Source organism: Rhineura floridana, chromosome 3 (assembly GCF_030035675.1).
Source record: "Rhineura floridana isolate rRhiFlo1 chromosome 3, rRhiFlo1.hap2, whole genome shotgun sequence".
Lineage (NCBI taxonomy): Eukaryota > Metazoa > Chordata > Lepidosauria > Squamata > Rhineuridae > Rhineura > Rhineura floridana.
The window spans coordinates 76348069-76559101 of record NC_084482.1 but is presented as its reverse complement, the minus strand read 5'-3'; the positions used below and the strand labels follow the sequence as shown (position 1 = coordinate 76559101).

The 211033-nt window shown below is 42.6% G+C and overlaps 8 protein-coding genes and 1 non-coding gene across 22 annotated transcripts; 5 read left to right on the top strand and 4 right to left on the bottom strand.

Annotated features, from left to right (window-relative positions):
* Positions 1 to 1673: 1673 nt before the first annotated feature.
* Positions 1674 to 42063, bottom strand: BEST2 (bestrophin 2). 6 transcript variants are annotated; one of them, XM_061616724.1, is made up of 10 exons: positions 42032 to 42063; positions 22765 to 22943; positions 19230 to 19324; positions 17784 to 18017; positions 17200 to 17354; positions 12927 to 13004; positions 4322 to 4474; positions 4004 to 4084; positions 3176 to 3330; positions 1674 to 2801 (listed from the first exon to the last, which is right to left on the bottom strand). In XM_061616724.1, exons 2-10 carry the CDS (start codon positions 22914 to 22916, stop codon positions 2186 to 2188), a joined length of 1719 nt encoding a protein of 572 aa, XP_061472708.1. In that variant the 5' UTR covers positions 22917 to 22943; positions 42032 to 42063; the 3' UTR covers positions 1674 to 2185. The 6 variants fall into 6 exon arrangements, with proteins under 6 accessions (XP_061472708.1, XP_061472707.1, XP_061472706.1 ...); XM_061616723.1 differs by lacking the exon at positions 42032 to 42063 and adding an exon at positions 38837 to 39186; XM_061616722.1 differs by lacking the exon at positions 42032 to 42063 and adding an exon at positions 38626 to 38715.
* A 20858-nt stretch (positions 42064 to 62921) lies between these two features.
* On the bottom strand, positions 62922 to 80583 carry GET3 (guided entry of tail-anchored proteins factor 3, ATPase). Its single transcript, XM_061616718.1, has 7 exons — positions 79938 to 80583; positions 78457 to 78604; positions 76966 to 77114; positions 76014 to 76164; positions 74852 to 74959; positions 65611 to 65808; positions 62922 to 63496 (listed from the first exon to the last, which is right to left on the bottom strand). The coding sequence occupies exons 1-7, from the start codon at positions 80105 to 80107 to the stop codon at positions 63365 to 63367; spliced, it is 1056 nt and encodes a 351-aa protein (XP_061472702.1). The 5' UTR covers positions 80108 to 80583; the 3' UTR covers positions 62922 to 63364.
* On the top strand, positions 80480 to 86803 carry TRIR (telomerase RNA component interacting RNase). The gene is made up of 3 exons (XM_061616721.1): positions 80480 to 80953; positions 83581 to 83658; positions 84592 to 86803. Exons 1-3 carry the CDS (start codon positions 80699 to 80701, stop codon positions 84697 to 84699), a joined length of 441 nt encoding a protein of 146 aa, XP_061472705.1. The 5' UTR covers positions 80480 to 80698; the 3' UTR covers positions 84700 to 86803.
* Positions 86804 to 89585: 2782 nt separating this feature from the next.
* Positions 89586 to 98776, bottom strand: LOC133380110 (RING finger protein 11-like). The gene is made up of 3 exons (XM_061616719.1): positions 98522 to 98776; positions 93833 to 94002; positions 89586 to 91261 (listed from the first exon to the last, which is right to left on the bottom strand). The coding sequence occupies exons 1-3, from the start codon at positions 98759 to 98761 to the stop codon at positions 91090 to 91092; spliced, it is 582 nt and encodes a 193-aa protein (XP_061472703.1). The 5' UTR covers positions 98762 to 98776; the 3' UTR covers positions 89586 to 91089.
* A 3532-nt stretch (positions 98777 to 102308) lies between these two features.
* Positions 102309 to 150450, top strand: TNPO2 (transportin 2). 3 transcript variants are annotated; one of them, XM_061616716.1, is made up of 25 exons: positions 102309 to 102558; positions 104996 to 105111; positions 105503 to 105578; positions 108737 to 108886; positions 110103 to 110209; positions 112059 to 112192; positions 112480 to 112561; positions 113724 to 113846; positions 120427 to 120545; positions 123421 to 123481; positions 128051 to 128219; positions 129207 to 129359; positions 129498 to 129723; positions 130362 to 130533; positions 132127 to 132213; positions 132583 to 132690; positions 136122 to 136280; positions 137833 to 137920; positions 138406 to 138504; positions 139523 to 139618; positions 140143 to 140218; positions 141360 to 141459; positions 142827 to 142901; positions 147115 to 147244; positions 147897 to 150450. In XM_061616716.1, exons 2-24 carry the CDS (start codon positions 105013 to 105015, stop codon positions 147220 to 147222), a joined length of 2667 nt encoding a protein of 888 aa, XP_061472700.1. In that variant the 5' UTR covers positions 102309 to 102558; positions 104996 to 105012; the 3' UTR covers positions 147223 to 147244; positions 147897 to 150450. The 3 variants fall into 3 exon arrangements, with proteins under 3 accessions (XP_061472700.1, XP_061472699.1, XP_061472701.1); XM_061616715.1 differs by having other exon boundaries at positions 102310 to 102562; XM_061616717.1 differs by lacking the exon at positions 102309 to 102558 and adding an exon at positions 103438 to 103579.
* On the top strand, positions 130102 to 130172 carry LOC133382665 (small nucleolar RNA SNORD41). Its single transcript, XR_009762048.1, has one exon. It is a non-coding gene; the product is annotated as a small nucleolar RNA SNORD41 (small nucleolar RNA).
* Positions 150451 to 151861: 1411 nt separating the features above from the next.
* Positions 151862 to 182144, top strand: FBXW9 (F-box and WD repeat domain containing 9). Of its 2 annotated transcripts, none has more exons than XM_061616713.1 (11): positions 151862 to 152376; positions 153829 to 154268; positions 155332 to 155474; positions 158299 to 158427; positions 164494 to 164606; positions 170484 to 170575; positions 171513 to 171661; positions 172708 to 172821; positions 173157 to 173246; positions 173770 to 173835; positions 174058 to 182144. In XM_061616713.1, the coding sequence occupies exons 2-11, from the start codon at positions 153836 to 153838 to the stop codon at positions 174130 to 174132; spliced, it is 1404 nt and encodes a 467-aa protein (XP_061472697.1). In that variant the 5' UTR covers positions 151862 to 152376; positions 153829 to 153835; the 3' UTR covers positions 174133 to 182144. The 2 variants fall into 2 exon arrangements, with proteins under 2 accessions (XP_061472697.1, XP_061472698.1); XM_061616714.1 differs by having other exon boundaries at positions 151864 to 152376; positions 155335 to 155474; positions 174058 to 182142.
* A 1689-nt stretch (positions 182145 to 183833) lies between these two features.
* WDR83 (WD repeat domain 83) lies at positions 183834 to 193389 on the bottom strand. Of its 5 annotated transcripts, none has more exons than XM_061616708.1 (10): positions 193294 to 193389; positions 191099 to 191370; positions 190304 to 190424; positions 189387 to 189492; positions 188335 to 188383; positions 188115 to 188241; positions 186721 to 186788; positions 186247 to 186355; positions 185739 to 185853; positions 183834 to 184390 (listed from the first exon to the last, which is right to left on the bottom strand). In XM_061616708.1, the coding sequence occupies exons 2-10, from the start codon at positions 191199 to 191201 to the stop codon at positions 184238 to 184240; spliced, it is 951 nt and encodes a 316-aa protein (XP_061472692.1). In that variant the 5' UTR covers positions 191202 to 191370; positions 193294 to 193389; the 3' UTR covers positions 183834 to 184237. The 5 variants fall into 5 exon arrangements, with proteins under 5 accessions (XP_061472692.1, XP_061472689.1, XP_061472693.1 ...); XM_061616705.1 differs by lacking the exon at positions 193294 to 193389 and adding an exon at positions 192769 to 192971; XM_061616709.1 differs by lacking the exon at positions 193294 to 193389 and adding an exon at positions 192806 to 192971.
* Positions 192955 to 203533, top strand: WDR83OS (WD repeat domain 83 opposite strand). 2 transcript variants are annotated; one of them, XM_061616712.1, is made up of 4 exons: positions 192966 to 193095; positions 198007 to 198112; positions 200868 to 200965; positions 202571 to 203533. In XM_061616712.1, exons 1-4 carry the CDS (start codon positions 193046 to 193048, stop codon positions 202635 to 202637), a joined length of 321 nt encoding a protein of 106 aa, XP_061472696.1. In that variant the 5' UTR covers positions 192966 to 193045; the 3' UTR covers positions 202638 to 203533. The 2 variants fall into 2 exon arrangements, with proteins under 2 accessions (XP_061472694.1, XP_061472696.1); XM_061616710.1 differs by lacking the exons at positions 200868 to 200965; positions 202571 to 203533 and adding an exon at positions 200521 to 200757 and having other exon boundaries at positions 192955 to 193095.
* Positions 203534 to 211033: the final 7500 nt, after the last annotated feature.

The following is a 211033-nucleotide window of genomic DNA, read 5'->3' as shown; positions in this document are numbered from 1 at the left end:
TAATCAGTACTGAATAGAGAACTAGTACTTCACGTGATTTGGGAACTACTGTTAATGCAGCCTGAAATAGTATTTGCCTTTTTTTGCAGCCGCATCACACTGCTGGTTCATCTTCAGCTTGTGATCGACAACAATTCCAAGATCCTTCTCATGTGTGGTATTGCTGAGCTAAATATCCCCCATCTTATAACTGTGCATTTGATTTTTTTCCTGGGTGTAGAACTTTGCACTTATCCCTATTAAATTCTTAAATTTCATGCTATGTTGGATACAACCCTGAGGGTAAAAATCTGTATCAGATGAATCTGCAATTCCTTCAATCCTATAGGGTAGCTTTTGTCCTTTCAACCAAAAGATACCAGGTTGATTCTGTTGCCCCTCATCAAGCGTAACTTGCAGGGGGACAGCTGTGTTAGTCTGTTGGCAGCAAAAACAGTGTCTTGCCATCATTTAGCCCACAAACACTTGTTATAATTTTTTTATAACATACTCTAAGAAAAGAGTTATGTAGCATCATAAAAAATACCTTTCTACTGTTTGTTTAACCTCTTTTTTTAATGGATGCTGGGCTGTGTTGCCCATCTACAACATTTTAGGAGGTTACCTAGGTTTTAGGTGAGGAAGGCAACTAAAAATTAAAAACACATGGTGTGACCTCATGGACAACTAGTGATTAAAAGCAAGGGGTTTTTTTTGTTAAAGAGGTACTAATTCCAGTCCCTGCCATTACGATATTCTACAGCAGAGATAGGGAACGTGTCACTGGAATATAGAACTCCCATTTTCCCTGAGCGGCGACCATGGTAGCTGAAGCTGCTGGGAGTTGGAGCAACAACATCTAGAGTGTAGGGATGGGGTTCACTGCCTAGTTCCGATCCGCTTATATTCCAATAGTCCGTTGTTCAATCCTGATCTGCCATTTTTTTGTTCCTGCTTGCTTTTGCACTTGCCAATTTGATCTGCTGTTGGTTTTTGGGTGGTGGAAAAAATTACATAATTGTAAACAAATGCTTATGTAAATCCATGGAAGTTAATGGATAATGGTGATTGTAATTATGAAGATAATTACATACAATCAGGGGGCCACCGCAAGAAATCAGTGCCAGCCCCAAAAAACAGCGGACTGTCAGATTCAGTCAGAATCCAGTACTAAGTCCAATTTAGCAGATACCGCCAAGGAGGGATGGGAGAGAATGTTCCCCATCTCTGCTCTAGAAGAAGAGAGAAGCTAAATGGAGGAAGAGGAACACCTGAGAAACTTCAGTGAGAAAGCACCTCTTTTGTAGAAGAAAAACATGCATGATGAGGTGAAAGTGGCTAGAGAACTTTTCCCTCCCTCTTCCCTAATACTAAAAACTGAGGATCACCTAATGAAGCAGAACAGCAATAGTTGGAGACTAGACAGGAAAAAAGAGTTATTCCTGTAACATACAATTTATGGAATTCACTGCCACAAGAATGATTAGACAAGTTCATGGGGAAGATGGCCTAGCAGTAGTTATTGAAGATTTCTCTTAACCAATGTGGCTCTCTTCCGTGTCAGTATGCACAGTATCCCTGTGGTTGGTGGGTGGGTGCTGCCAACAGCAGGAGAGGATTCTTGTATATCCCTTACTTGTGGGCTTCTTAGAATCAAACATCACTCAAAACATTATTTTATAGAAAATACCATTTAATAAAATACTATGAAACCATAATTTTGAAACAAGTTAGAGCCACATAGAAGGATTTGGGAAGAAAGCTCTAAAGTAGTTGCCTGTCCCCGTCCCCTTCATCATCAGATGACTAGGAGAGGAAAGAATGAGATGCAGTAACCAGCCACGACTGGATCTAGGATCAAAGAATACTGGCAGGAACAGCTCAGTGTCTGGCTGCCTCTTCATGTTCACAATGTGGGTCTGTGGATGCAAGTCAAGAACAAGTGAAAGATAATATGGGGAAATAGAGGACTTACTATCAGTATTTCACCTGACTCTTGATGAAGTGGCTCCACATTACAATGTGTCAGTAAAAACCAGGTGTCCAGCAAGGGTCACCAGTTAAAGTTTCCCTGTATCCCCAGCTGCAAGGTCTATTCTATCAGTCTCTGCTGATTCCCTGTCTTCAGGCCTGACATCAAGCAGTATGGTGGTGAGGCACCCATTGAAATAGCTCTACTCAAACCTGTGGAGGCAGAAGTACTAGCTCATGCCACATTTTCCTCTTCAATGGGGCTCTGTAGCCAGTGGGGGTAATTGGCTGATGGAAGGCCCTTGCTGGGGGTCTCCTTTGAGCTATGAAAGAGGAGACCATCTGAATGACCATGGTCTAGGAGAGGCTGAGACAAGTCACTAGCTGTTGCAGGAACAGACATGTCTACAAGGGGCACCGTATCCTGAGGGTTAGTCACCTCACCCTCATGGCCTAGCAAGCTCTGACTCGCTGCATCACTTGGCTCATCAGCAGCGTGGGCCTCAGAGAGGTCATTGTGTGTATTTGTTACTTGGCCAGGGACATCAGGGGCAGGATCTCCCTCCCCCTCAGAGCTGAAGTGAACACTACTGATGGGGAGAGACGGCCCAGGAGGCCCACACGTGCAGTCCGTGGTCTGCGTATCCTGACAGAGGCAGCTGTAGGTGGTGGATGCTTCAGAAACACAGCTATTCTTGCGCCTCAGCAGAGACAGTCGACGTCCAAAGCCACTGGGGGCCGGGGCAGCGGAAAGCAGGCGGTTTAGGAGGTGTGCAGGTACATAGCGGGTGTGTTCCAGGCCCTCTGCAATATCCTCAAGGGGTTGGAACTGCATGTCTTCCTTGGCTAGGCTGGAAATCAAGGAAAGGATGTTAAAGGGAGCAGCTGAACCACCACAAGTTGAAAAAGAGCTTGCTTGCAAGACAGGAGTCTTTCCTATTGCCTTCATACACCACACTGGGACTTACTGCTATGGAATGGGGGGCATTTCCATGGTGTGGTAAATGAGGGTCTGAGTCTAATCAGTACGGACTCCATGTGCATTGGGAGAAGAGCCCTGGCTCTACCCTGAAGGGGAGGGAGGAAAGACTAAAAAGAGAAAAGCTAGCTCCAATGTCACAGACTGAAAATAATTCCCACTGATTTAATCCCTTCTCTCCCCATTTACAAAAACCAGGACCATTATTTTCCCTTTCTCTGCCCCCAAATGAAAAAAATGGCTTACGTTATGTCAAAAGTAGAACCCTGGAACGATGGCTGTTGCAACTGGAAAACAGTGGCTGCTGTGTATGGGGCTCGAGGGTTTGAGGCATCCCAATACCGATCCTTCTCCAGGAGTGGCAGGTCCCCGTACATCTCGTCCACTGCCATCATGGAGACCTGTAAGTGACGGGAGGACACCAGGTTACTTCCAAAACAAGTGAATACTAGCCTAGGGAGCACAGAAAACTAGGCTAGGCGCATGTAAACTTGGGAGAATATGGGAATATGACTTTATGGCTCACTTAGATTTCCAACTATTGGAGGATAATCTTTCACATGGAAGGGCAGGCCTGGGCTGCTTTTACTTGTGGAATAACAAATATGCATGACTTCATGAACAAAATATTCTCCTTGTGTTTTCCTTGATAATTTTTTTCCCCCAGAGCAAAATCTTTCCTACTGTGTGGGAAATGATGGCTTGTATAAATTACCCTACTAGCTCTATGGTCTGTCTCTCAGGATCAACTGTATCACTTTAACTCTTTCCTAATACCATTTGCTTTATATCTACCACCACCACCCCACTCTCAGTTGCAGGGGACAATCCATCATGATTTGGAAAGCAGGGATGAATATTTAGCCCTTTCCATACCACACAAAATGGTCCCAATAAAAATTTCCCCCTTCCAAATTTTGAGCACATGGGAAAAGGGGGATGCCCCTTGACTACAGAATGTTATACATCTGGACTATTCCACTTCCATCTTAAAGCACAACAGCAATGATTGGGTGCTGCTAAGTCATTCAAGTCTGGAAACATCCCTGAACAGAAAAGGGAGGGCATAATTACCTGGAAATTCCTGTCAATCAGTAGGTTGGTTTCAAAGTCGTCATCATCCTCCCCAAAAGGGTTGATGAGCTGCTCAGCCACCTGTAAGGTATTTAGATCCACAGTAAAGAGAGGGACACTGTGCCCTGCTCCAGATTCCTTATTTGTTGCCACCAATATGATAACAGACACGGCAAAGGGGAGCAATGTCGGTCCCTCTTCCTACCTTCCAGACACCTATTGATTCATTGACCCTCTCTTTGTCTCTGACCATTTCAAGGCAGATGTACCAACAACAAGCGTCCTAGCACATCTTAACCTACCTCCAACCTGTCATACCTTTAGCCACCCAACGTAGAAGAAGAACTGAAGCAAGGTAAAAACAGGGACCCAGAGATCTAGGTCATGTCCTTTGTAGCCCTGGGTTGGGTCGAGGAACTGCCGCCCAATCAGACAAGAAACAAAGAAGCTGTACACAGCAATGGTAACCACCTGTCAGAGCAGGACAAGAAGAAGCAGGTAGAAGAATTGGGGTGTGTCAGTCACAGAATCTAGGTAGAGCCCTGGCTTCTTGGCCTTAATGAGATCTAATGGATTAATTACTCAGAATTCATGTATGAATCAACTCCTACTAATTTACCCTTTGTCATTAAGTCAGTGTCGCCAAGAAACAGTACAATAATAGATTTTAAACCCTATCTTTATGCATGTTTATGTGAAATAGTATATAATTTCTCATTTTTAAACTGTTTTTCATTCTTGATGCATAAATAGGAATGAGTTAGCATCCTGCACTCCATGCTTAGGCTGTGGGCACACCAGTCACTTCAAAAGTAGTGAGAATGGTTTTTCTGGCTGTATTTTGCAGCGACTCTGCCCTCTGCTGGCCACATCTCCCTTCCCCACTGCTGACTTCAGACCTTTCAGGACCGCCCACAGCAAAGTGTTGAGCCAATCACTGTCTCTGCCTGAGTGTGCAGCAAACCGTTCAGTTACGGAATCTGTCTGAAGCTGAATTTTAAAAAAATGCCCATCAGCTGATCTGACCAGGTTTTAGAGTAAAGAAGGGTGGAGTTTGTCTAGAATTGTGTGCCCCCGTTTTAAGAAAAGAGAGGTGGAAATGCACTGAAACCAGCACAACAGTAAGTGTGTCTCTAAACTTGCTAATGTGAATTAACACCACTACTTTCCTTCAGTGGCATCACTAGTGTTGGTGTCACCAGTGCGGTAACTCATGGTGTCACCCCCATGGACCTCCTCCTGTACCAGACCATACAGAATCCTTAGTAATGTTTTTTGTACTAATGTTACTCGTAAATCGTAATTCCCGTATATGACTGAATGTAATGGCAATAGTAGTGACATAAACAACTAGCAAAATTAAAATTATACCTTTAAATTACAATATCATACGCACAGCCTAAATAGTTTCATGTGGTTAAAGTGAAAATTCAGTAAGAAAACAATAGAATTTGAAGTAAAAACGTTTAAGAACTACATCAAAATTATGTTCATTTTAACACAAACACAATTCTTTGTTACGTTTACTCAGAAGTCCCATTAATTTACAGCACAATCCTAACCATGTCTACTCAAAAGTAAGTCCTAATGAATTCAATGGGGTTTACTCCAGGTACATGGGATCAGCATTCCTTTACTCCCAGAAAAGCAAGTATTGGATTAAAGCTTTCATATTGGAAAGGTTTTCAAAGCACTGCCTTCTCCAACGGCCCAGGGTCTGACTGTGTGCTACGCACAAGAGAAAAAAATATTTAACCCATATTCTTACTTACTCAAACTGAAGACCTCAAAACCACCATTTTGACGTTGTAATGAAGCCTAAGCACTGCCTGGGTCAACAAATCACAAGCCTAGCTCCCCTTATTGGCTACAATCCTGAAAGGGCGGGAGAAAAGCTGCTATACAGATTGGTTAAAAAACAGATTAAACCGTCGTGGAGGGGGCCTGATGGTGTATATTTCGGGAACCAGACAACCTAGAAACTTAGTTGTTGTTTTTAAACTGAAGCTGAGAGTCCGGAGATTAAGGTAAGTTAGCTAGAGACCCGGAGGGGACCCCCCAAAACTGGAAACTCCAGCCGAAAATTGGACACCTGGAAACCCTACTCCATCTTGCACCCCCTGATTAACTGCACCTCGATTGACTTCACCCCGACCCCCCCTTGGTATGCCACTTGCCTGGGCTGGAGGTTTGAATCTCCTGCTCTTTGTCTGCAGAGCCGTTTTTCCCCCATCCTGCCTGGGAAGCCACTCAGGCACGCAGCCCAAGAGCAGGCAGAGGATTCAAACCTCCCGCCTAAAATTCACAGCTGATGAGCGGGCAGGCCAGGCAGGATGGGGGAAAAAAACACTCTGCAGCCGAAGAGCGGAAGATTCCCCAAAAGGGAAGTGGCTGGCGAGATGGCCGCTGCAGGGCTGAAGATAAAGAAAACTGCCCTGCTTCCCAGTTCCTAGGGGCGGCTCTGGGTGTCACCCCCTCTGATGGTGTCATCCGGTGCAGTCCGCACCCCCCTAGTGATGCCTCTGCTTTCCTTGGAAGTCTGTGTGATGTTCCTATATTAATGTATATATGGTAAGTGTTGGTTGTTTAGAAGATACATGGTAAGTGGAGTGAAAGAGTAGGGGGAGTGAATGGGCAGTAGAATGCTAGATGATTGGCTGAGTGTTTAAAATGGCTGAACGTATAAAAGGAAGGGTGAGAGTGGAATCTGGGGGGAGAAGAGAAAGAGTGGGTTGCTTGGTGGGGTTTGAGAGAGTTGTTTGCCAGGAGAGAGTGGAGAAGGAGGGGGGTGGAGTTTGGATTAGTATTGAGTAAAACCATATGCTTATGTGCCTTAAGAAGAAATCTTGTTAATCGTGTTAGCTTTGTTATCTTTAATAAATACTTAATTTGGTTTACCAAAGGCCTGATCCTTGGCTGGGGTTTCACAGACCAGAAGGGAGGGTAAGGTAATGACCAAGGCTGAAGGGGAACTGTAACAAATGGTGGCAGCGGTGAAGAGAATAACAATACCAGTATTCAGAGTCTCTGGGAATACTAGTATTAGGACGTGACTGGTGGTTGCCTAGCAGGGGGATCTGTTGAGATCTGTGCTAGAGCGGGGAGAGAAAAAATAAAATAAAGGGCAGTCCGGACTGGTGGAGTCCCTGGTGGTGCCTAGAGACAGGCAGTAACCACGAGCAGGTAGGAACCTGACAGGGAGAGCCAGGGAAGGACGCCTCACAGGTGGTGGCAGTAGCGGTGGAATACGAACAACAGAGAATCCAGATACGAATACTAGAGAATCCAGAACAGTGGTGTGGCAAACAGAAATAACAAAACAAGATTTCTTGTGAGAGTGACTGGCAAAGAGTGTGTGGCAAAGAGTGAGTGAACTCAAACACCATGGCTGAATATATAAAAATGAAAAGAGAGGAGCTGGTGGAGAAGTGCATAACATTCAATTTACCTCACGAGGGTAAAGGGGTAGATGAATTGAGGGTAGCACTTATAGGATTTGCAACTGCCCAGCAAAAACAACCTGTCAGAGAAGAGATCCCAGAAGGATACTTAAGCAATCCTGCTTATATAGAGTATTTGAGAGAGAAGTTGAGGATGGAAACTGAGAGAATGAGGATGGAAGCTGATGGGAAAGACAAGCAGAGGGAGTTGGAAGCTGAGAGATTGAGGATGGAAGGTGCAGAGAAGGAAAAACAGAGGGAGTTGGAATTTGAGAGAATGAGAGTGGATGCGGAATTACAGGTAGAAAAGTTAAAATTTGAAAGAGAGAAGTTTCATTCTGATGAGACAAGGAAAGACAGAGATGGAGCAAAAATAAAAATTACTCCAAAGGACTTTGCTGTCTATGAGCCTGGTCAAGATCCTCAAATTTACCTCAGCACCTTTGAAAAAGCAGCTCAGTTGTGGGGGCTACCTGAAGATAAATACATGCAGTATTTATCAAATCTGATTAAAGGGGAATTGGCTGAGGTATACCAATATTTCCCCTCAGACAGGCCCGTCACCTATTCTGAATTCAAAGAAGCAGTGTTTAAAAGATTCAGACTGGGGCCTGATTATTTTAGAAAGCTTTTCAGAACCTGCCAGATACAGACAGGGAGGTCTTTCGTGGAGCTGGGGGCAAAACTGATGGACATATTTGGGAAATGGCTGACAAGTGCAAAAGCTCAGTCTGTGGAGGAGGTGAAAAACCTCATGATATTGGATCAATTATACCATCAGTTACCACCAGAAATAAGGCTCCTGGTCAAAGACCGTTCCCCTACATCGGTGCAGGAGGCCGCAGAGATGGCGGATCACTTCGCCACCAACAGAACTGGCTGGGTGGGGAAAACATCAAGAGATTTTAAACCCAGACCATATAACGCTGGCAGAAGGGATGTGGTGCCACAGAGAGTGAGTCCTCCAGTAAAATCTGAAGGGCACAGGACACCCCAGAGTGGATCTGTGTACCCTAAAAGTGAGGAGAAATTATGCTACAAATGTGGTAGACCGGGGCACCTACGTTTTCAATGTGAGGTTGCCAACCCCATTAGTAATCCTGCTCAGACAAGGGCAGTGAAAACAGAGCCCAAGGCTTTAGAAACAGCGAAAAAGGTTCAGTTCTGCCAGATAAACTGGACAGAAGTAACAGACCTTGATTCAAGTCTGAGAGAGGAAGTGAGTGTACAAGGGGCAAATTATTGGGCATTGCTTGACACTGGTGCCGCTCAGATGTTACTGAGGCCAGATTTAATAAAATCTGAAGAAATATTACCTCAGGAAACGGTGAATATCCAAGGAGTGAGGGGTCAACCAGAAAGCTTGCCTGTGGCCCTGGTGAAAATGGCATGGAGAGGCCGAGAGGGCAGATATAAAGTAGGTATTAATGCCCAGCAACAAGAACCAGTAATACTGGGAAGAGATGTAATGGGAGCCCAAGGAAAGATATATGTAGTGACCAGACAGCAAATGGGCAGAGAAAAAGAAGCCATATTAAGGGGGGCTGAAACAAACAGGGTGGAATCTGTTAACCAGCCTCAGGTCACCATAGCAACCACTAGCAGGCCTGCTGAAGGAGACAAACTGTATCAAGTGGTCGCTGATAAGAAAGAAGCAGAGCAATTCAGGGAAGAGCTGCATAAAGATATAAGTTTGAAGCAGATAAAGGAACAAGCTCTGACCCAACAGATTCCTTTCACTGACAAACTGAGGAATCAAGTTGTGTGTGAGAATGGGATTTTATATAGACTGTGGATGCCCGCTGAGAGAAAGGATGAATGTGAACCAGTGAAGCAATTGATAGTACCTAGCAAATACAGAACCAGATTGCTAGAGGTAGCCCACGATGTCCCATGTGCAGGACATCTGGGAATAAAAAAGACCAAGAGGAGATTGGCGGCACACTATTATTGGCCAAACATCTCCAAAGATGTAAAACAACATTGTCTATCTTGTGGAATATGCCAAAAGGTGGGGAAAAGTGGAGTAAAGACTAAGGCACCCTTAAAGCCCCTTCCTATAATTGGACAACCCTTTTATAGAGTGGGAATAGATTTGGTGGGCCCTTTTTCCAAACCCACAAGGCATGGCAAGAAATATATATTGGTGGTGGTGGATTTTGCCACCAGGTACCCAGACGCAGAAGCACTAAGATCTGTAGAAGCCCCTGTAGTGGCAGAGGCTTTATTAAAAATCTTTATGAGGCTGGGTTTCCCTCATGAAGTGCTGATGGATCAAGGCAGTGTATTCATGGGAGAAGTGATGCAATGTATGTGGAAATATGGTCTAAAACATCTAAAGACCACTACTTACCATCCCGCCACTAATGGGTTAACAGAGAGATTCAATGGCGTTTTGAAGGGCATGATCAGAAGCTATGTTCAAGATCACCCACAAGACTGGGATGAACGGTTGGGATGCTTCTTATTTGCATATAGAGAAGTCCCTCAAGAGTCAACAGGCTTCTCACCCTTTGAACTCATGTTCACTAGAAAAGTGAGGGGACCTTTGGAACTATTAAAAAATTCATGGGAAGGAACCCTGGGAGAGTACAAAACATCTGTAGTAGATTTTGTATTGGAATTCCGCAATAAATTAACATCAATGATGGAGGTGGTGAAAAAGAATTTGAGTCAAGCACAGGAGAAGCAACGTTACTGGTATGACAGAACAGCCAGGGAACGTGTGTATGATGTGGGAGATATGGTTATGGCGTTCATACCCAGGAAACATGACAAATTACAGGCTAACTGGGAAGGACCATATACCATCAGAGAAAGGCTTGACACAGTGACGTATGTAATCACCACAGACCAATTAAACAAAAGCAAAGTGGTTCATGTAAATATGTTGAAGCCTTACCATACCAGGGACACACAGGTGTTGCAAGTTACCTTATTCCCTGAGGGAAGCGGGCCTGAACTTCCAGATTTGGTACAGGAAAGCAAAGACAAAGGAGGGGTAGATGAAGTGGAATGGTCAGAGGAGGTGAAGGAGGAAGTAAAAGAAGAGATTCTGAGAGTTTTGAAAACCTATAGGAATCTCTTTAGCAACAAACCTGGCCAAACCAGTATAGTTATACATTCCATTGATACTGGAGATCATGCCCCAATCAGATCTGTTCCGTACCGTGTGAATGGGAAAGTTTTGAATGAGATCAAAAAGGAGGTGGAAGATATGCTGGAATTAGGAGTGATCAGGGAATCCATCAGTCCCTGGGCCTCAAGTATTGTCCTGGTTCCGAAAAAAGATGGAACGACAAGGTTTTGCATTGATTATCGGCTAATCAATAAAATTACTGTCCCAGATGCGTATCCTATGCCTAGGGTAGACGCAATGTTAGAGTTATTGGGGGCAGCAACCATTATCTCTACACTAGATCTCTGTAAAGGATTTTGGCAAATGGAACTAGACGAGCAATCCAGAGCCAAAACTGCCTTCAGTACACCAGATGGGTTATATGAGTTTGTGACCTTACCCATGGGACTAAGGAACTCACCAAGTTCATTTCAGAGGCTAATCAATACTGTGTTGCGAGGCATGTCAGATTTTGCAGTGGCCTATATCGATGACGTGGCCATTTTTAGCAAGTCGGTGCCTGAGCATGTCCAACACCTGACAACAGCATTGGAGGCCTTAAGAAAAGCAGGCCTCACAATAAAAGCTAAGAAATGCCAGTTTGGACTAAAGGAAGTAATCTATTTAGGACATAAGGTGGGGAGTGGGAAAATCACCCCCTTATGGAGCAAGGTGGAGGCAATACAAGCGTGGCCGATCCCCTTAACCAAAAAACAAGTAAGGGCATTTCTGGGTGTGGCTGGATTTTATAGGAAGTTTGTGAGAAATTTTGGGGAAATAGCAACCCCCTTGCATGAATTAACAAAGAAGAAGTGTTCTGAGCGTGTGGTATGGACGGATGAATGTCAGAAGGCTTTTGATCTACTGAAGCAAGCCTTGTGCCAAGGACCCATATTAATAGCACCAGACTATGAGAAACCATTCATCGTGGCTACAGATGCGTCGGACATGGCGCTGGGAGTCGTCTTGCTACAGGAGAGAGAAGGCACCAGACATCCAGTGGCGTACCTGAGTCGCAAGCTGACGCCGAGGGAGAAAAACTATTCGTCGGTCCAGAAGGAGTGCCTAGCGGTCGTGTGGGGACTGAACAAGTTGCGCCCATACGTGTGGGGACGAAGATTCACAGTGACTACGGATCATCGGGCCTTGTTATGGTTGCAGACTATGAAAAACCATAACACTATGCTTCAGAGGTGGTCCTGGGCCCTACAGGACTATCAAGTGGACTTCCAGTTCATAAAAGGCAAGGACAATGTACTGGCCGATGGACTTTCCAGGCAAGTGGCTGGGACTGCAGTGACGTGACCAGACGGAGGAACAAAGAAAGACATTTTCCCCATAGAGACTTTTATTTGTTAACGCGACGTATAAATCCTGGAACAGGAATAATACTCTGCCGTTGTTTTAAGGGGGGGGGAAATGTGATGTTCCTATATTGTATATATGGTAAGTGTTGGTTGTTTAGAAGATACATGGTAAGTGGAGTGAAAGAGGAGGGGGAGTGAATGGGCAGTAGAATGCTAGATGATTGGCTGAGTGTTTAAAATGGCTGAACGTATAAAAGGAAGGGTGAGAGTGGAATCTGGGGGAGAAGAGAAAGAGTGGGTTGCTTGGTGGGGTTTGAGAGAGTTGTTTGCCAGGAGAGAGTGGAGAAGGAGGGGGGTGGAGTTCGGATTAGTATTGAGTAAAACCATATGCTTATGTGCCTTAAGAAGAAATCTTGTTAATCTTGTTAGCTTTGTTATCTTTAATAAATACTTAATTTGGTTTACCAAAGGCCTGATCCTTGGCTGGGGTTTCACAGACCAGAAGGGAGGGTAAGGTAATGACCAAGGCTGAAGGGGAACTGTAACAAATGGTGGCAGCGGTGAAGAGAATAACAATACCAGTATTCAGAGTCTCTGGGAATACTAGTATTAGGACGTGACTGGTGGTTGCCTAGCAGGAGGATCTGTTGAGATCTGTGCTAGAGCGGGGAGAGAAAAAATAAAATAAAGGGCAGTCCGGACTGGTGGAGTCCCTGGTGGTGCCTAGAGACAGGCAGTAACCACGAGCAGGTAGGAACCTGACAGGAAGAGCCAGGGAAGGATGCCTCACAGTCTGCCCTCCTAATATTATTCTCAATAAGCAGAGATTTGGGACCGTGCATTTGCTGAGGTAAGGAGTAATTGCTCCCTCTGGAAGCCCTAGCACATGAGAGGAGATGAGCAATGTAGTTCAACATCAGTTCCCACTCTCCTTTAATCTGGCCCAGTCTGGTGGGGAAAAACATACAAAATTGAGGCGGTTCACCACCAGATGAGCACAACCCCACTCACAAGTTGATCTAGTCATGCTTGCTAGGTGCTTAGAGTCCTTAACTCACCTGGGTGTAGACAAGAGGTACACTGATCCAATCATAGTGGTATAGCATGCTGCAGTTGCCACGAAAAACATTCAATTCCTAAAGGAAGACAACAGCCATTGCTAAGGATGAATCTGAGAAACTTCTGCCCAGCTTAACTTTTCATTCCATCTTCAGGCCTGCTTTGAGCACAGAAACAGCTTGGGTTGCAGTTGCTCTGAATGATGATCTATGTTGGGAGAAGCACAGAGGGAATGTGACCCAGCTAATTCCCCTGGACCTCTCAGTGGCTTTGGATACCACTGACCATGGTATGCTACTAAATTGGGAATTCCAGAAGATGATCCCATGGCATTTATGTTTTAGGGTCCCCAAAGTTGCCTTACATCCCATGCTTTTCACCATCTGTATGAAGCTGTTGGGAGAGATCATCTGAGGATTTGGGTCAAGGTGTCATCAGTATAGGCATGACATCCATCTCTGTTCATACACACATTTTTCACTGGGCTGATGATGCCATCAACAAAATGCATCTTTTTTTTACATTTAATCCAGATTTTCCTTTAATGCAGAAAATTCATTAAGTAATAATAACCCATTATACATCCACGGTCACTGCTAGTGTGGAAGCTTACTAGCACTTTTTGTGTGTGTGTGGGATTTGTCACATGTAGATGATAGGTAGCCTCTATCTCAACACTCATACATCCTTTTGCTCCTCACCTGAGCACAACCTAGCCAAATGATGTGTGTCTATTTCTACTGATTGCCATGTACTTGAAGGCACACATCCAAATTCCATCAACAGGAATCGTTCTCTCAGGATCTCTGCAAGGTACATATGAGAGATTATCTTGAACACTATAATCACAGTACATGCATTGGGCTCCTTTAAAATAATAATAATAGGTCCTAGTATTGAAGGAACTGGCTGAAGAACTCTCAGAACTGCTCTCTATTATCTTTGTGAAATCATGCAGGACCGGTGAAGTGCCGGATGACTGGAGGAGGGCTACTGTTGTCCCTATCTTCAAAAAGGGCAAGAAGGGGGAACCGGGAAACTACAGACCAGTCAGCCTAACATCAATCCCTGGAAAGATTCTGGAGCAGATTATAAAGCAGTCAATCTGTAAGCACTTTGAAAGCAATACAGTGATTACTAGGAGCCAACATGGATTTATGAAGAACACATCCTGCCAAACTAATCTCATCTCATTTTTTGATCTGGTAACCTCCCTTGTAGACTGTGGGAATGCTGTGGACATAATATATCTCTGCTTCAGCAAAGCTTTTGACAAAGTGCCCCATGATATTCTGATTAGCAAGCTAGCTAAATGTGGGCTGGATGAAACAACTATCAGATGGATCCACAGTTGGCTCCAGAATCACACTCAAAGAGTGCTTATCAATGGTTCCTTCTCAAACTGGGCGGAAGTAACCAGTGGGGTACCACAGGGCTCGGTCCTGGGCCCAGTGCTCTTTAACATTTTTATTAACGACTTGGATGAGGAGGTACAAAGCATGCTTATCAAATTTGCTGATGATACAAAGTTGGGGGGCATAGCTAATACCGTGGAAGACAGAAACAAAATTAAAAGGGACCTTGATAGGCTGGAGCATTGGGCTGAAAACAACAGAATGAAATTCAACAGGGATAAATGCAAAGTTCTACACTTAGGAAAAAGAAACCAAATGCACAGTTATAAGATGGGGGATATTTGGCTCAGCAGTACGACATGTGAGAAGGATCTTGGAATTGTCGTTGATCACAAGCTGAATATCAGCCAACAGCGTGATGTGGCTGCAAAAAAGGCAAATGATATATTAGGCTGCATTAACAGAAGTATAGTTTCCAAATCACGTGAAGTACTAGTTCCCCTCTATTCAGCACTGGTTAGGCCTCATCTTGAATACTGCGTCCAGTTCTGGTCTCCACACTTCAAGAAGGATGCAGACAAACTGGAACGGTTCAGAGGAGGGCAACAAAGATGATTAGGGGACTGGAAACAAAGCCCTATGAGGAGAGACTGAAAGAACTGGGCATGTTTAGCCTGGAGAAGAGAAGACTGAGGGGAGATATGATAGCACTCTTCAAGTACATGAAAGGTTGTCACATAGGAGGGCCAGGATCTCTTCTCGATCGTCCCAGAGTGCAGGACACGGAATAATGGGCTCAAGTTGCAGGAAGCCAGATTTCAATCGGACATCAGGAAAAACCTCCTAACTGTTAGAGCCATACGAAAATGGAACCAATTACCTAGAGAGGTAGTGGGCTCTCCGACACTGGAGGCATTCAAGAGGCAGCTGCACAGCCATCTGTCAGGAATGCTTTGATTTAGATTCCTGCATTGAGCAGGGGGTTGGACTCGATGGCCTTGTAGGCCCCTTCCAACTCTATTCTATGATTCTATGATAAGACCTCTTTATATCTTGTGCAAGCACTGTACAATCAAGTAAATATTACTCTTGAGCAACAGCTCAGTATTAAAAGTTAGAACAAAAGAAAACAAATGGCAATGGATATTATGCGGCCCCCCCACGCATGCACACACAAAACACAAGCCTCCATTTTTCCCCATTGTGAAACACAATAGCTAAGACTGGTAACATTTACTCTTGAACACTTCCTGGGATGATTATTATTATTTTAGGTGAGCAAGTACAAGTATAGAAATACCTACATGCATGTCTAGAACAGAAATAGGTAATGAAGGGTGAGATGAGGAATGATTGAGGAGAGGGAAAGAAAAGCATAGTCTAGATGTCTTCCATCAATCTCCACCTACTGGTAGGACAGCATGCAGTGGAACAGCAACAAATATGACTAGGGAAAAAAGGGAGTGTGTAGAATCTAACAGGCCAAATGTGCATGCAGAAAAGTCAGGTCTTTATTACCTGTGTACAATATAACACCCCTGTCTTATCCATCCTTTGGGCCATTCAGTTTTGATAACTGTCATATGTTATATGTGGGATTATGTCTGAAGACTGCATGGAAACCACAGCCAGTTCAGAATATATACACCTCATAGGCTAATGACTGAGATGGGGCAATGGAATCACATTATGCCACTGCTTCGCTGGTTTGTACAGTAGGGCCCCGGTTTAAGGTGCTTCGCTAATGCGGCGGTCTCAATTAGAGGCAATTAGAGTAAAGCCTCACTCATATGGCGATTGTTCCACTTTTACAGCAGTTTTCGGGCGTCACACACCATTCTATTCAATGAGTCCCGCTTTTCAGCGGTTTTCGCTTTTCAGCGGGGGTCTGGAATGTAACCCGCCGTATGAGTGTGGCCCTACTATAGTCTATTTCGGACTGGTTTGGATGTTTTTCTTTCAAGATCTTTTTGGTACTGACCTTTATAAAGTACCTGAAAGAATACCTGTTCTCACATCAATCTGCTTGTGTCTAGAGGGCAGGAAGCAGGCTTTCTCTCTAGGTATCCCCCCCATTTGAGGTATGCTGGGTGGTGATGACCAGGAAAGAGGGCTTTTCAGTGGAGGAGTTCCGTTTGTGGAACTCCCACCTCAGAGAGGTTCACCTGACAACTAGTTTGCTATCTTTTTCATACCAGGCTTTTATTGCTCAGCACTCTAAGCATTTTAATCAACTGCTTTTTTTGTTTGCTTGTCTTACTGCTTTTTAATTGTCTGTTTTTATCTGATTTTGTATAGCTTTATTGATCTTACTGGAAACCAGTGGGTTGAAGGACAGTATAGAAATACATAAGATAAGTAAATAAAGCATTTCTCTGTTTCCAGAGCAGGGACAGAGAACCTTGCTATGCCATGCCATGCCATGTCCCGCTCCCCACACCATACTTCATGCTGTGGAAGATATCCTAAAGGAGAAATGCAGACACAGAGCCCAAAGGGAAGGGGGACCTAACCTAATTCCATAGAGGGGGGGAGGGGAGGCTAACCTGTGGCTCTCCAGATGTTGTTTGATTTCAACTCCCTTCAGCCCCAGCCGGCCTGACAGGAGTTGTCGTCCAGCAGCATTTGGAGAGCCACAGCTTCACCACTCATGACATAAAAGGAAAACATTATATGCTAGTTTAGTCCTAAATTCGTACTCTGTATCCGCACACTACACATTTTTATTGGCTTTATACCAGTTTCATTGCCATGGATTCCCTACAGAATCCTTGTAATTGCAGTTTGGCGAGAGAGCGCAGAGGATTCTGTCAAATCTCCCTACCAGAAATCCAGTTCCCAGAATTTCCTGGGGGAAGAGCGTAATTATTAGACCAATTTAAGCCTATAGGCCAAAGACAAGGATTCCCAGCCTCACCTCCATAAGCAACTTCAGAGCACCGTTATCACGAATGCGGCCTTCTTTGCGCGCCTCTGCAGCTAAGTTGGTAAACCAGACACAGGGGACCCAGTATCTGTTGTAGGAAGTGTTCAGGTTCTCATATTTCTTGCGTTCCTCTCGAGTCATGAATCCTGGGTAGATAGAGGGCTGGTTGTTGATGCAGTCATGCAATCAATATTTTTCTGTTTGAACCTACTAAAGCCTGTTTGAGCCCTATACTGAAGATCTGTCCTCTGAGAGGCTCTAGGCTTCAGGAGAAGCCTTAACACACTGGCAGGACACAAGACATATAGTGAAACCCACACTAACTAGAATGTAGTCTATTTACAAGTGAACAACTTTGTAAGCTGTGTATTTGTGGCATTCAGAAGCAATATATTCCAGATTAAAAAGGTGTCCCTATCATTGCTTTTAAAAACACCCCTATACTTTTTACTATCTCAACCAGCTCTAACACGGCGGGAAGGCAACACTTACCTTTTGCAGCCTTTCCCACAGTGGTCCCAACCCTGTAATCCCATCATCTGAGTGGGAAGAAAGGCCTCCAGTGCTGCACTCACCTGCCTCCACCACATGGTCTATGGTGGGGAAGCGCTTGAATACAGCGATGCTGACTGAGCGCAAGATCAAGACAGCAGAAAGGCTGCAGTACCGCATGAGAGTTCGCCGGTAAAGACGCCCCTTCTCGTCAGGACCATGTACATTCCCCGAGATGGCACACATCAGGCGGTCTGGCATAGGCATGCAGGTGTACTGGCTCCACCAGCGGTTCACCACCAGTGTCACATAGAAGCCTAAATGAATCCAGGGGATGAGGGTTTACATTAGACCTCTGCTCCAGCTGTACACTGCTAAGATAGGCAGTCTCATTCTGAGATAAAACATTTATGCTTCATTTGAAGTAGGACAGAGACCCCAAGCATGTTCTAAAAGCCAAAGCTCATTTCTAGAAATTCTTGATAGTAAGCATAAGTGAGATCTGCAACAAAATGTTGCAGTGTAGACTACATCTGTTCCGTTTCTCAGCCACTCCATTCTATTCTCTCCACTGGTTTTCATTTCCCCTGATCCCCCAAAAGAAGTCTGCCATCATTCCATGCCCTCTAGGCCATTTAGGGGTTCCCAACAGCATTCAATCCTCACTGGGCCATTTTGGGGTTTCTCCCTCTAAGGATTTTTTTTTCTAAAATATTTTTATACTTCTGCATGCCTACTTGGTATCTTGCCTTTTGCACATGTGGATGATCCCATTTGGGCTACACATGAGGAACATCACTCACAGAATGCAGTTTGTTGTTAATATACATGACATTTCCCAAACAGGTGCAGAGTTCCTTTCCTCCTTGCCAAGTATCAAGGAGATGGAGTTTCCTGGCCAGGTCTTTCTGGCTATCAGAGAGATTTGAGCCTCATCAGCCCCCATCATGATAGTTAGCCACTGGATAAAACAAATACACAAGGCATCCATACTCTACCCAGTTTCCAGATGGAGCAATTAAAAGCCCATAGCATCCTCTGAAAATGGAAATGGATTGCCTTCAAGTTGATCCCGCCTTATGAAGACCCTATGAATAGGGTTCTCATGGTAAGTGGTATTCAGGCGGGGGGGTTACCATTGCCTCCCTCTGAGGCTGAGAGGCAGTGACTGGCCCAAGGTCACCCAGTGACCTTCATGGCTGTGTGGGGATTCGAACCCTGGTCTCCCAGGTCGTAGTCTAGCACCTTAACCACTACACCACACTGGCTCTCATAACATCCTTTACCATGTCGTTATCTTGATAGACTAGGGAGTGGGGGTCAAACCAAAATCTAAACCAGGAGCATTTTTAATGCTTAAATGCTTAGCCTATATTATTGTCCACGACCCTTGCAATCAGCAAAGGGCAGCTAAGAAACTAAATTATATATGTTTGGATGAAGGTCCTGCTAGCAGCCAGCTTTGGGATAGGCACATGCATGAGGAAAGAGCATATGTATTGGAGGGAGATGGAATTCAGGCATCTCACCCAGAACAAAGGAGACGGGGATGAGATTGGCATAGTTGTCACAGTAAATCACCACCTTTTCGAAGTCCCGTTTCTGATTCTCACTTAAGACAAAGCTAGAGGCAGGAATAAGAATGAGAAAAATATTAAGAAAGGTGTATATTTCAAGTGGGTTCGGCTGGCACACTTGGATTTGCCGAGTTCCACATGCTTGTACTCTTCTAAGGGGAGAACCTAAATGCAGACTGTCTATGGACATCTAGAAGTGAGAGCTGTTTAACACATTATCGTGAAACAGGACATAGATCTTGGAGCAGCTTCATATACCAGAGCAGCTTTTGCCAACTTGGTGCCCTCCAGGTGTTTTAGGACACAACTCCCATCAGTTCCAGCCAAGGCTCATGGGAATTGTAGTCTGAAACATCTGGAGGGCACCAGGTTGGCAATGGCTGCAAAGGAGTGCTCAAATTACACAAATGCCAGGAGCTAAGGGCTCTTGTTATGCATGCAATATGCAAAGAGCTAGGCTGAATCATGCAAAAGGATGGTCAATGGTATCGAAAGCTGCTGAGAGATCAAGAAGAATCAACACTCCCCCTGTCTCTCTCCCGACAGAGGTCATCATACAGGGCGACCAAAGCTGTTTCTGTGCCAAAACCAGGCCTCAAACCCGACTGAAATGGATCTGGATAATCGGTCTCATCCAAGAATGTCTGGAGCTGGCCTGCCACCACCCTTTCAAGGACCTTGTCCAGGAATGGAACATTTGCCACCGGCCTATAATTAAGATTTTCTGGGTCCAGGGTGGGTCTCTCCAGGAGTGCTCTCACTACTGCCTCTTTCAGGCAGCCAGGGACCACCCCCTCTCACAGAGAGACATTAATCACTTTCCTGGCCCAGCCGGCTGTTCCATCCCTGCTAGCTTTTATTAGCCAAGAAGGGCAAGGATCCAGCACAGAAGTGGTTGCATGAACCTGTCCAAGCATCTTGTCAACGTCCTCAAGCTGTACCAACTGAAACTCATCCAAGAAATCAGGAAAAGGCTGTGCTCTGGATACCTCGCTTGATTCACCTGCTATAACACTGCAGTCTAAGTTCTGGCGAATGCTAAAGATTTTATCCTGGAGGTGCCTAGCAAATTCATTACAGTGGGCCTCAGATGGGTCTACCATGTCCTTGGGGCCAGCATGTAATAGTCCCCGGACAATTCTGAAGAGCTCTGCTGGGCGGCAGATTGATGATTTGATAGTGGCAGCAAAATATTGTTTTTTTGCTGCCCTCACTGCCCCTAAATACAGCTTACCATAGGCACTTACCAGTGTATAATTGCATCCACCAGGAGTTCGTCTCCATCTGCACTCAAGCCGTCTCCTATATTGTTTCATCGCTCTCAGCTCTGGGGTATACCATGGAGCCGTACGAGCTCTACACAGGAGAGGGTGCTCAGGAGCAATCATGTCAACCGCCCAGGTCATTTCTGTATTCCACAGCTCAACCAGGGTTTCGACAGGAGCTCCAGCCCTATCAGCCGGAAAACTCCCCAGAGCCACTTGGAAACCATCCGGATCCATTAGTCTCTGGGGGCGGACCAACTTAATAAGTCCCCCACCCTTGCAGAGGGGAATAGCCGCTGTAAATCTAAACTTCAGCAAGCAGTGATCTGTCTATGACAGAGGGACTGATGTAAGGCCCCCCACATTCAGATCACCAACTCCATGTCCAGTTGCAAAAACCAAGTCTAGAGTATGCCCTGCTACATGTGTTGAGCCAATGGCATATTGGGATAGTCCCATGGTTGTCATGGAGACCATGAAATCCTGAGCCGCCCCGGATAAGGTGGCCTTGACATGGATGTTGACATTCCCCAGAACCAACAGTCTGGGGGATCTCAACAGTACACCCAAGACCACCTCCGTCAGCTCAGCTAGGAAGTCTGTTGGGCAGCGGGGTGGGCAGTCTATCAACAGAATCCCATCTGTCCCGCTGACCCAACACAAGGTGCAAACACTCCAGACCAGTAGTCACATGGACAGGGTGCTTGCAGAGGGAGATGGAGCTCCTATAGACCACAGCAAACCCCCCTCCCTGACCCTCAGGTCTAGCCTGATGCTGAACCAGGTACTCTGGCAGACATAGCTGGGAGAGATTGACTTCTCCCTGCTCACCCACCCAGGTCTCGGTTATACATGCCAGATTGGCTGCCTCAACCACAATTAAATTGTGAATGAGAGATACCTTATTGTGCACCAATCTGGCGTTTAGGAGCAGCATCCGGAGGTCTGAGAGCTGGCTGATAGGGCAACCAACAAACCTGCGGGTGTGGGGAGGAATGGAACAAGGCAGTCATTAACTGCCAGGACCGCGTCCCCCTTACCTGGCAAGTCCTCCTCACAACGCCATATCTCCTTCTACCCATCACTACACTGATTGATAAGATGACTACCAAAACTGGGAGCTGATTTGATGCCAGTCCAGATCTACTATTTACAGGAGAGTCCTCCCTAGTTATCAGCAGGATAGCAAAGTATACAAAACTAAGCTGGAGTTTCAAAAGTCCTGAATCAATCATACTGATCTAGGAATGAAAACTGGAGAAGTACATTTTAAACTTGGAGAGAAGGAACTGTACAGCCAACAGAACAAAGAAAGATTGAGGATACTTTCACTACTACTCTTCACTGCCTATATTTCAGTCCCAGGGACCGTCATTTCAGTCTCTCAAGTTCTGACACTGCTATTCTCCCAATCAGTCTGCTCTATCCTTGTGACCCATTCCATTCCCTCTCGGAATCAATTTCTTGCTTTCATTGTAGCTTATTTGCAGGCTGCATTTATTTAAGAACCCAGGCATGTCAACTGACATTGGGGTAGCTCCCATTATTTGCTATGAACACTCTCTCTCTCTCTGTCTCTCTCTGTCTCTCTCTCTCTCTGTCTGTCTGTCTCTGTCTCTGTCTCTGTCTCTGTCTCTCTGTGTGTGTGTGTGTGTGTGTGTGTGTGTGTGTGTGTGTAAAAAAAAGAGAGAGAGATTCCCATTCATTTAAATAGTTTCTGATTGATGTAGGTTTTCAGGATTGGTCGGAAGCAACCTAATTACAGTTGCAAAATGGGGTGAGGCTAGGCAATGCCATATTTATACATGCCCTACCCATCACCCATCACAGTGTTAGGTTTCAACTTGGGCTGGTTAGAACAAGGTTGTTCCAAGGGCTGTGCAAAACCTCCCTGATCATACATCCAAATCCCTCCCCCCCACCCCCACTCCAAATAAAAACATTTGTCTGAATCAACTATTATCATAAAAGGCTTCTAATTTAAACAGAATTAGTACTGCCCTCTACAGGATGGTTCCAAGTTATCATTGAATTAGAAAAAGAATTTGATGATCCCTGAATGCAGAGAGAGAGAGAGAAAGAGAAGGTGAGTGAGTGAGTGAGTGAGTGAGTGGGTATGGGACAACTAGAAGATATACCCTTCCCCTAACTTGAGCAGTCCTGGGATACCTGGACCAGTATTTGCCATGGATATGAGAATGACTCCCCATGCTCTCATTTACCGATAGGTAAGACTGAGTCCCAGGTAGGAAGCAGAGAAGACCAGGAACTCCTTGTAGAGCAACTTGTAGATGCTTCCACGCCAGAGAGTCAGCAGCTTGTAGAAGCCACCAAAGCGGGCGTTGGCCACACGGGCTGTGTATGTGACGGTCATGTTGTGGCATAAAGACACACAGTTGGTCTGTAATGCAGGGAGAAGCAGAATGAAAGTCTCAATCACTGCAAATATTTCCCATCAGCAGCATGTATTGTAGTAACTAAGAGAGCTTCTGTGTGCTTCAACAACCCTGCTCTGCTACAAACTGCAGCAACCCCTAGAGTCAGATTAAGTGTGAACACCCTCTCCCCAAGCACTCCTTCCCACAGATAAGGGGGTCATCTTGTATGCTCCTCGCAGAAGACAATGGTGCAGTTTGGTAATTTTAGACTTTGGACTCAGTTGATGGTTGCACGTGTGTGGGCTTTTTAGATGATAATGTGTATTACTTATTTCAAAATGTCGTAAACCAGCCCTGCTGCATTGGGGACAGAGCTTGTGCTCATTCTGCTGCATGGGGCCCTGGCCTTCTCCTCTGAAGTACTGCCCAGACTGGGGACTTCCGGGAAGGGTGACTTAGCCTGTGCCTGCTTTTGAGACGGGCTCCTGCCTCAAAAGAAGCTTATTCAGATATATCAGTCAGTTTTTTCTTTTTTTTTGACTGATTAAACTTCTCCCGGGTAGGGAGAAACGAAGAGATTAGCCTCAAAGCCTATTTTTGTTGGGACGACCAGATCTCATTAATTTATGGGACGAGGTCCAGCCGACGAAGGTGGGACGGATTTTCAACAGCAAGCTCTATCTGATAAAGCGAACGTACATCTTATCTTCTAAGAGAGAACGCACTAACAGGCAAGCACCCTTCTTTCTATATTTTTCTTTTACTTGACTTAAATTGTTGCTGTTTAAAAGAGATTTGCCAGATTGATCGGTTTTTGACATCTCACTGGGGAGCCATAACTTCTCTCTGCTACGCACTAATTAATAGCTTATCTCTGTTTTTGTTGCAAAAAGCTGTCCTGGATTTGCATTCTAAAGATATACACAGAAGAGGGATTTCTATTCCAGATTTTTATTTTGAAGAATATTATATTGTCTGAGACTACTCTCTTTTTGGTCTATTTTATTTTGACGAATCTGTTTCTTGACGACTGCCATTAATTGTTTCGATCCTGGGAACTGCATTTTGTTTACTTAACTATGGAGAGATAAGGCTGTCTGCTCTGTTTATACTGTGATGTCACCAAGTTTGGAGTATTAACCCAATTGTTGCTGAAATAAGAAGTGGTTTTCCTATATTTTTCTTTTAAAATGGCAATTAAGAAAGTGGCTGAGAATCTGGAAATAACTATGTTTCAGAAAATAATGGATGAGATTGAGATAACGAAACAAAACCTGCGACAGGGTTGTAAGGAGCTGAAAATTGAATTGAGTAAAATGACGCAGGAGATTAAAGATATAGGGGTCCCTGTGAGAGAGGTGACCCTGGAAGGGGTCCCTGTGAGAGAGGAGACCCCGGAGATTGGAACAAACGTGGAACAGGAAAAAGATTTGGAGTCTATGGACTTTAGAAATAAAATCTATTGTTTGGAGACACAGGAGATTAAAGATATAGGGGTCCTTGTGAGAGAGGAGACCCTGGAGACTGGAACAGGGGTCCCTGTGAGAGAGGAGACCCTGGAGACTGGAACAGGGGTCCCTGTGAGAGAGGAGACCCCGGAGATTGGAACAAACGTGGAACAGGAAAAAGATTTGGAGCCTATGGACTTTAGAAATAAAATCTATTGTTTGGAACTCAATGTTATCTCTGAAGAAATTAATGAAGATTCTAGAGATAAAGTTATCAATGGCATGGATAATCTTCTGGACTGGAATGATGTGATGGAGCCCAATATAGAGAAAATCTATGGAACTAACTGCAGCCATGTGACAATGGAAAAACTTTCAAGAGATGACCCAGTGTATTTTGAAAAAAAGAACAGAGATATGATTTTACAGCAGTATTTCAGCAACCTATTCAGAATGGATGGCAAGAAAATATTTGGGATAGAGGTAATTCCCATCAGACTCTTACTATATGACTATGGCTTTGACAGCAAGATTATTATGGAATACTGATAATGGAAGATTGGATACTGAAATTACTGGACTTAACAAGACTACTGAAGATGGAAGATGGAAAATGGAACTAATAGGGATAATAGAACAATGGCTACTGAAATTACTGAACCTAACAGATTCTGATGTGATGGATTAATTGAAATGTTTATTTTGACTATGGTTATGACAATAAGATTATCATAATTAGTAATGAGATGGATTAATCGATATGCTTATCTGGAAAAAAAAAATTGATAGATATATTTCTTAAAGAATTGAAACCTCTCTTTGACTTTTTGTGGAAAGAATAAAGTAATGTTTATGAGATTTGATGATTAAGTAAGATAACTATTGGAGGAAAGTGATTTTATAATATGACTTAAGAGACAGGATTGTTATATATTATAGACTTATAACTGATCTGATCTTTGACAAATGGGAAGTCAATATTTTACTCTTTATTTTTTATTTTTATTTTTATTTTTATTTTTTTTTGTTTAACTATTTTTGATTTTGTTTTTTGTCTTTGAATGTTTTATGATTTCGTCTTGTATGTTTTATGAAAATTTGAATAAAAATTATTGAAAAAAAAAAAAAGAAGTACTGCCCAGACTGCACCACTGCTAGAAAGGAACTTGCTCTTCTGTGGATGCTCCATGTGTGTAAAAAATCTACCCTTCCATGGTGGTGGTAGGCTTATTTATTTTATTTCTTATTTTATTATTAAATTTATATCCCACACTTACTCTCAAAAGGAGCCCAGGGTGGCAAATAAAAGTGACGTAACATGAAAAAATATAGAAAAACATTTAAAAAACAAAACATCTTTAAAAACATCTTAAAAACAATTACAATGCAGATGCAGACTGATTTGTGGATGAAAATCATGTGCCTCAAACTGGGCTTCTGTGCAGCATTGCTCTTCCCTCATGCTCTGTGGGTGGGTAGGAGGTGACGAGGGAGGAGAGGGAGGGAGAGTGGAGAGTGAGACGGGGTGGAGTGAACAATTGTTTAAAAAAATGGATGGTGGTGGTGAAGAATGGAGTGGAGGGAAAAAGGAGCTAGAGGGCAAGAACATGGATAAAGGAGGAGAAGCAGGCAGCAGTAGAATGGAGATAAAGAACTGTGGAGGTGAAATATGACAACGTGTATTTGTATGAATACTGTCTTTGCACTTGGCACACAAAGTGGCCTCGGTCACCCTCTCTGGCTACTGTGCTGCATTTGCAGTATTTTAACTTTTTAGCATCTCAAGGGAAAATGTTTGCTTGGGTGGGTGTCCCTTAGTTGGTGGCAGGGCAGGTCCGGGGGGTGGTTAAGTGAGAGAGATTATGCTTGCTGGCTTAATGGGGGGGGAGGGCTGCACTTGGTTTGATGTGCAAAGAACTGAGTAGTGGCCTCTGCCTCCCTCCCCATCTCACTTACCAACAGAGAGACCACCATTGCTATCTTACGGATAAAAAGAATTACTCTACTACCTCTGTATGTGTTTATTTTTGATGTTGTTTTAGGCTACTTAGATGTGCAGCAGCCAAGGCCAGTACCTTGTAAGGTTTTTTTAAGTAATTGAAATGTAATTGTAGTGATCACCTTTGAGAAGAGGTAAAGTAATCAGTTACTTTCAGAGCCATTGCAATTGTAACGGTAATTACTACTTTTTTGGGCCAGGTAATTGTAACTGTAATTTATTAATTTTTAAAAGTAATCTTCCAAGCTCTGATAAAATGCCTCTCAAACAGGATTTCTTTTGAGAGAGAGAGAGAGAGAGAGAGAGAGGACACTTACATGAATGAGAGAGTTTTGGTTGGTGGGCGAGGTTATAGGAAACTAAGGGTACTTCCAGACAGGGACCTTACATAGTAAAAGGGTTATTCAGATCCAATTTTTTTATGTGCATGATTGACACATTACCTTCCACACATTTCTCTCCCCCCCCCAAGTCATGGATATTTGTTGCTTTTCCACCACTTGCCATCCACACCAGTGGGAGGAGCATGATGGAATGTATCCAGGCTGGTTTTGGGATTCAATACCACTATTTATAAAATATAATCTTATAAAATATTTTTAAATTTTTATATTTTTAAAATATCATTTTAAAAGTCTGATGTAGGTACTGCAGTTACAGTCCTCTGTGGTAACCCCCCACATTTATTGTGTGGAGATCTTGACAGGACAGGCCCTTTAAAGTAGGGATGGAAGGGTCTGTCAATTTCACTTTTCCCAGTTTCTAGTTTTTCCAGTCTTAAATTCAGTTCTCCACATTTCTGCACCAATTTGCATTTTAAAAAATCCTCACGAAGATTCATAATTTTAGTGCTAATTTCTCCTAAAAACACATTTTATACAGTGTTGACTAATGTACACATTCTTGCAAGCAATTATACCTAATATAATACTTCTTTGTATGTTATTTTCATTAATATATTAACTTTTATGCACAATTTCCCCTAATATATGCATTTTTGTAAAAATTGTTTGGTTCGAGAACAGCATTGCAAAATTTCACTATGTGCAAACTCTGAAGGATGGCTGTGCTTCAGTTCTCATATTTTGGAAAGTGTGAATTTGATAGAATTGCCTTTAAACACGAGCTGAATTCAATTTCTCCCTCATCCCTACTCTAAAGTAGGTTGCTGAAATTCAGGCATGCCTCCAGCATCCAGCAATGGGTTAAAATAGGTTATTTGGTTTAATATAATACAAAATAAGTAGTTTGTGCTCAGAAGTATGGGTACGACATTCGACACCACATACTGAAACGTACACATGTGGCAAACCACCCAACCCCAAAAATGTACTAAAAAGTGTTCATACTAGTGACTGCAGATGCATACAGGTTATTTTCATTTACTTTTTCTGTGGCAAGGGGAAGCCCAGATTAAACGTAAAAAAAATAGAGTATGGGATGACATTTGTATGGCAATGGAGTCATGTGGACAATGCAAATGACTTGTGTACACGAGCAGCAAAGATTCCATAATAAATGTCCATTTAAAAGCACAAAGAAAACCTCACAGTAACTGCATGAGCAACAGCATAACATCTCCTTGCCACAAATGTGCTGGCCTGAAATGGAAAAGGGAATGTTGGGTCTCTGAAATGATATTACTACCACAAGTCAGCTATCTGACAATGGGGAGATTGTGTTCCTTTTCCTTGTGTTTCTAGAACAGAGCATTGCTGGGCTCTATTGGACAAGGAAATGGGATTCCTCTTTCTCATTATGTGTTACAGCCAGCAGATGAAAACTCAAGAGAAACTTGTGGCACCTTCAACATGAAAATGTATTGTAGCATAAGCTTTGGTGGGTCAGAGCCCCCTTTGTCATTATATATTAAATAGTCACCTAAGCTGATACTGAGAGAAAGGGAGTGAGGGAGTGCTTAAAATAAATAAAAGCAAAGACAAAATGTCAAACAATATTTATTTATTTATTAAATTTATATTCTCCCTTTCCTTCCACTAGGAGCCCAGGAAGGCAATATGAGAAATAGAAGTAGACGTGTACTCTGCATAGCAAATGAATCAAATGAATGACCCACTCTCATTGGTATTCACTGGCAATAAATATGAGTAGCAAGATCCATGCTGCAAATAAATACCTGAAGAAAAACAGAAGCTGGCACTTGCTTGAGTAAAGATTCCAGACAGAACTGCATGGATGCCAGTCCTCCTGCACCACCAATTCAGGGCTGGAATGGCCTCTACTCTAGTGTGAGAACTTCCCCTGTGGAAATCTAACTAACTCTTTTGATGGGTTGTTACAACATTAAACGTTACCATCAAAGAGCAGATTACCAAGTAACAAAGTAAATAGTATAGCACTGTTCCAAAGGTAAATCTGTTAACCACCTTTCCTGCAGTCAAACTGAGGTCAGAAATGAAAAAGGTTCAGAGTTGTTATAATAAACATTCAAAAATCCATAACAGGGCAATAACTTCATCAAGTCAACCAAGATATCACAAAATAGTGTACCAGCTTTCAAGTTTTCCAGAACTCTTCATCAGCCTAAATGGTAAACTTTGCACACAAGTTTGTAACATTTTGGTTGCCCTAGTAAAGGTCTTGCTCTAATATAGTTTTTGGGATTTTTCTTATGGGCCAACACAACTATCTTTACTTTTTGTTTGACTTGGAGAATAGCAAATCTGTAGCTCTGAGCAGTGTGCACTCACAAATGTTAAAACTGAAAAGGCATTTCAGAAGGTTTTAGGATTCGTGCTGCAATTCCTATAACGTTACCTGGGATGAGTAACCCACTATGAACTACACTATGAACGACTGAGTAAACGTGCATCAGATTACACCATCGGAGTAACTTGTTTTTTTATTACATTTTTACCCCACCCCTTCCTCCAAGGAGCTCAGGGTGACTTAGACGTTTCTCTCCCCACCATTATTTATCATCCCAGCAACCTTGTGAGATATCTTTGGCTAAGACAGAGGACTTGCCCATGAGCTCAATGGCTGAGTAGGGCTCTGAATCCAAGGTTGCCTCCAGCCTGCCAGTATGCTGAGGAAGGGATTCAGGCACATACCAGAAATTTAGGTTTGACAGTTAAAGTGGATTAAAGTACTCTGTTGCCCTACCGCAACGAAAACACTTAAAAAACCACCAGACTTTTGTGGTTAGGTAAGTGACAGGGAAATGTGCTGAAGTGTGGAGTGAACAAATAACTTCTTTTTTTGCTTCCTGATTTGCTTCCTTGGTGTTTATATGTCATATTATTGTTGCTGTTATTATTTACTATTCTAGAGTAATACAGCTACTTTTCTGAGGCATTTCTCACTACCTTGTGGCAGAAACAAATGAACATATGCTGAACACTCTTATAGTGAGAATTTATACACATCTCAGTAAAGTAGTAGTATTACTCTAGAATACTAAAGGAAAAATCAAAAGAATGCTGCAGTGGCACCTTAGAGACTTTTAGGGGCTTAAAAGATCTACGACATGGATCCATAGATTCATATCTGCATAAAATCGACATATGCTAATTCAGTGGTTCCCCAACTTTTTTTTTTTGCCACGGACCACTTGAACACTGCTGATGGTCTTGGTGGACCACCTACTGATTTTTATGCCTGCTGTAGCAACAATGTCGTAACAAGATCTGAACAGGGTGGTTCATGACAGATGCTATTGGAGGTCGCCGATTCATGAAAATGGAAATGGACTGCCTTCAAGTCGATCCCGACTTATGGCGACCCTATGAATAAGGTTTTCATGGTATGCGGTATTCAGAGGGGGTTTACCACTGCCTTCCTCTGAGGCTGAGAGGCAGTGACTGGCCAAGGTCACCCAGTGAGCTTCATGGCTGTGTGGGGATTCAAACCCTGGTCTCCCAGGTTGTAGTCCAACACCTTAACCACTACACCACACTGGCTCTCTTACACCACACTGGCTCTCCCACCGCTTCATAGGGTCACCATAAGTCATAATCGACTTGAAGGCACATAACAACAAAGCAATTGTAATGAGTTATGCTAGCTAGATTCTGCATGGTTTTTAATTCTATAGATATTGCATCTTTTATCTTATATTTTATTGTATTACAGTATAAGAAATGAAAGAACCAATACAATATGTATACGATAGCAATAGCAATATGTATACAATTAAAAATCAATATGAATATTTAATGCATACGTAACATGCCACAGACCACTTGAATGAAGCTCACAGACCACAGCTTGGGAACCCTTGTGCTAAGTCATATGTATAGATACAAATTTAGAATTTAAAGGTCACAGAAGGCAAGCCAACTGAATTTCAAACAAAATCATCCAGATAAATTTTGCAGAATTTGCACCCCACCCAAGATCACACAATATCGGTTCTTTTTTAATTTACTAGTAATTAATTTTCCAAAAGATTCTGCTCCAAATCAATTCAATTACCCTTCAGTTACCCCCATTCATTATCTCCAAATCATCCCCAGATAAAGTAGTTTTAATTAATTTATTTCCCCAAATTAAGATCCTACTCAGTTACCTGGATCACCCTGAAATTCAGTTTCTCCCATGCAGGAACAGGGCAGTTAGAAGAAGATGCCTGGAGGTGCCTGGTGTTTGACCGGAGACTCCGGTTTTTGGGGGTCCTTTCCAGGTCTCTGAATAACTCACCTCAATCTCTGGACTCTTAGCTTTCATTTAGAAAAACCAAGTTTCTAGGTGGTCTGGTTCAAAAGATAAACCAAAATGTCAGCCCCCCCCCACAACTTCTGTTGCTACCGGCTGCTCTAATTCCTGCCCTTTCAGATTTTTAACCAATAAGTGAAGTCAGGATTGTGACTGACAAAACTTTTTGACCCCCAAGCAATACCTAAATGCACAGTTTCCTTTTCCTGCTTGTCTCACATCAGGAATTCCGTAAATATATAGCTTTCAGCAGCATAAAGAGTACTTTCTCTGTACAGGATTGGGACTTGCTTCTGGGTAAAACATGCATGGGATTGCACTACAACAGAAGATCACAGCAGGCTCTTGGTAGGCATAAAAGTGTACATGCAGGGTTTTTTTAATTAATTGCAAAAATGGCATATTATAAATTTTATCTTTCAAATAATATTTGAACAGAAGTTTTAAAAAGTGTACATACTGCAGTGTTATACTTTTCTAATTAAGGATTCAAACAAGATTAAATTTTACTGGAAGAGGGCAATTTATTTGTCTTATTCATAACGTGTTTTGAAAACCTTCCCAATATGAAGTTTTTCTGGGAATGACGCTGCAATGTTAACTCCACATACCTGGGAGCTAAACCCATTGAATTCAGTAGAACTTACGTTTGAGTAGATGTGGTTAGGATTGTGCTGAAAATCAATGAGACTTTTGAGTGAACATAGAAAAGGATTGTGTTGTAAATCTTTCTCTCCCCCTCTGATCCTTTTTTTAAAAGCAGTTAGGTAGGGCTTACTTAGGTGTCACTCCTTTTATTTGGCAGGAAACGAATACTTTTTTTTTTAATGTTCTGCAATGGCCAAGGTTTTGACAATAAATGATTATATGGGGTGTATGTATTTTTATGTCTCCAGTGTGTGTATAGAGGCTTTTCCAACAACCCTGTGAGGTAGGGTTGGAAACCAAGGCAGCTCACAACAAGAAATAAAGCCATTTAAAATCCAATAACCATAAAACAAGTATAAAACAGTTGCAAAACAGCTTAACATGGCATGATTCTGAATTTTTGATTGGGTGAGTGAAGTTCCTTATCACTGAATTGCAGTCCCTATCTGAGTAAGCCCCATTGAAAACATTGGGACTTGCTTCTGAGTAAGCATGCATAGGGTTGCACCTTGGGGTGGTCATGGTTCCCCTCTGCTGTTTTTACCCTGAGGGGCAGATTACACTGAGACATGGTATGTAGCCCATGGTCACCCAGTAAACTTTGTACCTTATTTGCATTTTAAAATTTAATTAAAATGATCTATATGCAGGCAAAGTTTATGAAGTAATGCAGATCCACATAATACATTTAAAGCACATCCAACCCACATATAAAGCACATGACTTTCCCCAAAGAATCCTGGGAAGTGTAGTTTCCCCCTTACAGTTATCATTTCCACCACCCTTAACAAACTACAATACCCAGGGTTCTGTGGTGGATTCATGTGCTTTAAATGTATTATGTGGATCTGCCCTAGTATGCTGTACATTTATTACTGAAATGAAAAGAACAATTTTAAAATATACTTTTTAAAATAGCGCTGTAGCTCAGTGGTAGGGCCCATGCTTTGCGTGCAAAGGTCCAAAATTCAATTTCTGGAAGAGATTATTGCCTGGAATCCTGGAGAGTCAATGCTAGTCCATGTCATCAGTACTGAGCTAGATGGTACCGAATGGCCTGACTCAGTATAAAAGAGGAAAGAGACCCAAGAGCCACAGTGACTCTAAAATATATTTATGTATTTTATTTACAACATTTATATACTGTTTTATTGTAAAAAAACCTCAAAGCGGTTTATAGAAGGAATTAAAACAATAATTGGTAAAAACAGTTAAAGACAGGAATTTAAAAGCATTCAAAATAATAAAATCAACAATGAGTTAAAAACAAAACAAAAAACATAATAGCTTCTACATGCCTGGGTAGGCTTGCCTAAACAAAAATGTTTTTAGCAGGTGCCAAAATGAGTACAAAGAAGGCGCCTGCCTAATGGAAAGAGGCTGGGAGTTCCAAAGTGTGGGTGCTGCCACAGTAAAGGATCAATTTCTTACAAGAGCAGAACAAGTACTATGTGGAACCCGTAACATGGAAAGCACACCTTGAACTTGGCCTGTTAGCAAATCAGCAATCAGTGCAGATTTCAGAGCAGATATATTGTTGCACTCCTCCCCAATCTCCAAGTGGTGAGATTTCCTGGGGTTCCTGTGCTCGCCCTGGGTTTTGGTATCCTTGGGAAGAAGGTCAGCGGAGACTGTGGTGTCTTTATGAAATATGGTTTATTTATTTACACACATTCAAACCTGAGCTTAGGATGGAGGGGTTCAAGGCATCAGCAGTCCAATATCCAGCTTTTCCATCCAGGAGGCATCCTAAAGCCATGGTGCAGAGAGCCAGTCTCTCTGCCTGCCTCCAGTCCCCAGCCATTCTCAGACACAGCCCAACACACACTAAAAACACAAACCTCTCCTAGCTGCCAGGAGGGGGGGGGAGGCTCACCTGAAGAGTTTCAATGACAAAAGGATCTTCCCGGCCCATTCACCAGTTGCTGGAAGGGGACTCATAAGAATTATCCATTCCACCCCCCAAACTCACAACAATATTATGTGCTGATAAGGTCTCACTCATGTCAGCAAACCTGCCACAGCGTTCTGCGCTAACTGCAGCCCTGAGGTCAGGTTGTGGTGCATGGGGATTTCTGTGACCTTGGCTGACTGGCTGCCAGGATTTTTTTGTTTTTGGTTAGGAATGCTGACTAGTTGTGGAATGCTGAGTTTTCTGCCTTGCTCATAGGAATCTTGTTGTGGTTGGTATGGTATTTCATTTAGGAAATCATCACTGTCTTTTGCTTTTCTTTTTCTATTTGCATTTCATTTACCTCTGACCTTACTCCCTTATATCCATAGAAGCAACAACAGTGGTTCCATGTGGTCAGCTCAACCCTCTTAAACCCACTGATGCACCATGATGGTTTGTTTCTTGGCCGGGTAGTGATAAAAGGAAATTCACATACTGGCTTCAATTGCTGTTGTTCCCAATCTACTGCCTGTGAAGGTAGACCAAACCATGTGTGTTTTCTCTCTGTCAATTATTACTCACTAGAACTGGGTTGGCTGTCAAAGTGAGTTTATAGCAGCCCACACAGTAGGCAGTAAAGAGTAGAGAATCTTCTTAACTCTTACTCATTTCTCAAACCTCTCTCTGCAGTGAAGGGTCAAGCCTGTAAAGAAGTTTGGAGCAGTCACGCTAAAAGGCAGAGGATTCTTAGTCAAGCCTTACCAGCAGCACAATCCTAACAATATCTACACAGAAATAAGTCCTGTTGAGTTCTATAGGGCTTAGTCCCTTAGTAAGCGTGTTTAGAATTGCAGCCTTCAGGGGCATCCATCTTTACTCCTGAGTGCTCCCATCTAACATCTCCACAACACCAGGGTTTCTTCTTACAATGGCCTTCTGGTGACTGGCCTGGCCTGAGGGCACTTAAACCCTTCTTGCCAGAAGCAAGTAGGCTAGATTAAATGTTCCTTACCCAGGGTATCTAAGCAGATGGGAAGGAATGACCCCGTCACTTCAGCTGGACCTGGAAACACCCTCATTTAGCTAAGATTTCTATCTTAATTTCCAATCAGAGATTTTTTTTTTTAGTGGTATGCTCCAAGCAAGTGTGGTTGATGCTTAATATATCATGCTTAATGACATCACTTAGGGCCTGCCCCATGACATCACTAGGGTACACCCCTTATGATATCAGCAGCACCCCCCCATGACATCACTAGGATCCGCTCTGGAAATCTCAGGGTTTGGGATGTTTCTGACCTGCCAATCCTACCATAGGCTCACCCCTAACCATATGCCTAGAGACTTTAGGTGTGTCAGAGGAGTTTCCCATACTCCTGGTTGAACAACTTAGTGCTCAGTTCAAAAAACAGGAAGGAGTGCGGCTATACACACACAAAAAAAGTGTAAAACTGTGGGGCCTTTCATGACACTTCTTTGCTTGGGCAGTCGTGACCTTGTCTTTCTTTTAGCTTGTGTTTCAAGTAGCAGAGAACAAGCATGTGGCTAGTGAATGGTGTATAGTGTGCTCCAAACGAAAATATTCTGTCTAGATTGATGGAAGCATCTTGACTGGCTTCTTGCAGCACAAGCTTTTACACAATAACAGCCCCGCATCTAATAAAATAAGCTGCAGTCAAGCACATTACCATCTCACGCAAAGCCTTGGTTACCTCTATGTTACCTCTAGGATGTGCTTGCTGCAGTTTCCAGACATATCAGGGAAGGGCTGTAACTCAGTGGTACACCATGCGCAGAAGGTCCCAGGTTCAGTTTCCGCCCCCTGGCATCTCCAGGTAGGTCTGGGAATGTTTCTTGTCTGAAACCATGGAAAGCCACTGCCAGCCAGTATACAAGCTAGATGGACCAATGGGTCTGACTCAGTATAACGGCGCTTCCTACATTCCTATCTGGCAGGCCATTTTGAATGGAAAATGAGGCTTCAGAAGAAGCTTATGTTACAAGCGTTGCCCTTTTGCTTTGTCTGCTAGAGAAACTAGTCACTCCTTTGAGATTGCACAACAGCCCACTCAACTCTTAAGGGCTTCCCAAGATGTACTTTGATGGAGGCCTAATCAGTCAGGCTCTATGGGGATAAATCATTCACCCCACCCTACCTACCCCCCTCCCTAGTCTAGCTAACAATCAGCGGCAGATCATCGCCAGGCATGGCCTACTAAATTGTAACACTTTTTAATCTGGTGCATTCCACTGATTCTTTTCTGCTGCTTATATTTCCAAGGTGAATTGAAAAATCAAATCCCCCCTCTGTGTGGGATGTAATCAAACCCTCTCTTGGCTTGCTAGGCAAGGCCTTTGAAGGGCCACTTTCCTGGCTATCTAAATTAGCTCTTTCATTAATGAGTAATGCTGGAAACTGATTTCCCCCCCCCTACACCAAAGATCTAAGGTTGGCTATTGTATAAGTCGACCACTCACTGAGATTCAACTGAAAACAAATGCTGAAATATCCTGTTTGTCTTTCCTTCCAGAGCAACTACCAAGAAAAAAAAAGGAGGACTGTACGAAGGAGAATATAGGTATGCGTGGGAGAAAATTGTCTTCAAGCCAAAACACTACTTTTAGGTGAAACAGCTCTAGAGTACTCAGAACTGGAGCTGAGTTGGCATCCTGTCCAACGGGCTTGATCTTCAGGTGACCATGATAGAGCCCCAGAAACTTAACTTTCTTGGGATAGGAGACTCCAGATGATTCTAGGGCTGGGATCAAAATGAAATCAGCATCATAGGTGCAGGTAAAGAGTTCTATATGCTACATCAAGGGATGGGAGATCCAAATAGGCAATTAACATGCTCTGTGAGACAGTGATAGCAGCATGTATATATCCTCTTTGCTTTCCCCGCAGTCTCCCTGCTCCCCACCCCAAAGTCAGAAGCAGCTCAATTCACCCTAGTAACTATCTTTAAAAGAAGTCAGATCCCCCCCGCCCCAATTTCAACACATTCAAGATTTATATGTTTAAAAATGTTTAATTTATTAACCAGTTTGCCCTTATATACCATTCAAAGCAATGGTTAAATGGTTCCAACCTTAATACCTAGTTCCTCTTCTACAGATCAGCCAACTTGTGACAAAATTAGACATGTTCCTAAATTATCACAAAAAAGACACTCAAGGTGACTTACACCAATTCAATAAAACAATTTAGTTGATTAACCCCCCTGGGGTAGCTGTCTGTTATAGCAAAACCAACAAAAGAGTTCTGTAGCAGACTTTAAGATGCCACAGAACGTATTACATAATTTAAAAAATGAGATGTAGATAAGGCAGCAATCCTGTATACATTTAACTGGGGCGTTAAATAATGTTGACCTCAATGGACCTAGGGTGTATTCAGCTTATGTTTACTTAGAGAAGACCCATTGAAATTAATGGACCTAAGTTAGTCGTGGTGAATGTCTAGAAGACTAAAGTAATGACAACAGAAGATTTATATAACTTTAAAGTTGACGAGGACGTTGAACTTGTCAAGGATTATCAATACCTTGGCACAGTCATTAACCGAAATGGAGACAATAGTCAAGAAATCAGAAGAAGACTAGGACTGGGAAGGGCAGCTATGAGAGAAATAGAAAAGGTCCTCAAATGCAAAGATGCATCACTGCATACTAAAGTCAAGATCATTCAAACCATGGTATTCCTGATCTTTGTGTATGGATGTGAAAGTTAAACAGTGAAAAAAGCAGATAAAAGAAGAATAAACTCATTTGAAATGCAGTGTTGGAGGAGAGGTTTGTGCATACCATGGACTGCGAAAAAGACAAATAATTGGGTGTTAGAACAAATTAAAGCAGAACTATCATTAGAAGCTAAAATAATAAAATTGAGGTTATCATACTTGGGACATATAATGAGAAGGCATGATTCACTAGAAAAAGACAATAATGCTGGGAAAAACAGAAGGGAGTAGAAAAAGAGGAAGGCCAAACAAGAGATGGATTGATTCCATAAAGGAAGCCATAGACCTGAACTTACAAGATCTGAACAGGGTGGTTTATAACAGATGTTATTGGAGGTTGCTGTTACATAGGGTCACTATAAGTCATAATTGACTTGAAGGCATATAACAACAAGTAAATTGAGTAAACATTAGTTGACTACAACCCCTTACTTCTGAGTAGATGTGTATAAGATTGCACTGTAAATATATTATCATGGTAGTCCTGTGTATGATTGGGCTGTAAAAGTCTGCTGCACCCCCATCAGTCCAGGATAGTTTGACAATTCATCCTTGTTTCCACTTCCAACAAATATATAAAGGTAAAGGTGTCCCCACACTTATAGTGCGAGTCGTTTCCGACTCTTAGGGTGATATCTTGCGACGTTTACTAGGCAGACCGTATATATGGGGTGGGATTGCCAGTTCCTTCCCTGGCCATTCTTTACCCCCCAACGTATGCTGGGTACTCATTTTACCAACCACAGATGGATGGAAGGCTGAGTGGATATATATATATATTTATTAAGATTACAACCCTTAATTAAATTATGACTGTCCATTTACAGGATGGATATTATTAGTCCATTCATCATGACATCCCATAAGTCACTATAAATATTTAATTTGTTTGGATAGTAAACTGAGGTGGAGAGAGCGTGACACTCATGGTTATCTAGCAAGTCCATTGATGAGCTAGGATTTCAGTCCAGATTTCTATTAAGTTAACCGCAGTGGCATAGAAAGCTTACAGTTTCAGAACATTCATAGGGGCAAATCATCTTGGGTTTTGTCACCTTGATCACATAATGTTAAAGAAGGGAAAAGCAAATGCCCAAGGTGTTCCCACTTGCATCCCACTGCATGCACATGAACTACACCACAGTGAGCAGATCTCTGTAAGCAAACATTATTGATTCTCTCTTTTAACAGAAAAGTATAGCTCAAGAAGCCGCAGTTTTGCAACAACATCCATGAATCTTTAAACTCCACAAGCAGTACATAAAGTGTTTGCAGGACCTGGGTACAGTAGAACACTAACCTGTGCGAGAGGTTATCAGTTGCTTTGGCTTCACCCTCAGGGAAGGCACTTGCAGGAACAGAGCAATCCAAACACCACAGACTCCCTTGACAATATCCCCAAATCCAAATTCCACCTGGGAAGCAACTCTTCAATATGGTGAAGGGAAGAAAAGAAGACAATAACCCCTGCAACTTTCCAAATATCTGGAAGCCTAGCCCTCTGCACTGACCTTTTACACCTCTCCTATATGTAGGCTTTTCTTTGATTGCTTGGCACCAAAGCTGGAGGGAGGACAGAGATGGGAGTGGTGAGAGGCTGGGCTGAGGAGCCGGTCAGGGTTGTTGCCTGCAGGCACAAGGTGGAAAGGATGCAGATTCAAATTCCCTCCCCAACTGCAAGAGGAAGGGGAAAGAAAGGGGAATCAAGAGGACTTGAGACAGAATAGTCCTAGAAAGCGATGTAAGTAATGTCAAAGTAGAAGAAATGCAGATAGAAGGTAAAATGTAAGAGTTTGGGAGATGAAATGGGAAGATCTGAAAGTTCCACGTAGGATTGGAGCCTCAACAGCACAATGTTATGTATGTCTGCCCACAAATAAGTCCAGCTGAGTTAAATGAGAGAGACCTACTCTCAAGTTTGTGCACAGGACTGCAGCTTTAGCAAGTGAACTAGGAATTGAGAAGAAAGATGGTTTATTTTTGTAATGACTTTGCAGGAGGGGACAGTAGGCCTGTAAGCCAGCCTAAGCATTCAGGAGGGGCACCCAAAAAATGTATGGGAGAAATTTTGTTTCTGTAATAAATTTTATTATTATTATTATTATTATTATTATTATTATTATTATTATTTTAAGTGGGAGGATCTTAGAGGGGCAGCCCTCCTACCTATGGGCTGGGGTGTGTGCGCAGAAACAGTGTGTTACAAACTATGATAGGAAGTTTTGTTCCCAGCTCTGGCAGGAGAGACTTTGGGTTGGGATGTCAGGTTCATCTCTTATGTGCTGGTCCTATTATGTAAATACTTAATGTATTTTTCTAGTGTGTATTTTTTGATCTGCTTTTCTGATAAGAGGCCTTCAAAGCAGGGCACACGGTAAAATAAAAACCCTGCAATAAAATAATCTAATGATGCTGAAATGTGAAGAACAAACATAAATCTGAGCAAACATCCAAACAGAGCAGCCAAAAGGAGAAAATAAAAGCTATTTCAGTCCTGATGCTCAACAAGACAACAATGTTAATGGAATGTCGGAACACCTGTAGGGCAGCACCAAGTGGATGTCTTGGGGAGGGAGCTCCAAAGACAGGTGCTGCTACCAAAAAGGCCTTGTCCCTGGACCCCTGATGATGGCAGGACAGGGTCTCTGCCAAAGATCTCACTGGACAAGCAGATTTATGAGACAGAAGGTGGCCTTTTAAATCCTCTGGTCCAGTGACCAGCATTTTCCCAGAATTGCTCAAAAACAAGCCAAACAAAATACTGTAAACGTATAAAAGGAGCCTAAAGATAAAGAGTTCATGTGGAGAAAGTGAGGGCTGCTTGTCAGGACAGGAGTTAGGGATCTGATTATTCATTATTTGGTTTTCTAGCCTAGCTATCTCCAGGGCTCAGCATAGGTTACAATTTTCAAATGCACCCAAATATCCAAAACTGATGTTTGCATTCAAAACTCAGTTTGGGAAATGCAGTCTAACGATGAACTGGATGCATAAATTTCTGATATGCAGCATTTCTGTGCAGCATTTTATTCTATTAGATCACCAAGGAATCCTGTGCTGAATCCTAATTCTTTTTTAAGCCCTTGGCTGCGGGATCCAAGAGCTTCTAGAACCTCTTCCTTGTTTGTTTGTATAAGCACTCCCCTAATTCCTTCTCCTCTGGAAACTTGATGGAACCACTCTCCTCACTGGCCCTTCTTCTCTTCCACTGTTTGACAAGTCAACACCCTCAGGGTTTGCTTTCTGGAACAGGGATGAGCCAAGCAAACAGCCCTAGTGAAGAGGAAACTAGTTCAGAGGAGAGGAAAAAAGGGGGGAGGATCACTTTTTCTCCTCCCCCACTCCCAAACTGAGGGACTGCCAGGGTCTATATATGTGAAAGCCTGGGTTCTTTTCCTATTTCTAAAAGGGAGAGTGTGCCTATCTTGTGGTTAGAGTGGGAAGATGGAAATTGTAACTCCTGCATTCGCCCAGGCCAGCTGTGGCTATAGAGCTGCTGCCAACTACACACCTCAGTGATGTATAATAAATCCAGAGCTTGGAAAAGTTACTTTTTTGAACTACAACTCCCATCAGCCCCAGCCAGCATGGCCACTGGATTGGGCTAATGGGAGTTGTAGTTAAAAAAAGTAACTTTTCCAAGCTCTGATAAATCCACCATGTTAAACCTTATTTCCTACATCTTTGTGACTGGCTGTATCCTTTCGACTTGGTACTGAGGAGTGGCCTATATAGCAATTAGACCAGATATGGAGGTAAGAAAAAATTGGCATCCACCCAGGCTACCCACAAATGGCCCTTCTGAGTTGAAGAAGAGTGCCAGACCCTGGAAATAGGGACAAACTAAGAGAAGCATGACTGGCAATGCCAAGTCCTGTGCCACACCTGGGAAGAGGCTTCCAGTAAGGGCAAGAGGGCCTAGGTGCCATGCACACCTAGGCCTAGGAGAAGAAGACCACAGCAAGTCTTCCCCTGGGACTCTAGGTCCTGCACAAGGATAGTTAGCCCGGTTCCCTCCTGATGTTGTGGGTTACAGCTTTCAGCACCCCTGACTATTGGCCGTGCTAGCTAGGGCTGATGGGAGTTGTAGTTTACTGCATCTGGAGAGCACCACATTGGCTGCCACTGGCTTAGACGAGACTAGCTTTCCCCAGCCTTTCTAAGCTAGTCACTTTACATTTTAATCAGTCCAGGGAAATGTAGGTCAGAAGGTTTGATTTTATTTTATTGCTTAATATAGGTCTGACTGTAGGGCTAAGCTCCGTTACAACTTCGTGGACCTTTTAAAAATAAGGAGCTAGAGAAAACACTCCTTTCTCATCTCATAATTCAGGCATAATTAATTATTATTATTGTTATTAAACAGTAAATTAATATTTATAAAGTACTATAACTAGTTAAACACTGTATAAAGAAGACTGACATGATTCTACTCAAATGCTTACAAGCAAATACAAAAATCCTAATTCATTCTCCTCTACCCTTAGTTCTCTTTCCATTGGATCTCACCAACTAAAGTTCATTCCTTTCTAGACTTGGCAAGGACATGCCCAGCAGCACATCTAATTTGATAGAGACTACCACTTGAGTACCAGAAGAGTTCAGCATCCATATCCATCTAGGCACCTGGCAATAAGCAACCCTTCCAACTTCCCTGCATCCCCTTTGTACCCAATGCATGCCCCAGGGTCCATTCCAAACCTTACAGAAACTCCTTGAGATGCATCTGCATGCAGCGGCTCCTGCTTTCAGACTGCTGTGAGAACCTGTGCTGCTCAAACTGGATACTGTAAAATGGGCAGGTACCTGCTGGAGCCCAACCCAGGAGCTTAAGTGGATGCAAACTCCAGATAAGTACTCTTTTAAGTGATCAAGCCAGCATAGCAACCTTTGATTTTGTGACTGGGCACTAGGATATGGCTTTTTAAAAAATTGCATGCAAGAATTGCATCTAAAGATGAATAGTATGCAGTACTGAATCCATTTCTTATATTTCCAAACCTCAGCAAAACAGAACTATAGGAGAGAACCTATTAAGGGCAACTAGCTGGCAAGAATGCCAAAGAAAACTGGCAGAGAATGGCAGGAGTAAAATCTACTTCCGAGGTTATGACTTGGTGGGGTATACCAGGGATGGGCTGATTTTAGACTTGCAGAATCTGTTTTGACTGGGACCCTGAAGTCTACCAGTCAGAGTGCCTCCAGATTGTCACTAGTGTGCAGAAGGATTCAAGCACATACTGGAACTTTAGGTTTCACCAGTTAAAGTGGATTAAAGGGTCTGTTGCCCTAGTACAACAAATCTATTTAAAAAGAATCTGACTTTTTGTGTTTTGGAAAGTGACGGGGAAATGCTTAGAACGGGATGAGGGAATGACTAACGGGAAGATGGGTAAACACTCCACAAGCAAATCTGAATGAAAGTAAGACGAATGTTTGTTTATTTATTTATACCATCTATATACCGCTTATTTAAATAAAACTCTAAGCAATATACAACATAAGTCAAAACATTTTAAAACAGCAGATACAAAAAAAACCCCACAATCGATAAAATACAAGTAACTGAACAAAACGTCCTCTTTAGTATAGACATATAGCACAAACATTGCATATAAAATTAAGTACAAGAAATAACAAGAAAAAATAATAACAGAGTAGATTAAACAAAATATTCCCTAGACTTCAGAAGTAAAAATTAAGTGCAAGAAACAAGCTTATTTTTAAACATTGGAGTTCAAAACAAATCAGCTCATTTCTTAATCACAATGTAAGAAAAAAGCAAAATTAAAACAGCCAGCCCCCTTTATAACAAAATAAAATGTTCATTGCTGTATAACTGTGCCTCCTCACAAACAAATCAGAACAAATGCTCAATAAAGATCAGATATGACCTATCTGTGTAAGTTTATGCAAACAAATCAGGGTGAATATTAAAACAAACCAGGTCATCTGAAGGGGCACTCAGACAGCCAGGGGCAAAATAGTGGTTCACCCTATGCTAAAAATTAACAGGGTGCTTCTGAGCACATGCTCAGTCCAGGAATTTGTGATCGGTACCAGAACAAGCTCACACATCCTTTAACACAAAACTCCACTCCTGTTTTTCCCTGAAGTGTTCTTTTTCAGCAACCTGTTTCAAAGCTTTTAATTGTTGCTATTGTTGGGACAATTGGGAGTCAGAGAAACTCTTGGCCCAGTCTACCTTCTGCCCACCATGGGGTTACATTAGTCTTGCTAGCTACCGAACTGTACAGTCATTTCCTGCAGTTCAGAAGTCATATCCAGAACAATAGTGTGTGAGTGTAGAATACAGTAGATGGAATTTTACATGGCATCTGCAATCCCAACCACTAAAATAAGACAAATGATTCCTACTTGCCTGGTAGAACCCACACGAAATCCTTATAACGTGGCCGATGTAAGCTTTAGGATTCAAGTTCAGCCACTCTACTACATAAATCGTAGGAAACTGCTGTAGACTGAGTCAGAGCATTGGTCTATCTAACTCTGTGTTGTTTGTAGTGGCCGTCCAGGGTTTTAGATAGGGGCTATCAACCCTATCTTGAGGTGCCAGGGACTGAACCTGGAGCCTCCTGTATGCATACAAAGCAGGTGCTCTACCACTGAATTCTTCTCAACTGAAGTTTGCCATTGAAGCCAGCAGGCTTGCCTCTTGGCTGCCTGCTCTAGCTTGTTAGCCCACTCTCCTCCGGCAGCGAAACATTATTGGGAGGCAGTCACAGGTTAAGTGCCAAGGCTTTTCATTTCACAATATGATGCTATTATTCTGTCATTGCCAGCTCTGTTTGAATCCTCACATGACTCGACCTTGTTGGGCCAGGAACTAGGCAACAGCACAACGTATCAACAGTGTGTGTTTGTGTGTACATATGTGCGATTGCGTATATGGAAAGACTTATGGGTGTGTATGCTTATATGTTGTGGCACTGTCTGTTCAGTTACTGAATCTGCAATATCCAGATTGACAGTCAGACGCAGCCACACAGATTGCTGAGCTGGATGGTCCATTGATGAGGCCCAGTTCTTCTGATTCTTTCAATTATGTGTCTGTGTCAGCAGAATGTACCTCATTTGAATAAACAATATATCACATATTAAATTATAGTGAAGTTTCAGAGTCTAAGACAAAATGGTTTAGAATATGAAACTTTAATACTGATAGTATGAAGAGATATTGCAAAATATCTTTTCCAAGAATATTGATTGAATAATTTATTTTCCTTTACTATTCAAATAGTTTACTTCCTTTTGTGGGTTAGCTGTCTATTGCTAGTTTTTAGCCTGCTTTTGAAATACTGCATTTTAAAAAAAACTCTTTGTCACTATCTGCAATTGATTTGTGCTTTGCATTATATATTGGAACGACTGCATGGTCATCAGCCTTTGGAGTGGCTCAGACAACAAGCCTGTGTCCCATACTTTTTAACTTTTACATCCAAAATGGCTAACCTATGGACATCCATGTGTTATTTATTTTATTTATATCCTGCTCTTCCTGCCAGTTGGAGCCCAGGGCGGCAAGACTACAGTTCCCATAACCCCTGATTGCTGGCAATGCTGGCTGGCTGGGGCTGATGGAAGATAGAGTCCAGTAACATATAGAGGGCCATAGGTTAGCCATTTCTGATTTACCAGAAACTGTAGGCTGAAATCTTCTGGAGGTTTAGACCAAGGTGTCACTAAATGAAGGACAACATACAGCTCTGTGTCTTGTTTCCGTCTATTAGTCTCAGGGATGTAGTAAAAACTTTATAAACAAGTATGTGGAGACAGCTCTAGCCTGAATGAGAACAAACAAGTGGAAACTTAGAACAAATATGACTGAAGTAGTATTGATTGGTAAGTGCTTCCCTGGGTTTGTGACAGGTTTTAAGATAGGGCTGCATTCTTTCTGAAGAATCAGGTACACACTGGGGTTTTCCTGCACCAGAAAATAAATGCTGCTGAAAAAAGTAATAAAAGTCCCCAAACAGTGAACTCAGGTTGACAGTTCAGATAAAATCAAATTCTGGAACATACAGATCTCACATGTGGAATGTTTCATCTTGAGTATTATTTTGATGTGAGGCTTCAGAATCGGAATGTTTAAAATATCTGCAGACAGAAATTCAAAATATCCACCGGCTACTATTCCAGATTGTGGGAAACCACTCAATATATCAAAATTAATTAATTACGTTGGGATAAAGACAACAAAAAGGAATGTATATGTGAGGGACAAGAGCTGCTAATTATCCATTTATCACCACACATGTAATCCCAGCCTTCTTCCAAAAATCTTAGGAGATGGAATTATTTCCATTTATTATCACAACAAATGCTTTGAGGGAGGTTCGGCAGAGACACAATGGTTTGCCCAATTCCACATGTCCAAGCAGGAATCCAAATTGAAGTCTTCACAATCCAAACACTGGCTTTTTATGGGGCATGGTGAATGCAAGAGGAACAGCTCTAATCTTTTGTCAGGTTTAAGGTGTTGTTTTCTGTGTGTTTTTTTTTGTAAGAGGGGATTTAACAATAAAGAATGGGAAAGTTACTCATTTCCTCACTGTGTTAAAAATGTTTGAATGATGTTATCAGTATGGTGATAAAATATACAACCGTCTTAAATATATTTCAGAATTAAATGAAAACATACAGCACCAGCTTGAATTAGGAAGAGGCTCAGGAACTTTGAGATTCAGGTTTAGGAGTCAAGAAGTTTGGGCCACATTAGCCAAATATGTGCTGTCACACACACGCTTCCCAACTTTGTTACTGACAAATCTGTAGCATTTTTGCTTGATGAAAGGCAGCATTTCCCTACCCAGAGTACAGCTATGGCCATGCTGGGCTGGTTTGGGATGCTTGGCTGAGCAGCTGGTGCTAATGAGCTCCCCAATCTCTTGCTGAGGCAGACACGAGTTCTAGACAGCATCAAAGGAGCAGTTTACACAATACTGTTGCTGTCACCACCACCCCAGGCATCTGTCTGAGCTGAACAACACACATACAGCCATTGCACACACCTACAAGACGCGATGTGTTTCATAATGTAGTTCACATACTAATGGCAGCGAGTTCCGGGAGGGAGTTGGAACAGGGCTAAGCTGGCACACAATACTGAAGGGGGAGAGAAATTAATCTGCAGCTACTGCCAAACGCAGCAGTTGCCCAAGAAGGCTTACCCCTTGCTTAGATGCTTCAAACAACCCTTACAAATTGTCATTGTTCACCTGTCTTAAGCATATCTAGCATTTGCCAGATAAAAACAGGAATGGTTGCTTTAAGTTATGTGAGGGAGTAAAAAGATAAAAGCAATTCCAGAGGAATCCACTTTCTTTGTCTTCCATTGCAAAAACACGTATTTTGACATTTTAGGACCCACACCAGTATGCAGCCTCAAGACTTCAAGTAGGACATCTCAGCTACCTACGGGACAGGCCAATGAGTTTATCCTACAGGTGGCACAATAGCTGATGCTATCTTGCCACCACTCCTCTGTTCCCATCCAAACTAAAATCTGAATACCCGAAACTCCTGAAATGTTAGTCCGTGGCTCCAAGTCTTTCTCTAGCAGCTTTACAATTGGGAAGGAAAGTGGAGGATTTAGTAATAACTAGAAAAAACATAGAGCTTGTAAACATCTGCACTTCCCAGTTCGATCCAGAAGCAGGAAAATGGCCACAAAAGGTATACATGATCAAAACCACAATGGCAGAATTCCTCCAGCCCATGGGAGAAGCAGGGAGAGCTGCAGGAGGTGAATACATCTAGGTTCTGCCTCAGCCCTAGCAAACTTTAGTCAACAGCAGCAGGTAGATTGGAGTCATGATTCTGACCCTAACTCAGGTAGGGAGTGACCTTGTCACAGCAACAAGCACAGGGGCACATTACTGATGAGGTATTCACTTTTTAACTTAATGCTGGGAAGTCCCCTCCAAACCAAGGATTTGGATTTCATTCCACTCCTGCTCAGCTTGGCTGTGGGCCCCAAAGAGATCCTGTTGGCAGAAGCAAAAGCTGGCTGGCTGGCATCAGGTGCTCTTGCTATAAATCATGATCCCATTTCCTCCTGCTGGAAGGGCAGGATATAAATCAAATAATAAATAAATTTCAGTCTCCTTCCTTTCTTGGTTAGAAAGGGACGGGAGTAAGTGCAGGCCCATATCCCTCATACAACCAAGAACGGTGATTGACTTGAACGTTAGTGAACTGAGGTCACTTAGTCATGACATTATATAAACACAAGTCAATTGAATCATGTCACACCCAAACTTCTTAGAACATTTGAGAAAGGTTTCTACTTTGAATAGGATGTGTGGTTGATGGAAGACAGGCTACAACATCCTGCCCCACTAACCAACTAACCTCCCAGCCAAAATGGCATGCTTTTCATAGCAAATGCCAAGCTGTTGCTCATTTTGTAATTTTTTGCCTCATTTCAAACCAAGGATCCTTTATGCGCACTAGGACACAATGCAGGTTTTCCAGCTACTTATTCTGTCTGTAATTTAGGAAAAATACAGCCCTGAAATATCAGGTATAAGCAGGAGGACTACAGCAACAGTTCAGTTCTTCAGCCAAACTGCTGGCCAGCTGCCTTTCAAGGCACACAAACGTGAGAGTTTATGTTGGTCTTCCTGCAGACTTTAACATCACTGTTCTAAGAATATGCAGTTCTGGAACACTAAACAGATCACTCAAGAAGGGTCCACAAGTGTTAATTTCCTTAGCAGTTGCCTGAGCCACAGAAACACAATTTCATGCTATTCTTTCATACACACAGTTCTTAGTATATATATTGGGGGAAAATACGTGAACTGTGTTTTGCAAAACAGTACACTAGACACACCTGTGCAGATACGCAACGGACAACATAACTCCACCTAGGAAGCTGTCTTAAACCAGGTCAGAAGATTGAGGGTTAGTGTCCCTTTGTGGTTGCCATTTCTGTTGCAGCGGTATGACAATGGAACCAATTACCTAAGGAAGAGGTGGGCTGTCCAACACTGGAGACATTCAAGAGGCAGCTGGACAGCCACCAGTAAGGAATGCTTTGATTTGGATTCCTGCTTTTGATTTGAATTCCTGCCCCTTCCAACTCTACTATTCTATGATTCTAAGACTATTTGCTCAACTAGCCAAATATTATCTACTCTGACTGGCAGCGGGAGTCCAGGTCTTCAAGCAAGATGTTCTTCCCACCAGCACCTGCCTGAACCGTCTAACTGGCCATGCTGGTGATTGAACTAGGGCCCTTATGCAAGAAAAGCATGTGATCAACAGGGATGTATTAGTTCAGGATCGTGGGGAGTCTTAAACCCCTTACTTTTTTTGGAGCAGGGTCCCTATGGCTCTACCATCCTATGAGACAAGCAGCATGAAAGAAGTGCTTTAGTCACTGTTCTGTGCTTTAGACACTGTTCTGTTGAGAGAAACTCCTGTTTTGTTCTTTTATGTTCCAGAAGGAAAATGCAGTTAGGGTCCTCCAGATGGCTAGGCTTGACTACCTTTACTGGTGATGCTCTGAATGACTTTCTTCTGTTGCAGACTGATATGCTATGGGAAGCTTACCTGCCCCTTCTCTTTCTGCCCTTCTCTTCTTTGACTGTCTGAGAGAGGAGACATCCCTTTGTCTCTGCTCTCTCCTGAGCCATGTGGACAACTCCCTAACCTGGGCGTTGCGCCTCCAACTTAGTTAGAACTAGGCATGCCTTTCCTATCTACTACGTATTTCTATAAATAAAGTAGATTTTCTTATTTTACTAAATCTTAAGTCTCAGTGATCTCAATGCAGGGTAAAAGCCTGCCACTTAGGTAAACGCACACACTGGCACACACGCATCTCAGACCGTTGACGATCACTGCTCATTTATACAAATTTACATAACACTAAATTACACAACACTAACATGCTTCCTTGTCCTTTCCTGCTGATCAGAGCAAATCGGAGAGAAAGGAGGTGAGTTAGCCACTGAGAAGATTCCTCTCAGTAGCTAGTTTCCAGTAAGACGTATCTGTTTCTTGCCTCCGCCTTTTAAGTTTATTTTCTTAATCGACGATCACTTGATAACTTCTATTTAACATCTTTTATGAGCTTGTAAAACATTATTAGGCGTAGAGCACGATAAAAGTGAACTGATTTTATTCTAAATGTTCCTTTTTTTTCTTTTTTTTTTTTCAATAATTTTTATTCAGATTTTCATAAAACATACAAGACGAAATCATAAAACATTCAAAGACAAAAAACAAAATCAAAAATAGTTAAACAAAAAGAAAAAAAGAAAAAAAAAACAAAAATAAAAAATAAAGAGTAAAATATTGACTTCCCATTTGTCAAAGATCAAATCAGTTATAAGTCTATAATATATAACAATCCTGTCTCTTAAGTCATATTATAAAATCACTTTCCTCCAGTAGTTATCTTACTTAATCATCAAATCTCATAAACATTACTTTATTCTTTCCACAAAAAGTCAAAGAGAGGTTTCAATTCTTTAAGAAATATATCTATCAATTTTTTTTTCCAGATAAGCATATCGATTAATCCATCTCATTACTAATTATGATAATCTTATTGTCATAACCATAGTCAAAATAAACATTTCAATTAATCCATCACATCATATTCTAAATGTTCCTAAGCGAAGTGAATTCATTTTAAACTCCTTCAACCCTTTGTTCTCCTTTGGTGTTCGGGAGACTGTAAAATGGACGTCATTACTCTCGGAGACGGTTTTATTGTTTTAAGACTTTCCGCCTTAGAAGCAGTAGCTTAACAAGCCTCCCCCTGGTGATTTGCTGCTCCAGTAATTAGACAACTTCTTTTACATCCTTGGATTAGAGTGGATTTATAGTTCAGTGATTGTCACAGTCTTTTTCAACCTGAACTTTTACTGGAATTGTACATAAATTTTCACTTAGTGCCTTGTTAAATAAATGGTAATGACAAGGAGGCAATACCAGTAGTTGGGACTTCCTCTTGAGAACGAGGTACCTGAAAGAACTCTGCAATCTAAAATTACAAGTTTTTTTCCTTCTGCTAGTGACTCAACTCATTTGGACCAGCAGGCTCCTTTAAGACCTCAAACAAATTCTCTGAGAGCTAATCCACATGACTGGACATTAGCACATCTGCTTTCTGTTCAATCTCCTTTGAATCAACCGGTTGGAAAAAATATTGCGGAGGAGCTGCAGGATGCTGGATTTAATAACTCATTGAATTTATTTAATGGATCTTCTTCAACAACTTTTAACTATCGACTCTTATCATCTATCTAAGCAGCAACTTACTCCCACGCTTGACAAGGGGGAAGAACAGCTCTTTTCTGCTTCAGCTTCTGAACTTGCAGAGCAATCACTATTGCTTGGTGAACTAAAGCTTGTGAAAGCTTATATCTCCGAAACCAACCAGTTACTCATTTCAGTGGTACAGGCGCTTAGATCACTTCTGCCTGCATCCCAGGGTCATTCAAGTGAGTACATAAAAGGTTCGGGGAAGAATAAGGATAGAACAAAGCGAAATTTGCACCCTATTAAGAATGTTAAGAAATCTAAAAATATTAAAAATCCAAAAAATAAATTTTCTAACAAGATAAATTTTAAACCTTTGTTTAAATTGCTGGAACCTCAAAGTTCGCTGACCTCCGCTAAACAACTAGGCAATGCAACTAAGGAAAAACGCTGTGCCCCTAAATCAGACACTCATGACTTCAAAATGATCTCGAGGATCTCCAATCCCCCGTGTGCGATGGAGGCGAGCAATTCCGTAACCCCGAATGACTCCCCCTCTCTTCCGAGAGTTTCTAATTGCTGTCTTTCGACCCCCTGGGAACTGGTTTTACAAGCGGATAAGTTGGCAATTCCTTACAAACGCAAAGTTGCGGACCGTTGGCTTCCGTTCCCACGTATTTCATTTCTGGACAATTGTATCAGTAAAACTATGCTTGAACCTTGACGTAGGAATTTTATTAGAACTATGAAAATTCTATCTCGCACTTCTCACGAATGGTGTTTGATTATTACCTGCCACTCTCGCGCCTTGGCGAATCAAATTTTTCGAACAAGGAAAGCTCTAGTTACTTTTGGTCTCTCAGTGCAGAGATATTATTTAAATGTATCTCTTTCTACTCTGCTCGAAACTCCACCTATGCAGTCCAGGCATCATAGTATCTCTTCGTCAGTTACCAGTCCATCTTCCACTGAATGTTCATCATTTCTGTCTGAGCCTTATTCGAAAGTAAATAGAGAGCAGGAGCATACGGACTATACACAATTGCCTGTTGATTTTTCTCAAGAAATGGAACCCGAGGAAAGTCAACTTGCGGAATTGTATCACACGCTGCCTGAGACTGAAAAAGCGACTCTAATAAATAGGCTCTATCATCTGATCGCCTTAAGTCCTCGCCCTCATAAGAACATAAGAACATAAGAACATAAGAAGAGCCTGCTGGATCAGGCCAGTGGCCCATCTAGTCCAGCATCCTGTTCTCACAGTGGCCAACCAGGTGCCTGGGGGAAGACCGCAAGCAGGACCCGAGTGCAAGAACACTCTCCCCTCCTGAGGCTTCCGGCAACTGGTTTTCAGAAGCATGCTGCCTCTGACTAGGGTGGCACAGCACAGCCATCATGGCTAGTAGCCATTGATAGCCCTGTCCTCCATGAATTTGTCTAATCTTCTTTTAAAGCCATCCAAGCTGGTGCATCTTGTGGGAGCAAATTCCATAGTTTAAGTATGCGCTGAGTAAAGAAGTACTTCCTTTTGTCTGTCCTGAATCTTCCAACATTCAGCTTCTTTGAATGTCCACGAGTTCTAGTATTATGAGAGAGGAAGAAGAACTTTTCTCTATCCACTTTCTCAATGCCATGCATAATTTTATACACTTCTATCATGTCTCCTCTGACCCGCCTTTTCTCTAAACTAAAAAGCCCCAAATGCTGCAACCTTTCCTCGTAAGGGAGTCGCTCCATCCCCTTGAGCATTCTGGTTGCCCTCTTCTGAACCTTTTCCAACTCTATAATATCCTTTTTGAGATGAGGCGACCAGAACTGTACACAGTATTCCAAATGCGGCCGCACCATAGATTTATACAACGGCATTATGATATCGGCTGTTTTATTTTCAATACCTTTCCTAATTATCGCTAGCATGGAATTTGCCTTTTTCACAGCTGCCGCACACTGGGTTGACATTTTCATCGTGCTGTCCACTACAACCCCGAGGTCTCTCTCCTGGTCGGTCACCGCCAGTTCAGACCCCATGAGCGTATATGTGAAATTCAGATTTTTTGCTCCAATATGCATAATTTTACACTTGTTTATATTGAATTGCATTTGCCATTTTTCCGCCCATTCACTCAGTTTGGAGAGGTCTTTTTGGAGCTCTTCGCAATCCCTTTTTGTTTTAACAACCCTGAACAATTTAGTGTCGTCAGCAAACTTGGCCACTTCACTGCTCACTCCTAATTCTAGGTCATTAATGAACAAGTTGAAAAGTACAGGTCCCAATACCGATCCTTGAGGGACTCCACTTTCTACAGCCCTCCATTGGGAGAACTGTCCATTTATTCCTACTCTCTGCTTTCTGCTTCTTAACCAATTCCTTATCCACAAGAGGACCTCTCCTCTTATTCCATGACTGCTAAGCTTCCTCAGAAGCCTTTGGTGAGGTACCTTGTCAAACGCTTTTTGAAAGTCTAAGTACACTATGTCCACTGGATCACCTCTATCTATATGCTTGTTGACACTCTCAAAGAATTCTAATAGGTTACTGAGACAGGACTTTCCCTTGCAGAAGCCATGCTGGCTCTGCTTCAGCAAGGCTTGTTCTTCTATGTGCTTAGTTAATCTAGCTTTAATCATACTTTCTACCAGTTTTCCAGGGACAGAAGTTAAGCTAACTGGCCTGTAATTTCCGGGATCCCCTCTGGATCCCTTTTTGAAGATTGGCGTTACATTTGCCACTTTCCAGTCCTCAGGCACGGAGGAGGACCCGAGGGACAAGTTACATATTTTAGTTAGCAGATCAGCAATTTCACCTTTGAGTTCTTTGAGAACTCTCGGGTGGATGCCATCCGGGCCCGGTGATTTGTCAGTTTTTATATTGTCCATTAAGCTTAGAACTTCCTCTCTCGTTACCACTATTTGTCTCAGTTCCTCAGAATCCCTTCCTGCAAATGTTAGTTCAGGTTCAGGGATCTGCCCTATATCTTCCACTGTGAAGACAGATGCAAAGAATTCATTTAGCTTCTCTGCAATCTCCTTATCGTTCTTTAGGACACCTTTGACTCCCTTATCATCCAAGGGTCCAATTGTCTCCCTAGATGGTCTCCTGCTTTGAATGTATTTATAGAATTTTTTGTTGTTGGTTTTTATGTTCTTAGCAATGTGCTCCTCAAATTCTTTTTTAGCATCCCTTATTGTCTTCTTGCATTTCTTTTGCCAGAGTTTGTGTTCTTTTTTATTTTCTTCATTCGGACAAGACTTCCATTTTCTGAAGGAAGACTTTTTGCCTCTAAGAGCTTCCTTGACTTTGCTCGTTAACCATGCTGGCATCTTCTTGGCCCTGGCGGTACCTTTTCTGATCTGCGGTATGCACTCCAGTTGAGCTTCTAATATAGTGTTTTTAAACAACTTCCAAGCATTTTCAAGTGATGTGACCCTCTGGACTTTGTTTTTCAGCTTTCTTTTTACCAATCCCCTCATTTTTGTGAAGTTTCCTCTTTTGAAGTTAAATGTGACCGTGTTGGATTTTCTTGGCAATTGGCCAGTTACATGTATGTTTAATTTAATAGCACTGTGGTCACTGCTCCCAATCGGTTCAACAACACTTACATCTCGCACCAGGTCCCGGTCCCCACTGAGGATTAAGTCCAGGGTTGCCGTCCCTCTGGTCGGTTCCATGACCAACTGATCTAGGGAATAGTCATTTAGAATATCTAGAAACTTTGCTTCTTTGTCATGACTGGAACACATATGCAGCCATTCTATGTCCGGGTAGTTGAAGTCACCCATTACTACCACATTTCCTAGTTTGGATGCTTCCTCAATTTCATATCTCATCTCAAGGTCTCCCTGAGCATTTTGATCAGGGGGATGATAGATCGTTTTATTTTATTTATTTTTATTTTTTATTTATTATTCAATTTATATACCGCCCTTAGCGAAATAGCTCTCAGGGCGGTGAACAAACAAAATAAAATACAATATATCATAATAAAAATACAAAAACATATACAAACAAACAACGAAAAGCACAGCAAAAACAAAATAAATACTACAAAAATTAAAATACAGATTAAAAGATTAAAAAAGTTAAGAAGATTAAAATGCCTGGGAGCATAAAAAGGTCTTTACCTGGCGCCGAAAAGATGGAAGTGTAGGCGCCAGGCGTACCTCTTCGGGGAGGCTGTTCCACAACTCAGGGGCCACCACAGAAAAGGCCCTAGATCTCGTAACCACCCTCCGGGCTTCCCGATGGGTTGGTACCCGGAGGAGGGCCTTAGATTCTGAACGAAGCGAACGGGTAGGTTCATAGCGAGAGAGGCGTTCCACAAGGTATTGAGGTCCCACGCCGTGTAAGGCTTTATAGGTCAAAACCAGCACCTTGAATCTCGCCCGGAAGCAAATAGGAAGCCAGTGCAGACGCGCCAGGACAGGTGTTATATGCGAAGACCGACTGGTCCTCGTCAATAATCTGGCAGCTGCGTTCTGCACCAGCTGAAGCTTCCGAACTGTCTTCAAGGGCAGCCCTACGTAGAGCGCATTACAGTAATCCAATCTTGAAGTTACCAGAGCGTGGACAACGGAGGCGAGGTCGTCCCTGTCCAGATAGGGGCGTAGTTGGGCTACCAGACGAAGATGGTAAAACGCATTCCGTGCCACCGAGGCCACTTGGGCCTCGAGAGACAAGGAAGAGTCGAGAAGAACCCCCAAACTACGTACCTGTTCTTTCAGGGGGAGTGTAACCCCATCCAGAACAGGGTAAGCATCCACCATCTGAGCAGGGAAGGCGTTCACCAACAATGTCTCGGTCTTGTCTGGATTGAGTCTCAGTTTATTAGCTCTCATCCAGTCCATTATCGCAGTCAGGCAACGGTTCAGCACATCAACAGACTCACTGAAAAGGAGAAATAGAGCTGCGTGTCATCAGCATACTGATGGCAACGCACTACAAAACTCCTGATGACCGCACCCAGCGGCTGCATGTAGATGTTGAAAAGCATGGGGGACAAGACCGATCCCTGGGGGACTCCACAATGGAGAGTCCATGGTGTCGAGTGATGTTCCCCAAGCACTAGATCATTCCCAGTATTAAGTCCCTCCTGGGGCACGGTATCACCACCCACAACGATTCTGTGGAGGAGTCTGCCTCTTTTGGGGTTTCGAGCTTGCTGGATTCAATGCCTTCTTTCACGTATAGAGCGACTCCGCCACCAATACGTCCTTCCCTGTCCTTCCGATATAGTTTATATCCAGGGATAACCGTATCCCACTGGTTTTCTCCATTCCACCAGGTCTTGGTTATGCTCACTATATCAATGCTCTTCTCTAAGACCAAGCACTCCAGTTCTCCCATCTTGGTTCGGAGGCTCCTAGCATTAGCGTATAGGCACTTGTAAGCAGTGTCTCTCTTCAAGTGTCTTTGGCACTTGTGGTTAGGCCTGTGGTAATTTTGCTCTTCTGAATTTATATCCTGTGCCCCTGCTCTCACAATGCCTACTTCTAGGCCTACCCCTTTTAAAATTTCATCATTTCTTTGGTCTTTATCCCGGGGGGAGGTTTATTCCGAACCGGACCTTTCTCAGCTCCTGTCGGGTTTCCCCCCTCAGTCAGTTTAAAAGCTGCTCTGCTACCTTTTTAATTTTAAGTGCCAGCAGTCTGGTTCCATTCTGGTTCAAGTGGAGCCCGTCTCTTTTGTACAGGCCCGGCTTGTCCCAAAATGTTCCCCAGTGCCTAACAAATCCGAACCCTTCCACCCGACACCATTGTCTCATCCACGCATTGAGACTGCGAAGCTGGGCCTGTCTGGCTGGTCCTGCGCGTGGAACTGGTAGCATTTCAGAGAAAGCCACCTTGGAGGTCCTGGCTTTCAGCATCCTACCTAGCAACCTAAATTTTGCTTCCAGCACCTCACGGCTGCATTTCCCCATGTCGTTGGTGCCAACGTGCACCACGACCACTGACTCCTTCCCAGCACTGTCTACCAAACTATCTAAACGACGGGCGATATCCGCAACCTTCGCACCAGGCAGGCAAAACACCTTGCGGTCTACACGCCCATCACACACCCCACTGTCTATGTTCCTAATGATCGAATCACCCACTACAAGGATCCCTCCACCCCCTGGAGATATATCCTCGGCACGAGAGGATAGCTGCTCATCCCCCAAGGAATGGGTCCCTTCTAAGGGATCGTTTCCCTCTTCCTCAGCTGGATGCTCTCCTTCCCCGAGACCATCGTTCTCCATGATAGCAGGAGAGCTATCATCGTTGGAGTGGGACACAGCTATAACGTCCCTGAAGGCCTCCTCCACACACCTCTCTGCCTCTCTCAGCTTTTCCAGGTCCACCACCTTGGCCTCAAGGAAATGAAGTCGTTCCCGGAGAGCCAGGAGCTCATTGCACCGAGAGCACACCCACGACTTCTGTCCAACAGGCAGATAGTCGTACATGCTGCAGGCAGTGCAAAACACTGGAAAGCCCCCACACCCCTGCTGGCTTCTTACCTGCATAGTTTTGTTTAAGGTTTATTACGTCAATGGGTTGGAGACTGCGGTTTAGTTGAGGTCAGGGAACAGAAGGGCAGAGTGGGGGGCCCTGGCCTCCTCGCCCTGCTGCCGAACTCGCTCTGCTGCTTAACTCGCCTTGACGCTTTGTCAGCTGGGGCCTTGACGCTTCGTCAGCTGGGGCTCCCTCTAGCTCGTGGAGCAGGCTCCCTCGCTAGGGTGCTCTGACTTTATATGTGTGGCTGGTTCCTCCCAGCTACTGCTGCCCTCGGCCAAAGTTCCATTAGTAAAGACTGTTTCTTCTAATAGACCCGAGTCCGATCTATTGTACCAAAGTAACTCGGGTAGACGTAGAGGTAACATGAATAACAAATCAAATAGTCCTCTACAAGCTGAGAGATGGGTCAGATCAAGATTCTTGGCCTCAGAGGAACTTGGGTCTCCCATTAGAAATAGGAAATCCCTATTTCCGCAAACTGCTTCCAACTCAAATCAGAAGTATAGCTCCAATAATGGAGCAGTATATAGAGATGTTACCGGTTCCTTAAATTTAATTACTGAATGTAATTGACAATTTTATCCTCCGTTAAACTGTGTTTCCCCGTTTTCCTCTATCGTTCCATTGTCCTTTTCTAATGTTTCTAAATTACCTTTTTCAGCTAAGTCCCTCCTCTATTTTCTCTCATGGAACATTGCGGGATGGAATTGTAAGTTAATAGATCAAGAATGGATTTCCTACCTTTCCAGAAATGATATAATTTTTCTCCAAGAAACCTGGATAACTTACAAACCCTTTTTAAATGGATTTATGACTTTACATCTTCCAGCGACGCCCTCAACGAACGGCAGAGCAAAAGGAGGGTTAGCGATTCTTATCTCTTCTTCTTTGAATATTCAAGTAACTCCTTTACAATCTTTGACATCTCACACGATGGCAGCTATACTGGAATTTGGTGCATTTTCTATACTGCTCATTAATGTATGTATGCCCCCCGTACTGATACGAGATTCTATAGAATACAATTGGGATGAGCTGGATCGATATTTATTAGATCTCGAGACCGCCTATCCTAATGTAAAACTGTTAATTATGGGAGACTTTAATGCAAGGATAGGCCCCGATAATGGCGCACTGCTCTCCTCAAAACTTTGGCGAGGAGAGGAATGTGACCATTCAGCCTTCCCCTTTAATAGGAAATCGAAAGATCTAAAGATTAACAGCGGAGGAATCTGCTTAGCTCGATTTGTAGCTTGTCATCATCTAATCATATACACGTTTATTTCCAACCTTGGAAGCAGTGTAATTGATTATGCACTGATATCTTATAATTTACTTAACCTGTTAGAAACATTTGCTATTGGAACCAAATTAAATAGCGACCACCTTCCTCTCAGCTTCTCTTGTTACACCTTTGAGAAGATGCGCTTATCTTGTAATTATAATTACATAGCGAATTTTTCTGCCTATCACAAAAGATCTTTTTGGGCGCCTTCCCTAGCTTCCAGGTTGGAAAATTATTTGATATCTCCGAATGCCATGGCTATTTGGTGGCAGTTAATGAACCCCTGTCCTTTAGATGAGTTGCTTAGGATATATGCTTCTCTACTTTCACCTCTTATTATATTATCCCATAGGTACCCCATTTCCAAGTCAAGCAAATCCCAGGGTCCTAAATGGTTTGATAAGGATTGTCTCTCCCTCAAATGCCAACTAAGGTCTATATATTCAAATTATCACCAGCAACAATTGAATTTCCTTCCACCTGAGTATTATTCAATTAAAAGAAAATACAAGGTAACTCTTATGATTAAAAAGAACATAGCACTCAAAGAGGAGTGGAACAAACTTGTTTGTGCGTCCAGGTCTAATAACTCAAAAAATTTCTGGTCTCTTATTGCGAATGCTTTTAGATCATTGCCTTCGGCTATGTGTACCATCTCTCCCCAAATTTGGGAACGTCATTTCTTGTCTCTGTATCAGAATAAATGTTCTAACGATTTCATTCCCTTTTCTCCCCCTGATCCCCTTATGCTCCCGTCATGGAGGCCTGTCACTCAATCTGAAATAAGGGATTTGATTGCAAGGCTAAAATCAGGTAAAGCGTCTCCCCCGAGCTTTTGCAAAACTTTCAAGATTGGTGGGCCCCTCTACTTGCTAAGCTGTTTACTAGGTTTAATGAATCAGGACATTTCCCGACATCCTGGCAAGAAGCAATAGTTATCCCTATTTTTAAAAAAGGTGATAGAGAGGACCCTTTTAACTATCGTCCCATTAGCCTTTTATCAGTTATTGGCAAATTATATGCATCTTACCTGAAAGCGAAACTACAGTCCTGGATGGTTGAACAAAATATACTTGGCATGGAACAAGCAGGATTTAGAAAGGGCTATTCAGTTATAGACCACTGTCTTGTTTTACAACATCTTGCGGAAAAGTATAGCAAACATAAGGGCAACGGCTTGTATGTCGCCTTTATTGATTTAAGGGCCGCATTCGATTCTATACCCCAAGATAGACTTTGGTTTAAACTTTCAAAAACATCTATCGATAAAAGACTTATTTTCTTGATTTACCATCTTCACCAACATACATCACTGCGAGTATGTTGTGGGAAGGATGGTGGTTTATCAAATTCTATCCCCACGTTTACAGGGGTGAGACAGGGTTGTATTTTAGCTCCCCTCCTCTTCAATTTATATCTAAATGATTTGAACGCACATTGTCTTTCTCACAACTTTCACAACCCTAAGATTGCGACTGTTGGTTGTCCATTGTTGCTATACGCTGACGATGCTGCGCTTCTTTCATTTTTGAAGATAGGTCTTAAACGTATGATTAGGGCGTTTATGGCCTATTGTACAGAGAACCAATTAACAATAAATTTTGACAAAACCAAAATTCTAGTGTTTTCCAAACGAAGAATTTCTCCAGTTTGGAAAATTAACGGTCACCAAATTGCTCAAGTAACCCAGTACAAATACCTAGGTATTATTTTCCACTCTTCCTTGAACTGGACTACCCATATAAAATGGGCGGTATCAAGAGCAAGGAACTCTATAAAGAGCTTACTTCGATATTTCTATTATAAAGGAGGGCATTTTGTACCTGCGATCATCCAGATATTTAAAAATAAGATCATTCCTCAACTTTTATATGGAGTACCAATTTGGATCCATTCTTTGGATCCTTCAGTTGAAGCCGTCCTTTCTATCTTGTTACGCCACCTTCTTGGAGTTCCGAGATGTGTACCATCCGCGGCGCTTAGATTAGAATGTGGGTTCATATCAATGGAATGCCAGGCCTGGCTGACGACTGTCAACTATTGGGTTAAAATATCCTCCAATATTCCCCCGGGTTTTTTATATCTATACTGGGAAGATAATTGGCCTTCCATTTGGAATAAAAAAATAGAAACGAAATTGCTGAGAATGGGTCTTTCTAAAGAATACTTATCCTCTCAATCGCCAAGAGATGCGCTAACCATAATTCGTTCTCGTCTCAAGGGTATCGATTACCAGATATCAACTAGCAGGGCTACAAAAACATGTTCTCCCTTGTATTTGAAATTAAATTTTGTACCCGGTAAGATTGCTCCCTATTTAGACTTGCTAACTATTCCGAAGCTTCGTATAGCTTTCTCTAAAGCCAGGTTCAACTCTCTAAATTCAGCGATACTCGAGGGGAGGTTCAGAGGGATTCCCTATGAACAATGTACCTGTCCCTGTGGTGTAGGCGCTATTGAAACCATACAACAGTTTTTTTTTTGTCCCTTATACTCTCAGATTCGTAATAAGTTCCTTAATTCTATAATGATGAATGTACATCATAAATCTTCTGATGCTATGATTGCTCATCTTCTGTCTGGTTCAGACAAAGAAATCACCATTCTAGTTGCCAAGTTTGTTTATGTGGCCCAGCAGAAACGTGTTTCCTTTTTATTGTAGATAATGTAATTGTTTAGCAAAGCAGAGATGTGCTATATGGTCCTTGTACTTAGACTTAGATTTGTTATAATTTTTTAAGTTGTATTTGTTTGTCTTCGGAAATGGGTCTATGACCGCAATAAACCAATATAATCTAATCTAATCAGTAGCTAACACGCTCCACTTTCATGCTGATTGGCTCCTAAGGATGTCTGCTGTTGTGGGAGAAGGTTTAAAAAGGATCTCATTCTTAGCCCAGCAGCAAAAAAAGGGCAGCATGGCTGTGACTAACATGAAGGGACCCTGCACTTATGAATTTGCCACTACACTAATGGTGATCAACTACTGAGCTATGATCCATCCCAAAACACAACTCTTTTTACTTGTTTCCTAGAAAAACAAAGTTGTTACCTCCCATCAAAAAAGCACTGCACGTATTAAGTTGCATTTTGCACGCTCTCACACACAAACTATTAATTCGACATGTGATACAGGGCAAAACTGCAAATTGACTAGTGCGCTGGTTTACAGCAGGACTGAAAGGCCTGCAAGAAGGAAGTTTTAGGAGGGTCTCCATATATATTATCTATATGTGTGTACCCCTACTTGATGAGGAGCCATCTAGAAAGGCTATGGGTTTTGTCAGTAAGCATAATTCTCGTTCTACAGCTATTTTTTTTCATGTAGTAGTTATGCAACGTGTTTGTTCCACAACTGCTGCAATTACAAAGCTGAGAGATTTGAAAAGAAAGGCACCTCCATGCTTATCCCTGCCACAGGCAAAGAAGCAAAAGCAGAGATAGCCAGATGTTGTTCTGGTTCTGTGGGAAACTAGGACACACTCTACACCTTCCTATTTCACTGTCAGCCTGAATTTTTTAAAAAAGGAAGCCAGGATTGCATTGTACTTTGCTTTGGAAATCATAGACTTACATTAAAATAGGCATCATATTTCTGTTTTTATAATACTGTTTTACATGTTTTTAATGTTGCATTTTGTATACTTCCTAGAGATTTTTAAACACTAAGTGGTTTAGACATGCTTTTAAAGAAATGAAACAAAATATCCTTAAACACCTGCACCAGGTTCCTAAATCCCTGATCTTTTGAAAATCACATAGAATATGAAGTCAGTGCTCCATAGGGGCACCCGCATGCCATTTTCCATGTAAAACTGAGAGTGCCAGAGAAAGCCAGATACCTTGGGAAACACTCTAAGTAGTGTATTTTTTAAATTCCCAGATTGTTGAGATGCAGAGATGAAAAGCTTTTAATTATCTGGCAATTAACATGCTTAATTCAGCCATGCCAAGGAAGGCCCAAGCTTCTAGAGCTTGATGGGAGCATACCATGTTGGATCATACCCATGATTTACTAATCCCACCCCATGGTCATATTATACTCCCATTACATGTTCTGTTGCATTTTAAAGTCAGCTTATCTTTCAGATTGCCCTAAAATGAGAACACACAGTCAAGCTTTTCTCCCATCCAATTAATCATACAATGGGATACTTTTGACCTTGATAAACCTCAACTACAATTCCGCAAACAGCAGTTCTCTCTCTGCTACAACTGCTGCATCCCAAGTAAACCCTGGCGGCTTTCTTCTTGCAAGCTTAATCCTGTCTTGGTACCATGCAGTACACACACCCTTAGATCATACATACCATGAGATGTTTATGAAGGCACTGACACTCCAGGGGACTAGAATGTATACAGCCCCAGAAAGTTTAGGGACCCATTGTTTTCAGCCCCCACATTTCTATTCTAATCCCTCTTTTCAAGACAGTATCCTCATTCTCAACCCTTTCACAGAAGACTTTCAAGATGCTTTTAAGCTTCCCCAGCAGCAAAGGACTTCCCCTACAGAACTTGCAAGTGTTGAGAATTCCCAGCATAAATAAACGTGGCAGCCTGATTGATGAAAAACAGCAAACTCATTTCCCTTACAGTTTATTTACATACTTCCCATTAGCACTGATGGCCTTGGTGTTGCAAGACTGACAGTCTCTGTGTCATCACAGCACCTGACTAGACTTCAGCCAGAATGGCATCAGCCCCAGGAAACATGATCCAGTGAGATGCCAGAGTGAAAGAGAAACAAAAGGTGGCCCTAGTTTAAATAAGCTAGCTGGTCAGTGAGGAGAAGGGATTTAATGTTGTGGATGGTTTTGGGATGTCCCAAGGAGTTAAGTATCAGGATCAGGGCAGAAAGAAGTGGGAACACCAAATTCTGCCACTTCCAACCCCACCACAAGCCTCTTATTCACACAATTTCAACAGAAGAGAGGCCACTGGAAGGGAAGGAGTTCCAGCAGATAAGGGGTGGGAAAGGGCAGGCGTGGAGAGGGAAAACAGTAGGAGCCAGTCCACAGGGGTTTCATTTTGCACTGGGTGGTTTGTAGGGCTCCAGTAGCAGACTTGAAAAGGTGTTGACTTTGTCAGCCCCTCGCACTTCATGGGGCAAGAGTGGCAGCTTTACAATGTGAAAGTCTTCATAGAGGTCTTCCATCTGGAGGAGGAAAGAACAGAAAGACAAACCAAAAGTATCTAACAATTACAAACTTCCTGTGAGGAATCAAGATAAGAGGAGGATCTCAGCAGCATTTCCCTTCTTGTTTGGAAAGTGCACCATGCTGACTGTCAAGGGCCCTTTTTGCACCAGCGTTATGAAAGGAAGTCATCTTGCAGTCCGAATCCAATGGCAGTCTTAAACTAATTTCAAACAGCTTTACTTAGAAATCGGGGCTTATAGTGTAGTACTTTAGCTGTAACCAATCTAAAGTTGTTAGGCTGGGAGCCATGAGTTACATAAGCTTAATTCTCCAGTGTTGAGATGTCTATAAAGAGGGTATACAAACAGAAACTGGTATCTACACCCACAGAGCCGTAAGTGGAAATGACTGGAACTGATAACTGGAGATGGCGCCGAGGTTTCCCTAAGGGAAACCTGGCAACCAGCATTTACTTTGAGAGGTAGGTGGAGCATGTGCAGGCGGCCGTCGCAGGCCTGTGCAGCAGTGGGGTGGTGGTGCCCGTGATCCGCAGCGCAGATTGCGGAAACAACCACTACCCACCCACCCACCCTAAAAGAGGGGCCTTTCAGGGAGAGGTAGGTGGGACGGGTATGTGTGTGTGTGCCGGGGCAGGCTGGTGCCAAGGGCCCTGGTATGCCTGGCACCGGCCCTGTTTCCAGAAGAGAGTAGATTTAGTCTAGACACAGAAAAGTAGGTGTGCAAAGAAAAAAAGAGCCAGCTTGCAGGAAAGGAAAAGCAGACCTAAGCATGTTTGCTAATAGAGGACTCTTCCTGTTGGTGCATTCTGGCCTTTCCCCGCATGCCTCCTCTGTCGCACCTGGCTGACAGAGACAGTGCAGAACAGAGAAGGGCTAGAGTTAAGCCAGCCTGGAAACTATAGCCTTTGCCATTCCACACCATTCCTTACATTACTGCCATTCTTTTAACTTCGAGAGTTTAAGAAGGTTCTGGAGCTGGGCTCTGGGAAACCCTGGAAGCAAGTGTTATTGGGTGAAGAAATAAATGAGAAATGGAAAAAGTAGAAGTGGTAGAAAGGAAAACAGGGTAGAAACACTGAAAAGGCAAGAGGAAAACTAGAGGGAAAACTAGAGGTTTTGGTCAAAGAAAAACATGTAAAAGATCCCCACAGCTTTTCAGGGGGAGTAATTAAAGAAGCGGGAGGGACAAGATGACAAGGGGGAAATTACACAAAAACAAGGATGCCAGGACTGGAAGAAAGTAGATGGCTTCAAAGGCTGAGAAGATAATTCTCCCTTTCTTTCCCATTGAATTAAAGACTGAGAAAGGGTAAAGAATGGAAGGAGCAGGAGCAACAGAAGAAAACTGCAAAGAAAAGCGAATTTTGAACAGCTTGGCATTAGCAGAGGAGTCTGCATATTTTCCCTTGACAAAAACAGCTGCTCAAACTTACTGTTGAAACATCCCCTTTTATTACCTCCTTTAACCCCCCCCCACAAAATAAGGCTTGACAGACCTGAGTCACAAGTTATAGAAGATAAAAATCTCCACATCCAAAGGAAGATAAGAGACGAGATCTCACAAAGAGTAGGACACAGAGATTTTCTTCCTGCCCTCTTCAGCAACCCAGTTGTCAGGCCCAATTTTGTAGCTGCCAGTGGCTACTGGCTACTTGGATATTTGCACCCCTCCAGAAAAGCTAAACACTAACCGTGAGACAATGATAAGGAGAATGTTGGGAGAGAGGAATCCTGAAGCTGAAGGCAAAAGCAGAATAGCATAGCTTCAGCCATTCAAAAGCTTAACATAGTCTTTACCATACCATGAATGGGTTGGGAATATAAAGCTAGGTATGCAAGTCAGAGTACATGGGGAGGGGCCATAGCTCAGTGGTAGAGCACATACTTCATAAGCAGTATGTTCCAGGTTCATTCTCCAGCATCTCTTGTTAAAGGATGAGGGGACAGGATATGAACAGAGACATTAAGAACGGCTGTCCATCTAAATTGACAATACTAAGCTCGGTGGATCATTGGACTGACTCAATATAAAGCAGGCCTATAAATTTAGGTTTATGACAGACTACTGCCACCTCCCCAAAATGGACATTTGTAACTGCCTCTAACAATACCTGGTCAAGGTATTTGGACTGGATTTTGTGTCGGGCCTCACACATCTTGCAGGGCTTCTCTGGGTCAGGGAAGACCAGCTGATTGACTATGATATTGTGGGTGTCGATCTTGCACTTGGCCAGTTCCTGGATGAGCCGCTCCGTTTCATACAAGGACAGAAACTCAGCAATGCAGACACAGATGAATGTAGTTTGCTCCTGCGAGGGGACAAAGTACCATTAGTTCAGTGATGCACATAAAATTGCAGGGGATAGTCACCCACCCCTGGTTTCACTCAACTGGGTGCTGCTGCCTCCCACACAGTCCCTGTTTCCTCCTTAACTCCTCTGCTGGTACATTCTCTTCACCACAATGCAAGTTTCATCAACATAGAGGGAGCAAGACCAGAGGGCAAAGCAAAAAAACCTGTTGCTCCTCAGGAAGCACTACAGCCATCTCCCATCATTCCCTCCAGGCTAGCAGCTACCTGAACACCCTGTGACACACTCCACACTCTGCGTCACTTCTATCTCTGGGGACAGGGGAAGAATAGCTACTCTCTGACCAGTCATGGCAATCCCACCTTGCTCTCTTTGTACTTTCAGGTTAAGTTTAGAAGGCAGAGAGATCACATCTACATAGTCTGCAGGTATTTGTTCATTGTTGAGAAGGATGGCTGCAGAGTTTAAAGCAGGGCACTTGGGCAGCTGATAACTTTCTTGCTTTCTACAATAGGCACAGATGAAGGAGACACACGTTGCTCAGAAAAAGTGATAAAGGACCCAGGTGGTTGCTAGCCCTGACATTCTCTCCTCTCAGTTTCTCTACCAGGAGGACAGAGAGGAACAAAGAGCGACTACAAGGTGTGTATGAGGCTGTCTTCATTCCTTCCAGGTTTAAGAGTGTTAGCTCCAGGATAAGACTGGAAATTCATCTGGCCATTTAAGTTCACCACAATTGACCAGGCAAGTGGCTAGTTGCAATGTACAGTTAGTTGCATCTGCCCATTACAAACTTGGCACCAATTGCTGCTACACTTGACCACGGTGCTCTCTGCCTACAAGATACCACACTTGCAAAGTTAGGTGCAAAACTGGTAACAAAATGCAGGACACCCAGCCCTCATCTACTCTAACATACCAACAGTACAAAAGACAAGAAGAATGGCATGTCCACCTCACTACGCTATATACCTAACTCCTGGAATAAAGGTAGATTTATTGAACCAGCAGAGTTCCCAAGAGAATCTGATATTATCTCTTTCCTTTTAAATCCTTTCCCATTACAAGAGAACATTCCAAAGAATTAATAACAGGGCAGGCACATTCCTGACAATTACAGGCACATCTGCATTTGAAACTATATTTTTAAAGGATAAAGGAACACTTCCACGAGTAGAGAAATGCCTTGCTGGCCTGCTCCATACATGAAGATCCAACACAGCATGCCTGCATCAGAGAATACCTCTGCTGTCAACAACTCCCTGCCTGCTCCATGCTGCTAATGGGGAAAGGTTTGTTAAGCTGATAGTTGAAGACAAACATTTATTATGACTTGGAGCAAGAAGCTGCTATTCTCAAGAAAGGTGAGTATCACAGGGATCTCTCTAGAACAGTTTACAACACAAGACAAACATGATATTCTTCTATGCCTTTAAGGTAGATTGACTCAATAGCAGTCCCACTATATTTACCTGAGCAGGTCCAATCAGGGCCAGGAGGCATATAATCCCATAATCCCTCCTCCTTTACCATGCAAATATCAGCTCTGATAGCAGCCTTGAAGAGCTTTGGTCAGAAAAGAATGCACAAGAACTAGTGCAGTAAGGATGTGTAATAGTTTCCACTACCTGAGATTCATGGGTTGAACAACTGTTTAAGGTTTACACTTCCATCTCTCTAGATTTCCCTCTAAAACTGCAGCTCATACTCAGCAACCCAATGCCAGAAAACACAACAATCTAAAACCAAAATCCACATGGGTGACAAACTGACTGGCATAGACTTATTGCCTTGTCTCCCAGAACTTCACATGCATGAAGCAGATTACATGCTTTAAGAAGAAAACTGAACACGGAGGTTGAACTCCCACCTCCACCGCTAATTCCAAAAACCATTCCAGCCAGTACCTGCGGTTTCCTGTCAGTATAAATGGACATTAGCAGAGGAGTCATCATGAATCGGGGAAAACTAGAATGAAGACTCATCTAAGCTCTGGAGGAGAATGCATGTGGTGTACTTTCTTGCTCTGAAGGTCTTCCTGACCCAGCCCCCCAATCCAAGATGGCCAGAAAATTCCCATTTCAGGACTCGTTCTTCTCAGCATGGAGCAGGTTTGTTCTAATTGGAAGATTCAATTTTCAAATTGATTGCTGCTACAGTTGGAAGGACCAGATAAAGCACTCAGCTACGCTGGCCTGGTTTACATGTCACATTAACAACAAACTATGGTTTAATATGAATGCACAGCTTGCTAATGTGTGGTGCTGAAAATTTATTGCTCTGTTCCTGCTGTGAAACAAGCCTGAAACTACCTTATTGTGACATCTGAACCTGGGCTCTTGTGGTGTGCTCATCTTGAGACAGGCTACAAGAGGTAACTAAGGTTTGTTCTCCTAAAAAGAAAACTTAACTACATTTGCTGGCAGTCATCCACTGACTCCCCCTTCTGTCAAAATTATACTATTAGCTCCTTGCAAGAGGAGCCAAGACGTGCGAGCCGGAATGCTTGTTCTTGAAGGAGAGCATAGATGTAGTGGGCATAAAGGAAACTTGGTGGTATGGAAAGAACCAGTGGGACATTGTTATCTCTGGATACAAATTTTATAGGAACCACAGGGAAAGACATACTGGAGATGGTGTCACACTGTATTTCAAGGAGGACAGAGCAAAAAGCTAGAAATCCCAAAAGGGGCAGACTCCTCCACAGAATTGTTGTGGGTGGTGATGCTGGGCCCATTGAGTAATTTAATACTTGAGACGTACTATCATCCCCCTGACCAAAATGCCCAGGGTGATCTTAAGATGGGGAATGAAATCAAGGATATATACAGAAGAGGAAATGCTGCAATAATGGGCAACTCCATTTACTCTCACACAGGCTAGATATATTTGTGTTCCGGTCATGACAAAAAGGTAAAATTTCTAGATACCCTAAATGATGATGCCTTAGAACAGCTGGTCATGAAACAACCATGGCATGGCAACCCTGGACTTTATCTTAAGCAGTGCCCTGGAACTGGTGCAAGATGTAAATGTCATCCAACTGATTGGGAATAGTAACCACAGTGCTATCAAATTCAACATGGAAGGGATTCTGAGGAACTGAGACAAATAGTGGTAACGAGAGAGGAAGTTCTAGGCTTAACAGACAATATAAAAACTGACAAATCACCGGGCCTGGATGGCATCCACCCGAGAGTTCTCAAAGAACTCAAATGTGAAATTGCTGATCTGCTAACTAAAATATGTAACTTGTCCCTCGGGTCCTCCTCCGTGCCTGAGGACTGGAAAGTGGCAAATGTAACGCCAATCTTCAAAAAGGGATCCAGAGGGGATCCCGGAAATTACAGGCCAGTTAGCTTAACTTCTGTCCCTGGAAAACTGGTAGAAAGTATTATTAAAGCTAGATTAACTAAGCACATAGAAGAACAAGCCTTGCTGAAGCAGAGCCAGCATGGCTTCTGCAAGGGAAAGTCCTGTCTCAGTAACCTATTAGAATTCTTTGAGTGTCAACAAGCATATAGATAGAGGTGATCCAGTGGACATAGTGTACTTTAAAATATATATATATATAAAATCTATAAAAGAGGACTATGATCCGACCCCGCTAATTACCGGCCAATCAGCCTGCTGAACATAATCAGCAAACTTTACACTTTACATCTTCTTGACAAACTACACACTTGGCTGGCCCAGGAGAACATTCTGGCGGATGAACAAGCGGGGTTCAGAGGGGAACGCTCCACAACAGACCATTTACTAGTAATACAACATCTGGTGGAGAAATATTCAGCAAAAAAAGGGAGAGCTCTATATGCGGCTTTCATAGATTTTAAAAATGCTTTTGATCTCATACCCAGAAACAAATTATGAGAAAAGTTTGAGTCAACAAATATAGACAGGCGCCTTCTAACGCTGATATGCTTGCTCCATGAAAACACCAGACTTCAGGTTAGATGTGATAATATAGGCCATCTGACCAAATTAATTCCTACTTATGAGGGAGTCAAGCAGGGATGTGTTTTAGCCCCCTCCTTATTCAATTTTTACGTAAACACCTAGGTTGGCTCCCTGGCGCGGCCTGCATCACAACCACTGACTCTCACCAACAGAATGATATCGGTATTACTTTACGCAGATGATGCAGTTCTGTTATCGCTGACCTGCAGCGGACTACGTCGCCTGCTGCGGGCATTGGCGGAATGTTGCGCCAAAGACCACCTAATTATCAGTCATGCTAAAACAAAAGTACTAGTGTTTACTAAAAGTAAGGTGAGACACAACTGGCAGCTGAATGGTCTGAAAATTGAACAGGTCTCATCCTTTCGATACCTGGGGGTGACTTTTCACGCCTGAGGTTCATGGCATTTCCATGTAAAGAATACTATCTTGGTTGCTCGGAGGACCTCTAAAGCACTGCTATCATTCTTTTACAACAAGGGTGGACAACACACCTCCTCTTCCATCCAAGCGTTTGTGGCGAAAGTCGTATCACAAATGCTATATGGCTCGCAGATGCTAACTTTCCTGAAAACGGTTCCATTTGAACCCATACAGACAAAATTTCTGAGGGCCGTTTTCGGGATTCCATCATGTGTCTCAAACAACACTGTAAGATTGGAAGCTGGTCTTCCCTCTATTGAAGCACGAATTTGGAAACTTAAAGTTATGGTTAAAACTTCAATTTCTTCCTGTAGGCCTGGCCCCACTAGTACTTTCTGATACCTTTCAATTGTCTTGGCACAAATCATTGATGAAGAAAGTGGCATCCCTTGGCTTTTCGTCTCCTATTATCTCCAAGTTAGGATACTCTATAAAGCATGGACAGCCCTCTCCCAACGCATAATGGACATAGAATTGCAAACTCATTTAACTGTGCCACCTACCAAGTTTGACGATATCACCACATTCAGGGGCTTTGCCCCTGCTCAATATCTCAGCAACCTTTCTAGTCCCAGATATAGAAAAGCGTTTACCATGGCGAGATTCAACGTGATACCGTCAGCCCTCCTTGAGGGTAGGTTTTGTGGAGTTCCATGCGTAGAAAGGCTGTGTCCGTGTGGGATTGGAGAAATTGAGACAATAACTCATGTACTTTTATATTGCACCTTTTATCAAGAGATCCGTACTTTTAGTATTATCCCTATTATCCAATCGATCCCTGGTCATGACTCTTTATTTTATACAAGACATAGTGTACTTAGACTTTCAAAAAGCTTTTGACAAGGTACCTCACCAAAGACTTCTGAGGAAGCTTAGCAGTCATGGAATAAGAGGAGAGGTCCTCTTGCGGATAAGGAATTAGTTAAGAAGCAGAAAGCAGAGAGTAGGAATAAACGGACAGTTCTCCCAATGGAGGGCTGTAGAAAGTGGAGTCCCTCAAGGATCGGTATTGGGACCTGTACTTTTCAACTTGTTCATTAATGACCTAGAATTAGGAGTGAGCAGTGAAGTGCCCAAGTTTGCTGACGACACTAAATTGTTCAGGGTTGTTAAAACAAAAAGGGATTGCGAAGAGCTCCAAAACAGACTTTTCCAAACTGAGTGAATGGGCGGAAAAATGGCAAATGCAATTCAATATAAACAAGTGTAAAATTATGCATATCAGAGCAAAAAAATCTTAATTTCACATATACCCTCATGGGGTCTGAACTGGCGGTGACCGACCAGGAGAGAGACTTCGGGGTTGTAGTGGACAGCACGATGAAAATGTCAACCCAGTGTGTGGCAGCTGTGAAAAAGGCAAATTCCATGCTAGGGATAATTAGGAAAGGTATTGAAAATAAAACAGCCGATATCATAATGCCGTTGTATAAATCTATGGTGCGGCTGCATTTGGAATACTGTGTACAGTTCTGGTCGCCTCATCTCAAAAAGGATATTATAGAATTGGAAAAGGTTCAGAAGAGGGCAACCAGAATGATCAAGGGGATGGAGAGACTCCCTTATGAGGAAAGGTTGCAGCAATTGGGGCTTTTTAGTTTAGAGAAAAGGCGGGTCAGAGGAGACATGATAGAAGTGTATAAAATTATGCATAGCATTGAGAAAGTGGATAGAGAAAAGTTTTTCTCCCTCTCTCATAATACTAGAACTCGTGGACATTCAAAGAAGCTGAATGTTGGAAGATTCAGGACAGACAAAAGGAAGTACTTCTTTACTCAGCGCATAGTTAAACTATGGAATTTGCTCCCACAAGATGCAGTAATGGCCACCAGCTTGGATGGCTTTAAAAGAAGATTAGACAAATTCATGGAGGACAGGGCTATCAATGGCTACTAGCCATGATGGCTGTGCTCTGCCACCCTAGTCAGAGGCAGCATGCTTCTGAAAACCAGTTGCCGGAAGCCTCAGGAGGGGAGAGTGTTCTTGCACTCGGGTCCTGCTTGCGGGCTTCCCCCGGGCACCTGGTTGGCCACTGTGAGAACAGGATGCTGGACTAGATGGGCCAGAGGCCTGATCCAGCAGGCTCTTCTTATGTTCTAACATATGTAAGTGAACAATTCCAAAGAACCTCCAACATGGTCATATTTGACTTCAAAAAAGGAAAATTATCCAAAAATGAGGGCACTGATAAAAAGGAAGTTGAAAGGGAAAGTGAGGAGAATCAAATCTCTCCCGAATGTTTAGAATTTATTCAAAATTAGATGCTCAACTAGTGGGTATGCTGCAGATCAAGTAAGGTACCACCAACGCCATGAGGATGACAGTGTGAGTAACAAGCAGAATTGAGATGGGTATTAGGGGCAAGAAGGCTTCCTCCATAAAACTGAAATGAAAACAAAAAGTTCGGCAAAGGAAATGCAAGCAAAAAATAAGTAATGCAAAAAAAAAAAAAGGTGAGGAGCACATCATTAAAAACATTAAAAATAACAAAAATTCTTTTAAATACATTAAAAGCAAGAGACTAGCTAGAGATTAGACAGTGGAAAACAAAGGAGTCAAAAGTGTGCAAAAGGAAGAAAAGGAGAGTGCAGAGAAGCTGAATAAATTATTTGCATCTGTCTTTAAAGTAGACTACATTGGGTAAACCCCTAACTCTCTCAGGGTGGGAGTCTGAGTAACTGAGGCAAATATTGGTGGCAAGAGATAAATTGTAGGCTCTACTGGCAAATTACCAGAGCCAGATGGCATTTGCACAAGAGTTCTTAAACACCACAAACATGAAATTGCTTCTCTAACGAAGATATGTAACTTGTACCTAAATTCAGCCTTCATACCCGAGGACTGGGAAGTGGCCAACGTAACGCCAATTTTTAAAAAGGGTTCGGTGGGCGGGAGGAGGGAATCCTGGAAATTATAGACTGGTTAGCTTAACATCTGTTCTGGGAAAACTGGCGAAAAGCATTGTTATAGAATTACCAAGCATACAGAAGAACAAATCTTGCTGAAGCAGGACCAGTATGGATTCTGCAAGGGTAAGTCCTATCTCACTAACATTTTGCAGGTTTGAACGTCAACAAGCATATAGTTAGAGGTAGTCCAGCTGATATTGTGTATTTAAGACTTTCAAAAAGCTTTTAACAAAGTACCTCACCAAAGACTCCTGAGTAAACTTAGCAGTCATGGAATAAGAGAGATCCTCTTGTGGATCAGGAACTGGCTAAGTAACAGGAAGCAGGGAATAGGAATAGATGAAGAGTTCTCCCAATGGAAGGATCTAGAAAGTGAACCCCCCCCCCAAGGATCAGTACTGGGGCATGTGCTTTTTAACTTGTTCATAAATGATCTAGGGTTGGGGTGAGTAGTGAGACATTCAAATTTGATATTAAGAGAAGCACCAAAAGGATCTCTTCCATTTGGGTGAATGGGTAATTCAAACCAATGTAAGCAAGTGCAAAGCAATTCCTTCTCTCTCCCTCTCAACAGACTGAGAGACCGACTGACCAGGAATGAGACATTGGGGTCATAATGGATAGACTGATGAGATGTCAACTCAGTGTGTGGCAAGTGGGAAAGAGGCAAATTCCATGTTAGAGATCATTAGGAAAGGGACTGAAAGCAAGCTATTGAAAATGAAATATCATAATGCTATTATATGAATCTACAGCGTGACTGCCCTTGGAATACCGTGTACAGTTCTGGTTGCCTTGCCTCATGTAATATTTTGTAAAGCTGGGAAAAAAATCTGAAAAGGGCAACCAAAATGATGAAGGCACAAGAACAACTTCCCTATGAAAAAAGGTTAAAACATTTGTGGCGTTTCAGTTTTGAAAAAAAGATGAGTAAAGGGGAACATGACAGAGGTGTATTAGATTTTGCAGGGAGTGAAGAAAGTGGATAGAGAGAAATTTATTCTAACAGACTATCCAATTAAGTTGAATCTTGGGAATATTCAGGACAGAAAAAAGAGAGTCTTCACACAGCATTTAGTTTAACTACGGAATTTGCTCTCACAAGATATTGCTCCCACCAACTTGAATGGCTTCAAAAGAGGGTTAAGTAGATTCATGGAGGACAATGTTATCGATGACTACTAGCTACAACGAACATGGTCTACCTCCACCGTCAGAGGCAGTACACCTCTGTACACCAGAATTTGAATGGTATTACCAGTGGAATATGAGAGGGAATATGAGTGTGGAGAGTGCTGTTGCACTCATGCCCTGCTTGGGGGCTTCCTGCAAGCAATCCGATTTACCACGGTGAGAACAGGATGCTGGACTAAACGGGCTGTTGGCCCGATCCAGCCGGGCTCTTGTGTTAACCACTGTTGTTGTGCGACTCTTTAAAATGCCATGTGCATTAAAAACAGCCAGCAAACACCCAAAATTGCTGTGCAAAATTACAAGAAAACAAGGATATAAATATAGGTAACAGAAGTTAAGGTTAAATATATTAAAACAGTCATGACTGTAAGCATGTTCCATTTTACTCTACAGTTCAATACAGCTCAACTTCACCAAGAGTGAAGCATCTCACCCCTCACCCACCTGATAATTCAATTCACCCCAATTTCCTAGGGAAAACACTTGCTCCTCTTTTAAAAATAATTCACTCTCCTGGATCCATATCCCTCCTCCAACCCTTACAGAATACTTGCCAGATCCTTGAACTGTTCACTGACTGAGCGAATGACAGGGAGGGTCTCCTCCAGCTTGGAGGCCAGCTGGTCAGCATTCATGTCTCCCAGGCCAAGCATGTTGCACATCTAGTGAAGAACAGAGAAGGGAGCTACATTGAAGGGTTTCTAACAACAGAAGAGAAGTCAGCACTGCATGTCCTGGAGACCATAAAAGGGGAGGGGATAGGGGAGCCAAACCTGCTCATCAGCTCAGCCCAGAGTAACAAAGCCCAACACACGCAGAGCAAAGAAGTGCTATTGTGTCCTATAAGCCGATATCAAAATGCCGTTGTATAAATCTATGGTGCGGCCGCATTTGGAATACTGTGTACAGTTCTGGTCGCCTCATCTCAAAAAGGATATTATAGAGTTGGAAAAGGTTCAGAAGAGGGCAACCAGAATGATCAAGGGGATGGAGCGACTCCCTTACGAGGAAAGGTTGCAGCATTGGGGGCTTTTTAGTTTAGAGAAAAGGCGGGGCAGAGGAGACATGATAGAAGTGTATAAAATTATGCATGGCATTGAGAAAGTGGATAGAGAAAAGTTCTTCTCCCTCTCTCATAATACTAGAACTCGTGGACATTCAAAGAAGCTGAATGTTGGAAGATTCAGGACAGACAAAAGGAAGTACTTCTTTACTCAGCGCATAGTTAAACTATGGAATTTGCTCCCACAAGATGCAGTAATAGCCACCAGCTTGGACGGCTTTAAAAGAAGATTAGACAAATTCATGGAGGACAGGGCTATCAATGGCTACTAGCCATGATGGCTGTGCTCTGCCACCCTAGTCAGAGGCAGCATGCTTCTGAAAACCAGTTGCCGGAAGCCTCAGGAGGGGAGAGTGTTCTTGCACTCGGGTCCTGCTTGCGGTCTTCCCCCAGGCACCTGGTTGGCCACTGTGAGAACAGGATGCTGGAGTAGATGGGCCACTGGCCTCATCCAGCAGGCTCTTCTTATGTTCTTAAGCAACCTAATAAACAAAACTGATATTTCACATTGCCCGTGAGAGTTGCAAGAATAATAGTGGGGTCCAGGCAAGAGCTAGAGAAGTGCCACATGATGGAACTTTAAAACAAAGTGATGTATGGCACAGCATTTTTGACAGGAATGCCTCATGCTGCTGCCTCCTCTCCCATTTTACCTGCGATATGAAGGGACTGATCTGGTTCTTTATCTGCATCAGGCGGCCCAGCCCCCGCTCCACGATGGTGGGGAAATTGAGCAGCCGTAGTGTGTGCCCAGTGGGTGCTGTGTCAAACACCACCACGGAGAAATTCATCCCCTTCACCAACCTGTGCAGGCCAGAGAGAGAACCATCATCAGGAGCACTGTTGTCAGTAGTCACCTCTCCTTCTTTATGAGAATCTTCTATTTTGAGGGGTGGGGGTAAGAAGGGCGGTAGGAGTGGGTAGACCAAGAGCGACCTCCACACAGCTCTTATTTTTTTGTGGTATGGTCTCCTACTTAAATACATCTACAAATCTGTACATCAGACCCTCTCTTTCACATGCAGAATGTTATGTACCCACATCTGGAATTTCACCCACAAAAGTTGTTCTATGATGTAGCCATAGAATGCAAGAATCTAATTTATGTATGACTCAGGTTGCACTACAAGCTAGGAATCTGAGCTCTTGTATGAACTGTAGTAGCTCCTGCACAATTAGGAAATGTTACGGCTCCTAGTGCAAGTCCCCATTTCATTTCATGACCCTCTCCATGCCCCCCACCCCTGCCGCATGCATATACCTCTAATGTTCAATTAACGTTGGTGCGTTCTTTGCTCTAAGAGAGAGAACTGTAAGTGGAATTCATGTTGTGCACAATAGAACAACGTATACTGCAAAACTGTAATGCACGAATTGGCCAGTGCAATAAATGATCCATAAAGCATACAAATTATATGAGAACTGTGGACAAGTACATATTCTGCTACTATGCTGGGTAATCCCAGCTTTTACATTTCTGCTAACCCGAACTTCATCATGATGAAGACGGCAAAAGGCCTTTGGCATTTGGTCTTCTGCTTCTCAATAAAAGCCACTAGCAGGCCAGGGGACAATGGATGTGATGATCCAGCTCACAGTTCTTACCTCATCACTTCAGCGTAGCTCATGGCTTCATCAATACCGGGAAAGGCACTCATTGCCTCTTGCATCATCTTCTTGCCCATACTCAGCATGTTATCCTCCTCAAAAAACTCATCTGGAAGTTCAGCTACACCTAGGCTGGGATCAATCTCCTGAGAAATAAATAAAGGACAGAAACGTCAGCGCTGACTTAATAAGACAGAGTCAAGGTCATTCAGCTACTCTGCAAGAAGCATGATGTTTAGAACAAAGAGCTAAAATCCCAGATTTGTGGAAGTAGCAATTCTTTCAATATATAGTCACAGAAACTTTAAAACTCATGTTCATTATGTTGGACTCAAAATTATGAGTAACCACCCAAATAATTGATTTTTTTGTAATTTAAGATTTTTATCAAGATGTTTAAATACCTACAATACACAATGCCATTGTGACATCTAGTAAAATCACTGTAAGACTGAGCCACAACCGTAGTCGTTTGTGCAATCTTCCATAAGCATCTTCACACTTATGCAATGGGCATGTCAAAGTTAGCACTGAATCCCATTGGTTTCAAAGAAAGAGTTAAAATCACACATGCTTAGCTTTCTCAGTAACATCCATAGGGCTTAGAAATGCTTGACGCCGGCTGAATCTTGCCATGTATGTTCAAATAGTGTTTTTTTTTTAATTTTGAGAACCTACCACTACATGAACTGAAGATTACCACCATCTTAAATTTCTGCCTTATTTTAGTAAATAGGGCTTGCATTTTGCAGACGTATATTCCTAGCTGCCACAGCAAGTCTTCTTGCCCCCATTCTTAGCCTTCCGGCACACAGCTGTAAATTCCCATTGCTCAATATTATGTTCACTGGCAGCCTGTGCAACTTATAGCTCTGTACTGTAGTATTAGTAGTTTTTTTGAGGCAGGCTTCATGTCCTGACTTTTGACAAAGAAGAAATAAAACCTTCCCTTTTCAGATTTTTCTACCAAAGGATCAGGGTGTGTTAGGTTACAGGTACAAAATGCTAGCTTTACACTGAGGATGTACTGTGACAGTTTTATACTCCCATCTGTGAGCAAGCACGACTAGGTTTGCCACCTTTTTTTTTTTTTACTAGTGCTGTTCTGCTATCTTTAATATCTATCCATTGCTTATCTTCCTGAAGCAGTGCCTGAAAACTCATCTCTTCTTCCTTCCCCTCTTCTTCGCATCTCAGAATATAAAGCTGCAATGTTTGAGAAACTTTGTAAAATATTCCATCACCTCCTTGCAGTCCAAGATACAGAAATTTAGGAGGAAAACGTTAGTTAGCAAGGACATGAAGTTGTTGGAAAAAACTTTATTTGCTTTATTTCTCTGTATCAGGTTGCTAATAAAAGATGAAAGAGCAGGGCCAGAAAAAATGTCATCATCCTTATCCGAGACCCTTTCCAATACATAACAAGAACTATAAATTTTACTCAAGACAAGCATTTTGACTACCCAGTCCCTTCAGAGGCACACTCACCATGGCAAAAAGGTTATCATAGCCCTTTACTTTGGTGGGAACCTTGGAAAATTTCTGGTCAAAGGCATCTGAGATGTTATGAGCAGGATCAGTGGAGATGATGAGGACACTCTCCCGCACTTTGGAGAGCTGCACAGCTAGGCTGCAGCTGGGTCCAGAAAGCGAAGTAATATGCTGTTATTAACATCACAAATGGAGAAACAAACATACATAGAGCACAAACTCTCCAGCAGTCACACAGTCTAAACCAGTTTATCCACTGTGAAAGATTATGACCTAATAAGGCTTCTCCATGTCACAGGCAAGTGGCTACTCATAAGTCTGCTCTATTTACATTTATTTTATATGGTAGCCTATCCCTATGCATATTAGCTCAGAAAAGTGGCCCACTGAGTTTAATGGTACTTACTCCCAAGTAAGTGTGCACAGAATTGCAACTTTGGCCATTTAGCCTGTGATTTCCTTCACTCTCAAGACAAGCTACCTTCTTAAAAAATTAACAAGTCACAGAATATATGAATTAGTTTATTATGTGGTACCACATCAAAATGAATCTAAAATACTAGATTATAGAATACATTCTATGGTCCAGATTAAAGCATAATGCTGGACACCAAAAGCCAAACCCTTCAAATTTCCACTACTTCAGTCATAAATTCAGGTTTATGATTTCAAAATCTCCAGGAAAAAGTTATTGTGCAATGTGAAGCCAACCATTGCAAAATCATTCCACAATGGCAAGGCTACTATAATGAAAAAGGCATTTTTGGCAGCATTGAAATATTGTGATGGGACATACGGGAAAAAGATGGCTCCAAATTTTGTTAACCCAATCCATTTGTCGGTTTATAAAACAAAACCAGCATCTTAAAAGCTATACCTGGAAAACAGTATGGCCCCAATGCGGATACCACAGTATTTATGTGCTGTACCAGAAGCAGTGACAAAATGGGTTGCTACATTGTGTCCCAGGTGTAGCTTTCAGTCATCAAGAGCAACCACAATATACTTGGGCTTCAGATTAAGACAGCATAAATGACAATGGTTAAAATATGAATTTGAAAAAGGAAGGTATCCAACTGTTAACTTTTTACCCAGTTTCTTCCAATATCTCCTTTCAAACAAAATAAGCCGAATCCCATGATACAGTGGCATTACACACAATCCGATTGCCCAATAAGATACTTTACTCTCCAGATCCTCAACACAGAGAGAATCCTTCAGTCGCCAGCTCCTCCCCACCCCCGCAGGCTGATCTGTCTCCAACCGCTCAATGAGGTGCAGAAATTCAACAGGTGGAGCTTTCACCAGCAGAGATCCAGTGATATCAAAGCTGCACTTGTTAGATTTCTGCCTGTCACGCAGCTCTTAAAAAGACACAGGAGCACTGCCAAGAAGAGAGGAAGGTGAAGAGAGGAAGGTGAAAAGAGTAAGCTCTGCCATCCTCCCACGGAGATAATATTCCTCCTCGTTTAGTTCACCTGCAAGTGGTCTTGCCGACACCTCCCTTCCCACCGACGAAAATCCATTTCAGGCTCCGCTGGTCGATGATGTTACTCAGTGTCGGCTCCAGCGGCTCCACGTCGGGAGCGTCCTCGAACTCATCCGCCTCTGTTGCCAACCCAGACGCCGCCGCCGCCGCTGCTGCCATCTTGAAACGAAATCACGTGACAAGATGCCAGACTACACCATTTTTAGGGAGAATCAGATTTCTTCCCCCGGCGGCGACCAAAGAAATACACGCGCTCTGCCCTACCTCGCCCTGCTCTTCATCTCCTTAATCATACAAAGCGATCAAATCGGTGCGTCACAAAAAAGGATGAATAACACAGTGCAATACACCCCTTCCTGGCCGGTGGTTATGGTCGTGCCCAAACTAGTCGTGCTCTAGCAGATTGGCCAGCAGCTTCCTTTCCTGATAGGATCCTGATTCCAATTCCTGAAGGAGGCTTAAACGCCCGCCTCTAGTTACCTCTGATTGGTACTTTTTCATCATGGATTATTCCGTTTCAACAGCCCGTTCGTGATTGGGCTAGAGGAACTGCCAGTCCTTGGCGGAGCATATGCACGCGATCTGGTAGCAATACTTCTGCCTTTTGGACGTGCGTTGGCATCCTAGCAACATTGGCTCTCCCAACCCAGCCTCTTCGGTTATCCCGCCGTGCTTTGCGTTGCTGAGCTTTGTCATCGTTTCCCATCGTGCCCCGGGGCTCGTATACTCGAGCAGGGAGGGCGGCGCAAGATGGCGGCGGCGCAAGGTAGAGGTCCAACCTCCGAGGCGGCCGGGCCGGGCGGAGTGAACGTGTTCGCCAACGACGGGTCCTTCCTGGAGCTCTTCAAGCGGCGCATGGAAGAGGCCGCTGCAGCGGGAGGGAGGAGCGGATCGGGAACGGGGAAAACAGGGGCCGATAAGCAGAAAGAGACCGAATCGCGGCCGGAGCCGCCCGGGGAACAGGAACCACCGGAAAAGAAGCGGAGCGGGAGCGCCCTCAGCTTCGTAAGGGATCCGGGCACTGACTTCCCTCCCCCTCCCTTCCTTCTGTCCTCTTTCTTCTTAACAAGTATCCAGTTTTCATCTTTTCTGACACGGCCGTCAATGCCGTTAAGAAGTTTGGCAGGCAGAAATTCGATGGGTGTATTACCTACACACAAAAATGCTCACCCTCTCACCTCCAGTGTTTCTGTTCTGGTAGCAGAATAACGTTAGGAGGAGCCCTGTTAAATTCTCTTTCTCCTCTGAGCTCTCCTCGTCCTATAAAGTAAAGCTGCTGTCCGTTTTAAAAGCTCACCTTAATGCAAATAATAATTTTAAGTCTATGGGTGTGACTATTTAGTAGTAATTCCCTCTCCAACCCCCCCAGGTTCCCCCCCAAAGCATAGTTGTGTGTTGGAATGACATTGTTTTCTTTCAAAAAATATCAACGCTGGTTGACGTAGTTTGACACTATGGTCAATATCAGTCGTTGCTATGTAAGTTAATGTTTTGCTAGGTTTGTTAATATTGACTGTGAAATGAGTGTGGATCTGAAAGTATGCAACTCTGGGATACTCTTGTAAGTATTGTCCCTGATAAAGTATAGGGAGGCTACTATTTGCAAGCATTAAAAATATGTGCTCTAGTGTTTGTCACTAGAAACTAAAATGATGAAACTGAAGTTATCATACTTTGGACACATCATGAGAAGACATGATTCACTAGAAAAGACAATAATGCTGGGAAAAACAGCAGGGAGTTGAAAAAGGAAGGCCAAACAAGAGATGGATTGATTCCATAAAGGAAGCCACAGACCTGAACTTAGAAGATCTGAACAGGGCAGTTCACGACAGATGCTCTTGGAGGTCACGGATTCATATGGTTGCCATAAGTTGTAGTCAACTTGAAGGCACATAACAACAACAAAAACTCTAGTATTTTATTTAATCAGCCCTGGTGTCAGACCATAAAGTGAACCTTAAAATCCCATTTTTTGCTCTCCAATTGAGAACATGTTTTCCCAGTAGTAGGTCCCATTCATTTCAGTGTGCCTTACTTCAAAGTGGGTGTGTTTCAGATAGATTTTGCCTTTGAGGGCTCTTAATGTTCTTGCCCCACAGCAGAACTGCCTGCTGCTACATGTTTCTAAAATCAAAGCTGTTCAATAGTTGGAGCTAAAATACTCCAACAAAGTTAAAACTTTTCTGTTCCTTTGAATGTTCAATTCTAATGTGGGACATATGGCTGTAACAGCTTATAGTTTAAAGAAAAGGGAAAGTGAAAAGAGCAAAATAATAAACCATTGGAGAAACCCCCCCCCCATGTCTTCCTTCTGAGGACGTAAAAGAGTTGGTCGTGATGTGCAGAATATATAATCAAATTGGAAGGAGTAGATATGGAAGGCCTTCCTGTGAACTGCAAGTTAAGATACCACAATGTAATGCTTTGTTGTAACTGACTTTTAAAGAACTTCCAAATAGACTGCTATTGATGTTGTTAGAAGGCACTGTCAAAGGAACTAGGATGTATTAAGATAAACTAGGCTTAGTGATGTATGGAAATGATCATAAAGTGAATCAGGAATTTCCCCTTTTCTAAAACACCTGCTGCAAGTGAATACCTTTTTTGTCTAGCATATGGGAGTTTTTGTGCTTATGACCGTGGGAACAGAATGAACTTCTCTCAACATACGAATAAGCTGCTACCATTCTGTTCAGAGTGGGTCAAGGAAGAATGCAAACCATGCTATGCATGTTTACTCAAAATAAGTCGTCCTGAGTTTAGCGGTAATTAATCTTAGGTTGGTGTGTACAGGACTGCAGTAACAAAATAAACATATTTTCCCTAGAATGGGGGGGGGTCTTTAAATAGAAGATTTTTCTTTTTTATGTGGAGGTGAGGAAACTGATTTTTCCATGTGGCATTTCTGGGGAAATGGATAGGAAGACCCTTAGGGGGCATGTACTGCAGGCATTTCATGGGACTGTATAATGCAAGCAAGGAGTGGATGGTAACCATTGAAACCACACTCCTGTTTCTTAGTTTTTAGCAGAAGTACCCCTTCTGTTTCATGCTTGCTTCTTCAACGGAGTAGAAATTTCATTTTTAAAAATAAAAGCTGAAACTTCAAATCTTAATCCTTCGCGTGCTCTTAGAAATCCAAGTTTCATGATTTATGGATGGCGATTGTGCAGATTTCTAGGATGACTGTAGCACACATAGCACTTCCCTAGATATGAAAAAGATTAGGTCTGCCAACTTGATCACCCTTTTAATTATTAGGAAATAAAACTATTTCATGTGCACTGTGATGTTTTAGGAGAATGTGACTGAAAATTCAGTGTTGCTCCTATTTTCTAATGGACAGTGAGCCTGGAAAACAACCAGAATAATTCCTTTTCTTGTAATGTATATATGAATGTTTGGGCTTATCTGTACAGATGTATTGGTGAACACTGCTAAGGTGCCCTTTTACCCTCCTAGCACAACGGTGTAGGTAACGCTCGGCAGCTCTGTACTGACTGACAGGTGTGATGGCGAGCTAAGATGATCTAATTGAAGGACTCCCTATACCGTTATATAGTGGGCAACATTCCCCTTGCAGCTCCCAGGCTCGTATAACGGTTGCAGTCTTCTATCCCTTCACCCAGGTGGGCAAGCGGAGAGGGGGCAGCAAGCTAGCCCTGAAGACAGGAGTGGTAGCCAAGAAACAAAAGACAGAGGATGAGGTAAGTTGATATGAACCTTGTGGCGTATGTCAGCTTGACAGCCCATGCAGCAGTGCCTGGGGCTTCCATTTCAGCAGGTGTGCAAGGTGAAGCTAAGGTTCTTCTGCCCTCATGTTGTCCACGTTTGTCATTGATGTTGATCTACTATCATGACCCTTGGTCTCTGCTAGAAGCTCAGAAGTCTGTTTAGACTGTATGTTGTGTGTGTGAGAAAGAGAATAGGAACAGAGCTACATTTTGTCAGGTTCTGCCAGCTGTAGGTTACCAGGTAACCCTGTAATGACGCCCACATTGATTTCCTACTCTGTGATAAGGGCACAACCCTTCAGTGGAAAACTGCTATAAGAGTCTGCAGGAGCAGCAGAAGAATATTTCAGTTCTTTCTATTTCAGCTGTGGTAACAGCAATGAAGCTGGAGGTCAGGACTTGCGTATTCTGTACTTGTTTAGCAGGAGGATTGTACCTGGTTCGTGTGTGGAGTTTCCCTTGCTCAGTGGGATTTCCTCTTCCTCTCTTGTCTCCTTGTGCGCCCTCAAAATCTGCTCCAGAGGGTCCTGAAGAGGAGGGGGAAATCCCATTGCATTTGCAGAACGTCAGCATTGGAATTGAGCCAATGTTTTTAACTCCAAAGAGATCAAGGCAGCAGTGTACATAGGGTTATCCTATTTTTGGGTTCACTACAATCTTACGTCGTAGGCTAGACTGAGAGATGGAACAGCGATACATCATACTGTGAGGTTCATGGCTAAGCAAGGATTTGAACCTGGTTCTCCCCAGTTAAACAATCTACGCTACAGCTCACTGGCTCGCCTAGGTTAATGACTAGGGTTAGGCCATTGTTTGTGAGAGTTGTGTGTTCTGTATATGGTATGCTTCTGAATCCATAATGCTAGATAAACTTTTATTGTTGCCTCTCCTGTTTTCTTTTTGTAGGTTTTGACAAGTAAAGGTGATGCATGGGCCAAATACATGGCTGAAGTGAAAAAATACAAAGCCCACCAGTGCAGTGATGATGATAAAACCCGCCCTTTGGTGAAATAACTTTAATCTGCAGCCTGGACTGTCTCTGATGTACATAATTATTTAAAACGTCAAAGGAGAGTAGCTCTGCCCCACAGACTGAATGCTGCCACGGCAGCAGGTGACTTGCCATGCTTTTATATCTGGGAATTTAGAGCCTCCTTCATTGGTTCATTTACTGTTTTCTTCTTTCTTCTGAGAACTAAGAACTTTGACTTAGTTGCAGGATTTTTTTATTTGTAATCCCCAAAATAGTGGAAATGGTCTGACATGTTTTTCCCTGAATCACCAGGCAACATACCTTGCCCGCAAAATCTTTAGCATTAAGCCTTTACTTAACACTTCCAGTACACCTGAAGTTTCCACCATGGGATAAACTAAGTGGATCCATTTTGCCAAATTCATTCTTTCTTGCTGTTGAGATGAACTAAAATGTGGTCACTACCCAATCTGCATTGCAGGCAGTGGTACTCCCAAAGCACTTTTGTTACCCTTATCTATACATGATGAAAGATGAATGGTGCTGGGTGCCTTGGTATGCTTAGTATCTGACAATTCTGTGACCGCATTTCTGCTCCTGTTTTTTCCTCCGTTTCACTATTGCAGTGGGTTACATGGTTTCATTCTGAATTCCATTTGCTGCTGCTTAAGCCTGTTCCTTGCCTTCTGTTATGCATGCTCTAATCTGTGCCTATCTGCTAGTTATGAAGGTAGAAACTTGGTCTGTACTTACATCTAATAGCATGGGAGGAAAATTGGCTAAAATTACAACGAACTTGCCCTGGGACAAATGGAATTCCCAGATATCATGATTGAAACTGTTGACTAGGTGTCCCAGTCCTGGGCTTTGTGGCCAGAGTTGTGTGAAAGAAGCAATTTTTTTAGCAATTGTTTGCTGTATGCATGGAACCTGTTTCTTTTTCTTTTTTACTTATTCTCTGTTTAGATTCCTTATACTTTTCATGAAGTAGGATTTTAGAGCTGAAACGTAAACTGTCTGCAGTGATGTGAATTCTGTCACAGAGTAACTGGGCATGACAACTTCATAGGAGGGCCTTGAGTTCATTCCCAATGATTAGACTGAAGTCAAGAAATGAGAATACAAATGAGACCCGTTTGTAGTTTAATATATAGCCTCCATTTTTTGTGATGAGGGTGCAGTTGGGGCTCATGATTATTTGTGCCATCTTCTTTTCATGGAACAGGCTTTGTGTCAGGAGAACAGATATAAAATACCAAACTTCTGTGCAGTGCTAAACATAGGATACCCACAGAGAAGGATTTTTACACTGAAGGAAGAGCAACTGAAGTTTTATATTACCATCTAAGAGAGGCCTAAATGGGTGTGTTCAATGTTTTTGAACAGCCTTTAGGTCAAATCTTTTACATGTAAATACCTTTCTCATGAAAGTCACAACTCTCTACCAATCGGAACACTTTTCCCGCTTATGTAGGGCACTTGAAGTGTAGACAATATTTGCCCAATCTGCTCTGGAGGGTTTGGGGACCCCAAAGCAGATTTGGGGACACAAGGGGAGTAGTAATAGTAGAAGAAGTTACATTGTGTGAGTGGAAGTTGTTCTGTTCATACAGTGACTTCATAGGATACAGCCAATGCTCTTGTTTGATGTTAAGTATGGTTGCTGGAATTTCAGTCAACTTGAGCCCTGCTCAGACCTTTCTTTGGCATAAGAGCTAGATGTGCACATCTACAGGTGCATAGGCTCTTCAGTGTGATTGGGAAACCTGATCACGTGGCAGAAACTTTCATACACTTAACTGTGAGCATATAGAACCTCCTTTCAGACCTTCTGAATAGGTGGCTGGGGGAGTTCACATCATCATCCCCACCCAACATTCATTCAGTCTGATGTAATGTCTGAAAGAGGCTCAGGGCAGTCATATGTGAGACCTATTTGCTGTTGAAAGCTGAAGCAAAGTTGAAGGCTTAAATATTTCACTGGTATCTGGTTACCTGCCTGCTATAAAGTGGTGGCAGTTTGCTTCTTTGTTCTACACTAGATCAGACTCCTTTATTGCTTTGGACCACCACAGCCCAGCTTAGAGCACTGATAATCATTCTTAATACTTGCTTTTTAAAATAAATTTCTGTTGTGAATATTGATTTGCTAGTTGTATCTTATTTCTTTTTTATATCAATGAGTGTTCTTACTTATACAGATAAAGCCATCAAAACTATTTACTGTAGCTCTTAGCCACAACATGCTTTTTCCCCTTATGCAGTAAGGAGAACTAGTTAGCTAACTTGGAACTCGGTGGTAGTGGTAACATCTCACAATCCCATGCCTGGATAGTATCCTTCAGAAGTAGCCATGATACACTGTTACAGCAAAAAAGTCTTGTGGCACCATGAAAGACTAGCAAATTTATTAATGGTATATACATTTGTGGATTTATGATCCTCTGTGGCGCAGAGTGGTAAGCGGCGGTAACGCAGCCGAAGCTCTGCTCACGGCCGGAGTTTGATTCCAACAGAAGGAGGAAGTCAAATCTCCAGTAAAAGGGGTCGAGGTCCACTCAGCTTTCCATCCATCCGTGGTCGGTAAAATGAGTACCCGGCATATGCTGGGTGGTAAAGAAAGGCCGGGGATGGAACTGGCAATTCCACCCCATATATATGGTCTGCCTTGTAAACGTCGCAAGACGTCACCCTAAGAGTCGGAAATGACTCGCACTACAAGTCCGGGGACACCTTTACCTTTACTTACATTTGTGGATTAGAGCCTACTTCATCAGATGTAAGCAGGGTTATCTGTTTTTTTAAAAAATTATACACACACACAGATGGTGGTAGTGGGATTAAAAGGAAATGCAAAAGGTAGACTAGAAAATTACGTTAAAGCTGAAATATACATAAAATTATTAGTGACTGTTTAAAGTAGTATTAGCACTGCTTTGTGAATGTTCGCTAATTGTTTTATGTATTTAACTTTAACATGGTCTGTTTTGTGTGCTTTTTGTAGTTTATTTCCCTCTAGCCACACTGCTTATAATTTTCTCTGTCCTAGCATGTGTATATGGGAACTAGTGTGATGTAGTGGTTTCAGTGTTGGACCAGGGCCTGGGAGATCCAGGTTCAAATCTTTACTCAGCAGTGTAGTTCACTGGGTGACCATGGGCCAATCACTTTTTCTGTCTAACCTACCTTGCAGGATTGTGAGGATGATGATGAGGGGGAACTATGTATACTCCTTGAGCTCTTTACAGTAAGGCGGGATATAAACATAATAATAAAACATACCTGCCAGCTTAGGATAACACTTCATGCATCTGATGAAGGTGTAATTGTATTCTGCTATTGAATATTTCCAAAGTATGTGACTATTGGGGCACAAGCTTTATACGCTATTCATTCACTATTCTGGAAAATGTGTGGTTGAAGAATGAGCAGTATTTGGTATGAAAACATAGCTTCACTTTCATGGCAGTTAAATGGTTGCTTGATATACTATTCATCTTTATTTCTAGGTGTTGATTCTTGTTCTTTCTAAAACACACTAATAGGTAACCTGTATACTCTCTTGTACTGTGAAATGTCCTTGAAAATATCTTCTCTGCTAAATGGTGTACCGACCTGCCTAAAGTACCACCCCAGGTCAGAACTCTCACTTAATCTTTTTTCAGCTGCTTCAACTTCTACACTCAATTGCCAGTGGGACAGCTTTGTTCTGTCCCCTTGCAGTCTTCAAATGAGCACTATGCATTTCTTTGATTGATGCTAGTGGACTTAATCTAGTATCAGCCAAATGGAGCTCAGGCTGCTGCTGTCTCCAGAGTGAGCCATCTTTACGTATGAAGCTGCCTTATACAGACCAGTGGCCTCTCTTGCCCAGTATTGCCTGACTATTGGCAGTGGCTCTGAAGAGTCTTGGGCAAAGGTCTTTACCAATATTTGTTATTTGAGTAGTGGTGGTGTAGCTCTGGGAGGACTTTGGGGCAGAAATCCAGGGCCCCACTCAACAGGAGTAGGAGGGCCCTGAAAAGCAACACGTTTTGAAGTGAAGTAATGCACTTTGCTATCTATGGAAGAGGAGCCTCTATTAAGTTCAGTATTTAAAATTGCCTAACTGTCACTGAATTAGAGATGCCCGAGATTCAACCAGAGCCCCTTAAACACATTCTCTACCACTATGCTACATTTACCTAATTTGGGGGCTTGATCTTCTGAGGCCCCCCAACTGTAGTTTTCTCTTCCACCTGTATTCCACTTCTGTCCCGTATCAGGAAGCAGAAGAGCTGGAGATTCCCCCGTGTACTTGGTGTTGCCATGTCTTTGTCACTTTATTCTTTGGGTGCCAGAGGAGTAAAGGGAAACATGAAACTTCTAGCAATTAGTTTGAAATCAGATTCTGATGTGACTGCAGGTGAAGCAGACTTCAGGAACATAGTCTGAATCTTATCTACTGCTCTACTCCCATTTCCTATCTCCTCATGATCCCTTTCAGACAATTTCTACACTGCTCATTTGTTCCTTCTATATTTGTTCCTGTTCTCTCAAAGCAAGAAAGCTCTCTTCTGGGAATTGGGCAGCAGTGCCTCTCCCCTCACCACCCTTGGGACCCCACTAATGAAAGGTGGCTTGCTGTGTGGTTTAGAAAGCTGCTGCTGCTATTCCTTCCCTGGGTCAATAAGAAAAGAGGAAGGGCCCAAGCCTCAGCATGGATCCTGCAACTCTAAAATTATGTCTGATTATAATAAGTTTCACCAATCACTAATTCCATTTCTTGCAAAAGAGAAAAGCTAGGACAGAAAAGAATCACTGATGGCTGACCATCAGAAGTATTCTCCTGGTCAGGTGCTGCTGACATCCAATTTAGTTGAAAAAGTGATGGAAGGGAAGGAATTTGAGCAATTGGCTTTGCCAAAATATGTATTTTCACAAGGGATTATAGGTAATTATTTTATTTCCATTTGAATGCAATGCACATCAGTTTACTTTCAAGTGCTAGATCCTTGTTAAGGACAATACATAATCAGAAAAGCACTTTCACGCCTTTCCACTTGCAAGGCAATAAACAGAACATGACTAAGGAAAACCTTTCCAAATATTGGGCTTGCTTCATGGCACCGACCAATAGACTGAGCAGTTTCCTATGGGACAAGAGTCTTCACTTTGTGTAAGGCAAACAGTAAACAATGGGCAACAAACAAGTAGAACTTCTTCACCCTTTAAAATAGTGCACTTGAATGCCTTAGCCCACAGTCAGTCTGTACAGGAGGCTTCTGTGCTGAATCACTAAACAGTTGTTATTTACAAATAACTCTTCCATTTCTCTCACCTTGAAAGCATGCCAACAATTGTCAAAAAAGTGTGAAATCTGCTTTCCTTAGTGGGTTATAGAAAGACTGCTTACATTCGTCTAATCCAGGTAACTGTACCTGAATGAGACTTGAGTGCAAAAGAATAAACTCTGTTTGCTCTCTAAATAGGTTCTATCCATGTGACGATAAAATCACTCCCGACCCTGTGGAATCTGCATAAATTTTAACAGTGCAGAATTGTGCCTGTTCCACAAAGGCTACAGAAGTGCCACTGTACTACTTCAGGATGAATAAAAAAACCCTACCCTCTTATTTGAGGAGAGCAAGTGAATAGTATCTTTGACCCTTCCTAACTGAAATATGACCCTTTAAACATGAGCACTCTGCCTCCAAGCACTACAGAACTGAGCTCAGTCTCCCAGCAATATCACTGCTCATGCTGCCCCCACAAAGGACCAAGACAAGCCCCTTAGGCTTGTTTTCTGCATTGTAGCGCATATGCTATTGGATAAGTTTTCAAAAGGGGCCAAGCTTTTAACACGCCTACTTTTTCCACCTGGTTAAAAGAAGCACTATTCCTTTTGTGGGATTAAAGGGGGGGGCGCTTTAAAAAAACAACAAAACCAGATTCTGCCACAACCTTAAACATTCTTTTTAGATTTGAAATTATCTTTGCCACCAGTGTCAGATTCAAACAGCTGTCTCTTTTTGGCCAAAGGCTTAAATCTCCCTTTCCATGTAGTACCCCAGAACTGTGCTTGCTAACTCAGTGGGGATTTTGATATGGATAAGGGTAAATAACATCCTAAAGAACAATCTTGATCTTAAAATAACAAACATCAACCCTCATTGATGGGTGGAGTAAAAGGATAATTCCAGCTTTGCCATCTGCCCCCACAAGTCCACCTACTCTGGTTACAATTCTCAAACATGGCACAAGTTAGCCTTTAGCACAGCCAGCCAAGCTAGAATGGTTCTGTGTTGTCCTCAGGGCCTGGGGCCAGGTTCTTTGCTGTAGGATCTTTGGTGTATCCCAGAGGTGTGCAAATAAAAGAGTGTGCCATATCCCAGCCTCCCACACACAGCCACAGCCTGGAAGCATTAACAACAGAAGGGCACAGAGCCACCTCAGTTAGTCTCATAGGAGGACAGAAGGGCAGCATCAACTGGCTCCATGCAAGAGGGACAAGTGAATGATCGCATCAGCCAGTCGTCAATGCAGTGTACGTGGTAGATGTGCAGGCAGGGCAGGAACCGGATGGAGTCTCCATATACAAAATCCAGCATGCAGATCACACACCTGAAGTCAGGCAGAGAGAAAAAGAAATTGGGTGGTTAACATAAAGTCACTGTAAATGGCTTCTAAGACTTCTCTCTCACATTCCCTGCCCAGTTGGCCACATGATCAGTTCAGGTATGCCAGTAAATAACTACTAGCTGTGTACCATCTTGCCCTAAGATTGGTGCTTCTGAACATTGCAATGCTAGCCCCAGAAGTTTCTATATTGAACTCAATTTATGACACAAGAAATAACCCTTGTGGTATGTACCACAAAGGCAACGTGAAAGGGATGCACTACCTTCCTTTTGGCAACAGGCAACACATTCGGACTTCTCATAAGTATCTCCCAGACACCGAGGCCCCAAGGCAGAAATGTTTGCTGTATCCTATGATCTTGATATTAAGGTTCCTTGTGCTAGCTGGGAAGGTTCTTAGTAGTGTATTGTCAAGGTCAGTTCATGTCACTGGTTTGGAGATGAAAATGCCACTCTGGCAATTTCCAGCCATAGTACCTATATGGCAAAATGATCTTATTTATTTTATTTATTTATTACATTTATACCCTGCCTTTCTTTTCATGATCGAAACCCAAGGCGGCTTACATATGGTTCCCAGGCGGTCTCCCATCCAGGCATTGACCAGACCTGATGCTACTTAGCTTCAGCAGGGAGCTAGCCTTATGTGCCTTCAGACCATAACCTGGGACTCTTATGAAAGTACCCTTTACAAGCATGATTGGGGAATCTGTGACACTCCAAAAGTTGCTGTATTCCAACTCCCATCAGCCCCACCGGCATAGCCAATAGTCTGGGGTGACAAGTTGTAGTTCAACAACTTCTGGAAGGTCATATGCCCCCAGCCTTGCTTTACAGGACAAAATAGAACTGCCAAACAGACAAGTCACCTAATCCCAAAACCCCATTTACTACTGTGGCTAAACCTGATTGTTGTACTGGAAAGTATGCAAGACAGTTACAGAGTCCTCTCTCTTGAATTGCTCACTCCTGACTTCCACGTCAGAGGTTCAAGGATGACCTTCCACCCACATCTACCCCTTAACTTGGATATTCTCTATTCCAGCTGAAAGTTGCTGATGTATATATTCTAATTTTATTTGATCCTTTTTAATATACTCTCTGAAAGGTTAGATGTACACAGAGTGAAAAGAATCTGTTTAATTTTAAACATGATGCCTATTAACTTCATCCTTTGCTCTGTAGTATTTTGGAAAAAAAAAAAAACTCTGTTGGAAAACTTGAGTTAGGGAACAGGAACCAAGGAAAGCCCACGTTCTTCTGTGGTATATCTCCTCCAGCTCCCTTTCCCCTCCAAAATATGACAAGGGGGCGGGGAGTTTACAGACTAGCAGCTCCATGAAATCACGAATCTGTGTGGCCAGGTTCACTCAGCAGCCTACTTCGGGGAGGTGGGGAAACAACTTCCTCTGGCCAGTATTAAAGCACAAGTAGAGGACCTGCAACAAAATGTTGCAGTGTAGAATACTCTTGCTCAGGGTACCAGCCAGCCATGCCGTTTTCCAGGATGCTGTTTTGTTCTCATCAGTGAGTTGGTTTGGGGTTTCCTCACCTCTGCCCCCCCCAAGAACTTGTGTACATATGCAAACTTTGGGGTTCCTCCAAGCCTCCCTCTTGTGTGGACTGTGTTGTTTTGGCTACATAAGAATCCACAGTTGGAGAATGGGTTCACTGTTAGTATGTACTATATAGGATAACTCCTACTTTTTCCAGCCATCAGGATTCAGCCGCTTCCTGTATAATTAGTGTTTCATACCCAGTCTGTTGTAATGTGATCTCATTGTCTATGACAGCACTTCTAAAAATGACCCTCATTATGGTAAAGTGGACAGTAGCTGCTGAGGAGTGGGGAAAACAGATCATGAATCCAGCACAGCCCCTCCATCTCACTAGATGGCTATGGGGAACATCCAGGTTGTCTTGCCTGTGGCTCCTGATACAAAGCAGTCTGTGTTCACTTATTCCATCCCCCAACGTCTCTGCTATATTGATGGCAACATCTATTTGTAGGTCTTGAGTTTCAGAAATGCTAAACACAGGACTCGATATCTAGGATTTATGCATGCATAAACCCTTCAGAAGGGGGAGGACTTCCAATTTCCCCCTAAAATCCATGTTGCTTTATAGCCACTTTCTCAACTCCCAGGCTTTTGAGTCAAGGCCCTTCTACAAAAACTCCAAGAATCCTGCAAAGTTGCCTAGTGCGTTATTCACAAATTTATTTGCTTGATTTGGGAAGTGAATTCAAAAGACCTCAGGTTTTAAAGAATGTGGAGTGTACAGTAAAACGTTATGGAAATAAAGACAATTTCCCCTATGCTTTCCATCTTAGCATATTATACAGCTTAGAACAATGCCAAGTATTATTACTTTTTAGGACAGCAAGTCTTTTTTTAAAAAACAAAGCCTAGTACAGTACAGTATACCCCTACTGCATTTTGAAAATGAAATTGTTGCTCTTTATGCATCCACTAGCAAATAATTTCTACAGAACTTGCAAGACTTGGCCTGAGCTAACGGGATATACACAAAGCATTGCACACAGTGAACATACTCTTTGATTTTCTTTTCTGATGGCTCTGAGCCTGGATCAAAGATTCCTTTGGGAAGATGTTGAATTAGCCCAATTCTCTGAGCTATACGGATCTGCTCCTCTTCCGTTAGTTGTGTGGCAAGACGTGCCTGGCTGGGCGTTGGGTGATATACTGGAATTGGTGCATGTTCCTAGAAGGTCAGAAGAGCAAATGGCTGAGTGATTGCTACTCTTGCAATCAGCCAGTATTCAAATGGAGATATGCCCACAGTCAACACATAGCAATTCAACCTACAACAATTCCCTCTCTTCACAAATCACTACTATTTCAGAAGAACTAGTCATTCGATATGTTTCTCCAAATGTGACAAAACTAAATAATCCTAAAGGCTCTTTTATTTGCATACTTAACATTTTGGAATACACAAGCTGAAACTGGCAAATATCATCTACTCTGTAGATTCCAGATAGGCTAAATCATGGTGCTGTCAATACATTTCTGATTGGTGTTTCAAGTTTTTACAGGGGACTGAGCCAGCACATACATACTAAACAACAAACGTGTAATTTACAGATCCCTCAGAAGCACTTTCATCTCCTACGCACTTGTATTAGGATCCTTGAAGAACTAATTAACTCACAATAAAATGATCAGATTCCGCTCTTGCTCCACTGATTTGTGATGTATTTAGGCATGCATTTGTTGTGAGACAGTGGTCCCATAATGCATTGTTAACGTGGAAAGATCATACCACAATTCCTTTTACACAGCATGCCCCTGCTCCAGAGCCACTGCATTTTAAACCAATGAAGACTCTTTAAAACTTTGGGCCCTCCAGATGTTGCTGAACTAGAATTCCTATCATCCCTGGCCATTAGCTGTGCTTGTTGAGTGGATGGGAGTTGTAGTTCAGCATCATCTGGAGGGTCAACGGTTCCCCACACCTGCTTTAGCAAATTTCAGATTGTCTCCCATAGAGATGCATAAATTCTTATTCTAAAGCAGGTGGTAATTCTAAAGAGTACTGCCCTGATCACAAGACAGGATAGGTTCAGGACACAAAAATTGCAGTGCTGGGTGAAGCCAATGGTCTACCTAGTTCAGCTTCAGAAGGGAAATAGCCTCATTTTGTCTAACAGTAGCCAACCAAAAGCTACAAGAAGAGCAGAAGCAGAAGCAGGGCTGGTTCTAAAGGGTGGCCAGGTGGGACACTGGCCCGAGGGCCCCTGGAGCTACAGGGGCTCCTCCGCTCCCCTTCTCTGATCCGTGGCAATAGCCGCGGATCGCAGGGCAGCAGCTTCTGCCTGCCCTCCATTCCCTCACTCCACCTACCTGTCTCCTGCCTTTTAGCATTGCCCTTAATGAAGATGGTGGCTGAGGTTTCCCTAAGGTGCTGAAGCCCCTGCCGCCATCTTGGTTGATGGCAGAGATGCAGGCGCATAGCACACGCATGCGTGCCATCAACCAAGATGGCGGCGGAGGCGTCATCCCCTTGGGGAAACCATATCCGCCATCTTAGTTAATGGCAATGCTAAAAGACAGGAGACAGGTAGGTGGGGTGAGGGAAATGGTGGGCAGGCGGAAGCTCCTGCCCTGCAATCCGTAGCTGTTGCCGTGGATCACGGAAGTGGAGCAGAGGGGCCCCTGTAGCTCAAGGGGAAGCGGAGACAGGTAGGTGTGGGGGTGTGGGGGAAAGGGGAGCAGAGACAGGTAGGTGGGGGGCATGGGGGGCTACGCATGCACACACATGTGCACATGCTGGGGCGAGCTGATACCTAAGGGCCCCAGCATACCTGGGGGCGGCCCTGAGCAGAATACAATGGTAACAGCCATCCTGTGTTGTTAGTGTACATTATCCAATCATCAGTGGTACACTACTGTTAAACACTGCAGTGCCCCCAAGTATTTATCATGTACGTACCTCCTTTAGAAAACAATCTATGATACTGGCCTGTGATAATGAATTCCATAGGTTGGCTATGGGTTGTTTTTTTCAGGTGAAGTAAGTTTTTTTATTGCTGCCTAACAGTTTCAGTAGGTAACTCAGAGTTTTTGTAGTTAATGTGAATAAATTCCACAGTATTCTTTTTTCAAAATCCACTCTGGTACTTTATGGAATATGGAACCCTGTTATTTCGTTCCATAGTTTGTGCTGCCTCTAGTTTCCAGAGGTTTCAAACACGATGAAACCAGCACAGTTTCCCTCAGTCCTTTCTAATTCTTCTTCCTCCATAGACCAGCTGCTCCACTTTGGAGAATGCTACTTTGCAGGTATGGCAGCTTGCAAAAATGCAAAAGAAACATGAAATGGCTCCAAAAGAAGTCTTGGACATGGGAAAGCAAAGATCTGGGGCACAACTGTTCAAAGGACAAGACCCAACTATTGTGTGTTCTCGGTAATTTCCCAAAGAATTCAAATTGCAATACAATAAAATACAAGAAATAAAAAAGCAATAAAATAAAATTAAAAATCTGTGTGAATATTTAATGCAATGGATATGCTGTTTCAGTCTTCAATCAGAAATCCACAGACACGCTACAGACCATTTGAATTAACCTCAGGGTCCACTGGTGGTCCATGGACCACAGTTTGGGAAACTCTCTTCTAAAGATTCATCATAAGACCGTACGAAGAGCTTGCTGGATCAGACCAGTAGCCCATCTAGGCCAGCATCCACACTGGCAACCATATGCCTCTGGGAAACCTGCAAGCGGGACTTGAGCACAAGAGCACTCTACCCTCCAGCAACTGCTATTTAGAAGCATACGGCTTCCACCTATAGAAGCAGAGCAGAGCCATCATGGCTAGTAGCCACTGATAGCCTTCTGCTTCATGAATCTGTCTAATCCTGTTTTAAAGCCATCCAAGTTGGTGGGCGTCAGTGCCTCTTGTGGGACTGAGAGGAAGGTTGACAGCACATGTACCATAAGACAGAGCCTGGAGTCTAAACCAGTTCCAAGCAAGCCCATTGAGTCATGACACAATGAGTCTCTTTAGCAAGTCTACTTCACAAGCACTTTCTACAGAGTGATTTGTACTTGTTTCCTTCTGTCCAACTTCAATTGTAACTCAGGTTGTCAAATTTCCTTGACAGCCTCAAATACTTTTAGCTGGCTAGCTGTTGCTCTACAAATGAATCGGACTGCAGTCTTACCCAACACATCATACCAGGGAAGGTTAAAACAGCCTCTGCCCTAGTAATGCTATGGCTCCTGAGCCCTGCGTTTTATTCTCACAATTAATCTACCAGGTGGGTTACAATGCAATTCTATACATGTCTATTCAGAAGGAAGGCCCACTGAGTTCAATGACACTTACTCCCAGGTTGCAGCCCTAAGCTGAATAGCTTGTTCAGGGCAGCCAGTGAGGGCCATTGTCCACATTAATCCAAGTTTGCCACCAAGTATGCATTAAATGGAAATGAACTGCCTTCAAGTCGATCCCGATTTATGGGCAACCCTATGAATAGGGTTTTCATGGTAAGTGGTATTCAGAGGGGGTTTACCATTGCCTCCCTCTGAGGCTAGTCCTCCCCAGCTGGCTAGAGCCTGCTCAGATGCACAAGCCCTTTCTTGTCTGCAACTGCCAGCTGGGGGGCAACTGGGTTCCTTGGGACTATGCAGCTTGCCCACGGCTACACAGGTGGCAGGGCACATAACCCCTGTGCCACTCACTGTGGGGGTGATGTTTAGCTGGCTCTTGACACCCAGGAGACACGAGCGGGGATTTGAACTCACAATCTCTGTACTCCCAGCCAGGCTCTCCTCCCCACTGTGCTATACCAGCTGCTATGCATTTTATGGGGCTGCAGCCAATCCTGACTCACTGACAAATGTACTTAGACAATGCATGTACTTCAAAGCAGGTGTCATCACATTTACACTTCACATTAGACTTCATCATACACAAACCATGTGTTTACAGTTCAACAGGGATTTGAGTCTTGGTCTCATCACTTATGACCCACCACTCTATCTTGTAAAACACACTGGGCTCTTTCTGTTTCCCAGTTCTTGGTAGGATGTGTCATCTTTTATAACTAATCTACAGTTCTGAGTTATTCAGCTAGAATGTCCACCATGATTGCAGCCCTAGTAGGTCAATTCATGTTCTATAGAGAGTCTTGAGACCCACCATCTCAGACCCACCTACCACAGTCCAAAGGTTAAAAGGCAATACTAATACAAGTGTAATAAATAAAGTCTTCGAGTTTAACATACATTGTTCCATCCATCCCCTGCTCAACATCATACGTCGTCCCTGCCTAACTCCAAATACGGACTTAACTCACCCCAGGTAACATCCACTGGCCAGGTGAGTGCTGGTCAAGAATGCATCAAGCCCCATCCTAGTATTCTTCGGTCTACTTACCATACGTGGGCGAAGTCGGGGTCTCGATCATAGTCCCAGCCATCCCAACTTGTACCTGTAGTTACTACTCCAGCCCGTTCCCGCCCTACTTACACTAGGAAGCCAAAGCAAATACCCGACCCCTGCCCCATGGAGGTGGCGATATCCACCCTCCCTAAATGTCGCCAGAATTTCCTCGCCCCATATGTCGGCGTGTGCTCCCCCGTGCGCAGCAGAACCTCGTAAGCTACCCATGGCTGACGCTAATGCCCAGCACCGCAGTCGGCGATGCCTAGGAGCATCAGCCCCAGAACTCCAAGCTTTCCTTTCGTCAATTCCTCAAACCCCAACCTGGTACCTGGTAGGGGGGCGGCGGGGCAGGGATGGGCGGTGGAGGTGGATCCCCAGGCCCAAGGCTCGCCCCATCGCCCGTCGAGTCGTTGAGCAGCGACAGGTCATCAGCCGCCTGCGATGAAAGACAGCCCCCCATGCTCCCCCGAGCCCGCCCGCTCGGGGCCGCTGCCGGGTCCGGCCCAGGCACCCTCCCTCCGCCAGCTCCGAAATGCAAGGGGGCGCAATGGAGGAGCGGAGTTCGCATGGCTTGTCGGGAACTGTAGTCATTACCACCAGGAACTCTGCGTTTGCGCAGTGCGAAAGAGCCCGGTCGCGATGTGGTGGAGCGTAATTGTGTAAAACAGAACCACGTAATCCGCGTCCGAGTGATCGTTTTCCAAGCGCTTCGAACGTTAAAGAAAAGAAGCATCCTCCTCAAAGAACAAATAATGTGCTATTTCTGTGTCCCCTTTAGTTACATTTGAGCTTGTATATACGAGGTAGAGTTAAAGTCGGTAAATATTCAGCTAATAGACTATTTTCATTTTGAGCTACAATCTACATTATGTTGGAAATAAATAGCAAAAAGTAGTGATACTGAAATAGACTTCCCGAAACCAACGGACCTGTTCCGAAAGTGCCCACTCTGAGGACCAATGCTGGGCCAGGAGAAAGGAAGATCTTCAATTCAATATTAAATGTAACCAGCTAAATATAGCGCAGGACTTGGGAGACCAGGATTCAACTCCCCAGTCATCCATGGAGCTCCTTGGGTTACCTTGGATCAGGCACTGCCTTAGCTTAACTTGCTTCAGAGAGTTGTTGTGAAGATTAAATATGGAGAACCATGTACACCACCTTGAGCACTTCAAAGGAAAATTGGAATATAAATATACTACGAATAATAAATCCAATGAAATTTCACTAAGATGCTCTGTGACGATGAGCCCTTCAGTTTTCTGCAATGTTCACCATGGGTTGTATCCAAGGCTGCTGTTCCACTGATGCAGACTTCCCTCTGAGCAGTGGAACTTCCCCCTCCTCACCCCTGCAGCCCCACACCCATCCTCAAAATCTGTTCCAGAAGGTTGGGCTACCCTTGAGAGCAGATTATAGGGGGCACAGGAAGAGGGGAGGAGAATCCTAGTGCATGCACGCAACTCCGTTTGCACAGCATTGGGTACAACCACATACTTCGAACTTCACCATCACATTACAGAAAATGGCTGTCACAATTACATCTGGCTTGGTTAATGGTGTGGAAATACTATCTTCTGGGGCAAAGCTGACTAAGAATCAGATATAATAGGACAATCTGAAAAGTGAGTAATGACTCAGTTTTCAGCAGAATAGTGGCTTGCTCTTGCTAAGGCTGAAATCCATTTCCACTTTTAAATCAAGTAACTCACTACCACAAGACCCAGCAAATATTCCCACTATTCTAATATTCTTTAACAGTAGTACCAACAGTATGCTAGTCACTGTGCAACAGGTTACCACAGCCTACTGGTGGACCAACAATTTCTGGTGGATCACCTAGCACCTAATGATTTTTGTTTTAAATCAAGTGGCCCTTGGTCTGATCCAGCATGGTACTTCTAATGTTCTTAAGCAAGATGAATCTCTAGGATTGCTTAACACAAAATAGTCATATCTTAACTGTTAAGACATCCAATGTACTATTGTAAATGTAAAAGTACATATGTGAACTACAAAGATTCAAGTTTAAAAAAATAGGCTACACCAGTGATTCCCAAACTGTGATCCGCGAGCTTCATTCAGGTGGTGGCCAGGAAACGGAACATCCATCTGATCAGTGCCTGGATGGGAGACTGCCTGGGAACCATATGTAGCCTTGGGTTTCTAGCATGAAAAGAAAGGTGGGGTATAAATGTAATAAATAAATATATAAATAATAAATTATTTCTTATATTGTATTTTATTGTATTACAGCTTGAATTCAAATTAAAATACATTAAAATATGTAAGAAAAGAAGCAATAAATATAGAATTAAAAATAATACAGAATCTAGCGCAGTGCATTACAATCACTACAACAGGCCAAGAATATCATTAAGTGGTCCACCAAGACCCTCATAAATTTTCAGGTGGTCCATGGGGAAAAAGTTTGGGAATCCCTGAACTACAAAATACTGGTCAGGCACTCATGGTGTACAGAAAAAGGGCAACACACTTCCTGCCCACATCGCATACAATCTACATTGCATCTAGAAATGTAATTCTGCAAGCCTTTAGTTGCTTACAGGATGCTGGGTTTCTTTGCACAGATGAGGATCACATTTTTGCTGTCATTTATTATTTCTAAGATAACTTATCCCTTGAGCTCAGAGAGCTTACCAGTATTAAAACATATAGACAGGCCAGTCCTTTTTAAAATTATTTTTATTTTACAGGAAATTAACATAAAATATAAGTTTGCTGCAAAGTGGTCAGAAAATTGGCAGCTGCAGCAGACACACAATATTCAATAACAAGAGTTCTGTAGCATGGACATATTATTGCATAAGCTTTCATGGATTACAGTTCACTTCATGCAGCCTGACCATGGAAGGCGCTGCAGAGTTTAACACAGGTGGAAGCAGGATAAGCAAAACACTCATTTTGTCCATGTTATCAGAAGAGAATCTGTACCTCAAGACCATATGCTGAGCATATAGAGGAGCATTAATATAAACTCTTTCAATAAATAATAAAAGGGCAGTGCTTTCATAGCTCATATTGGCCTACAGCTGAAAGGAGTTGTGAGGACAACAAACCCGCAAAGATGATCTGGGACCAACCATAAAAAGAAATAGTCTGACACCAAAGATACCTTTATGGCATTGCTATGGAAGGACCACAGCTCATAAAACATCTGCCTTGCAGGCTGAAGGTTCCAGGTCCAACCCCCAGCATCTCTACATAGGGCTTGGAAAGTCCCATCTGAAACCCTGGAAAGCTACTGCCAGTCAGTGAAGACAAACAGCTTCCTATATTTTTAAACTTGGCTCCACAGTGGGATGAAATGTTTAATTCTTTTTAATATAGTATTTTAGATTTTGTAATCAGCCCTGCGACCTATTGGTGAAAGGTGGGTAATAATAATAATAAATGTATCAGAGATCAGTATAGGGAGCTAGATTAATCTCAGTAACTACAGAAGTATCACACGTGTCCAACAGGCAGTTGGTGGACCCATCTTTCACATGATCTACTGAATGCATGAAGTGCGCCCTCTGTCGGTGTCTATGATTGCTCCTAATATATTAATCCCTTTTTCTTTATCAACATTAATCGATGTAACACTGCATATGAACCATAGAACGTGATGGATCCTCCTCTTTCTCAGAAATATGCATCCATACAGAACAGAAGCATGAAGAGTCTCTCTTCATATTACTTTTTACACTGGCTGAAACACTGCCAAAACGCATGCTCTCACAGCACAACGTGTTTCCTTCCCCACAAGACGTCAGAGCCGGGGTAGTCACGCTCCTAGAAAACACGGGGGTTTCGGACAACCCTTCCACACCCCCAACGGCTTTTTGAACTGATTTTTTTTTTCTTCTGGTGACAAATTCACAGAGGCGTAGCCGTGATAGCCTGTCACAGAAAGCCTGAAAAGGCTCCTTAAAGCAGTTTAATTGCGGCATCGTGCCGTTACGGAGCCAGAAAATTTCTCCCAATGGGCCTCCATCATCGGAAGTAATCTGCTCCGGAAGAAAAACCTAAATCTGGGGTGAAAGAGTACACGCCGCTTCGTCACCGTTAGGCTTGGTTGCGCGGTGTGACGTAAACCGCCAGTCTCAGCGCGTTGCGCTTCTGGACAGAGGAAGAAGAGGGCGTGGTTACCGCCCTTTCTCCTGTCCACGTGATGCCCTTTCTTGTTCTCGTCTATCGACTTGCGCGAGTGGGTCCACTCCCCCTCCTTTTTGTCTTAGTCACGTGAGCGGTAGAGACGGCGGCCGGCCCGGCTCATCACCCGCGTGTGGCGTTCGCCTGCCGCCCCTTCCTTCCTTCGGCGTTGACGCCGCGGCCTGAACTTGGGCACGCGGGAACCGGGCAGGTACCGCGTTGGGATTATCTGCGTACGGGAGGGGGGGTGGAAGCGCGGGAGGCGATGGCGCGAGGCTGTATGAGCTTCGGCCTAGGCAGGCATTTCGTGAAAGGAAGCCTTCAGGGAGCCGGGCTGGGGCTCGCCTATGGGTGGTTGGGTCAGACGCCGCTAAGGAGGCGAGGCTGGCTGGTAGGCAGGACGGAATCTGGAATTGCCTAGCGGGAGGAGTGGGTTGGCCGGGCCTGATCAAATGGGAGCGGGGGCGAGACGCTGCCTGCTAATCCACTCGGCTTTGAGGGAGGAGCAATAAGAGCTTCCGAGGTGGGCCGTGGGGCCCTCGGCAGTCCTGCAGTAGCTGGGGTTTTTCATGCTGCTTTTATGTGGGAGGTGGTGCTGCAAGTTCCGGGGCGGGGGGAGGAGACCCCGGGAGGAGAGATGAGGACCATTGTAGGAGAGCTACGCGCCCAGTACACCCTTAAGTAAAAGGCTTAGTCGTATTAGACCAAAGGTCCGTCTAGTCCAGCGTCTTGACCGGTTGTTTCTGGACTTCTCTGAAACAGGGCATGAAGGCATCAGCCTTTTCACATTATTTGTTTGTGTCCCATCCAGAAACCGCCTTGTACTTAAAAGCATACTGAACATGGGGGTTCCATTTAGTGGTTAGAAAATGTTGATTGATCTGTCATCCATGCATATGTTTAATATTTCTCTTCCTGCGTGGTGAAGGTGACAAAAGATAAGGTTACAATCTGCCCAGTAGTCCTTCAGAATTGAAGGTTCTGCATTTTTGCTCTTGTGTGATGCTTGCCTGTACATGGTGCTCCATTTCCTTGGTGTAAGCATGTGCCTTCAGCTGTGTCTTCTTCATCACACCGTACTTTCATACCTCACTTTTAGACAGTAAGATGTCCAGTCCCAATGTAATGGAAGGGAAATAGCCTCGTTTGTTGATCTTCGCTGTTCACTTCAAAAATCAAAATTGAAATAGATGTGCTGGAGAGAGGGAGTAAAAAGGCTTACAAAATGGTTGGTATTGCTATGGGGGAAGGGGATAGTTTCTGGGCGTTGACTTTTTTTTAAGGGAGATGAGTACTCCCATGCTTGGGTGGTATAGTAGGGGAGCACTCTTAATTAAAATTTAAAAAGAGATCACAAAACAAGAGTCGCTTTGTCAGTCATTCACAGTCATAGGTTGTATGCTTGGTGTGCAGTGCTGTGACACAAGCAGGATTAAATGGGTGTGTATGGAAGTTTTGCAGTGGCAATGAAAAGAGTAATAGACATTTTCCTTGATACAAAGTAGCGTATCTAGAACTTGGAAAATACAGGACTTAGAACAGGAATTCTGAGAGAAGTTGTCAGAATTGGATGTAACAAACGGGTAACAAGTAGGCGTTATTGCACTATACATGCGTGAACACAAATAATAAATATGAAAAACCTTTTGGCACCCCATTACTATATAACAGTTGTATTCTGGAGTAAAGCATAGCAATTACATGTAGGAGGTTGGAGCAAATGTGTTACCTGCAAGCCTGAAACTGAAGCGGGGGGGGGAATCCTGATTAGTTAAATAAAACTTTTAGTCGTCTTTTTACTTTACCTTTTTCTGCAAGCTATTTATAAAATGGTGGTTTACTGTCAATAGTAAGCAAATTTATCCCTCACGTCAACTTCCTTTGTTATCTTCAGGTAGAATCTTTTTCATTTATTTCAGTGTAATCCTGCTGTATCTTGCTATAGGTGAGAGCCTTGAGGGAGTTCTCCCATGCTCTAAGGATGCTCTATGATGAGTCATACACAGATCTTGACTGTGCTGCCAAAAATTGTTTTTCTAGCACTTTCTTAAGTACCTTTCCTTGAATAAATTCTTTCTCCAAATGAGATCTTTTTAGGTAAAACATATTTTCAGATGCTTTCATTTATGCTGCCTTATATTGTCATGCCTGTATTTGTGGGGAAGTATAGTATCTTCTGTATGTGAAGGCCATGTGTACTGTTGTATAGTTGTCAGGTTCTTTCCCTTGGACATAGGAAATCACCCCATATATGATGCTTGTGCAAATCACTCACTCTTTCAGTCTTGCCCACCTCTCAGAGCTATAAATCTAAAGGATCACAGTTCCTTGATCTAATATTTTAAAATCTATCTCAGCTCTAGTAGCAAAGCCTCCTGTCTTTTGTGGGCCTTGAGATATCTATTTGCCATCTTCCTTGCCTGAATATAATCAAGCATGGACTGAAGCAAGGTTGAGTGCTCTTTGCCTAGCTTACCTGAGTTTTGATCACAAAAGAGATGTTCTCAGACATGTGCAGCATGTAGTTTTGCTTCTTAGTTGGGTCATGTTTGCATTCTTAAGGCAGTGAGTTGATGATCAGCTGTATTGTCAGACTAATAAATATTTTTCTTTTTAAAAAATATTTTTCTTTTTCATTCCACAGATTGGCAGCTTCCCATCATGGACTGGCAGCCAGATGAACAGGGCCTCCAGCAAGTACTTCAGTTACTGAAAGACTCCCAGTCTCCAAATACAGCAACACAGCGTATTGTGCAAGATGTATCCTTGATAATCAAGGTTGCCACAGAAAGTGGCATAAAAGACAACAAATTTATCTTTTGCAGAAAACTGCAAAAAGAAGGAAACACCAAGGCATGTCATGTTATGTACAGGACAGCAAACAGAGTAAATTATTTGTGAGATAAATAAATGCTATAGAATATTACTCATAAGAGATTAATTTAAATTATATATTTGGGATTGTGAGCAGGAACAGGTCTCCTGATCTTGGAAACTGTATTGAGTCTGTATTGTCTGATGATTTGGGGACTCGTAAACAGTACAGTTCCACATCTTGGCAGAACAACATTTTGAAAACCATTATGTAGAGGTTTGGAAACTCTTTGTTACTAGGAAGGTTTAAGAATTTTTTCTTTAACTAATGCTACAGAAACTGAAACAGCTCAACCAGTTCCCTGATTTCAATAACTACTTGATATTTGTCTTGACACGACTGAAATCTGAGGGTATGTACATTAAATCTGTCACGGTAGGGTATTTTGTCTTTATTGTATAATATGAGGGACCTACCTGCTAATTTATAACTATGATCAAATAAAGTTGGCACAATATTACGTTTACTTTGGAAGAATTAGTGACTTGGGTTGCTCCTGGTACCTGAGTAACTTGAAAGAGGTTGCCCATCCATTTAGTGCTGAACTTGTAATTGGATCTGTTCTCTGTTGTGCCTTGCTGTGAAAAAGTGGTTCATATTCTGGAGCCCAAGATGCTGAGTAAAAAATTCACTGGTCAGAATCACTGGCTTCTTTTCTTTTGCTGGCTTCTGCTTATCTGACACTCATAATCTTAGCCTTTTTTACAATGGAGATCATGCTACTCTGTTTTTTTTTGGGGGGGGGGAGTGCAAGCTTTATTATGTTACTTTGATTTGGGGGGGTATCTAATGAAAGGCTCTATACAGGGAGCAGGAATGCAAGCCCATTGTAAACACACATTACAGGCAAGAGACTCTATAGCTAAAGGAGCTCTGACTATGATGACCAAAGATATCCAGTAGTTTTCTGGGAGTTTTGTAGTCATGCCCAAAGAACTGAAATTGTTTGGATCATTTCATAGCTTGTAACTGGAGTTTTGTAAATTGGACTTCTACTTTATGAAGTGACTGGAAGAATTAACACCTCTAATTTTCATTTAAAGTTGCACCAGTTTTATGGTCTGGCTGAGAACTAAGCATGTTTTCATCCTTCGGGGTGAAAAATTTGTGTAACTCAATTTTTTATACAATATCCAACAAGTTGGTCCAATAAAAGACATTACTGTTTGTTTCCTGAGGCCTGTATAGCAGTAGTTGTAGTACCAGTAAAAAGTTAACTACTACTCAGTTGCCTTGTTCTCATATAATGCTAAGTCAACGTGTGGTTGAGTGTGAATGCATGAGCTCACAGTAAAAATTGTGGCTGCTGCTGTGTTACCTAGAGATAAGCCATAGTTTGGCTTAACATTGTGTTTGAACCTAGGGTTGAGGTTTGTCTTTCTCCAGACAAATCATGAGCCTTTGCTCAGGCTTGTTCTTGGCCTACAGCTTGTGGTTTGCCTTGGGGAATCAAACCACAATACCAGATTTGGATGTAACTTTTAGCCAAACCATGGCTTAGTTCTGGATAGCGCCAGCTGCAGCAGGATAAGGGGAGGAGAAAAGGAGCCACAATTTTTACTGTGAGTATCCATGTGTTCATGCTTAGCCATAGCTTGACTTAGCATTATGTGTGAACTGGACAGAATGTTATTCCCTGGGATCCAGGCAGCAGTGTTTCCTCTATCAATCTCAACTCTGGTACTTTGGAGATAGGAACTTCTTCAGAACTCTTCACAGAAGATGGTAAGAGCTCCAGCTTTTAATTATGTGTGGTTTTTGTTTCTCATGTCCCTAATTAAAATAGTGGAATCATGCCCACTTCTGGCTGTAATATTTCATGTAAGGCAAAAACAGCAGGATTTCTGGGATGGATTGCAGCAGAGGTTGCCCACTTGTCAATCACCTGATATCAGGTGACCCATTTTTGCTTGCATAGTTTGTCGTAGTGCAGACAGAGGCATAGTTCTACACTTTGTAAGCCCTGACAATCAGCCGATAGTCTGGGCTCGTAGAGAACTATGGCTGGGATTTTGTGCAAGGCCTTGTAGGTGCCTTTGATTAGCTGATGGGTGGTGCCTTCAAGCCCCATTTTGGCCCAGCTGTGTCTTTACCTGCTGCACACTTGACGTCGCTTATCCGAAATAGCCTTGTGGGTTAAATGGGTAGGTCCTGTCGGCCAAATTATTAATTATTACAGCCTGAGTAGGTTGTACAAAAGCCTCTCATTGCTGCTCATTTTTGCAAAGGGGATATCTGAGCATATGCTAAACTAGAAGCGCCTTGGAATATAAGTAGCACATTTGCATTGTATCTGGGGTGAGCTGAACAAATGAGGATCATAAAATTTTGATTGCTATAAACTGAATCATTAATTCATACATATGTATGTAGGTGGAAATAATTCACATCAATATAAAATACATACATTAATAGGTAGGTAGGTAGGTAAAAATAAAGGCCCTCCGTGGTGCAGAGTAGTAAGCGGCGGTAACGCAGCTGAAGCTCTGCTCACGGCCGGAGTTCGATTCCAACGGAAGGAGGAAGTCAAATCTCCGGTAAAAGGGGTTGAGGTCCACTCAGCCTTCCATCCATCCGTGGTCGGTAAAATGAGTACCCGGCATATGCTGGGGGGTAAAGAAAGGCCAGGGAAGGAACTGGCAATCCCACCTCATATATACGGTCTGCCTAGTAAACGTCGCAAGACGTCACCCTAAGAGTCAGAAACAACTCACACTATAAGTGCGGGGACACCTTTACCTTTAGGTAGGAATAATCCACATCAATGTAACAAAATCCATATCAAACTTCCTAAAATCTTTATGGGTTGTGTTCAACAGTGTCTGTGTGCGAGCAGAATGGACTTCCTCTCAAGCAATGGAACTTCACCCAAATAAGCTGCTCCAGGGATTTGGGGGACTCTCTGGAACAGAATTGGCAGGATAAAGAGAGCTGCATGGGGAGGAAAGGAAGGGCCCCATTGCTTGAGCAGAAGTTCACTTTCTTAATGTTGGATTTTGCTTTAGGTGCATGAATAATACAGGTCAAAATTATAAATACCCATGTGAATGTTTCATGGCCAAAGTTTTGTCACATTCCTCATCTTGCTGGCATGAGATGCCAGACTGTAGCCTACCAACAGAGTTTGGTTAAAGAGTTTCCTCTGCTAAAAGGTTCTGTACTCCAATCACCTTCTTGCAGTAATTTTAATATATACAACACTTTTATATATAAAGTGGTCTAAATTATCTAAAATGCATGTATAAGACTGTTGTGGGGCAAAAAGATTGTTATGGAAGAGATTCATAATAAAATCATGTTCAATGATTATGTGTTACTGCTTGAGTTTTTAGGATACATACAAGTGCTTCAGTTCATGATAATCAAGGAATCACTTTTGGTGATCCTCATTTTTGCCCTGTCACCATTTTGCTCAGGTCACCATTATTCCTGTGTTTTTCTGCATCTTCCTGGTGTACAACAGGTCTGGTTTTGCAGAATTCATTTCTATTCTCCAAAATCTCTGAACAGATGAACCGACTCGTTCCCTGAGTGGTCTAATCCTGAAGAATAATGTGAAGGCTCATTACCAGAGTTTCCCCCAGCCTGTTGCTGAGTTCATTAAACAAGAATGTCTTAACAACATTGGGGATGCTTCCTCTCTTATCAGAGCTACCATTGGTGAGTACGGGAGAAAGAGTGGGAGGGGAGGGGAGAAGCATGCGTTTGTGTCTTGTCAAAGAAGCTAAACTTGTATTCCTGAGTAGCTTTAGAGTGTTCCTATGCTTGGTGAAGAACATGGAAAGAGAGCGATGTTATGGTTGTCTCAATGCTGTGAAAATGTTTACGTTCTTAATGAGAGATAAGTCTCTTCTGAAAACAAATGCTGCTCTAACTTGCTGTTAACTCAGTGATCATTCGAGTAGGAATCTGTTAACTTCTTTGTGCAGGTGTGCCTATAAATATTAGATGCTTATGAGAATTGTGAAGCAAGCTCTGAGTGTAGAGCTGGGAGGGTCACCATAGAACCATGATATTAAAATGGGAGAAGAATGTCTGTCTCATGGCACATGTGTTTAAATTTGTGTAAGCTGCAAAGTGTAGTTCTCTTTTCCCTGCTTCTTCCCCCCCCCCCAAACCAAATAAGCAAAATATGCGTGCTTGGGGAAGGATTTCCACAGTTCACCTTAGAGTTACTTACAGTGGAAACTGTACAGTGATAACAGAGTTATCTACAGCTGTTGCTGGCTTTCTGAGACTGATATGTGTTAATGGGTTTAACAGTCCTGACAACTTCTCCACTGCACAAGCATGGGGTAAGTAGAGCAAGCCAAATGCTTTCCTTTTACTGCATGAGATCTCAGAATAGTTCAGGGGTCAGCTCAAATTGTTTTAGAGGCAGTGTTCGTCTCCATGACAGAATAGGTGGTTGGTTGGTAGAAGCATGTGGTAGACCCTTGTTCCTGATCACATTTTGGGTCTGAAATATTTAAATATACTGCATTTTGGCCAGGGCTGTGGAGTCGGAGTCGTGGAGTCAGAAGCAATTTTGGGTGGCGTTGGAGTCAGTAGAAATGTACTGACTCCAACTTCAAAATAAAATTAATATTTTAATATTAATATTAATTTATTAATATTAATACATTAATATACATTTGCCATTTATGAAGGAGTCTGAGTCGGAGTCAGACAGTAGAAAAATTAATACACATTTGCCATTTATGAAGGAGTCGGAGTTGGACAGTAGAAAAATAGAGGAGTCAGAGTCAAAGGTTTGACATACCAACTCCACAGCCCTGGTTTTGGCGCTGACAATTCAAGAGAGCTGTTGGGTATAATAAGAAGCTAAAATGGGCTTGTGACTTGTTGAACTGGAGCTTGTTACTTCTCTTGGCAGGTATTCTTATAACAACCATTGCTTCCAAAGGGGAGCTGCAGATGTGGCCAGAGCTCCTGCCCCAGCTTTGCAACCTGCTCAACTCTGAGGACTACAACACATGTGAAGTGAGCGGGGAAGCTACACTGCATTAACTGAAGGCTTAATTGCTATGGGCATCAAGATTATTTAAATAATTGTGGTAATAGCATATACAGGGTTTGGCATAGAAAGCCTTAGGAGTCTAGTGGGAAAAGAAGCCATAAAGTATCTGCTCTATATGTAGTGTGTTCTGGATTTTTTTAACATGGCTGGCTGTAGCACAACAGCTTACGTCACAATTTAGTAACTTAATTTACATCCCAATCCTATGCATTTCTACTGGGGCTTGCTCACAGAAACGGGAGTGCTTTTCCTGAACCTCTCAGTAGTGTTCAGTACTATTGACCATGATATCGTTCTGGACTGTTTGTCTGAGTTGACAATTTTAAAGTGGTTCTGTTTCTTCCTGGATGAACAGTTCCAGAAGGAGGTGCTATGGGACTTCTGCTGTACTCCATGACCGTTGGCTTATGGGGTATCACAAGGGGTCCATCTTCTCCCCCATTCTCTTTATCATCTACATGAAACTGCTGAGGGAGGTCCTCTGGAGGTTTGGGCTACAATAGCATTGGTATATAAATCATGTTCAAGTCTACCTCTCATTTATTTATTTATTTATTTATTTATTTACTTACTGTATTTGTATACCGCCCCATAGCCGAGGTGATTCTGGGGTGGATGAGGGTGAACAAAGCTGAGGTTAGATGCAGATAAGACAGAGGTACTGTGATAAGGGAGGTGGTCCTGAAGGTGGCTTACAATCCCAAAGGATCAAGTGCACAGTTTGAGTGCTATCACAGACTTAGGCCTGATTTGGGAAGGTCAGGTGGCAGTGGTGTCCAGCAGTACACATTACCAGCTAGGCTTTTTTGTCAAATGCAGTCCTATGTGGAGGGTCCAAGATATTTGAAGGGCTGCCTATACCTGTATCAACCTGCCCACACTTAGTGATCAACAGTGGAGGCCCTTGTTTCCCCACCACCAAGAGTGGTTAAATTGGTTGGTACGCTTTTTGTTGCTATTGCCTTTGGTTACATTTTAGTAACTTTGGATTAGCTGCTTGTTTTGTTGATTTGCTGCTATTTTAATTATGGTATTTTTGTTGGTGTTTTTATTGGAAGCCATCTTGAGAGGATTTACTCTTAAAGGAGGCATATTAATATTTGACTACAATAAAATTTATCAATAAATTAGTGTGTGTAGGAGTGTAGTCTTCAGAGGTTAAATGCAAATTTTAAAACCGTTTATTACACCTATCTATTTGATTCTAAGCGGTTGTTCATCTAGCCCAATACAGCCGTAATTCTCATGTGGCAGGTGTGTTCCAAATGACACTACTGCTACATTGGTAATGACACAGCCCAGTTTTTCACCAACCCATTGTGAATTAAACTGGTAGATACAGTGGGGTGTATGGAAAAAGTAGTAAATTTGGGCTGAGAGGTCAGAAGATTATTAATGTAATGCCATTTGCTTTTTTCAACTTGAAATCCTCTTCTCGGAGTTGATGTTCCAGGAATACACCAGACTGCCTCCAATTTTTCCTGCCAATAGACTTTCTCTTTTTCAAAAACAATTTTATTGCTACATTTCTTGCAGCATCCCCAGCTATATAGGCAATTAGTTGGCACATATCAGACTGTTGTGTGGGAAGCCTGGCTGAGGATAGGAGGACAACACGTTCTTTCAAATTGGCAGTGTTTTACTTAGATGGCTTTCCTTTGGCACAGACCTCAAAATGAATGCAGCTCATACCAGAAGAGCAATTTGAATGTCAGGAGCCTAGCTAGCATTGCAGGATTTCGAATGCTCAGATGTGCTTTGCTCGTTTCCTAACCTCAGGATATTGGTGCCAACTATTGCTGTGTTCTGTAGGGGGCTTTTGGTGCCTTACAAAAGATCTGTGAAGATTCTGCTGAGCTTCTGGATAGTGATGCTCTCAACCGGCCTCTTAATGTTATGATTCCAAAGTTCCTCCAGTTTTTCAAGCACTGCAGCCCCAAGATTAGGTATGTACCTGCTTTTCTACTGATTCCTATTCTGTGTTCCACAAGTTGAGAAAGATCAACCCTTTTTGATATTACGCATGTAGTGGAGTTGCCATGCTTATTCCAGAAATGGAAACTGACTTAAATTTTAATCTGTTTTTGGCCTGTTTGCAGTGCAAACTGTTTCTTGGTTACCCAAAACAACTGCATTTGAGCCAACAGACAGAATACATTGATCATTTATTGGAGGTGAGTAGTAATTGCTGGGTCAACTGGTTTCACAGCTATTTTTCCTGTCTCTTCTTTAGGTCCCATGCCATTGCATGTGTTAACCAGTTCATCATGGAAAGGGCCCAAGCCTTGATGGATAACATAGACACCTTCATTGAGGTGAGGTGGATTTCTCCCGGCCAGTAGTTCTTGAAAATTGAGGCATCAAAGTCCATGGCTGTTTATGTATTAATCACAGAGTTCTTGGACTTCATACCTTTTAGGGGATACTCTTGATGTTAGCTCATTTACCAAAGAATCCCTGAACATTTGTCACTGATCTCTATGCATTTACTGCAGGTTGTGGATCATGTTCTAGGGTATACACTAGTTTAACCATGGTGCTGTCCAGACCTCTTTGGCCTCACTGTTGCTCCGTGCGAACTAAAAGTGTGTTTTAAAACAGCAGCTACATAATGGCAGGAAAAGTCAGCAGGGACAGTTGAGCAGGGTTTTTTTTCCAGAGAAGCCTAGCACAATGGCTTTCAACCTTCTTCGTTGTTTTGTTCACTTGAGGCCAGTTTTCCCTCTGCAGCACTCATCATATCTGCAGTTTCCTGCTTGTGATTGTAGAAAGTACCAGCTCTTAAAGCATTTGTCTAGTACTTAAATCTCTTTTTTAAAAAGAGAAGATAAGGATTTTTAACATTTGTATACTTAGCTTTCTGTCTCAGTGACTTCTTTCTACTGCAGTAACATATCCATGGCCAGAGGCAGCCTTAGGAAATACAGGCTCCACAACAGAGTGAAAGGTATTTGGTTCTTAACACCAACATACTCCTTTGCTTCAGGTCTAGTCAAACATAGTATGGCCCTAGCTATGCTTCCTGAGACCAATGTTTCGGTTGTCTTGCGCTACCTCCGCACTTGCAAATGTGCAGGCAATGTCTGTAAAAATCTCAAAATGTTAATAAGATAGAACTGGTAGGCCTTGTATAGCTGTCCCTCTATACTTTGTATGCTTTCTGATTGCATTCCTCTTACACACGCCTGTTGCCCACTAACTGTGTGTCATTTTGTCACCACACCTTCACTTCCCAAAAATACAAAACTTTTGCAGAGAACTTCATATGTAAAATATTCACATTTGTGTATTTATTGACAAAGAGCCCTGAGCATAATGCTTCTCTGCACAAGAGAAGAAGCTCTCTGGCCAAGATGTGGGAATTCTAGAAGAACCAGCTATGTATTGAAAGGCACTGGTTGGGGCAGTTGATGGGATGGTGGATTCTTAGCTTACATTCTTTTTCTGGTGAGTATTAACTCTGTCTGTTCTTGGCAGCACCTCTTTGCCCTGGCAATAGATGAAGATCCTGAGGTTCGAAAGAATGTTTGCCGAGCATTGGTGATGCTATTAGAGGTGCGGATTGACCGACTGATTCCTCACATGCATAGTATCATCCAGGTAAGTGCCTTTCCTCTACCAAGCAGGTACCCCTATAATCCTGTCTTGACATGTACTCGGGAACACTGTAGCGTAGCTTGGTGTGAGCTCACAGATTCTTGTGATACCCTCACTAGCTGGCTTGCTACGCTGGTAATTTTTCTGGCTATTTCCTGTTTCTCCCATTTCGACAGTCTTTTCAGTGATAATTTTCAGTGTTGGCTGTCTTGGTTTTGTTTCAGCTGCTAGGACATATGACGATTATGTAATAATTAATTTGTCTAGAAGTGCTACTAAGTCCGGCTGAAGGTGATAACAGCTGATCTGGATTTTCTTAGCAGACTCACCCACATAGCCGCTCTGGGTTATCAACCTCTAGCAGCCCAGGCAGGAAATCTGTATAGCTAATTTGAATGCACCTTTTCCTTTCCTTCTTAGCGTCTCCGCTGTTTCCGTTTCGATTTCCTGCCAGCCCATGCAGATATCATTTGTTCCTTCTACATATTTTATTGCTTGCTATAATATTTCCTACTGTTTTTTCCTCAGCTTTTTTACTTGAACTTCAGCATTTTTCCTTCTCTTCTTGCTCTATAAAAGAAAAAAAATCACTTTTAGCTTGCTTTCTTTTCCCATAATCTTCCCCTGTCCTGTTGTCTATGGGCCCGGTGGGAAAGTGGAAGGAAGCAAGCTCCTCACAAGAGGAGCTGAAGAAGCATTGAGACAGTAGCTAAAGCTATGCTAAATCAGCACCTCTCTCACAAGGCACGCTGAATGCCTGATCAGGGATGCTGCTGCAGAGTCGAGCTGATCACAGCAGGTGTCTCCTTCAGAGGCATTGAGGTCAATGAACCCGACTCCCCAGCGATCCCCAGGGGAGACTCTTCCTGAGCCAGAGGGGAGAGGGGATGCCTCTGTACGAGAAGTCCCCTCCCGCTGCCTTCCAACGTGAGTGAGCACTTTCTCAATATTGGAGTTGAAAGGCATTGGTATCGATAAGAACATAAGAAGAGCCTGCTGGATCAGGCCAGTGGCCCATCTAGTACAGCATCCTGTTCTCGCAGTGGCCAACCAGGTGCCTGGGAGAAGCCCGCAAGCAGGACCCGAGTGCAAGAACACTCTCCCCTCCTGAGGCTTCCAGCAACTGGTTTTCAGAAACATACTGCCTCTGACTAGGGTGGCAGAGCACAGCCATCATGGCTAGTAGCCATTGATAGCCCTGTCCTCCATGAATTTGTCTTAATCTTCTTTTAAAGCCATCCAAGCTGATGACTGCCAGAGGCCCTCACTTGGCCCTGTGAGTGAGAGTCATGATGCCCTTTTGGGAGAGCCATGACATTTTTTGCCTTTGGAGTTGTTTAGGCCCCTTCCTTCCACTCAAGTGGTTGCAGATTCACGGTTTGGAACTGAAAACCCCAGGTCTCCCTTGTCTCCAGGCTTTGTCAAGGCAATTAAAGAGGCACTTGGTAAGGAGGCAGATGGTAAGCATAGGCATAAGTTCCGGAAGCACCGAAAGCACTTCCCCTCTCCAACAGGTTCCTCCTCCCCCGCCACTGCAGTAAACCCAAAAAGTCTCATAAGAGAAAAGCTAAGACGACAAAAGCAGGTCCCCAGAAGACTCTTTGGAGTTATCTCCTAGGGATTGGCCTCCCCCTGGTGGGGGAGGGGATCCCCAGCTTCCCACCATACCAGATGGGGGGGTGCCACAGAATCCACCAGTGGAGATACAAGCAGTAAGCATCCCAGAAGATGATCTTACTGTTCCAGATGTTAATCCTGCAGAGACTTCTGTACTCTCTTAAGCCCACCCCTAGTGTGGTGCTTGGGAGGGAGGAGGGACATTGGAGTCCCATGTCTGACTAGGAGGGTATCACATTCCCTGCTCCTGAGCTTTGCCTTCTCAAAGAAAAAGATTATGGGGTGCTGTTCCAGAAAGTCCTTTCTACTTAGAACTAAAGCACTCAGAACAGAACTCTGAGGAACTCCTCCACAAAGAGGCAGCAGTCCTTTCTGCTTTGGTGATATCTTCTAAGTCAGTCCCATTATTCGAGTCATTTAAAGGGTTAACTGTAGCAGAAGAGGACACCCTCTTAACCAGTAAAAAATACACAATGTATACCAATGAGCTAACTTAATGTATTGCCTCCCTCTGTTTGGTGTCCATGGCTTGCTTCATGTGGATCTCCCAACAAATGGCTGATCCAGACTTGGATACTACCAAGTTATTACCTTATTGTGTAAACTGATGAGGGCACAGGAGTTTGCATATGCTTCTCTAGATACATTGATTTTCACAGCTGGGAATATGGCTCTGGTTAACTTATTGGATAGCTGACAGTGGTTCTAGAAATAATCTGGCTGCAGCTGCTTTCAAAGGATTCATTCTGTTTGGAGAAGAAAATTTAAATAAAATCCTAGTTGAGACAAATGACAAGCTATACCTTTGGCCCCCGAAAAGGTTATAAGTGTCCTAATAAAAGACCTTATTTCTTTTGCCTCCAAAGAGGAGATTTTCGTTAGAGGCTTTTGTGGACAGCGACCAGTTCACGTTTCACCAGAAACCTGGCCTGGCTCCAACCAGCCCCGCCAAGGGAACAAATTCTGACACCAGGCCCCAGAGGTCAGGGGCAAGCTGCAGGACTTTACCAAGGTTTGGCAGCAGACAACCTCAGATGTATGAGTAATACAAATAGTGTCCCAGGGACTCAGACTGGAACTCTCATCTTTTCTACTCAATCATTTCTATCCCACACCAGTTTTCAAAGACCAGGTTAAGGCTCACATCATGTCACAAGAAACGGAACACTTCCTATCTGGAATGATAGAGCCAGTCCCAGTGGGGGAAGAGATGTTGGGGGTCTACTCTCACCTGTCCTAGTCTCCAAGAAAGGGGAGGGGCTCTCAGGCTGTCTTTAACCTCAGGTCCCTCATCAAGATATTCTTTACAGGTGGTTCCATATGGAAACGTTAAAATCCATCATGTAGGTGTTACAATTGGGAGATTTTCTTGCATCCATAGGCCTCAGCAGGCCTGTCTCCACGTTCCAATATTCCCAGCTCATGAGAAATTTCTCAAATTCACTTATGCAAACAGATATTTTCAGCACAGGACAATGCCATTTGGGCTATCTAAGCACCTTCACTAAATTGGTGGCACACCTCAGGCAGCAGCAAATTCACATTTATCCATCTTTAGATGATCTCTTGATCAGGTCTCTGTCACTACGTCAAGCACAAGGAGATCTTCTGTGACTGCTACAGTGCCCAAGGAGTCACTGGTTCCTCATCAATATTGAGAAGAGCCACCTGGCTTCCTCCCATCAGCTGATCCATCTGGGGGCCTTGATAGACACCTCCACAGGGTTCATCACCCCAACCCCAGACAGACTAGCCAAGATTCAATCCACAGTCCAGGCCCCTATAGTTTGCTGTTCAGTGGATCTGATGAGCTTGGCTCTATGTGCAGACACCTGATCTGCATAGATCTAATCCTGTGGGCCAAGGCTCACACCAGGCACCTATAGTGGCTCCTGCTGCCTCCCCAGGCAGACATAGTAGCCAAATTCCACAAGCCTACCCTCTTGCCCACAGCTCTCAGGCAGTCCCTCAAGTAGTGGTTTCTACACAGACATATCAAAGGAGTTGTAATCAAAGTTTTCCAGTAAATCATAGTTGTGACAGATGCCAGTCTTCAGGGCTGGGGGGCCCATGGACTGCAGCACACGGCCCAAGGGATATGGGGCATAGGAGAGGAAGGACACCCCATAAATTGGCTGCATCACAGGGCAATATCCCTAGCCCTCAAACCCTTTAGGAATATACTACTTCACAGGAATGTCTTGGTCCTAACCAACAATGTCTCAGCCATCACATTTGAACAAGCAAGGTTCTAGATTGTGTTCCCTTCAGCTGAAGACGCAGGGCATCATGGAATGGGTGAAACAAAATTTGGCCTAGCTGACAGTTCAACACATCAAAGGGAAGGTGAATGTAACAGCAGATTTTCTCAGCAGATGTGTGATCCTCCCAGGGAAATGGGTCCTCAACATCATTCAGACTCATCTGGTCCCAACTGGGCCACCCAATCCTTGTCGTCTTTGTATCTCATTTCAGCAATAAGACTCCACATGTTTGAAGAAGGCTAGGACTGGGGAGGGCAGCTATGAGAGAACTAGAAAAAGTCCTCAGATGCAAAGATGTATCACTTAACACTAAAGTCAGGATCATTCAGACTGGTATTCCCCATCTCTATGTATGGATGTGAAAGTTGGACAGTGAAAAAAAGGGGTAGGAGAAAAATCAACTCACTTGAAATGTGGTGTTGGAGGAGAGCTTTGCAGATACCATCGACCGTGAAAAACACAAATAATTGAGTGTTAGAACAAATTAAACCAGAACTATCATTAGAAGCTAAATGATGAAACTGAGGTTATCATACTTTGGACACATAATGAGAAGACATGATTCACTAGAGAAGATAATAATGCTGGGAAAAACAGAAGGGAGTAGAAAAAGAGGAAGGCCAAACAAGAGATGGATTGATTCCATAAAGGAAGCCACAGACCTGAACTTACAAGATCTGGGCAGGGTGGTTTACAACAGATGCTATTGGAGGTTGCTGATTCATAGGATCACCATAAGTCGTAATTGACTTGAAGGCACATAACAACAACAAACCAATCCCTGGGAGTGGAGGGAAGGGTGCATTCAACACCATGTGGCCCCGGGACCTCCTTTTGTCTTCCCTCCGACTTCACTTAGATTACTGCAAAAGGTCAGGGTAAAACAAGCAGAGATCATACTGGTGGCTCCTCAGTGGCCCAGGAGACCATGGTTCTCCAACATTCTATACCTAGCAGTGTCTCCACCGCTAATGCTTCATTAGCTGCAGATCATCTCACACGAGCCCATCAGGCATCCAGATCTGGAATGGCTCAACCTAATGCCTAGAGATTGAGTAGCAGACACTCAGCAAGGCAGGACTTGCGCCAGCAGTTATAGATGCCATGTTAGCATCCAAATGGGTGGCCACTAGCAGGTTATATAAGGCAATGTGGACAGCATTTGTCAGGTAGTGTAAGAGAAAAAAAGTGGACTTTCAGAAAGCTGACACTCTAGACAATTTAAGTTTTCTACAAAATGGCTTGGACCAAGAAATCCAAAAGCTGGAACTCCCAACTTGTGGCTCTTTCTTCAGTCTGTTCCAGGCCAGCATGGCCTGTCCACCCATGCTCATATTAAGTGCTTTTTAAAGGGGCAGCTCTACTTTTCCACCCTGCTATTCACAGTCTTCCTTCATGAAACCTTCACAGAGGTGCTAAATGCCCCATTTGAGCATCTGGCCTCGGTCTCCCTGAAACTCCTGGCTGTCAAGGTAGCTTTCCTGATGGCTATCACCGCAGCCAGGAGGGTGGCGGAACTTAGTGTTTTGTCAGTTCAGGGCAACCTGCATTTGTCATACAGAGAAAGTGGTACTCGGAACTAATCCTCCTTATATTACTAAAGTTAATTCCACCTTTCATGGGTCTGAGGAACTGATCCTTCCTTTTGCCCTCGCATCCCTAAGAAACGTTAGGGCACAAATTGGATGTGACCCAGGCACTGAAAATTTACATTAAGTGCACCAAGGTATTTAGACTAACCACTAGCCTGTTTGTTTCCTTTCATGTTTCATCTAGGGGGACGAAAGCCCAACTGGCAACAATTGCCAAATGGATAAAGGCCTGTAGTGGCCTATCCTATGAGTCCCAACACCTTTGGGCTCCCAGTCAGATCTCAGCTTACTCCACCAAGGTTGCAGTGATCTCTGTGGCATTAACAACTTAGCAGTGCTGACATCTGCAGAGCGGCCACCTGGGCAGTGCCATCTACTTTTACTAGACACTGTGAAGTGGGCACATGTGCTTCAGCTAAAGCGGCCTTTAGGCAATGTGTCCTCCAGTCAGTGGTATTTTCCCAGTGAGTGGAACTGCAAATTCCCACCCAGTGGACTTAGGCTCTGGTAGGTCCCAGAGCGTGGGTGAGTCTTGTAGGAAAATGAAATGTTGGTTGCCTACTGTGAAAGGGCCTTTTCTAGCAGACAAAGCCCGAATAGCTGGCCCTGCACTCATCTGGTCACTGCTGCAACACATAGGTTCTTACAGTTAAGGTTAGGTGTTAGTGCATTTTTTTTGTGGGCATGGCTCGGTTTCTATGTTGTTTCTAACTCCACAGGTGCACACAGGCTTAGGGCTTGGCTAGAATGGAAACTGAAACAGAGGAGATGCTGAGAGGGAAAGGAGGAGGATCATTCAAATTAGCAATAGAGATTTCCTGCCTCGGCTGCTAGAGGTTGATAACCGAGGGTGGCAATGTGGGTTTCATCTGCTAGAAAACGCCCTTTCCCGGTAAGTGAGCAACATTCCGTTTTGTCTCTTCATAACATTCAATGTTAGTGGGGTAATACTGCAACCTAGTGGACATAATTATACTACTTGCTCATTGGAGGGTTCACTTCTATGGATTGATGCTATTGACTTGGCAGGTCACTCCAAAGTACTGCTGCCTTTATCAGTAACTGTCTTTGACCCAAAGTTTTATGTTAGTCCTCTTATCTCCTTCCTAGTACATGTTGCAGAGGACCCAGGATAGTGATGAGAATGTGGCACTGGAAGCATGCGAATTCTGGTTGACCCTGGCTGAACAACCCATCTGCAAGGAGGTGCTGTCTTCCCACCTGGTGCAGTGAGTAGCTTCGCTTCTGCAACATAGCACTGCTTTTATTTCAAGGTGCATGTTATAAAGCCTGGATTTGTTTATTATTAAATTTGTACCTGGCCCTTCCTCCTAAAGGAGGCCAGGGTGGCAAACAGCAAAAAAATCCATATAAAAACCTTTAAAAACATATAAAACATTTAGAAGCAATCACCTACCCTCACAGTTAATCATTTCACGGTTGCTATGGCCAGTATCTCTCAGTCACCAAATGTAAACAGGAATGTTTTTAAATTTCTCCTGAAAATCAGTAATGAGGGAGATGGGTGAATGTCACCAGGGAGAACATTCCACGAATGGGGAACCACCATCAAGAAGGCCCTGTCATAGGTCAGCACCAACTAGGCAGCAACCAGAGGCAGTGGCACTACTAAGGCTTCCCCTACTGATCATAGGGCCCAAGGTGGTTGATGGAAGAGTTGCTCCTTTAGGTACTTGGGTCTCAAGCCGTTTAGAGCTTTCTGCACTTGTACTAACACCTTGAATTGGGCTCAGTAGATCACTGGCAGCCAGTGCAGAGTTTTCAGGACCAGTGACACATGGTCCCATTGATAAACCCTACTAATTGACCTAGCAGCGACATCCTGCACTAGCTACAGTCTCTGGACCATCTTCAGTGGCAGCCCCACAGACTGCATTACAGTAGTCCAATCAGGAGGTCACTAGAACAGGAACAACTGAGGCCAGGCTATTCCTGTTCAGGAATGGCCATAGCTGATGAACCAGCCTAAGCTAGGCATAAGCACTCCTAGCCACAGAACTTGCTTGAGACTCCATTGATAAGTTGGAATCCGGGAGTACTCCCAAACTGTGAACCTGCTCCTTCAGGGGGAGTGCAACCACCTAATACCTGGAGACAGGAACCACACATGGCAGCTCCATGTAGAATTGAGCTTCAATTTGTAGTCCCCATTTAGTCTGTCAATACTTCTAGACACTGGTACAACACCTTTCTAGCATCTCCAATTCAGATTGAATGAGAGGCAGAGCTGCATGTCATGAGCATATTGATGGTACCATGCTCCAATCCCTGGATGACAGGTTCCAACAGTTTCATATAGATGTTAAATAGCATAGGAGATAAAATGGACCCTTACAAGACTCCACAGCTGAAAAGCTACAGCACCAAGTTAGAATCTCCTAGTACTACTTTCTGGTGACAGTCCTGCAGATACGAGCGGAACCACTGTAATACCATGCCTCCAACTCCCATCCCTCTGAGTCTTTCTAGAAGGACGCTGTGGTCAATAATATCAAAAGCCACTGAGACATCAAGAAAACCAAGATGTTTGCACTCCCTCCCCTCTAGTCCCCCAAACTCTCTCCTGATAGAAGTCATCAATCAAGGCAACCTCAGCTGTTTTGGTGCCAAAACTGGGCCTGAAGCCAGATTGAAATGGGTCTAGATAGTCTGCTTCCTCCAGGCTTATCTGTGTCTGGCTGGCCACCACAATCACCTTGCCCAAGGAGGGAATATTATAGACTCAAAAGTAGTTTTCTAAAACCTCTGGATCCAGGAAGGGCTTCTTCAAGATGGGCATTACCACTGCTTCTTTCAAGGCAATGGGCATAACTCCCTCCTGTAATGAGGCATTTACCATTCCCTGGACCCACTCAGTTAATGCCCTACTACTAGATTTTATCAACCATGGTGATTGGAGATTGGCCTCACCACCTCGAGTGTCCTGTCCATGTCATCGGGATGCAACAACTGAAACTGATCTTGCAGGTTGAAACTTGACTGTGCTCCCAGGGTCTCTAGCAGACCTGGGCTAACTGTGGAATCAGGTTTGGCACAGATCTGAGCAATTTTGCCCTCAAAGTGTCTTGAAAATATTGCAGCAGGCTGTTGGATGGTCCATTGTTAGTGATGGGGCATTGGTGTGCCCCAGATGATTTACCACTCTAAACAGCTCAGCTGGGTGATTCACTGCATATGCAACAGGGCCTGAGAAATAACCTATTTTGCTTTGCTTCCACATAGAGGGCAGCACAGTTGACATTTAGTACAATGGATCACAGAGACTCCTGGATATTTTTGATCTATTACTTAGATTTAAAGGGTTGTCTCTGTGAGGCTTGGACATGAGTATGCCCGTTATCCCTATTGGCACTTGCTGCTGTTATTGCATCATTTTGTGGCAAGAACTTTGTGCAAAAACAAATGAAGGTTAAAAACTTGTGTGCTGGTAAGCTAGTTCTGCTCAGCTGAGGTTTGTCTGTAGATTCATAGTTCAAGCATATATGCTTATAGTCTTCTCTGGGGATCAAAAAAGGCTATTACCTTAAAACTGGGCTAGAAGGGCTTGCAAGTTAGATAATTGGAGAAGCAGAACCCTTCAACATTCCTTTCTTCAATTCTGCTTTTTCTGCAGTTCACCACTACTGGTAAAGATATGGAGGAATTGCCAGATATGTGCAATATGGCTGAATGCTGAAAGTTGGGACAGAAAGGGAATTTTAAAATAGGAGAGGGAGTGGGGGAAATGGTTGCTGCTGTGAAGTTGCTATGCACACTTGTTGCATGCCTGCAGTCACCTACTTCTCTGTCTAGCTTGGCAGCAGAGAATATTTAGCTTATTGTGTTGGGTTATAATTTACTGTTGGACTGGTCCATCTGGTAATAAAGCCACTTACACTGAGCAGCGTGTAGATGTTTGCTTGCTGCAAGGAAATCGGAAGTGGTGGGGCATTATGTGAACCAGAAGCTACCAAAATGCCACCCTTGCACAAACATTTTTCCTTCTATTTGGTAATGGTTAGCTGCAGCACTCACTGTGGTTTATGTCATTCTTGCTTCAGGACCCTGTTGTTGAATAACTTTTTCTCCCCCTTCTATTGACAGATTGATTCCAATATTGGTGAACGGAATGAAATATTCTGAAATTGACATCATATTGTTAAAGGTATTCGTTTTCCCCTTAGGATTCAATATCTATTTCTACCCTTTTGGGGTTTATGTTCCTCACTTACAGCCTATTTACTGAGCATACAGATCCAATTAGAAAACTTCTTAATATAATACATAACAGTAAGCAAACAAAGGAGCCACTCAGTGTTTTGTTTTTAGATAACTTTAAAGCCTTTGATTGTCCCGAACCAAATTATTTTATTGAAGTTGTTAAACAGTACGGATTTGGCCCTAAATTTACAAAGATATTGGAACAAATATACAGTGATTCAACAGCTAAAGTGAGAATAAACAATTTTGATTCTAAACAAATAGTCCTCTGTCAGGGAACAAAGCAGGATTGCTTCTTTCCCCATTTCTGTTTGCATTGGCAGTAGAACCTTTAGCCGTAAGACTGAGAACAGTGCTACAGGGAGGAGGGGTAACTATTAAACCAAAAGGAACATGTAATTGGGTTATATGCAGATGACATGGTCTTATACACAAGGAATCCGCTGATAACAGTACCAGTTATAAAGGAGGAGTGAAAACAATTTAAGAGAGTGGACAGTCTTAACGGGAGATTTTGAAAAATCAGAAGTTACATTCTTCAAAACTCCTCCAGAGACACAAAATGAATTTACTACAGTAATTAAAATTCTGGTAACTATAACAATCTAGATAACTAGGTATACAAATGGAAAAAAATTAATACATTATATGAAGTGAAATATGGGATATGCTAGAAAAACAAACAAAGATGTACAAAGATGGAAAAAAATTAATCCTCCTGTTATGGATAGATTAACAGCAGTTAAAATGCTTGTGCTTCCATGACTATTGTTCCTATTTCAAACATTACCTGTTTGGATCCCCCCCCCCAGCCAAATTAGAAAATGGCAATAAAAATGAATAATTTTATATTTGGATCAAACAAAACGCGTGTTAAAAAGTCTGTTATATGGGTTGGCAATTGGATGTGGTTAGGGAATACTGAATTATGCAGCCACAAGAGTGGCTGTATATTATAGCCAGCATGGATTTTTCACATTCTGCATGTTAAATTGAAAATAACCCCCATGCCTTTCTGATGCTTCCCATAAGCTAATTTCAAAACAAAATCTTATGAAACTTAGGGTCCTGAACTTAGACATGCTTGCTTAACAACCCTCTAAGTTTTCATGGTGATACACAAAACACTTAGAGAGAAGCTAGGGTTCAAAGTGTAAAATGAGAAAAAAATCCAGACCCCTGTTGGCTTTTTTTCTGTCAGTGGTCTCATAATTTGTTGAAATTAATTAAAAATCAGCCATGTTCACAGAGTACCTGTAATCCTATTATTGACCTTGCCCCTTACTACGACCATTATCTTCTCATCTATCAGCCATGCATTTTTTTATTACTTCTAAAAAATTTAACATTGGAGTCTGTGATAGCACAGACATACTCCGTAAGAACCAACTGTCAGTGTTCTAAAAGTCAGACTAACAGCTGTTTGGTTTGGCTAATCCAGGAGCCACACCCATGCAGACATTTATTCCACTTTTAACAGTCATGGCTTCTCCCAGAATCCTGGGAAGTATAGTTTGTGAAGGGTGCTGAGAGTTGTTAGGAGACTCCTATTCCCATGGCAGAGCTCCAGTGACCAGAGGGGTTTAACAGCCAGCCTCTCTGCAGGTGATTGTAGCTCTGTGAGGGGAATAGGCATATCCTAACAATTCTCATCACCCTTCACAAACTACACTTCCCAGGATTCTTTGGGGGAAGTCATGGCTGTTTAAAGTGGAATAAATGTTTGGTGTGGACGTGGCCAGGGACAGCTTTGGTTTAAATTTGGGCGGGAGACTACGTGTGTGTGCTGTAGAATAAAAAGGTGGGGGAAACCCTGAAAAATAATACTGTTCAGTGTTTTCCTTTTGGAAAGGAAAGGGGCTTTCCCTCTGCCCAGTGCACACCCACCCATTCTCCTCCCCTCCTTATCCCTCTCCCCTCCACCTTCCTCCCTACCGTTCCTCCCCCCCCCCCGGTCAGTTTCCCCTATCCTATGCATGATTGCTGGAGAGTAAATCCCATTAAATCAGTAAGCATGCAAATTATCAATCCATTCTCAGCAAACTTGAACAGGATTGCATTTCTTACCTCCCAAATTAAAAAGCAGAGAAATTCACCAATCGGCAAAAAACTTTGTGGTTTAAGAACGTACCTATAGCCAACAGATATTTCTATCAAACTTTAAAAAGCAGGGAAATTGGGCATCTATAGTAAATACACCAGGGGAGCAAGAGATCTGACCTCCTGTCTGAGATATGTACTGCCCTACAATTTTGTAAAAATGCAAACAATTTGGTTTGATCTTTCACAGTTCTATTCACTTCCTGTGTAGCTTGGAATAATTTAGTAACGTGCCTATTGGTGAATATTGGTGATATATATTTTGAGACTTGCCAATTAATGCATATGATATCTTTAATTAAAGAAGAGAAAGGTATAATGGGTGAGGATGGAAAATCACATCATAGAGGACACCCCATTAAGTATGATTCCTCTCCTGCAACATGAGTTCAGCATAATGCAATGAATTAATAATAAATTCATATATATAATGTACAAGATATGGTTAAGTCACAAACAAGGGAACTCTCACTGAAATTAGCACATAGCTGACATTTAACTCCCCAACAGCTCTCATTCATACATCCAGGATCCTTTCCCATGTGCTGGCGAGGATGCCAAAGGACTGGCACCTGGAACCACATATGGTGGGAATATATAAAAGTAAAAGACTTTTGGGAGAAGATCTTTTCAGAGATTTCATTAATAATTACACAAAATATTTCTCCCTTTCCTTATCTGGCTCTTTTGAATCTGGTCATCGGTGCTGATAGATGAAAAAATAAAGAGCTGGTCACACATTTATTGACAGCTGCAAGGGCATTAATAGCGAACCATTGGAAGGTATTCAACCTGCGTAGTTTAGATTGCTGGTATAAGAAGGTCTTGCAAATAGCCCTGCTAGAGAAAATATCACACAAGCTGAGGGCATCTGGGGGCAGAAAATACACAAGATCAATTCTTAGCAATATGGCAGGACTTTATTTCTTATACAAATGGTGATACACACAAGTACCCAATACCCTCAGTCTATGTAGAAATATGGCGCAGATGTATAGAAGTTTGTGGTAACTGGGTAAATGGAAAAGGGAAAAAGGAAATAAGGTCAGTTAATCAATTGTAAAGTCTTGATTCCCTGAATACATGGAATAAATCAGTAAGTAATTTAGCACACTTGTAATGTTCTAAATGAATAAGACCAAAAAAAAATCGTTTGACTATATACATGGAGGTATGTCTTTTCCTGCTCCTGATTGTAATTTATAGTTTGTATATTAATTTAACTTAGTTCCTTTTTTCCCCCTTTCTTTTTAATTTTTTTCTTTTCCTTTGTAAAAATTAATTAGTTATGAATTGTAATGTTGAAATAGCGAAAGAAAAGTATGATTTTGGGAGGAAAAAAACAAATGAAAATGGTTTGTGTTATACCATCGTCAGAAGACTTGGATCTCATTCTTTTTTATGCCATTGTCACTACTGACCATCTTTGCTGGCACAGCACATGGCAGGATTGTTGCCAAATCTATGCAACTGAAGTAACGTCCTCCAATAGAACAGCTAGGAAACTGTCCCCCTGCTTTCAATTCTGATAGTTGAAGAGCTTCATTCTGTAAGGTTGTCTGTCTTCTAACAACCACAGTACAAATTATTCCTTGTCCCATTCCTACAATAGAGCATACTAAGTAACTGTCTGGCCCCTTTAGTTCATTAAGCTGTTCATATGTAGTGGGCTTCTTAAGATACTGACTCTGCTGTATTGAAGCTGGAGAGATAGAAGTTGCCAGAAGCTGTTCAAAATGTGCAGTGCAGTGGGCTAGAACTGGTACTTCTCTACTCCATCAGTCAGCTTTATGTTGACTGAATAAATATGTCTTTAGAAGAGAGGTTCTTTTTAGGATTACGGACTAGGATTTTAGGATAGATTAGATGAGTTCAAACACCTATATTTTCATCTGTCTTCTGAGTTTCTTGACTGAATGGAAAGCCTGGTGAATTTAAAACTATGCTGCTCTGTTTAGCATAAGGCAGGACCAGTCTCTTGCTATGAAAGCTAAATGCATATGTGTGTGCCTGCACCCAAACTAATGGCAAAGCTCGCGCGTCCATGGAAATGATGCATAACCTTCAGCCTGACAAGAGTGATGGCTTGTTGTATTCATACTGTCTGATCCATGGAGTCATGATTTGAAGAGTCCAGAGAGGCTTGGAGGGCTTTCCTTTCTTTGATGGCGTTTAATTCAGCATTAAATGACTCCCCCACCAAGAATAAAAGCTGAAAGTGCATTTTTCGTCCTCCTTGTTTCTTAACACACATCTACCTCACAGAGGATAGTAACCATGCAGATTTGGGATATAAGTCAGCACCTATATTGGAAGGACCACTGAGATATTGTACTGTTTTGCAAGAGGTCATTTTGCTAGCTGAGGAGATTCACTATGAAATGAATATCCATATGCTCCTTCTCTGTTGCAGGGTGACGTGGAAGAGGATGAAGCCATCCCTGACAGTGAGCAGGATATCAAGCCTCGTTTCCACAAATCACGTACAGTTACCCTGCAACATGAAGAGGAACGGCTACAGGACGATGAAGATGGAGAGGATGAAGATGACGATGATGACACATTGTCTGACTGGAATCTGAGTGCGTAGGGGAATCAAATCATGCTGTACTCTTGGGATTGGAGAGAGCCAACCATGAGGGTACCAGGAGCCAGTTGGGGAGCACTGGCCATGTACTGTCTTGATAGCATTTATTGTCATTTCAGAAGTTTGGGAGCAGATGGAGGCTGTCCCAGAGTCTGTCCATTGTAATTGCTTCTGACCAGTGTAGATGTAGCCCCATGCATGTGAAATTATTTCATATTATCTTTAGTAAGCTGTTCTATACACTGGAGAAAGAGCCAGATATTGAAAACAAGTTTTCTTATTCCTATGAGCCAGTTGAAGCTCTTTGTGGACTATTTTCTTTGTCCATTACTGACCAATTTGTTTTACGTAATCTGAGGGAGTGGAAAAAAGATACACACCAGATGAGATTGTATACCTTGGAGTTCTCCTACCCCTAAAAGAAACTGCCTTGCATGTTTATCCTTATTGCTTTTTTCTTGCATTTCTCTTCCCTAAAAGGTTTCCTGTCCCTGAAGAGTTTGCTATATGCAAGTGACAGGGAGCCATTTCCAGCTGGAGAGCTGGATCAAATAGTGGCCTAGCCTCTGTGTGCCACATTTTGGGTGGGTGGCACTGTCCACCTGCCAGTCACCTGATGTGATCATTAGTGGCATAAGGAAGAATGAGATCTATTTGGGAGCTCCCAAGTGGAACCAGTCCCTCCCAAAAGCAGTGGGGCTCATAATCAGCTCCAAATTTTAGTTCCAAACAGTGCTGAATGCAGTCCAGGACTGTAAAGGAATAGCCTAAAGCTCCTGATTGTTGCTTTGCAGTTGTGGCTTTGTCCACCCTGGGCCTGATGTAATACATTGTCAGGTGAGCAACAGGAGTTCATGACTAGCGCAGAACAGCCTCGCTGGTCAAATTGGGAGGCGTGAGGGGCCTAATTGGGCTCACAGACTTGAGGTTTACCATCTGTGCTCTGTGCAGATTCTACCGCATAGTCCCATGTCTCTTATAGGGAAGTGCTCTGCTGCAGCCCTTGATGTCTTGGCCAATGTCTTCAGAGATGAACTCCTCCCACACCTGCTTCCACTGCTCAAGGGGCTACTCTTCCACCCCGAGTGGGTCATCAAGGAGTCGGGAATCCTAGTTCTAGGGGCCATTGCTGAAGGTGAGTTCCACAATTATTTGACTTAACCAGGGGTTTGCATGAAGGCATTGGCAGCAACGTTATGTAAACAAGGAATTGACAGCCTTAGGTTCTGATATGCCCAGATATTATGCTGAACGTGTTTTCTTGCATTTCTAGGTTGCATGCAGGGCATGGTTCCCTATCTCCCTGAACTGATTCCTCATTTGATCCAATGTCTCTCTGACAAGAAGGCCCTAGTGCGCTCCATTGCCTGCTGGACTCTGAGCCGCTATGCCCACTGGGTTGTGAGCCAACCCCCAGACATGTATCTCAAGCCTCTAATGACAGAGCTGCTCAAGCGGATTCTTGACAGCAATAAGAGAGTGCAGGAGGCTGCTTGCAGGTAACCTGTTCATGGCATTGCTTCAGTTGATGCACTTCTGAACAAGTGTATGTATCAGTTGGAGGCTGAGAGGGCCTGAATATACTTCTGTGCTAATGGTTCCTTGCCACCTACAGCCATGTCTGCTTGAACTTAGAAGTATTTCCCTGAATATTGATGCTTTTGCAGAGTCATGGTTATGCATTGGGGTGGGGCGGAACCAAGTAGAGAAGCTCTGGCAAGCTAGAGCAGGTATAATGTGTGAAATTTAAAGAGCACCCTTAAATTGGTACACAGCTTGCAGCATTGTTTCAAACTTGGAACCACATTAGATTCTGTAGTATCTCTGAGCTACAGATCTTTCCTCCTTAGACTCTTCTTCTGCCATTAATGCTTTCTTTGGATGTGATGAAGAACTTGAAATTTGAGCTCTGCAATGACGGTTCATGTATTCATACTGTCTGATCCAAAGAAATGCCCTTATACTTCAGATCAAAGGTGGCATAGGGCTATAGTTGACTCTTGTGCGGTGAAACTGCTCTCTTGAGCGCCCAGGAGAGTTGAAGCTAGCCAGGTGTCTGTGGATTTCAATTTTTCCGCTTCTGGTGCTAGTCTCTCTTAGTCCATGCCCACTTGTTTTCTTATAATCTTAATTTTAGTGCATTTGCCACCCTTGAAGAAGAAGCCTGCACAGAGCTTGTCCCATATCTCAGCTTCATTCTGGATACTTTGGTTTTTGCATTTGGGAAATACCAGCACAAGAACCTGCTGATCCTGTATGATGCAATTGGCACCCTGGCTGATTCTGTTGGGCACCACCTCAACCAGCCGGTATGTGCATTCTTCCTGTTGTCATTGGCAGTGGAAACAGCTAGCGTTTAATCACCATGACTGGTTGTGTTCTCTCCTCACCTCTTATCAAGTGCTGTCAGCACAATCTTAAATTTTAATTCCTGAATGTATGGAAATGTAAAAAGCAACTCCTTTCCTTTCATTAGAGTGATGTTACAGAACAAAATCACTGATTCAAATCCCTTTTTAAAGATGGAAATTTCTAAACTACATGTATAGCACATGTAATCCTCCTCTTTAAGAAACCCTGCTTGGTAATACAGGCAGACACGTGAAGCAAAAGGGATAGTAAAACAAATCTGGTCTCCATCAAACCTGTTTCCATGGTGCCAAAATATTGCACGTGGAAATTCTCAAGAACAGAAGCCCAAACATGCTCTATAGTTCACTGTTGTTGAAGCTGCTTGAGTAACATTGGGAACTTTCCTAATGACAGAAAGAATATTTTGAAAGGGCATTGTGGTATAGTCGTTAAAGTGATGGATCAGGGTTCATATCCTCACTTGCCCATTCACTGGATGAATTTGGGCCACTCTTTGTCTCACCTACCTCACATGGTTGTGAGGATAAAATGGAGGAGGAACCATGTAGGTTGCCTTTTACTCCTTGGGGGAAAGGCAAGCTAGAAATGTAGCAAACAAGCATAGTTCAGTGGAAAAGAACATGTTTTGCATGCAGATAATCTCAGACTTGAACTCTAGCATGTCATATTAAAGGGTCTCTGGTGGTGAGGCCAAGAAAAACCAGTCAGTAGCTTTCAAGAGTCTTGGGTAGAGTGTATTTGGATAGGTGGACTCATGGTCTGACTCAATACAAGGCAGCTTTGTATTTCCATTGATGGAAATGTTACCGGACAGATTTTCAGTCATTTTCAATTATTTTTGTTTTGTAATTTTGATTACAAAATAAGGATGAAAGGTGCTGTGGTGTGAGCCTTAACTCCCTGAAGTACCATACCAGTTATTTCGATGGTGACACGACACTGTACAAAAAGTGACCTTAGTGCCATGTAGGTGGAGATAGCTACAGGTTCCTTGGAACTATATTATTAAGCAAATGTAGGCTGTAAGTACCAGTAAGGCAAAATACTGGTCTTGTGTGCCTCTACATTAAATATTTATTTTTAATATTTTTGAAAGGCAAAAGGACCACAAGCAGGCATACTTAGTAGTCTTATTTATCTAGCACATTTTCCCCACAGACACTTTTTCAGCTTTCTCATATTTGGCTAAATGTCACTGTGTATCAAGCCTAATACCCTCTACTTGGCGAGGCACAATTATTTCTGGTGGCTGACACACAATTTCCCCTGAAATGATGCCCCATCATAGTGGTTGGAAAGCTTCGCAAGTAAATTTTTGCTTTGGTTCAGCGGAATTCTAGAAGCAGTTCTGACCTGACAGTCGTTCAGTTCTGAGCCCAGAAACAGTGATGACTAGTGAAATACAAGACATTCGAAACCTGAAGCAACATGCTGAGTATTTTTCAGTTCTGAAGGATTCTGGGCTGACTTTGTGATACTGGCGGTGGTTGGGATTGCAGCATGGTCATAACTGGTCTCCTCTTCCCCAGGAATATATCCAAAAACTGATGCCACCACTGATACAGAAGTGGAATGAGCTGAAGGATGAGGACAAGGATCTCTTTCCTCTCTTAGAAGTGAGTGGGGGGGCCATTAACAACTTCAGTAGGCTCTAATACTTCAGTTGAAAGAACTAAGTTTACAGTGCTTAATGAGCATGCCTCTCTGAGTCTAAAGCAATGTTTTTCTGCAGTCTAATAGGAAATATTTAAAATATTGTGTACTGGAAATTAGTAAATATATTACTGATGCATATTGAGAAATACAGGCAATCCTGTTCCCTAGCAGGCTACTTTGTCCTTAATGCACAACTTTAGCTGCTTGAAATAAACCCAGTATTTGTTTTTTGACCCTTTTGTGACTGAGTGATACTAAGGGCAAGAAAATGTAAATGCCACATGGTCCTTCTTGCATGTCTATTGAGTTGTTGTCTGTTCTTTCTACAGTGTTTGTCATCGGTAGCAACCGCACTCCAAAGTGGCTTCCTCCCATACTGTGAACCTGTCTACCAGCGCTGTGTGACACTTGTGCAGAAGACTCTTGCCCAAGCCATGGTATGATAGGCTGTCTCTGTTGAAAGCATGCTGCATAATACTAATATACCACCTTTCATTTAAAGAAGAAATACTAAGGTGATACACTAAGATGTACACTAAATGTTGGAGAATCTAGGTCCCTGTAACACGGAGAAAGGGGTCACATATGAGCAAATCAACCATAACAGGCAATAACTACAGCCATTCTTAACCAGCATTATACAATCACAAGAGGGGCTATATACTATAGCCAGCATGGATTATTCACTTCTGCCATGTTAAGTTGAAAATACCCCCATCCCATTCTGCTGCTTCCCATAAGCTAAATTCAAACCAAAATCGTATGAAACTGACAGTCCTTAACTCAGACATGCTTGCTTAACAACCCTCTTAAGTTTTCATGATGATACACAAAACACTCAGAGAATTCAGAGTTCAAAATCTACAAGAGGAAAAAGATTCAGACTCTTGTTGACCTTTTTCCTGTCAGTGGTCTCATAATTTGTTGAAATTAATTAAAAATCAGCAGTGTTCACATAGCACCTGTAATCCCATTACTGACCTTGCCTCATCCTCTGATACTCATCTTCTGCAGTTTAAAAGTTTTAAAAAATGCATAGCTAATTTTTAATTAATTTAAGAAATTTAACATTGGAGTCTATGACAGCAGGGACATGCTCAGTAAGAACCAACTGTCAGTGTTCTAAAAGCCAGACTCCTAGCTGCTTGGCCTGACTAATCGAGACCAGTGGCCAGAGTGGTTTAACAGTCAGCCTCTTTTCTGGTGACTAGCTCTGTGAGAGAAATAGGGTGTCTCCTAACAACTCTCAGCACCCTTCACAAACTAGATTTCCAAGGATTCTTTGGGGGAAGCCATGACTGTTTAAAGTGGAATAAAGGTCTGGTGTGGACGTGGCTAGGGAGAGCTTTGGTTTATATTAGGTGGGAGACTACATGTGTCTGCTGTGGAATAAAAATATGGGGGAAACCCCCAAAAATGATAGTGTTCACAATGTTTTCCTTTTGGAAAGGAAAGGGGCTTTCCCTTTCCCAGCGTCCACCCACCCAGTCTCCTCCTCTCCCCTCTTTTTCCCCTCCCTATCTCAATTTTACCTATCCTAAGCATGATTGTACAGGAGTAAATCCCATTGAACTCAATAAGCATGCAAATGATCAAACCTCACATTCCCTTCTGTTCCCTCCCTCCTGCCCATCTTCTCTCACTTACTTTCCTCCTCCTCTCACCACTCAAGCCCTCTCTCCCTCCCCCTTCTCCTTCCCCATGGTCAGTTTCACCGATCCTAAGCATGATTGCATAGGAGTAAATCCCATTGAACTCTATAAATATGCAGATAATGAAATATGCCCCCTCCCACCTGCTCCCATTTCCCCTCTGTCCTGTCTCCTTCCCCTGTGGTCAGTTTCACCTAAACTAAGCATAATTGCAGGGGAGTAAATCCCATTGAACTCAATAAGCATGCAAATGACCAATTCATTCTCTGTAAACTTGCACAGGATTTCATTTCTTACCTCATGTATAGGCTGGTGGGCAATATAATTTAATATAAGGGCAAATATAAAGCTGCTTTAGGCATGGAAATTTGTGTGTGGTTTCCCTCTCCTTTGAGTCTTGGTACCTGTCAGCATCTGCAATGATTTAGCATCTTGGCAGCATGCCAGATGGTCAAAGGATGGCCAATGTACCCAATTAGCTCGTTTTGGCAGCAAGCGAGAGGTCAAAGAACAGTCAGTGGTTAGCTCATAGCTCACCTGGTCCTTATCTGGGGACTAACGAGCTACCCTTGCCAGGGAGTGGTTGGACCGTTTGATGCATTGCCAAGGATAGCAGCTCTAAGTCTTATCTAGGAAGGCTTAATGAGCTAAGGCTGCCAAGAGAGAGTGGCTTTCAGAGGTCAAGATGATCTGTTTGCTAGTAGTCTTAATTAGCGCAGTGTCTTTCATTTTGAATGTATAATCAGTCAAGTGCCTTGATGCTTAGATCAAATGCTGTGATGCTTCGAAGATGGTAGACATAAGCTATTATCCATAGAATTGCTTTGATGCTTAGCTTGATATAGAACAATTAATCATGTATTATGCCAAGAAGTGATGATTTGATGTAAGATAGCAGCTAATCATGTATTTGTCACTATTTTGCCTTGCCAAAGATTTTGCTATACAGGTGGGCCCCACTTTACAACACTTCACCTTTCGGCATTCTGCTAATGCGGCGGATTTCAATTAGGGAATGTCCCCTCTTTAAGGCGCTTGTTTCTCTTTTATGGCGGTTTTTGCTTATCGCGTGCCATTTTTGCATCATATTCGCACGATGCGCACCATTATCTTCAATGGGTTCCCCTTTTCGGCGGCAGTCCAGAATGGAACCTGCCGTATAAGCGGGGCCCGCCTGTATAAGTCACCCTTGTTTCCCAGTGCGCTGTTCAGACTGGTCAGCGTTCTATGCAAGACCCTTGCAGTCTGATCCATTGGGTATTCATGCTTGTTATTACTCAATAAACTCTCCTTTGTTAGTAAACCTGAGTCTGTCATATTGATTCCTTGGTATCTCTCAAACCTGAGTGCCCAGGGCCTGGTCAATACACCTCAGGGATTAAAAAGCAGAGAAATTCACTAAAAGACAAAAAACCTTGCGGTTTAAGAATGTACCTATAGCCAACAGATATTTCTATCAAACTTTAAAAAGCAAGGAAGTTGAGCAGCTATAGTGAATGCATAAGGGAGCAAGAGATCTGACCTCCTCTCTGAGACATTGTACTGCCCTACACACTTGTCAAAATGCAAAGACAATTTGGGTTGGTCTTTCACAGTCCAATCCACTTCCTGTGTAGCTTGGAAGATTTTGGTAACGTGTGCCTCTGAGCATATGGTGAGTGGTGGCAACACCTGCAATCAGGACTGCATGTCCAAAGACAGAGAATTACATTTTTAGTATGTTTGTTGGTGGTGTTCTTACTTTGCTACTTTCCTGTGTTGCTATTGTTTCTACAGAGAACCTAACCTAGTAAATTATATTTCACTCGTTATTCACCCTAGAAATCTGTCAAATTTATTTTTATTAATTTCAAAGCATTTTTATTGGACGATGTAATATGATGGTGAAGACAGCCTTTTGTATTTCAAACTGGAGTTTATATTATATTTCTCTTTTGGGTGCATTATCAGTTGAATCTGTAACTGCAGCTTTGATGTAAATTTGACCGAAATATATGTTGGTTATAGGTACGTTCTTAAACTGTAAGGGGTTTTGCCTATTAGTGAATATGAATCTTTGATTCATTCGCTAGGCAAGTTAGTCTTAATCTTCCAGTCTGTTGTTTTCATAGCACAAGTGTTCCTGTTCAAACTGTTGCTTGGTGAAGCTTGATGTGGTCTTATTGAGGCTTTGTGTTTTCTTTGAGGTAAATGGTTTTCTCTTCTCCAATTTATAGATGTATAGTCAGCACCCAGACCAATATGAAGCGCCTGACAAAGATTTCATGATTGTTGCTCTTGACTTGCTGAGTGGACTGGCTGAAGGTCTGGGATGTCATGTGGAGCAGCTTGTGGCCCGTAGCAATATCATGACTCTTCTGTTCCAGTGCATGCAGGTGGGTGAGAGTGTCCTATGTTTAATGTGTAATTACTACTTTGGGACAGATCATAGCTTCTGGGACCCTGTGAGAACTTAAATTCTGGGATACTTGAGATAAGTCTAAATAACACCATTGTCTTTATACTTTGCATTGTACTTTTAAGTTAGCTGGAGAGGTAAGAGTGAAAAAACAATGATGAGTACAAGCATTGGCTAACGAAAGCATTATCTGATCCATGTCAATGGGAATGAAATAAATAATAATAATAATAAATTTTATTTTTCAGTCGCCTATCTGTCCGGATTAGGGACACTCTAGGCGACGAACAACAAGAATAAAACAATACATATGTATATAATAACATCATCAGTTTTAAAATTAAAAAAACATCCTTTAATTCATTATAACATAAATTACTCTGTCTCAATCTTGTAGGCCTGCCTGAACAGCCAGGTCTTCAAGGCTCGGCGATAGCTGGACAAGGAGGGAGCATGTCTGAGATCAAAAGGGAGGGAGTTCCAGAGGGTGGGGGCCACAACAGAGAATGCCCTCTCTCTGGTCCGCACCAGCCTGGCTGTTCTCACAGGTGGGACTGAGAGAAGGTCTTGCGAGGCTGATCTTGTCAGGCGGCATAATCGGTGTTGAGTGTTTAAAGGGTGTGTCTGAAATGTTCTACGTCATGTGCTGTTCTCTTAAGTGTGCTACTCTTGAGAATGTATTTCAATAGAGAAACGTCCACTTTTCATGAGAGTTAAAAAAAATGATTTAGGCCTACCAAACATCAAAGAAACTGTAGAGGTTGGGAAAATTGTGTTGAACACTGAAAGAGATGTGGAGGGGGATAAGATTTGATTTCTTTGCTATGTTCAAGTTGAAAGTTTGTGGAAGAGTGGAGGAATTGACTGGACCTGATAGGGAACCAGATAGATGGTGAGAGAACACAAGTGGAAAAAATGAATTTAGAAATAGTTGTAAGAATAATTGGGTGAATGGGGGGGGTGGAGCAGACAGCAGGATTCATAGTCACTACCTTTTGAAAAAAATGTTTGGCTAGGGATTTCAGGTTTTGATATGCACTCCCCAAAATAAGTTTTCTACAAAGGTTTTTAATGCACTGGCAGTTGTAAGAGATGGCTCAGGTGGTGAAATGCAGCAGTTGCAGGGTTTCCCTAACCAAAAGCCTCCTACTATCCTGGTAAGCAAGGTGAGAACAGAGCCAGCAGTGAAAGGATTATTCTCATTATTTGGGAGAGGGTCTGCCCCCATTAATAGCCAGATCACATACTATCTGAACAAGGCTCCTTCATAATAATTTTAATAGGAAAAGATGGTTTATCGCTGTCTTTTGAGAGAAATCTGTTGAGTGCAGACCCAGAGGAAGAATTGGATAGTGAATAAGCTCACATACACAGTATCATCCAGGGTCCTGGACCTTGTACATTTACTTTGTTTTCCCTCTATCACTTATGAGTGAGCATACACCTTAATGTCAATATTTGAGAGAGACTGCAGTCAAGATGGTTCATGCAGCACTAGTCCTTCTAAACATCCTTGCTCTCTTTTGTAGGACACCATGCCCGAAGTTCGGCAGAGCTCCTTTGCACTTCTAGGAGACCTTACCAAGGCCTGTTTCATGCATGTCAAGCCATGCATTGGTAGGTACCTGTTGAGTTCTTGCCATGAGACCTCCTGTTGTTTTAACTTTGTGTTTTGTTCTTATTTCTTTTTGTTTGTTTTGTTCACATTACAATATTTTTGAATGGGTGGATTACATGTTCTTTTTAAAAAATCAATATTTTGTCATCTTGGCTGTGCCAGAGGCCAGACCTAGGGCTGTCTTCCTGACCTGAGACTGAAAGAGGCCTTGAGCTATAGTTGAAGCTATAGTTGAAAGGATTGCTTTGCTGCCTTTACTGAGAAGAGAACTCAGTGATCTTGTTTGGGTACTGATTTGGGGGACTAAAGGCCTGGTCCTTGCCTTGGTGCTAATTACTGCTGACTGAATTACTAGTGTTTTATCTGTTTTGCTAATGTAATTGCTTGTAATTCACCTTTTGTATACCCAGCCCTTAAATCAGTATGATATAGGGGGCACACTATAAATGCTTAAATTAAATGAATAAATATCTCTTCTCTTCAGCTGAATTCATGCCCATCCTAGGGACCAACCTGAATCCAGAATTCATTTCTGTGTGCAATAATGCCACCTGGGCAATTGGAGAAATCTGCATGCAGATGGGTAAGTATACCAGGGACCCATAGTAACCTTGTAGCAATTAACTTTGTGCTACCATGCCACTTGGCAGTGGTACCCCTTCCTGGCTCTTTATGGGAGAAGAATGGGTCTTGAGCCTATTTAGAATGAATAGAACTTCGGCTGTTAAGGTAGTTTATGTCTACATAAGGGATGGTTTTGGGAGGCTGGAAGAGCAGTGTGGGGATGTTTTGAAAACCCTTTGTAAACATCCCTGTGCAGCTCTTTGGGCCTCTGAAAATTGGAGGCTTAAAGAGCAGAGCAGGGATATTTACAATGGGCTGTTTGAAAGCCCCAAGGTTTGGGGAAATTAAGATCTGGCCTGCCAGCCAGATTCCCCCCAAACCCCCAGTCAACTTGATAGCTGTATTACAGCTGAAGTTCTTGAGTGCAACTAGATTGGTTTCTACTATTGACCTAAAAAAGTCCTTGCTCTTATATTATAGATTTCTAATGAGTCTATCTAGTGATAGCCGTGATCTATTTAGTAACTGTGTTAACCTCTAATTTTGGCCTGTCTTGAAGCACGTGGTTTCTTCTTGTGTATATGATTGCGTGCTTTATGTGTCTTCAAGTTGATTATGACTTATGCTGACCCTAGTAGGGTTTTCATGGTAAAAGTTATTCAGAGGTGGCTTACCATTGCCTTCCTCTGAGTCTGGGTGCATCTTAGTCTGGTGTCTCAGCTTTGACCATTCTACCTTGGGTGACCCTGCTAGGAGTCTAGCCTCTTGGTCTAGACTCCTGATGGCATTGCTCTGTTTCTTCAACACTCAATCTTTTATGTATGAATAACTGCCTGTTATTTAACTATCCAAGTCTGGCACAAGTTTTTCTTGACTTCCTTCGGGTTGTGAACCAGCAAGTCAAGGCTCAGTTTTGTTCCTCTTTTAAGTGAGATATGTGTAGAATAGAGCAGAGTATTAATAGGTGGAGATTCAAGGTTGATACCCAGATTCTAGGAGCTATGCATGGCTCAGCTGACCATTATTTGTTTTACCAGGGGCTGAAATGCAACCATATGTTCAGATGGTCCTGAATAATCTTGTGGAGATAATCAATCGGCCAAACACCCCCAAAACACTTCTGGAGAACACAGGTGAGATGGAATCCTAATTTGTGTCTTAATTGCATTCCCTTTTGTTACCCTTGTGCTTATTACCAATCTGCAGATAAAGGATTTGTGTGCTCTTTTTCATGCATGTGCTTTGGAAATGGGATTTGGCTTTTTTATGCTGGAGCACATGACTGATCATACAGAACTGCATTTAAATCTTGGGGTTCTGTGATTATCCCTCCACTAACACTACAGTCATCATAAGCAGACTAGTACATGGTTCTGTGCCTTCTTGAGGGCCCCATGGGGGCCATGTTCTTGGATCAAAGAGTTAGTTTGCTTTCCTGGTAGTCTCTTCTGGCCATTTCTGCACACAGCATTTGCAAATGGTTCTTGAGCACTATATTTTTTACCTAATCCTTTTTTACTATTGAATTATACACTTAATGTGGTCTAGGTCCTGTGATGCCATATGCCCCTGGTTGATCCTGCCTTCTAAACTCATGATGCAACAGAACTGACAAGGCTGCTACTTTGTGACAGGCTTGTTTCTCTCCCCTTTCTAGCCATCACGATTGGACGCTTGGGTTACGTCTGCCCTCAGGAGGTGGCACCGATGCTGCAGCAGTTTATCAGACCTTGGTTAGTGTTTGTATTCAGATAGGAGATGTGGCTTTTTGGCCTCACTTTGCAGGGGATAACACACAGGGGCCACCCTCTCAATTTGTCTGGCACTCTGACGATTCTAGAACAAGTAGATGGGCATTTTGGGGCATTTTGCACAATCAGTTTTTGTCCAATTTTGATTTAATATTTGTCTCTGTATATCATCGCTCAAGGTTGTGCTTCCATTAGAGGGATCACATTTTTCTGAACACTGGGTAGGATCCAGTGTTACATGAGTGGACTTATGGTTGTGCAGTGTGGTTTCACCTTTATATTCTCCACCCTGTAGCAAGTTGTCACCCTGTGCACTCCCAAAATCTGTAGAGCATCTCCCAATCCTCTGGAGCAGATTTTGAGGGTGCACAGGAGGCTGTGGGGTGGGGGTGAGAGGAAAGTAAAGTCCCATTGTGGAAATATCTTCTGAGCATAGAGGGCATTTAATACAATCCACTCTCTACAGTGCAAAGCATGTAGACAGTACACACAGTACAAACAGTGCATCCATTGCTGTTGTAGTTATGCAAGGGTCTTGGGAAACCTCTGATATTGCTTGTGATGTTAACTAATGACATGTGGCAGAACTTTTCCCCTACATGCCGCTCCCCTTTTGTCTCTTCTTCCCATCCCCCCAATATCTAGAAACTTTTTGGATGGCTACATTGTTACACTCCAGTTGCACAGTGAGTGCTCATCAGTATTGTTTAAAACAGAGCATATGTGGAGCATGCTTTTCTTATGTGGGAAATTGCTAAAATGTAATTGACTGCATTTAAATTTGTCCTGCTTTCTGCCACTTTCAATTGTAGAGAGATTTGCAGCCTAATTCCAACTAATCTGTGTTTACATGGTGTCTCTAAATACCCACAAAGGAGTGCTCTAACTGAGTACTGACTTTAAAAGCATGATCAGTGGAAGAGCACACACTGGGCAGGAGAAATGATCCAATATTTGACCATTCAAAAAATCTTGATCCTTACATTTGTACCTTGTTTCAGATTAAAAACACTAAACTAGCTCTTCTATTCTGCCTTAATGTTATTGCATGGATTTTGGGGAAGGAGCTATTTTTGCTCTTCCCTGTCTCTCCAGTGTGCAAAGTGTATGCTTTGGCTCATAGGTGTACATCCCTGAGGAACATACGCGATAATGAAGAGAAAGACTCTGCCTTCCGTGGCATATGTATGATGATTGGAGTAAATCCTGGTGGAGTTGTTCAGGTAATTATGTTGAGAGATCTTTGGGTGTTTGCGAGTATCTGTGTATGCTAGCCTGATCCATAACCATATTTTTCCTAGCAAGAGGATACCTTTGATCCCTAGAATGGACTCTGTGATAAATGTGTGGCAAAATGATTGGATCCCATTGCTGTACCTTGCCTCTTAAGGGCAATGTACCCTGGGTTTTAACACTTAAAATATTTTGTTCTGGTGGAATGGGTTTACTTCTTTTTATGATTGCAACTGTTTTATCTGTTTTTTATAACGTTATATTGTATGTTGCTGTCCCCTGCCTTGGGATCTTATGGTATAGGGCGAGTAAGAAAGAGATAAATGAATCCAAAGCAGCAAGTATCTTAAATATTTAAACAGTTTATTTTGGTGCATCAACAACTGGAATACTGTGTGCTGCTTAGTTGCCCCACCATAAAAGGAATATAATATCACTAGATGCAGTACAAACAGTGAGGAAAAAAATGTATCAGTAAGTGGAAACATTATGATAGCCTTTTTACCATTTCCATCTTGGTTTGTGGACACAACTGAAAGGAGAAATTGGTGGCTTAATGTGTGTAAGAGTTGATTGTTAGAACAACTTTGTCAGATAGGGTTGTGTCCAATGGTGTTTCCCAGCTGACATTAAGGCTTCGGTCAGTGAAATGAGGTAAGCAATTTTGGACTATTCCTTCTTACACCACCCCCTGCCAAAATCTGCTTTAGAGGACTATCATAACTGCTAGTCATTACAGCCAAAATCACCAGCTTCTATATTCAGAATCCGTATACTTAAGTACCAAATGCTGGGCATGGTGGTCTTCATCATTATGTGTCGAATCCAGGCACACCCCTCCATGAATAGAAAGAACTCCAATCCACCGGAGACTCCTGCAAGAAGTTGTTTTTGCCAGTCCTCTCCTTGCACCACTTCCACACTGCAGAGGATCCCCAAACCCTCTGGAGCAGCTTTTTGAGGGACTGCAGATGGAAGTAGGAATTGATGAAAATCGCCTCTCCCCATCCTGAGAGCATTCGATGAGCAGAGCAAGTCTTAATCCAATCCACTATTCCTCAAAGACAGAGTACAAGAAGACTCTGGAAAACAATGGGTTAACACACAAACATCCGGCCTAGGAGAGGCAAGAACACATGACAACTGAGTACTAGGCAGCTCCCTTAGGTTCCTCCTTCAGGTTCTTTTCTGTTTGTCACCTAGGAAGAGCAGCTTTCTTCCACCAACTTCTATAGTGTGATACAGGTTATGTTTCTGTGGTGTTTTTCGTTTTCTAAAACTTGTGCTGGTTTAGAACAGTAGGAAATTTGTTTCTAGTGAGCTGGGATGTTTCTTGAGTTTTCTTATTCTTCTGTAGGATTTTATTTTCTTCTGTGATGCTGTTGCTTCCTGGGTGAGCCCCAAGGATGACCTGAGGGACATGTTTTATAAGGTATGGTGCTGCTGTGGAGAGAGGCATTGAATCATAGAGTAGTAGCGTTGGAAGGGGCCTATAAGGCCATTTGAGTCCAACCCCCTGCCCAGTGCAGGAATCCAACTTAAAGTATACCTGACAGGTGACTGTCCAGCTGCCGCTTGAATGCCCCCAGTGTTGGAGCGCCCACCACCTCCCTAGGTCATTGGTTCCATTGTCGTACTGCTGTAACAGTTAGGAAATTTTTCCTGGTGTTCAGCCGAAATCTGGTTTCCTGTAACTTGAGCTTGTTTTGGAACATGCTGAAAGATGGACTTTTGTTCACTGGGCATCTATGTTAATCTGCCATAATGATGGTATTTAGGGGGGTACACTTTGACTGCTCCGTGACACACATTGGGATGTGTGAATATTAATTGAAACTGATAGCCATGTCCAGGAGTGGGCAATGCAGCTGACCCAACCACTTCTGCCATGCCAGCAGACTTGTACTAATCTTAATTTGTGGCTTTCATTTTAAGCATTGCTAGCACCAGTAACTACAGATAAGCTTGAAAATGTGATGGTAATATACTGATATTTAGCAACTCCTCCTCAAGAAGCCCTCTCTGGACCCAGAAGTGTGTGACAACCTTCAACCAGTTGCAAATGACCTGCTTTGCACATAAACCATGTCTTCATGCGAATGAGCAAATGTGTGGGGTCCTGAAGCAAAGATGATGGTCGCTGCACTCCTGCCTCACTGCTACTGCTGCCATGAAACCCAAGGCTACTCATGGTTTGGTTTAGTGTTCAGACCAAACCCAAGTTCATGGTTTGCAGGAGATAAACCACAAGACCGGCCAAACCTTCAGTCAGTCAGTCATTTCTCCCTTCCTCCCAATAGGAGCCCAGGGCGGTAAACCGTAGCTTATTTATTTCATATATACCCCGCCTTTCTTTTTCATGAAACCCAAGGCGGCTTACATATGCTTCCCAGGCGATCTCCCATCCAAGCACTGACCAGACGTCACCCTGCTTAGCTTCAGCAGGGAGCTGGCCTTATGTGCCTTCAGACCATAACCTGGGATCTGGGACTTACGTGCTTTCAGACCATAGCTCAGCCCCAGTTAGCATAGTGGTAGCCTGGGGCGGCAAACCATAGCTTAGCCCCAGTTAGCATGGCGGCAGCAGGACTGGCGAAGGAGTGCGGCCATGATCTTCACTCTGAGGACCCACTTGTTCATGCTATGGTTTGGCTTAGTGTTACTTGCAAACTGGGCCAATATCTCCTCCTTGGACAACATGTTTGAGAATGTGACCTTCAACTGTGGTGATGCCTCTTGCTTGTCTGGATAGAGCTGTGTGTGTCTGTATAGAAACCTCTGGTTTTTGCATGGCTGAAATGTAGCCTACTGAACAAAGGTAAGAGACAATCCATTGCTCTGCTTACTTTTGCTTCTTGCCCCTCCGTTACTGGCATGTGGTCCCTGGAAGGTTCTCCATAAGGGAATGTGGCCCTCAGGATGAAAAAAAAATACCTTGCCCCAGATTGGGAGCAATTTCAGTTTCAAGTCTGGCTTTGTCACAAAAAGTGCTTTGCTTACCTTGATTGACCTGTTCTTCTTGATCTGTCATTTGCTATCCTCCTTGAACTGGCTCTGCAGGCTGGGAGTGGGAGGCACCTGCAAGATGAGTTCCAGAGAGTTGTGGTGGTGGCTTCTGCTCGGCCCCATGGCAGTTATTCTGTGGGGTCCTGCCTGGTTCAATCTTGCCCCCTCCATGCTTTTTTAAATCTATATTGAAGCCACTGGGAGTGGTCATCGGGAGTTTTGGGCTGAGGTGTCATCAATATGCTGATGACATCCACCTGTATTTCTCCATGTCATCAGAATCTGTGCTGTGCTGTGCTGGTCCAGTATGAGAGCCAGTAAACTGAAACTGAGTCCTGACAAGACAGAGGAACTATGAATTGTTGGTTCCTGTGTCTGGGAATTAGTTGTGAGACCTGTTCTAGATGGGGTTACACTTCTGAAAAATAAGGTCCTCAGTCTGGGGATACTCCTGGATTCCTCCTTGTTACTAGAGGTCCAAGTTTCTTCAGTGGCATGGAGTGCCTGTTTCCAGTGATGGTCATTCCTGGAAAGGGATAGGTTGGACTATTGCTATGCACTTTTTATGTGGGGCTGCCCTTGAAGACTGTTCTGAACCTGCAGCTAATGCAAAATGCAGCTGCAAGACTCCTATTAGGCTTCTCACCTAGGGACTACATAACGCCAGTCCAGAAGCATTTGCACTAGTTGCCACTTAGTTATTGAGTCCAATTCAGGGTTCTAGTCTTGATATACAGAGCTTATGCAACTTGAGACAGAGTTGCCAACCAGCCTGTGACTTGAGATCTGGCTGGATAGACCTTTAGTGCCATCAGTGAGGGAAACTCAAGATAACTCAGCAGTTAATTATCTCACCTATAGCACCTTCATTATGAAATGCACGCCTTTCAGATATTTAGTTAGCACCAACCTTAGTTTTAGACACCAACGGAAAATGTGTATTTTTTTGGTCAGGCCTTTGATATATAATGTGCATGGACGGCAGAATGTAGTGAATTATTATAAATGATTTTAATATTTGATTGTGTGTCTTATTGTTTTAACCTGCCCTGAGATCTGTGGACAAAGGGCAGGATTAAATTATAATTAATAAAAATCAATTAGAAATATGTATTTTTAAATGCCCCAAATGTCTTTCAGTAAAAGTATTACATCAGTTGGATGGGACTGTATTTCTGCCGTTGCTGCCTTAAGTGGGCATTTTGTCATGGAAGGCGGTACATTTTTATGTAAAGGAATTCATTCTTTTTTTAAGACTAACGCATATAATATTTCACAGTAGAGGTTGGGTAGATTCCAGCTATTATCAAGTGAGTGGATCACTGAATCATAGAGTTGGATCATAGACTTGCAGATCCTGTAATCCAATCCTATGCAGGATGCATATACAGTATCTCTGATGGATGGTGTCTTGTCCCAGGTCCCACATCTGCAATTCCTCCTGCTCCTTCACGTTTTAAACAGGGAGCCCCAAAGACGCTTGCCTCAGCTTTGGCTAGTTACCTAGTGTACTACAAGCCTCCTCAATCCCACTCCTCCCTGGAAGTGCTTAACGGGTTGGATGTGGTTTATACCGTGGGTTTATATGTAGTTATTAGCATTTAGAACCTTGTTTGGTAGCATAGGAAAGACCAAGCACACATGTGGAATTTTAAACAAATAAATAAAAATTTATTATGATAACAAATTATAGATGTCATATTTAATATAGTCCTAAACCTAACCTGCCTACCTAAGCACGCTCCTACGAACGCTAAACCCAACCCACAATGTCCCAAACTTCACACTATCTACCTCACAAACTTACCCGTCTAACTCCAACATTCTACATTCAGTCACCCCAACTGTCACTTTTTTCCCTGTTTAAACCTTCCACTCACTCATTTGCTTTACTTTCCCTTGCAAACCCTCCAGCCAGTCACACAACGTTCTATTAACCCTAACCTACCTAAATATACAGTGCTTTGCAAAAGTAATCAGACCCCTGACCAATGCTCTCATATTACAGTGCTCTCATATCACAACATAAAACCAATATCATCTTACAATAGTTGATTTTGAGTTTCAGCATTTCAAAATAAAATATCATACAGAATGAAATTACAATGTACCGTTTGTAATTCAGTAGTATGAGAGCATTGGTCAGGGGTCTGATTACTTTTGCAAGGCACTGTAAGTTAATAGAAATAAACATTGTGCTTTTGTCACAGATGGTTATCTATAGTGCTTAAATACCTCCAACAAAGGAGAGCCCTCCTGCACCCTTTCTAAGGCAGTCTGTTCACTGCCGAACAGCTCTTACCATAGGAAGTTCCTCCTACCATGTAATCAAAATTTACTTCCCTGCAATTTCCACCCATTGGTTGTAGTCTTGCCCTTGTGTCTAAAAGCTACAGATTGGAGTTTCTTATGATATGATATGAAACTGTTAAATGTAGCTGAACTCTGCAAAACAAACTTGGGGACACCTGTGTATGTTTCAGTTGCAGTTTTAACTAAGGTTAACAGGCTGCCCACTCTTGGTACACAGGCTAGAGGCTGGAATCTGAAGTTCTCTCCAAGCCCATATGAAGCTCCAGTTATGGGCATGTGTGATGCTTTTCTTCCCCTTGTGATAATCTCCTCCTCTTTGTTTTCAGATTCTTCACGGCTTCAAAGATCAAGTTGGGGAGGAGAACTGGCAGCAGTTCTCAGAGCAGTTTCCTCCACTTCTGAAGGAGAGGCTAGCTGCGTTCTATGGGGTCTAGGCAAACAGTGAAACCGTACTCGGTAAGTCTCTAGCATGTGGGATAGTGTTACATCTCTAACGGATTTAATTGCGGTGGGGTAGGGAAGAAGAGACTAAGAAGGGAATGGAGCTATTGAGGTGAGAAGCTAAGGTGGAAGGGAGGAATTGAATGCTGGAGACAACTGAGGTGGTCTGTACTCGGTTGTCCTGTCAGTGATGCAGAGTCAGTGCTTAGGTGACATTGAGCAGAGGCTCTTAAGAATGGAAATGTGGGGATCAAACAATGAATATCCTGTATAGGGAGCATCCTTTTAGCCATGCTGTGGCTCAAGATGTAGCAAAAAAGGAGCTTTGCTATGGGATGTGTTGTGAGATGGCAGTGCAGGAAAGCCCAAGTTCCCCAACTGTAATTCCTCTTTTCCTGATATTTGAGGGTCAGCCCTTCCATATTAATATTTGCTGATGAATGTTAGCAGAAGAGGTCAAAATCCACCCTACCCTATGGCTTTGACCACAGTTTGGCAGCACAGAGATTAATCAAGTTAGTTGTCTGTCCTCCAATGCATACTAGTAGTTTGCATGAGCTTGACTAGGAGCTCTGAATGATGTGAAGCTCTGTGTGGGATTTGTCAGGCATACTCTGCTGGTTACTTTTGCTTCTGTTTAACACTGCTTATCTCTTTCTTTCCTCAGGTTCCTGTGTGCGCTGGGAGGGATACTGGGAACTCGTCTACAACCCAGTGTTGCAAATCCCTGTTAATGGGGGGTTAGGGAGGAAGGGAAGAGCATTGTGGGACATAAAATGACTTCACTCCCCATCTCCTGAAATTTAAAAAGTTGGGGGGAGGGTGGGCCTCCGTGACCAATTTAAACAAAAACCAGGGTATCTCACTAGCGGAAGGTAAAAGGTCTCTTCACTCAGAGACCATCGTTGGTGGAATGGGGTGGGGTGGGACTTGGACCTGGGCTGAGAAAGGGGAGCAATCTTAAACTGCAACACTCCTGAGAAGGGGATCTGTCTAGGGGCCATCATAAAGGACTAGCTAATAAATAAATAAATGAATAAATAAAGGATCGGGTTTTAAAATGGGATTAAAAGATATAATGGTTTAATACCAGCTGATGAAGAGGGAAGGGTTAAAACTCAATCCAAGGGGGTTATACTGCTGTATATTTCCAGTCACCGGTGTTCAAGAGATCAGCTATTCACCTTTTCAAGACTGCATGGTGACCAAGAAGTAGACTAGTGAACCTGTGAGTAGCCCATAATGACTAAGTGTAAGCATTTTCATCTAGGAATCTTAAGGAAACCCACAAACCCTTTTTGCCATAGTTGCCATGGCACTGTGTGCTGGATGTGATGCTTGGAGCAAAAGCAGCCTCTGACTTTGTGGGGACCTGCCTGCCATCTAGGGAGCAGTCCTTATCATAAGAAATACTGTTGGAGAAGCATTTCTTCATTTTTTAAGAAGATGCCACAGTGCAATGAATCTGTTACCCTGTTGTTCAGCGGTTACTTTGTGACACTGCTATTGCATTATTGCATCTGTAGGAGGCAAGAGAGAGCAAGGAGGGAAACGGAATTCCATCTGGCCAAAGGCAGGCGGAGACCAATGTGCACTTGATCATTTTTGTATGGCACACCGTTGTGTCCTACGCTATTGTGGTCAGAGTGGCATTTGTACATAATGGTAATTTACACGTTCTGACAAGGGAGTTCTACACCGCATCCACCATTTTGGAGCAGTAAACATAAAGCATAGAGGAATTAATAAAATAGAGCCCTCCATGCATGGCCAGTGGAAGCTCGTAGCTTTTGCTGCATGCTTAGCGGAGTTGCTGTCTTAAGGAATTCTCATTAGACCCAAATGTGTTTAATCCCTGGAAAATATTATCTGGGGTTTGCTGAACGAATTTGATATAGTGAAGCCATAGCTTTTTAATTGTAAGTGAAGAGGATGTGAAGTAGAAGCAAGCCTATTTTCCCAAAGGCAGCTAGGATATGGGGGAAAGGGGGTACTGCTTCACCTGATGAGAGCAACGTCTGTAGAAGTGGGGAGTGCTAGGGATGAAAAAAGTCACCAGGAATATTCTGCAGAGTCAACATGAATAGAGCTTGACCAAGGAACGGATTGCCAGCAGGCGGCGTGATGAGGAAGAAGAGACCAGTGAACTGAGCCACAGCCACAGCTTCAGAGCAGACCCCAAAGGAACTTGGGCAGCATCAGGATTGGTAGCCAGACAACTGGGTTGAACTGTGCCTCATATCCTGCATTGCACTGGCATGGTAGATACAGTGGTGGGTTGACTAAGATACTAAAGAAGACATGCATGACAGAGGATGGACACCCCTTTTCTGGGATAAGGAGATGCTTTCTTTGACAGCAGTTGACAGTGACACTGAGTACAGCAGGGTGAATTTCTGAAAGTATTTGTGAGATTGCTCAGTAACTTAAACTTCACTGATGCTTTTTCCCTCTCAATTTTCCTTTCAGTCCCTGGCCTCTGTTTCACATGTTACAGTGCTTGCAGTTCTCAGAGCTTTGTCGTAGAACTTGCTTGGGCATTATTGTGCAGGCTTTGGGACCTAAAACCCTTTTCAGTTTAGAGACAGAACATATCCGAGTGAAAACTGTTCTCTTCATCCTTTGATCTGATTGCTGGGGGTCACCTCTGCACTCTTCTGAGATACCTGGTTCAAAAAAAGATAGTAAACTTGCAAATGCATTCCTCAATTTGTCTTTTTAATAGTGTGGAACTCGAGCAGGTCTCTGGAAGCAATTGGCTAGTTCTTTGCATTTTAATGATTTTATTAAAAGTGTTCCCTCTTGTGCCTCAATCTCAACTTCCCCTATCGGATCCTGAGGGAAAAAGCTGAGGGTTCTGTTGGGAAATCAATTTGTTTTTAAACCCATGGGCAAGAAATGTGCACCTATGGCAGGCAGAGGCCTGGCTTGTGCCCAGAAATTTAGAAAGAAGGCTGTGAACTCTTCATACATCCAGTGAAGTTTAAGCTACTTGACTTGACTGCCTCTTGAAATGGAATTTGTCTTTTGTACAAGTGCTTCTAGTATTGCCTCCTGTTTGTTAATCCTGGATTTGTATATTTGTAAATGTGCCGTAATGTTTCCAATGGTGGAACTGCAGTGTACCTAGTGTTGAAGCAGCTGCTTGCACCTTGCTCAAATGAGATTTTTCTCATTTTATGTATAATTTTTTGTCAACTAAAAAAATTCTTGTGACTCCAGTTTCCATGTTTCTCATCAGTTTCTTTTCATCAATGTGATGTGTATTTCTGATAAAAGTCCTAGTGACCAGACTCTGTTACCATAGAAATCCAAATATTAAGTCTTTAGTAACCCTTCAATTGGCCTGCCCTGCTGTGAGGTAATTGTTCTGTCATCACATCAGAGGAAACTGCAAAGTCCCTTTTAGCTGTAGCTCACTTGGCTTTGATAGAATTTCCAAATTTTCACAATGCCAACATGTATATTGGTGGAATGATTATATACCCCTGCTAGTTCAGAAGTGCATCAATGTTATGTGGAATGATGAAATCCTATTTCCACCAAAAGTGACATTTTTGGTTTGTGATTTACCTTGGTGTGCTTCTAAAGCTTAGTTGTATGTCTTTGCCAATAAAGTTACCAAAGCTGCTTAAATCCCTTTAACTTTATTGACCAGCACCTTGAATTGAGTCCAGAACACAACAGGAAATCAGTGCAGATTTTTAATAACCCTAGAAAGAAGGCAGTTTCCTGAGAAAACCATATTCACATTGAGTTCTTAAGGTGAGATTGACTGACTATGAGCTTGTAGTCTTCTGGAAACAAAGCAGAAGGATACTAACTATTCACAGCAAGCATAGTGGACTTCAGTAGATTTTAATTAGCTTGTAAATAAGGTTGCAGCCAGAGGCTTTATTCTAGACCAGCCTTTCCCAACTGGTGTGCCTCCAGATGTTGGACCACAACTCCCATCAGCCTCAGCCATTGGCAATGCTGGCTGAGGCTGATGGGAGTTGTGGTCCAACAACATCTGGAGGCACACTGGTTGGGAAAGGCTGTTCTAGACAATGGTAAAAGATGTCCCAGTCTACATGTAATTAGTAAAGGGCTTATGTAGTTAGCTGTACTAAGGCAATTGTATACTAACAATAGTAATTCATGTTTCTGAACATGTTCATCACTGGTGAATAACATGTTCAGTAAATTAGACCTGAAAGTTCTCTTGTCATAAAGTTCAGCGAATTTTGATTTACCAGAGTAAGGTTTTAGGTGCAGGTATCAAATTCGACTTTCTTCGTTAAAAGATGCAACTCATGAATTGCCTTATGCTAAAATTTGTAGTTTAAAAAAACCCAAAACCTTATATAATGGCTACAGTTGCCTTATTTTAGTTCTTGAAAACCTGATCTGCAGATGTGTTTCTAATGCAATCTTCTGGGTTGGCCATGTTTGATTTAGCCAATAGTTGATCGCAGTCCATTATGACAAGGGAAGACAACTAGTTCTCGAGCCCTTAAAATGGTACGACAACTGGCTTTATTTACTGAAACGGCAATTCTGCGCTATATATGCTGAGGGAAGCAAGGCCTATTCTATAAGGCAGGCCTTTCGCGCAAGCAGCCTGCAGATATCCACGTTGCAAGCAGTCCAGTGCCGCCACACGAAAGGCCCGCCCCTTAAACTACACTGAGTTGCATGGTGGCCTCTTAAAAAGAAAGAATAGTGCTGGGAAAACTGCAGAGCTACCAAGTCGGCCTCTTAAGAAAAAGCGAGATGATGCCGTCATTACTCCGCGCCGGAAGCTGTTTCTCCTTGGAGACGGGACGCGAGAAGGCGGTTTCTGAAGATCTTGTCGGGGTCTGGGAGAGGCTGCCTTGGATCCGTGATATTCAGTGCTTCGCTTCGGGAGAAGGGTTGAGGGGGCTTGGCCTACGAGGGAGAGGGGCAATGGCCCTGTAAATGGAGAAGGGAGAAGCAGAGGGGAGCGGCTGCTGAGTCTTTATCTTCATAACAAACCTTCCCGTCGTTTCTAGCATCTCTGGGGCGGGCGTGACCATCGCGCTGTATGTTGGATTACTTATTTGGTATTACAGGATCTGGCATTCCTTGTTACGCTCGCCTGGAGAGCCTAGCCGTCGTCCTACTTTATCTCCCGGACTTCTACGGTAAGATGAGGGGAGTGAAGTGGATTTGTGGGGAGGCGGTTGGACGAAGGGAAAATAATAGATGCTGCTGCTGCTCGTCCTCCTGGTCAGCAGTCCCTTTCTTCGTGGGGGGTTCGGCTTTAAGACTTTGCAACCTGCGGCTGTGACAGCAGGGAGTATGTCGGTACTGAAGCTTCGGAAGGCTCTCAATCGCGTCAGCAGGTATCTGAAACTGTTCAGCTCGAATCTGTTTCCTCTAATGCTCTTGTGTTTGTTTAGTTTCTCGTGTCTTTAGAAAAAAGAGTAGTTAATATCAGACCTGCCAATATGAGAAGGGGAGGCTGAGTGTCCTGTCCCCAATTTCCTCCACACACAGGTTCTGTAGTCGGTGGTGGCGGGTACCTATTGGGATTAGTAGGGTAGCATGTAGGGAGACCAAATGTAGCTGGAGCCAGATCCGGTGACAGACAGAGCCATAGCCGATGATAGGTCTGTCTTCCTTCTGGCTGAGTTGTACAAGTAGGCAGGGCCAACATCTCCCCCAAGACTGGTTGTAAGAAGGTAGGCAGGTCTGGACTAGCTGAGGGTAGACTGAGGTTGATGGGGACCAGCTGAGGGTAGACTGAGGTTGATGGGGACCAGCTGAGGGTAGACTGAGGTTGATGGGTACTACTGTCTGTAGTGGGGAACAGAGCAAAGGAGTGTTGTATGCCTTTTCAAATAAGTGTGAGGGGAATGACAGCTGTTGTAGTGAAGCTGAGTGGTTTGCTTAAAGCAGTTTGTGAGATAGGAGAAAGAGAAAGGCTTATAGATAGACAGATGGGTAGATATGTGTTAATGACATTTGTGTATGTTCGGTTTTGGATCACCTACCACTGAAATACATTTCCCCCAGAAGACTATCCATCAAGACATGTGGCCTTTGGGCTGAAAATATCCCCACCCTTGTCACAGAGAGTTCTGCTTGTATCAGCTCTGTTTGGACCTTCGAATGAATATATGGAGGCTAGAAGCATGAACAGCTTGTGCAATCCCACCATTCCCTCACTCCATGCATTGAATGACTAAAATGTGGTATAGCGATCAGAGTGTTGGACTAGGACCTGTGAGACCGGAGTTCAAATCTCCACTCATCTCACTGGGCAACCTTGAACTAGTCGCTCTCTCTCAGGTTAACCTATCTCTCAGGGTTCTTTTGAGGATAAAATGAGGAAGGGAAGAACTGTGTACCCTTGTTGAGCTCCTTGGACAAAAGGTATAAATATAATAAAAAATAAGATCTTGTCTTTCAAATTGTCTAGTAGTCAATGACTTTTTTCAAGCAATTACACCTGAGATTTTTAGGATGAAAATACAGGATCCTATGTAAAAGTATTTGTATGGCTTACGCTTTGTAGCATGTGAAAAATTATAGTGGTAGCTATGATAATAGCTTCACGTCTCCTTACCATAATTCTCACCTTTTGTTCTCAGTATAAGTATGGATGCAGGTCCCGATTCTTCTACTGAGCACCAAGGCTCTGACAATGACTCCGACACAGAGAGCAAAGCAGATCCGGATACCCAGGCTCAGGAGTACATTGAACGTGTTCTTGGGTCTTCAAGCCAGTCTATTCAGGCATCCCATTGCCTTCCTCCTGAATCTCTCTCAGTAGGTGGTAGAGCCCGAGCAACTGATCACAGGTCTCCTCCTCTGGAACTAAAAAAGTCTCCAATTATTGATGACATAGCTTCAGGGCTGTTATCTCTGCCTCTGGAGCTGATTTTGGAGATCTGTTCCTACCTGCAGGCCAGATTTGTCTTGGGTGTCCTTCCTTTGGTCTGCAAAACGCTGAGAGATATTGTGCAGGATGAAGTTACTTGGAGAATTCGTCTGCTGAAGAGGATTGGGGGCAGCTATCCAGTTGTGGAAGGTGAGTTCCCTTTCTGGCTACCATGACCAATTCTTTCATTAACTCAGTTATGATCTAGCTTTATCAGAGGAGCTTGTTATGTGTTTTACTTCTAGGTAAGGCTGAAACTGGAATTTGTCTGGGGGTTAAAGTAATGTGGAGGAGTTAAAGAATAGGGTTTCTATTCCTTTTTTTGAAAGGGAAGAGCAACTATAGCTGTTGCTTAATTATTTAACTAAATTATCTTTAACCATCTCTTCAGTTGAAAAATATTTTTCTACAGCAGCTTAGAACAATCAGTAATAAGTTGGTCCCTGCTCTCAGGTTTGCAGTCTAAAAGATGTGACGCAAAAGGAAACTGCAGTTGTTCTTAGTTCTTACAAGGGTCCTCATTGGCAGGGAGTGGGGAGCAAACTCCTTGCTGTTGCTGGGCCTTTAGGCAGTGGATAAGGCCAGGTTGGTCTCCACCTTGATGCCCTTGGGTCCTGATTGATGGAAAAGGCTAGGGTGTGCTGTCCTTCTACTCTGCTGTCCCAGGGCAACAAAAGAACTGGAACCAACTGTTATTTCTGATAGAAAAGTTAAAATGGACAGAAGGTAGTGTTCATGGGCTCTTTTTTTCTCAATTCTGTAATTAACACTTTGGATGGGGGGAAGTATCCTAACCTTTCTTCTTCTTTAGATTCTGTTTCTCTTTTGTTTTGGTTTTTTTTAAAAAAGCAACAACCGCATTTCATTTTTAGAGAGTTACAATTAAGCTCAGAATTGGGTGTAATGTTGACACCCAACTGTGATAGTGCTGAGCACTGGCTCTGAAAGATAATGTTCTATCAGTCTCCATAGTTATCTGAAATGATCATACCCAGTTTTGTGGTTGTGTGACTACTGCTTTCTCTTTGTTCTTCTGTTTGTTAACTTTTCTGTTTTTAATGATGATTTAATTGCGTAAATTTCTTTGAGGACACTTTTTTGAAAAGCAGTGTATAGTGTAGATAAAATATATACATTTGCTTATCTTGCCTGAGATTGTTCTGCAAACCTCAAAGGAAGAATGGCATCCCTTTATACCTTTTTCATGTCTCAGCAGATGATGACCTTAACTGGCCAGCTGCCTGCATTGAACTAGAGGAGCATATCCAACAATGGGCAGGAAATGGCAGGAACACAGAGCACTTTTCCCTTGCTGAAGGACACTTTGCCTCAGTTGACTCTGTGCTGCTGCTTCAGGTAAAAGACACTCTTTCTGTGCTGCTTTTATTCATACAGTATTATGGTTTGATAGCTATGTGCCCTTCAGCATGTGAATAGAAAGTCATGAAGCTCGATTAGGGTGAGTGTGTTCCTCCTGTATTTTGTCAGAACTTCTCTATGATGATTCACCTGAAAAATGACTCTTTCAAAATTCATCCAGCCAATTTGTCAGTAGAAGCTCCAGTTGTTACACATTGTATTCTTTTGAAGATCTTTTTTCCTTTATACCACCACCCACCCTTTGAAACGCAGGAGAGACAGTGCAGGGGGAAGGAGGAATTTGCTAAAATCACCTCCCTCCCCCCTTCAATCCATGGAAGCCTCTAGCGAGCCATGAGCAGAAAGACACACATGAATTATTATTTAGTTAGTTGATTCTTTACCACCCTTCACCATAAGGTCCCAGGATAGGTTACAACAATTTAAAGTTCTGTATTAGAACCATAGAATAGTAGAGTTGGAAGGGGCCTATAAGGTTATCAAGGCCAACCTCCTGCTCAGTGCAGGAATCTAAGTTAAAGCATATCCAACGGGTGGCTGTCCAGCTGCCTTTTGAATACCTCCAGTGTTGGAGAGCACACCACCTCCCTAGGTAATCCATTCCATTGTCATACTACTGTAACAGTTAGGAAGTTTTTCCTGATGTTCAGTCGAAATTTGGCTTCCTATAACTTGAACCCATTATTCTGGGTCCTGCTCTCTGGGATGATCAAGAAGAGATCCCAGCCCTCCTCTGTGTGCAACCTTTCAAGTACTTGAAGAGTGCTGTCATATATCCCCTCAGTCTTCTCTTCTTAAGGCTAAATATGCCAAGTTCTTTCACTCTCTCCTCATAGGGCTTTGTTTCCAGTCCCCTGATCGTCCTTGCTGCCCTCCTCTGAACCTGTTCCAGTTTGTGTACATCCTTTTTAAAGTGTGGTGTCCAGAACTGGATGCAGTACTCAAGATGAGGCCTAATCAGTGCCGAATAGAGGGGAACTAGTACTTCACACGATTTGGAAACTATACTTCTGTTAATGCAGCCTAAAATAGTATTTGTCTTTTTTGCAGCCACATTGCAGTGTTGGCTCATTTTCAGCTTGCGATCAGCAACAATTCCAAGATCTCTGTTAAATTTCATTATGTTGTTTTCAGCCCAATGCTCCAGCCTATCAAGATCACTTTGAATTTTGTTTCTGTCTTCCAGGGTGTTAGCTATCCCTCCCAGTTTTGTATCATCTGCAAATCTGATAAGCATTCCCTGCACCTCCTCACCTGTCATTAATAAAAATGTGGAAGAGCACAATTTGAGAAGGAACCGTTAATAAGCACTCTTTGTGTACAATTCTGTAGCCAACTGTGAATCCATCTGATAGTTGTTCCATCCAGCCCACATTTAGCTAGCTTGCTAATGACTATCATGGGGTACTTGGTCAAAAGCTTTGCTGAAGTCAAGATATGTTATGTCCATGGTTTAAAAACAGTTTAACACACATTACACTCACAGTAATATGGTGGGTCCTGAAAATGTATATCTCAGGTGTCAAAGGTCCAGCTAGAGAGGTGTGAGTGCAGCCCAGTGTCGGCTGAAGGCTCTGCTGTGCCCAGCAAAGCTCCCACTGTCTCTGCCCATGCTGCCCCTTGACTCCCCTTGTTGCTCTTGACTACCCAGATTTTCATTTCATTTTTTAAATTTGGCCTTCTACATGGCTATACTTAAGGCGGCTTACATCCCAAATTACAGAATAGACTAAAAATCATATTGTTATTTAATAGCAATAACAAAATTCAAGAATTAATTTCACATAAAGTATTATAAAATATCAGCAAATGACAATAAAACAAATTCATTCTCATCAATTACAACAATTAACCATTTAAACCAAAACAATATGAACAAAACAACAATACTACAGTTTATGGGGGGAAACCAAGTGAGTGCTTGTCAAATTATTCCCGCTATTGCATTCAGAATAGATCATACAAATACATATATATATTCACTGCTAAGCAAAGCTTCTAGGAGATGCCCTGTTCCCTTCACAGAGCTTCAATCAGAGCGACTCACTGTTAAACCTCTCTGGCCTCTGGAGCTGTGTCAGAGGAATAGGACTCTCCTCTTAGCACCCTTCGCAAACTACACTTCCAGGATTTTTTGGGGGAAGCCATGACTGTCTCAGGTGAAATCAAAGGCTGGTGTGGGTGTGGCCCCCTGATTAGCCAAGCCCAGCAGCTGTGAGTCTGGCTTTTAGAACACTGGCAGTTGGTTCTTACTCAGCATGCCTGACACTATCATGCAGTTCAATGCAAAATTTCTTAAATTAATTAAAAATCAGCCCGGCATTTTTTTAACTTTTAAACTGAAAAAGGTGAAGGTCAGAGTATGGGGCAAGGTCAGTAATAGGGTTACAGGTACTCTGTGAACATGGCTGATTTTTAATTAATTTCAACCAATTATGAGAACTCTGACAGAAAAAAGTCCAAAAGAGGTCTGGTTTTTCTCTCTCTCTTTTTACACACTTTGAACACTCAGTTCTCTCTGACTGTTTTGTGTATTGCCATGAAAATTTAGCAAGCATTTCTGAGTTCAGGTCTATAAGTTTTGTAAGGTTTTGTTTTGAAATGAGCTTATGGGAAGCATCAGAATGGCACGAGGGGTATTCTTAGTTTAACATTGTGGAATGCAAAAAATCCATGCTGGCTATAGCCACTCTAGTGACTGTATGAGCACTGTATAATATTTCTTCATGTAGAATTTGTTGTTTGGGTGCTGCCTCTTAAGAAGAAGGGGTAATAAACAGTTGTTTTTCATTTTGTCCAGGGTGGGGAGCTCTGTGTTTCAGGTTCTCGGGACCGAAATGTCAACTTGTGGGACCTGAGGCATCTGGGCAGAGCACCAGAAAAAGTGCTAGTGAAGGCACTGGGGACAGAGCGCAATGGCACGCATAAGGTAACCAGAGTCTTTAATCTGGGGTCACATGGTGCGTAGCATTTTATTTCTATAATCATCTTATCCTGTAAACATTTAATATCTAGAAACACAACTGTCACTAGTGTCTAGAATACTTAAAAACACAGAGGATTAAAATGATTAGGAGAAATTACATATCATCTCAACATTTCCACACCTGCATCTACCTCCCAAAGATTCAAAAATATAACTTTTCCAGATTAATCTGTCTTTAGCTTGGTAGTGGGTGGGTGTTCTCCCATCTTATAACTGCTCCTTTTAACTCTAGCACATCATTCTCACTCCCCAAAATAGCAACATCATCTCCTTTACACTTTAAATTATCTGTAGTCCACATATTTTCTTACTCTTCCTATCCCTTCACAAAATACAGCATATTAGTCTAAAAGAAACCTTTTGCACTTGTACCAGGTAATCACTCAAGGCTGCCTCCTCAAATGGCCATTGACCTTTTGTATCTAACCACACGGTAAATAGTTGTAATGAGAGGGAGCAGGATTAGATAGTCTATCCTGGCAGAAAAGTGACCTATCCTATCCAGGAAGGAGATGATATCTGGAGGCTGTGCTTGTTCCCTCTGCCTTCTGACTATAGAGCAGCTAGCCCTAGGAAAGGGAGAGGATCTTGATCCCCTTCCACATTGCATGTTTAGGGTTCAAGGATTCTGTGATGCAAGACTGGACCAGTCGCTCCATTCTGAACTACTCTCTTTTTAATGACTTACCGTAACCCAATTTCTCACACCCAAAAAGAGTTGGATTAGAAAAGTCTACCCTTTTTTTGTTTATTTTAGCATTAAGACCCTTAGCAATTAGATTGCAACAGGCTAGAAACGTGGTGGGAGTAAATATAAAAGATCAAACATATGTGATAGGGCTTTAAGTGGATGACATAGTCAATACAACTTCAGATCCTTGGAAAACAGCTGTGGCTTTAAAAAGAGAATTTGAATCTTTTGAACTCGTTATAGTCCTCTGAGTGAATTTTCAAAAATCAGAAGCCTTATGCTTTAATGTTCTTCCTAATCTGAAAAAACATTTTCAAGGCACCTAGGTATCCCAGTTTGCCACAGCAAGCTGAGATACCTAGGAGTACAGATCATCAGAAATTTGAACAAAATGTGTAAGCAAAATTATAGTTGAGTTTGGCAGAGTGTTAACAAAGATGCGACAAGATGGAAAAAAATCCAACTTTGATGGATAAATTTGCTCTGATGAAAATGAGTGCAACACCAAAACCTATCTTTCTATTTCATGTTCTTCCAGTCAAGGTCCCTTTAAACCAATTGAGTTTATGGCATCGACAGATAAATCAATTTATTTTTGGGCAAAAAAGAATATGGGTTAGTAATAAAATCTTACCAGGGAAGAATGCAAAAAGACAATACCTCTAGTTAAAAAGAGAGAAAGACCTCAATGGATGACTGAAGAAACTCTTAAAATGGTTAAAGAGAGAAGGAAAGCAAAAGCAAAAGGAGATAGAAACACGGTCAGAAACCTAAATGCAACAATACAGTGACTAGTACGTAGACAGAAAGAAAACTATTACAATAGTTATTGTATAGAAATAGAAGAGGACAACAAAAAGGGTAGAACAAGAGCCCTATTCCAAAAGATTAGAGAAATTAAAGGGAAATTTAAACCACGAGTAGGGATGTTGAATAATCAACGGGAACACACTGACTGACTGAGATGAAATAAAAGGAAGATGGAAGCAATAGACTGAAGAACTCTATAAAAGAGATGCAAGGATGACAGATTCATTCATGGAGGAACCGTATAATGAAGAACCAGAAATGTTAGAATGTGAGGTGAAAGTGGCTCTTAAAATACTTGGAAGAAACAAATCACCAGGAACAGATGGCGTACCAATAGAGTTGCTACAAGCTACTGAGCCTGAATCCCTCCAAATTTTGACAAAAATATGTCAACAAATATGGAAAACTAAACAATGGCCCCACAGACTGGAAAAGTTCAATATACATCCCAATTCCAAAGAAAGGCAATCCCAGAGAATGCAGTAATTATTGAACTGTTGCCTTCATATCCCATGCAAGTAAAGTAATGCTCAAGATTCTACAACAAAGGCTCTTACCATATATGGAGCGAGAAATGCCAGACATCCAAGCTGATTTAGAAAGGGAAGAGGTACCAGAGATCACATTGCAAACGTATGTTAGATAATGGAACAGACCAAGGAATTTTAGAAGAAAATCATTCTGTGCTTTATAGATTACAGCAAAGTCTTTGATTGTATAGATCATGAAAAACTATGGAATGCTTTAAAAGAAATGGGGGTGCCATAGCATCTGATTGTCCTGATGCTCAACTTACAGTCAGGACAAGAGGCTACTGTAAGGACAAAATATGGAGAAACTGATTGGCTCCCCATCGGAAAGAGTGTGAGACAGGTGTATTTTATCACCCTGTATGTTTAATCTATATGCAGAACATATCATATGGAAAGCAGGATTGGACCAAGATGGAGGTGTGAAAATTGGATTGACAAATATCAATAATTTAAGATGTGCAGATGGTACCATACTACTAGCAGAAACTAGTAATGATTTGAAACGAATGCTGATGAAAGTTAAAGAGGAAGGCACAAAAGCAGGACTACAGCTGAATGTCAAAAAGACTAAAGTAATGACAACAAGATTTATGTCACTTTAAGGTTGACAGTGAGGACATTGAACTTGTCAAGAATTATCAATACCTTGGCACAGTCCTTAACCAAAATGGAGATAATAGTCAAGAAATCAGAAGAGGGCTAGGACTGGAGAGGGCAGCTATGAGAGAACTAGAAAAGGTCCTTAAATGCAAAGATGTATCACTGAACACTAAGTCGGGATCATTCAGACCATGGTATTCCCGACCTCTATGTATGGATGTGAAAGATGGACAGTGAAAAAGGTGGATGAGAGAAATATCAACTCATTTGAAATGTGGTGTTGGAGAAGAGCGAGCTTTGCGCATGCCATGGACTGCAAAATAGACAAATAATTGGGTGTTAGTACAAATTAACCCAGAACTATCACTAGAAGCTAAAATGATGAAACTGAGGTTATCATACTTTGGACACATAATGAGAAGACATGATTCACTACAAAATACAATAATGCTGGGAAAAAGAGAAGGGAGTAGAAAAAGAGGAAGGCCAAACAAGAGATGGATTGCTGTCATAAAGGAAGCCACAGACCTGAACTTACAAGATCTGAACAGGGTGCTTCATGACAGATGCTATTGGAGGTTGCTGATTCATAGGGTCGCCATAAGTCGTGATCGACTTGAAGGCATAACAACAACAATAAAAGCTTTATAGCTTAACTCCAAAGTGGGAGGATGGGGAATTTCAAGTTTAGAAATGTATTACATGGCAAATCATATAGGCCATATTGTCCCATTTATATTAGGAGATATAATTAAGCAATAGGCACAAATAGAAATTATGTCAAAAGATGGTATCCCTATTAATGTCTTCCCCTTTCTTAAAAATAAACTCTGATCTTTGAATAAAATGAAAAATAGATTTACATAAACAGTGTTTGAGGCTTGGAAGGAAAGATTCTGATTCCCTTGGCATTGTTTTTCAATAAAAACTGTATGTATGATGTTAACGGCTGGTGTGCCATGGGATTATATCAGCTGTGATTTTTATCTGAACAGAATGCCCATTGGAGAAGTCAGGTTAAAAAAAATCAACTGCAGGAAATTTCACTCCCATGGTGGTTATGGGAACAAATTACTTTTTTTAATAATCCAGAAATAAAAGAAGCTGCAACATGTAGATTCACCAGATTTGAGAAGTTAATACTAGCATATTCCGAGGATTTGAAGGGCCTGACGTCTAATACATATAAAATCTTGGTAGATTAGATAGAGATACATCAGAATTAAAACTGTGGTGGGAAAGGGAATTTGGAATTGAAATAGATAGGGAAAACTGGGTAACGCAATGGAATAAGCAACTGATACCGACAAGGCCAGCTCTCTTTCTTATGAATGCACGGGGTCAAGGGTTCTTGCTTTCTCCCTTTATCAGGATCTACTCCGAATCCTTATATGAATTTTAGTTGACTTAAACTTGCAGGTCAAAAACAGGTGGATTATAGAGACCCCACCCAAGGATTCTTGGGTCTTGGGAGGTACCAGAAATTTTCTGTTTGGGAGTCAGGCTTAAGACAGCAGAATAGTCTTATTATATGCTATTTATTCATATCTTGCATACTACAACTATTAAAATGCATTCTAAGTGGCTTTTAGCCATCATAGCAGAAACAGAAAATAAGAATACAAATCATCAAGAAAAACACTGCTGCATATACTCATTTAACATCAAAGTGTAAGATCTTGAAAGTACAACTTATTTAGGTTGCAATAGATGAAAAGACTGTGTTAAACTCGAAGTCTTGTTACAGAGCCAAAGTTACAAAGAACATGGAAATACATCTCACGCATCAGATGACATACAATAGATGGCATATTACTCCTGCATTCTTCGACCCACCTCTAGCCGGAGATGCATCCTACACCTACAGTGACTTGACTTTTTATACACTTTCTTATCAGAGAGGGGGCATTTTCCCATGGCTTTATCAGCTGCCTTCTCTCTGTGCTGCCTCTTGGTGCCATCTGCCAGAGACAGCAAGTGTGACTAGCTTAACTTTGTCAACACCTCTCTGGTGGTTCTGGTTACTATGTCTCTTTCAGACTTGCCAAAAAAACGGAATGCCTTAAATGGTGTTCCAGCAGCTATCTCGGATGTTTACAAACTTAATGAAGCATTGGTTACCTTTCCAGACCCCTTATCTCCTTGCTCTCTGTTACAAATTCTTGTAGAGATTCACTGCTTTACACAGGGGGGGGCAGAGAACCCCTTTTTCAAAGAATCTTTTGTTCTGTTTTGCAATACACATACTAAAAAGTAAGCAAACTACATAGCAATACCAGCAGTAAGAAGTACTTTTTAAATCTATATGGGATCAAGCCCGTTACACCACCATACTGAACAATAGCAGCTAAACACAGAGAATTGTCTCTGAAAATCATATATCGGTGGTACCTGATACCCAGAAAAATAGCACTGATGAATCCAGGAACATCTTCAATGTACTGGAGAGGGTGTAAAAGAACAGGCATGAATACACATATGTGGAGGGAGTGTCAAAAAATTTGCAAATGTTGGTCATCTGTGGTTAAGGAGATTGAACAGATAGCACAACAAAAAAAATCACATTGATACCTAAATTAGCAATATTGATTTCTGAATGAAGACCTTAATACTGAAAATAAATTGGTAAGGTTTTTGTTGATAGCAGCAAGGATTACTATTGCACCATATTGGAAAGACCTTAGGGGAGCAAATATAGATTCTTAGTATAAAACAGTTTGAAATATAGCTCTACTGGAAAAACTAACAGATAATTTAAAGAGAGCACGAGGACAAAGTAAAGGGACTAATTTCCTTTCAGTATGGTATGATTTTATTAATTATATAAACTTACAAGAAACAAGGATCCCCCTGCCAATGGCATACATGTGGATGGTCCACCAGATGAAAGGGTATGAATGATTTTCAACAATCTTGCAGGAAGGACAAGGAAAAGTATTAATATATGAATGAAAATTGTGTTAATAATTTACTGTGGATAATCAAAATGTAATATTTATAAGCAAAAGGATTGTGATCCACACAGTGTGTTGTTTTGTTATGTTTATTTTGAAAATTAAAAAGGTTAATTTTGAAAATGAAATGTCTGTCTTTAGAAAGGGAAAATCCCACAGTTGTCCCCTGTCCATCCTAGTCGGTTTTGCTGTGTTCTCCAGTTCAAGGGGACAGTAGAAAAATGAATTATTCTTTTTTTCTTCTCCTGGAAAGAGTTATTTCTTTGGGCCTGTCCATACCATACTAACACGACAAGATCATTGGGGTAGAGTTATCACATATTCTTTATATGCCACCATAATGACATCACAGTGTTACTAAAGAGTTGGAAAGGAGACTGAAGCATGATGACAGGTCTTACTTTTTCTTTTCACTTTCTAGGGTTGGGTATGGTCACTAGCTGCAAGAGACAACTGTGTATGCTCAGGCTCCTGGGATAGCTCAGTGAAGCTGTGGGACATAGCTGCTGAAGGACAACAGTTTGGAGAAATCAGGTAATGTTGTCGAGGTGCTGTTCCCTGTGGTTTGCACTCAGAGACCTAAATTAGTGGCAGAATATGGAGTTTTGCAAATGTGCAGCTGAGTAAGAGGCCCCATCACAATGTTCTGGATTCAGATCTACTCATTCTCAAAAGCAATGGTGAGGCATTAAAGGTTTTGCTCCAGCTAAAGCCTGTGCTGTGTACTGAAAGATTAGAGAGAGGGTCATGGGGTACTCAAAACTTGCCTCTAAATAAGGTGAGCAAAAAGAGTGGAATCATAAATGACCATTTGGCTCCTAAAATAAAGGGTTGAAGATGCTGAGGCTATTCAGTGTTGGAGATGGCACTGGAAACCAATGGGCTTGATTAGTCATTTTGTTTATCCATTATAACCCAAGGTCTCACTTAAAAAGACCAGATAAAGCACTGATTCCCAAACTTTTCCCCCTCAAGGACCACTTGAAAATTTATGATGGTCTTGGTGGACCACAGTGATTTTTCTGCAATGTCCTAGATGCTGTATAATTTTAATTGTATTCTAATTGCATTTTAATTGTTTTTTAAATTTCTATTATTTTATTCTATTGCAGTTTGAATTCCATAGAAATAAAATAAAGAAGCCATAAAATATAATTAAAATCTATAGGAGTATTTAAAATGATGGATATGCTATCTCCCATCTTCAGCTACAAATCTATAGATATGCTGTGGACCACCTGAATGAGGCTCATCAACCACTGGTGGTCCACAGACTACAGTTTGGGAGCTCATGAGATAAAGGGATTTGCAGGAGAGAAAAAGGATGAGCAGGGAAAACAATATGGTGATGATAGAAACCTGTCTATTCTGATTTGTAAGGTCAGGAGAGGCAGAAGACGTAAGTCTCAGTGATAGGTGTAAACTTTAGGGGGGGCTGCAGGGCTCAGGCCCTCCCCCTCTCTGGACAGCCAATGCCAGGCGGTATTGACAGACTCACATGATGGACTCTGCTACAACAGCACAGGACTGCCCCATGTCTGTTGTGTCATACTACAATTTCTATGAAGTATTTCTATCCTGCCTTAAAGGGCCTACGGCCCTCACAAGGTAGCTTACTCCTTAACCCTGGCTCCACCCACTTCCTTTGGAGCAACAGACTGCAAGGCCTCAGTTGGCCCCAACAGACTGCAAATCTGTAAAAAAGACTGAACTAGGTAAGTCAAGAGCTTTCATAATATTAAATATGTTGAAGATTTTATTTATACAGGGGCAATAATCATTTTGTCACAGTTGGGGGAGTGTCTCAGTCACCATGAAAAACACCAAAGAGTCTGTGGGTCTTTAGTGACTGTTTTTATTATGGCATCAGCTTTTGTAGGCCTACAGAGGTTTTTATTGTTCTACCAAAACATTTCGGCTTCCGCCTTCATCAGCTGCTAACATACAAATGCTGTTTCCAAGGTGGCAGTTATAGAGCTTTGAGGATGGAATGCTCAGAGAGGCTTCATTTGCAGAAGCTAAGTGATGCTGCTACTCTCCTCCAGGTTAAGGTCATGTGGTTCCAATGTGTCCAGAGAATATATCCAAAAGTTCTCCCTCTCAGTCAGTGCTGTTGGATCTGTTGGTATCTCTATAGCTGTTATAGAAAAGTCCAACCGACTGTGACCCTCAGTGTTGAAATGTTTTGCAACTGTTACTCCACTTTTTTTGTCAGGATTGCTGATTGTGGTTTCTGAAGCGTGTGCATAGGTCAGTTGTAGTTTTTCCTATGTATTGGATATGACATCTTTCGCACTCAATGACATAAATTATATTGCAGGACCTGCAGGTGATGTTCTGTTTGATGTAATATGTTCTGCCTGTCCTAGTGCTTTTGAAAGTAGCTGTCTCCTTGAGGTACATACAGGTGATGCAGCATTTGGAGTGACAAGCATGAGATCCAGGATTGCTGATAGGTGGCTTCAGTACAGCCCTCACTAACAGTCTGCATAAATTAGGAGGCTGGCAAAATGCTACAACAGGATTTACAACAATGAGAATAAATACCAGAAAAGGATCAGTGAACTTAAAGAACGCCTTCTTCTGAATATTGATTGCAACATCCACTGAGCCTCCATTCTGTCCAGAGAAAACCTCCTCCATCATAATGAGGTGTCAAAGAACAATGGATTCCATTTGTGGTAGATTTGCATCCAGTATCTCCTATCACCAAGCAATCAGGGAGAGCTACCCATTGCTGGCAAACTCTGAACATCTTGCTAGAGCCATCAGCAAGCCTCCTGTTGTAGCATTTGGCAAAAATGAACTTGAACCAAAATGGGGTTAGCCAAGCAATCGTAACAAACCACATGGCCTTAACCTGGAGGACAGTACCGGCATTATTTAGCTTCTGCAAATGAAGCCCCTCTGAGCATTCCATCTTCAAAGCTCTATAACTGCCACCTTGGTAACAGCATTTGTATGTTAGCAGCTGATGAAGGTGGAAGAACGTTTTGGTAATACAACAAAAACCTCTGTTTTGTTAATCACAATTACGTGCATATATTTTTAGGTGATTAACAGAATCCTTATAGGGATCCAGAGCAAGCTTGGGTGAAGTTCTGTTTGCTGCTTTCAAATCTCTGTCTCTCTCTCTTTCTCCATGTATATGTATGTATATAAAATTTGTATTAAGTTTTAAATAATAACAGATTATACAATAAACAATCTTTGTGTTATTCTTTTTAGTCTAAACAAACACACAAAAAGATTTGATTTTCCTTAACAAAATACCATACAAGAGAGAACAGAGTTAAGGAAAAATAATCCAAAATGGGTTGCAGTCACTAAAATATTTAATAACTATGAAGTAAAATAAACACGACTAATAACAAAACACTCCCATACCGTTACGAGGTGCATGCCTGTATAAATGAGTGCTCCTGGAGTAGGTAGGCCAGACGCGCTTCCTCCTTTTGAGCTTCTTCAATGGCCAACTAAATGAAATGTATCAACAAAATAGATAAAGTGCCAGCTTGTTCCTTCCTCTGGACTGTTCTACCCACTGAATCACTGAAGAAGACAGATTTTCTAAGTATATGCTCCTGCTTAGGCTTCCTCCTGTAAAGCTTTGTTTTCTTGATAGTCCCACAGAATCTCTCTGGAACTTCCAAAACTAAGATTAATGTAAGATTGTTTTGTTATTTGCGCAGGTTTGATAGAATCCTGTATTTGAACAAGCCCAGTTGTTATTGTTAAGAACGTCTGTATTAAAGCCTTTGGGTGAGCGCCATTACAACCACATATATTGTGATTTTCAGAGAATTGTGTACCATCTATTAACCACTATTGTTCATATGTATTTTGTTAATAGATTTTATTTAGTTGGCCACAGAAGAAGACCGAAAGGTCTACCTACTCCAGCAGCATTGATTTTAAACAGGCATGCGCCTCATAAGGGTATAGGAGAGCTTTGTTATTAGTTGTGTTTATTTTACGTCATAGTTATTAAATATTTATCTTAGTGTCTGCAACCCATTTTAGATTCTCTTTCGTCTAACTGGAGTCATGTGCTTCTTGAGATTGTTTTGAAGTTAAGCTCCTATGTTCCTGAGCTAATGACTTTCAGATCTGTAATTGAATGGCCAGGAAATTGACTTACAGTGTTATGGGATTGTAGGGGTGGGTTTGGAAGGTATCTGAGAGTCCTCTTCCAGCTTATAATTGTGTGCCTGTAGGAAATACAGTCTGCAATAAAGAGACATGATAAACTGGACAGATCAGTTTCCTTTGTCCAGTGAACAGTTCTGGCTGGCTGTGTTAGCCTCATTAGCGCATCTGTGAACTTGTTCAATGGGAGATGTTGCCATGGAAACGAGAGTGGCCATTTCCCCCACCTCACCTGGCTGCGGGCCTCCCCATCCTGGAGCCAATGAGAGGCTTGTGTCTTTTAGTCTAGTAGAAGCTGGGAACAGGAGACACAGAGAGGTTTGCCTGCTCTCGTGCTATGGCTTTAGGGTGCTTCCCTGGAAGCCTGATGGGAAACCAAGATCTGATAGACCGTTAATACTGAGAACCCCTCCATCTTGCATTCAGGCTGTATGAAGATTGTTTGTTAAAGACAAATAAGTTTTATAAGTTGAACCTATGCAGAAGAAATAAGAACCACTGAGTTGAATGGTGTTTGCTCCCAGGTAACTGTGCAGAGGATTGCAGTTATGCCCCATAAATTTAATTATGAGATTTTATTAGTAGTGTGTTTGTTTTGAATGTCTGTGTTTTTAAGGTGGAGCTTTCAAGCACTGTGGTAGAAAAGCAAGATATATAAGTAAAATTACAATGGCATGACTATGGATTTTCTTTGGGAGCATGACTATCAGAGCTGTCATGATGCACTTCACAGTTGTCAGGAATTGCCCCAAAATGTGCTTGCACTCATAGTATACTTGGTAAAGAGTCTGAAGGGAAGATTGCCACTACTTTGAACTCTGTATATTGCTCAGAAATTAAGTTAATGGTCAGCAACTATTTTGTACTCTACACTGGTTCAGAGATTACAACCATGCCTTTAACAAATAAAGGCACCCTTGATGTTATAATTTAGTCAATTGTTAAATTACTCTTTTGAATGAAGGAGAAACAAGACTCCTGCAATCGAATAGCTAGGAAGATTAAACTGTTCCCCTATTACAGGCTTTTCTGTGTTACCTTTCTTAATGTCAAAACTGTGTGCATTTATTCTCTTGCATAGAGACTGTCCGGTTTGTCCTGTACACGCATGTACATTTACAGATCTTAAAGTGACCATGCTATCTGTGACCCTACCTGGACAGGGATAACCTAGCTACAGTAATCTATGCTCTGGTAATCTCAAAACTGGATTGTTGCAATACCCTTTATGTAGACTGCTTTTGAAAACGGTTTGGAAGCTTCAATTAGTGCAGAATGTGGTTGCCTAGTTACTGACAGGTTCAAGCCAAACAGAACCTATAACACCAATTCTGTTCCAGATACACTGTCTGCCTGTGCACTTCTGAGCCCAATTCAGAGTGCTGGTTTTGACCTATAAAGCTCTTTATGGCTCAGGACCCCAGTATCTTTTGGAATGCCTCTCCCAGTATGAATCTACCCAGACCCTTAGGCCTTCTTCTGAGGCCCTTCTCCAGGTCCCCCCTCTGAGGGAGGCTTGGACCAGGGTGGTGTCAAGGGAGAGGGCCTTTTCAGTTGTGGCTCCCCATCTATGGAATATGCTCCCCAGTGAGGTCCACCTAGTGCCTTCATCGACATCCTTTTGGTGCCAGGGAAAGGCGTCTCTTTTTCCCCCCAGGCATTTGATAAACTAAGATGATGTTGTATCATGATGTATGCTGCCAAGCTTTGGCTGCATGGGGGTGGTTATTGTTTCTTTCATTTCATTTTGGTTTTGTTTTCTGTATGGTATTTTTGGCTTTTAATCATGTTGTAAGTTGCTTGGAGACCTTCGGGTAACAAGCAACTAATAAATCTAACAAGTGGTAGTAGTAGTAGTAGTAGTAGTAGTAGTAGTAGTAGTAGTAGTAATAATAATCCTAAAAGTGAATTTCAAAGACAGGACACAGCAGGAGACTGCTGAGATACCACTAAAACTACTGGCCTGTGCCCCCCTTTTCCTAGGTTTGGCTCAGCTGTCGCCCCCCCCCCCCCCGAAATTGGGAAGTCTATGCCCCAGGCTGATGTGCGGCAGACATAAAGAAGATAGTTTCACTCTCTCCAATCATCTCACAGGACAGATGGTGTTGCCATTGAAGGCAGCAAAATGCAAACCAGCTAATCCCACTTCTAAATTATGTTGGTCTTGGCCTAAGGCTGAGCAGAGGTTTACTTATTTTTATGTATGATTTAGATGCATGTATGTTCTGGCCCTTCATCTGACCCCCTCCCCCCTTGTTCTAGAGGGAAGGCAGCTGTGTTGTGTCTTTCGTATCTGCCGGACATCCTGGTCACGGGAACCTATGACAAGAAGGTGACAGTGTATGACCCACGAGGTTAGTGCCAGCTGTTTGCTGTGGACCGGTAGGTACCTTGAGCTGCAACTGCCTTGCTCACTTGCGAGCAGTCAATGTTACAAGCAGTTAAGAGTTTATAGATAAGCTACTTCTTATCTCCTCAGTGGGAAGGAGAAGGCTTAGGACCAGCAGCCAGAAATGGATGAGGGATACCCCTCCTATTCAGACCACCCAAGTCAGCAGTGGGGAACCTTTTTCATCCTGAGGGCCACATTTCCTTTTGGACAACCTTCCAGGGGCCACATTCCAGTGATGGATGGGGCTAGAGGCAAAAGTGGGCAGAACAATGAATGCCATTTTTTTCATGGTACAGTTTCTACAAACACCTCTCTGTCTTCCATCTAGTCAAGCAAGAGGCATTATCTGAGATCAATGACACACTCCAGCCAGGCAAAGACATTTGGGGTGTGAAGCAGGGCCAGTGAGGGGTGTGACCTAGTAAGAGTTCCAAGGGCCAGATAGAGAGGCCTGGAGGGTTGCATTTGCCCCGCAGGCCTGTGTTTCCCAACACCCGAAGCAACTAGCATTCCAGCTGCTTCTGACTGCCATCTTAACTAGAAAGCTTTGTGCAACAAAGTGGTGGCTCCTGATACTACTTACCTGGGCTAGAAAAATATGACCTGCTAAGTGGGGGGAAATCCTTGCAGCTTTTCCACATGTAAAACCTGCAAAAGTTAACTTTGCGCCCCAGATTAGTCAGGAGTAGGGAGAAGCTGGCTAGAGAGTGCCCAGAGGAAGTTCTGTCACCTCTTTTGCTTATAGTTATTGCCCAGTGAAAGGAGATTTCAACTAGAGGACTGTGATCTAAAAGAGATGGAGAATATGTGTGAGGTGTTTGCGAATGGGCGAACTCTTTTGTTAGACGTTATGTAAGTGACAGGGCTCTTTTGATACATCTCTTGGCCCTCTCTTGTAGCTGCTCTAGCCCTAGTGAAGAGCCGCAAGATTCATTCCAGTGCAGTCCTATCACTTGCAGCTGACGAGCGCTTCATTATCTCTGGCAGTGAGGACCGAACACTGGTGTGTTTTGACAGGCGGGCCAATAGTGTCCTCCAGAGGCTACAGGTGAGCTACAGATCTTGAGTCTCCTTTCCATTTAGAGAATGGTGAAGAATTCCATGGAATGCAACAAAGAAAACTAGAATCTCTGGATATTTTCTCTTGAGTTTGCCGGGAAAATCCTTCACCCTTCTCTGTGAATATGAGTGGGGGTTATTTCTCCATTGGTGGAGCTATCAACAAAACCCTGGCTTCTATTTGTGTTCAGGTTGGGTGTATGTTTTCTGTTGTTGGTACTTGGAAGCTATATGGCTTAGGAGGCTGGTCATTTGGAGCTGAAGGGATTGGGTTTACTGGGACTTGCATCTGGTTTTGTCCAACTTTTTAACTTGGCACTGGTCTCGCCTGATCTTGATTCTCCTGAATGTAGCATGCAAACCCATGCGAGTGTGGATGGTTTTTGGTTTACATTCAGGCTGGGTTCAGGCATTACTTGAAACCACAATTGGTTTAGCTAAACCATTTTTTTTATGTCTGAACCTGAGCCTGCTCACAAATGTGATTTGTTTGGGGCTGATAAACAAAGCTTTGAAACAACAGAAGCTGGTTTGCAAACCACAGTTCATATTATTTGTGGCTTTGCTGTTCTGTCCGTATTCACAGAGTGTAGTTGGAAGGATCATTGCTTTGTGTAAAGAAGCTGCTATACATGGAAATGGGAGTTGCTCTGCCTCAAGGATGAACTTATGAAGCTGAGTGCTGAGTCAGATGGGAAACAACAGCAGCTCTAAGCCATGGTTTGCCTGTTCATGCGGAAGCTCAAACTGTGGCGTGGATTCTTAACTATAGTTAGCACAAAGCGTAAACCATGGTTTTACATTATCTCTGGACCTAGTTGTGCTAATTTTCCTTACTTAGCGTAAATAATTTTCCCCCAGATTTGATTGGCAAGTAGCTTGGGACATCATTTGTTTTCTGCATTAGCATACTGTACATGATTTAGTCCACTTACTTGAGCTATCTGCTTTACTAAATCAGTCCATACCCAGAGGCATCTTTAGTGTACCATATTTAACCTGCTGTTGGTGATATTAGTCCCATTCTTTCCCTAGCTGGACTCCTACCTCCTCTCCATGTCATACCGTGGTGCTCAACTATGGGCTGGAGACAACCGTGGGCTGCTGTATGTCTTTGAGAACAGAGGAGGGTGCTTCCAGCACATCCGGGTACGCTGAGAAGTTGAATCATGGAAAGACAGGGAGATATGGTACTTCTCTAATCTCCACCCACAAAATTAGTTGTGTTTAGCAGTGCTGCTTACAGTAGATTGTAGAGATATTTATAACACTGCTGGGATTCCCCTTAGAAATCTCATGAGCTTTGACTACTTGGAGCAATTTTTCTTGCTTCTGCCAGTGTTGCTGCTGAACCCAAGCAAGTGTCTTTTGTTGAAGTAGTATAGAGTGCCTAACCATAGAATACTCAGTTGTTACAGGAAAAACCAAGCATTCTTGCATTGCCTCCCACTGAGAGCCTCACTCTGTTTTTGTTTTTTCCACAGTATTTTGATGTTGGTCACCGCTCCCAGATCACAGGAATCCAACACTCACTGGGTGCACTGTATACAACTTCCACTGACAAAACACTGCGTGTAAGAGTTGTAGTAGTATTTAAGTTAACAGGTCTGAACTATAAACAGGCCTAACACACACACACCTGTGGGAGCAAAGCAAAACCTGCCCATTTTCAGTTTTATGGCTGAAAGACAGAGCAGGAATGATGCTTCTCATGACCTCGAATTCCCAGCTAATGTAACCAACCCCTTGGATTCTCCCACCAGCTGTAGGAGAACTCTTAATAGCTTAGAACAGGGATGATAAAGGATGGCAAAGACCATATTAACCTCTTTCCACATCAGGTTTCCATGTTTCTCTGTACAGACTAATTTCTACACTGTAGACTCTGTCTTTATCAGTCACACAGGCCATTCTGTTTTTGGACTGTGTGCCACACAGTTGCATTAGTACAATACTCTTGTGGCTCTAGATTAATTGGCTCTGTCCCACAGGCTGTTTTCTCTACTTAGCCCTTTTGTGTGTGGTTTAGAAAACAACATTGTTGTTGTTGTTGAACTTTAGGATTCCAGACTTAAACCTCTTGGATTTCTCTTCCAGATCCATGTTCCCACAGATCCGCCAAAGGTCATCTGTTCATGGACACACAGCTGTGTACTAAATGGGGTAAGGATAATGGGGATACTGGTAGACGGTATTTCGGGCAGTTTGTATTGGCTCCATCTTGAGAAAGGTTGCAGGAGAGATTGTGGGAGAAAGCATCCACAGGTGCCTTTCATAGGTGGGGTTATGTGCTGAGGTGCATCTTTTGACTTCTGCGAGGTGTGCTCACTGTACTGAGTTAATTTCTTCCACCTCCCTGACCCTTCCCTCTCCCTTCTTTTTCAGATCAGCGTTGAAGGCAACATGGCAGTTGCTGCTTCTGGTGGTCTCTCTTTAGAGGTCTGGAAGCTCAGTGTGTGACGACGAGTCACCTAGTGAGCCACACTTGCACAAACACAGGGGTGTCAAGCCTAGTGTCTCAGACAACCTGCCGTCCCGAGTCCCGGTGTCTGTTGAGTTGTTGGGGTTTTTTTGTTTTGTATGCTCTTTGGAGCTGTGAGGTCAGGGGTTGAAGTTCAGCCTGAGTTTGTCCCACAGAGGTTGTAACTGAGAGCCATGGTCAGAAATAAGTGTATGGCTACAAGTCCATGCCCCCTCCCTGCCAGCTGCCTACTCTTATTTCTCTTGCACATATGTGCATGTACACATGCTCCTCATCCTCTGAGCTCTTGGACCGTCACTGTTAAGTCTGCCGCAATCAGCACTGGGAGCAACATCTGTTGAGTGGCATGGTCAGGGAGGAGAACTAGTTGGCCTTTCGGAGGAATGGATATGATGGTTTAGGCACAGTTCTATGCCTGCGGAATGTCAGTTTGAGGAAGAGGAGTTGTGAGAACAGGGGAGGGTGGAGCTTACAATCAGATAAAAAGGACCCTCTAGTTACTCAGTTCTGATCCATGTTTACAATTTTTAATTAAAGGTGTACTGCCACAATGGCTGATCAGGAGCAATGGTACCTTGTTTTGTTTCTCATGGCACGTAGCATGTCTTTTAAAGCACAACACCTTGAGGGCAAGAAACAGCCAAACAGAAACCTATGAATGACTTTAATGGTACAATAGTTATGTCAATTATAAGATGTGAAAAGGTCAACCCCAATGGGCTTTCACACTAAGGCTGCATTTCTCAGCCACTTATTTGGATGTAAAATACTTTGAAATGTGTGGAATGTCATTCATAATATGTTTAGATTGGACCCAGATGGACCGCATAACAGTAGACTGCTGGATTTATCTACTTCAGTTTGTTTCATTTTCTAGCCCAAGAGCTTGGGGTTAGGAACCTGGGCGGCTAGGATTGTTTATGATAATTCAAGACAAAAGCAGATCATATGCCAAAATCCTTTTCTGTTACCTTTTTAAATTCTGATCCATTTTACAGTTTGTTTAAAAATCTTCTGCCACAACTTTACCCCGCTTCACTCCCCTTTGGCCTGCAGTAGCTGCCTTTTATTCCATCTTCACACATCACCTCCTCATCTGCCCAATGGCCTTTGATTCCTTTTGACCCGTTCTTATTTGCACAGCAAAATGTCACCTGCTGGCATGAAAATAGTATCTGCTATGAACTGGAGAGAACAGATGCCTAATACTGGGGCTGATGTCCTTCATGCAATAGTTGTTTTCAGCCTTTTCCAATCCGGGACCAACCTTTAATCCAAACATGCCTTTGGGGACCCATTTCTTAATTTTTTTTAACCATATGTTTGTATAGTGTGGTATCATAAATCCCCACACAGCCATGAAGCTCACTGGGTGGCCTTGGGCCAGTCACTGCCTCTCAGCCTCAGAGGAAGGCAAAGGTACACCCCCTCTGAATACCGCTTACCATGAAAACCCTATTTGTAGGGTCACCATAAGTCGGAATCGACTTGAAGGCAGTCCAAGGTGAAATCGTGACCCAGTTTAGATGACGCTGTGACCCAGTAGAAGTCCAGCACCTAGACAACCTGCTCATGGGTGAAGAGAGAAGCAAATTTAAAGGTATTAAGTGATGCAGGAATTTGGATGAAGGGACAATTACAGTAGGGCCCCACTCATACGGCGGGTTACGTTCCAGACCCCTGCTGAAAAGTGAAAAGCGCGAAAAGCGCTCCTCATTTAATAGAATGGCACACGATGCCTGAAAACCGCCGTAAAAGCAGAACAAGTGCAGTATGAGTAGGGGTTTAGTCTAATCGCGTCTAATTGAGACCACCGCATTAGTGAAGGACCGTAAAGTGGGGCCCTACTGTACCTACTCTCTAGAGTTAGACCAGTGCTGGCTTCAGGTTTTGGGACCTTATGGCAGGATGCCCATAGAGGATTTCCTTTTGCTGCTATGGCTCCTCTGCCTTCACAGCTCACTTGTCCCCTCTAGGCCAGTGAGAGAGAAAGTTGATGAGTAAAGGAGCAGCAGTGGTAGAGCAGAAGGGGTCTCCCGTGGCTGGTGGGCCCCTGCTGGGATGTGGACCTAAGCACAAGCCCGGCCAGCAGCCCTGCCCTGGAGTCCTTACTACCATCTGCCAAGTTCACTGCACTCTTCCGTGCTTTTTTCCTCCTGTGAGGAATGGAAGCAATGTGTGCTCATTGCCTCCCACTTTCCCCTGCTTACCTGACTATCGGGAGGCACCAAAGCTCTCTTAGAGCAACAGTGTGGAAAGCAGGAGTCCTACCACTGTGTCTGTCTGCTGTGTGCAGGAAGCACTTTGAAATGGATTGAATGCCTCTAGCTTGCACCTAGGCCTACTTCCTTGTGTCCTAGCCTGCCTTATTTTTTCCTCTCATTGAAATGAGACACTGAAATAGCAACAGGCAGTTTGGGTTTTCAAAACTAGTAAAGCTGGTTCAAACAATGTGGCAAAACTTGTGCCAGGAGGCTCCTACCAGGATGTGATGCAAGGTACCGGTTGTGTGACCTGTGACTGTGTTGTAGTCTGCTCTCCTTGTAACAAGGGTAGAGTGTTTTTGTTGAAGTACATGAGAGCCAATGTGGACTAATGACTTTAGTATTGGCGTTAAATGTGGGCAACCCAGGTATAGATCCCTGCTTGCAAAGCAATGAAGCCCACTAAGTGGTATGGGGCAAGTAACCATTTTAAAAAACAACTTTATTTTAATATGTTTAATTTTAAAAACAGTAGTCTTTTGAAAACAATGGGAGAACAATCAAGAAAAGTATTAGTGATAAAAGGTAAAGATAAAGGTAAAAATAAAAGGTAAGATTTCTTATAAAACAGAAACCTGCTGCTGGGTGTGGAAGACTGCCTTGTAACCATCAAAGAAGCAATTGTAGATGAGGAATAGAAGATCACTCAGCAATATTCTGTTAACAAATGGTGGTGAATAAAAACTTATGCATTTTTTTGCTGGAAGTCAAATGATAGAAAGGGGCCCAAACTTACTTAAAAATCAAAGTGTGTTATGTATTTTGTTAACACCGTCAGGGTGTGATACTATTATAAAATGGTCTCAAATTCTCTCAAGCCATTTCTGAATGAACAGAAGCATCTTAATTCCAACTGGAATCTCAGCACTGCTAACGGGATATAGAGAGACATTCTATATTCATTCGTGGGACATTTTTTTTATCACACTGCATGTGTTAATTGACTTACCAATACCTGGATATGTTGTGTTATCAACACAACTATGTTTTGTGAATGACCATTGTTAATAATGTAATTATCACAGTTCTTCATGACCTCACTGTGTGCAGTTCCCTCTACCCTCACCCTCTCTCTGGGTATACATACACACCTGCAACTCAGGATGAAACTTCATACATCCAATGAAATGGGCTACAGGTGTCACATTATTTTGGGTTGCTTTGTTGCAAGAAACTAGTGTGGCCTCTGGAAATTGCTACCAAAGTGAGAGATTTCAACTGCCAGAATTCTCTGTAATATTCTGAAGATACCTGAAGAGAAGGAGTCGGTATGCAGTAGAAGGATTCCTGCATTGAGCAGGAGGTTGGACTTTATGTCCTTATAGTCCCCTTCCAACTCTATGACCCCCTTTAGGATGCACACCTTAACGTGGTGAGGGGGTTTAAGAGTGTTGAAGAAGCTGAGAGCAATGCCGTCAGGAGTCTAGACCAAGAGACTAGACCCTAGCAGGGGCACCCACGGCGGAATGGTCAAAGCTGAGACACCAGACTAAGATGTATCCAAACTCAGAGGAAGGCAATGGTAAACCACCTCTGAATACCTCTTACCACGAAAATTTTATGACCAGAGTATCCGAAATGCAAGACGAGATAGTGCTGGAAGATGAGACACCCCAGGTCAGAAGGCACTCACCGAGTTACTGGGGAAGAACAAAGGACAAGTACGAGTAGCGCTGTGATTAATGACGCAGGTGGGTCAAAGCCGAAAGGAAGCCCAGAGACTGATGTGCACAGATGCGAAAGAAGAATCCGGAGTTGTATGACGCACACAACAGGAACATGGAATGTGAGAAGCGCGAACCAGGGAAAGTTAGAAATTATCAAGCAAGAAATGGAACGTATCAACATTACAGTACTTGGCGTGAGTGAATTAAAATGGACGGGAATGGGACATTTTCAGTCGGGCAACTACAAAATACTTTATACAGGAACTGAAAAATCAAGAAACGGGGTTGCTTTAATAGTGAGGTGATGTAGCAAAAGCAATTAGGAGCTATAATTCAAGGTCTGAGCGAGTCATATCAATGAGATTAAATGGGAAACCTATTAACCATCATCCAAGTCTACGCTCCAACGTCAAACGCAGAAGAATTGGAGAGATTGTATGCAGAAGTACAGGAGGAAATTGATCACACACCAAAACAAGATATGATGATAATCATGGGGGAATGGAATACAAAAGTAGGGAACAGAAGAACTAGAAATTGTGGGGAAATGGGGCTTAGGAGACAGAAATGAAGCAGGAGAAATAGAATTCTGTGAAGCCAATAATTTGTTTCTTGCAAACACAGTTTTTGAGCAACCAAAAAGACAACTGTACACGTGGACATCACCAGATGGTCAATATAGGAATCAAATTGATTATATAATTGGCAACAGAAGATGGAGAAGTTCCATACTTTCTGCAAAAACAAGACCAGGAGCAGACCGCGGTACAGATCATGAACTGGTCGTATCGAAAATCAGAGTAAAGCTAAAGAAGAAGAACAAAGCAATCATAATGCCAAAATACAATTTAAATAACATCCCAGAAGAATATAAAGATCAAATAAGGAACAGATTTGAGGCTTTAAACTTAGTTGACAGAGAACCAGAAGAACTGCAAAAAGACAATATCTCTAGTTAAGGGAAAAAGACCTCAGTGGATGACTGAAGAAACTCTTAAAATGGTTAAAGAGAGAATGAAAGCAAAAGCAAAAGGAGATAGAAACACGGTCAGAAACCTAAATGCAACAATACAGCGACTAGTATGTAGACAGAAAGAAAACTATTACAATAGTTATTGTATAGAAATAGAAGAGGACAACAAAAAGGGAAGAACAAGAGCCCTATTCCAAAAGATTAGAGAAATTAAAGGGAAATTTAAACCACGAGTAGGGATGTTGAATAATCAACAGGGGAACACACTGACTGACCGAGATGAAATAAAAGGAAGATGGAAGCAATAGACTGAAGAACTCTATAAAAGAGATGCAAGGATGACAGATTCATTCGCGATGGAACCATGTGATGAAGAACCAGATATTTTACCATGTGAGGTAAAAGCAGCTCTTAAAATACTTGGAAGAAACAAGCCACCAGGAACATGGCATACCAATAGAGTTGCTACAAGCTACTGAGACTGAATCTGTCCAAATTTTGACAAAAAATTGTCAATAAATATGGAAAACTGAACAATGTCCCACAGTCTGGAAGCGTTCAATATATATCCCAATTCCAAAGAAAGGGGATCCCAGGGAAAACCGTAATTATCGAACTATTGTCTTAATATCCTATGCAAGTAAAGTGATGCTCAAGATTCTACAACAAAGGCTCTTACCGTATATGGAGCGAGAAATGCCAGATGTCCAAACTGGATTTAGAAAGGGAAGAGGCACCAGAGATCATATCGCAAACATACGTTGGATAATGGAACGGAGCAAGGAATTTCAGAAGGAAATCACCCTGTGCTTTATAGATTACAGCATATGAGAAACTATGGAATGCTTTAAAAGAAATAAGGGTGCCACAGCATCTGATTGTCCTGATGCGCAACTCTGGACAAGAGGCTACTGTAAGGACAGAATATGGAGAAACTGATTGGTTCCCCACTGGAAAGAGTGTGAGACGGGTGTATTTTATCACCCTATTTGTTTAATCTATATGCAGAACATATCATACGGAAAGCAGGATTGGACCAAGATGAAGGACGTGTGAAAATTGGAGGGAGAAATATCAATAATTTAAGATATGCAGACAATACCATACTATTAGCAGAAACCAGTAATGACTTGAAAAGAACGCTGATGAAAGTTAAAGAGGAAAGCACAAAAGCAGGACTACAGCTCAACGTCAAAAAGACTAAAGTAATGATAACAGCAGATTTATGTCACTTTAAGGTTGACAATGAGGACACTGAACTTGTCAAGAATTATCAATACCTTGGCACAGTCATTAACCAAAATGGAGACAATAGTCAAGAAATCAGAAGAAGGCTAGGACTGGGGAGGGCAGCTATGAGAGAACTAGAAAAGGTCCTCAAATGCAAAGATGTATCACTGAACACCAAAGTCAGGATCATTCAGACCATGGTATTCCCGATTTCTATGTATGGATGTGAAAGTTGGACAGTAAAAAAGGCGGATAAGGGAAAAATCAACTGGTTTGAAATGTGGTGTTGGAGGAGAGCTTTGCGCATACCATGGACTGTGAAAAAGACAAATAATTGGGTGTTAAAACAAATTAAACCAGAACTATCACTAAAAGCTAAAATGATGAAACTGAGGTTATCATACATTGGACACATCATGAGAAGACATGATTCCCTAGAAAAGACCATAATGCTGGGAAAAAGAGAAGGAAGTAGAAAAAGAGGAAGGCCAAAGAAGAGATGGATTGATTCCATAAAGGAAGCCACAGACCTGAACTTACAAGATTTTAACAGGGTAGTTCATGACAGATGCTCTTGGAGGTCACTGATGCATAGGGTCGCCATGAGTCGTGGTCGACTTGGAGCCACATAACAACAACAACAACTCTATGAAGAGCAGTTTGCATGCAAGCCTGTGATTGTCACATGCAATCTGACACTCAATTCTAGGGATCTTGTGATGTTGAAACCTGGATGCAGTCCAGAGTTTGACACCCCAAGAGTTAAGACACAAAGGTAAAGCAAAGGAAATTTATTATTTCTAAAAGGGGAATTGCCTTATTTCCCAAAAGGGAATAAGCACATTTATTAAATATATTAAACAAAAGCAATAAACAGCACACTGATACTAGGCTGAGTTTAAAACCAACGCAAACGTTATTCTGAAAGCATGCCTGGTCAGTGGTCAGTGAAAAGAGGAGTGGCGGGCAGGTATGTTGGATGAAGGTAGCACCAGAAGGGGAGAGGAATAAGGGAGGTTTCAGGAGTGATTTGGTGGAAGGTTTTAAGGCAAGAATGAGAAGAAAAAAATTAGAGTTTGGGGGTATGATGAAGTAAAGAGCAGGAGAGAAATTAAGGGGCTTGAAACTGGAAGACGGAAGGGGAAAGAGAAATTGAGGTTGGCCAGCTGATGGGCTTGTGAGAGAGTTTAATACCTTTCCTTATTTGCAAGGCTGGGGTTTGATGGTGGAAGTAAGGTTACCTCTTCAGCAACAAAATTGATAGCGAGAAGGTGAGGAGCAGGGGAGTGTCCAGGAAAGTTCCTGGGCAGAGAGGTGAGGTCCCTTGAGTATCCAAAGATTCCTGTTGCAGAGGTGAAAAGCATCACCTCTTATGCTTGAGTTGGGCTTGGAAATTAACAAAACAAAGACACTAAATACATACTGAGGGGCCTACTGCTATGGCTGACTGGGGTCCAGGTTTTATGGTGTTTATCTGTGGGGACCCTGATCTTCCTATCTTGGACTTTTCTGCAACCAACTCCTGCACTGGTGCATTCTTGGATGCATGGGACTTGGGGAATTGTGTATACATGTTATATCCTATTGGGATATGTTGTATCTGTTGCCATTTTTGAAACTTGCAAATTTTAACAAAATTGTAATTGTACTTGTATTATTCATTTATAAAGTAACCTTGTAGTTAGTTGCTGTAAACCGCCCAGAGAGCTTTGGCTATGGGGCGGTATACAAATACAATAAATAAATACAATAAATAAATAAATACTAAATCCCATCTTCTAGACAGTAAATGAGTGTTAAATATCTTAAGATGGTGCCAGCCTGCCAAGAAGAGTTTAAAATGGCTTCTAGGGAAATCTTCTGTTGTCTTGGTGAGATGGGGAAAATAGATTAATGCATCCTTTGGGCTCTGCTGGCAAGAGCCTTCAGGCTACTGTAAACTATTTGCTTAGCAGTTATGAGGAGGGGGAAAGGAAGGAGTGATATTTAGGTGATCATATCTTGGCTAAACACAGAAGTATGTCTATTTACCAGTTTACCAAATTTACCTCAACTTGTCTGGAACATGCACAGCTGGTATCCTGTAATGGAGTCTCTCTTGAGGCCTCTCCAGGCTTAAATCAAAACTTCCTTCTGAGATGCAGGCTATCATAGCACAAGCTGCATATTTTAGGGGTGCTTTCTTACAGGGCTCTGGGTTGTATTATGTGTTAGGTTCTTGCACTAGCTCAGTTCATGCACCTTTCCACCTTGTGCCACTTAAAGGTAGCACACTGGTGATACACAGTTCAACAGCAATTCACCCCACAAATCCTAGCAGTCATGGCTACAAAACATTATTTAACTGTTCTTAATAAGATGGGTATGCTCTTAGACACCTTGTCCCTCTGCCCTAGCTAAATTCCCCATGTTCCTTTTGTGAATGCCCACACAATATCTGAAACACACCTCCCAACTATTAAAACTACAGCAAGCTAGTCTAATGGGCATTCATCAAGTCTAGCTTGATTCCTTCCAACTATCACAATGGCTGAGACAGCAGAACTTCCACCCACCCCTTCTAATCTCCAGCAAACTACAGCTGCAGAAAGGGAATCCACCACCACGGTGCTATTAGGAGAATAGAGAGAAAAAGAAAAAAAACAGGGAGATGCATGGAATAGAACTGGAAAGGGCAAGGGTGTGCCACTGGCTAGCAGGCAGAAAGGCTCCACTTTTAGGAAGAGGCCCATTTTATGTGCTGGAGCAGAGAGACTGCAACTATCAGAGCAAAATTGATTCAACCACCTATTGAAAACTTTCTGTGTTCAAGTCCTTGGTGTGAACTTGAAACATTGATGGATTTCTGCTTATTTATACTATGCCAATATGTAAGTTTGATTCAAGGAACAACCTTATCCTACTTTAACACTATATTTATCTATATCTAGCTATCTATATATATGGCTGCTCCTTATCAGGCTTTCCTTAGGGAGGATATCAAGGCTCACATACTGCGTGGGTGGGCAACAGAATGAGGCCAGCAAAGTACAGTGACAAAGAACATGGAGACCAAGCAGAGGTGATGTCTGGTATCTTCAGTCATCTAAGGAAGGAAGGGCTCAAAGGTTTTTTCTTCCTTTGTTCAGCAAGGAACTGAGATGGGAAGGGGGGTATTGTTGGGCAGCTGCCATAACACAGTAAATGACACCATTCTCATCAGATTTCCATTTCATTTCCAAACCTGCTTTTTCTGTGGAAAGTGCAAAGTAGCAAACAAAAACAAACTCAGCAACACAGTACAAGTTAAATAAACCTACTATGCTCATGTCTATAGCCAATGTTGTTTCACACATACCTGGGGGGGGGGGCTTCCTTTCTTGCGGCTTCATGCTCAGGAAGCAGCTCAGTTTTAAGGACCCAGAGAACAGAAACTGAGCTTCTCCCTTTTGTTTCATTTGAGACTACCTTGCTTTCATACGTGAACTTTCCTCCAGCTTAAAACCACTGCTTGTGTTCTCTGGAGTAGATCTGACTTACGGACAGCAAAGAGACGTACAGTGAAGCAATGTATGCACCATTTTAATTGTACTCATGTAATAGGTAGGGCTAAAAGACGTTCACTCCTTCATAGCATTACCTGAGAATAAATCCTATCAGCAGGATAAATGTTCTATGAGAACTGATATTTGTAATACTGAATTGCAAAGTGTTACCCCACAGAGAAGCCTTTTCGATTCTACCAGCTCGAGGCAGTTCCAGAAGATGAGGTCCTTCTGCTTTCTAGACAGCATATGGGCAGAGTGGTCCCACTGAAGACTCCAAGTCCCAGTTATGGTTATTGCTACTGCAATGTCGCACTCTTTCCTGAAGGCAGCGAAAACAGTACTGTGCTTCTGAAAAGAGGTTTGTCAAGAGGGTTCCATCTCCCTGCAGCTCTGATCCTCTGCTCAGATGATGGCAGTGACTATCAGGCAGATGCCCCTTCCTCAGCCACGTAAGACTCTTCCCTCCAAAGCTGCACAAGGCCCTCTGTAGCAGTGAGCAAGCAAGCCTCAGTTAGGTGGAAGGACAGAGACTGGACTGCAGTGTTGCCCACAGGCAAGCTCAGGGTAAGGGACCCCTGTGAGGAGGAAAGGACAATAATGAAGACAAGGCCTACAAAGGATAGAAACTATATGCTTCCCAACACTGAGCAGCTAGACATGGGCTAAAGTTCAGAATTTATCTACGCTGTAAGTATCACTGTGTGCACAGAAAGGAGACAATGTGACTACTACAGCTAAAGTAAGTTCATATAAAAAATGACAGCCACCATCAAAAGGGCCACCTCTTAAGAGCTCTTAATAAGCAGAGGTTTAATGAAATTTGAGGAATCTAACATTGATGCCAGTTAAATCCCTGACCTCAATAAGCCAACTCTCAGTAGTGGCAAGATTGTCCCAGTTGGGGAGAAGAGGGGCTAGGACAGTTATATCTATAGCCTGCCATTTCCTTTCTCGACCAATGACTCTACAAGGTAGGGCAGGTCAGTCATTGTTAAATGAGCAATCTCATGAAAGAATAGTCCAAGCTGAATACAACAAGAGGAATGAGAAGACATGTCTGGCAGTGGAAAGTATCCAAGCTGTGTCTAACCGTCACTGGTCATGGGGAAGCAAACATAATTTGCCCTTAAGGGATAAAAATAAGAAGAGCCTGCTGAATCAGGCCAATGGCCCATCTAGTTCAGCATCCTGTTCGCACAGTGATCAGTCAGATGCTTATGAGAAGCCTGCAATCAGGATCCGAGTGCAACTATACTCTCCACTCCTCCAGTTTTAAGCAACTGGTATTCAGAAGCATACTGCCTCCAACAGTTAACTAGAGCACAGACATCAGGGTTTGCAGCCATTGATAGCCTTTTCCTCCATGAATGTGTCTAAACCTCTTTTAAAGCCATCCAAGTTGGTAGCCATCAGTGCCTCTTGCAGGAGTGAATACCACAGTTTAACTATGCGCTCTGTGAAACTGTACTTTTTTTTGAAATCTTGCATTGAGTCAAAAATCTTCCGGTCAATAAGCAGGTTGCATGGACAATGCATCCTCCCACCTCCTTCAGACAGAGTGCTGTGTAGACCACTATTGCTTAACTGTCATTTAATTCATAAGTTGAAAAATGTTCTGTGTTAATTCTGCTGCCAGTCCCATTCAGGCAACTAGGACAGAAGACAGCTACCAATTACGGTGATCCATTAAGTTAGCTAAAATTTGATGGTTCCTGCTGACCACCACCAGCTGGGTTTGGGGAAAGGCTGTCTACTTTGTTCTCCAAGATTACACACTGTCCTGTCCAACCAAGGGGAATTCAGTCTTCCCAAGCTATGTTCCCCCCAAACACACAGCATCTGTGGCTCTGCTCTCATGGGGCACTAAGAAGCCACACAACCATCCAAGAAGAAAACTCAATTTCCCCAGGCAATTCTGCTCACCTCAATCAAGTCCCAGAAATACACCTTCCCATCCTCAGAGCAGCTCCCAACATGAGTGTCTCTCTCACTCATGCAGCAGTCCATCTTATAGGTCACATTCTTGTGGCCAGAATATCTAGGGATATCATTGGAGAAAACAGAATGAGAACATTTCTGCTTATCTTAATCAGGTTTCCCCCACTCCATCAGTCCACTTATAGTTGCTACCAGTCCCTGGCAAGGTAGATGGAAGATAAATGCCCAGCATTTACAGAGTTCAAGATAGACTGACTATGACTGTCACTGATGGAGGATCTTTACAAGATGTATATGCTGAGAGATCTGTATTATACAAGTCTCTTTTCCTCAAGGTTCTTTTACATGCAAGTACTATGTACTTACACATTGGAATGACTGGGTCCAAACACCGAAGACCAGCCACCCTTTCCAACTGCTATTGTCAGGTGACACTATGGGGTGCTGGCAGGGGGAAGCTTTAGGGATAGGACTGAATAGTTGTATTGCTTACTCTCCAAGTAGTTCGCCTGTATCTTTGTCCAGCAAGCGCAGAGTAGAATCCAAGCTAGCAGCCAATGTACATTGTCCATCTTTGCTGAAACACACACAGCTAATGGGACCTATAATGAAAATACGGTAATGCTAAGCTTAACTGCGTCAAGCAATGTGTGTGTGTATATTCACAATGACCATCAGAACCTGTCCCTAGGGTTTTCTTCAGGGTTAAAAATTCCAAAGGGAGAGAGAGGGACAGTAGCTTGCAGTCTGCTGCATCCTTCCCACTGCCTAGAGTGAGTGGACATGGGACAGAAGATGCAAGATGTGGAAGAAGCCCTTCAGCTTGTACTTAAGGGGCATCTACTACAGAGAGAAGGAAATAATAGATCAGAGAGGGAAAGAAAATTTACCACAAAACTGGAATGATCACCCTGACAGCTGGCTCTCATTGCACTGAATTGCCAACAAGCCTGCATGCAACACTCACTTCCAATGTAGTCAGAGTAGAGCTCCCCAGCACGTAGGTCATAGCGCCGGACACGCCCATCCACAGAACTGAAAAGAAAAAGGGCACTGGTAATCACCTAGTGTCAGGAGGGTGACACTTGCCAAGCACTCTCCTTGAGGTCCCAAACTGTGTACTTTAACATTTCTAGTTCTCAAACCATGAAACTCAAGTTCTGGGACAAGACTCCCACACCCCCATTCATACTAAAGCAACTTTCTCCATTTTGGAACAAACCCTGAAAATATCAGTTACTGAGAAAAGTTTAGAAAGGAGAGGATACAAGCATGGACCAGTAAGAAATGTTCAGAGTTGTGTAACTCTAGGGTTGGACTTTTCATTAATTTTAAAAGGATCTGGTCAACTGGTCAGTCCAGTGTTGTCAGATAATGGTAATTATTTTTAAAGCACTAAGTCTAAGAGAACACAGAAGATAATATTTAATAGGCTTGATATTTATAAGCAAAACAATGATCAATTCGAATAGGATATTATTTATTTTATTTATTACAGATTTATGCCACCCTTTTCCCAAGGAGCTTGGTATAGTGTACATAGCCCTCACATTTTATCCTCACAAAAACCCTGTGAGGTAGGTTAGGTTGTATATGTGTGTGACTGGCCCAATGACATTTCATGCATTAGTCAGGATTTGAACCTGGGTCATCCTCTCCTACAGTGCAATCCCAGTCAGAATTAAGTCCTACTGAATTCAATTGGGCTTGTTCCTAGGAAAGTGGGATTAGGATTGCAGCCCTAGTCCAATATGTGAGCCACAAAATAGTGTCTTTTTGCCACTGATGACAGGGTTGTGTTCCTCTTTGGAGAGCCCTGAATTTATATCAGATAAAGTTTCTCTCACTGGCTATGTTGTTAAGTTTGCCGTTGACTGCTGCAGTGATAGAGGGTAAGCAGCCCTTGTGCTTTTGTTAACAAATGACACCAAACTAATTTTGAAAAAGTACATTGCTGCAGTGACATATTTGGGATATTTCACTGGTCAATTGACTGGCGTGCCAACCCTCTATAACTTTATTTATTGAATAAGTGTTAACTGTATTTGCTGTATATCAACTGTATATTGATTTTCTGGAGTTATTACTTCCCTCCCCCCTTGGCATTTTTTAAAATAAAAAACCCTTTGTTTTAAACTTTAAAACATTTAAAGCATTAAAAACTTTAAAAATACAAATGTTTTAAACATACACAATTTGATCTAGTCCACTACAGGTGCAGCAGCCATGCGGGGAATGATTCCCAAAAGGCGCAACAGCCTAATTTGTGCCTCTTCCCAGGTCCAAAGAGGGTCTAGCTTGGACTTAATAGAGCAGGGAGTTTGTGCTCTTCAGCTTTAACCTCACCCTACCCTTCCTCACCCTGTAAGGATTTCATGGTCTGACACCTTTAGACTGGAAATGCCATCCTTGGCCTCATCCAGGATCTGGATAGGATCTGGTCTGCGTGACCGGCAGTCCCAGCAGCGGACACTGGAGTCAATAGAACCTGCAAGAGAGCAAAGAAGCCTGCTGGGTAGAGCCTAAAATGAGTTCTCTGGAATTAACAGAAAAACTATGTGAGAAGAAAAACATTCCTTACCTGAAAGAATCACAGTTGCCTCCTCATTGAACTGGACGCAGTTTACCTTCTGCCCAATGAGAAAGAGACAATCAGAGAAAGATATAAGCAATGTCCTGTCCTACAGGCTATATCTACTTCCCCATCTGTGCAATCAGATTCATGCATAGAAGATGACATTATCCCTGTTCCCAGCACCTTTCTACACTATGCACCTCAACTCTTTGAACTCCATGTCCCACAAATACTTCTCTCCATTGCTATCCCCATTGCACAAGCCAAACAATGTAGCTTTACAGCCAGCATGCAATACTTTGACACTTCCCCTAAACTGAAGTGGCCAATGAGTCAATAGTCTCTTGTATTCCACAAGATTTTAACAGACAAAGCTGCAGACATTATCAATTCCTTATGGGGCAGGGCATGTTGCTATCATCATCCCCATGTGGAAGCTCAGAGGAATTCACCTCCTTGTGTGCATAAAGTTGAAGACCTGAATCATATACAGAAAAGGGCAACCAAAATGATCAGGTGGCTGGAGCAACTCTCCTCTGAGGAAAAGTTACAACATTTGGGGCTTTTTTGTTCAGAAAAAAAGGCAAGTAAGTGGTGTGGTGGTGTGAGGACATGACAGGTGTATAAAACTATGCCTGGTGTGGAGAGAAGTTTGTGCCTGATGTGGAGAGAAGGTAACGAGAAGGTAACCTGGTGAGACAATCAGGACAGTCAAAAGGAAATACTTCTTCACACAGCACGTAATTTTGGAATTTGCTACCGCAAGGTATGACAACAGCCAGCAAAGTAGATAGCTTTAGAAGGGGATTAGACAAAGTCATGGAGGATAAGACCATCAATCATAATGGCTCCATTATATATCATAGTCTTGCAGGATCAGAGGCAGCATGCTTCTGAACATCAGTCACTGAGGAACAACAGTCCTTGTGTCCTGCTTGTGGGATCTGATTGGTCAATGTTGGAAACAAGATGGTGAACTAGGTAAGCCTTTAGTCTGGTCCAGCAGGGCTCTTAAGTTTCATTTTCTTTGAACCCACAAAGGACAGAAGAAGTCTTACCCCTGCATGGCCACGGAACTTGCGAACCACCTGCCCTGTGGCAACATCCCACAGCACTACTGTCTTGTCCGCTCCACATGAACAAAGCTGGCTGTTATCAAACGATCTGTAGAAGGGAGAGACAGAAAATGATGTGGATGGGGACAGCTTCCAGGTCTCTTACTTTATGACACCAGAACCAAGGGCTGTATGTGCCATTCCTTGGTTATGCTGTGCGAGTACAGACTTTTAAGAATCTTGGATTTAATATTTCAAAAGCACATTTCTATTAACACAGTAAATATAGGTCGAAAAATGTGGGGGCAAGATTCAAAAGATGGAGCAGAGATTGAGTAGCATTTCCTATGGTCACTGGGTGGGGTTACTGTATTATTTGTAGGCTTCCCCCCTTCCAATAGCTAACGGGAAAAGTTTTGCAAAATAAGACTATGTGTTTAAATGTGTTTAATTTACTACTGGTAGTTTCATGGGCAAATGACTTTTTTTCTTGCATTCTGGAATAACAAATGTCAAAATTCAATACATTATCATTTTTCTCTCAATTATGAATTGTATACATTGTATATTCTTATTGCATTTGTGTAATAACATACAAAGTTAAATGTATGCTTTCACTTGGATTCCTGCATTCAGCAGGGGATTGGACTTGATGGCCTTGTAGGCCCCTTCCAATTCTACTATTCTACACTTCTATGAAATGTTCATAATACATGCAGGTCAGAGAGTTCAATCTTTTGCAAAGCGATTTTTAAAAACGCTGCTTTGCCCTGCTTACTTCTATAGAAAAGTGGACAAAACATAAGAGTTCTGACCATCCCCCCTCTAGCCAGTTTACCATCTCAAAATCTGAAGGTATTTCATAGCACAATTCCTTCCTTTTTTTCTAAAAGAAGTGGATCCCTCTCCCAATATCTCACCCTGCTGCATCCAGGACCTCATAACCATGGCCACTGTAAGTCTTAAGGAGGGTGCCTTTGTGGGGGTTCCAGAGCTTGAGTGACTTGTCACTGCCACAGGTGAGACAATAATTTCCATCCGCTGTTGGGGAGGGGGCGAAGAGAAATAAATGCAAAACTAACTGAACATTATCCAATTCATCACAACCCAGTGGTGTTACTGAGAGATCAACCTGCTCTATTTTCTGCTGCAGTCACAGACTTTCTGAGTAAGCAAGCTGTAACCCAGGTATAGACACCTTCTCACACCCATTGTAACTCTTGATTTAGTGAATCACTGAGAGCTTACTTTTTGTTTTCATTGCCATTCAACTCCAACTTTCACATTTTTTCCTTTGCACCCCTTTGTATTATATCTGTCAACTGAGGATTACACTTCATGCATCTGATGCAGTGGATTGTCATTTACAAAGCAGTAAGAAATTTGTTAGTGTTTAAGGCAAGAGAGCCTAAGCTATGCCCCCGCCACTGATGTTGGAACTCCAATTCCCATCAGCCCCAGTCAGGATAGCCAATGGACAGGGATGATGGGGTTTGTAGTCCAGTAACATCTGGAGGGCCACAGGGTCCCCACCCCATATTAAGGTGTCACAAGAGTCCTTGATGGTTTTACTGCAACAGACACACAGCTACACCTCTAGAATTTATAAAGACTTACAATCACATACTAGACTCAACACTCTTTGAAATGTCCTCTTTGTTTCTCCAGCCCTAACAACGCTATTTCCCACATTATAGGATCAAAGATGCACTCACCATTAAACCTCACTGCCCTGACAGCTCCCTGTTTGCATTCCAGTGTGCCCAGCAGTTTCTTTGGCAATTCAGGCTTCTTGAGTTTTGGCTCTGGAAAAGCCATGACGGACACAAGTAACTTGCTCCAGAGGCGTGCTATATGGGATACTTCTGTACACTTGATAAAACAGCAACACTCACAGCACAGTCTCAACCACCAGGAATACGGCAAGATGGATTGATGTTACGATTGCTCCACTTCTGGGAATTTTTTCCCTTTGGAGTACCACCACCTTATTATAAAATGACACCGATGCAAAGAGAGGTTATTTCCCAGCTGCAAACCCATTCAAGCCACCAGCTTCATCACAATAGCGAGCAGAACTACAGACCATTTTTTTCCAAATGGCCAGTTGACAAAGACAACCACCTATATTATGTAGCCTTATTTATCTTATAATATATTCTGTCAACCCTCTAGCGATCTGTACTTTAACTTTCTTTCCAAACCAGTTAACAGTTATTTTTGTAGGCTAACCCTCTGTAGCATATATAGGGATGTTTAAGTTTTCAGAGAACCAGCCGAGAACTCTATCCTCCCCAATGCTCTTAAAAATCTCTTCTCAATCTAACTTTCCTTCTATAGTAACTTAGGTCAAAACTAAAATTCTGAGCTGTCCATTTAACCTTACTCACTTCACGTTCACCCCAGCCCAGGAAGAGTGCGGAGCTGGGTCACATGAACCCACTGCCAGAGACCCAGGAAATAACGACAACAAAGAACCTTTGACAAAGGGGACCCAAACCTGTCCAGCAAGGTGCCTTCCAGAAATGGGAACCCCGTTTATTGAAAGGGGTTTAGATTATATACCCTCGAGGAGGGGCTACAGGTCAGGGGGATGAACTCCATAAAACATGAAGAAATTCCACTGTGGCATAAAGATCATGACAAGGGGGAGGAGGAGAGGAAGGGGAGATGGGCGAAATTGCCCAGGGCAGGCTGCCCCTTTGTAAATCAGATTTTGCAGACTGCTACAGCCTTGAGATAAAGGCTGGAGCCAGAGATCTCAAAAACAAGTAGGGATAGAACATTAAAACATAGACAGAGCACAAAATAAATGCAAAACACATTCTTGCTGGGACAAAGGTTTTCATCCTTTGGCACATATCTTGTTAAAGCTTAATGAGCATATGAAAGATGAATCCAGCTTGCATTATGAACCAAACTTCTTCCTGCAAAGCTTCCTTGGGATAGGGGTCAGGTTAGGGGCAAATAAACCAAAATTAATTTTATTTCAACCATAATTCATTTTAACTCAACAATACCAATTTAGATAATTGCTTGATTATCCTTTACAGTGCCTGGCCTATATAGCCTCATTTATTTTATTACAATTTATATCCAACCTTTCATCTGCCAAATAGCACACATGTGGTTCCAGGGTAGTCACAGACCAAATCCAAACCTGCTTAGCTTCAGCAAGGTGCCTTTATACCCAAGGACCAAAAATCCTTAGACTTCCCATTCAATAGGTTCCTCAACATTAGGTCCACGCTACTTAGCACCTCTATACTTCTTCCAAATCTTTACTCCCTATTGTAGATCACACTTTATTACAGGAGGAGGAAGATTATTAGAAAACACAGCGTCCACTCTCCAATCTGCTCCCCTCCGTGCACAGATACATTACCTTTAGTTCCACCAGTTCATAGCAAATATTTTCCTACCGGGGTGGGGGAGAAGAAGAGCTATGATTCCCTGCTTTAATCAGAAGCAGTTCGTAGCGTCTCCCTACGAAAGAGAAGTCTCAAAGTCTCTCGAGTTAGTATGGACTCGGGAATACGAACTGGAACTAGAACGCTTGAACTCTGGGGTGTTACAGTCTTAATTGCCCCCCTACGCCACTGAAAGGAAGCGGAAGCTGATGTTGCGGAGGGGGCTGCTCGGAGTAGCCAGAGACGTGTGACATGGCCGGTAACAACATAATGGACCCGCGGCGGCCAAACCGCGTTCTCAGGTCAGCTGCGATGGGGCTTGGGAGTTGCTAACAGAGAGGGCATGGGTGCACTATAACACGGAAGGATCGAATTAAGTCGATACGAAAGGCTCATGTCGTCCCTCAAGCTCTGCCGCGGGATGGGCATCGGGTCACCATGACAACGCAGCGGGGAGGGCGCGAGAGCAATGGAAAGCTCCATAGAGAAAACTGAGGTACCTTGACAAGCGAGGGAGACTTCAGGACAGCGATTGTGAATGGTCGTTAGACTGGTTATGATGGTCGACGTGTGTCCGAACTGCAAGTCGTGATTCAAATGTAATAGTGTGGTAACCAATACACGCGGGGGGAAGACCGGCTTACTGCATATAGATGCTTAAAAAGAAACAGAGGAGCTTTGGCTTTCAGCACTGGATAGGTGATTTATAAAATAAAAGATTAACAAAATGGCGAGTCGTTGCTGTAGTGTACAGGACTGAACTTGCTCATAGGAAGCTGCTTATACTGAGTCAGTCTGTTAGTGTATCTAGCTCTGTCTACTGACGTGAGGATGCTGGGGATTGATCCTGAGACCTTTTGTATGCACAACATGTGCACTGTCACCGAGTTGGAGGCCTTCCGTTAACTCTCCAGAGATGTAGGGCAGTTAAATAACTTTTTTAAAAAAGTTTCAAGAAGTTTACAAAATAGCATGAGAAACTTGTGTCGCTGGCCACTGATGATGTCACAGGTTCTATCCAATAGATGTGGTGATGTGTGCATAATCACACTGTACAAAGCATTCATTCTTGCAACTGGTCTGGGGGAGGAGTATAATTTTCACGATACATTCATGTAATGTGAGCGCTTGGAAAATCAGATATCCTGCCAATAAGTGTCCTGCTTTCAGGAAAGATGTCTGTATGCCTTAGACTTAGAATACATTAGTAGCAATTGCATAGTAGCTGTGCTGTCTGATAATCTAGAAAGGCTTCAAGGATACTTGCCACATGCAGCTTCAAATGGAAGATATACTGATGTATGTAGATAAATCTCAGCAGGAGACTCTTCTCCTAGCAAGACACTGCAAATTATAGGCCTAAACCTCAATCCAGAAAAAAAGGGGGGGAAGTATGTTGCAATCAAGCAGTCATGTCTCACTATTTATTTAAGTTCCACTTATTTTAACATGAGAGCCAATGTGGTGTAGTGGTCAAGGTGTTGGACTATGACCTGGGAGACCAGGGTTCAAATCCTCACACAGCCATGGAGCTCACTGGGTGACCTTGGGCCAGTCACTGCCTCTCAGCCTCAGAGGAAGGCAATGGTAAACCCCCTCTGAATACCTCTTACCATGAAAACTATTCATAGGATCGCCATAAGTAAGAATCGACTTGAAGGCAGTCCATTTCATTTTTTTATTTTAATATAGTCTTCCCCAACCTAGTGGGGAGGGCACCAGGCTACAGAAGGCTGTTTTAAGAGGTCTAAGGTATGAGTATATTTCTGCTGTATGAGCCCCTGATGTTTTCTCTGAATGTACATGAAGGGTTAAGAAGTATATTCTCCTTATACATAGTATTGGAAGTGCCATAATTGTTTCTGCATTGTAATATACACATTGTGAAATATTATAGATCAACAGAGAACATCACCAATGTCTTTGTTTTGGCTTCTGGGAAATAAGTTAGATAACAAAGAGAGTGTAGAATCAAGATGAAGAGGTAATTTGAATATTAACCTTCATTGGGTGAATATTGAACTCTAATTTTTTTTCAATGGTTCGGATTTTTTTAATGCTTGTCATTATAACATGCTGCTCAAGATGAAACAGAAAAATAAAATAGGAGAGAGCCTTGTCGGTCATTTAATCTAATACCCTGCTTGATAAAGGAAACAGAGCTAGACATCCCAGGCAGATGGCTCCTTAGCTTCTGCTTGAACACCTCCAGCAAGGGACACCTCTTGATAATTGGTTTCATTGTCAGCCTTCTCTAATCATTAAGAAGTTTCTTTTAATATTCAACTGAAATCTACCTTTGTGTAATTTAATCTTTAGATCTAGTCCTGCTTTCTGGGGAAGCAGATAACAAGACTGAACACTGCAGTTCAGGACTTGATTAACCTGCTAATAAGCATGTTCTAGTCAAACGTAACAAAGTGGGTTGGTTCTAAATTGAGTGGTTTTCCTATTGTCTGCAATACTATTTATTGTGCAGCATCAAAGCAGGTTATAACAAAGATTAAAGCCAAATATTAAATACAAAAATAATTAAATCACTCTTTACAACCAGTAAGACAAAACATGAATAACAAACAGATCCAGGCACACAGACTCACTAAAGACCTGGATGAAAAAAATGTGTCTTCAGATGGTGTCCAAAGGTAATGAGAGATGTAGCCATCTGTATTTCAGAGAACAAGTAATTTCACAATTGGACACCACCACCAATAAAGCCCTCCCACAGGCTGCTTCATAGCAGACCTTAGCTGGCTGTGGTATCACCAGGAGTGCCTCCTCCATAGATCTCAACGCATGGGCAGGTCTCCAGCAATATGCTTCTTCAAGTAAGCAGGTCCAAAATTGTATTGGCATTTATATGTCAACATACAGACCTTGAATTTGACTTGGTGGCAGATTGGCTGCCGCTGCAATCCTTTGAGAATTGTTGTTCTTGGTAGGCCACACCACTTAACAGACTTGCTGCTGTGTTTTGCATTAGCTGCAGCTTCCAAACCAGCTTCAAGGCCAGCCCCACACAGAGCTCATTACAATAATCCAGTCTTGAGGTAATCTACACGTAGGTCATTGTGGCTAGGCTATCCTTATCCAGCAATGGCTGTAGCCGGTGAAGCAGCCAAAAGTGGCAAAGGGCATTCCTAGCCATCGAGGCCATAATGCTTGATCTAGGAGCATCCCCCAGATTACGTACCTGCTTCTTCAAAGTAAGCACAACCCCTTCCAGAATAGGTGTCCTGCCTAATTCCTAGCCTGCGGACCACCCACCCATAGAACCACCTTATCAGGATTCAGTCTCAGGTTGGTGGGATTCATCCAGCCCACCAATGAGTACAACCATACTCTTCTTACCTTAGTAATCATGGCTGGGAGAGAGCAATTAGCTAAGGATGTATACAGCTTGGGACCAGGATACCTGAAAGACCATCTTATCCCTTACATACCCAGTTGATCACTGTGCTCTGCAGGTGAGGGCCTCCTGCAGATACCATCTTATCAGGAGGTCCGTTCTGCACAACATAGGAAACGGACCTTTAGTGTGGCAGCACCTACCCTGTGGAACTCCCTACCCTTAAATATTAGACAGGCACCATCTCTGTCATCTTTTCAGCACCTGTTGAAGACATTCCTCTTTCAACAAGCCTTTTGAGTTGAGACTTTATCCCAGTCTGCTTCTGTGTTGGAATTGCTTTTTAATGTTTTTAACCCTTTTTTTTAAGATGTCTTCAAAGCTTTTTTTAAAAAAATGTTTTTAAAGTTGTTTCGATTTAATTTATTTTACAGTCTGTTTTTATGAGGTTTTAAAGTGTTTTTAGTGCTTTTGTTTGCCGCCCTGGGCTCCTGCTGGGAGGAAGGTTGGGATTGCATTGGCTGCCTGTATGTTTCCGAGCTCAATTCAAGGTGCTGGTTTTCACCTATAAAGCTTTAACATGGCTTGGGACCACAATACCTGATGGAACGCCTCTCCCGATACGAACCCACCCGTACACTACGGTCAACATCAAAGGCCCTCCTCCGGGTGCCTACTCCAAGGGAAGCTCGGAGGGTGGCAACAAGGGAGAGGGCCTTCTCAGTGGTGGCCCCCAAATTATGGAATGATCTGTTTGACGAGGTGCCTGGCGCCAACACTGTTATCTTTTCAGCGCCAGGTCAAGACTTTCCTCTTCTCCCAGGCATTTTAGCGTGTGTTTTAAATTGTTTTTATATTGTTTTCAATTTTAAAATTGTGTTTTAAGTTGTTTTTAAAATATATGTTTTAAATTGTATATTTAATGTTTTTGATTGCTATAAACCTCCCAGAGAGCTTCGGCTATGGGGCAGTATACAAGTGAAATAAATAAATAAATAAATATAAATCAAATAATAAATAAATAAATAAATAATGCCAAACGGTAGAACCGCACTATATTTTGTCATGCCTTCCTTAGCTGGCTTATGTTAGCTTTGCCTACACGTGGTGCTCATATTGAGGTGGCTATTAGTAATTCATGGCTACATTTCCGCCCTGCCCCCCATTATTTAATGCAAGGTGGAGCCCTTTATTCCTCTTGTGAGAATTCAGCCTACAGAGATGTTGTGTCAAAATCCTACCTTCCTTTTTTTCTCATGTAAAACCTTATCCTAGTGCAAACAATTGGCCTTCCTTTTGTGTTTTGCTGAAGTACAGCAACCTTTTTTGTAATTTTCTGAAGTGATGAAGTACAGTTTGAGAGGCAGTAATTCTGAGATGCTGGCACCATTTCTTACTAGAGCAGCAACTCCAGGCATGTTGGTTTGGAACGGCATAAAATCTGATTATTAGGGAAGTTACAATTTATTTATTTATTTATTTATTCAGCTTATATCCCGCCCGACTAGCAAACAGCTCTCTGGGCGGCAAACATAGCAACATATACAATAATAAAATTACAAAGTCAGTATAACAAATATAAAAATACACCATCTAAAATAGAAATTACAGCATTTACATAAATAACTTAAATTAAAATGCCTCAGAGAAGAGAAAGGTTTTAACCTGGCGCCGAAAGGATAATAGTGTCGGCGCCAGGCGTACCTCCTCGGGGAGACTATTCCACAATTCGGGGGCCACCACTGAGAAGGCCCTAGATGATGTCCTGCTCCTCTTGATTTTGTTGTGGATAAAGCTAATGTTTTATTTTCAAGCCTAATTTAGTGTTTTCTTTTCCTTCATTAATGGGATGTTTTATTTCTAGATACAAGCCTCCATCCACAGAGAACAACCCTACCCTGGAAGACCCCACACCAGATTACATGAATCTACTAGGAATGATTTTCAGTATGTGTGGCTTGATGCTGAAGGTGAGTATTGCAGTGTTAGACTTTTGGAATCAAGACATCCAGAGTACTAGCTGAGCAAATTAAGTACAAGATTCTACCAGCTGCTTGTTATCATGTAACTATTACATTGCTATCGGATGGTATAATTTCAAAAGTTGTATAATCTCTGGAGGATAATCTGGCATGAACAATCCCAGGTTAGTTGAATTTCAGAGAGATCTGGACTGGGCAGCTTATTCTAGTAATAAACACAGCTCTTCTTCCTTCCCTGTGTTGGAGTAACTGGACATTATTGCTGAGTTTATACCTTCTCCATTTCCCTGCTATGTTAATCTCTTCAAGATTCTGTGGCTAAAGCATTTCTTTACAGTAGTAAAATAAAATAATAGTGTATGGATGGGGTATATTTCTCAGGCCCCAAAGCTGTTCAGTCAGTTTGTTAACTGAATGTTGAGAGTTAAATAGTTATATCATGATGCTTTGATTCATGTTAATGTTGTTCATTGAAGTTTACTGCTGTAATAATAAAGCCTCATAGACTCCTGAAGATTAATGCATCTTCAGTAGCCTACGTGACTTCATTATAACAGCAGAGAATGTAACTGGCTCCAGATAAAGCCCAAACTGACATTAAAGGCTGCATAAGGCATTGTAATGCAGAGTAGAAGGCAGAATGGTTAAAATGTCATCCCTTCATCTGACTGAATAGTGCACTATATATCCATGCACAGGCAGTATGTAAAGAGACTGTGTCATAATCTAGGGTGTCTTCCACTTAACATTGGTTTGGTTCTGCTTAAGGAGTCTCATTTGCAATTACTTATAAAGATCTCTGAATACTTCTTCTAGTAAGCGTGGTAACGACACCTGCCAACTGTAACAGGGGTGTGAAATAATACTCTGAACAATGATGTTAGTTAATAATTGTAGCAATTAAAATATAATTCAACTGTAAACTCCAAATTAAAATGTCCATATAATTGTATAGTATATCAAATCTATGCAAATATTATTTGACATGTAGTTCATTCAAGTACGTATTATGGATGAGAGGACCTCCAAGTGATGGCTATTGCAGTTACATTGAATCCATAATGGCATCAATACTGATGTCCTCAATTTGTACAATTTATCAAAGACTTCATGTAGCAGCCTTCCTCAGGGCATAAAACCTTTAAGACCTAAAGTCAAATTTTACGGTACAGAATCTGTTATATAAATACAGTACCTCAGAGACTTTAGTGGTTTTCACAGAACATTTTTGTAATCTTTAAAAAAAGAGTGTCTTCCAGTAACCTGAAAGGTTTAAAGATGAGTTTGCATAAAGCATGATGTAAGTGCCATGATACACTTACAGTGTAGTCCTATACATCAAGAGTGGGGAACAGGGTCTGACTGGACGGCCAGATTCAGAGCTCCTATACTCCCTGCAGACCATTTTGATGGGTGATGTCAGGTGGCCCAGCTTCCTTTCTTCCTTCTGTCTTTGCATCCCAGCCAAACTGCAAAGGAAGATTCCTGCTGAAAGCAGGGATTGACTGTACTAGAGAGTTTCCAAGTGGGAACTCAGTTGTATAGCTGATCTCTGGTGGGGCTTGCTGTCAAATGCCAATCAGCTGATCAGTACTGTTAGCAACCTTTGGTTAGCAAGAGGCAATCAGGATATATTAAGGTTCCAGATTGTTCCTTTGCAGCTGAATCTTTACCAGCCCTACACCTGAAGTCACATGTGATACCAGGTGTGGGGCAGATGGCATGGTTTGGGGAAAGTGGCTTCACAGTTCAAATTAGGACCCCTGCCAGGCCGAATTTGTCCTACAAGCTCGTGGTTCTCCACTACTGCTATAAATGTTTCATTTAGAAAATGAAATAAGCTCCACTAAACTTAATGGGACTTACAAGTAAGTGCATGTAGGATTACAGCCTTAATATGGCTTACAATAAGCCTTGCTTGATATGGCTTATCTGAGTCACAATCACCAACATTTCTGTTCTCACCAAGGACCGAATCACATGGGGTGAGGCTAAGACTACTGCAAACCTGTCTGTAATATTTTAATTAATGTCAAAGTGGATCAGAAAGTGGCGACATCCTATGACTATGTAAACATATATTTGTTTTAAAAGCATTCAATTTTTCATTATGACTCTCAGGAATGATAGTACAGTATTTAAAATCCAGAAAAATTTACTTTGTAAGAACAATATGTTGAGATCCGTATGGTAATATCTATGTCTCTGTACCTTATATATGACCAATAAATAAATAAAATATTGATTGGAATATGTTTAACAAAATAATGAACTAAAGAGACTTCCAGCATGTTTTATTCCTGATCTGTCTTGTATGTTTGTTCCAAAATTCTGATTCTCAATTGGCATTAGTTTTCCTAACATAAAGCCTGCTTCTTTTTTTCTTCTTTTTGCAGTTGATTTTGAGTTCATATCATCATGTAGGTGAACATCCTAGACATAGATATCTGAGATGCCCATGGACAATGTGGTATCATTTGAGAGGTCTGAATGCATTAATAAAAGTAATATTTCATAGTTCTCTGGAAATCAAATATGTTTTACTATTTGCTTGGCCATTTATTTTGAATGAGCATCTAGTAAATGTATCCATCTTTAAAACTGAAGACAATTCCTGAATTAAATAAAGAAGCAAGGCAGAGTGTCTATAATTGTGATACACTTGTACTAGAGAATAATCAGTATTGTTACATCCTTGTGGCCCCATTTAAGTGTTTACTACCTTACCCCATGGTGTTTGCAGCTCAAGTGGTGTGCTTGGATTGCTGTCTACTGTTCATTCATCAGCTTTGCCAACTCTCGGAGCTCAGAAGACACCAAACAGATGATGAGCAGCTTCATGTGAGTCGTGTACTTCTTTCAGTCTTTTATTGAGTCCTGGGTTAATTTCTTACCACTGCCAAGTCTCTGACAACCCTTTTATAAAACCCCAAGTCTCAAAAGTTCATTTTTCAAGCTACTTTGAGACAAGAGACACACAGCTGCTTTCCCTTTGCCAAAAGCATTATGTAGCTGTGTGTGGGAAGTCTGACTCTCGCCTCACTGTACACAACCATCTTCTGACTGCAGAGAATGTCTGCTTCTACTTCCCTGTGTATACATTCTACTGCGCTATCAGGGCCAGCTTGGTCCATCATTTGTTTTGAACAGCTTTGCAGTTGACAGGGACCTCTGCTGTCATACTGCAGCTGAAAAGAAGAGCCATTCTACCCTCCCACCATAATGGAACCTTGGTACTTCTATGGTAGAGAGGGAGCAGCAGCTGCCATCTTGTGCTCACATGGTCCTTTCCATTGTATGCATGCCCCAGGAGGGCAGGATGGTATTTCACAGTTGAAGGGAAGGGTAGCCAAATAGTGGAAGTGAAGGAAATGGCTTTTTAATATATTATGATACGGGTACAGTACTTTTGTGAAAACCTCAATGCTATGGCTGTTTCAACTAGTACCTGTTGCCAGAGTGCTTCCGTTTTGCCCCTGTGCCTCCATTTTGTCTCTCTCTAGCTATCTTTACAAAGACCAAAAAACTGAAGGCAATGCCCCACCTAAGGATCGCTCAGTTGGAATGGATATGAGAGTGCCCTAGCATCTTGAATACATAGAACGATGGACGTAACTAAGCCAATCTTCCCCATACCCAAATGCAATCAGGGCTAATTTTTTCATTTTTGTATATTTAACCTACTGGGCCAAGTATTTCGCTTTGGCTGCTTGTCTCACCAGATTAATGATCAATAACAAGACCTCTTCTGTCCCCTCTCTCCTCCATCCTTCTCCTTGGACTCATCATCCTTCTCTCTCAGTCCACCCAGTCTGCTTTTTGGATATTCTTCATACTTTCACCTTGTAATAAAGTTCATAAATAGATGTTTCTTCTACCTTTTTTCTTAATAAGTTTCCCTTTTTTTGGGTTAAGTAACAAAGTCTAGGCTCTATCTTTTTTTCTCACAAAGCTTGCAGGGTAGCTTTACTATCTAGACTAGGGGTGAGGGACCTGCCATCCAGATGTTGGCTTTCACTCCCATCACCCTCAGCCAACATGGCCAATGATCAGGGATGGTGAGAGTTATGGCCCTCCAAATGTTGGACCACACATTCCCCATTCCTGATCTAGAACAAGGATCCCAAGGTATACATGATAGCTCCTGTTAATTTGGCTACGGTGTTAGAGCTGGCTCAGAAAACTAACTGCGGCTAGCTGCCTGTTCCCTGGGAATAGAACTGAGGCTACAGCAGAAAGGGCTTCCCCTTGTACTAGGCTAATTTCCTAATAATCTATTGTCCCTGAGGGATGCAGTCACAGAACACACAATCAGGTTCAGACACATAGCAATTATTTGGTCACATCGGTAATTCATTCTGTTGACATTACTACTTGCATTGCTGTTACTGATGTATTGTTAGAACTTCTGCATTAATTATATTTCCTCCTGTCTCCTTATTCCAGGTTGTCTATCTCTGCTGTAGTGATGTCCTATCTGCAAAACCCCCAGCCCATGTCTCCTCCTTGGTGAAAGGATAATGCCTCTCCCCAGAGCACCTCTTGCAAAGCAGAGGTGCACTCCCTCTAGAGCAGCCTTTCCCAACCCGTGTGCCTCCAGATGTTGTTGGACCACAACTCCCATCAGCCTCAGCCAGCATTGCCAATGGCTGAGGCTGATGGGAGTTGTGGTCCAGCAACATCTGGAGGCACCCCGGTTGGGAAAGGCTGCTCAAGAGAGATGACTATTTTCTCAGGCAGTGCAGATCCATTTGCACAAGTATTGCAAAAGCATTGCAAAAGTATTGGGAGTACTATTTTCCTGCGATAATAAAAGTGATGGCTGTTAGAGACGCTTTGGCTACATTGCCAAATTGTCTTAGTGTGTTAATTATGCATTTCACTTGAACACTAGTTATAGCTCGTAGCTAACTATCTACAGTGAGATCTGACTATACTTCCTGTACTGTTGAGGTTGTCTGCTCAGTTGACAAAGGAAATAAACTTCTGAAACACAACACACTTATCACTAACAAACCAATTAAAAGAAGCTTTTGCTTTCAGAACCAAGTATTCAAGCCAATTAGTGTACCACAGAAATGGTCTCCTGAGAAGCTTCTTTAAAGCTGTATGGCTCTACTGATTGGCAGTTTCCTACTGTAGGCTGTAGTCAGAGCAGGAGCACTGTACAGGCATTTTATCAGACAGCTTCTAATGTAGAGCACTGCATTGTGGAGGCATATGAGGCAGCAACCTTTCTTAGCACTGATCTTGTATTGGAATCTCAGCATTTATTGAAGCATTTTTACCATGCTCTTCAGATGAAAAAAGAGTTCACAGACGATCTTACACATTTCAATAATAAAACTGTTTGTATCTATATAATGAATATGCCTCAACAGTAGTAAAAGGATTGTTTCATGCAATGGATGCTTTGTGTCAGGTGATTATTCAAATTTTTACTAGAATGTGAGTACAGAATGCATTGGCAGTTAAGTCTCAATGAATTGCACTAGTGGTACCTTTTAAAATAACAATCAAACATCAAGGGAAAGATGTTGCAGCTTTACCCCTGTAATTTGCTTTAAGGCACGGTTCTTTAGCTAGATGCCAGGGACTGAAATGCAGCTGTTGATTCAGGCCTGATTACTCTCTTTCTCTTCCCCCTTTCGCAGGCTGTCTGCCTTTCAGACAAATCCTCCCGCATGTCTTTGTTTCTGAGAGGAGCGCGGGGTGTGTGCGTGTGTGTGAGAACTGGAACATATCTACCAAGAGGGGTTTGGGAGCGCTGTTGCGTACGGTAGGGAGAAAACCTGAGCTGGGATGATAGGAAAATTCGGAGAGGGGGTTGTAAGTCAGTGGGATACCATCAGGACACGGAGAACGGAAAAAAGTTTATTTAGTTGATATTGCTGTTGCTGTAAAAAGGACGGAAAGGTAAGTATTTCAGCGGACATTCCCGTTCATGCACTTTAGATTCCCTAATATGGATTAGTTTTGGTTTGCCAGCTATTTTAACAGGCGTTGCTAATTTAACCGCACCGTAACAGCAAAAATTAAGCAAGTGAAGCTTTCTCTAGCGCGGAAATAAAAGCTTCGTCTACTTAATTCGCCTACTTCTCACGTGCTTCTCTGTAGGAGTAGAGGTAGCGATCCTAGATTACCTTAACTTGTTGGTACTCTATTGTAGTCAAAGTAGTGAGGATAATCTCCCCACTCAATCTTTGAAGTGTGCTTATGGGTGGAGGTCATACTGATCGCGCCTACAGAGTCGTGGACTGGCATCTACCTAGCTTATTCGAAAGCGAAAGGGTGTGAGGTGGGCACAATGGTTTCCCTTCTCTACACAGTCTCGGCGCTCTAAATCATGACGCCCTGGAGCAGAACATCTAGGAAAAAAGATAGCTGTGTTTGGGGGAAGAGATCGAGGGGGATAATGTAGATGCGTGAACCTTTACCCGTATATTCGAATAGCTTAGAATCCTTTTATCTAGAATCCTGTGCCTTTAAAAGGGACTCGCCCCCCACCACCTTTTCCTTCCCCGATCTATTTTGGGTCGATGCTGTTTTCATTTCCGCCTTCCTGTTCCGCGTGTGGTGCCAGGAAATTCCCCGCTTCCGCACTTGCCGGGCGGGGGCGGAGCGGAGGCCGCGTAGTCGGTGTGGAATGTAGCCGGAGGGGGAAGGCGCAGGCACCAGCTTGTCCTTTAATTGCACACCACCCAGAAGGCTCAGTGAGCCCAGGCCCGGCTGTGTTCGTCCGCCTTGACCTACATTTCACGCTCTCCCAAGACTTCTGTACACGGTGGAAGGCGAACATCTGGGTTCAGGCCCCGTTTAAACGTGACGCCGGACGAGCAAGAACTTGGGCTGCTTTGCACGCGTCCGGTGTTCGCGTTGTGTTCGTGGGCACTGTTGATATGCCACAAGTAGGCGTTGCTATGGTGTGTAAACATTGCACCGCAGCGGCTGAGGACCACATTTAAAAGCGATTGCGAGTGTGCATGGGTAAATTCTTGTCCGCCTGGCACCATGTTCATATTGGGCCCGGCTGCCGGCGTTTAAGCCTAGCTGGTGCCTATGATGTCTGTGGGCTGCGGTTACTTAGTGGTAAAGGAGGCACTCTTCACATTCTCAAAGATACCGTTCTTGACGGGTTAGTCCACGTTCGTGGGCTGCAGCCCTGAAATTAAAACAAACAAACTAGTTTTAAGAAGCTGAACCGACAGGTTCTATTGCTCATCCCTGGTTCAAATAAAAGCCCTGATTGTATTTCCCCAAACGAAGGAAAAATATCTAATTAAAAAACTACTGAATGATACTTTTTGGGTTGTTTTTCAGGGGCAAGAGTAGGGCTAGATTTCTTTGGCGCTGGGGCAAAGCAACTATTAGGGTGAATCAAGATAAATGGCTTGCTTCCAAAGTGAGATAGCAGAGCTGTGAAGCCTGTTTGATGAGTAAGATGCATGTGGGCAGAGCTCTTTGCCCTGCAGGCCTAAGCTAGTGTTCTTGCCTACAGTGGCTTTAGAGATGGATTACTATCCACTGGAACTGAGCTAACAACCAGGCAGCTTTAGCAGAGTGGATGTTTGGGTATAGTAAGGGATACCAAACGGGGAAAGATAACCAGCATCCAGTTATTAGTCTCTCGGAGTGACCACATGCTTTGCATGCCAAAGTCCCAGGCTCACCCCAGCATCTCCAGGAAGGCTAGTGAAGACTCCTGCCTGGAACTCTGAAGACTCGCTGCCAAACAGTGTATATATGGACAATACTGAGCTACATGGACCAGTGGTCTGACTTGATAGAAGGAAGCTTCCTATATCCTCTCATAGAGATGAAACAATGAAGAGGACTGGCGATTTGTGTAAAAGCTTAAATATATACAAGATAAACATAATGACCACTCAGCAGTACTGTAGTTCCAGGCACAGGGGAAATGGGTTATGAGCAAGGGGCACCCATTTGTTTGGCTGCCACTTCCCTCCTTGTACCCCAACTTCCTAACTGACAGCAGAGGGCAAGCAACAGGGAGGGGTGATACTGGCTGCACAGGAAGAAAGAGGGAAGTGGCTCATTTGAGGCAGGGATGGGGAGACCAGCTACTGCTTTTGTGCAGGAAGGAAGGCAGCCTCACCCTATAAATGTTGCTTCCCCTTCATGTCTGCTACCGCCAGAATGGGCAGTACCAGCCTTAATAATCTACACCAAAACACAAAACAATGTTCACACACGCTTAGTCCAACATATCTGCGCGAATATTCCTCGAACCTATTATTTCATGCAAAAACACACATACAAGACCCCAATATGCTTGCATTACATATACTTCTTCAGATTCACTGTTACTGCCTGTGTGCATGTACACACACACACACACACACACCCAGGTGTGGAGAACCTTTGGCCCTTCAGCTGTTACTGAGCTTGTGTTGTTATGTGCCTTCAAGTCGATTATGACTTATGGCAACCCTATGAATCAACGACCTCCAATAGCAGCTGTCATGAACCACCCTGTTCAGATCCTGTAACTTCAGGGCTGTGCCTTCCTTTATGGAATCAATCCATCTCTTCTTTGGCCTTCCTCTTTTTCTATTCCCTTCTGTTTTTCCCAGCATTATTGTCTTTTCTAGTGAATCATGTCTTCTCATTATGTGTCCAAAGTATGACAACCTCAGTTTCATCATTTTAGCTTCTAGTGACAGTTCTGGTTTAATTTGTTCTAACACCCAATTATTTGTCTTTTTCGCAGTCCATTGTATCCGCAAAGCTCTCCTCCAGCACCACATTTGAAATGAGTTGATTTTTCTCTTATCTGTTTTTTCACTGTCCAACTTTCACATCCATACATAGAGATGGGGAATGCCATGGTCTGAATGATCCTGACTTTAGTGTTCAGTGATGCAGCTTTACATTTGAGGACCTTTTCTAGTTCTCTCACAGCTGCCCTCCCCAGTCCTAGCCTTCTTCTGATTTCTTGACTGTTGTCTCCATTTTGGTATTAATAATGTATTAATAATCCTTGACAAGTTCAATGTCCTCTGTCCTCGTTGTCTACTTTAAATTTACATAAATTTTCTGTTGTCATTACTTTAGTCTTCTTGACATTCAGCTGTAGTCCTGCTTTTGTGCTTTCCTCTAACTTTCATCAGCATTCGTTTCAACATTACTGGTTTCTGCTAGTAGTATGGTATCATCTGCATATCTTAAATTATTGATATTTCTCCCTCCAATTTTCATAACTCCTTCATCTTGATCCAATCCCGCTTTCCGTATAATATGTTCTGCGTATAGATTAAACAAGTAGGGTGATAAAATACACCCCTGTCTCACCTCCTTTCTGATTGGGAACCAGTCGGTTTCTCCATATTCTGTCCTTACAGTAGCCTCTTCTGCAGACTATAGGTTGCACATCAGGACAATCAGATGCTGTGGCACCCCCATTTCATTTAAAGCATTCCATAGTTTTTCATGATCTACACAGTCAAAGGCTTTGCTGTAATCTATAAAGCACGGAGTGATTTCCTTCTGAAATTCCTTGGTCCATTCCATCATACAACATATGTTTACGATATGATTTCTGGTGCCTCTTCCCTTTCTAAATCCAGCTTGGACATCTGGCATTTCTCGCTCCATATATGGTAAGAGCCTTTATTGTAGAATCTTGAGCATTACTTTACTTGCATGGGATATATTTAAGGGATTAGTTCAATAATTACTGCATTCCCTGGGATCCCCTTTCTTTGGAATTGGGATGTATATGGAACGCTTCCAGTCTGTGGGTCATTCTTTAGTTTTCCATATTTGTTGACATATTTTTGTCAAACTTTGGACAGATTCTGTCTCAGTAGCTTTTAGCTATTGGTATGCCATCTGTTCCTGCTGATTTGTTTCTTCCAAGTATTTTAAGAGCAGCTTTCACCTCGCATTTAAAAATTTCTGGTTCTTCGTCATATGGTTCCTCTGTCATCCTTACATCTCTTTTATAGAGTTCTTCAGTCTATTGCTTCCAACTTTCTTTTATTTCATCTCAGTCAGTCAGTGTGTTCCCCTGTTGATTATTCAATGTCCTTACTCTTGGTTTAAATTTCCCTTTAATTTCTCTAATCTTTTGGAATAGGGCTCTTGTCCTACCCTTTTTGTTGTCCTGTTCTATTTCTATATAATAACTAATGTAAGAGTTCTCTTTGTCCCCATGTACTAGTCGCTGTATTGTTGCATTTAGGGTTCTGACCATGTTTCTATCTCCTTTTGCTGTCCTTCTCTCTTTAACCATTTTAAGAGTTTCTTCAGTCACCCATTGAGGTCTTTCTTTTTAACTAGAGGTATTGTCTTTTTGCATTCTTCCCTGATAATGTCTCTGACTTCACTCCATAGTTCTTCTGGTTCTCTGTCAACTAAGTTTAAAGCCTCACATCTGTTCCTTATTGATCTTTATATTCTTCTGGGATGTTATTTAAATTTTATTTTGGCATTATGCTGTTCTAAATTAGCTTTACTCTGATTTTCGATACAACCAGTTCATGATCTGTACCACAGTCTGCTCCTGGTCTTGTTTTTGCAGAAAGTATGGAACTTCTTCATATTCTGCTACCAATTATATAATCAATTTGATTCCTATATTGACCATTTGGTGAAATGAAGCAGGAGAAAGACTTACTGAATTCTGTGAAGCCAATAATTTGTTTCTTGCAAACACATTTTTTCAGCAACCAAAAAGACGACTGTTACTGAGCTACAACTCTAATAATCCCTCACCATTGGCCATGCTTGTTGGGAATGATGAGAATTGCAGTTCAGCACTGTCTGGAGGGTCAGAGGTTCCCCACTTCTGCTCTACACCTCTGATCAGCAACTAGTTTTTGTTAAAAGCCAACTTTGGGATGGGAGTAGGATTGGCAGCCCAAGGCCCCAACCTTCATCCTATAAGGTGGCCTGCCCGCAAGACGTTTTGCAAAAGTTGCAGCTCTTATCATGCTCCTCTTTTATTTCTTGTTTTGCAAATGAGGTCAGGCAGTGGAAGAGAAGATTTAACAAAGTGGCCATTAGCAAATAACGTCTGCAGTACACACAAATGCATATATTAAGGCCCACTGATTACCACTTCACTCCTGCACACCAATTTCTCTCCACAGGAAGTGCCATGTTGGTCTTTCTGATAACATTCACAAATAGGCACACATAATACCTCACAGATATAAAGGCAAGCCATACAACGGCTTGCACGCTTCCACCTATAAGACTTTTTATTTGTGCAACAGGTGTTTGAGGGTGTGTGGGGGATGCCATGGGGATTCCTGTCAGAATTTCCTATTAAAAGAACGTAGCAAGGTTGCGTATGCGCTGCGGAACAGAGAGTATTGAGCGAGCTTAGTGTGTGTGTATGAATCTTTGCTAAGATTCTACCTTCCCTGCAAATTAGTCAGACAGAGACTTTAAGCTTTAAAATAAGAAACAACTACTTTATTCTGGAAGTACATGCTTGACAGGAAAGAGTCCTATATCTAGCTTAACTGGTCTATGCTGGAGCAGCGAGCACTGGTCCCAGTACTCGCCCTCATCCTGGTTGAGAGGAGAGACAAAGAGAAGATGTCTGCTCTCCTCTTGAGAGAAAGAGAAAACAGAGAGGCGGAAAGGAACTGGGATTCAACATTCCTTTGCTGATCAGCCTAGCAGGAAGGGAATCAAAGGGATAGGTATAGCCTTAACCAGCAAGAGGTCTAGCTCTCTAGCTACCCTTATTAACCCCCATGCAGCCTCAACCCACCAAGCTGGAGTTGAACCTCATATATTCCAACAATTCCATTCCTTGTCTTGTGTGTAGAAGTTCCTAACTCTTATATTTGGGAAGGAGATGAAACTTTGAACAGAAGGAACAGCTGGTGGCCAGGTGTGGGACTGAGCTTTTCTAGATGATGCAATTTCTGAGAAGTGAGATTAATTTGGGGTCACTGCAGAGAAAGGAAAAAAGATTGCCTGGTTATTGACTGCTGGCTTTCTACTTCCAAGTCTGCTAGAACTTGTTAGACAAAGATCACAAGGTGATGGAACTTTGAACATGCCTTGAAGAAGACCGAGCAGTGACACACCAAGTCCAAATCACAGCATTCAGTCCTTAATGTGTCAGTGTCTTTGACTGAGAAGTTCTCTTTTACTTCCAAAGCTGCACTCTCCTTGCACAAACTGCTCACCTCACCTCCACTCAGCAGCAAGGGCCTAGGGTTTTGCCATGCAGGTTGTTGTTCCAACCGGACTGGCAGTGAGCCCAGGGCTGAGCTTTGCAAGTGCCGCCCTGCTAGGGTGAGGGACAAAGAACAGCTGGCATATTCCCAAGGCACCTCCCTAAGCCTGCACCATGAGCACCTTGCATGTGCACTCAGTGTGGGAAGTGGAAGGTGGAGCTGCAGCCGGAGAGATGGTCTCTGTAGTCTTGCAGCACCAGAGGTATTACCCAAGGTGGAAGCGGAGGCTCAGTCAAATCCTAGAGATGCAATCAGTGGGAACTGGAGAAAAATGAAGAAGGAGCCACATCTGGGCAGGAAGAAATAAAGAGCCCTTTTACCTCCCCACACAATGTCAAAGTACATGTAGTTTCCTCCCATACAATTGCAGCCCTCCCCTGTTGCTTCCAGCTAGTATAGTGTTGTAGCAATGCACTATGTACATTGCTTGTCAAAAATTGAAGTATCTTATAAAAGGGACCCTTCCATAGGTGGTATTCTACTAACACATCCCATCAGGGCAAGGATTACCACTAGGGCAATGGGACTTCCTCCTTGCCAGGCACTCACGCCCTCCCCAATTCTGCTCCAAAGGCTTGGGAGAACCCCTGGAACAGATTTGGGTCATGGGGGAGGGGAGGGGGAATTTCATTGCACAAGCAGAAATCCTTGCTTACTTAGTGCTACACTGAATACAACCCCTTGCCTA

Bases quoted from the DNA above. Each gene is read 5' to 3' on its own strand.
- BEST2 (XM_061616724.1), bottom strand. From the start codon at position 22,916: ATGACCGTCACATACACAGCCCGTGTGGCCAACGCCCGCTTTGGTGGC. The intron at 19,325-22,764 runs GTAAATGAGAGC...TCCTGCCTCTAG, and splicing joins GGACTCAGTCTTACCTATCG to CTTTGTCTTAAGTGAGAATC. The intron at 13,005-17,199 runs GTGAGGCTGGGA...GTCTTCCTTTAG, and splicing joins CTCTGAAGTTGCTTATGGAG to GAATTGAATGTTTTTCGTGG.
- GET3 (XM_061616718.1), bottom strand. From the start codon at position 80,107: ATGGCAGCAGCGGCGGCGGCGGCGTCTGGGTTGGCAACAGAGGCGGAT. The intron at 78,605-79,937 runs GTGAACTAAACG...TTCTGGACCCAG, and splicing joins GTCGGCAAGACCACTTGCAG to CTGCAGCCTAGCTGTGCAGC. The intron at 63,497-65,610 runs GTATTGTTAGAG...TTCCTCCTCCAG, and splicing joins AGTCCAAATACCTTGACCAG to ATGGAAGACCTCTATGAAGA.
- TRIR (XM_061616721.1), top strand. From the start codon at position 80,699: ATGGCGGCGGCGCAAGGTAGAGGTCCAACCTCCGAGGCGGCCGGGCCG. The intron at 80,954-83,580 runs GTAAGGGATCCG...CCCTTCACCCAG, and splicing joins GCGGGAGCGCCCTCAGCTTC to GTGGGCAAGCGGAGAGGGGG. The intron at 83,659-84,591 runs GTAAGTTGATAT...TTCTTTTTGTAG, and splicing joins AACAAAAGACAGAGGATGAG to GTTTTGACAAGTAAAGGTGA.
- LOC133380110 (XM_061616719.1), bottom strand. From the start codon at position 98,761: ATGCGAACTCCGCTCCTCCATTGCGCCCCCTTGCATTTCGGAGCTGGC. The intron at 94,003-98,521 runs GTACCAGGTTGG...CTGACCTTCTAG, and splicing joins CCCCGCCGCCCCCCTACCAG to GAACATGCACCAATTCCAGT. The intron at 91,262-93,832 runs GTATGTTCACTG...GCCTGACTTCAG, and splicing joins TCAGAAAAGAAAATCAAAGA to GTGTGTGATCTGCATGCTGG.
- TNPO2 (XM_061616716.1), top strand. From the start codon at position 105,013: ATGGACTGGCAGCCAGATGAACAGGGCCTCCAGCAAGTACTTCAGTTA. The intron at 129,724-130,361 runs GTAACCTGTTCA...TCTTAATTTTAG, and splicing joins GTGCAGGAGGCTGCTTGCAG to TGCATTTGCCACCCTTGAAG. The intron at 142,902-147,114 runs GTATGGTGCTGC...CTTTGTTTTCAG, and splicing joins TGAGGGACATGTTTTATAAG to ATTCTTCACGGCTTCAAAGA.
- FBXW9 (XM_061616713.1), top strand. From the start codon at position 153,836: ATGGATGCAGGTCCCGATTCTTCTACTGAGCACCAAGGCTCTGACAAT. The intron at 170,576-171,512 runs GTTAGTGCCAGC...CCTCTCTTGTAG, and splicing joins GACAGTGTATGACCCACGAG to CTGCTCTAGCCCTAGTGAAG. The intron at 172,822-173,156 runs GTACGCTGAGAA...TTTTTTCCACAG, and splicing joins GGTGCTTCCAGCACATCCGG to TATTTTGATGTTGGTCACCG.
- WDR83 (XM_061616708.1), bottom strand. From the start codon at position 191,201: ATGGCTTTTCCAGAGCCAAAACTCAAGAAGCCTGAATTGCCAAAGAAA. The intron at 189,493-190,303 runs GTGAGATATTGG...TCCCTTCTACAG, and splicing joins GAGGTCCTGGATGCAGCAGG to ATCGTTTGATAACAGCCAGC. The intron at 185,854-186,246 runs GTAAGCAATACA...TGATATCCCTAG, and splicing joins ACAGGCGAACTACTTGGAGA to ATATTCTGGCCACAAGAATG.
- WDR83OS (XM_061616710.1), top strand. From the start codon at position 193,046: ATGGCCGGTAACAACATAATGGACCCGCGGCGGCCAAACCGCGTTCTC. The intron at 193,096-198,006 runs GTCAGCTGCGAT...TTTTATTTCTAG, and splicing joins CGGCCAAACCGCGTTCTCAG to ATACAAGCCTCCATCCACAG. The intron at 198,113-200,520 runs GTGAGTATTGCA...TTCTTTTTGCAG, and splicing joins TGTGTGGCTTGATGCTGAAG to TTGATTTTGAGTTCATATCA.